The sequence below is a fragment of the Mirounga leonina genome, unplaced genomic scaffold (assembly GCF_011800145.1).
Source record: "Mirounga leonina isolate KUSES-001 unplaced genomic scaffold, KU_Mleo_1.0 Mir_94, whole genome shotgun sequence".
NCBI lineage: Eukaryota > Metazoa > Chordata > Mammalia > Carnivora > Phocidae > Mirounga > Mirounga leonina.
The window spans coordinates 2,669,875-2,883,929 of record NW_023270855.1 but is presented as its reverse complement, the minus strand read 5'-3'; the positions used below and the strand labels follow the sequence as shown (position 1 = coordinate 2,883,929).

The following is a 214,055-nucleotide window of genomic DNA, read 5'->3' as shown; positions in this document are numbered from 1 at the left end:
GGGGGTCTGCTTCTCCCTCTGATCCTCTTCCCTCTCGTGCTCTCTGTCTCTCATTCTCTCTCTCTCAAATAAATAAATAAAATCTTTAAAAAAAAAAAAATCTACAACTGATTTTTTTAGAAAAATGCAAATTTAAAAAAGTATTATGTACAGCATAACCTCAACAGAGGAGCCCCCCTCCACGTATGTATTTTTATACATATGAATTTTTTCTTCTTAAATTATCAGCTTTGATTCTTTGACCAATCTGTTGGGTTGTCATTTCCCTTTAAAAACTGGAAGGAAATATGCCCCAACATGTCAACAATTGTCATCTACAGGATGTGAAAATATAGACAATTTTTTTCTGATTTTCTGTATTTTACAACTTCTCTATAATAAAATGATATTACTTTCATAATGAACAGCATGATATTTAAACTATGAATTATTTTTTTTAAGATTTTATTTTTAGGTAATCTCTACACCCAACATGGGGCTCAAACTCACAACCCTGAGATCAAGAGTCACACACTCCACCAACTGAGCCACCCAAGCACCCCCTGAATTAATGTTATTATTTTAAGATCATTTTTTAGAGGGGGGGAGGGGCAGTGGAAGAGGGAGAGAGAGAATCCCAAGCAGACTCCCCGCTAAGCGCAGAGCCTAATGCAGGGCTCAATCTCATGACCTTGAGATCATGACCTGAGCCGAAATCAAGAGTCGGATGCTTAACAGACTGAGCCAGCCAGGAGCACTTCCCCCTGAATTTTTTTTAAGTGTTGTTAATAACACATGCCAAACAGTTTGGGCATAATTAATTTAAAAATAAGCAGGGCTTAATATAGTAGAAGTATATTTTTAAACCAACAGAAAAACTGACTGGAAGGAAACAGAGCAGAATGCCAACAGCGGTGAGAATACTAGTGTCATTCCTCTCTGCTATTCATCCTTTTTTCTATAACGTGTTTAGACTTTATAGAAAAATTAAAAATCCACAAAACTCCAGGCTAGTGGTTTCCAAGTGCATTTTGGAAGGCCAAGGTTTGGCTGAAGCTCCCCAGGGCCACGGAGGGAGAAGGCAGGTCAGGTGAGGGGACCAGCAGCATGGATCCACACATAGCCGTTCCGCTTTTCTCCATTTATACCTCCTGGGGTTTGGCCCAAGGTTGTACTTGTTCTTCAGGCAGGGATTTTTCAACTAATAAGTAACTGAAAGAGGAACCCGTTTCAATGAACATCAGAGCCTGCCCTGATAATCAGAGGCAACTTCAAACAGGGAAAACATTGGGGCTGAGAGACTGGCACGTGCCAAGGGTGAGCATCTGGTACCAGTTGATTCTGGAGCCACCTCCCAGTCCCAGCTTGTGCCCTGGGCCTATGACTTCAACTCCTAATACTTACAGTTTCTCATTTCAAATCTGGGAACAATAATTCTGACACCACTGCCGTGCAGCTGAGAAACAATACAGGAAAAGCACCCAGCCTACACAGACGTGTTATGATGATCACCAGCAATCAGAGGCTAAAACCGTCACACACATTAGCAGTTACTTACGTTCTTTTTCAAAAAGCTCTCTGACACCAGGCAAATCTTTCGCTGCTCCAAAGTACTTGTAACCTCGATTTCCTGGGACTTCTTTCCCTTCATGATCCAGCATTTTAGGGCCAACTTTCTTATTGGGAAGGAAAAAGAGAAAATGGATCTGATCCTTTAACCCACTATTTCCATGTTTGCAAATATACTTTAAGATAATAACATTGAATGTGGGAAAACATTGATGTACAGAGAAAAATACTTAGGTACATTTTTTTCATAAATTAAAATCAGTCTAAATACCTAACAGTATGAGGATGTTTTAAGTAAATTATAGCATAGTCAAAGATGGAATATATTCTATACCTGTAAAATGATGATTCTTATGAAACTTTTGTATTGCCTTAGGAAAACATTTATGATATGACCTAAGTGACAAAACTTAAAGAAACAATTGCAAACAACTTTAATGACAAGCAGTAAAAGACAAATGAAATACATCCTGAAGACAAAATTCTATCCATCAAAAATGATGATGTCAACAACCACATGTAGTATGTGACCCTGGACTAGGTCCTGTCTTAGAGGGGGAAATGCTAAAAAGGAGATTATTGGGAAAATCAGTGAAACAGCCAAGTAGGATGGATAAAATGATTGTATCAAAGTTAAATGTCTTACACTTGATAATTCTACCACGGTTATGTAAGAGAATATTCTTACTCTTAGAAAATACACAGAGAGGAAAAAAGAAAATACACAGAGATATTAAGTATTAAGGGGTAAGGAAGCATGATGTATTTAAGCTTCAAATGGTTCAGAAAAAATAAATCTCAAGGTACACAAAGAAAATGACAAAGTAAATACAGCAAAGTATCAAAAACTGGTGAATCTGTATGAATGGTATATAAGAGTTCTCTCTACTGATTATACAACTTTCTCAAAAATGCTTTTTAAAATAGTGATACAGGGGCGCCTGGGTGGCTCAGTCGTTAAGCGTCTGCCTTTGGCTCAGGTCATGATCCCGGGATCCTGGGATCGAGCCCCGCATTAGGCTCCCTGCTCTGCAAGAAGCCTCCTTCTCCCTCTCCCACTCCCCCTGCTTGTGTTCCTTCTCTCGCTGTGTCTCTCTCTGTCAAATAAATAAATAAAATCTTTAAAAAAAAAATAAAAATAAAAAATGAAATAGTGATACAAATGATTATTGACATGAAATTATGTTCCTGATACACTATTAAGTGAACCAAGCACATAGTTGAGTAAGAAACAATCCTGTAAAAATGAACATACATATACATAGAAAAAAAAGCTAGAAAGATACATAGAAAATGTCACTAGCAGTTATTTCTCTGGGCTAGAAAAATATATAACATATTCTATATCATGCATAGAATATAACAGTTTTTTAATATTTTATAATTTTTACATTTTTTTTATTTTATATTTTCTCTCTCTTTTTTGCACAGAACTATGTAGTATCTACATAACCAATGTTACCATTTTGGAATGAAGCACAAATGCTACAACCAAAATTATACATACAGTGAGTGTGATCTCAGTCATGGCATTAACAGTCAAACAATGGAAGGAACTATTCAAGCAGCTGCAGCCAGGTAATAGCACTCTGACTGAATGCTCTTCTGCTTCTTTACACTTTTCTGACCTTAAATGACAATGTACTACTTTTTCTTTTCTTTTTCATGGTGGTTAAATACATGTAACAAAATTTACCATTTTTAGTGGACAGTTCAGTGACATTAAATATGTTCATAATTATCATGTAACCCTCACCACCATTCATCTCCACAACTCTTCTCATCTTGTGAAACTAAGATTCTAAATATATTATTTTTACACATAGAAAATGGAAATAAAATTGTTAAGCATTAAAAAACTCTAGAAAGAGGGGCACCTGGCTGGCTCAGTCGGTACAGCATGCAACTCTTGACCTCAGGGTTGTAAGTTCAAGCCCCACGTTGGGTGTAGAGATTACTTAAAAATAAAATCTGAAAAAACTCTAGATAAAGAAATACATTAAAATATTAATGTTGAATTGCACCAAAAATTATAAAATACCTAGGAATCAACTTAACCAAGGAGGTGAAAGACCTATACTCTGAAACTATAAAACACTGATAAAAGAAATTGAAGATGACAAAGACATTCCCCACTCATGTACAAGAATTAATATTGTTAAAATGTCCGTATTACACAACACAATCTATAGATTTAATGCAATCCCTATCAAAATACCAGCAGCATATTTCAAACAAATAATACCAAAACTTTTATAGAACCACAAAAACCCTGAACAGCAAAAGCAATCTTGAGAAAAAAATGAAGCTGAATTCCAGATTTCAAGATATAGTACGAAACTATAATAATCAAAACAATATGATAGTGGCAAAAACAGACACATAGATCAGTGGAACACAACAGAGAGCCCAGAAATAAACCTAGGATTATACGGTCAACTAATGCACAATAAAGGAGACAAGAACATCCAATGAAAAAAAGATGGTCTTTTCAACAAATGGTGTTTGGAAAAGTGGACAGTCACATGCAGGAGAATGAAACTGGACCACTTTCTTACACCATGCACAAAAATAAACTCAAAATGGTTTAAGGACCTAAATGTGAGATCTGAAACCACAGAAGTCCTAGAAGAGAGCATAGGCAGTAATATCTCTGACATCAGCCATACCAACATTTTTCTAGATATGTCTCCTGAAGCAAAGGAAATAAAAGCAAAAATAAGCTATTGGGACTACATCAAAATAAAAGCTTCTGCACAGCAAAGGAAACAATCAATAAAACTAAAAGACAACCTACTGAATGGGAGAAGATATTTGCAAATGATATATCCAATAAGAGGTTAATATCCAAACTATACAGAAATTAAACCACACCCAAAAACAATCCAGTTAAACAATGGGCAGAAGACATGAACATTTTTCCAAAGAAGACATGAAGATGGCCAACAGACACACTGAAAAGATACTCAACATCACTCATCATCAGGGAAATGTAAATCAAAATCACAATGTGTGGTTATCACCTCACACCTGTCAGAATGGCTAATATCAAAAACCCAAGGGCGCCTGGGTGGCTCAGTTGGTTAAGCGACTGCCTTCGGCTCAGGTCATGATCCCGGAGTCCCGGGATTGAGTCCCGCATCGGGCTCCCTGCTCAGCGAGGAGCCTGCTTCTCCCTCTGACCCTCCCCCACTCATGTACTCTCTCTCTCTCTCTCATTCTCGCTCTCTCAAATAAATAAATAAATCTTTAAAAAAAAACACAAAAAAACCCAAGAAACAACAAGTGTTGGCAAAGATGTGGAGAAAAAGGAACCCTCCTGCACTGCTGGTGGGGATTCAAACTGGTACAGCCGCTCTGGAAAACAGTATGGAGGTTCCTAAAAAAATTAAAAATCGAATTACCATAAGATCCAGTCATTACACTATTGGAATTTACTCAAAGAAAATGAAAACACTGATTTGAAAAGATATATGCATTCCTATGTTTATTGTAGCATTATTCATAGTAGCTAAGGCTATGGAAGCAACCCAAGTGTCCATCGACTGATGAATTGATAAAGAAGACATGGGATACACACACACACACATATATATAATGAAATATATATATAAATATATAAATATAAATATACATACACAATGGAATATTCAGCCATAAAAATTAATGAAATGTTGCCGTTTGTAACAACATAGATGGATCTGTAGGGTATCATGCTAAGTAAAATAAGTCAGCCAGAGGAAAAAAAATACCACATGACTTTCCCCATATGTGGAATTTAAGAAACAAATGAACAAACTAAAAAAAGAGACAAAAAACCAGACTCTTAAATACTGAGAATACACTGATGGTTACCAGAGGGGAGGAGGGAGGAGGATGGGTGAAATTGGTGAAGGAGATTAAGAATACATGTATCATGATGAGCACTAGGTAATGTACAGGATTGTGGCGTCACTGTATTATACACCTGAAACTAATTATACTGGAACTTTTAAAAAAATTTTTTTAAAGAAATATAGTCAATAATGTTGTAATAACTGTGTAGTGACAGATGGTTAACAACACTCATGGCATAATGTACGGAATTGTTGAATCACTATGTGGTACACCTGAAATAAATGTAATATTGTGTGTCAACTATATTTCAATAAAAAATAACACTGAAAATTTTAAGAAAATTAATGTTGACTTTGGGTGGTGGCAGTTAAGAATACCTTACATATTCATTTTTTATTGCTTCTGAGGTCATTTTTCCGGGAGGGTTACCAAACTTCTGCATTACTTTAAAGCTGTTTGACAGGACACATAAAATCACCGTCACCAAACTGCTCAAGAGAGTAAGTGAGAAAGTTCCTCATGCAGTGCCAAGAACAAAACCAGGGCTCAAGAAACATGAATGCCTCTCCTTCGTTTTTATGCCAAGTACTAAAGTGAGAATTATGTGTGTTAAACTGTCATAAAAGTGAAAATACCAGCAGGTTAGAAAAACTTCACATACTTCCTACATAACACATTACAGCTCACTGATCAGGTCAAATGACCTGAGGTAGATCTCATCACAAACGAATAAATGGGGAGGACTCTGGGGTAGTATTTTTTAAAGTTAAGACCCATGAGTGAGTCATGAAGTCAATTAAGTGGGTCACAATCATCAATTTTTTAAAATCAAAATATAACAGAATAGAAAATATCAACATGCATCACCATGTATTTTTTCAGTACATTTTTGTGTGTACTGGGTTGTGATAGAGAGTTGGTATGCATGTGTTTCACAATGGGTAACGGTCCTAAAAACTTGACAGCCAGTACAGAGGACTGAATTTATGATAGTCCAAAGAGGGGCACCTTGGTGGCTGACTTGGTTAAGCGTCTGCCTTCGGTTCAGCTTATGATCCCGGGGTCCTGGGATCAAGTCCCGCATCGGGCTCCTTGCTCAGCAGGGAGCCTGCTTCTCCCTCTGCCTGCTGTTCCCCCTGCTTGTGCTCTCTCTCTGACAAATAAATAAACAAAACATTAAAAAAAAAAAATGATAGTCCAAAGAAAGGAGGGCCCCTGAGGCCCCCTCAGGTAAAGAACCCAACAATGGCTGCCCCGACTTCCAAGGAGCTCAGGGATGATGCAAAAGGACCATGGTCGTTTTTCTTTTGTTTTTTAAAGATTTTTATTCTTTTAATTATCTCTACACCCAACATGGGGCTCAAACTCACAACCCTAAGAACAAGAGTCGCATGCTCCACTGACTGAGCCAGCCAGGCACCCCAAGACCACCTGAGCAGTAAACACAGGTGCCCTGTCTGCTCTGAGGGCTGTGCTTTGGGGTGTTTAAGAATTATCCTACCCGGGGCGCCTGGGTGGCTCAATAGGTTAAGTGTCTGCCTTCAACTCAGGTCATGATTCCAGGGTTCTGGGATCGAGTCCCGCATCGGGCTCCCTGCTCAGTGGGGAGCCTGCTTCTCCCTCTCCCACTCCCCCTGATTGTGTTCCCTCTCTTGCTGTGTCTCTCTCTGTCAAATAAATAAATAAAATCTTAAAAAAAAAAAAAAAGAAGAATTATCCTACCCATCCCTTCCATGTTTCCTGTCCACATGCATCGGGCACTTCGCAAACCTTCTTTCATTCCTCAAGTGCCTACTCTGTGGCAGACATGGGCTGGGAGCTGCAGAGGATGCAAAGCTACCCAGGCTGGTAAAAAAGCTCGCTGGCTTACCCCCAAGATCCACTGAGACCGCTGCTTACTTACTCCATAATCAGGACCGCCCAGCTCCTTTATCCGGACTTCCCAGTGTCCTTTCTCTCTTAGCAGTTTGTTAATTTCATCATTCAGGTCACGAATTCGGAATTCACCTAAACCAGCTAGAAAACAAAAATGTTAATATCGTTTCTTGAAAATAGCACTCAATGTTATACCCTTAAAAATGAATGTCGGGGGGCACCTGGGTGGCTCAGTCGTTGAGCGTCTGCCTTCAGCTTGGGTCATGATCCCAGGGTCCTGGGATCGAGCCCCACCTCGGGCTCCCTGCTTGGCAGGAGGCCTGCTTCTCCCTCTCCCACTCCCCCTGCTTGTGTTCCCTCTCTCACTGTGTCTCTGTCAAATAAATAAATAAAATCTTAAAAAAAAAAAAAAAAGAATGTCGGGGTGCCTGGGTGGCTCAGTCGTTAGGCGTCTGCCTTCGGCTCAGGTCATGATCCCAGGGTCCTGGGATCAAGCCCCACATCGGGCTCCCTTCTCAGCGGGAAGCCTGTTTCTCCCTGTCCCACTCCCCTTGCTTGTGTTCCCTCTCTCGCTGTCTCTCTCTGTCAAATTAATAAATAAAGGGGCGCCTGGGTGGCTCAGTTGGTTAAGCAACTGCCTTCAGCTCAGGTCATGATCCCGGAGTTCCGGGATCGAGTCCCGCATCGGACTCCCTGCTGAGCAGGGAGTCTGCTTCTCCCTCTGATCCTCCCCCCTCTCATGCTCTCTCTGTCTCATTCTCTCTCTCAAATAAATAGAATCTTTAAAAAAAAAAATTAATAAATAAAATCTTTAAAAAGGGGGGGGGGGCGCGCCTGGGTGGCTCAGTCGTTAAGTCTGCCTTCGGCTCAGGTCATGATCCCAGGGTCCTGGGATCGAGCCCCACATTGGGCTCCCTGCTCCGCGGGAGGCCTGCTTCTCCCTCTCCCACTCCCCCTGCTTGTGTTCCCTCTCTCACTGTCTCTCTGTCAAATAAATAAATAAAATCTTTAAAAAAAAAAAAATGAATGCCAACACTTAACAAAAGTATCTGGTACAAAAATATTCATTTAAATTTCTAAGAAAGGAGGCACCTGGGTGGCTCAGTCGGTTAAGCGGCTGCCTTCGGCTCAGGTCATGATCCCAGGGTCCTGGGATCGAGCCCCGCGTTGGGCTCCCTGCTCAGGGGGGAGTCTGCATCTTCCTCTCCCTCTGCCTGCCTCTCTGCCTACTTGTACTATCTCTCTATCTCTCTGTCAAATGAATAAATAAAATCTTTAAAAAATAAAATAAAATAAATTTCTAAGAAAAACCATTAACACCTAAGGAAAAGCAAGGATTAGGAACAAAGTTCCCACCAGCGCAGGGGAAAAAAAAATCCTTGAAAAACAGCTTGCTCCCCATTAGCAACTGAAGAAATATAAACTGAAGCAATCCTGCAGTTCCATTTACCCAATTATTAAAATACCTTAGTGGGGGGGGCACCTGGCATCCAACGCCAGCAATGTGCAGTGAGACTGGTACAAGCACCAGGGCCTGGGAGCATTCTGCGCTGGTTTCACCCTTTCAGAAAAGCAATGTGTCGTTACATGGGGACATCTTTTGGCAAAGACTATACCCTGAGAATTAAGCCTAAGGGACTCGTTATAAAGGAATATGCACAAGGGACTTTGCGAAGGTGTTGTCTATGGCAGCCAAGGCTGCGAGCAGCTGGGGGACCCACCAGAGGAAGGAAAATGGCTAATGACCCCTGATACGTTAAATAAAATATCACGTGGCTATTGCAAGGGAGTATCCCTCCCTTTCTCCACTGAATGGCTTTTGTACCTTGTCAACTGGCCACATGTGTGGCCCTATTTCTGCCCTTCTTACTCTGTTCCTATCATCTTTCACCAATATATTATTTGAATATAGCAGCTTTATATTAAATCTTAAAAATCAGGTGGTATGAATACTCCAATCTTGTTCTTTTTCAAAATTGTTTTGGCTATTCTAGCTCCTTTGCCTTTCCATTTAAAATGTAGAAAAAAATCTGGTAACCTATTAAAAAAAAAACCCTGTTGGGGGCGCCTGGGTGGCTCAGTCGGTTAAGCGGCTGCCTTCGGCTCAGGTCATGATCCTGGAGTCCTGGGATCGAGTCCCGCATCAGGCTCCCTGCTCGGCGGGGAGTCTGCTTCTCCTTCTGACCCTCCCCCCTCTTATGTGCTCTCTCTCTCTCTCTCAAATAAATAAATAAAATCTTAAAAAACAAAACAAAACAAAACAAAAACCCTGTTGGGATTTTGATTGTGAGTATTTGAAAAGAGACAGAACTGACATCATTACTAGGCTGAGGCTTCCCATCCATGAATGCTGTGTATCTCTCCATGTACTGGGGTCGTCTCTGATTTCCTTTATCAGTGTTTGTAGTTTTAAGGATACAGATTGCAGGGGCACTTGGGTGGCTTAGTCAGTTAAGCGTCTGCCTTCGGCTCAGGTCATGACCCCAGGGTCCTGGGATCGAGCCCTGCACGGGTTCCCTGCTCAGCAGAAGACTCTGCTTCTCCCTCGCCCTCTGCCAGTACTCATGTGTTCTCTCTCGCTCTCTCAAATGAATAGATAAAATCCTAAAAAAAAAAAAAATGGGGCACCTGGGTGGCTCAGTTGGTTAAGCGTCTGCCTTTGGCTCAGGTCATGGTCCTGGTGTTCTGGTATCAAGCCCTGTGTCAGGCTCCCTGCTCAGTGGGGAGCCTGCTTCTCCCTCTCCTCCCAACTTGTGCTCTCTGTTGCCATCTCTCTCTCTCTCAAAAAAAAAATAAATAAATCTTAAAAAAAAAAAAAAAAGCATACAGATTGCACATATGTTCTGTTAGATTTATACCTAAGTATTTCTTGTGTTTTGGTGCTTTTGTAAATAGCACTTTCTAAAAATGTTCTAGTACCAATTTTTCAATGCTACTTTATAAAAATAGAACTGATTTTTGTGTATTGACCGTCTATTCTGTGACCTTGCTAAACTCATTCATTTTAGAAATCTTTCTATAGGGCGCCTCGGTGGCCCAGTCACTGAGCGTCTGCCTTCGGCTCGGGTCGTGGTCCCAGGGTCCTGGGATCGGGCCCCCATCGGGCTTCCTGCTCAGGGGGAGGCTGCTTCTCCCTCTCCCACTCCCCCCTGCTTGTATTCCCTCTCTCACTGTGTCTCTCTCTGTCAAATAAATAAATAAAATCTTAAAAAAAAAAAGAAAAAAAAGAAAGAAATCTTTCTATAGATTTCTTGGGATCTCCTACATGGAAAGTTACATGATCTGAGAACAGAGAATTATAGTTCTTCCCTTCCAATCTGTGTGCCTTTTATTTCCTTTTCTTGCTTTACTGCACTGACTAGGAATTCCAGTAAGACCCTGAATAGAAGTGGTGAGAATAGGTTATCTGCCTTGTTCCTGCCCTTAGGAGGAAAGCATGCAATCTTTCACCATTAATTATGATGCTGGCTATAGGTTTTTTGGTAGAAGTGCTTTATCAGAGTAAAAAAAGAAAATTCCCTTTTTTTTTTTTTTTAAGATTTTATTTATTTTTTAGAGAGCGAGCGAGAGAGAAACAGCATGAGAGGGGAGAGGGTCAGAGGGAGAAGCAGGCTCCCCGCTGAGCCGGGAGCCCGATGTGGGACTCGATCCCAGAACCCTGGGATCATGACCTGAGCTGAAGGCAGACGCTTAACCATCTGAGCCACCCAGGCGCCCGAAAATTCCCTCTTATTCCCAGTTAGTGGTGTTTTCATCATGAGTGAATGTTAAATTTTGCCAAATACTTTTTCTGTATCTACTGAGATGAGCATGTGGTTTCTCTACTTTAGAATGATGATAAGTGAATTATATTAATTTTTGAATGCTAAATCAGCCCATGCATTCCAGGGTAAATCCCACTTGGTTGTGATTTATTATCATTTTTATAAATTGCTGGATTTGGTTTGCTAATATTCTATTGAAGATTTTTATGTCTGTTGAAGATTTTTATGTCTATATGCATGAGGAATATTGGGTGGCAGTTTTTTTCTATCCGTATAATGTCTTTTTTTTTATTTTAGTATCATGGTAATGCTAATACTAAAATTTATAAAATGAATGATGAAGTGTTCCTTTCCCTTCAATTTTCTGGAAGAAACTAGGTTGAACTGGTATTATTTCTTCCTTAAATGTCTGGTACAACCGACCAGGGAAGCCATCAGGACCTGCAGTTCTCTTTGCTGGAAGGCTTTAATGATAAATTCAATTTCTTTAATAGATATAGGGGTGCCTGGCTGACTCAGTCGGTACAACATGCAACTCTTCATCTTAGGGTCATGAGCTCAAGCCTCACACTGGGCACAGAGTTTACTTAAAAAGAAAAAAAAAATTTTTTTTTTTTTTTTTAATAGATAGAAGGCTACTCAGGTTTCAATTTCCTTTTGAACTGTGTTTCTAAACAGTGGCACTACTGACATTTTGGGCCAAAAATTCTTTGTAGAATGCACTGGAGGATGCTTAGCGGCATCCCCGGCTTTATCCACTAGATGCCAGTAGCACCCCAAGTTGTAAAACTAAAAATTTCTCCAGATACAAATGTCCCCTGGAGTGTTCTATAAATGTCAAATTGATTAATACTATTGTTCAGTTCTTCTATGTCCTTACTGATTTTTTATCTACTTGTTCTATTGATTATTGAGAGACAAGTGTTGAAATCCCGAAGTCTAATTGTGGATTTGAGAATCAACACTTTAAAAGACAGGTTAGCTTACCATTCTGAATTTGAGCCACTTTTTTAGAGATCTCTCCAATGATCTGTGAAAAAAAATATAAGGTAATAAATTCTCATGACTTTTGAATATGTCTGAAAGCACAGAAAAAACAGAACTCAAAATTAGTAATTAAAAATACTTAGAATTCTGGTAACAGATCATTTAGATAATAAGAAACAATCAGAATGCAAATCAAAACCACAATGAGACACCACCTTACACCTCTCAGAATGGCTAGAATCAAGAAGACAAGAAATAACAAGCGCTGGCAAGGATGTGGAGAAAAGAGAACCCTTGTGCACTGTTAGTGGGAATGTAGACTGGTGCGGCCACCATGGAAAACAATATGGAGGTTCCTAAAAAAATGATAAATAGAAATACTGTATGAACTAATATTTCCACTACTGAGTATTTACCCAAAGGAAATGAAAACACTAATTGGAAAAAATATATGTTAATTGCAGTATTATTTACAATACTGAAGATATGGAAGCAGCCCAAGTATCCAGGGACAGATGAATGGATAAGGAAGATGAGGTGTACATACACAATGGAATATTACTCGGCCATAAAAAAGAATGAGATCTTGCCATTTGCAACATGGATGGACCTAGAGGGTATTATGCTAAGTAAAGTAAGTCTGACAGAGGAAGACAAATACCACATGATTTCACGTATATAAAAAAACAAAAGAATAAACAAATAAAAAAGTAGAAACAGACCCATAAATAGAGAGAACCAACTCATGACTGCCAGAGGGGAGAGAGTGGGGATGGGCAAAATGGGTGAAGGGGAGTGGGAGGGAGAGGCTTCCAGTTATAGAATGATAAGTCATGGGGGAAAAGGTACAGCATAGGGAACACAGTCAATGGTACTGTAATAGTGTTTACGGTAACAGATGGTAGCTATGCGTGTGGTGTCACCAGGCTGTACACCTGAACTAATGTAACATTCTGTGTCAACTATACTTCAACCCAAAAAGAAACAGAGACTTGTTACTTCTACTAAGACCAGATTCACCCAGAACATACTTGTCGTCTCCACTTCTCAGCTTTGGGCAGCTCAGTACATTCTGAGGCAAGGAAGGGTCTTCGTTCCTAAGAAGAAGCAAAATACACATGTTGCCACTGTCCTAGTTACAAGCTTTATGCAGCATCCCCAACTGATTCAGCCCTGAAGACTAAATGTCTAATGGTCTAAATACATTTGAAGCTTCAGTTCCAGATGATCTTCATCAAGCCTTACATTTCACGCTATGGTCTCTACTTAAGAAACAAGTATACATGCAAAAACATACATAGGCTGCACTGTATCTAGTAGAGTGAACCACTGGAAACAACTTAAAATTCCAGTAACAGAGAGATGGCTAAGTAAGCTAGGTTATATCCATTCCATGGCATATTCATATTATCTTAAGAAATAATGGCTATCAGTGTCTAGAACAAAACATACATGTGTGTATACACATGTATGTGTGTGAGCACATATGTATATAATTTTTTTAAAAAACAAAACAAAAACATTGAAAGAATGGTACATATTATTCCTGACCTGGCTGAGCCTCCATGAATTGCGATCATTTACTGGTTGCAGCTTAGAGCTGCTCTCCCCAGCCCTTCCTATTATTCAATATTCAACAGAGCTGGGATAATATGGGAAGCCAATTATCATAATACAGAGGAGGTAGAAGAACAAGCAGCTAGGTCATCACACTGCCCCAGCTATAGGGAGGCACACCTGGAATTCAAGTGTACAGACTATAAGAATGTCAGCAAGTACAGACAAGAAATAGGAAGTCTAGTCTGCTCAGGAGGGAGTTTTACCACATTTATGCTTGATGCTTTACAATTCATGAGGAATATTTACACCAACCTTCACTTTTCCCTCTTCCAGTTGAGCTTGGCGAAATCTTGCTAAGGCCGTCCTACCAGGAAGAGAGAAGACTCCATTAGATACTGCTCACAGATTTGTCACCCAAGTTCCTAGATGGGGCAGGTCTACTCATGACCATCATGTAAGGTATTCATTAATATGACTCATATATATATATATTATTATATACTTTTTCATAAAAATTATTCATTTAAAAAAAAAAAGAAAGCATACACGAGCATGTGCGAGAGATGAAGACACCACAGAGAAGTTAGGGGTTTTCATGTTCCAACAGTGGGACTTAAAAAAGCCGTTGGTGTTCCTGAACATCCAAGTATCCATTTTACTTACACTGCATTTAAAGACTATGGGAAACTCTACTCATCAGACCACTGTGGTGAGCAACACATCCAGATGTTAAAAGACTAATATCATGGGGTGCCCAGTTGTCACTCTCACAGCCCCTGCACCATCTCCAAGTGAACTAATGTTTATCCAGTATAAGTTCTGGGATCTGTCAGAAAACACTAATGGGGAAAACAAACAGCAAATATGGGAATACTATTTTAACACATGTAGAGAAAGAAACATACCAAAAGGACCAAACACAAAAAGAGCTCTATGGTGATAATTAAGTTACATAAAATTTACAAACAAAATTAAGTTGATACTTACATGGCCTTTTCTGCATTTCGGGCCTAAGAGAGAAGGGAAGAAAAATGCCCATGTTTAAAATACTCTTTTTTTCGGGCTCCTGGGTGGCTCGTTGGCGTCTGCCTTTGGTTCAGGTCATGATCCCCGGGTCCTGGGATCGAGCCCCGCATCGGGCTCCCTGGTCAGAGGGAAGCCTGCTTCTCCCTCTCCCACTCCCCCTGCTTGTGTTCCTGCTCTCGCTATCTCTCTCTCTCTGTCAAATAAATAAATAAAATCTTTAAAAAAAAGTAACCTTTTTTTCATGTAGTTTTTAGAGAAAAGTATCACAAAGACAGTCACAAGCATAACGTTTGAACTAGTATATATACACTGTAACAAAAAAAAAAAAAAAAAGATGTCCAAATCCTGTGACTTTACTTTCACTGCTCCCTCCACTTAAAATCTTTACTTCTCCACTGTCCCCACCCCCTTGGATCTGGCTAACTCCTATCCATCCTTCACAATGTATTACCTGTGTCATCACCATCCCAGGAAGTTCTGTGGCCCCTTCGTCCCAACTGGGTTGCTAACTTTTGTCTGGGTTTATAACTACCATGGTCCTTCCCACCCAGCATCCCAATTGTCTGTTTCCTGCCAGCAGAATTTGAGAAGAAAAGACTGGCTTTTCTTTCTTTTTTTTTTTATTTTTTAAAGATTTTATTTATTTATTTGACAGAGAAAGAGACAGCGAGAGAGGGAACACAAGCAGGGGGAGTAGGAGAGGGAGAAGCAGGCCTCCTGCTGAGCAGGGAGCCCAATGCGGGGCTCAATCCCAGGACCCTGGGATCATGACCTGAGCCGAAGGCAGACGCTTAACGACTGAGCCACCAGGCGCCCAAGACTGGCTTTTCCAAACTGAGTTTTACCTAAGTATTGTCACACTAGTGTCAAGACAATTGTCCCCAAAACACGGTGTCAAGCACAGAACATGTTTTCTGGGTTGTAGTATAAGTAGAAAGAGGACTTGCTGAGTCAGGGACTTGATTTTACTCTCAGCTCTTCCACTTACCATCCCTGAGAAGTAGTTTCTCAGTTTCCCCATCTTTACAATAGGGATTACAATAGGGATTATCTCACAGAGATGTCATGATGACTTAACAAGAAAAATATATGAAAACATCAGGTATGCAGTTTATAGATACTCAGCAAAAGTGAGCTCAATTTAAGTCTCCTTTCTGGCCCTCCCTTTCAATGAACACAGGAAAAAAACTGGCGAAAGCTTGGTGGACACATGAACACATTATCTACTAAGGAATAAAACAGAGCAGCTTTCCCAGGGGAAGCCATCATCTTGAAGGCTGAGACAGTGTCCTACCTATTTCATTAAATCCTAGAGATTCTGAATATTTAATTTAATGATTCTCAATGCTTACTCCATGCTTAAGATAGGATGGTAGGTACTAGCAATTTAGCCATGGGTCTTCTTTTTAAGGGGACTTACTGGAACTCCCCCCCCACCATGAATCAATGTGATAAGGGAACCCAGGGTAATGGGAGCCCACAAATACAAATGTGTGATGGTGAAAGTGTTGTAAAATAACCAACAACTCCTGTACCCAGAAATATCCAGGCCTAGGGATCCCTCTCCCCTGCTAGTGAATGGAGAGATGGATTCCCTATGCTTGTTAGAGTTCGGAAACAAAGAGCCTCAAGGCTGAGCAGGGCGGTATGAAGCAGTAATTTGGGGCATATTCTCCCACAGAAAGGGCTGTTTCTAGCCCACTAGTTTCTCTCCTTCTTCAGATCTTGGGTTCATTAATCTACAAGAGCTTGCGATACATCTACAACCTATTACTGCTTCGTGTGTTTCTTATGGGGACTTCACTTAATGAAAATACTATGGTTATCAAAATGTGTGAGCAACTTCTTTGTACCAGCGCTATGTGCATTCTCACATTTACATGTCGTGAGCGCTACTTGAACGAATGGAGAAGCCAACAAACCACTCCAGACCACAGAGATCACACCCTCACGCAATAGCACTATGCCATCCATTCAATCGTTACTGAACACCTACAACGTGCCAGACACCGTATTAGACATTAAGAAAGCAATGGTGGAAAGACCCTGTCCTCATGAAGCTTTTATCTCGTGGGGGAGACCGAGGACACATAAATCAAATAACCCAGAAACACACTGTCACAACCGCTGTTCACCTCCCGTATGGGACTTGGAGACAAACAAGTGGGCCCACGCCAGGCACCGTGACTTGCAACCGGCTCTTGCGCCTCTCCTTGCCTTACTTTTCCCGAGCGATAACTTAAAGCGCTTGATCGACATGAAAACACTGCCGGAGAAGGTAACTCCGCTCTCGAGATTCCCGTTTCCTCCCCCAATTTCTGAAGCCTGCAGTGATGCCCAGCTGTGCTCCTGCACCACGAGCGCCCCGAATGCGGCCGGGAGCCCTCACAGCCCGCCCGCTCGCCCCCTCCATCACGCACCCACCCAACTCACCATGGTTGAGTGAGGGCGCTTCCCTGGGGCCGCGCGGCCCCAGCCCCCGGAGCTTCACTGCCTCGGGCAAGGCCGACCCTGGCGGGGAACAAACACTCTATGTGACCGCACCACCGATTTTTCTGTCGGAAGGACGAAGGGGAAGGACCGGAAGTGGGAGCCGGAAGTGAAATGAGAATTGACAAGGGGAGGAGGAAACGCAAGCGCGCTCGCGTAAGGCTGGCCTTTCGTAGGCGCCGGGACGTTGCACCAATACACGCGCACGAAGAATGGGGGCGTTGGCAAAATTGCGCTTGCGCAATGAGACACCTTTTTTTGGCCTCAGCCCCTGGTTTTGCTCTCGCGATAATGAGTGCAAATTTTTCTCGTGTTAATTATTGGTACTGCGGAAGCGGGCGAGGCTAGATGTGGTTGAGTCTAAACTGTTTGGGGTCATGGTTGGTACTGTAGGTGGCATCCCTCCGTCCCCCTTTTTGCTTCTCCTGGTGAGGGCAAACATGCCCTTGTGGAAGTCGCTCGTCCTCATGCCTCTGAACGAACTAAATCCTCCCAATGGCCTGGGGCAGCTGAACCTAGCCTGCGCAAAAGAGGCTAGGCAGCTCCAGAAGCGGAAGGCGCAGACTCCAGCTAGCGGCGCTGAAACGCCTCTTCGGGCGGAGCGGAGCAAGTGCTCTCCAGGAGTTCGAGCTGGCCGGGCTTCGTAAATTCCTTCACGTTTCCCTGTCATTTGCGTGGGGCCTCAGTTTTTTCGAGCTCTTCTGGAATCGCCGGGCTCATCAGAGCTGGACCAGTAATTGAAGTCACCCTCTTTTAAAATAAGAAATGTAAGGCCCAGGGAAGAAAAAGCTACTTACTCGGAGGAGGAGGTTGGTTAGAGAGGTTACGTATGTGTGTCACTACTCAGAGAGATGCGGTCAATCAGTGTGTGATGAGCATACTGCTGGGATCATAAGATCCTTAGACAAGGACCCAGGAGCACGGGAGAGGCCACTTGATAGGTGGGTATGGTTCTGGTGGCTACTCCCTCATGGTGTCCAGAGCTGTGGTGGGCAGGTCGGGTGAAGGACGGTAGCAAATTAAGCCAGTAAAGCAGCTGTCCTTTTTCAAGCATGGTGCTCTGCCAGAAGACCTAACCAATGGTGGGCACTTCAGCTCCAGCCCGGAGGCACAAGCCAGCAGGGAAAGCAGCTGACGCGGTTCAGGATCTGACAGGACAGACAAGTACTTAAAAGAATAGACACCAGGATCTCATGCCTGAACCATGATAAGGACAAGTTGTCTCGGGGCGCCTGAGTGGCTCAGTCATTACGCGTCTGCCTTCAGCTCAGGTCATGATCCCAGGGTCCTGGGGTGGAGACCCGCATCGGGCTCCCTGCTCGGCGGGAAGCCTGCTTCTCCCTCTCCCACTCCTACTCCCCCTGCTTGTGTTCCCTCTCTCGCTGTGTCTCTCTGTCAAATAAATAAAATCTTTTTTTTTTTTTTTTTAAAAAGGACAAGTTGTCTCCTTAAAAGTTTTAGGTGGGCATATGGCCTCCCAACTAGACTCCATCTTCCCACGTTCTGGCAGATAGTTGTGGGTTTGTGATTATATAACAGCCAATGGGAATTGAATGGAAGGAATGTGTGCCACTTAGGCATTGCCATGAAAAGTATGGACGGGCCTTTCCCCTTGCCCTTTTCCTTCCCCACTGAGAGGTGACTTATGGCAACAGCCACCTTGAACTCAGAAATGGAAAAATTGTGAGGATGCCAGAGTCATCTCCCAGCTCTGGAACATCTAGCTCTGTAAAATGAGAGGGAAATAAACATAGTCTTGTTTAAGCTGCTGCATTTGGGGGTCTTTTATTAACTTTATTAACCTTTACCATAAATAACACATAACCAAGCTTGTTGGTACCAAACAAGCAAGGTCATTCCTCACTCAAATGAGTTTTTCTGAGACAGAAGTTTCTCAAACTTCTGTTTCTTTATCCATTAAATTCCTGACTCTAGGATGCAGAGGTCATATAAAACAGGATTCACGAGGCATTACCTATATTGATTGTCCTTCCAGCATTTGTTCTCCCTACCCACTTAGCTGAAGTCCACGGTTCGGGGGGGAAGAGAACTACATGCCCAGCTTTAAGAACAGAGTAAGAAAGCTAGGTTAAGCTAAACAATCCATGCCATATCCCTACAAATATTGATTGATGGGCTTAAGACCCAGGCTGACCAAGAGTGAGTCTCGGACTTGACTTAAAATGCTGGGAGGATGTCAGAACCAATGTAATACCAGAAGCCACTGTCAGCCACTTTAGGACTCCAAGACAAGACTCAGTATTTGGTGACATCAATGAGTTGCTGAATGAGGCCTTGCCTCAAGCCCTCGGCTAGGTCTTCAGTTACATAGACCAATAAACTCTTTTCAGTGTTGAAACCAGTAAGAGTCAGACTTACCAGTACTTAAAACTAGGAGCATCCTGATTATACCATTCATCTTGCCACAGTCTGCTAAGGTCCTTCCTTTCTCTGTGCACACTGATCCTGTCTTTGCCCATACTGTTTCTTGGGCCGGCAGCACCCTTCCTCCATTCTGCTACCCAACTAGTCCCCCTGTTTATGCCTCCTTCTCATTTGAGACAATTTAGACAGCCTTAGGTGACTTAACCTGTGTTTAATTTCTAGTCTGTGAAATTGTCATAACAGTATTTACCTATTTTCATTTTTCCTCATTCATGAAATTGGGACATTTGCTTTACAGAGCTGTTGTTAAAAGAGGCAACTATATATAAGGTGCTCAGGACAGATCTATGTAAAGTTCTCAATTATTTCAAAACCAAAAACCCCATGATCTGCAGTCACATCTATTATGTGGCCTTACCCAAGCCTATGTAGTCAGCTGGGCCGGGTTCAGGGGCTTTGTAAAAGCTCTGTTGGCCTTAATTTTTTCCCCCTCCTAGTATTTTATTTACTTATTTGTGTGAGAGAGAGAACAAGCAGGGGGAGGGGCAGTGGTTAAGGGAGAAGCAGGCTCCCCGCTGAGCAGGGAGCCTGATGCAGGACTCAGTCCTAGGACCCTGAGATCATGACCTGAGCCGAAGGCAGACACTTAACCAACTGAGGCACCCAGGCGTTCCTCTGTTGGCTTTTAAATCACCAAATTTAAGATTTCCAGGCCTTGCCCCCCTGGAATCCTATCTTTTTTTCTTTTTTAAGATTTTATTTATTTTTTGACAGAGAGAGACACAGCGAGAGAGGGAACGCAAGCAGGGGGAGTGGGAGAGGGAGAAGCAGACTTCCCACCGAGCAGGGAGCCCGATGCGGGGCTCGATCCCAGGACCCCGGGATCACACAACTGAGCCACCCAGGCGCCCCCCTACCTTGTTTTTTTTTATCTCCACCCCATGGGTCTGGCTCCTGAGATTTGATAGCCAAATGAGTAAAGCAACAGAGACAATACTGCTGCACTGCCTTTTCTTGTATGCCAACAGCCCCAACTTAAGCTGTTTCTTAGCCACCATGTAAATTTGAACAGCCTTTTGTAGTGCTAAGATTTTCTGTACTTACATTCCAGTATCAATCATATATATCTTATTTATCTACGAATCCACAATTGTGACCTATCATTAGATCACATTACTAATCTACATAACAACTGTAATCTGACCAGCAGGCTGAATTTGGCCTACATGGTTGCTTTGACTTCTATCCTGTTTTAAGAACTGGAAAATCTGGGGGCACCTGGGTGGCTCAGATGGTTGGGCATGTGCCTCCGGCTCAGGTCATGATCCCAGGGTCCTAGGATGGAGCCCTGCGTTGGGCTCCCTGCTCAGTGCAGAGCCTGCTTATCCCTCTCCCTCTGCCATTCCCCCCGCTTGTGCTCTCTGGCTCTCTCTCTCTCTCTGTCAAATAAAATAAATAAAATCTTAAAAAAATAAGAACTGGAAAATGTCACACAGAAATCCTGATATGAGGCAACACTGAACCCACATTCCTGTACAGTAACTGTCAATACGGTTGAAAAACCCTGGGGCGCCTGGGTGGCTGAGTCAGTTAAGCATCCAGCACTTGATCTCAGGGTCATGAGTTCAAGCCCCGCATTGGGCTCCATGCTGCGTGTGGCGCCTACTTAAAAAAAAAAAATGCAAGTGAAACATCCTAATGTTAGATCAGTACATGTTAAAATGTAGAAGTGGTTCTGGAACAGGGCAATGGACAGAGGCTGGAAGAATTATGAGGATGATAGAAAAAACCTAGAATGCCTTCTACAAATCGTTAGTACAAACGTGGATATTAACAACTCTGCTAGTGAGGACTCAGAAAGAAGTGAAGATCTCAACAGAGAAAATCTGTATCTTAGAGAATACATAAACAGAAACAAGGACATTGAAGGCACTGCTGGTGAGGGCTCAGAAGGAATTGGGGAATGTTACCAGAAACTGGAAGAAAGGGGAGTCCTTATATGGTAGAAATGTAGCTGAGTTGTATCCTACACTTACGTGGAAGATGGAATTTGTATACAATAAACTTAGATATTTAGCTCAGGGGGTTTTTTGGTTTCTTTTTGATGCTTATAGTAAAATGCAAGAGCAAAGTGATAACCTAGGGAAGTACTGTTAAAACAGAACCTGAACTTGATGATTTGAGAAAATCTTAGCCTATGCACACTGCAAAAGATGCTAAAATTAGGAGATTCACTGGGATGTGCTCTGGAGAAAAAGCTAAGGGTGTGGTTGAACCACCTTTTTCTAATGCCTCAGAACGATCAAAAGATCAGAATATTCATCCACGGAGCTAGGGTAAGAGATTAGGTGTGTGACTCATGAATCCTTTCAACCACTGCAGCAGAACCCAGGACAGAGAAAGAATTATCCAGGAAAGTTCTGTGGAGGAGCCTCTTGTCTAATGAAGTGAATTCCCATGACAAATACAGAAGACCCACAAGGTAGAGAATTTTACACCAGCAGGAAGACTGCCAGCTTGGACTCTGAAGGACAGAAAAAGAACGAAATGAAAGAAGGCTGTCACATTCCCAAAATTTATAAGCAGGAAACAAGCTGATAAAACTACTCAGCTATATTGGGACACCTGGGTGGCTGAGTCGATTAAGCGTCTGCCTTCCGCTCAGGTCACGATCTCAAGGGTCCTGGGATGGAGTCCAGAAGCCTGCTTCTTCCTCTGCCTGCAGCTCCCCCTGCTTGTGCACACGTGCTCTCTCTCTCTGACAGTCTTTGGGAAAAAAAACACAAAAAACTACTCGTCTATAAACAAGTGCTACCCTTCATGAAAAAGGGAGGGCTGGGGTGCCTGGGTGGCTCAGTCGGTTAAGCATCTGCCTTTGGCTTGGGTACTGACCCCAGGGTCCCGGGATCGAGCCCCATATTGGGCTCCCTGCTCAGCAGGGAGTCTGCTTCTCCCTCTCCCTCTGCTGCTCCCCCTGCTTGTGCTCATTCTGTCAAATAAATAAAAATCTTAAAAAAAAATAATGAAAGAAAGAAAAAAGGATGGCTCCTGGGAAGTCAGCTTGAGCCCGGAGAATATCCTCAGGTATTAAAACCTGATACTGTTTGCCCAACCAGATTTTTATTTTTTTAAAAGATTTATTTATTTGAGAGAGAGAGCACAAGTGAGGGAGCGAGCACAAGCAGATTGAGCCCCACCTCGGGTTCCCTGCTCAGCACAGGGTCTGCTTGAGATTCTCTCCCTCTCCCTCTGGCCCTGCCCCCATCCTCTAATAAGTAAGTAAAATCTTTAAAAAAAAAAAAAGGAATTTGTAAAAGCCCAAGAGTTCATAATTTACTAAGAAAAGTTAAAAGTGTACAAAAACTAGTTGCAAAGATATGAACATGAAGGAGTTCTGCTAAGGGAACTTGTTACACAGAAAGTACTTACTATATAGATGTATTCTTATATGTGTACTTTTCACCTGTGAAGAATTGAATAAAAATGTCCAAAACCAGCTAAACAATCCAGAAAATTTATAAACTATGCAAAGAACAGAAAGGTCTGATCAACTACTGTGGCCTAATAAAAAAAAATATTGCAAGAACACTTTCTGGAAAAAAGGGTCCAAACGTTTTTAAGTATGCTTGAAAGATAGGGATTGGGAGACCTGTTCCCTAAAGACCATACTAGGAGTAACTGCTAGAAGAGAAGATTCAACCTTACTTGCAGCATCTCAGATTTTAATCACCTTTGGGCTTCTGTGTCCTAATCTAAGGTTAACCAGCCCAAAATACCAGAAACTCCCATGCTGATAACCTGAGATGAGATGGCATCCTTTTTCTTTTGGGTCTGAGAGTGTTTACACTCAAGAACAAGTATAAAAATGAAATATGGTAGAATTATAAAATCCTGAGGCACCTGGCTGGCTCAATCGAAGGAGCATGCAACTCTTGATTGCAGGGTCATGAGTTCGAGCCCCATGTTGGGTGTACAGGTTACTTAAACTTTAAAAAAAATTAAAATCATTAGGAAGATGTATGATTAGAACATCCCAAAGGCAGAGAAATTTTAAAGTTATTAGCAAAACTTTAAACCATTATATCCGTAGTGTTTCTGTTTCAAATTTTCAAAGCCAGATTACATTCCTAATCAAAGTTGAAATTTAGAACAAATTTAGAATCAAGATCAAAATGCCTAAGAAAAACTGATTTCAAAATGTTCCTCAGGTTTAACAGAGTATGCATTACACAAAGTTTAAAATAGTAGACTGCTCCTCCATGCACCAAAGCATTAGAGAATCTCTCAGTTAAGAGAAGCCAAGTAGCTATTGTCCCCAGAGGGACATGGGCTCTTCTCCAGTTCTCTATAGCACCACCTCTCCTCCATCTCCCAGCTGACCATCTTCCTTCATATTACCATCTGCTGCCTTCCAAAGGCTCTGGAGTTAGTGGCATGCATTAAAGGTGTTCGTGAACTGGTTCAACCAGGCCTTATTTCAGACTTGCCAAATATACTGAGAGGTATTCCTCTCAGGTGGCATACAAACAATCTGGTGGCACTGTAAGAAGTTTGCATAAAAACAGTAAGTACCATTTATTATTCCAGTAAGTGGTAGGCCCTTTACGAATAACGTCTCATGTAATCCATCACGGTGATCCAGCAAAATACAAGGTTTTTTTTTTTCACTTTACAGATGAGGAAACTGGAGCTTAGAGCTACTTGCTGTTTCAAATATAAGCTAAAAACTGGCTTGGAGCAGAGATTCCAGTGAAGTCTGACACCACAGCCTATATTGGTTGCATGATGCAACATTCCCAAAATTGGGCAAGGCCCTGCAGCTAAAATCAGATTTTCGAGGCCCAGGCACTGCAGCACCAATAGACCTTGTGGGAGAAAGTGCAAGATCACTTGGCCAGCATTTAGAAGTCACACACATTCATTCCTGGGATCGTCTATCCTGGGCTTGCATTTTTAAGGATTTAAGGTCCACTAATTGTTCATGACTGAAGTATTAGTAGAGATCTGTTTATCATCCATGGCTGCTAAAACCATGTAGTGCAAGGCTGATGGAAGACTTTATAATAGAAAACACTGAAATCACCTGAGCCTACTAATCAAGCCTAGTATCACCAGAAGTAAGGCAATCTGACATTATGTACCTCCTGGTGTGATGTAACAGGAAGTAGACAGCACCCCCTATGATGTATCTAGCCTAAAAAAAAAAAAAAATCAAAATACAATCAAGCTTCTAGACCTGACTACCACTAAACTCTGGGAAATAAAACCATATGAAACAATACTACAGGGATACAATCAGCCAAATGTAGGTCATTAGGAATTCTTCAATTTGTTTTTTCCAAAAAGGACAGGCAACTTACAGATTTAAGAGACATTACCAAATGCTATGTATATGGAGCATTTGGATCCTGACCCAACAAGAAAAAAATTAAAATGAAATCAAATGGAAATTTGGGTTTCCTCCATACATTACCATTTATCATTTTGTAAATATTCCAATTCCAAGGCATTTTTTGGTTGATCTGATTCAGAAACCTGTTAATGAAGCAATTTTGTAAAAAGTCAATATAAACATGGCAGCTATGATAATTGTGATAGAATTCTGAAATTTGGCACAAAAACCACTAGACTGAATTGACTTTCTCTTCCATTCACAATAGCGAATCAGCAAAGGTTTGAAAAGTCAATGACAAGTAAGTTTTTGCTTCTATTTCAGCCCTCAGCTATACAGTTAAAAATTAAAAAACAAAAATCTTGCCTCTAAAATTTTTGTCCTACTCAGGAAAAAAAATCTGTGACTATAAGCTCTGACTTCTTGCCCTCTATCAGTTCAGGTTCGCTGTGTGGAAACAGACAAGCAAATGGCCATAGCCTGAAGAGAGAGTGTCACCTCATCTGTGTAACACCATATAATTTGCACAAATATAGTATCTAACTTTTCCAAATTAAAAATACCACCTGAAAGCACTAAATGAACTCCCACTCCTCTAAGGAGCTTTATACCTAAATCAGCTCCTAAGAGCTCCAATATATAAGATTGCCTCATAAATGATAGGTGCGTCAACTAAGCATCAAACATCAAGTACATGTGCCTATTGCATGCATCTTTGTGGCCTGATCCAGGAAGTATAAATGTAGTAGGCAGAAGAACTGGAGTTCCCCATTCTCCTTCCAGGGAACTGTTGCCCCTATTCCATCCCACTTGCATCCACTTTAAGTTGAGGTCCCATTGTGATAACTCCTCTCCAATGACTTTCATTATTGGGGGCACAAGAGGGCATGCTAACTGCAACTAAGAATATTTAAAATGAACCTAAGGGCAAAGGATGGTTACTTGGTGAAGGCAAAGCAACGCAGTAGCCACACTTAGGAAAGAAGTCCATCTCAGTCAAGTGGAAAAACTCACTGAATAATGACCTGTCTGCCATCAAATTATTTTGCCTAAGTTTGGTCACTTAGCAATGTTCTCTGGGGAGACAAGAGTAGTCAGGTTCTAGGCCCTGGTTGGTGGGCCATGCTGCAAAGTAAACTAAATTAAAACTTCAATGCTGAAAACCAAGAACCACAATAGCAGGGAGAAAAAAGACCAGGAAGGATCAAGACGAAAATGCACCCACACTACTCAACTCAACAGAATTGCGTTGATCTCCTCAGGCCCATTTAGGAAAGGATGTTTTTACAAGTGAAAGCAAAGAAGTCAGTCAAAAAACGCTTGTTATTTTTAAGAAAACACTACCACCGTCCTTGCATTTGGGTATGTACCAGCTACCTTAGGAGGTAAAATACTGTAGCTTGCTATCAAAACATTTACTAAAAGATTACAGGTAGCAGCTAAGTTCCTTGTAAAGGTTTGTTGTGGGGTTGAAAATGGACAGACGTGAAGCAGTTATGTGTCATGAATGTTCTTTCCATTCTAAAGCAAGCAAGCAAGGTTAATTACACACAAACCACTGTAATTAAGAGCATAAGCACAGGACTATGTTCTCAAATTCCAACTGCACCACCAGGGCTATGACCTTGGTTACTTACACCAATGGTTTTCAATCCAGTGGTACCTGAGAATCATCTGGAAGCTTATAAAATACCGATAGCTCAGAAACTGCCTAGACAAATTAGAGCCAAATGCCGGCATGTCTAATTCTAGAGGTTACTAGCTCCCAGACATGAGGCTGTTGCTAAGATTCACACTTCTCCACTGCTTCAACAGTTACTCCCTCTTCACATCAAGCACACAAGACTCACAACAGTAGCCCCCAATACTTCAGGTTACATACAGGAAATGCAATGTTTAATGCTTACTATGACATACCAGTCTACCACAAAAAACATACCCCAAATCTTTTAAAAAATTTTCAGTATCATGGAGGTTTAACTTAGACTATCACAACAAATACTAATACATATTAAGGCAAACACATCCAAAATAGAAAGTAAGAGACAGATGGTAAAAAACAAATATGCACTAAAAACTTAACTCCCCCAAAATCTCAAGGTTTTACCTCTGGCACTTTAAGTAGACAAGGTTACAAGTGCACCTGTACCAGACAGCATAATCTAAATGTTTTCTGGACGCCAGCTACCCCAAAGCCCTATGCTACATCATCAAAAGCATGTGCAATTTTTCGTACATTGCAGTACAGTGCGGCAGTGGACTCCTAAAAGTAAAACCAGTGTCACTCCATTAATGCCATCACTGTAACTTTTCATTGCAGTACAGCACATTGGTTGTGTAGGGAATAGAATTCTTTTTTTTTTTTTAAAGATTTTATTTATTTGACAGAGAAAGACACAGCGAGAGAGGGGAACACAAGCAGGGGGAGTGGGAGAGGGAGATGCAGGCTCCCAAGGAGCAGGGAGCCCAATGCGGGGCTCAATCCTAGGACCCTGGGATCATGACCTGAGCCGAAGGCAGACGCTTCACGACTGAGCCACCCAGGCGCCCCAGGAATAGAATTCTTATCTGCTGTAGGGAAAGGAAGGAATCTTTTCAGTTGACTTTAAAGTGTCAAAGCAGGCGCACCTGGGTGGCTCCGTCAGTTAATTAAGCATCCAACTCTTGATTTCAGCTCAGGTCATGATCTGGGGCTTTGTGCTCATCTGGGAGTCTGCTTGAGATTCTCTCTCTCTGCCCCCCCCTAAAATAAATCTTCAAAATAAAGTTTCAAAGATACTGAAATTAACATTAAAAAAATTTTTTTTTTAATTTTTTGACAGACAGCGAGAGAGGGAACACAAGTGGGGGAGTGGGAGAGGGAGAAGCAGGCTTCCCGTGGAACAGGGAGCCCAATGTGGGGCTCGATCCCAGGACCCTGGGATCATGACCTGAGCCCAAGGCAGACGCTTAAAGACTGAGCCACCCAGGCACCTGAAATTAACATTTTAAAATACTACTTAATAGGGGTACTGTTGATCTTGGGGTCCTGCATTGGGCTCCCTGCTCAGCAGGGAGTCTGCCTCTTCCCGTAGCTCATGTTCTCTCATGCACTCTCAAATAACATCTTTATTTAAAAAAAAAAAAACTAACATAGCTTTGCTATGCATACCTAAGTTAGATGGAACATCTTTTTTGAGAGCGCATGCATGAGCAGTGGGGTGGGGGAGGGGGGCGGGGCAGAGGGATAGGGAAAGAATCTTAAGCAGGCTCCACGCCCAGTGTGGAGCAGGACCCAGGGTAGAGCAGGACACAGGGCTTGATCTCCCGACCCTGAGAACATGACCTATTTTTTTAAATCTAAGCTCCAAAGCCCAATGTGGGGCTTTAACTCAGGACCCCAAGATCAACAGTTGCATGTTCTACTGAGCTAGCCAGGCACCCCTCAATGTATAGATTCTTCTTTTGACTACTCTTTATTAAAAAAATAAGTTTGGAGGCAAGAGCTCCATCTGATCCACTCCGTTTAGGTCATGTTGAAGCAGCTTCAAGAGGCTGAGGCGAAACAGCTATTCTAGAAGTATGCAAAAAGGCAGCAAAACTGAACAGGGATGCAAAGATGAAAATGTTAGACGATGCAAAATTCATTGTAGCACCTCCACTTATCTTTCCATCATCTCCTCGATCCTGCAGGGATAGAAATCTCAGCAAACCTTACAGAAAGGGGGGATAAAGTTGCTCAAGGGGGCGCCTGGGTGGCTCAGTTGGTTAAGCGACTGCCTTCGGCTCAGGTCATGATCCTGGAGTCCCTGGATTGAGTCCCACATCGGGCTCCTGGCTCAGCGGGGAGTCTGCTTCTCCCTCTGACCCTCTCCCCTCTCATGCTGTTTCTCTCGCTTGCTCTCTAATAAATAAGTTGCTTAAGGGGCGCCTGGGTGGCTCAGTCGTTGGGCGTCTGCCTTCAGCTCAGGTCATGATCTTGGGGTCCTGGGATTGAGCCCCCCATCAGGCTGCCTACTCAACGGGAAGCCTGCTTCTCCCTCTCCCACTCCGCCTGCTTGCATTCCCTCTCGCGGAGTCTTTCTCTGTCAAATAAATAAATAAAATCTTAAAAAAAAAAAAAGTTGCTTAAAACCAAGTCTTACAGGGCTCCTGGGTTGCTCAGTTGGTTGGGTGTCCAACTCTTGGTTTCAGCTCGGGCCATGATCTCATCTCAGGGTCCTGGGATTGAGCCCAGTGTCAGGCTCCACGTTCAGTGGGGAGTCTGCTTGAGGATTCTCTCCCTCTGTCCCCCTCCAATAAATAAAATAATCTTAAAAAAAAAAGTCTTACAACAAATCCTTAATTGCTACAGGAACTGCTCATTGGCTCTCAGCAATTAGCTTGGATTCCCTAGAATACACTATTTTCACATTGTACTTGCTCAGTCATCAAGGTCAATGCAACTAAATGTAACCTTATGAAAGAACACTTATGTAGCCTGTGAATAGGCCCTCAGTTATGTGTATCAAAGGGCTTGAAACAAAAGGCTGCTAGGTACTACAAATGCAGCACAAAGGACAGTTGTGCGAAGCAAAGCAGTTCTAAATATCTCACTTGCTAGGTTTTCCAACTTGAGGCTGGAAACCTTGGGGGAAAAGAACCCCATGTGTACCACCCCCAAACCGGAATCTACATTTAACAGTGATGCCTTTGAAAACAGGTCTTCCCTTACGCTTTTACTTGCAATAGAAACAAAAATTATCAAGACATTTAACATGCAGGGTGCCTGGGTGGCTCAGTCGTTAAGCATTTGCCTTAGGCTCAGGTCATGATCCCAGGGTCCTGGGATCGAGCCCCATCGGGCTCCCTGCTCCGCGGGAAGCCTGCTTCTCCCTCTCCCACTCCCTGTTTGTGTTCCCTCTCTCACTGTCTCTGTCAAATAAATAAGATCTTTAAAAAAAAAAAAAAGATATTTAACATGCTTAGTTAACATCTATCATTTGCTCAATACAAGTATCAAAGGAAAAAGAAACTTGTTTGCTTGTGTTCATGAGTTAAAGGACCTACATGTCAGGGAGCCACACTTTTTTTCTGCCTGCTTTTGACTATTTATTAGGCAAAGTAGGAATTGGCCAGACACCAACATCTTAATCCTGCCAATTGTATAGATCACAAATTGACCAGACTACCTGAGGATGAAAAACTCACAATATAGATCCAATGTGAAAAATCACATGGCATTGTGAAGGGAAAAAAATAAACTAAGCTGGGAAAGCATAAGCCACTAAGTATAATTAGTTTAGCTGGGGGGGGGGGAACGGGTGACGGACGGGGACAAAAAGAGGACATAGGGTGGGACAGATACTTGAGTAGGTTTCTAGACTCCAGGTAGCTGTCATTTTTCAAGCAAGTTAAGCTTCCACTAACTCATGTTTAAAGTAAATTCGTTCATTAAACCAAATGATTTCTAAGGTCCATCTCAACTCTAGAACAAATCCTAGAAAAACAAGAATCAGCCATTTCAGAGCCTTGTGAAGCCCAGGAAAAGTATTAAATGCTAAAATATAACAATGGCATTAAAACTATCAAGAATGAACATAAAGCTAAAGGGCAGCATTATAATGGGTTACAAAAAGAATTTTTTATATCCCTGCAAAACAGGACACCAAAGGATCTAAAGCTTATGCTTCCTTGTAATAGCTAATTTTCATCACTGAAGACATGACTGAGTTAGTACACAAAGAAAAGTCCAAACTGTCAGCTTTTAGTCCTCCACATTCCCCTTTAATATGGCATTTTGCACTATATACATTAATGAAAATTTGAAACAAACAGAAAGAACTTTAGTCAAACTCCCCTTCCTCCTCCAGCTTTATTGGATAGTTTAAAATTACATTTCTATTTTCTAGGACTTCAGTTGCTTTTTCCATCTGACTTTTAAAAACTGATTACAGCAAATGAAACACAGTTGTCTAAGTGATATAGTATACAAAAATAACATCTTGATTTCTGTGAAAATGCATTTCTCTGCAATTCCTGAATAACTCCAAATTATGCTAACTCTGAGCATAGATGTTTACTCTGGGTTTTAGATTTAGTCTTTGAAAAAAATGTGTTCTAAACCTTTGCCATCACCTTATGTATATTCAGCATCAACGCTGTGATGTAGTTGTTCCTGTTTAGGCCTTTATCCCGTTTTTTTCTCACACAGCCATTAACACACGTTTGTCTTTTTGTTTACTCCCACTCAACTGTATGTTCTATGTAGGGCCTGATACAGATGTTACTTGATGTTATTTAATAGCTACTGAGGTCAGACAATCCAAGGCCATCGTTATGCTAAAATTAAAGTTATTTATGGAAGCTCATAAATACTTCCAGAATTGGTTTTATCTCCTACATGGGAACATATCCAAGAAACCCAGAACGGGCTTACTGGTCTGACTCAACTCTTCCCATTCCTCAATCCCTATTCACCAGTGGCGCGGAAAGGGGGTTCTTTAACAAAGCATTATACATAACACCTCTACCAAACTAAACATAAACTTTTTTTTTTGTAGTTAAATGCAGAAAGTCGATTTTTTTCCACCCCTTTCCTCCTTTTACACGGCAAGTAAAGCTCACTGGCCTGGGAGTAGCCTCTATCTGCCAACCTTTGGCCAGTGAAGAGGATTCAGAGAAAATAATACAACCATCAATCAGAAAAAGGAGGGGCGACAAAGGAAAATAATTAAGCTGTGGCTTCAATCGTGCATTCCCGTGCAAGGTGCCCTGACTCGCCACAGCGGTAACAGTTGACTTCACTTGTCTTGCTGCAGTTGATGGCTACGTGACCAGTTTCACCACACCTTAAAAAAAAAAAAAAGTTTTCACAATGTGCTCAGAAAACGCGAAACTGTACTGAAGCAATAGTAACTGGAACAAAAAGCAATTGGCAAATGAAGCAATGCATTTTCTCCCTCAAGAGTCTCATTAACCCCTAAACTAAAAGCAGGAAGGAGAAATTAGATAACAAAGTACTCAATTATGAAGCCTAAACCATAAAATTAAGATTTTCACCCTAAGAGATCCACCAAAAATTCCGAAACACCAAAAACAGGGGCACCTGGGTGGCTCAATTGGTTAAGTGGCTCTTATATTTCCGCCCAGGTCATGATCTCACAGTAATGAGATGGAGCCCATGGCCCATTCTGTGCTGGGCATGGAGACTGCTTGGGATTCTCTCCCCACCCCCAATGCTAAAAAGGACATTGACCAAGATGTACCTTTTTCTTAAGTTTTATTTATCTATCTCTACACCCAGCGTGGGGATATGATTTTGAGTCCCACACTGGGTGGGTGCCCCAAGATGTACCTTTATACAAATTAATCCCTAAGACTTCACTGGTATGTACTTACCAAAACTTTAAAGTTTTGTACCTTAAATATGTACATTTTATTGTATGTCTCATCCACAGACAAAGATTTCCGGTTGCAGGACAGAAGATTTGTGTATTGGAATTATCGTTTTCTACAATGCCTCTGAAAACTCCAAATTACAGCATAACATTCTTATTTTTAAAACATTAAAAATTCCAAGTTGTGTAAGTTGTCCAACTGCCATAGCTACAAGCCATGATGGCAGAATAGTGACTAATATAGACAGGCCACTGGTTACATATGCTGAAAATCAGTATCAACTGGTCACAGCCAACCTTCATTAATGTGCTGGTCCACAAGGCCCTTGCCCTTCCACTTATACCTAACTCACCTCTAAAATAATCTCTGCCATAAGCCTTCCTCCAGCAACACCATAACAACTTACCTATAGCACTTCACTTTGGTGCAGTCTTTTTGAATGTGTCCAAATTCTCCACAAGAATAGCACTTCTGCTCATCCGCATGGTCACAGTCACGAGCCAGATGGCCTGGTTTGCCACAGTTGTAGCAGCATTGCTCTCGCTCTCTCTTGGGCTCCTTGCAGTCCTTGGCAATGTGGCCACCTCTACCGCAGTTATAGCAGGCTTCAACAATAAGGAAAAGAAGCAGACCAAGACTATAAAACCTTTACAAAACACTATTATGTTTTAAGCCATACAATACAAAACCTCAAAGGTAAAAATGTCTTTTCTAATGCTATGTGCAGCAGTAGTACATGCTCACCTCTCCAAATTCTAGAAGGGTATTAAAAGGAAGTGTTAAATACTTACCATCCTCTTGAAGATCACAATCCTTGGCAAGATGACCAGACTCACCACAGCGATAACAGATGTCTGGAAGAGATGAGGAAACAAACTGGAAACCTATTTTGGGTAAAAACAAAAAGAATTCGGCTAATTAGACCAGTCTTGATACTAATAAATACTGAAGTGCTTCAAATTTTTTTATTCGACAAAAATACCTCTATCCGAGGTAAAACCACCTCTGCCACGGCTTCTCATTCCACGACCACGGCCTCCACCAGTAGGGCATTCCCGGGCCCAATGGCCAGATCGTCCACACTTGAAACACTCATTGCTGCTCATGGCTGCAGTCAGATCTTCGAAATATTAAAAATGACATTGTTAAACTACTTGAAATTACTTTTAGCTTATATTGTCCTTTGAGTGTGTTTTTGGATAATTATTCTGGGGGAAGAAGCCAGCATATATACTGGTTAGGCATTAAATACCTATTGAGAAATATATTAAAAGTGAAAAACTGTAACACACGTATTTTGATATAATTTCTGATTGTTAAAACCATTATGATTATGAATATATGGATTAATACAAATGTTAATTTAGTTATTAAAGGGGTGATGGAATTTAGAGAGTATCAATGCACATCCATTATTAGAAATGTTAACACCTCATTCAAGGTCTAATTTAATGGACACATTTTCATGGTTACAAGCCAGTAAACTTTATTTTGGGCAAATGGAAGTTATTTAATGGTCATAAAATTGGAATAGTTCAAAACAACAGAGCTGTGGTATGTACTTTGAGAGTAAGGGGTAGGTAAAGAAAAACTGTTTCTCTCTGTAACTTTAGCATCTAACAGTGCCTAGTTCTACTGCAGCACTTGTCTGAGGACTCTTTAGAGCAAACATGTAAGAAGAAATGCAGTATATAAATTTTCTCTAGAGGATACAGTATGCTAAAAATATTAGAAAAACAACAAAAGGATATACCAAAAAGCATCTAAAGCACCGGGACCATTTTTTCTCTCTTTTATTCTCTTCTAAGTTTTCCTGTAGTTTTACATTTAAAACAAGGGTACTTGGAATTTCACAACAGATTCCTTTTTGGGTATTATTTATAAAGGGGAGGGGGCAAAACTCCCACTAAAGCAAATGAATTTTATACTTATGTAACAATCTAAAAATAAACAGGGACTATTCCTGGAATAGAATGTAATGTTGCAGGAGAAACTCCTAAGAAAGTGGTTTTTAAAAAACAAACTATCTCAGAACAATGTAGTAACTTTTACATTTCCACACTTCCACATCTGAATATTTTTACCCTTATTTCCAGTGCCAAGCCATGGTACACCAAATTTTTTAACTACCCTCTCAAAGCCACAAGCACCACGATCTAGCAAAACATATTGTTTCAACTAAGACTGACTAGTTAAGTGGAATCATCTAAACCAACCACAGCACCAAAACTCAAGTGACAGTGAAATGGCAAAGTCCCCCCTCCCCGCCATCCTTTCAGTAACTGGTTCATTGCTAAGTCATAGAGAATCCAGTAACTAAAAATTAAGCTAAAGTTCAGTTTCAAAAGTTTCCATTGTCAAATATTCAAAAGAACTCAATACTTATCCCAAATCTCTGCTATCAGATGCACTGTAAGTTTTCAAAGGGATCTTTTTTTTTTTTTTAATTTTATTTATTTGACAGAGAGAGACACAGCGAGAGAGGGAATACAAGCAGGGGGAGTGGGAGAGGGAGAAGCAGGCTTCCCGCCGAGCAGGGAGCCCGATGCAGGGCTTGATCCCAGGACCTGGAATCATGACCTGAGCCGAAGGCAGACGCTTAACGACTGAGCCACCCAGGCGCCCCCAAAATAAATAAATCTTTTTTTTTTAAATAGATTTTATTCATTTATTTGAGAGAGAGAGAGAATGAGAGAGAGCACATGAGAGGGGGGAGGGCCAGAGGGAGAAGCAGACTCCCCGCCGAGCAGGGAGCCAGACGCGGGACTCGATCCAGGGACTCCAGGATCATGACCTGAGCCAAAGGCAGTCGCCCAACCAACTGAGCCACCCAGGCGTCCCAATAAATAAATCTTTAAAAAAAAAGTTAGTGGTTTCAGATGCATAATGCACATTTCTAGTCAGAAGAAAACAGCCAGTAAAGATTAAAAATGTATTTTTGCAAAATATTAGATTACATTTGCTTTCTTTTAATGGTATTAGCCTTTTTAAGTCATGTAAAGTACTGGTTTCCACCAGAGAAGTTAGGATAAAAAATAAAAAGATCACAGAAGAGGGCTGCTTATGGTACCTTGTCCTCCCCTCTAACCTCATTTTCATTTTGCATCTTCTCCAGTTTATAGCCAGACCAATTTATGCACATTTAACTATTGCTGTCAATGAGTTCTTTGCACTGAAATGATCACTTCCTTTACAAGGTAATACGGGCAATTTGACAAGTCCTGAGTAGTTTATCATTTAATATTTAAACAAGAGGGGCTGCTCCTGGATGGCTCAGTCGGTTGATTGTCTGACTCTTGATTTTGGCTCAGGTCATGATCTCAGGGTTATGAGGGCGAGCCCTGTGTCTGGTTTCACGTTCAGCAGGGAATCTACTGGAGGTTCTCTCTCTCCCCCTCTGCCCCTCCCCCCTGCTCGTGCCCACGCTCTCAAAATCTTTTATAAAAATTATATATATTGGGCGCCTGGGTGGCTCAGTCGTTAAGCGTCTGTCTTCGGCTCGGGTCATTGATCCCAGGGTCCTGGGATCGAGCCCCATATCGGGCTCCCTGCTCGACAGGAAGCCTGCTTCTCCCTCTCCCACTCCCCCTGCTTGTGTTCCTGCTCTCGCTGTCAAATAAATAAATAAAATCTTAAAAGAAAAGCATATAAAAGTTATATATGTCTGTAAGTACAAATAAGGTAACATCTTTTAGAAAACATCACAATCCTATATATTCAATATGCATTTCTAAAGCTAGTTTCAGACAATCACCCCTTTAGACTGATGCTTTAAAAGAACATGGTTTACTTCATAATAAATTTCAAAGGGAATGTGTTATAATGAATCATCATGTTTATCAGTGGAATAAAGTCAGCAGGTAAAATTTTAGGTTTACTTTCACCATAGAAATAGGAGTTTAAAAAACTACTCAAGTACTGATTAATCTATGTGTACATTTTCATTAACTGTTTTCTTCGTTTTGTCTTATCTCTATTCATGGGACCCAGATCCAAAATGAAAAGAAAAAGAAATGATAGGAAAAGTACTTCTGGAAAGATGACAATTAGTTAAAATAACATTAAAGTATTAAACACTACACTCTACTTCTTCTCACCCTAATTCCTAACTGAAATTTGGTTAAAATGTGATCATTTCTATATGAACCACAAATTTAGGGAAAGCAGTATTTCTCCATTTAGACAGTAATTAATTCTACAAAACAAATATGCAACTTTATACATGGTAACTAGTTTTAGATATCTGCTTTGCCATCGACAAATTTCAGTGTCACATAATTTTATTTACCGAGTAAATTAATGTTAAAAAAAATACTAAATCTTAAAGGGAAAAGAAACATTTCATTTACATCCCAAAGACCCATCATCAGTAGGCCACATGCTTTTTAAAAGATCTTCCCAGTGGGTTTAGGTAATGTGTATGCAATCTGCCTTCTCCCGCCCTTTGGCCTGGACAATCAGTCAATTAAGCTGTTCTACATTTTCAGAGCCCCTGTGATAGATTTGTCTCGTAACATTAAACCAACCGATTCCCACTATGTTTTAGAGACCTGCCACTTATCCTAGAAGCAGGTCCCCATCCTAATATTCATCTTATATGCAAATGTATTTAGTTATAATGTCTATAGAGAATTATATGCTATTCCCTATGAAAAGGAGAGGCAGTAAGGTAAGATAGCTGAGATTTATGGTTCTGTGGTTCTCACTGCCTATGACCTCCTGGCTGAAATTTTACTGCACCATCCTGCCTCCGCCCCCCTCCACCTGTCACAACCTTTTCCAACCTTCAGCCGCCAACTCAAATGCCAACTCTTATAAAAGAATCTGACCGTATCTCCAGCCTGGAACTCTCCTTCCTAGTAAAACCCACAGTACTTTATTAGTATCTGTCTCATAACACTACCATACTGACTTTTATCATATTCCTTGAGGACATAGACCAAGTAATTCACCTTTCAATCATCACAACACCCGCCCCCCCCATGTAATTATCCTTTTAGTAGCAGTTATACTCAGTATTTTAACTGCTTGGGGTTAAGGGACAATTATAATCAGTTGCTGAATGAAACAAACTGTGTTTCTTGTACTGACCCAACCCAATCTAACAAAGTACTAACACCTAAATGCTTGCTATCACAAGAGTTACTGCACCATTAATTTAAAGTAACAATGTAGGGGCGCCTGGGTGGTCAGTGGATTGGGCATCTGCCTTCAGCTCAGGTCATGATCCCAGGGTCCTGGGCTTGAACCATGAGTTGGGCTCCCTGCTCAGTGGGTAGTCTGCTTCTCCCTCTCCCTCTGCCCTTCCTGCCCCAGTTTGTGTGCTCTGTCATAAAATCTTAAAAAAAAAAAAAAAGTAACAATGTATTTCTAAATTATGTACTCATTAAGGATGTACTATCACTCTAAATTTAAGAATGATAATTTCAGATTATCTAATAAAATCCTATTACTCTTAGAATTCACAATCAACTAGACCTCTAATATTTTATGGAATGCTACAAAACATTATCTACTAATGAAAATAAAAGACAAAATGCTGTATTTTCACTGTTGCCAGGCAGAAGGAGAGCATATATTCTCTTCCTTTTGTTGCTAAAAGTCATTGCTTGTATCTACACTGATATCGTCACACAATAAAGATTTGGGGACTCTAACAGGTAAGCCTGGGTTAACCACTTAACCACCTGCTGTGTTACCTCAGACACTTGAGGTCTGTCCTTATCAAGAAAAGATAAAACTCATCTGTGATGAGAAATGTTACCAGGTGTCTTGCCCTTAACAGGTGCTCAACTCAAAAAACTTTGGTTTATATCCCCTGCTTAGTCTTTCTATTCTCCCCTCAATTAAGTTAGACTGCTTACAGGTGGATTAGAACCCTGTGCAATGCCTACAGAGCAGGCTTAGAATAGGGCAAATTCTGCTTACTCAAGTCTCCCGTCTCAAAGTCTACTTCCTGAATGGAATGAAGAAGTGAGAAAAATGGGTAAATGCCAAACAACTTCACATTTCCAACAACCGAAATCAGTTATGTTTCCATTTCAATTTTTGTGTTATCAAATTTCATGACACAAACCACACTTAAAGAAATGTAGGAGCACAGGGCATGCCAGGCAGCAGTAAGGCAGTCAAGATATCGCTTGAGAAGACTGAAAATTCACTGAGAGGCCATTTATAATTAAGAGGTCCAACTATTTTATACTCATCTAGGCTTAAATTCTGGAATTGAAACCAAAACATTATTGGTTATACTAACTTGTCTTCATCAATGTAATTGGTCCACATTTTTGATACTAAGAACAAGGCCAGTGAACTACTAAAATCTTAACAGGACACCATCAAGACTAACAATGTGAGTTCCAATGAATAAGACCCTAACTCTGGCTATAAATCTATTTAAAGTAAGTAGTGACAGGCAAGTGGGGGGGGGCAACAAAGTATGATGTGGATCTGGCTATCTTTATTGTTTTATATGGTTTTCCTAACATAGCTGTGTGTGTGTGTATCACATTTACTGTATCTCTAGTTATTTCCCTCAAGTTTAGGGTTACCATATTGCTGACCTAACTATATCCAGACCACAGGGGCGCTTTGGCCCCCCCATGAATGTACTCACTCATCATTATATATATATTTTTAAAGATTTTATTTATTTGACAGAGAGAGAGAGACAGAGAGAGAGGGAACACAAGCAGGGGGAGTGGGAGAGGGAGAAGCAGGCTTCTAGCCGAGCAGAGAGCCCAACGTGGGGCTCGATCCCAGAACCCTGGGATCATGACCTGAGCTGAAGGCAGACGCTTAATGACTGAACCACCCAGGCGCCCCCATCATTATACTTTTTTTTAAAAAGATTTTATTTATTTGACAAAGAAAGACACAACGAGACAGAAACACAAGCAGGGGGAGTGGGAGAAGCAGGCTTCCTGCCAAGCAGGGAGCCGGATGCGGGGCTCGATCCCAGGACTCTGGGATCATGACCTGAGCTGAAGGCAGACGCTTAACGACTGAGCCACCCAGGCGCGGGCCCCCCCCCCATCATTATACTCTTAAATCAGTTTAGTGTTCCAACATGGTACTGAAACACTTCACACTATTGTTAAATAAATAAACTACAGACAGCAGGGAAGGAAGCAAGTTACACTGTACATTACCTACATTCTGACCAGAATAAAGGAGACCAGAGTGTAATACTTGGAGCGATTCTGGGTTCTTATCCTGGTTCCTGCCCTGATCACCCCCAAAGGGTTTTAAGGTTTTAATAACTAAATATCTACTATGACTCAAAGGTTAATAAACATGTTACCTGTAATCCTTACAACCCTGCAAGTTATGTATTCTTGTTCCCATTTTACTGAGGAGACTGAAGATCTGAGACCATATAAAACAAGTTACTTTGTAATGACAAAAGTATTTGTCTTTAGATAAACAGAAACTAGAACTGATCAACCTTTTAAAAATCCACAGCCATATATAAATTTATTCACAGTATACCATCACACAGCTTTCCTGAATTTCAAGCCAAGACAGATTTTCTTAACCTTCTTTGCGGTAGAACTTAGAGTGTCACCACAGATTCAAAGACTGGCAACTGATTTCACTAGTTAACAGCCTCATTTGTAATTATGGAGCCACTCCAGGTGATCAGTATACTACACTCATACTACTGATTAATAATACATTCTATCTACTTACAACTTGCATTTTGGTGGCCACAAGCTCTCACTTTATTATTCCAGCAGTTTTTTACAACATGAAAATGGTTGTAAATAGCATAGCCTTACTGCAGCAGCAACTGACACTGCCAGAATCAGAGTTCTATTACGTGAGACAGTAGGGAAAGAGCATTCTCCACATAGCAGGCCAGGATGCCTTGGCATCAGTCTTCTGGCTCTCCACTTACTGTCAAAAGGGCTAGGAAGAGCAAAGAAGCCAACAATTTTTTAAAACTCACTCCTGCAAGGAAAAAAAAAGGCAAAATCTCTCTTGTGGTCAAGTGCTTAGCCAACAGACCATTGCAATTAGTCAAATTGTGGTTCTATTGCTTTTAAGCACCAATTTGGTAACTTCCCATGTATGCAGATGTTACTAGATTTTTTTATAAAAGGCAAAAATAATCCAGAAAGTCATAAAACCACCTACAAAACCCATTTATAATACCTTAAAGAAGAGATCACTCTGCCTGTTCCAGTTCAAATGCTAGTGTAATTAATGCCCTTTGGTCTTCCATTTATTTGGCTGAAAATATTTTACAGAGACTCCACATTTGTTTCAAACACATCATCTCTCATCAGTATGAAAATGTGGACCTTTAGGTTGCTAAGACTTACCCAAGTTTTCTAATGTGACATAGGTGGTTAAGTACACAAACATATACTGTTAGGTTAAAAAAAAAAAAAAAAAACTGTTGCCAAGAGCTGCGATTTGGAAAAAATTTTAAGTCCTTATTTCAGCCCTTGGGAATCTAATATTCTTTTTATATTCCAGTAGAGAGCTCTTGTAGACGAGAATCAGGCTGAACAAGCTAAACACAGCATGTACCTATGTACGTGGCATTTGTAGAGGTTTGATTAAACCATGATCAAGAGTAATTTTTAAGCATTTGAAAATGATGCTTCGCAGAAGGGGGGGGAAAGCCTAAGAGGTAGGAATTTCATCTCCTACATCTTTTAAAACCCCTCAAAACCGTATATGCAATTTATAGTGCTTGAGCAAGAGTAACAAAGTTGCTATTTTAAGGTAACTTGTCCATGCAGAAATTAACTGGTTATGTTTCTCTCAAAAATTGTGTCAAACAATAGGAAAAGAAGAAAACCTTAAAAAAAAACAAAACTTGTTTAACTTGGGGTATGAGGATGTAAATTAATCCAGACTCTGCTTCTTACCCTCTCTGTGGGTCTTTCTGGATAATGACTGAAACACACTATCCCAAGTGACAAATGACTACTGAGCAGTATTTTCTTTTTCTAAGACCTCCAAGACCAGATGTAGTCACTTCCTTTGGAAGTGCCCTGTGGCTGAGGCCATGTGGTTAACATGTGGCAACAAGCATACGCCTTACCCATAATAAAATCAACACCCAAACCCAAATGTGGGCAACTACGTCGTCCTAAAATAGGTTTTCACATTTGGAATATCTACAAGGGGGCTGGCTCATTAACTTTCACGTCTCATTTTAAAATTAAATTGTATTTAATTAATCCATGAAACGACTGGATTTCGTTGATTCACGGAAAGCCAGACCTATCTGCCTCTTTTCGTACTGCAACGTTAAGAGAAGTAACTTAGCATTTGAACCACGATAAAAATTCAAGAATCGGGAAGCTATCAAGTATGTCAGAGTACGAATTCCGGGATTCTCAGGCCTTCTGGCGGAGTATCCCACCACTCTAAACCCAAGCCCATCAGAACCCTTGGCACATGGCCCGCCAGGCCCACTACCCCAGCACATGGCCTGCATAAATACCCAAACCCATCCCCCCCAAACGCACTAGGGTCCTTTCCCCACCACAGCCTCCTTCCAATGAGTTCCCGCCAAATGGACCCTCCGTCTCGCATTCCGCGACCCTCGAAGTCTCAGGGCCTCAGTCCCAAGGGCCCGGGCCTCCTTTGCTGTAAGGCTACGGCCTGGGGTGCGGCCTTGGCTGTGGAAAAGGCCCCGAGGCGCGGCGACCCGGCTTCCCAAGACGGAAAGAAGGGCGGCAGGGTCGCCTGACTGCGGCAGGCCGGAAACCTGGACTTGAGGCGACGGTGGCAGCCGAGTTTCCCGCCTGACGCAGCAGCAGCGCAGGCCAGAGCGCGGCCGCCATCGCCGCCTCACCGCTCCCAACCTCTCCGTCCGCCTCGGCCAGGGCCCGCACCGCGGCTTCCCCCCAACCCCAGGGCCCGCTCTAGGACCTCACCTTCGGCGTCTGAGCGGGCCCGCAGCGGCGGAGACTCAGACGCAGACCCGGGAAAGGCGGCTCACAAGATAGCGGCTGTTTATTTTCAGGGTCCTTGCCTGCGCCACACGCGGGTCTGCACACGGCCCCACACACGCCGCTGCGCACGGCTCTCCTCCGCCTCGCCCACGCGGCCAATCAGCACGCGGAGCTCCGCCGTCCAATCAGAGCCGCCCCCGAAGAAGGCCGCCCAGCTTGAGCGCGGCGCGGGGCGGGGTGGGCCTCTACCTCCGCGCGCCGCGGCCTTTCCCAGCGTGCCCCGCGCGCGGCCTTTCCCGCCCGGAACCCCAGGCCCCAATTCTTCTCCGGCCCTTAACGCTTATTCCCGGCCCCTCCCCACCCGGGGGAAATTTGGGTGTCCCGCCCTTGGGGATATCTCGCGGCAGCCGGCGACGAGGGATGCCAGAGGGCGGGTCTCAGTGAAGTGGCTGTGATTAGCGTGGGATCGGGGAAAATTCCTGTCACTTTTGGGGCTCAGAAAAAAGCGTCTGCTCCGAGACCTCTGGTTCGAACTGACTTTCCGAGCTAGGACACGTTTCCTAAAACACACATCTCAGTTTAGGGAAAAGTCGCGGCTGCCAAGTGACAGAAGTTGCTGTGGCTGTGGGTCGGAGGCCCTAAGTTTTGTTTTGGTTTTTTTGTGAGCGTAGGCAGAGCCTGGAACTCCCTGGTGCTTAAACCTCTTAACAGATGAACCACCACCAACAACCCCCTATCACTCCCCCTCACGAAATGTACCCGATAAGGGAAAAGGGACCTGCCCTGCGGAGGGTGTGAAGATGGCGAAGGAATGGCCCTGAGACTTCTCTGCCTCACAACACACCTTGTGACCGTTTAGCACATCGATGAGTCACATTCACTGTGACTTAAGGGGGTAACACGGCATGCCAGGAGAGCCATCTGGCCTGGGCTATCATGTTCAGGAATGGCCCTTAGGTGAGATTTGGTATCTTCTCCAAAGATATGGATGGATATGTAGCATAGATACTCTTTCAGGATGAAAACAATTATGGAATATGAACTAAAACTTTTTTTTTTAATTTTTATTTATTTGACAGAGCGAGACAGAGAGAGAGAGGGAACACAAGCAGGGGCAGAGGGAGAGGGGGAAGCAGGCTTCCCGCCGAGCAGGGAGCCCGATGTGGGGCTCGATCCCAGGATCCTGGGATCATGACCTGAGCCGAAGGCAGACGCTTAACGACTGAGCCACCCAGGCGCCCCCTGAACTAAAATTTTTAAGAATTGTGTGTACCGGGGCGCCTGGGTGGCTCAGTCGTTGGGCGTCTGCCTTCAGCTCGGATCATGATCCCAGGGTCCTGGGATCGAGCCCCACATCGGGCTCCCGGCTCGGCGGGAAGCCTGCTTCCCCCTCTCCCTCTGCCCCTGCTTGTGTTCCCTCTCTCTCTGTCAAATAAAATAATAAATTTTTTAAAATCTTAAAAAAAAAAAGAATTGTGTGTACCATCTTGAAACCGCTTTTGTTAGAAACGGGAAAAAATAGAAGCACCCCTCAGTCTCTTGAGCTCTAAAAGCCCTGAAATTACTATAGTCTCCTACTAAGCTTAATATGCTCCTCAAGGTTAGTATGCAGCCCAAGTTGTTGGCTGGTATATCCCAGAAATTTACTTTTCATTCCTTTAATGATCATCTTACTTGAAATTAATTGTACAGATCTATTAAGATGTTAAAACTGTGATAAACAGTCCGTATTTGTAGCATTCATTAGGTGGGTAGCTGTGAAGATTTTAGGTGTCCTTTGTCCTTGGTCTCATCTCATTGAATCCTCCCAGTCCCCAGGCTGTATGACTTCTAAAATCATGTTCATGGGAATGCACAGTGGTTAAGAGCACAGGTGTTGAGAATCAGGCATTAAACCTGGATTCAAATCACTAGCTCTTACTTAATCATTGTAGTGCATTTAGCAGGTTGTGCTCAACATAGTGCTCAATGAAGGGTAGCAATTATCAATTATCAAAGAGTGAATGAACTATCTCAAGGGCCAATGATTTTTTAAAGTTTTGGTTTTTAACCAAGAAAATTAAAGTAAAAATATTTTAAAATTCAGCATGAAAGGGTCCCACTTCCAATAAGATTGAATTGCCTAGCAGTTTCTGTGTTGAGTTATATAAGACCAGAGTTACCAATAACAAAACTGTTTTGTGCTTATATAGTTTTATTACCAAGAAGCTTACACAGCTTTATAGATTTCCCCTTCCTAACTGATTAATCTTTATATCTCCAGCTAAGTAGTTGTGTGGCAACTGCAAACACTTAAGTAGTGATTTCCTAAGCCCCAACAGTGAGACAGTATAATGCACGAGGCTAAATGGAGGAAGTCCACCTTGGGTGCATCCAAGCCATGCCAGGAAGACTAGTGAAATTGTCCTAGTAACCATCAATTCCTATTTTTTACTTGATTTTTGTTTATCATTCCAACCACAATTTTTGATATCTATTATAGACCCAGGGACAGAATGTTCCTAATGTTAAAAAATTGTTTAAAAAGAGGGTGGGTGTGAAACAGGTAGTGGACATAATGTTATCTAGGTTTCAAAAGACTTAAGTGGAAGGAATGGAAACATAATGTGGTTTTTGCTGCTTGGCTCTAGGAGTAGTAATAGGTAATGGCTCTTCTCTACCTGGCACCCAGCTTTCTGTAATGACTATTATTATTAACAGAGCCAGACTGATCATGAGGCATTCTGTCTCCAGAGGTTTATGATAGAATTTAACTACACTCGTTTGTGTTGTCTGGATATGCCCTTGGTGTACACCTATTTCACTAGAGATGTTTGAAAATAAGAAAGGAAAAAGCCAGCCCACTCAAAAGATAAACTGCCAATCGTATATGAAGAAAGAGTCCCTCCCCTATAAATGTGTTTTCTCCCCCTCCTCCCTTCCAGTGTTCAGTCTTACCCACACTTTTTTGCTCAGCAATGTTGACTGTTATGAAAGTGACTAGTTCAGATGTAGACCTTGCCCCTAAAGATCTTGCAAGATGAAATGGGCCATAAGAAAGTATTAAGTGGGGGTGCCTGGGTGACTCAGTTGGTTAAGTTACTGCCTTCTGCTCAGGTCATGATCCCAGGGTCCTGGGATAGAGCCCTGAATCAGGCTCCCAGCTCAGTAGGGGGTCTGCCTCTACCTGCATGTGTTCACTCTCTCTTGCTCTCTCAAATAAATAAATCTTAAAAAAAAAAAAAAGAAAATATTAAATGTCCTGAGGGAGGATCAGCTAAAATGCTATGATTCAGCATGATTCAGGATTCCTTAAAATGAGTACCAGTTGAGCAGCAATACCTGCCAACTCTTAATTTCCGCTAAAATGCCCAACTGCATTGTACATGCCTTAAATTCTGCTGTCCAATGGAGATGATATCGTATATATCTTTCTAAACCCTTCCATGTCTTGTTTTCTCTGCCTACAGGAAAGAGTCTCTGTGACTTGACTTGGAAAATATGCAAATAAGTTTAAGGAGCATAAATCGTTTTCATCTCTCCTGTCTGCTTGTGAAGCTAAAACATAGTTTACTAAACTAAATCCTGAAATAGGAATCAGTTATACTAATAATAGCTAATAGTATATGTAAAGTTCTTTAACAAGGCCTGGCATAATTACTATTAAAGTGTTATCTATTATTTTTGTTATTATTATGGAGGGCTTATTATATGCCAGTCATTGTTTATAGCCTCTTTATAAGGTTACACAAAACCTCTATGAGATATGTACTTTTATTATCCCCATGAGGAAATAAAATTCCAGAGAATTCAAGTATTCTGCCAAAGGTCAGAGAGTGAATAAATGACAGGGCAGGCTTCAAACAGAAGCAGCCTAAATGCTTAAACACAATGCTTCCGGCCTCCCAGTAGTTATTGAAACCTAATCCTACAATTTCCTATTGACTCCTTAAAGTAACAGTATAGGGAATACTAACAGATGATAAGGAAAATATGAAACACTGACCAATGATTTCGTGAGCATTCCATCAGTTGGCTTTCTCCTCTATGACCTCAAATTGAAACTACCTCTACTTCTGCAAAATAACTGGTAAGAGAAGAACATCATTTGCAAATAGTTTTTAAAGGTTCAAAGTAAAACCACCCATTTTTGTTCTTAAAAGAAAAGCAGATGCATTCATTTAAAAAAGTAACTTCATATGGATCATCTTCATTATTTAAACTTTAAAATAGGTAGTGAATGGCAAATTACAAAATGTCTTAAATTGTCTTTTGAGAGAGCATTAAAAATATGATCATCTGGCTCTCAAATCTACAAAAATAGTGTAATTGACTCTTCAAGATTAGATTGAAAAATAAGTACTGTATAAATGGGTGTATTAGAATCTAACATCTAAAGGAGTATTTAGCCTAATCTACTTGTGCTCTCTCTCTATCTGTCAAATAAATAAATAAAATCTTTAAAAATATATATATATATAGTATAATGTTACAACCAGGATAGTGAAATCGATATAGTCCACTGGTTTTGTTCAAATTTCCCCATTTTACTTGTACTCTGTGTGTGTGTGTGTGTGCAGTTTTATACAATTGAATCTAATATGTAGGTCTGTGTAATCACCTACGTACTCAAGATACAGAATACCTTCAACATCAGAAGATTCACTCCTGTTGCCCCTTTATACCAACACCTACTTCCTTCCCACTCTTCCCCTCCACCCTAATTCCTGTTCTTCATTTCTAAAATGTCCTGTCAAGAATGTTATATATAGGAGCGCCTGGCTGGGTCAGTTGGAGGAGCATGTGATTCTTGAGTCCCAGGTTGGGTGTAGAGATTATTAAAAAAATAAATAAGTAAACTTTAAAAAATATTATATACAAAAATTTTTTGGATTAATAATTTTTTTAAATTTTATTATGTTATGTTAATCACCATTCGTTACATCATTAGTTTTTGATATAGTGTCCCATGATTCATTGTTTGAGTATAACACCCAGTGCTCCATTTAGTACTATATATAAAATTTTTAAAGATTTATTTATTTGAGAGAGAGAGAGTGCGAGCAGGGGGGGGGGGCCCACAGGGAGAGGAAGAGAGAGAAGCAGGCTCCCTGCTGAGCGTGGAGCCCGACAAGGCTCAATCCCAGGACCCTGAGGTCATGACCTGAGCCGAAATCAGGAGTTGGCTGCTTTAACTGACTGAGCCACCCAGGCACCCCAAAAATGTTATACATAAAATTTTAAAAAGTTATATAAATGGAATTGTGCAGTATGTAACCTTTTGGGATTGGCTTTTGTTTCATTGAGCATAACGGCCTGGAGATTCATGGGAGTTGTGTGCATCAAACAGTTTTTTCCTTTATTACTGAGTAGCATTCCACGGTATGGATAAACCACAGTTTAACCAACATCCATGGAAGGACTACTGTTTCTAATTTGGGGCTATTACAAATAAAGTTGCTATGAACATGTGTGTGCAGGTCTGTGTAAACACACTTTCATTTGGCATTTCATTTTTCAGTTAACATTTCCCACATTACCAGTGAGGTTGATCATCTTTTCATATATTTGTAGGCTCTTCAGGTTTCCTCTTTTGAGAAGGGCTGATTTTGCTCACTTTGTGTATTTTGTTGTTTGCCTTTTTCTTCCGGATATGAAAGCATTCTTTATATGTTCGGGATAACAATCCTTTGTAAGTTATATAAAATTGTATGGGTTGACATTTTGGTGATCATTGTTTCTCAGTGTGATGTAAAGTTTAGAAATGGATAAAGAATTCCTGAAAATTGGATTTGGATCATTGATGAAGAGACAGAGTGATTTCATTCAGGAAATGTCACTCAGGGCTACCCACCAAGAGTTTAGGGAGACTACTGCAACCCCCACACTTTGTAGCACCTCCTTTGCGTCTGTTAAATGCCAACAATATGCTTTAATGGTGTCATGTTGAACGCTAGGCAGAGCATATAAAAATTTCTGCCTGCTTGAGAGCAAATGCCACGTAGTTCTTAGATTTGCTTTTATCAAACCCTTTGCCTCATTTTGGGGGAGGGCAATCAGATGCATTTATTGCATCACAAAACCATGATTTCCAGCATTTTAATCAGCCCTCGGAAACTGCTGACATCATGATGTCCTCCTCCACTGGTGTTTCCATTTTCTCTAGCACTGCAGCCAGAATTTAGAATCCTGACTCACCCTTCAGCCAGCCATAGAGAATGCTGATCATTCTGGTATGGTCAATGCTCACAAAGTGACTTTGAAAGGGGAAATAGCTTTTGGACAAACCAAAACCAGTGCAATTTCAGGTAATAGTGAGGCTTTTCTAACTTTCTCTTCTGCTCAGCTGCTATCCTTTCTCCTTTGACTGAAGGGGAAACCACGCTTCTGGAATCCTAGCCATAAAGCTGTGGCTTGTACGGGCTGGCACGGCCAGTACCGTCCTTCTGAGCTCAGTGAGTTGTCTTTCCCTTCTGCAGAGTCCCGGCTGGGGCGTGGCGCTTACAGTGAACAGTCTGCATAGCTAAATTAACAATTCCAAATTTAGCTCTCATTTCAATAAATTACCTTATAAAACATTCACTGGCCAAAATTATCTTGACTAGTTTATTTATAAGAACATTGCAATTGTTCCTGTGGATTGCCTGTGAAGAAACTGAGATGCAAAGTTTCCCCTCAAACCACAGGGAAAAAAAACCCATAAAGGAGAGTACCAGGATTTCTAGGAGCATGAAATTTATACCTATGCTATACAAATAAATGTTAGGGGCGTCTGGGTGGCTTAGTCGGTTAAGCATCCGACTCTTGATTTCAGTTCAGGTTGTGATCTCAGGGTGATGAGATCGAGCCCCACTCTGATGTGGAGCCTGCTTGAGATTCTTTCTATCCCTCTCACTAGCTCCCCCAACCCCATCTCTAAAACAAACAAATAAATGTTAAAGAAAAGAGGCTTTGGATATTTTCAAAGGGCAGTGGTGGGGATTGAACCCCTCATCGGGCTCCTTGCTCAGCAGGGAGCCTGCATCTCCCTCTCCTGCTCCCCCTGCTTGTGCTCTCTCTCTTTCTGTCAAATAAATAAATAAAACCATAAATAAAACAATAAATAAATAAATAAATAAATAAATAAATAAAGTATTTAAATGGAAAATGCTTCACAAATTCCCAAATGTTTTACCAAGGTAAAATATTAAGATCAGTTTCTGACACATTGAAGGCATGAAATTCCTTTTCCACACTGATTTAAAACATATAAAGACAATATCTTGGACACGTGAATAGGCAATGATAATATTTCTATTGCATTTGAAGAATGACTGGAAGTAATTTTTTTCCTTTATTTAGATGTTGGCTTCCCTACTCAATGCAATAAAAGTTCTCAGGGGACTAACACTGACTCTAAAACTTCTGATGCTGAAGATTTATCCAAAATGAAGTTTGCTTTGGGTGGCACAGAATTCAAACACAGCTCTGGACTAAACTAAAGGGGGTAGTTAATGGGATCTTTCCTGTGCTTCCTATTTTCTTCCTTTCTGACACACATCTAGTTTCCTAGTGATTTCCTGAGTCAGCCAGAGCCAGCTTCCTTCTCTCGTCAACATTGACATGCCCTGCTCTATCAGAGACTATCACTTTATCAACCAACGCATGCTAGGTTAATAATAGCTTCATTTACATAGCACCTTATAGTTGGCAGATAAACATTCAACCAGCAGTTTTTTTTTTAAAGACTTTATTTATTTATTTGACAGAGAGAGACACAGCGAGAGAGGGAACACAAGCAGGGGGAGTGGGAGAGGGAGAAGCAGGCTCCCCGCAGAGCAGGGAGCCCGATGCGGGACTCGATCCCAGGACCTTGGGATCATGACCTGAGCCGAAGGCAGTCGCTTAACCAACTGAGCCACCCAGGCGCCCTCAACCAGCATTTATAGAGAGATTATTATGTGCCACACCATCCAGGGTATTTTCACCTCCTCAAGTTCTTACAGAAACCTAATGGGACACCTGGGTGGCTCAGTCAGTGAAGCGTCTGCCTTCAGCTCAGGTCATGATCCCAGGGTCCTGGGATCGAGCCCCACGTCAGGCTCCCTGCTCAGTGGGGAGTTTGCTTCTCCCTCTCCCTCTGCCCCTCCCCCTGCTCATGCTCGATCTCTCTCAAATAAATAAATAAAATCTTTAAAAAAAAAGAAACCTCATAGATTCAAGCATAACTTCTCTAGGTAAGATCTATATATTTAAGTAGGAGGCATTAGCCTCCTAACCTAGTGTTTTTCACAGGGTGGGAGGCATGCAATGCTTTCAGGTGGTATATGGCAGGGCATCAACTAAAGTTACATCATATGGTAATAAAGTCTCATTTCAAGTTCTTTCAAGCCTTCTATCTGTCTCAAAGGAAAAGTCCCCGTTTGGTGCTTGCCAGTTTTTAACTCTACAACACTGTATTTAATATTTCTTAATGAGGAGAGCATAGGCCCAAGTGATCATCCAGAACATTATCATTTTATTATGAAAACATAATAGACAAGTTATACTGTTTTCTCATTTGTGTAATCAAATTTCCTCTTTTGTTCACATATACACATACATATTTTATTTTATTGCTGAGGCAGCTGAAAGTAAGTTGCAGATTTTGGGCATTTTTAATCAAGATAAAATTGATACAGGGGCGCCTAGGTGGCTTAGTAAGTTAAGTGCCTGCCTTCAGCTCAGGTCATGATCTCAGGGTCCTGGGATGGAACCCCGTGTCAGGTTCCCTGCTCAGTGGGGAGTCTGCTTCTCCTTCTCCCTCTGCTCTCCATATCCCCCCTCGTGCTCTCTCTCTCTCAAATAAATAAATAAAATATTTTTAAAAAAAGATAAAATTGATTTAAAAAAACATTAGTTTCAGGTGTAACAATATAATGATTTCATATTTGTATATATTGAAAAATGATCCCCACAATAAATCTATTTAACATTATATCACTATACATAGTTACAAATTTTTTTCTCATTATGAAAACTTTTAAGATTTGCTCTCTTAGCAACTTTCAGATATACAATACAGTATTATTCACTACAGTCACCATGCTGTACATTATTCCCTTGGGACTTATTTAATTACTGGAAGTTTGTACCTTTTGATCCCCTTCACCTACTTCACCTACTCCCCTCCCTCTGCCTCTGGCAACCACCAACCTGTTCTCTGTATCTATGAGCTTCTATTTTTTTTGTTTGTGTTTATATATGGTTTTTTTGTTTGTTTTTTTAGATTCCATATATAAGTGAGATCAGATAGTATTTGTATTCTTTGTCTGACTTATCTCACTTAGCATAATGCCTTCAAGGTCCATCCATGTTGTCACGAATTGCAGGATTTCCTTCCTTTATATGGCTGAATAATATTCTGTTGTACATATACACCACATTTTCTTTATCTATTCATCCCTTACTGTACATTTAGGTTACTTCCAAAGGTTTCCTCTTATAAATTAAGAAAATGAGGGGCACCTGAGTGGCTCAGTCAGTTAGGTGGCTGACTCTTGATTTCTGCTCAGGTCATGATCTCAGGGTCCTGGGATCAAGCCCCACCTCAGGCTCTGTGCTCAGCAGGAAGTCTGCTTGAGATTTCTCTCCCTCTCCCTCTGCCCTTTTCCCCTGCTCACTCGCTCTCTCTTTCTCTCTCTCAAATAAATAAAATAAGTATTTTTTAAAATATTTTATTTATTTATTTGACAGAGAGAGAGACAGCGAGAGAGTGAGCACAAGCAGGGGAAGTGGGGGAGGGAGAAGCAGGCTTCCCGCACAGCAGGGAGCCCGATGCTGGGCTGGATCCCAGACCCTGGGATCATGACCTGAGCCAAAGGCAGACGCCTAACGACTGAGCCACCCAGGCGCCCCTAAATAAAATAAGTATTAAAGAAAAAAGAAATTGGGGCACTTGTGTTCTCTTGTGTTCTCTCTCTTGTGTTCTCTCTCTGTCAAATAAATAAATAAAATCTTTAAAAAAAATCTTTTAAAAAAAGAAATTAAGAAAACAATACCATTTACAAGTGCACCATAAAGAATAAAATATCTAGGAATAAACTTAACCAAAGGTGAAAGACTTGTACACTAAAAACTATAAAACATCAATGAAAGAAATTGAAGATGACACAAACAAATGGAAAGACATTCCATGTTCATGGATTGGAAGAATTAATACTGTTAAAATGCCCATATTACCCAAAACAATCTACAGATTCAATGCAATTCCTACCAAAATACCAATAGCATTTTTCACAGAACTAGAACAAATAATACTAAAATTTGTATGGAAGCACAAAAGACCCCAAATAGCCAAAGCAATCTTGAGAAAGAAGAACAAAGCTAGAGGTATCACAATTCCAGATTTCAAGATACACTACAAAGCTGTAATCAAAACACTACAGTACTGGCACAAAAATAGACACAAAGATCAATCCAATAGAATAGAGAGCCCAGAAATAAGCCTATGATTATATGGTCAATTAATCTAGGACAAAGGAGGCAAGAATGTACAATGAAGAAAAAACAGTCTCTTCAATAAATGGTGCTGGAAAAACTGGACAGCGACAGGTAAAAGAATGAAGCTGAACCATTTTATAACACCATACACAAAAATAAACTCAAAATGGATTAAAAAACTTACATGTGAGTCCTGAAAAAATATCCTAGAAGAGAGCATAGCCAGTAATTTCTCTGATATCAGCCATAGCAACATTTTTCTAGATAGGTCTTCTGAGGCAAGGAAAACAAAAAGCAAAATAAACTATTAGGAATACATCAAAATGAAAAGGTTTTGCACAGTAAAGGACAATCAACAAAACAAAAAGACAACCTACTGAATGGGAGAAGATATTTGCAAATAACATATCTGATAAAGGGTTAATATTCAAAATATATAAAGAACTTATACAACTCAACACACACACACAACATGATCCAATTAAAAAACAGGCAGGGGGGATACCTGGGTGGCTCAGTCAGTTAAGCATCTGACTTCATCTCAGGTCATGATCGCTGGGGTCCTGGGATGGAGCCCTGCATCGGGCTTCCTGCTCAGCAGGGAGTCTGCTTCTCTCTCTCTCCCTCTGCCCCTCCCCACCACTCGTTCTCTCTCTCTCAAATAAAGTCTTAAAAAAAATAAAAAAAAGACAGAGGACCTGAATAGACATTTTTCCAAAAAAAAACCTACAGATGACTAACAGACACATGAAAAGATGCTCAACATCACTCATCATCAGGGAAATACAAATAAAAACCACAATGAGATATCACCTTACACCTGTCAGAATGGCTAAAAACAAAAAGGTAAGAAATAACAAGTCTTGGTGAGGATGTGAAGAAAAGGGAACCCTCTCTTACACTGTTGATAGGAACGTAAATCGGTGCAGCCACTGTGGAAAACAGTATGGAGTTTCTTCAAAAAATTAAAAATAGAAATACCGTATGATCCAATAATTCCACTACTGGGTATATATCAAAGAAAAAGAAAACACTTACTTGAAAGATCTGTGCACCCCTATGTTTATTGCAGCATAGTTTACAATACCCAAGATATGGAAATAACCTAAGTGTCCACTGATAGAAGAATGGATAAAGACAATGAGAGATATTTATATATATAATATTTATGTATATAAAAAATATTATGCATATATAAGCAATATATATAATATTACGCAGCCATAAAAAAGGATAAGATTGTGCCATTTGTGACAACAGGGACAGACCTAGAGGGTTTTTTTTTTTAAAGATTTTATTTATTTATTTGACAGAGAGAGACACAGCGAGAGAGGGAACACAAGCAGGCGGAGTGGGAGAGGGAGAAGCAGGCTTCCTGCTGAGCAGGGAGCCCTATGTGGAGCTCGATCCCAGGACCCTGGGATCATGACCTGAGCCAAAGGCAGATGCTTAACCACTGAGCCACTCAGGCGCCCCTGACCTAGAGGGTTTTACACTAAGTGAAATAAGTCAGACTGAGAAAGACAAATACCACATGATTTCAATCATATATTGAATCTAAAAACAAAAACAAATAAAATGCAGAAACAGACCCATAAATACAGAGAACACACTGATGATTGCCAGAGGGGAGGGGGTGAGGGGATGGACAAAATAGGTGAAGGTGAGCAGGAGATATAGGCTTCCAGTTATGGAATGAATAAATCAGGGGAATGAAAGACACAGCACAGGGAATATAGTCAATGGTATTGTAGAAATGTTGTATGGTAACAGATGGTAGCTACCCTTGTGGTGAGCAGAGAGTAATGTAGAAATTTGTCCAAATCACTATGTTGTACACCTGAAGCTAGTGGAACATTGTGTCAACTACATTTATATAAAATTTTTTTTTCAAGTTTCCTCTTAAAGTAAGAGTAAAACGTGAGTTAATGTAAAGAGTAAATATGGGGTGCCTGGGTGGCTCAGTCAGTTAGGTGTGCTACTCTTGATTTAGTCTCAGGTCAAGATCTCAAGTTTGTGAGGAGGGAGTTTGCTTGAGACTCTTTCCCTCTGCCCCTCCACCCTCCAAAATAAATAAATAAAACTTTTTTTTTTCCACTTGAGAGAGACAGCATGCAGGAGTGGGGTGGGGGGGCAGAGGGAGAAGCAGACTCCCCACTGAGCAGGGAGCCCGATGCTGGACTTGATCCCAGACCCTGAGATCATGACCTGAGCGAAAGGCAGATGCTTAACCGACTGAGCCACCCAGGAGCCCCATAAATAAATAAATCTTTTTTAAAAAAGGAATAAATATGAAGTAAATAAGAACAGAGGAAGTACAACAAAATGTAAACACTCCCAAAGATAGCATGAAGGATGGGTAGATTTGGCAAAGACGGAGTGGAGGGTATGCAAGGGGAGCAAGTGTGGGAAAGCAAATGAAATGCAAAGGAATCCTTAACAGTGGAAGAGGAGAAGAGAAGTACACGGGGGTGGCACTTCCAGAGCCTCTCACCTAATCCAATCTTAGTATCTGTCTTTGAACTCTGACAGGCCTTGAGGGTCAGCTACTGGAATAATTTGTGTGGTAATTACGGTGGAAAAAAAGATCCTCGGGGCGCCTGGGTGGCTCAGTCGGTTAAACATCTGCCTTCAGCTCAGGTCATGATCCCAGGGTCCTAGGATTGAGCCTCACATCGGGCTCCCTGCTCCGTGGGAAGCCTGCTTCTCCCTCTCCCACTCCCCCTGCTTGTGTTCCCTCTCTCGCTGTGGCTCTGTCAAATAAATAAATTAAAAAAAAAAAAAATCTTTAAAAAAAAAAAAGATCCTCAAGAAATACACTATTGCTGTTAAAAATAAAACACAAGATCATTTTCTCCCTTGAATATGGCAAGGACGCTGTTGAGTAATCATAACACGTTGGCCAGCTATCCTTGAGCATTAACAATGTTTTTAAATTGAGGGAGGAAAAAAAGAGGGCAGAAATAATTTCCTGTTTCCTATTCCCTCTGTGTGCAGAGTTTTCAGAGCAGAAGAACCTGGAGCCCAGGGCTGGTACTGGGACATTTGAATGTCTGACTGCTGTTCAACCAGCTTTTCCTGTTGGCTTGCTATTCCCAGGAAACTGTCTACTGGGCTGTTTGGTGGGGTGAGGAGGGGAGTGAAGGGCTAATAGAAGGGATGTTTGAGAGCTTCAGCACCTGAATGGTGTGTATGTCTGAAAATTTCAGTGTAGGTGTAGGTCTCCAGCTGCAGGCAGCATTCCAAGTTTAGAGCAGCAATCTGATTCTCTGTGTGTGTGTGTGTGTGTGTGCGCACACCTGCCCATAGCACCTTGCATGCCCTTGATTACTGGAAGATTGGAAGAATAACACAGGAGGGTAAAACCTCCTCTGCAGATCAACACCAAGGATACTCACCGGGCCTAAGACCCAAATGGAGGATGACAACTGTCTTTGATTACTATCCCTCTTCCTTTTCACAACTCCCTTTTCCACTCCTTACCATTGTCTTACCGATACTATTAGGTAGTGATCTCCGATGAGTAAAAGAGCCAACAAAGAGCTTCCTATTGAGAAGTTAGGAGACAATAGCCAAGGGTCTTATCTTTTCCTGGGTTTCTTCCATGGGTCCTTCTTGAAGAGCCCATTAAATCCTTTGTGGTAGATTTCATAAAGAGGCTAATAAAGGACAGGCTCAGGGCACGTGGGTGGCTCAGTTGGTTAAGCATCTGAATAAGGGCTGTCCCCTTTGGGCAGGTGGGTTGTCATGATCCTGGGATCCTAGATCGAGTCCCTCATCAGGCTCCTTGCTCAGCAGGGAGTCTGCTTCTCCCTCTCTCTCTGCGCCTCCCCCTGTTTGTGCATGCTCTCTCACTCTCACCCTCTCTCAAATAAATAAATTAAAAAAACTTAAAAAAAAAAAAGACAGGCTCCACAAATTTCCTTAAAAAAAAAAAAAGGACAGACTCCGCAAGTTTCCTCACATCATAGGCACAGACCCTTACCTACTTCTTTATTCTACCCACTTTTAAGACCTTTATATGGGAACATATAAAGGACAGTACACTGGGTTATCATGTGGGGACATAAAAGGTAAAACTACAGTTTAAGATACACAATAGAGGAAAAAAGAACTCTGAAAAGTAAAATCAGAGGAAGTGTTTGAAAACAAATTTCTTGGGAGCCTGGGTGGCTCAGTCAGTTAGGTGTCTGCCTTCGGCTCAAGTCACGATCCCAGGGTCCTGGGATCCAGTCCCACCTCAGGCTCCTTGCTCAGCGGGGAGTCTGCTTCTCCCTCTCCTTCTTCCCCTCCCCCCTGCACATGCGCACGTGTGCTCTCTCTCTTTCTCTCTCTCAAATAAATAAAATCTTTAAAAAAGAAAATAAAATAAAACAAATCTCTTAATGTCATTATATGATTCTAAACTCTAGACTGTCCAAGGTCAAAGGTAGGCAAGGTCTGACTAATTTTTATAGTACCAGTACCTAACAGAGTATCTTGAACACAGGTGTTCAGTGAATTATTATTGAGTGAATGAAGATTTCATTTTCCCTCTCGGCATCACGCCTGAGATTGCCTAGATTGTTCATTATCCTCAGAGCCAGCATTTATTATATCTCACTCGAAAGTCGCTAAGACAAGGCATTTTCCACAGGCTTTTCCTGTTTTTCAGTACTGGCCAACCTCGATTTGTGATGACAACATCAGTTGGCCTGTGTTTTATGCTGGCCTTTGCAATGATACAGTAACAGAACCTGGAATCTCCAGAATTGGTGTTAACACAAATAGTTTTAAAATGGAACTACCATAGAAAGGGAAGGTTAGATGCTTACCTAACAAGAGGGTTGAGGGGTGGGCGCCTGGGTGGCTCAGTTGGTTAAGCGACTGCCTTCGGCTCAGGTCATGATCCTGGAGTCCCTGGATCGAGTCCCACATTGGGCTCCCTGCTCGGCAGGGAGTCTGCTTCTCCCTCTGACCCTAACCCCTCTCATGTGCTCTCTCTCATTCTCTCTCTCAAATAAATAAATAAAATCTTTAAAAAAAAAAAAAAGAGGGTTGAGGGGTTAGAATGATGTATGTATGAAGCACTTTTTATACTATAAAGTGCTATCCATATTTAGCTACTATTGTTATTAGACTATCAGAAAACTACCCATAGGATCTAACAGAGTATTCCAGGACATTTTTACTCAACATGACAAAGTAGTGGTTCTCCAATATTTTTGGTCAGTTAATCATTCTGGAAAATACCTCAAGACTTGCTATCTCATTCAGTCTTACCTAATGCAAGTGTTTTACTCCAATGAATGGAAAAAGACTACCTTTAATTTCCAGTTTCCAATAACCTCTGTTTAGGAAAGAGAAAAGGAATAAAAGAATTGTGGAAAGGAGTTCCAAGAACAGGATCAACTACAATTAGATTCTTCAACAATTCCTCCAAAATCAACTATGATTAGATTATTTTTTTAAGTAGGCTCCACGCCCAGCATGGAACCCAACACAGGGCTTGGACGCAGCACCCTGTGATCAAGACCTGAGCTGAGATCAAGAGTTGGACGCGTAGCAGACTGAGCCACCCACATGCCCCAGTGATTAGATTTTTTTAAAGATTATTTATTTATTTATTTGTCAGGGAGGGAGAGAACACAAGCAGAGGGAGCAGCAGGCAGAGGGAGAAGCAGACTCCCCTGCTCAGCGGGGAGCCAGATGCAGGACTTGATCCCAAGACTCTGGGAGTATGACCTGAGCTGAAGGCAGATGCCCAACCAACTAAGCCACCCAGGCATCCCCCCAGTGATTAGATTCTTGATGAAGCAACAAGAAGCCAAGGTAAGGATTAGGGAAACCCAGAAAAAAGGCTCAGAAGAGGAAAGACTATTGAACATAAGACCTACCAATCTTTAATCACTGGTGTTCCCAAAGGGTCTGTCCTTGGCTGCTTTCTGTCCTTACTCCCTAATTTCCCTGTTTCAACTACCATTTACCTAAGAAGAAAGGCGGTAAGGGGAAAGTTACCTAAGATAACTTAGGGATGGAGTATAATGAAAATGATCAAAACAAACTTGAGCATATGAGCCCACCTGCCCGAAGGGGACAGCCCTTATTCAGATCTAGTCGGTTGTCTTTGGAGAATATGGGATTAGGGTTACCAGGTGTCTCATTTTTTTTTGTTTTGTTTTTTGATTCTTGTTTTTTTCCCTCATATTTTGACAGAAGTTGAAATTCTTCATTTTTATGACAAATCTCCTAGTTTCAACTGTTGGCAATTTATTTTTAAAATTGCAGAGGATTTTTATGGGAGTGAAATTACTCTATATGATACTATAATGGTGGATACATATCACCATTATAAATTATAAATTTCTCCAAACCCAAAGAATATACAATGCCAAGAGTGAATCCTAATGGAAACTATGGGCTTTGGGTGATTATGATGTGTAGGTGTAGGTTCATTGACTGTTTCAGATACACCATTCTGGTGGGGGATATTGACAGTGGGGGCAGTATGTGTGTGTCCAGACAGAGGGTATAGGGGATCTCTGTACATTCCGCTCAATTTTTCCAGGAACCTAAAACTACTCTAAAAAATAGTGTCTATTAAAAAAAATTACTGTGGCCAAATGAAACCCAAACGGATTTGGCCCATAGACTGTAGTTAGCAACCTGTGACTGACCATACATTTTCTGGCTTTATACTTCTTACTTGAATTTGAAACCTGTATCTTTTTTTTTTTTTTAAGATTTTATTTATTTATTTGAGAGAGAAAGCATGAGCAAGGGGAAGAGACAGAGGGAGAAGCAGACTCCCTGGTGAGCAGGGAGCCCAATGCAGGACTCGATCCCAAGACCCTGAGATCATGACCTGAGCCGAAGGCAGACGCTCAACCGACTGAGCCACCCAGGCGTCCCTGAGACCTGTATCTTTAATGAAAATTTGGATAAATTAACTGGGGCATTCCACAGACTACTCAAGTGCAATTTGTTTAAACTAGAATACATCTTACTCAATGTACAAACAAACAGAATGAAACTTGCCTCCCATCTTGAGGTCCCTGTTGGTCACAGTCCATCTGTTTGTCCAGATTAGAAGCCCTGGCGTCATCTGTGGCCTTATCTCTACTTTCTTTTTCTTTTTTTTTTTTAAAGATTTTATTTATTTGAGAGAGAGCACATGAGAGGGGGGAGGGTCAGAGGGAGAAGCAGACTCCCTGCCGAGCAGGGAGCCCGATGCAGGACTCAATCCAGGGACTCCAGGATCATGACCTGAGCCGAAGGCAGTTGCTTAACCAACTGAGCCACCCAGGCGCCCTCTACTTTGTTTTTCATCTCCAATTCCTTCATTAAACCTTTACTGAGCATTCCCTAAGTGCTAGGTACTGTGCTAAGCACTAAGGATACAAATATAAAAGACGCAGTTCAGACTCTGGAGAGAAAGGTAGAAACGGACAAGTATTTACAAAACAGTATTTACTAAGTGTTATAATACACATGTATAAAATGACTCCTGACCTTTTTTTTTTTTTAAGATTTTATTTATTTATTTGAGAGCGAGAATGAGAGAGAGAGAGAGAGCATGAGGTGGAGGGTCAGAGGGAGAAGCAGACTCCCTGCCGAGCAGGGAGCCTGACGCGGGACTCGATCCCAGGACTCCAGGATCATGACCTGAGCCGAAGGCAGTCGCCCAACCAACTGAGCCACCCAGGCACCCCTGACCTTTTTTTTTTTAACTGGAAGGTCTAATTGGCTTTTTTTTTTTTTTTTAAGATTTTATTTATTTGACAGAGAGAGAGACAGCGAGAGAGGGAACACAAGCTGGGGGAGTGGGAGAGGGAGGAGCAGGCTCCCCACTCAGCGGGAAGGGAGCCCGATGCGGGGCTCCATCGCAGGACGTTGGGATCATGACCTGAGCTGAAGGCAGACGCTTAATGACTGGGCCACCCAGGCACCCCTCTAATTGGCTTTCTTAAGTGATTCATGAATTAGGGAGCATCCTATCCAGCAAGTAGAGGGGAGCTCCCCCTCATGACCTTCTTTAATCTGCACAATCTTATGAAGTAGGTATCTTTTTTTATAACAGCTTTATTGGGATATAATGGATATGCCATAAAAGTCACCCTTTTATAGTGTATAATTCAGTGGGTTTTAGTACATTCACAGAGCCATGCGATCATCACCACTATCTAATTCCAGACTTTTTTTTTTTTTTTCTTAAGAGCAGTTTTAGATTCACAGCAAAATTGAACGGAGAGTACAGAAAGTTCCCACATCCCTCCCCCGGAAACCCTGGCAAGACTGCTCATTTTACTGTCTCCAGTTTTGCCTTTTCCAGAATGTTGTATAGTTGGAATCATACAGTATATAGCCTTTTCAGATTGGATTCTTTCACTTAGTAATATACATTTAAGTTTCCTCCATGTCTTTTTGTGGCTTGATAGTTCACTTCTTTTTAGTGCTAAGTAACATCCCATTACCTGGATGTACCAGTTTACCTATCCATTCACCTACTGAAGGACATCTTGGTTGCTTCCAAGTGTTGGCAATTTGAAGGAAGCTGCCCATAAACATCTGTGTGAAGGTTTTTTGTGCACAAAAGTTTTCAACTCCTTCAGTACACATCAAGGAGTATGACTGCTGGGGTGCTTGGGTGGCTCAGTCATTAAGCGTTTGCCTTCGGCTCAGGTCATGATCCCAGGGTCCTGGGATCGAGCCCCGCACCGGGCTCTCTGCTCCGCGGGAAGCCTGTTTCCCTCTTTCCTACTCCCCCTGTTTGTGTTCCCTCTCTTGCTGTGTCTCTCTCTGTCAAATAAATAAATAAAATCTTAAAAAAAAAAAGGGAGTATGACTGCTGGATCTGATGGTAAGAGTATATTTAGGGATACCTGGGTGTGCAGTTGGTTAAGTGTTCAACTCTTGGTTTTGGCTCGGGTCATGATCTCAGGCTCATGAGATCAGCCCCACATTGGGCTCTGGAGTCTGCTTAGATTCTTGCTCTCTCTCTGACATCAATAAATAAATCTTTAAAAAAAAAAAAAAACCTCTTCTTTTTTATTTAGTGATGTTAGAGAGAGAGCACGTGAGTGAGAGTAGGGGCAGAGGGAGAGGGAGAGAGAAACTTTAGCAGATTCCTTGCTGATCTCATGACCCTGAGATAATGACCTGAGCCAAAACCAAGAGTCAGACACTTAACCAAGTATGCCATCCAGGGGCCCTGAGTATATTTAGTTTTGTAAGAAACTGCCAAACTGTCCTTCAAGGTGGCTGTACCATTTTTGCCTTCACATCAGCAATGAATGAGAGTTCCTGTTCCTCCACATCTTTGTCAGCATTTGGTGTTGTCAGTGTTTCTCACTCTGGCCATTCTGATAGGTGTGTAGTGGTGTCTTGTTGTTGTTTTAATTTGCATTTCCCTAATGACATATGATGTGGAGCATCTTTTCAGATGCTTATTTGCCACCTCTGTATCTTTTTTGGTGAGATGTTTGTTCAGGTGTTTTGCTCATTTTTAATTGGTTGTTCCTTTTCTTTTTTTTTTTTTTAACACTTTAAAAAAAAATTTTTTTTTTAAGATTTTATTTATTTGCGAGAGAGACAATGAGAGACAGAGAGCATGAGAGGGAGGAGGGTCAGAGGGAGAAGCAGACTCCCTGCTGAGCAGGGAGCCCGATGTGGGACTCGATCCCGGGACTCCAGGATCATGACCTGAGCCAAAGGCAGTCGCTTAACCAACTGAACCACCCAGGCGCCCTGGTTGTTCCTTTTCTTAATTTCGAATTTGAAGAGTTCTTTGTATATTCAAAATATATTTTTAAAGATTTTATTTATTTATTAATTAATTATCTATTTGAGAGAGAGAGGCAGAGGAAGAGGGAGAGAATCTCAAGCAGACTCCTCACTGAGCACAGAGCCCAACACAGGGCTTGATCTCACGACCCGAAGATCATGACCTGAGCTGAAAGCAAGAGTCAGATGCTTAACTGACTGAGTCACCCAGGCGCCCCTGTATATTCAAAATATTTAAAAATTTCTCGAGACTTCTTCTTTGATCCATGTGTTATTTAGAAGTGTGTTATTCAATCTCCACGTATTTGGGGGCTTTCCAGCTCTCTGTTGTTGATTTCTAGTTCAATTCCATGTAGTCTATGAGCAGGCTGGGACCACCCACCTACCTCTCAGTACATGGCAGAGTTAAGGCCCTGAGTCCCAGCAGTACTGAATCTGTTGAATCTGAGCCAAGTCTGACTGTAATTTTAACCTGGAAGGATTGATTGTCTTTTTAAAAAGCTCCCAAATCTCCACCTCTCTATGTTTTAAACTGATTTATGAAAGTTAAAAAAAAAAAAAGCTCAGTGTTAGTAAAGGAAGACTAAGCAGATTTCTGTTTTAAAAGCCAAAGCTTCAATGTACAGAACTATGTAGATTTGGGGTAGATGCTCTAACTGAATTTTTTATTTTAGTAAAATATACCTAACGTATAATTTACCATCTCAACCATTTTTTATTTTACAGTTCAGTGGCATTAGGTACATTCATGTTATACAACCATCACCAACATCCATCCCCAAAATTTTTGCATCTTCCTTTTTTTTTCTTTTTTTTTCCTTAAGATTTTATTTATTTATTTGACAGACAGAGAGAGAGAGCACAAGCAGGGGGAGTGGCAGGTAGAGGAAGGCAGAGGGAGAGGGAAAGCAGACTCCCCGCTGAGCAGGGATCCCGATGTAAGGCTCAATCCCAGGACTCTGGGATCATGACCTGAGCTGAAGGCAGACGCTTAACCAACTGAGCCACCAAGGCGCCCCAACTTTTGCATCTTCCTAAAATGAAACTCTGTACCCATGAAACAGCAACTCCCTACTTCCCCTTCCCGGCCCCTGGAAACCACCATTCTACTTTCTATCTCTATCAGTTTGAAGATTCTAGTAGTAAAATCTCATATAAGTGGAATCAGACCATATTTGCCTTTTCGTGACTGGCTTATTTTACTTAGTACAATGTCCTCAAGGTTCATCCATGGTGTAGCATGTGCCAGAATTTGTTCCCTTTTTAAATCTCTATCTGAATTTTTATTTCTTCATTTTGTTTCACATTAAAACTACAATGATCAAAATCAGTCTTGGTTTTGCAAACAAATGTACTGAGCTGAAGCAACCTGTCCAACAGGGAGCATCTGGTGTGATGTGTCCACGCTGGCTTCCCCGCCCTCTCCAGAGGCTGCCTTTGCAAGGAGGATCATTAAGACAGGGAGCTCAAAGCTCTCTCTATTGACCTAGGCTGAGAAGTAACAGAGCATTATTTAGTTTTCTTTGCCAAAGAGAATCTAAATTGTGCTGAATCAGAGCAACTATAAACATTGTTTGCTTTTAGATGGTTCACTTTATCCCCCAGGCTCTGAGATAATCAGCCGGTGTTCTGGAGCTGTGTTTCTGAGAAATAGATAAAAATGAGTCCACAGAGTCCATAAACAAAATATATTAGGACTTTCCAATCTAGGACAAACCAATTAATATAAATCATGGATTGTATTGCATTATACAAATATTTACAAAAAGTGTGCATTAATTAGTGCAAGGAAATTTTTAGTCTATAGGAAAATGGCAATGTATAAAATATTTAATAATGTCTTAGTCTCATACTTTAATATTCTTTTTTTTCTAAGATTTTATTTATTTATTTGACAGAGAGAGACACAGCGAGAGAGGGAACACAAGCAGGGGGAGTGGAAGAGGGAGAAGCAGGCTCCCCACTGAGCAGGGGGCCCGATGCGGGGCTCAATCCCAGGACCCCTGGGATCATGACCTGAGCCAAAGGCAGACGTTTAACGACTGAGCCACCCAGGCGCCCCTTCCTATCATAAACTTAACAAACTGAAGTCAAAGCAATAATTGCTCGTGCATCTAGAAAAGAATCCAACCAGGAAATACTGCTTTCTTACACTGTATTACCATAAAAAATGTAGTTACAGTCCATATTTATAAGTATATGCATAAATGTAACATATTTATATTACTATAAAGAATGTAAATATATATTTATATATATATGCAAAATTAATGATATTCACTGGTTTAAAAGATTACCCCTAAAATATAAAATGTGACAAATAAAAGCTGTCTTGAGGAATTCCTGGCTGGTTCAGTCGGTTAAGCATCTGCCTTCGGCTCAGGTCATGATCCCAGGGTCCTGGGATTGAGTCCCACCTTGGGCTCCTTGATCAGCGGGGAGTCTGCTTCTCCCTCTGCCTGCCACTCCCCCTGCTTGTGCTCTCTCTCTCTCTCTCTGACAAATAAATAAATAAAATCTTAAAAAAAGAAAGAAAGAAAAAATTGCCTTGATGGTTTTTTTTTTTTTAAAGACTTTATTTATTTGACAGAAAGAGACAGCGAGAGAGGGAACACAAGCAGGGGGACTAGGAGAGGGAGAAGCAGGCCTCCCGCTGCGCAGGGAGCCTGATGCGGGACTCGATTCCAGGACCCTGGGATCATGACCCAAGCTGAAGGCAGACACTTAACGACTGAGCCACCCAGGTGCCCCACGCCTTGATGGTTTTATCAGTATCCACCATAGGAGGAAAATTCAAGACAAGATAAATGTTTTTATTTAAAAATACATAAAACATAATAATAACAATATTTCAAATGCATGTGGAATGTAAACTTGAGTTATTCTGTATGAATTTCAGTGAAAACAATTTTTAAGACATAAACCAGTCCTGTGATTTGGATAAAAGTTTAAACATAATTAGGATCTTACTTCTCAACATCAAGCTTGGGCATATTAGAAGTATTATGGAGATATACTATATGACTAGGTTCTTTTTTTCCAAGTAGCAAGACAGACAATCTTCTGAAAAACTAACTCAGACAGCACATCTCCCAACATCCTCCATGAGGCAAAAAGCCCAGAAAATTTCAGTGACTTGCTGCTGGTCACAGAGCCAGGACACCAACACTTTCCCAAATCCACCAGGCTCTAATAAGAAAGGTGTTTTTTTTAAGATTTTATTTATTTCTTTATTTATTTGACAGAGAAAGAGAGAGCACAAGCAGGGGGGAGCAGCAGAGGGAGAGGGAGAAGCAGGCTCCCTGCTGAGCAAGGAGCCCGATGTGGGGCTCGATCCCAGGACCCTGGGATCATGACCTGAGCCAAAGCAGATGCTTAACCAGCTAAGCCACCCAGGTGCCCCAAGAAAGTTTTCAAGGAGGTGAAAAATGTATAACAAAGCAGAAATATGCTGGAATAAAGGAGATCTAATAGCTTTGCTCAGAATCTTCATAGAGTGGGTTCCATTAGGATTAAAGAAAAAGGTAATCACTACAGAATTAAATATGTCACCAAAAAGAAAAGAAAGCCTTAGGACTGCAGTAGCCCAGAAGCAGGCAGTTTACACAGAAGTGATTTTCTAATCCCCCAACAATACTGCAGCAGGCCAGGAGGGAGGTGGCTTGGGAAAGATTCTCTTATTTCATCCTTGCTGGAAACCCTCCTGTGGCCCTTGTGCATTACTGGTGGGAATGTAAAATGGTGAGGCCACAGTGGTTCCTCAAAACCACTCAAAGTTTGGTGGTTCCTCAAAAAGTTAAACATAGAACTACCATATAACCCAGCAATTCCACTTCTAGGTACAGATCCAAAGGAACTGAAAATAGGGACTCAAACAGATACTTGTAAGCCAATGTCCATCGAAGCATTATTCACAATAGCCACAAGGTGGAAACAAGCCAAATGTCCATTAACAGATGAACGGATAAACCAAATGTGATATATACATTCAATGTAATATTATTCTGCCATAAAAAGGAACGAACACAGAAAATAACAAGTGTTGGTGAGGATGTGGAGGAATTGGAATTCCTCATGCTTTGCTGGAGGAAATGTAAAATGGTTCAGTTGCTATGGAAAACAGTTTGGGTTCCTTGGGCATCTGGGTGGTTCAGTCAGTTAGGCGTCTGCCTTTGGCTCAGGTCATGATCTCAGGCTCCTGGGATCGAGCCCCACATTGGGCTCCTTGCAGGGTGGGGAGCCTGCTTCTCCCTCTCTCTCTGCCTGCTATTCCACCTGCTTGTGCTCTCTCTCTCCGTGTCAAATAAATAAAAATCTTAAAAAAAAGGTTGTAAAAAAAATAGTTTGGGTTCCTCAAAAAATTAAACATAAAATTACTATATGATCCAACAGTTCCTCTCCTAGCTATATACCCCAAAGAATCGAAAGCAAGGAGTTGAACAGATACTTGTACACCAATGTTCATAACAGCATTATTCACAATAGCTAAAAGGTAGAAATGACCCAAAATGTACAAAAATGGATGAATGGATAAACAAAATGAATGGATAAACAATGCATGAATGGATAAACAAATATTCAGGCTTAAAAAATAATGAAATTCTGGGGCACCTGGCTGGCTCAGTCAGTAGAGCATGCAACTCTCAATCTCGGGGTTGTGAGTTCGAGCCCCATGTTGGGTGGAGAGATGACTTAAAATTTTTTTTAAATCTTTTTAAAAATCCTAAAAAAGTAATAAAATTCTGACATATGCTATAACATGGGTGAGCCATGAAAACATAATGCTAAGTGAAATAAGCCAGTCACATAAGGACAAATAGTACATGATTCCATTTATTTGAGGTCTCTAGAATAGTCAAATTCCTAGAGACAGAAAATAGGACAGTGGCTGCCAGGGGCTAGGGGAGTGGAATGGCACTTAGTGTTTAATGGAGACAAGAGTTTCAGTTTAGGAAGATGAAAACATTCTGGAGACAGATGGCGGGATGGTTGTGAATATACTAATGCCACTGAACTGTTCACTTAAAAATGGTTAAACTGGCAGGCGCCTGGGTGGCTTAGTCGGTTAAGCGTCTGCCTTCGGCTCAGGTCATGATCCCAGGGTCCTGGGATCGAGTCCCGCATTGGGCTCCCTGCTCCGTGGGAAGCCTGCTTCTCCCTCTCCCACTCCCACTCCCCCTGCTTGTATTCCCTCTCTCACTGTGTCTCTCTCTGTCAAATAAATAAATAAAATCTTAAAAAAAAAATGGTTAAACTGGCAAATTTTATGTTATGTGTATTTTACCAGAATAAAGTAAAAGCAAATGAAAACAGGACATATTTAGAACCCCCCCCCAAAAAAGGGGGAGTGAACTTCTGATACATTCTACAACATGGATGAATCTTAAAAACGTTTCTAAATGAATAAGCTGGATGCAAAAGGACAAGTACTGCATGATTCCACTTAAATGAAATAGCTATAATAAGCAAATTCATAGAAGTAGAAAGTAGATTAGAGGTTACCAAGGGCTGGGAGCAGTGGGGAATGGGGAGTCATTGCTTAATGAGTACAGAGTTTCTCTTTGGGGTGATGGGAAAGTTCTGGAACTAGGTAGTGGTGATGGTTGCACAATAGTGTAATTAATGCCACTGAATTGTACACTTAAGAGTAGTGGAAATGGTCAATTTTATATCTATTTCCCCACCCAAACAGATGAAGAAACAAAAAACAAACCAAAAAATCTTTCAGTGGCTCCACAGCTTTACAGAACTAAAAATCTACCTCTATGGCTGGCAGGCAGGACCCTCCATTCTGCCTTTCCAGACTTCTTTTCCACCAGTCCTCCTACCTCTTCTAGGCTGCTCTTGGACTATGCCCAAATCCTACCGGCCCAGCTCCATGAGGTCCTCTCCAATTCCCAGTCTGAGAGTCTGGCTCCCTCCTGTGAGTAACCAGCCACTCCTGTACCACCTACTACCCCACCCTGACCCCTCCCAGGCCTCAACTCTGAGTCATCCGGGCTCACATAGGGATGTCTGCTCAGCAACTGTATGGACCAAGAGAGAAAGCGGTTCAAGCAGAGGCAGGGGCTGGCCAAGGTCACGCTTCAGGGAACAATGCACTCAAGCAGAAAGGTCACCAGACCCACTGTCAGAAGACAGATGATCCAGGGGCGCCTGGGTGGCTCAGTTGTTAAGCGTCTGCCTTCAGCTCAGGTTATGATCCCAGGGTGCCGGGATCGAGCCCCGCATTGGGCTCCCTGCTCCGCAGGAAGCCTGCTTCTCCCTCTTCCATTCCCCCTGTTTGTGTTCCCTCTCTCGCTGTGTCTCTCTCTGTCAAATAAAGAAATAAAATCTTTAAAAAAAAAAAAAAAGAAGAAGACAGATGATCCAGGTCCACCTCAGCCACCACCTAAAAAAGTAACCATGGACAAGCCCCTCTCTGGATCGGCTTTCTCTTCTGTAAAATGGGAGGGCTGAACTGGTATCTCCAAGAATGCTTCCAATTCCAAGGCCTGGGAACCAAATGTAGGTACACAGTACAGCAAGATAGAAATAACCTTCTTTCCTACAGTTTTCAATTGATGATTTTATTCTCATCAGGGCACCTCGGCAGTCTCTAAAGGTTTCTTAAGAAACAAATGGAAAAAAAAAACCACACTGGAGAGTTTTGGGGCTGACTTATCTGGTAATTTTAGTGTTCATTATGGTATTAGGATTTTCACAAAAGAAATTATCCAAAGAACATATTTAGTTATTCTCTCTGTGCTGAGCCCACAAACATCAGCTTAAGCTGTTGAGCAGAACCTGGAAGTTAGTAATGAATAGCTTAATGTAGAAGTCACAGAAGACAGTGAAACGGGTGTGGCAGTGGAATACTCTACAGCGGTGACAAGGAACTGAGCAGGACTCCCTGCCACCACATGGATGAGTCTCAGAATCATATACTGTAGGACTCCCCTTTATCAAATGCTTGGAAGTGGCTGAAACTAATGGGTGGTGATTCTCCTGATTCCACCACATGCCAGCTTGAGTTAACGCTTAGATATTTAAAACAAAATATGGAACAATTAAGGAAAAATATTTAAGACATTTTAACTCATCATTTTCACTTCTGGAAATTTGTCTTAATGAAATATTCGACGATGTGCACAAATACTTAGTTGTAAGGATGTTCGCTGAAGGATTGTTGCTATGGACTGAATGTCTGTGCCCCCCCCCATTCATATGTTGAAACCCTAATCCCCAATGTGATGGTGTTTGGAGGTGAGGCCTTTAGGAGGTATTAGCTCATAAGGACGGAGCTCTCATGAATGGGATCAGTGCCCTTATAAGAAGGGGCTAGAGAGGGGCGCCAGGGTGGCTCAGTCGGTTAATCGGCTCCCTTCGGCTCGGGTCATGATCCCGGGGTCCTGGGATCGAGTCCCACATCGGGCTCCCTGCTCGGTGGAGAGTCTGCCTGCCTCTCTGATTACTTGTGCTCTCTATCTCTCTGTCAAAAAAAAAAAAAAAATAAAATCTAAAAAATAAAATAGGGGGAAAAGTTTAAAAAAAAAAAAAAAGGGGGCTAGAGAGTAAGCTTGCTCCTTTTCCACCATGTGAGGACGCAATGAGCAGATACCCATCTGCAAACCAGGAAGCGGGCTCTCACCAGACACCAGGTCTGCCGGCACCTTGATCTTGGACTTCCCAGCCTCCAGAACTAACTGTGAGAAATAAATGCTTGTTGTGTAAGCCCCCCGGTCTATAATTTGTTATAGCAGCCAAATGGACTAAGATTTTATAATACTGAAAAAGAAGAAACAACCTAAATGTCTACAGATTACGAATTGGTTTTGTATATATTATATAGATAGATAGGATAGCATATGTATAAATAAACATGCACAGTATACATATGCCACCGTAACAGTCTATCAATATATATGCTAGATATATGTCATATGTATATATAATTAAATAACATACAAATATATTTATATTCTACAAATTCTATAAATCCATATTTATGTAACATGTCAGTGTATCAATACAATGGAATGCTATATAGCCATTTAAAATTTTGGAGAAGCGTATTTAATCACTTAATAATAGTAACTAACATACACTAGACCTTAATTAAGTACTTCACATGTATTATCTCATTTAATCTTTATACTATAACTCCCTATGATAAAATACTTGCATTTTTTATTTTTATAGCTGAGAGCACTGAAGCACGGGGGTTAAGTAACTTGTTCAAGCCACCTAGTTCCTAAGTGGCAAGCCCAAACACATTCATTAATTTGTTTAAATTAAAAATAAGGTATGCAACTGTATGTATAGTATTATCTCATTTTTAAAATTTTTTTATAAGTTTTTTTTTTTAAGATTTTATTTATTTATCTGACAGACAGTGAGAGAGGGAACACAAGCAGGGGGAGTGGGAGAGGGAGAAGCAGGCTTCCCGCTGAGCAGGGAGCCCGATGAGGGGCTCGATCCCAGAAGCCTGGGATCATGACCTGAGCCGAAGGCAGATGCCTAACAACTGAGCCACCCGGGCGCCCCAGTATTATCTCATTTTTATTGCTGTAGTTTTTGTTTTAATTTTTTTCAAAATATGTGTCTGTACAGATAGGTAAAACACAGCAACATAACATACATATACAACACACACATAACCTCAACAAAATGTTATCAATGATGGGATTATGAGAAATTATGACCTTCTTCCTTTTTGTTTATATGTATTGAGTGGGTGTGCATAGGAGCTATAACTCAAAGTCTTAGTTCTGGGCACAGTATCTTATCAATTACCAACATATGGGGACTGCCCAATCCTAGGGAGGGTCAACACATCATACCAGTATCAACATATTGGGGTTGCCTATTTGCATACTCATGAGACCTACAGCAGAGACAGATGTGCACCAGTCATACCTAGGAACAACATGCTAGGGTTTGCTCATTTGCACGTAGCCCATCAGATTAGACTATGGGAGGCAATGGGCAATGACTTCCCTGAGGAAATCCATCTCAGAAAGCCACTCCCCACTCCAGAGTTCGAGAGCCCGAGCTTACAGAGCTTGTTGGCATGAGTATCACTGCAGCAGGGGTGGCGTGCTGTTCTCGCACTCTCCAACTCTTGAAGGTGGATGGAGTCTCCAGTGGAAGGCTCTGGCTTTCTCTCCACTGGGGAACCCTTTGTCCTGGATCCAATCCACAGTGAGCAAGAGCCTAGCAGGTGTGAGGAGGGGGCGTCCCTAACACAATATCCACCTAGAAGTTAAGGTGCTTCTGCTCCTACCCCACAGAAATTTGCCTCTGTGTGCTGCTTAATAGGAAGCCGGGATAGAGTAGATACTTTTATATTGGACAATCTTTTGTTATGTTTAAGAATTTTATAATAAACTGGTGCCTGGCTGGCTGGCTCAGTCCATGGAGCATGTGACTCTCGATCTTGGGGTTGTGAGTTCAAGCCCCATGTTGAATGTAAAGCTTACTTTAAAAAAAAAAAAAGAGAAAGAAATATTTGGTTTGATCTCATGGCCGTGAGATTAAGCCCCGAGTCAGGCTCCACACTCAATTCTCTCCCTCTCCCTCTGCCCCTCCCCATGCTCATGCTCTCTCTCTTTCTAAAACAAATAAATAAATAAAATCCCTTATTTATTTTTTATTTATTTTATTTTATTTTATTTTATTTTTAATTTTTTTATTCTTATGTTAATCCCCTTACATTACAACATTAGTTTTAGATGAAGTGTTCCATGATTCATTGTTTGTGCACAACACCCAGTGCTCCATGCAGAATGTGCCCTATTTATTTTATTTTTTAAAAAGATTTTATTTATTTATTTGACACAGAGAGAGACACAGCAAGAGAGGGAACACAAGCAGGGGGAGTGGGAGAGGGAGAAGCAGGCTCCCCGCCGAGCAGGGAGCCCGATGCGGGGCTCGATCCCAGGACGCTGGGATCATGACCTGAGCTGAAGGCGGACGCTTAACGACTGAGCCACCCAGGCGCCCCAATCCCTTTTTTAAAAAATGAATTTTATAATAAATATAAGTAATTTGAAAAGGTTGCCTAGGCTTCCACTTCATTCTATGAAAGCCAGTGGACTCAATTAATTAGGTACCTTTTACAAGGTCTGTTTTCTAAAGTTTCTTTAATGAATGGGTAAAACTTTTTGCTATGAGTGTTTCTTGAAATATTTCTTCTTTTTTTTTTAGATTTTATTTATTTATTTGACAGAGAGAGACACAGTGAGAGAGGGAACACAAGCAGGGGGAGTGGGAGAGGGAGAAGCAGGCTTCCCATGGAGCAGGGAGCCCGATGCAGGGCTCAATCCCAGGACCCTGAGATCATGACCTGAGCCAAAGGCAGACGCTTAACAACTGAGCCACCCAGGTGCCCCTCTTGAAATAGTTCTTAAAAAATATTTAAAACAGGGGCGCCTGGGTGGCTCAGTTGGTTAAGCGACTGCCTTCGGCTCAGGTCATGATCCTGGAGTACCAGGATTGAGTCCCGCATCAGGCTCCCTGCTCGGCAGGGAGTCTGCTTCTCCCTCTGACCCTCCCCACTCTCATGTGCTCTCTCTCATTCTCTCTCTCAAATAAATAAATAAAAATCTTTAAAAAAAAAAATATTTAAAACAAAATTTTGAAAAATTAGGGGTGCCTGGGTGGCTCAGTTGGTTAAGCGTCTGCCTTCGACTCAGGTCATGATCCCGGGGTCCTGGGAATCAAGCCCCGCATCTGGCTCCCTGCTCAGTGGGGAGCCTGCTTCTCCCTCTCCCTCTGCCCCTCCCCTGCTTGTGCACTCTCTCCCTCAAATAAATAAATATTTTTAAAAATTTTTTTAAATAAAAAAAATATTTTGGAAGCATTTCATTCATTTAACAAATATTTGGGAGCTGACCATGTGCCAGACCACCAAGAGGAAGAATGAGACAAGATTTATAAGTCATGAGTTTACAGTGTGCACATGGAAAAGCCCATTTTCCTCCACTCCTCTCCTCCCCCACCACCAACAAGGAAGACCCAAGATTCTCTGCGTCTGTGCCTTTGGGGTATGAGCCCCCTGCCCTCCTGGCAGGCTTATCCCCTAAGCCACTCTTACAAAGTCCTATGGCTGCTCCAGGCCTATGTGAGCACTCCTTTCTCTGGGCTAACCTGTAATGTTCTTATAACCATAAGAGTTTATATTTATTGAGTGCTCATTGTGTGCCAAGCATGTTATACCCCTTAACTCTTACTCCTCCCTACAACACAATGAGATATGTACTCTCACGTTAAAGCTGAAAATAATGGACGCATAGAGAGGTCAGGTAACTTACAGGCAGTCACTCATCAGGGTTTGAATCCAGGCACCCCAGCCTCAGAGCCTGCATACACTCTTAACCACTTCTTTGCTTTGCCATATCCACCCCCAATGCCCACAGCCCACCTGTCTGGCTTGTCAAATTCTGAAGGCTGAAATCAACCTAAGTGTTCCTGAATAGCAGCAGACACTACAGTGGTCAAGACGTATTGTTTCAAAATCCAATTTTTCCCTGGAATCCAGACCCTTCCTTTTCTTTCATCCCAGCTGCCTCTGCTGGGCCCTCACTGTCAGCAGCCTGCACATGATTTAAGCCCCTCCATCAGCTCCACATTAACCATGGGATGGAGTCCAGTTTCTTGTGTGGCAAGCAAGGTTCTTGGCGACCCAGCCTCAGCCAACCTTACCAGCTCCATCTGCCCTCACATGGATCCCATCACACTAGACCCCTCACCATGCTCAGCCTACAAAGGCACTTGCTGCCCTTCTGATAGACCCAAAGTGGGCAGAGGAGCTAGGTTTAGTTAGGAAGACTGACATAAATGACAGACTAAAATACAGTGGAGTAAATGGTAAGACCATCCCGAGAAAGAGAAGGCATTCACTGGGCTGAGAAAAGCAGAAAGGGAGTCCCAGTGTAAAACGATGTAAAAGGGCTTTTGTAAACTGTGATGTGCTCTGTGCTGTACAAATGTTACTTTATTCCACAGTTACAGTGTGAAGACCAGGCTTTGGAGTCAGAGTCAGGGTTGTGATCCAATCCTGGCTTTACCCATTCCGCTCTGAGCTTGTTTACCAAGCAGTAAAAAGGAGATGGGGGTGGGGAGAGATAGGACATTTAAATAAGATATGGGAAAGCCTAGAGCATCAAATGTCCATTTCTTTACCACTGCAAACCAGACAGCAGTGAGCGCTAGGCACACTTGGGGTTGATGTGTCATCCCTTAAACCTGTAAGTCTACTATCAGCCCTGTTTTACACTCAACTATGAAATCTTAATGATCTTGTGCTGGTATTTCTTTAGATTATTGAGATGTTTTTTAAATTACACAATATATTCAAACCTATGGTGTTACTCCTGGGATATTACTGAAACTAATTAACTGAATAAGTAGAAAAGGTCATATGCACAAAGATGTTTCAATAAAAAATGAAAAATCAAAACAACTTAAGTATTCAAAAGAAGAATAATTTAATTTATGGATCATTTTGGGGCACCTAGGTGACACGGTTAGGCATCGGACTCTTGGTTTTGGCTTGGGCTGTGGTCCCAGGATTGTGGGATTGAGCCCCTCATCAGGCTCCCTGCTTAGCGCAGAGTCCACTTGAGATTCTCCCCGCCGCATGCCCCCCCACTCATGCTCTATCTCTAAAATAGATAAATAAATCTTTTAAAAAAATTTATGGATCATCTCCAGATGGGGTATTATGCAGCCATCAACAATTGTGATGGCTGTAACAAATGAGAAATACTTGTATCTTAAGGGAAAAAAGAGAACACAAAAGTATATATATGCATTATGCTTATTGGGGAATGCAGAAGCTATAAAAGCAAAGATACTCATATTTCACTAATTAAAATATTTTAAGTTTTATGACAAAAATACTATTGAAAAGTCAGAAGACAAAGAATAGAGCAGGAAAAAACTAATGTGTACAACAAAGGTTAACATCCTCAGTAAACAGTTTCTACAAATTAAAATCCAGTAGAAAAATGGGTAAATGATACATACAAACAACTTATAAGAGGAAATCCAAGAAACAACCTGCAAATTCAGCCAACAATGAGATACTAATATTCATTTGTGAGATCGGCAAAAACCAAAAAGAATGAGAACATCCAGTCCTTATAAATTATAAAGGTTCAGGGAAAAAGACATTCCTGCTAATTGCTGGTAGGAGTGTGAACTATCATAACCTTTTTGTAAAATAATGTGATATTCAAAAATTACACTCAGCAGCAAAAAAGGGAGAAACTACTGATATGAACAACAAGATGGACGGATCTCAAAGGCATTGCACCAAGTAAAAAAGCCAGACATAAATGTCTACACAATGATGCTTCAATTTATGTGGAATCCTAGGAAACTGAAACCTATATGGACAGTGGGAGTAAGGCTCTTCAGTGAAGGAGCAGGAGGGACCTTTCAGGGGTGATAAAAAATTTCAGATCTGGATTGTGTTGGTTGGTTACGTTGGTTAATACATTTGTCAAAATTTATTGAATGGGACACTTAAAATGGGAGCATTTTACTATATGCATATTATATCTCAATAAAATTGGTTTCAAAACTAAATATACAGGGGCACCTGGGTGGCTCAGTCGGTTAAATGTCTGCCTTTGGCTCTGTCATGATCCCGGAGTCCTGGGATCCAGCCCCACCTCAGGATCTCTGCTCTGCAGGGAGCCTGCTTCTCCATCTCCCTCTGCCGCTCTCCCTGCTTGTGCTCTCTCTCTCTCTCTCACAAAAATAAATAAATAAGGGGCGCCTGAGTGACTCAGTCATTAAGTGTCTGCCTTCAACTCAGGTCATGATCCCAGCATCCTGGGATGGAGCCCCACATCGGGCTCCCTGCTCAGCGGGAAGGCTGCTTCTCCTTCTCCCACTCCCCCTGCTTGTGTTCCTTCTCTCACTTCCTCTCTCTCTGTCAAATAAATAAATAAAATATTTAAAAATAAATAAATAAAATCTTAAAAAACTAAAAATACAAATATGTGTGTGTACATATATATACATACATATATATGTATGTATGTATATATATATAGATAGATAGATAGATAGATAGATAGATATAGATATATATAGATAGATAGATAGATATATTTGCTCTTGTAAATCCCATTTTGGAGAATCAGGCCCGCAGAAATAAAAGTACCAGTATGGAAGAATATATGTAAGTGGATGTTTTATTGCAGCACTGTTTTTAGAGGCAAAAACTGGAAACGATAGGCATGTTTATCATTAGGAAAACAGCTGAATAAATTAAGGTAGATCCTTCCTGTAGAATTGTGAACCTATTTATTTATTTACTTATTTATTTGGGGGGGGCAGAAGGAGAGGGAGAAATTTTTTTTTAAGATTTATTTATTTATTTGTCAGAGAGAGAGAGAGAGCATGAATGGGGGAGCAGCAGGCAAAGGGAGAAGCAGGCTCCCCAATGAGCAGGGAGCCCGATGCAGGACTCGATCCCAGGACCCTGAGATCATGACCTGAGCCAAAGGCAGTTGCTTAACCGACTGAGCCACCCAGGCATCCCGAGAGAGAGAGAGAGAGAGAGAGAGAGAGAGAATCTTAAGCAGGCTCCATGCCTAGGGCAAAGCCGGACTTGGGGCTCAATCTCACAACCCTGAGATCACGACCTGAGCCAAAATCTAGAGTTGGAGTCAACCAGCTGAACCACCAAGGTACCCCTATTATGAACCCATTAACTTAAGAATAAGTTAAGAATAACTTAAGAATAACTTAAGAATAAGTTAAGGGGCGCCTGGGTGGCTCAGTCATTAAGCGTCTGCCTTCGGCTCAGGTCATGATCCCAGGGTCCTGGGATCGAGCCCCACATCGGGCTCCCTGCTCGGCGGGAAGCCTTCTTCTCCCTCTCCCACTCCCCCTGCTTATGTTCCCTCTCTCGCTGTGTCTCTCTCTGTCAAATAAATAAATAAAATCTTTTTAAAAAATAAATAAATAAATAAATAAATGAGGGACGCCTGGGTGGCTCGGTCGTTAAGCATCTGCCTTCGGCTCAGGTCATGATCCCAGGGTCCTGGGTTCGAGCCCCGCATTGGGCTTCTTGCTCAGCAGGGAGTCTGCTTCTCCCTCTGCCTGCTGTTCCCGCTGTTCATGCTCTCTTTCTCCCTCCCTCTCTCTCTGACAAATAAATAAATAATTTTAAAAAATAATAATAATAAAATAAAATAAATGAAAGAATAAGTTAAATTGGTATCTATTGACTTGGAGAAATATGCATGTCAAGTTTTTTTTTTTAAGTGATTTGTCGAGAAATGTGAATAATATATTCCATTAAAAACAAAAAGTATATATTTTATATATTGTTTATATCTGAAAGATAGAGAGAAAAATATGCATTGAGCACTCCAGGCTGTTAATATTTTTTACTTTGGGGGATGGAATTAGAGTAGGGCAGATACAATTTTTCTTTCACAAAATTCTTTATTATTTCACTTATAACAAATAAGCATGCATTGCCTTTGTAGTTCTTTCAAGTCTTAAAGAAAACTTAAGAATGACAAAGACTATAATAGTAAATATTTTGTAATATAACAGAATTAAAATATTAAATTGAATTCATGCTTGGATTACAACTGTATAGATGAAATATGCATGTGGATAAGGGCTGGTAAGGAGAACTCAAACAGGTTTTTAGAGTTTTTTAGAGTGTGGGAGTATGCATTCTTTTTTTTTAAACCTGTGAATGCTTGTGGGCAATAACTGGAATAGTTCTATTACGTAAAATATGCAAAATATGGATGCAGTGAACAAAGTATAAATAGAAATGCAAAAATTAAAATTGTTTAGTAAGGATGGTAGGCCTATGAATACATTTTTTTCAATTTCCCCAAACTTTATGTAATATTACACCATCTTAGGATAAAAAGTAACTCCTCCCCTCTAAAAAGCTAGGTTCTCCCTTTTTGGGGATTAATGACATAAGAACACAAATTTGTATCGTGCTACAACTACAGCTTTGTCACAGTATACCCCTATATGGGTAAGGGCTAGACAGGAAGAATGCTGAGATTGTTGAGGACTTTCTAATTTGTATTCCCTTTATTGTAATATTGCAAAAATACAAAGCGAGAGTAGAGGGAAAAGAGTTTTAACTTGTGCTTTTCCAGTTCCCAGAAGCTCAATCTTCTTTTTCAAGTTTTATATACAAAGTCTCTCCTAAATACAAGCTGATTGGGTCATCCCTGAAACACATTAACTCGAGCTGCTGACCTTTGGAAAGCAAATCAGAGACTATATCCAGAAAGAACTGTAATCAGGCTTGGCCACAGTGAGAGGTATTTAGGACGGAGGCTCACGCTCAGTTACAACCCAACCCTGGGGGGCCAGCGGGGTCACTGGAACATATGACAGCCACTGTGTAAAGGACATAAGCAGCAAGGATCTGAAACAGGCTGGTTTTTGGGAGAGAAGCACAGGACTTCTGGCAGTCTCTGCCAAGTGAGGGAACTGTGATTGGCCAGCAAGTGTTTTTGCTATATCTGAACATGGGGTGCAACTGAACATAATCCAAGCAGGTCACTTTTCCCTGCAACTTAAAAAAACAAAGTCAATCCTACATTTGATATGTTTCAAATCAGCTGGAGCAGAGGGCCTCTTAGGTGTTGAGAGAGGCTCAGGCCACTTCTTATTTGTTTTTCCAATATGAGGAAATATCAAATCAGATTTAAAAATTGTGGTATACTTTAAATGCTTAAATGATTAACACTTTGAACACACAAGCATTCCATTTATAATAGTGCTATTACAGAGATGACTACAGAATTTTATATGCATGTATGGAGATACATACATTTCCTTTTTGGAACACATAGGTATTTTTGAAAGTCAGGAGACGGGATAAGTTTGTTTTTAAATAGTGTATTAGCTACCTTTTCAAATAATATGTTCAGTATATGTTTATTTAACTCCTAGCAACTTTTTCAGGTAAAAAACATCTAAATTCAGCAAGAGATCTGATTGTTCATTTGAAAAGTACATATATTATGAAATTTTTATGTATATATGAATAATATATCAATCTATCTAACTACTCATAGTGTACTGCAGGTGTTCTGGTTTGATAAAGGAAGACAAATTCAAGGTAATATGATAAGTCTTCTTTTAATCCTGCCAGGGTGTCTCTGACTCATGCACACCCGTATATGGAGATGAGGCTCTTGGAGAATGCGCAACCTGGCCACCAGCCCATGTCAGGCCCTGCTATGAGACAGCAAGAGCGGCAGGGAGTGGATGAACCTATGGCACAAAATCAAAGGACTCATGTGGGTATTGCAGTTCTGTCATTTCTTGTGTTGACTCTGAGCCTATGTCCTCCACGCAAGATGGAGATAGTAATCAAACCTTGTTCACAGGGCTGTGGGGAAGAATAACTGAGGTAATACATAGGATGGTGCCTAGCACGGGGCTTAGCACCAGGGTTGCTCAAATGTTTGCTTCCTTGGACTGTCTCTCCCTGCTGGACATGAGAATTACCTTGGATGATGTATGTGAAAACAAATGTTGGTTATAATTAGAAACGGGTAACAGGGGCCCTGAATCTATGTCAAGACAGCGTGTCTGTTTGCATTGTAGATGGTAGTGATGGAGGTCTTTGACTGTGCTGCCTCCCAACTCCCAGAACAGGGACGTTAAGCTTCAAATGCTACGATTTTAACGTCCTTCTGAGCCCCTCCCTTTTGGGCAGTTGCCAGATCTAGCTAGCTTCTCAGAAGGGTTCCAGAAAGGCACAAGGCCAAACTTACAGGCAAGGAAGTATGGGTCACAGCTCTTGACACTCAATAAATACTTCAAGGCTGCATCCAAAGGTCCAGCAAGGCACCTGCCTGCTTCTTCTGACCTTACCTCCTACTCTCTCCTAGCTCTTCTTACACTTTAGTCACTCTGGCCCTCTTTCTGTCCCTAAAACATGTCAGGTTGAGTTTTAGTCAAGGTGTATTCCTGCCTCCTTCCTTTGTCCTTGTTCCCTCTTCCTAGAACATTCTTCCCCAGATCATCACATGGCCAGCTCCCTCTCATCATTTAAGTCTCCAAGAAGCTACCCCTCCAAGGAAGGCCTCTCCTGACTTCCTTAGCTAAAGTAGCCATCCCTCAACCCCTAGTCATGTTTTACCCTATTATATTATTTGACATTGCCTTATTTGCATATGTATTTATTATTTGATATCCCACAGGAGCAGGAGCACATCTGTCTTGTCCATACTGAATCCCCAGCACTTCTACACTAAAGAAACATTTGTTAAGTGAATGAATGAGTGAAAGCCTCTATAATAGCTTCACTGCAGAATGAATAGCTTCCTCCTGGGTGACCCATGGCAGTATATTTAATCAGTATGCAGTGCATATTTCGGTTGTGCTAGACTGGTACGTTGGTGGTCTCCAATGAAACACAGCATCCGGTATTCAAGCTCTTTTTAGTCCCTCACATATGAACTCCAGGCTTGACCATGTGACTTGCTTTTGCCAATAGGACATTAGCAAGGGTGATGCAAGCAGAAGCTTGATTAAATACTTGAATGCTGGTTTGTCCTCTTGGGATGCTATCTCTTGAGGTCCTGAGTTACCTTGTAAAGAGTTACCCTGATGAGGAGACTACATAGAGAGACAGGTGAGCCCAGCCAGCCCCCACTGTTCCAGCCATTCCAGCTGAAGTACTGGAAATGTGAGTGAAGAAGTCCCCTTGGACATTCCAGCCCCGGCAGATACCAGGTAGAACCACCTAGCTGAGCCCAGCCCAGACTGTAGAACCATGAGAAATAATAAATCATTATTTTTTATAAGTTTGGCATAGCTTTTTACACAGCAACAGGTAGCTGAAACACTAGTCTACCTTCCATTATAAATGGCTGTATATGAGTCTATTCCTAGACTGTGAGCCCAAGGCAAAGGGATGCAACATAATTATCTTTGCTTTTCCTGCTTTGCCTGGCATCCTGCACAAGCTAAGTCAATCTAAGACTCTTCATTCAAAGATTTGTTGAGCTTCTCTACATGCTAGTCTCTGCACCACCTGTGTGCAGATAGTTCTGTGTTTGTGTGTATGTATGTGTGTCAGAGATGGAGAAGGAGCCAAAAGAAGTAGTGAAGATTCACTCCCCAAACACTTCACAAGGGCAAAGATCATACCCAACTCCCAGCACGGCGGCCCAAGTGCAGGAGGCTGAACATCCGTGTCCAGAAAGGTCAAAAGAAAGGTCTATGGGGGCTCAGAGAGGGCATGACTAACTGCCACCCGAGACTTAGGGGGAAGACTTTACCCACCTCAGGAGCAGCTTTTGAGCTGAGCATCAGTGTTCCAGCCACTGTCCGAAAGCAGGGAAGTTGGCAAGGTGACTGCAGTCATTTGCTCATGTGATCTTAAGGCCACCAGGTGAAGGACCGCCATAGCTAGGCTACAATGAGTGCGCTCCCTGTGGACCTTCAAGCCACTCTGCCCTCTCCGTGACTCTGGAGGTTTGGGGGCCACATCCCCCCGACCCTGTGCCCTGGGCAGGCACACACCCATCCTACCTCCTGGGCCCCTTTTCCACAGCCCCAGCTGCTCTTTGGGGAAGGGATGGGGTGGGTCTGCCTCACCTTGAAGCTCATTCATGTTTTTAAAAACCAGATCAAACCCAACCCTACTCTATTTTCCTCCAAACCTATTTTGGTTTGGTATTCCTTTTTCCTCTTTTTTAAAAAAGATTTATTTATTTATTTTAGAGAGAGCATGCACACAGCGGGGAGGGGCAGAGGGAGAGGGAAAGATAGTCTTAAGCAGAGTCTGCGCTGAGCTCAGATTCAAACTTGGGGCTCGATCTCACAACCCTGAGATCAGGACCTGAGCCAAAACCAAGAGTCGGATGCTTAACCGAATGCACCACCCAGGAGCTCCTCTTTCTCTTTTTTTTCCCCCTTAGATGGAATTAAGTAAATTCAAAGTGATGACACAATTTATCTCAAAGAGATTAGAAGTGGTGATTGGTTATTTGAGAGTAAAAAAATAACTTTACAGTTACAAATAAATACATTAAAAAAATTTTAAATGGGAGGGAAAAGGGATTCTTTTACTCCTAAAATTTTTATTACAAAGAAATCTAGGGGCACCTGGGTGACTCAGTTGGTTAAGCGTCTGCCTTCAGCTCAGGTCATGATCTCTGGATCCTGGGATTGAGCCCCGAGTTGGACCCCCTGCTCAGTGGGGAGTCTGCTTCTCTCTCTGCTCCTCCTCCTGCTTGTGTTCTCTCTCTCTCAAATAAATAAATAAAATCATAAAAATAAATAAATAAATTAAATAAAAGATCCAACAATTAATAAGTGGCCATATTCACTGTGTGTGTGTGTGTGTGTGTATTTTCCTCAAAGTTTTGGAGGTAAGTCCAATTCTTCTACATAACCACTATAGCATTGTCGTACCTATGAAAATTAACTATAATTAGACAGAATCTTTGAACACAGGGCTTGGAGGAAGGAGATAAGACCTTTATCTCCATCTCTTATCTGGGAGCACAGAAAAGTCAGCCAGGGTGCTGGGCCAAATGTAGGGGGTGTGAACAAAAGGGCTTTCTGATCCTCAGGGACCTGGACAAATGTGTGAAGGTGGCATCATTCAAAGGTGTATTTAAAACCATATGGGGTGGGAGTGGCTCAGTTGGTTGATTTTGGGTGGCTCAGTCGGTTGATTTTGGCTCAGATCTTGATCTCATGGGTCATGAGATCAGAGCCCCTCATTGGGCTCCACGCTCAGCAGGGAGTCTGCTTGAGATTCTCTCCCTCTCCCTCATCCCTACCCCCACTTGCGCTCTCTCTCAAAAATAAATAAATAAATACATCTTTTTCTTAAAGATTTTTTTTAAACCATTTTGTGGGAGCTCCTCAGTCTCTGGATTCTGAGCATGTATAATTAACTGTGCATTAGTAAGCCCCAGGCCGACTTCATTGATGGGCCGCATGAAAATGACATGAAACACAGAAGTGAATAAGTCCTTGAGAGAAGAAACAAACTGTAGACACAAGTCATCTTTGCACACATGAGAGAGAAAAAGAAAGAAAGGATTCAGTGCAATTTCTGCTGTGAATAAACCCAGGTCTTCCTGGGGGAGATCTAGGTGGGGCAATTTGACTGAGGAAGGAAATGAGGCTCCAGGCAGGAGGAAATTCCTTACTGTGTTAAATTAATAAAGAATGCTGAACTAATACCTCACTCTTCCCACCTCTGCCCGCTCTGGCTATAGGGGATACTTCCTGCCCTGGAAGGCTTTTGAGAAACTTTGTGTGCATCTATGTCAGGATGAAGCCTACAGTCCTTACTCCTTTCCCCCACCCCCAAACACTCCCTCTCCACTCCCTACAGACTATTTTTCTTCATCTGAGTCCCTAAATGTCCTCATCCATATAATGGAGTGGGGACATCTGCTGGTAGGGCAGTTTTCAGGTAGGCTGTGTGGGGTGGCACAGGCAAACATGTCTGGCAGTGTCAGGCACAACAGAACAGGCCCTAAGTAAGTGCTGTCTGAATCATTTCCTGGAGAGCTCCCACCCTTGTGGAAACTACATTTCCCAAGCTCCCATATCAGTTGGCTCAAGACTGGGTTCAGCCAATGGGAGATGCTAGTGGGAGACTGACAGGTAGGAGGGAGGGAGAAGCCAGAGTCTATCTCCCTGCCTCCCTCAGCTTGGGGGTGGGATGGGAGCTGACTCTTCCTCTGTACAGGCCGTCCCTCTGTGGCCCCAGTGGCCCCCAGGTGTCCCCACCCATCAGTTCCCACAGATGACGCAGCCCCTGGGCTCTGGGAATACCACCTCTAGTCCTAGGGGCAGGAGAGGCTTCCTGCTGCTGCTGCTAATTTCTGCATTCCCTCAGTGCCTCCCCTCCTGCTTAGCTTCTCAGCTCTTCCATCACCTGTGTAACCAACTCCTTCTAGTAAATCCTGTCTGTTTTAAATAACTGCAGTGGTTTCGATTTTCCTGACCGGAGTCTGCCTGATACACATGGTAATTTTTTTTTTTTTTAAAGATTTTATCCATTTATTTGCCAGAGAGAGAAAGAGGCGGGGGATGGGGGGGAGGGGAGGAGGGGAGTGGCAGGCTGAGGGAGAAGCAGGCTCCCCGCTGAGCAAGGAGCCCAATGCAGAGCTCAATCCCAGGACCCAGAGATCCATGACCTGAGCTGAAGACAGCCGCTTAATCGACTGAGCCACCCAGGCATCCCCACATGGTAATTTTTTTAAACTAACTATGCATTAAAGGATTAACTCAGTAGGCTTGGGGTGCTCAAACCCTGCACAAGCCACAGAAAGGACTGGCCCTTGGTTGGCTCTGGGAGATAACCTTTAAACCTTTGGAATATCCTGCCTGGTAAGAGTATCTTTCTATACTCAGGGCCTTGGGTCACACCAGATAGATTATGCTAACAACATGACTTAGGGTGAATGCCTGTTTTCAATTGCCTGGGGCCTTGGCCACGTTTCAGTCTGACTTGATTGGGGCTGGGGAGTGGTTGTGGACACTGAATACCGGTGGTCAGTCATGCCAGAGCTCCAGGCCTACACAACTGACCCTCAGTGAAAACCCTGGACATCGAGGCTCAGATGGTTGGCAACATTTGTGTGTATTGTCACACGTCATCGCTGGGAGAAGTCAGCTCTGTCTGTAAGGCTCCCCTGGGTGAGGACAACTGGAAACACACACCTAGTCTCTCCTAGACTCTGCCTCATGCACTTTTTCCTTTGCTGATTTTAAACTTTTATTCTTTTGCTGTAATGAACTGTAACCACAAGTAGAACAGCTTTTCTGAGTTGCATGTCTTTCTAGCAAATCAAAAACTTGAGGGTGGTCCAGGGGACCCCCAACACACCAATTATAAAGGAATCATTTTTCACAAACAAAATGTCAGGGTCCCCAGAATTTTTTTTTTTTTTAAGATTTTATTTATTCATTTGAGACACAGAGATAGAGAGAGAGAGCATGAGCAGTGGGACAGGCAGAGGGAGAGGAAGAAGCAGACTCCCCACTGAGTCAGGAGCCCAACGCGGGGCTCGATCCCAGGACCCTGGGATCATGACCTGAGCCGAAGGCAGACACTCAACCCTCTGAGCCACCCAGGCGCCCCTAGGGTCCCCAGAATTTAAGTAACTAACCCAAAGTGAATGCAGGTTCTACCTGACTCTAAAGGCCTACCTCCTGTTACCGTGCCACACTGTCTCTCGTAAGTGAGAAATGTGGATGCAGAAAGACCACTTGATTGAAAATTTGAAGTAAAGATGCTATTAAGGCCTCTTCTGGCTCCAACAGTTTATAAATCTGTAAATTAATAAACACCCCATTGAACTCTTAGACGAAGCAATTATTTGCTTGCCAGGGAGCGACTAGAGAAGGTTTGTATGGGCAAGGCAGGATGGAGCTGCAGAGTGAAGGAGGGCTGGACAGGAATGAAACAGGGTGGAAGCTACTGAAGAAGTCCAGGACTAAGGTGTGGCAGTGGACAGGGAGGGACACGGTGGATTCAAGTGACCATGCAGGAAATGGTCTATTGGACCTCTTGGCTGGGAGCCTTATTTTCCACCCCTCCCCCACATTGGTGGTGTCCTAGGTGACCCCCCTTTCAAAAAACGAGATTGGCTAATTAAAGCCAGACGCAGGCATCCTCTTTGATTGCTCCCTTTCCCTTGCCTCACTCACCCACAGCAGATCATGTTGATTCTGCTTCCAAAACCTTTCCTACGTGGGTCCCTTTCTCTCTCTCCACATTGTCTACCTCAGCCCAGCCGAACACTACCTCTTGCCTTTGCACTGGCTGTCCCCTCCCCCCATCCTTTCTCATCCCTCTGGTTTCATCCAAAATATGGGCTTCTCAAAGAAGTCTCCCCTGCCCACCCCAGGGAGAGGAGGCCCATGCTCCTGTTCTCTCCTACAGAATCCTCTTTTTGAGGGGTGCCTGGGTGGCCCGGTTGTTGGGCGTCTGCCTTCGACTCGGGTCATGGGTCCTGGGATGGAGCCCCACATCGGGCTCCCTGCTCCCTGGGAGGCCTGCTTCTCCCTCTCCCACTCCCCCTGCTTGTGTTCCCTCTCTCGCTGTCTCTCTCTGTCAAAAAATACATAAAATATTTTTTTAAAAATCCTCTTTTTGTCTTCATTCACGGGGTTTCTTACTCTAACAAGTAGCATTTGTTGAGCCTACTTACTATGTGCCAGATAAATCCTATTTTACATTAATTTTCAAGCTAAGGAAACAAGTTTTAAACTACTGTGTCAGCTAGAGCGTGGGCATCAAGAGGGCAGAGATCTTGCCTGTCCTGTTTGTTGTGGATCCCCAAAGCCAAGCATACAGCCTGGTTCATAAGGATGAACTCTGCATATATTTGCTGAAGAGACAGTGAAGAATGTAGATGGATTGGATGTGGAGAATGAGGGGAAAGAAGATGTCAGGATGGTTCCAGGTTTCTGGATTATGCAACTGGGAGGTGCCATTAACCAGGTGAGGAGCCATGCAGAGACAGCCAACAGGTATACTGGAGACAGGGGAATCGGTTGGGTTAGGGAATGTGGCATTGAGAAGTCAGCTATTATGTTGCCCTGGGTCTGGAGCTGTTTTGGGTGGTGGATGTGGATTTATGAGTGGTCAGCACGTAGGTAGTAAATGGAGTCTGGAGGTAATTGAGATCACCCAAGGAAGTATGTTGAGTGAGATGAGAAGGCCTAAGGCAGAGCCTTAAGCAATGTCAACATCTAATGTGAGAAGAAAGCATCTAGCAAAACAGCAGCTAAAAAATTAAGTGGGAAACCAAGGTAGTGTGACCCCTCTCCCCCACAGAAGCCACGTAAAAAGACAAGGGGGTGCAATGTAGTATCTACAGGTATTACTGGGCTGGAGTATACTTTCTTTTGGTCTGTCTTCTCGGCCTGCACAATATTTTAAAACACTTTGAGTTTGTTGCTACTTTTAAAAATAAGAGTATTTCTTTTGAAATCTCTCTTCCAGGGGTGCCTGGGTGGCACAGTTGATTGGGCATCCCCTCTTGGTTTCAGCTCCAGGTCGTGATCTCCGGGTCGTGAGATCAAGCCCCGCACTGCACTCAGTGCAGAGTCTACTTGAGATTCTCTCTCCCTCTCCCTCTGCCCCTCCCACTCATGCTCTCTCTATTTACTTGAGAGAGAGAGAGTGTGTGCATGGAGAGGGGGCAGGCAGAGGGAGAGGGAGAAGCAGGCTCCCCACTGAGCAGGGAGCCTGGCACGGGGCTCAATCCCAGGACCCTGAGATCATGACCTGAGCTGAAGGCAGATGGTTAACTGACTGAGCCACCCAGGTGCCCCAAATAAATCAATCTTTAAAAAAAAGAAAAGAAATCTCTATTCTAGTTTCCCTGGAAAAGTCACAATATGGGGCCATTCTGGGCCTGAACTCCTGCATGCCAAAAGCCAGATGCATTGAGTCATGACTGCCCCATTAGCTGAGGTGTGTGCTCTCCTCTCTGTCTCAGTCTCCACCTATCCCTGTTGCGTCCCTAACACTGGAGGCCTAGCAGATGTCATTCACCATCTGTCTTAGTCAGCATGGGCTGCTATAACAAAATACCACAGACTGCGTGGCTTACATCATAGACATTTATTTCTCAGAATTCTGGAGGCTGAAAGTCTAAGATGAAGATGCTGGCAGACTCAGTTCCTAGTGGAAGCCTGCTTCCTGGCTTGCATACAGCCACCTTTTTGCTGGGTGCTCACATGGCCTTTCCTTGGTTCTTATGCATAGAGAGATATCTCTCTTTCTCTTTTTATAGGGCACTAATCCCATCATGAGGGTCCCAGCCTCCTGACCTAAACTAAATCTTTTTTTTTTACTTTATTTATTTATTCGACAGAGAGAGACACAGCGAGAGAGGGAACACAAGCAGGGGGAGTGGGAGAGGGAGAAGCAGGCTTCCCGCTGAGCAGGGAGCCCGAGGCAGGGCTTGATCTGGGATCATGACCTAAGCCGAAGGCAGACGCTTAACGACTGAGCCACCCAGGTGCCCCCTAAACTAAATCTAGTATAATCACATTTAGGGTTAAGGCTCCAACATATTAATCTTGGTTGGGGAGGGGCACAAACATTCAGCAATGACACCATCTCTCTCTCTCTTTTTTTTAAGAATTTATTTATTTACTTGACAGAGAGAGAGAGAGAAAGCACAAGCAGGGGGAGCAGAAGAGGGAGAAGCAGGCTCCCTGCTCAGCAGGGAGCCCGATGCGGGGCTCGATCCCAGAACCCTGGGATCATACCCAAGCTGAAGGCAGATGCTTAACCGATGGAGCCACCCAGGCACCCCCTATGACACCATCTCAATTGCATTATTGCTTTTCTTCTAATAGAGTCAAAAGAAAGGAGAGGATTTCTTTTTTTTTTTTAAGATTTTTATTTATTTATTTGACAGAGACAGAGACAGCGAGAGCAGGAACAAGCAGGGGGAGTGGGAGAGGGAGAAGCAGGCTTCCCGCTGAGCAGAGAGCCTGATGTGGGACTCGATCCCAGGACTCTGGGATCATGACCTGAGCCAAAGGCAACCGCTCAACGACTGAGCCACCCAGGCGCCCAAAGGAGAGGATTTCTTAAATGTATGTTTCTGAGAGTAGGAAAACAAAATATAGACTGAGACAGTCAGGCATTTCTTGAAAAATGGGAGGGAGCATATTTCTTAATGAAATGCCTTCTCTGCCTATGAGATTTCTTTTTTTTTTTTTTAAAGATTTTATTTATTTATTTATTCGAGAGAGAGAGAATGAGAGAGAGCACATGAGAGGGGGAGGGCCAGAGGGAGAAGCAGACTCCCCGCCGAGCAGGGAGCCCGATGCGGGACTCGATCCAGGGACTCCAGGATCATGACCTGAGCCGAAGGCAGTCGCTCAACCAACTGAGCCACCCAGGCGCCCTGCCTATGAGATTTCTAAGATGGTCCCAAGGATTCTTGCCTGCTGGGCTCATGCCCTTGTGTCATCCCCTCCCTTTGAATGTGGGCTGGACCATTACTTGATTCTACTCAGTAGAGTATAACAAAGGATGTTTTATAATTACAGTCTTTCATATCTGGCTTAGATTTTTTTTTAAGATTTTATTTATTTATTTGACAGAGAGAGAAAGCAAGTGGGCACCAGCAGAGGGAGCGGCAGGGGGAGAAAGAAGCAGGCTCCCCACTGAGCAGGGAGCCCAAAGCGAGGCACCATCCCAGGATCCTGGGATCATGACCTGAACCCAAGGCAGACACTTAACTGACTGAGCCACCCAGGTGCCCCACTGGCTTAGATTTTTAAACCATGTTTGTTTTTTGTTTTTAAAAGATTTTTATTTATTTATTTGAGAAAGAGAGACGGAAAGAGAGCACAAGCAGGGGGAGTGGCAGAGGGAGAGGGAGAAGCAGGCTCCCCACTGAGCAGGGAGCCCGACGTGGGGCTTGATCCCAGGACCCTGGGACCATGACCTGAGCCAAAGGCAGACGGTTAACCGACTGAGCCACCCAGGAACCCTCACTTCTGTAATTAGATTATAAAAATTATGACTTTTACCTTGCTAGCAGACTCTCTATATTGCCTTCTTGGTTTGCACACTTTGAAGAAGTAAGCTGACATTTTGGAGAGGCCCACATGTCAAGGGACTGGCGATGGTCTCAAGCCAAGAGTACACAGGGAACTGAATCCTGCCTACAATCATGCTGGAAGAGGATCTTTCCCCAGTCGAGCCTTCAGATGAGACCCCAGCTTTTGTGCAACCTTATGACAGACCTGAAGTAGAGGACCCAGGTAGCTATGCCCAAATTCCTACCCACAGGAACTGTGAGATAATAAAGGTATTTTTTTATTTTAATTGTGATAAAAGTACATAACATAAAACTTTACTATCTTAACCATTTTTAAGCATACAGTTCAGTTGTTTTAGCTATATTCACATTGTTGTGCAACAGATCTCTAGAACTTCTTTGTTTTGTAAACTGAAACTCTATATCCACGAAACAACAACTTCCCATTTCTCCTTCATCCCAGCCCCTGGTAACCACCACTCTACCTTCTGTCTTTATGAATTTGACTGTTTTAGATGACTTACACAAGGGGAATCAAACAGCATTTGTCTTTTTGTGACTGGCTTACTTCATGTAGCATAATGTCCTCAAGGTTCACCTGTGTTGCATCGTACATCAGTATTTCCTTCCTCTTTAAGCCTGAATCATATTCCATCCTATTAATAGACTATCTATCCATTTTTGTCTATCCATTCATCCATCAATGCATACTTGGGTTGCTTCCACCTTTTGGCTACTATGAATAATGCTGCTATAAACATTGTGTATAAATTTCTCTTCAAGATCCTATTTTCTGTTCTTTCGGATATACACCCAGAAGTGGGATTACTGGATCATAGGTAATTCTGTTTAATTTTTTCAGGAACCGCCATACTGTTTTCTACAGCAGCTGTGTCATTTTACATTCCCACTGGCAGTGCATAAGGGTTTCAATTCCTCCACATTCTTGCCAACACTTGTTTTTCTGTTTTGGGGTTTTTGGATTTTTTGATAGTGGTTGCCCCAAAGTGCATGAAGTGGTATCTCACTTCATGTGTATTGTTTTAAGCAGCTAAGTTTGGGGTGATTCTTATGTAGCAGGAGATAAGTAATATACCACTTCATTTTGTGAGTTCCAAGAAGGGAGTAGTTATTGGTTTCAAACGTAGCTTAAAGGTTGAGCAAGAGGAGAACTGAAACAAAAGCTCCTGCAGTCATCACAGAACAAAGGTAGAGACCTTGGACACAGCAGACTCCGTGGGTGGAGATGGGGAGAGGTGGGTGGGCAGTGGCAAGCAAAGAAGAGTAAGGGCAACTTTTTAAGGAGTCATCTATGTAATTTTTTTAAAAGATTTTATTTATTTATTTATTTATTTATTTGAGAGAGAGAGAGCACGGGGTGAGGAGCAGAGGGAGAGGGACAAACAAACTCCGTGCTGAACATGGAGCCAGACAGCCAGATGGCCAAATGCAGGGCTCGATCCTACAACCCTGAGATCATGACCTGAGCTGAAATCAAGAGTTGGCCACTTGGGCACCTGGGTGGCTCAGTTGGCTAAGCCACTGCCTTCGGCTCAGGTCATGATCCTGGAGTCCCAGGATCGAGTCCCGCATCGGGCTCCCTGCTCAGCAGGGAGTCTGCTTCTCCCTCTGACCCTCTCCCTTCTCATGCTCTCTCTCTCTCATTCTCTCTCTCAAATAAATAAAATCTTTAAAAAAAAAAAAAAAGAGCTGGCCACTTAACCAACCGAGCCAACCAGGGGCTCCAGGAGTCATCTATATAATTTTTATGGATTGTCAATGATTTTCCTGAGAGGGTGAGATAAATGGAAGGGGGTGGTAGTCAGAAGGAGGGTTTTATTCTCTTTTCCTTTTTAAAATAGGAAAGAATTGATTATGTTTAAATACCTATGGCACCTATGACAGGTAGGACTGGAACCCAACCCGAATGGCTCCTGAGCTTGCACATTTACCAAAATCTTTTGCTCAATTGCCCAAGTCTGAAGCAAAATAAAAAAAAAAAAAAAAACAAGACAGTATAAACCAGCAATGTTCTAATTTTTTTTTCTTTCTCTCTGATGGCTATTCTGAGTGCTTTTTGGGTGATATATATCAAATATTTAATTATTTCAAGGATTCTTTCTCTCTCTCTCTCTTTCTCTCTCTCTCTTTCCCCCTCTCTCCCTCCTCTTGGTGCTTCTGTTTGGCTGGGGTGCAAATACATGCTTAATCTGTCTCTTGGGCAATCCAGCTCCATGCCCTTCCTTCCCAACACACCAACTCTTGTTCAAGTCTCTTCCAAGCAAAGCATAATGTATAGTAGATCCCCAATGACATTTTTTGAAAGAGAAAATGAAATCACCCCTGTGGCTGAACTTCCTGGGGGTTCCTGGGTCAAAGGTCCTTCACAAACTGCACCATAAACACCCCCAGGGCAATGCCAGAACCAAGTCCTTGCACATGAAATGTGTTCCTGCTTTATTCACACAAGTGTGATTTGTGTACACTCCACCACATCATGCATCAGTATTTTAGCTGTTTATGCAAAGGCAGACTTGTTCTGGGGGCCTTCTGACTATAGAATCATCAGACCCCAGCACAAGCCAATGTTTACTGGGCCCAGGCGTTATGGGTTGTGTAAAGCAGTCACTGAGGGGTGGGTGCAGGTCTCAGAGCTTATCATAGATACTCCCTTTGGATATACTGGAAGGTCATTATTCTTCAGTCTGATGGGTGGAGATGTTCTAACCCTTTCTATTCATGGTCATCAGCTTCTGATGAATCACTAATAAGTATTCAGCTACTCCACTTTTCCTGCAGATGCTGCTTCTCCTCCTACTTTGCAGTGACAGGAAATCATCTCTCAATAACCTTGAAGTTTTGCTGCAGGCCTACTTGACTTTCAGCTGGCTCACAGTCACATGCTCAGAGAAGAGCAACATGGGTGTTAACTTGTTGCTTGGGAACCAAGGGTCCCCAAGAAGCTGAGTAGAGCCCTCAGACTCCCAATCCAGGGCTCTGTCATCGCACACACAAAAATCACGCATTTGCACATGGACACCGATTTGACCTTAGATGTTACATCATTTTTTTTTTCAGTAAACCATCAGTGATCAATGTGAAGTAATTTATTACAGAAAAAGAATAAATGTGAAAAAAAAGAACAAATGGGGAATTGCTTAGATGAAGGCTGGAATCTAGGCTCTGTCATTCATTCATTCAGCTGCTATTACTGCACACCTACTATGTACCAGTTGCCAGGGACAGGGCACTCAAGGAGCTGCCTTAGCAGCTAAAGGTGGAGAGGTGACAATAAACAAGTGTGATGGCTAATTTTATGTGTCAATTTGACTGGGTCATGGGGTGCCCAGGTGTCTGGTCAAGCATTTTCTGGGTCTTTCTGTGAGTGTTTGGATGAGATTAACATTTAAATCAGTAGACCAAGTAAAGCAGATTGTCCTCCTCAATGTGGGTGGGCCTCATACAATCAGTTGAAGGCCTGAATAAAACAAAATTGCTGACTAAGAGAGAACTACACTTGCCTGATTGCCTTCAAACTGAGGTATCAGGTTTTCTTCTGCCTTTGGACTTGAATCGAAACATTGGCACTTCCTAAATCTTGAACCTGTCAGTCTTCAGACAGGAACTACACGACCAGCTCTCCTGATTCTCAGACCTTTGGACCTGGACTATAACCAAATCATCAGCTCTCTTGAGTCTTCAGATTGCCGACTCACCCTACAGATTGTGAGACTTGCCCACTTCCATAACTGCATGAGTGAATTCCTTTTAGTAAATCAATTTCTCTCTCTCTCTCTCTACACACACACACACACACACACACACACACACACACACACACACCCTGTTGTTTCTGTTTCTCTGGAAGATCCTGACAAATACAGCAAGCAAATCAATGACAATCTGACAGTAATAAACTGCCATGATGAACATAAAACAAGATCATGGAAAAGAGAGGGGTGGTACTTTAGCTGTGGAGGTCAGGACCCCTTCTCTGAGGAGGTGGCCTTTCAGCTGAACCAGAGTGGGAGAGCAACAGCCATGTAAAAGATGTGGGGAGATGATTGGGCAAAGGCCCTGTGGTAGGCGGGATGGTGGAGAGCTGGAGGGACAGAAAGAAAACCAGTATGCCTGGAGGGGAGCATGGTGGGAGAGGGAGGCAGGATATAAGGCATTAGAGATTCATAGGCCATAGAGAGCAGTTTGGATTTTATTCCAAGTGCAAGGGGAATCCTTTGGAAGGTTTTAAGGAGGAGTGTAACACTCTGGCTGCTTGCATTCCTAGCTTGCTGTATCATCTTGGGCAAATGAATATACCTCTCTGAACTTTAGTTTCCTGACACTGTTGTGAGGATCAAATGAGATCACACAAGAGAGTGAGTTAGAACTGTGCCTGGCCCAAAGAAGTAGCTATAGAAACGTCAGTTTCTTTTGCTGGTTGTTCACTAGGGGCAATGACTGGTAAACTGGTAAAAAAAACAAACTGGAGAAGTGGAACTGACATGAACTTTCTGGAAGGCAGTATCAGCACATCCTTTGACAAGGGGCTACCTCCCTTGTGGCCTAGGGAAACAAAGAGAAACAGAGACAAAATGTATACCGAAGATGTTTGTCACAATGTCATTTACACATGGAAAAACTGGAAACAACTAAATGTCTGGGGTTAGGGGTGGTTTAAAGGCACTTTGGTGGGCGCCTGGGTGGCTCAGTCAGTTAAGTGTCTGCCTTCAGCTCAGGTCATGATTCCAAGGTCCTGGGATCGAGTCCTGCATTGGGCTCCCTGCTCAGTGGGGGCCTGCTTCTCCCTCTGCCTGCTGCTCCCCCTGCTTGTGCACACTCTATCTCTCTCTCTGACAAATAAGTAAAATCTTTAAAAAAAAAAAGAAAGAAAAAGAAAAAAGGAATAGTTAATTTTCTACTTCTCATTTTACTTTGCTGTATTGTCCCAAGGTTTCCTCCCCGCCAAATATATATGCTTTTTTTTTTCTCTAATTGGAAAAAAAAAGAAATATATTACATTACCTGGGAAATGCCTCTTGCTAAATTCAGGAATAATTTATAAATAGAACTGTGTTAGGATGCTTGGAAGAAATGGTGTAAGGAACGCATATCTAGGAGGCTGACTGATTCCCCAGGTCATCTAATAACTATGTGTTCAGCACAAACTTTCCTAGAGGTGGCTTCTTCCAGAGACTTCCTTTCAGTTGATGGCTTGGGGTTCAGGAGAAGAAGCAGCAGTCTTTGGCAACCTGGGAACCTAGTTTTGAATGCCAGCTCTGTCATTCAGTAGATGTGTATCCTTTGGCAATGTATGTAACTTCTCTGAGATTCTGTTTTTGTGACTGTAGGAGCAGTCATGTTTACTTTGACCTTTCTTTGGATGGGTTAAGGATAAAATACATGAAGTGTCTGTCTTCCGGTGAGTCCTTGATAAATGCTAGCTCTTATACTGTGATCCTCCTGCCCCAATATTGATCATACCTTATTATAGTGTAGCCCTTTACAGTTTGCAAAGGTGTGTGGGGAGTTATGTTCATTATCTGATCCTGAAAAAAGTCTAATTTTTATTAAGATAATACCTTACCTGTATAGAGTACTTGCTATGTTTATAAGAATTATATAATAGTGGGTGCTCAGTAAGTGCTGAATGAATGAATGAATGAATGAATGAATGCTTTCAAAGGTGGGTATAAGCAGAGAAAAAATAGTGGACTGCTTCATTGACTGGGGAATTCATTCTATGAGGCTAGATGCTGCCCCTAAAGCAAAGGTATCTCTGAATCTCCCTGTTATATTGAGGGGACCTTCAGGGCAGGCCAGGGTTCTGAAACTGCCCTGAGTCATTTTGGTGGACGCCAGAGACTGGTGTCCTGCTCTTGTCAAAAGACCGGGGAAGGGCCTTTTTCCTGCTCTGACTTGTGAAAAACTAGGGGTAAAAAGAGAGAGAGTTGGTGCCACCTGGAGGGTGAGAGTAGGCACCCCAGAGGAAGGCTAGAAAAATTCTTATAACAAAACACTTCTTTTAGTTCAGGGGCACAGGTGGGGTGGTGGTGGTAAGAACGTACCCTAAAAATAAGCTCTGCTTTTTAAAAATTAAACTATTATTGAGATAATTATAGATTCATGAGCAGTTGTAAGAAATAATACAGAGAAATGCCATGTATCCTTTTTTTTTTTTTTTTAAGATTTTTATTTATTTATTTGAGAGAGAATGAGAGACAGAGAGCACGAGAGGGAAGAGGGTCAGAGGGAGAAGCAGACCCCCTGCTGAGCAGGGAGCCCGATGCGGGACTCAATCCCAGGACTCCAGGATCATGACCTGAGCCGAAGGCAGTCGCTTAACCAACTGAGCCACCCAGGCGCCCTGCCATGTACCCTTTAACTAGTTTCCCCCAGTGGTAACATCTTGTAAAACTATACTACATAGGGCACCTGGGTGGTGCAGTTGGTTAAACATCTGACTCTTGGTTTCAGCTCAGGTTGTGGTCTTGGGGTCGTGGGATCAAGCCTCAGCGCAGAGTATGCTTGAGATTCTCTCTTCCTCTGCCCCTCCCACTCATTCTCGCTCTTTCTCTCTCTCTCTAATAAATTAATAAAGCTTTAAAAAAAATTATAGTATATAGATCAGTTGAACAGAATCTAGAGTCCAGAAATAAACCCATACATTACTATCAATTGATTTTTGACAAAGGCAACAACACAATTCAATGGGTGAAAGAATAGTCTTTTTGACAAACGGTGCTGGGACAACTGGATAACCACATGCAAAAAAATGAAGTTGGACCCCCCCCCCACCTCACACCATATACAAAAACTAAAATGGGCCATAGACCTAAAATTTAAGAGATAAAACTATAAAACTCTTAGGAAAAAACATAAGGATATATCTTCATGACCTTGGCTTAAGCAGTAATTTCTTATATATGGACAGCAAAAGAACAAGTAGCAAAAGAAAAAATAGATAAACTGGACCTCATCAAAATAAAAAAAAAACAAAAAAAACTTTTCTTCTTCAAAGGACACTGTAAAAAAAGTGAAAAGACAACTCATAGAATGGAAGAAAATATTTGCAGATTGTAAGTCTGATAAGGATCTAGTATCCAGAATATATAAAGAAATCTTACAATTCTACAATTTAAAAAAACCCAATTTTAAAATGAGCAAAGGATTTGATTAGACAACTCTTCAAAGAAAATATACAAATGGCTGTAAGCACCTGAAACGTCATTAACCATCAAGGAAGTACAAAACCACAAAGAGATACACCTTCACACCCACTAGGATGGCTATAATCAAAAAGATAATAATAAGTGGGGTGCCTGGGTGGCTCAGTTGGTTAAGCGACTGCCTTCGGCTCAGGTCATGATCCTGGAGTCCCTGGATTGAGTCCCGCATCGGGTTCCCTGCTCCGCGGGGAGCCTGCTTCTCCCTCTGTCTCTCTCTGTCTCTCATGAATAAATAAATAAAATCTTAAAAAAAAAAAGATAATAATAAGCATTAACAAGATGTGGAGAAATTGGTGGTGAATTGAAATTGCTAGTGGAAATATGAAGTGGTGCCAATGCTTTGGAAAATAGGCAGTTTCTCAAAAAAGTTAAATAGTTATCATATAACCCAGCATTTGTACTCCTAGGTATACACCCAAGAAAAATAAAAACATATGTCACATGAAAACTTGTATACAAATGTTCAAAGCAGCATTATTCATGAAAGCCAAAAAGTAGAAACAACCCAAATGTCCATAAACTAATGCAAGATAAACAAAATGTGGCATATCCATAAAATGGAATATTACTCAGCAATAAAAAGGAATCAAGTGCTGATTCATGCTACGACATAGGTTGAACTCTGAAAACATTATGCTAAGTGAAAGAAGCCAGACACACAAAAGGCCACATATTGTATGATTCCATTTATATGAAATATCCAGAAGAGGCAGATCCACTGAAACAGGAAGTAGATTAATGGTTGGGGAAGGGAGGGGAGTGAGGAAAGCTAATGGATACCACGTTCTTCTGGGGGTGATGAAATGTTCTAGAATTAGTGGTGATGGGTACACAACTCTTTGAATATACTAAAAACCACTGATTTGTATATTTAAAAGGGTGAATTTTATGTGGTAATATACCTCAATTTTTTAAACTAATAAAATTAATAAAAAGTAATATCACAACCAGTATACTGATATTGATACAATCTACCAATGTCATTCAGATTTTCCTAGTTTCTCTTGTACTTTCAGTACTCTGTTTCTACAAAGGACTTAGCAGTTATCCTGAAGAATATATATTAACATTTAAAAATAATAAAAAGCCTACAACTTTATATATATATATATATACATAAAAGCCCATAGTTAGAGATGGAGTCACCACCCACAATTCTTATTCTCAGAAAGGTATTGTACTTTTTGGCCTTGGTATATAGTTTTATAGAATTAATATAAAGACATAAAAGGATATTTTAGCCCAATACAATTCATCTGTATTTAGCCCAATTCATCTGTATTTCACCCTCTTAACATTAACAATCCAAATTTCTGAGGTTCTTTTCTGCTTTTTAACCACAAGGCATATTCATTTCACCTTAATTGTGAACACTTTTACACTCTGCTTTTCTCGTTTAATGTCTCATTTATTTTAAGAAGTTTGCATATTGCCTCCCAAGTCATCAGAAATATTCCTTTATAAAGGGCAAGGAATATTTCATCTGATAGATCTACCATAATTCCCTTAACCATCCCATTATTGCTGGACATTTAGGGTGTTTCCAATTATCTTACTGCAAACTGCTGCAGTGGGCAAGTTTATTTTCTTTTGGATGATTTCCACCGGATAAGGGGTGGTGTTACTGGTTAAGGATTTTGAGCATCTTTCTGGCTCTTGACAATTTCACGTTGGCGCAAGATCTTCCTTCGCTCTCCCTCTAGCCCCTAGCCTCAGCCTCAGCAAAGCCTAACCCTAGAGTCTGGCCCCTCCCCCTAATTCCACTCCTCCGCTATGCTGTTACTCCCTCTTTCAGTTATGGGCCTCTGCCCCACCCCCTGCCGCTCCTCTCCACCACTGGCTCACCAGGGCTCCTTCTCCTCGCCTGACTTCGGGCAGCCCCCTCCCCAGGCAAGCTGGTGCCTGACACGCATTGCAGCGCTCGGCTATCCTGACTCGGGTTTGCCGTAGCCAAATGCAGTTTGGCACGCTGGCACGCACCATCCTTACCTTAGCCTCAGGGTGTCCCGCGCAGGTGCCCAGGAAGACAAACTGTGGTGACGTTTCTTTTCCCCCTTTCAGTCCATTCCCGCCTCCAGCACTAGGGCGGTGCATCTAGTAGGCGATCGATAAATATCTAAAGTATTTTAAAAGCACATTGAAGTTTCTATGCTGGTTTTTTACTTTAGATCCCTGAAAGTTAATAAAGTACAAAACAATCTGCACCAGGATTAGATGTGATTGGGGGTGGGTGGGCAGATATGAATTATTAAGATAAAGTTAATGCATTTCATGCATGAAAGTTCATTTATTCAACAAGAATTGACTGAGCACCTACTATATACCAACATTAACTACGGCAGTGAATAAAAGACAATAAAATCAATAAAGTAAAAATACTTTAGATGGTGATTCGAGCTTGGGAGAAAAATCAGGCAAGGTAAGGAGACTGAAAGTGAGGGCGCCCCAGAAGCTGACAATAGTAACAGGTAACAATTGGGTGTCTACTGCGGGCCAGCGTGCTAGGGACCTCACCTTCGAAAGCCCGTTTAAACTAACGCCACAATGCAGTGAGGGAGGAACCACCGCTCCCATTGCACGGATAAGGAGGACGTAAGGCGCAGAGCTGGGGTGCACGTCAGCCCCGAGTCTAAGGCCTCCATCCTTCCCCGCGAACCTCCAGACCCGAGACCAGTCCCTTCCCCTGCAGGGAGAGGGTTAAAGCGGGGAGCAGCCGTGGGTTGTGCGCTTGCGCAGAGCGCAGGTTGCGCTTGCGCAGAGCGCAGGGCGACGTGGCCGGCCGGAAATTGCCTGTGCGGAACCGCAGCCTGATCGCCGCTGCTCTGCACTGGTTTACAAGGGGGCTGCTGCGTTGCGCCCCGCCGGCACCACCATGCTAAAGAAATTCGACAAGAAAGACGAGGAATCGGGTGAGGGAGCGTAGGCTTGGGGGAGGCTGGACGCTAGCGCAGGCTCTCTGCACCCTCTTTGGGAGCCCTCCTTCCGGGCCTCTGCCTAGACCTGAAGCCGAGACTCAGTGAGGGACAGGGTTTGTGCCAAGGTCCGCAGCTGGTCAGTGGCAGACCTCGGAGAGCCCGAGCATGCTCCACTGCCCCCTCTCGTGAGGTCGGACCACTATTCGGGGGGTGACCTTGGGCGGGTCATGCGTATGTGTGGGCCTCAGTTTCACCAGCTGTGGCGGGGGGGGGGGGGGGGCGCCGGCCAGATGCACCCTTGTGACTTTCTCCGTGAGACCTCTTGGGATTCGCCGAGGCTGCGCTGCTGCTGGCCAGACTGGGGTTTAATCTGTGGAGCCAGTGTTCTGTGGCTGAGAACCCTCTTCCGTTCATTTATTCAGCAAACATCTATTGAGCGTGTACAGTATGTCAGGCACTGTACTGCGTTCTGAGACTGCAGTAGAACGAATGAGACACTCAGTGCCTTACCTGGGAGTATTACGTCACAGGCATAATGGAGAAGGTAGACACCAGCCAGATAATCACACATGTAATTAATTACAAATGTGACATTTGCTGTGAAGAAATCCTAGTCACTAGGAGATGGTGGTCCCCACACATTGTAGGGACTCAGTTAAGTACAAGTTACATAAATGAATGCAAGACAAGATGCTGTGAGAGGCACAGAAGAACTGTACCAGGGCTGCTGGGTGACTAAGTGGTTTGGGGTAGAGGGAGCTCCCTGCAGGAGAGTGGTAGGATCTATGTGCAGGTTGTAGAGCTTTGATTGCCATTCTGGAGTAATTTGAACTTGGGCTAGGTAAACAATAGTGACATCTTTTCCTTCTCAATGTCTGGAAGGTTTGCAGTTTAGGCTTACAACCTATACTCAGTCTTCTCTGTTCTGTAGGTGGAGGCTCCAACCCATTCCAGCATCTTGAGAAGAGTGCAGTACTCCAGGAGGCAAGTGTCATTTGCCCTCTTTCGTCCTAAGTGTTCACAGCATGCTCAAAATACTAACACATTCAAAGTGGTGGGTTAAAGAACAGTAAGGGAGAAAACCTGTTCCTGGAAAGACAGGAAAACTTCATTCCTGGAAAGACTTCATTATGCTTGCATTTATTGTTGTTTTTGTTCTCTCTTTCTGTTTCTAGTTAACAGGTGTTTACTACTAAGTATCTGTTAGTAAGTCCGCACACCCCTAACTAATATTTAGGGAAGATTTGAGGAGTTGTTAATAGGTGAATTAAGGAAAAAGCAAAACAAAACTGTTCCCTTATGAAAATAAGCTCATTCAGGCAAATATATTTATTTACCCTGGAACTTCTCAGACCTTGAATGTGCTTGAGGGCAGTCAGTGGGAGGGAAATAAACTAGGCTAGAAGGTAATGTTCTTTATTGCTTCTTCTTAGGCCCGTGTATTTAATGAAACTCCCATCAACCCTCGAAAATGTGCCCACATCCTCACCAAGATCCTTTACCTCATAAACCAAGTAAGAGGATGGAGCTTGGGGGTGGGGAAAATGGTGCTGGGGGTTATTGGGAGGGTTGCTAAGTCGGATAACCCTTAGGGTTTTTGTTAGCTCCTGTGTGGTTGTCATCCAGCTCTCGGTCCCCTCAGTGTCTAACTCTGATGTGTTGCCCTTGGTGGAACCTCTCCAGGGTCTGGGGATCTGGCTTGGGCTAATCCGGCAGGAAGAGCCTTCTGGCCTCTCTGTCCCAGGCTGAGACTTCTATTTTGATTAAAACAGGGGGAGCACCTAGGGACCACCGAAGCAACCGAGGCCTTCTTTGCCATGACCAAGCTCTTTCAGTCCAATGATGTAAGTGCCCTCAGTCAGTGTGGTCTACTTTTGTGTGGATTGGAATTTTCCTAACCTTGGCCCTCATGCTGAGCCAGGGGTCATAGGGCTTTTTCTGTTTCTTAACCAGCCCACACTCCGTCGGATGTGCTACTTGACCATCAAGGAGATGTCTTGCATCGCTGAGGATGTTATCATCGTCACCAGCAGGTAAGTCTTGGGTCTGTGGATGCTCCTTTGATGGATGCCTTTGCCACAGAGGCCGATTTTTCTCATGTGTATCAGGCAGTGAGACTTGTTTGACATAATGCCAGGCACCGTTTCCTCTTTTGTCTCCCTCATCTTTCAGTTACTGCTGCCCAACCCAGAGCAGCCTCTAGAGTGTACAGTTTCCCTTTTAATTATCTGGCCTTACCTTAGGCATAAATCCTTCCTTGCTTCCTTGATTCCTCTCAGTCAACTGAGCCAGCCTGGAACTTTCACAAAGACTTTAGTGAGTACCAAGAGAGAACACAAGAAAAATAGACATGGAGAGTGCAGGGGGTATAGAGACAGGCTCACTTACCACGTGCTGGTTTCTGCTTTAGAATGAGTTATTCAGGGGACAGATGTGACTAAAATATAATCCCTGTCCTTTTTTTTAAAATAGATTTTATTTATTTATTTGACAGAGAGAGACACAGCGAGAGAGGGAACACAAAGCAGGGGGAGTGGGAGAGGGAGAGGCTGGCTTCCCGCTGAGCAGGGAGCCCTATGCGGGGCTTGATCCCAGGACCCTGGGATCATGACCTGAGCCAAAGGCAGACGCTTAATGACTGAGCCACCCAGGCGCCCCTCTAATCCCTGTCCTTAAGAACTAGGGCTCAGTTCTCTTATTCTTGCCACACTTTGGAGGTGGGGGGGATGTTGTACATTCCATTGCAGGTTCGTTTAGAAAATATTTATTGAATATCCACCAGTCCCTGTGTATAGCTCTGGGAATATAGCAGCAAATAAGACCGACATGAGCTCTACAGCCCGGAATTAATAGAGAAATAGCCAGGCAGACAGGCGTTAAGATATAATAGAGTTTATCATGGGATGTATGATAGACTGTGAGAACAGACCAGAAAGATATCCAACTTGAATTTGGATCAAGAAGGGCCTCCTAGACCTGTCTGAGTAAAGTCCTGAAGGATGACTAAGAAATAGCAGGAAAGTACTTGCTTTGGCAGCACATATACTAAAATTGGAATACAAAGAAGATTAGCATGGCCCCTGCTCAAGAATGGCAGGCAAATTTGTGAAGCATTCCATATTTTTTTAAAAGAAAAAAAGAAGCCACTGAAAACAAATCTCTTCCGGGCGCCTGGGTGGCTCAGTTGTTAAGTGTCTGCCTTCGGCTCAGGTCATGATCCCAGGGTCCTGGGATCGAGTCCTGCGTCGGGCTCCCCGCTCAGCGGGGAGTCTGCTCCCTCTGCCTTTGCCTGCCGCTCTGCCTACTTGTGCGCTCTCTATCTCTGTCAAATAAATAAACTCTTAAAAAAAAAAAAAAACTCTTCCAAAAACTCTTATTAAAAAAGAAAGAGAAAGGGAGGGAGGAAGAAAGAAAGAGAGAGAGAGAGAGAAGGGCGCCTGGGTGGCTCAGTCATTAAGCGTCTGCCTTTGGCTCAGGTCATAGTCCCAGGGTCCTGGGATCGAGCCCCTCATCGGGCTCCCTGCTCGGTGGGAAGCCTGCTTCTCCCTCTCCCACTCCCCCTGCTGTGTTCCCTCTCTTGCTGTGTCTCTCTTTGTCAAATAAATAAATAAAATCTTTAAAAAAAATAAATGTTAAAAGAAAAGAAGAAGAAGAAAGAGATAGACATCTAGATAGATAGAGAGCAGGACAGAGGTGGAGGGAGCCAGGAGTGCTCCAGCCTGAGGGAATAGCATATACAAAGGCTTGGAGAGGAGAGAGCATGACCTGTTTGGGGACTTCTCTGTTAAGGAGCTTATACTTGAGATAATGGGGAGTAGGAAGCCTTGGGAATGTTTTAATCCAAGCCAGAGAGTGACCTGGTCATTTTCGAGTTTTATATAATCTCTCTTGTTGCCGTGTGACTTTTGACCAGGAAGGAGTAAGAATACAGTGAGAGCACTAGTTAGGAGACTCGTATGGTAGTTCAGGCAAGCGTGGTGACCAGAGCTGGGGAGGAATGGATGGGGACATGTGCTTGGGAAGGGCCAGCCAATCTCCTATGTGTGGACGATGCCTTCCGCTCCCACAGCCTAACAAAGGACATGACTGGGAAAGAAGACAACTACCGGGGCCCAGCTGTGCGTGCCCTCTGCCAGATTACTGACGTGAGTCTCCTGCCCCCACCAAGCAGCCATTCTCCTTCCCTGCTTCTTGGCAAGGCTCAGTCTCCTGGGCAAAGCACTGGGCCAGGCATTGTGGGGGTGTGGGTGGGGTGCAGGAACACCAGATAAAGTTTGCCTCCTTCTTGCCCTCACTCTTCCACCCATCACTTGCACTCTTGATGGTCACCAAGGATTGATTGGGTCCCCTCCTGCCCCCACTTGTTGTCCCCACAGAGCACCATGCTGCAGGCTATCGAGCGCTACATGAAACAGGCCATTGTGGACAAGGTGCCCAGTGTCTCCAGCTCTGCCCTGGTGTCTTCCCTGGTGTGTAGCACCCTGGGGGGCGGGGCAGCAGATTGGGAAACTGAGGAAATATCAGTGTTGGTTTTCAGTAGGACAAAAAGGGTTTCTGTATCCCCAGATCTGAGAGTCCCACCTACTTTCTTAGTGAAGCATGCTGGGGAACTCTTGACCCATCCCTTGGGGTGACTGATTGTTGGAATTTGGATCTGGTGGGAGATCTGCCACCAGGGCAGAGAGTGAGGGTAGGAGCTATCCTTGTGCACTGTCTCACAGAACCAGCACAACGGAGAGGCTCTGGGTTGTTTCTGAGGAAGGATCCAGAGCTGGACTGAACTGTGAGCTGGGGCTAGGAGGTATGATGGTTGAGTGTCCTGCCTGCCTGCTTCTTAATGTTCTCTGTTCTCCTAGCACCTGCTGAAGTGCAGCTTTGACGTGGTCAAGCGCTGGGTGAATGAGGCCCAGGAGGCGGCATCCAGTGATAACATCATGGTTCAGGTGAGGTGTGAGCAGAGCAATGATATTTACAATCCTTAGGTAGATGGCATGGCACTAGCCTGTCAGAATGGACACTCACCATGGAGATTCTGGTGGTCCCTAGGAGGAGCAGACTTTAATCTTCTGTCATTGGATTGTGGGGAGACTTGGGAGTGTGGGGAAAGAATCCTGGGTACCACTTGGGAAGGTTTAAGTTAGAGGCTGCTTACCAGCTGGGACAGAAATATTCAAGTATTTGATAACCAGCTGAGTAGTGTTTTGGGGTATGGTAGGTAGCAAACTTGGCCCAGGCAGGCAGAGGGCCTTTGCCAAGCTGGTTTGGTTAATGATGCATATAAATACCTTGGTGGGGCTTTCAGCTACTTAACTCATTTTCAGTGACCTAGGCCAGGAATTCCTTTTACCTCTGTGAGTCTCAGCTTCCTTGTCTGTAAAATGGGAATGAAAGTTTCTGCCTCACAAAGCTGTGAGGATAATATGAGACAGCATCTAAAACATCTGACCTGTCGGGTTAGGCATCTGCCTTCTGCTCGGGTCATGATCCCAGGGGCCTGGATCGAGCCTCACATTGGGCTCCCCACTCTGCGGGGAGTCTACTTCTCCCTCTGCCCTTCCCCCTGGTCGTGCTCCCTCTCCCTCTCTCTCTCAAATAAATAAAATCTTAAAATAAAAAACAAAAAAACCCATCTGATCTGTTGGGTGCCTACCTGTAGGTGCTCCCTGTGTGTTTTCTCTTCACCCTTTGTGCTGACTCCCCTCTCCAGGGCCAGCTCTGGCCCCTCAAGATACTTCCCAGGGTCAAAGAAGGTTGTCACATACAAGACACCCACAGTTGCATGACTTAGCCCTTGAATGCTACTCTGGTAAAGAAACAAAGAGCAGGGGCATAGGAAGTAACTCTGTGTACCTTACATCTCCAGAAGGGGACTCCCTTGACTTTGGGCACTCCAGACCTAGCTTTGCCAGTACTGGCCATGAGTCCTTGGGCAAGTCAGTGGGACTACAGATATCTACCTTCAGGGGCATCGTAAGGTTTAATGCTATAAGGTCTCATGGGAGGTATGCCGCACGCCACCTTGACCACACATGTCCATGCTCGGGGCCTGGCTCCCACTTTCTCTATCTTGTTGAAAGACACCGTGTCCCATTCTTTCTGTGTCATCTCTGTGGCATCTGTTGTCCCCGCCACATCTGTACTCATGCTTTCCGTTGGGACCCTTGCCAAAATTGGGGGCAAGAGCTAGACTACAGATACACTTTCACACAGCCGGTAGACCTGAACTTCACACACCTGTGCTCTGCCGTGATCCTCTGTCCTCTAGTACCATGCTCTGGGGCTCCTGTACCATGTGCGTAAGAACGACCGCCTGGCTGTTAATAAAATGATCAGCAAGTTCACCCGGCACGGCCTCAAGTCTCCCTTTGCCTACTGCATGATGATCCGGGTGGCCAGCAAGCAGCTGGAGGAGGAGGACGGCAGGTAATGGCTCTTGTCTCCCCTGGCCAGGTGATTCCTCGTTCAGTGCTGGGCCATCCCCAACTTCTTGCCACCCGTATTCTTTTGTAGCCGTGACAGCCCGCTGTTTGACTTCATTGAGAGCTGTTTGCGCAACAAGCACGAGATGGTGGTGTATGAAGCCGCCTCGGCCATCGTCAATCTTGCAGGCTGTAGCGCCAAAGAGCTGGCCCCGGCTGTGTCAGGTTACAGACATCACTTTGCCCTAGCCCCGTGCTTTCGCTCCTACTGGAAACTAGGCCCCAGGCTGAGGGTGGGGCGAAAGAAAGAAAAAGCCTTCCAACAGGCCGGAGCGTAGTGTCAAGAAAAGGATTCGGGATCTAGGAAGTACGTTTTTGGTGCCAGGCACGGTACTAGGCTCTCTCACGTGCATTATGTCTGGGGATAGGGTACTTTTAGTCCTAACTTACTATTCATTAAAGAGCCTGGGGCTCTCATAAGAGGCAGAGGTGGGGTTCAGATCCACTCTGTAGCCTGTCGGGCTGGCTAGCCATGGCAAGAGGGCCTGTTGGAAGAACCCAAGTTGTATAAAACCAGTTCATGCTCACCAGGGGCCAAGCTGTCTCAAAGGAGAAAGCAATTCAGAGGGGTCCCTCAGCCTGGACACTGGAGCCCGATAGCCTGGGTTGGAGTCCTGGCTTCCTGACTGCCAAGGCACAGGGAGGGATATGCTGCCTGATGTGCACCCACATAGGATATGAACCAGGGCAGTTGGTGAAACCAGGACTGAGGTAATTCTGCTGGTTTCTGCACGTGCCCAGGAGAGAGGAGTGCAGTTCTACTTTCACAGGCGTAAAGGGCTCAGGCTTCAGGTGTGGGGAGTCCTGGATTTCAATCCTCGTTCTGCCGTTTACTGGCAGCTAGTCTAGAGTTACTTTCGTAGCTTTACCCCTGCATGCCTAAGTCTCTGTATCTGTTAAATGGGGATAATAATAAAAGCTGCTTCATGGGATGGTGAGAAATCAATGAGACAAGGCACAGCGGCTCCTTGGCACAATGCCTGGCACATGGCAGGTGCTCAGTAAGTAGCAGCCGTCATCATTCACGACACCCACTGGGCTCTCACGAGCATATTAAAGCCTCTCTGCTCATGAGCTCTCTTCCTTGGTTGTGATGAGGGTGCCAGCAGGGAAGTGAGTACAGCGTTTGGGTCTGAACAGCCCCCTAGCCTTTGCATGCCCTCTGTGCCCTGTCCTGCCCTTCCCCTGGAGGCCTGGGCTTTCCCAGCTGCTCAGCGGTGAGGGCAGCTTGGCACATGGCGTCTGTCTCCCCACAGTGCTTCAGCTTTTCTGCAGCTCACCCAAGGCCGCTCTCCGCTACGCTGCTGTCCGCACCCTCAATAAGGTAAGGGTTTAGGGGTGGGCAGAATGGGGGTCTGGCCTTTTGAGAGGGTCAGGGAGGTGGCCTGATCCAGCTGGAGGCGTGTCGTGGCCCCTGACCTGAGTTGCAAAAGGTGTGGTGCTGGTCACAGTTCGTTTCTACCAGATGGTGAGATGGGCTCATCCAAAGGACCTCTGACCAGGCCAGAGCCATCCAGTGGAATAACAGAAGTCCCTTTTTATCTCTCTTCTCTCCGTCCTCCCAAACAGGTGGCCATGAAGCACCCGTCCGCAGTGACGGCCTGCAATCTGGACCTGGAGAACCTGGTGACGGACTCAAACCGCAGCATCGCCACACTGGCCATCACCACGCTCCTCAAGACCGGCAGCGAGAGCAGCATCGACCGCCTCATGAAGCAGATCTCGTCCTTCATGTCGGAGATCTCGGATGAGTTCAAGGTACCTGGGCATGCCTGGAATACCTGCTGTCCCCAGAGTGAGGCAGATAACTCTGTGCCTGCTCCCCCATGTTCCCCAGCCCCCAGGCCAGGATTGACCTGGGGGCTGCTCAGGCTTGAGGACGTGGTGGAGGGGGTGGCATGTCGCCCTTCACAGGGCCCAGCCTTGGGAGACACACACATCCTGCCCCAGGGTCTTTGTCCATATTGTTCCTTTGTGAGGCCGGTTGGCAGGGCACGGAGTGAGGGCTGAGGGAGCAAGTGTCAGATTTCTCGTTTTCTGGTATGGGCTCATGGTGGTAGTGTTGATCAGTTTGGGGAAGGAGGGAGAGTCGGGTCCTGGGTGAGGAGAATGAGAAGGTAATGATGGTGATTGCAGACATGCTGAGTTTGAGGTGCCAGTGGGCACCAGGTGGAGTTGCCTGTAGACATTTGGAAACACTGGTCTTGAGCTCAGACAATAGACAAAGGTTTGGGAGTGTGTGGCATAGAAGAGGTGGGTAAAACCACGGGAGGAGGTAGGACTGCTAAAGAGATAGTGTGCAAGGGTCAAGGCCAGAGTACCCAGGGAGGAGCCAGAACAGCTGATTGGTGAGATCGTGGAAGTGGAGGTAGGAAGAGAAGCAGTACAGGTGGGATGGAGAGGGGCCTGTGGACTTAGCTTGAGATCTGAGGAAAGCTGAGTTTGGGGGACCTAGACTCTGGATTTGGGGCTGTTGAGACTGGTGTGCATGCCACCCTAGTTGGATGGGCTCGGGGATCATGTGCTCCCTGAGGGTAGAGATGGAGTTCTTCTCTCCTTGCCCTCTAGGTCCACGGCCTGGCTGGGCCTAAGGAAGGACTCCATTGGCACTTAGTGAACTAAGTAACTTGACCCTAGTGGCAGGGGCTGCTGCTCACACATGTCTGTTTCACTCAGGTAGTGGTGGTCCAGGCCATCAGTGCCCTGTGTCAGAAGTATCCTCGCAAACACGCTGTGCTCATGAACTTCCTGTTCACCATGCTGCGGGAAGAGGTAAGAGCAGGCATTTGGGGCGTGCCAGGTCTCCTCATGTAGGAAGTGACCTGGCTGTTAGCTCTATGCACAGTTTGGAGCCAAGATCCTCTTCTTGGGGGGTACCCAGATCAACCTGTTAACCAGGTACATTTCCTGGTGCCTGCAGCCCTTTATACTCCTCATGGACCACAGTATAAACATTCACCAATTCCTAGTAATTAAAGTAATAACCAATGACTCACCAACCTGGCTTTAAAGACACAGCAGATGTCCTGTGGCAATGCTTGTGCCAGAGTCAGGAAAACCTGTGTTCTTCACTGCTGTCTAGTATAGAAGTTTTCTGGGCCATTCCATGAGCTCCAGGGTTGGTTTCTTCTGAAATTGGTGCTCATAATGTGACGTTGGGTTCTGTTTTTGTTTCTGATGTGAATTAGTGATTCACTTACACTGCCTTCCTTGGGTGTCTCAACAAAATAAGTTAATTCAGAGGAGCAGAAGCAAAGGGTTTTAGAGTAGATTTGGTCCCCAGCTGCCCCTTTGCCCCAGCCCAGAGTAGCCCTTGGACCAAGGCAGGTGAGGAGCCTTTGCCTGGGGTGTCTTTGGGGCTCCTAAGATATTAGAGGGGAGGAGGGCGCTAATACTTAGAGAGCCCTCAGCTAATGGGGCCAGCATTTTGGAGACACTACACAGTGCACACAATCTTGTGATCCTCATAACAGGCCTTGTCAACAGACATCATTTTCTCCCTTTAAAATCAGGGATCTGAGACTCAGAGAGGTGAAGTGACCTGCCTCTGGTCAGCTGCCCAGTAAGTATCTGAGCCAATCTGAACAGAGATATATCTGGCTCCAGACTCCATGATTTTCCCCCAGACCTCCTTTCCTCCCGGAAAAATACATGGTTCCAAGTATCAGTTAAGTGTAAGACCTTCACTCATTAGAGTGCAGCAGGCAGACACTTGAGACCTTGTCTTTTAGGAATGGGTCTGTTGCTCGTGCACAGGGCTGCGTCGTTCTCTAGTCAGAGCAGCTGCCAGCAAAGCCTCGTTGCAGTTACTCTGAACTTCTTGCCCCCCCCCCCCCATGCTGCTTGGCTGGCTGTAAAACTGACACTGAAAATAGCCTTTGAAGGTTTACAGTGCGCCTACTCGCGTTAACAGTCTCACTGAAGTACAGCAGCGTACAAATAGCATCTTTCTTATTCTTCACAATAACCTGTCAAGTAAGTACACTGATGGTCCTTATTATGAAGGTGCCTAAGGTTCAGACAAGGAAAGTGACTCACAGCCGTAAAACAAACTAGTCTGAGAACAGGGGCCAGATTTCACCCACAGCCAAGTTGTACTTGGATTGTACAAAGTTTTAAACATTTCAGGTTAGTGCCCATTATTTACAAATCAGGAGAACAGCCACCAGCACCAGCACAACGGATTTCTAGTTTCTCCTACAAAACTCGGAAGATCTGGCAACACTGGGTTGAGTGGTGATTTCCCTCTTTAGGTGCTACGGGCACTGTCCAGTCCCTCACCCCTCCCATCCACTCCACTTCCATTGCCAGATTACATGCCTCCTGGCACCTCTGTCGTTAGTGTCTGTAAGTCGCAGAGCACAGATTGGGTCTGGGGTCTTCTGGCTCTCTGCTGCCCCGTTCTGTTTGTTTTGGGTTTTGTTTTGTTTTCAATTGTGGTAAAATACACATGACATAAAATTTACTATCTTAACCTTTTACGTGTCTAGTTCAATACAGTTAAATATATTCACATTGTTGTAGAGCTAATCTCCATAACTTTTTCATCTTGTAAAACTGAAACTCTGTGCCTGTTAAACAATAACTTTCTGTTTCCCTCTGCAGTCCCCAGAAACCACCGTTCTTTCCGTCTGTATAAATTTGACTACTCTAGATATTTCATATAAGTAGAATCATGCACTATTTGTTTTTTTGTGACTGGCTTATTTCACTTGGCATAAATGTTACTGAGTTTCATCCATATTGTAGGACATGTGAGAATTTCATTTATGGCTGAATGACCACATTTTGTTCATCCATTCATCCATTGATGGACACTGGTTGCTTCCACTTTTGGGCGATTATGAATAATGCTGCTTTGAACATGGGTGTACAGCTATCTTTTTGAGACCCGGCTCTCTATTCTTTCGAGTATATACCCAGAAGCAGAAGTGACAGATCATATGGTAATTCTGTTTTCTAAAATTTTCTGAGGAACCCCTGTACTGTTTTCCATAACATCTGTACCACCCAGTCTGACTTTTACTTCAAAGTTGGAAAGGAAAGTGAGACCCAAAATGTTTCTATTAAACTATCTACTATTAGATCTGGAAGGGCCCCAGTGAGCATTCAGTCCACGCCTTATGTTTTACACAAAAAATAAGGTAGAATCCCCGAGAGCCAGGTCCCTTGCCTCCAGGTTCTGTGTTTGGACTGCTGTCCCTGGTCCTGGTTAGGTGCTGGGCCTCACAGCTCATTTCTGGAAAGAGCAGCCTCCTTGCTCAGTTCAACCCCTCCTGCTGCAGGGCGGCTTTGAGTACAAGCGGGCCATCGTGGACTGCATCATCAGCATAATTGAGGAGAACACAGAGAGCAAGGAGACCGGGCTGTCGCACCTGTGCGAGTTCATCGAGGACTGCGAATTCACGGTGCTAGCCACCCGCATCCTGCATCTTCTAGGCCAGGAGGGTCCCAAGACCAACAACCCATCCAAGTACATCCGCTTCATCTATAACCGCGTGGTCTTGGAACATGAGGAGGTCCGGGCAGGTGGGTCTGAGCCAGGGCTGAATGGGGGCTCTTAGCTGCTGCTTGAGCAGATGGCCTGCCAAAGGGACCTGAGCCCCCGCCCATGGGCACTCTGTGTTCTTGCCTCACAAGCTCGGTGATTTACAACATTGTGGGAAGGACCTTAGATGGTTGGGTGTCACCCAGTTGAATGGTTCTTTAGCTCTCTGATTTGTTTTACTGGTTTTTGGTTTTTAATTTGCACTACATGTTACGTTTAACTTTCTTTTCTTGCTTGTCTTTTTTTGTTGTTGTTGTTTTGTTTTGGTTAGCTTTTTTTTTAAATGGTAGTTTTATTGAGATACAATTCACATACTGGAAAATTCATTCTTTTTATTTATTTATTTATTTTTTAAGAGAGGGAGCATGGGATGCCTGGGTGGCTCAGTTGGTTAAGCATCTGCCTTCGTCTCAGGTCATGATCCAGGGTCACAGGATTGAGTCCTGCATCGGGCTCCTTGCTCAGTGGGGAGTCTGCTTCTCTCTCTGCCTGCCCCTCCTCCTGCTTGTGCTCTCTCTCTCTGACAAATAAATAAAATCTTAAAAAAAAAATTTTAAAAAGGTTGGGGGGAGCAGAGGGAGAGAGAGAAACTTAAGCAGGCTTCATACCCAGTGCAGAGCCTGATGCGGGGCTGGATCTCACAACCCTGAGATTATGATCTGAGCCAAAATCAAGAGTTGGATGCTTAACCAACTGAAACACCTACGTGCCCCAAAATTCACACTCTAAGAGTGTACAATTCAGTGCATTAACTGTCATGTTCTTAATTTTATTTTAAATTTTCTGTCCTTCTCATGCCCCAGTGGACAGATTTTTCTTGTTTCAGCAATTGATATTCATTAGTAATAGTTCATTTTCTCATTTATATTAATCCAAAGGCTAATAACTGCAAGTTGAGGCCATTTGGATACAGAAGCTGAGCAGTCTATGTGTGGCTGTCTTCTGTGGCCTCATCTCAGTCAATGCTGAAATGGCTCCTGGAACCTTTAAAAATGGGGCTGCCTTCTCCCTGAAATGGATGAGGGAGTTGAGACCCAATGGAGGTCCACCCCAGGCCATTGATTGCATTGGTGGCAGATTTGGGCCTCCACACTCGGGATGCTTGGCTCTGGGACTCTTTTGCTCAAAGACCCATTCTAAGCATTGTAAGTGTCCAAGCTATGAGCTGTCAGATACATTGGATAAATCATATTTGCTTTATAAATACAGGTGCTGTGAGTGCTCTGGCCAAGTTTGGAGCCCAGAATGAAGAGATGTTACCCAGTATCTTGGTGTTGCTAAAGAGGTGAGGCTAAGCCAGAGGTCCCTGAGGGATGACAGTGTTCCCCGGGGGAGAGAAGTTATATAACTGTGGATTGTAGAAAAAAAAATAGAAAGCATGGAAAAGCATGAAAAACAGTATCATGCAAAAATTTTGTGACCATTGTTGAGTTCTTTTTGTTGTTGTTGTTATTTTCTTTTTTTAAAAAAGCTTTACTGACATATATTTTGCGAGCCATAAAGTTCACCAATTTTAAATGTATAATATGAGGCACCTCGGTGGCTCAGTCGTTAAGCGTCTGCCTTTGACTGGCTCAGGTCATGATCCCAGGGTCCTGGGATCGAGCCCCGTGTCGAGCTCCCTGCTTGGCGGGAAACCTGCTTCTCCCTTTCCCACTCCCCCTGCTTGTGCTCCCTCTCTCGCTGTGTCTCTTTCTGTCAAATAAATAAAATCTTTGAAAAAAATATAAATAAATAAAACATATAATGTGATGGTTTTTAGTATATTCACAGAGCTGTGTGTAACTGTCACCATAATCTAAGTTTAAAACATTTTTTTTTAAGATTTTATTTATTTATTAGAGAGAGACAGCGAGAGAGAGCACAAGCAGGGAGGAGAGGGAGAAACAGGCCCCCTGCCCAGCAGGGAGCCTCATGCGGGGCTCAATCCCAGGACCCTGGGATCATGACCTGAGCCAAAGGCAGCCGCTTAACCAACTGAGCCACTCAGGCGCCCCAGTTTAAAACATTTTAATCTTCCGTAATAGAAACGCTATATCCATGGGGCTTACAGGGCAGAGTAAATGTCTGTTGGGCTAGGGCAGTCTTCTCAGTGTGGGTGTGTCTTCCCAGCATGAAGACGCCTTGGTTCCTGTGAGGTTTTTTGCAATGTATGAAGTTTGATGAGGCTGTTTTCAGCTATGCCTCCTTGACTCTTTTGCTGGTTAGCTGATGAGGGTGGAAATAGAAAGAAAAGAAACCCTATGGGGCACCTGGGTGGCTCAGTCAGTTGGGTGTCTGCCTTCGACTCAAGTCATGATCCTGGGGTCTTGGGATCAAGCTCCGCATCAAGCTCCCTGCTCATCGGGGAGTCTGCTTCTCCCTCTGCCTCCCCTCACTTGTCTTCATGCTCTCTCTCTCAAGTAAATAAATAAATAAAATCTTAAAAAAAAAAAAAAAGAAAAAGAAACCGTATATCCATTACTAGTCACTTTGCCCTCCCCCTAGCACTCTCCTACCTAGCCCTAGACAACCACTAATCTACTTTCTGTCTCTCTGGATTTGCCCTATCTGATCATTTCATAGAAATGCAATCATATAATCTGTGGCCTTTCATGTGTTTAGCTTCTTTGTGATGTTTTTTTCAAGGTTCATCCATGCTGTAACATGTCCCAGTACTTCATTCCTTTTTATGGCCAAAGAATTCATTGTATGGGTAGACCACATTTTAGCTATTCACCCATTGACAGACATTTGGGTTGTTTCCACTTTTTGGCTCTTCCAAATAATGCTATTGTGAATATTCACGTACAAGTTTTTGTGTGACCTGTCGTCAGTTCTCATGAGGATACGCCCAGGAGGGGAATTGTTGAGTCATATTAAATTCTTTTTTGACATATGACCCTGGATATAAGAGATTGCCTCCTTCACTAGGTGGACTTTAGGGAGAGGGCCCAGGGAATATGAATATGACCACGCCTTAGGTAATTAGTTAGAATATTATAGGCTCCTCTGTGCATTTGATGCCTGGATTGCACATGTGGGGACTGAGCTTTATGAGACTTGCTTCCTCTGACTGCCCTCTGATGAAGCCCTGCAGCGTCCCTCCTGCCACCCCTGGGGGCCCCAGTCAGGAGTACTGTGTGTTCTGGCTACAGGTGTGTGATGGACGATGACAATGAAGTAAGGGACCGAGCCACCTTCTATCTCAATGTCCTGGAGCAGAAGCAGAAGGCCCTCAATGCAGGCTATATCCTAAATGGTGAGTCTCACTGGCTATCTTTGACTTGGTCCCGTCCTCGGGCTGTGGCCCTTCTCACCACTCCAGAGCAGGCGCACCCTCCCTGGGTAGGGGAAGTCTGAGGCAAGACACTTTCGGCTAGACTTTCATGGCAACTTCATGGCATGACTATAACCTTAGCAGACCTAGAATCTTGCGGTTCACACCAATGTGGGTGGAAACAGCTTGGTGAATTGAAACACTAGTCATTAATAAAAATCTCTCTTTGCATAGTACTCTACTCTCTATAAGTCACTCTTTTATATACATTTATCCCCATACCAGCCCTGTGAAGGAGGATGTAGATGAGAAAGTGGAAGCCCAGAGGGTTTAAGTGGTTTTCTCAGTGGTCTAGGATCATACAACCTAGACCCCAGGGCCTCAGTCTTTCATGGGGGATTCCAGGTGCTCGTTCTGTCATGTGTTCAGGCAGTGTGTCTCTCCCACTGACTTCTAGGTCTGACCGTTTCCATCCCTGGTCTGGAGAGAGCTCTGCAGCAGTACACTCTAGAACCATCAGAAAAACCTTTTGACCTCAAGTCTGTGCCCCTGGCCACCACACCAATGGCAGAACAGAGAACAGGTAAGTAACACCTGTGCTTTCGGAAGCCTTCAGATCCAGGCCTCTGCTGGAGCCGTGAAGCCACTAAACCTAGCCAGGATGGGAGGGCTTTGTCCCAAGAGGATGGAATAATCCTTTCTACATCTGGCTCCAGGAAATGGAGACACATGCACATAAACACTCCCTCTCTTTCTCACATGTTCTGTACTCTCAACTGTTTAGGCTCTCAGGGGGTTTGGAAGTTATAATCCGTAAGTAACAGCTCTGTGGTCAACACCACATTGCCCCATTACTGGAGTTGTTGGTCACCATGTGTGTTTGCTCCTGCAGAAAGCACCCCCATCACAGCCGCCAAGCAGCCAGAGAAAGTGGCAGCCACCCGGCAAGAGATCTTCCAGGGTGAGTAGCAGTGCTTGGTGGGGCTCTCAGGACCTGGGCTTGGTCTCCTCAGCTTTAGGGTAGTTGCTCTTCTACCCTTAGGAGAGACTCAATCAACAACAGTCCGTATCCTTTTTTTTTTTTTTAAGATTTTATTTATTCACTTGAGAGAGAGCAAGCATGAGCAGCAGGGAGGGGCAGAGGGAGAGGGAGAAGCAGACTCCCCGCTGAGGAGGGAGCCCAATGTGGGGCTTGATCCCAGGACCCTGGGATCATGACCTGAGCCGAAGGCAGACGCTTAACTGAGCCTCCCAGGTGCCCCCTCAACAACAGTTCTTACTCTTCAGTGCTGGGCCCTAAGAGTACTTTAAGATTTTTTTTTTTTTTTTTTAATTTGAGAGAGAGAGTGAGAGAGAGAGAGAGAGAGAGCGAGCACAAGAGGGGGGAGCGGGAGAGGGAGAAGCAGACTCCCCGCTAAGCAGGGAGCCCGATGCAGGACTCGATCCCGGGACTCCAGGATCATGACCTGAGCCGAAGGCAGTCGCTTAACCAACTGAGCCACCCAGGCGCCCCCTAAGAGTACTTCAGACAGCACATTTGACCCTCAGGTGGAAGTCATCAGGTCCATTTGGTATTGGAGGAACAGAAGTTCAGAGAGAGAAAGTGATATACCTAAGGTGGCACAGCAAGAAAGTAGAGGGATTGGAATTAAGATTCACATCAAACTGGCTCAGAGCTGCCACTCATCCTTGGTTCTGAGGGCTTGGGTCCCTGGAGCCCAGGTTCGTGCCAAATGTCAGATTCAGTACATTTGGGGTCCAAAGACCCTAATACTTTTTTGGGGGGTTCCAGAGGCATTCAGTCCACATTGTCTGGGAAGGTTTTATTTAGGTATTTATCTATCCCTCTGGTCTTGTATCTTTTTACGTAGAGGTATATGTCTAACTGCCAGACCATATTATCTACTAAATTCCCACCTTCAAGGACTAACACATGCCCCTCTTCCTTCTTGAAGGATCCCCTGTGCTCATCACTTCTACTCCAGCTCTTCTGTCTTCTCTTAACTAGTTCTGTGTGGTTCTTCACAGGTTCTGTCCTTTATATGCTCTATCATAGCTTTTAGCACAGTGCCTTTCTTCCTCCTAATTGGGCGAGTTCCCAATTATTGTTGAATTAAAATAAATCCTCCCCTCCATTCCATTCCATTCCATTCCAGAATCCTGTCTTTTGTCATCTTTCAGATTCAGCAAAACTAGGATCTGGAGCTAACTGGGATCACTCTAACACAGAACTTTTCCTTCTGTATTACTTTCTTCTTGCTGTTACCACAAATCACCACAAATTTAGTAGCTTAGCACAACACAAATTTATTATCTTAAAATTCTGAGGGCAGAAGTCTAAAATGGATTTCACTGTGTTGGCTCCCTCTGGAGGCTCTAGGAGAGAATCGTGTCTTTGCTTTTTCTAGTTTCTAGAGGCCTCCTCCATTCCTCTCCTGGTGACCCCTTCCTCCACCTTCACAGCCAGCAGTGTGGCCTGTTCAAATCTGACTCTGAGCCTTCTACCTCCTTCTCTTAAGGATCCTTGTAATTACATTGGGCCCACCAGATAATCCAGGATAATCTTCCCGTCTCAAGATCCAACTTGCTTTTACCATGTGATACAACGTATTTGTAGGTTCTGGGAGTTAACTTGTACACATCTTGGGGCCACCATTCTGCCACACCTTCGAAGGAAGACTCCTTCTAAGTCTGTTAGAGGGTATCAATTTCATCTTTAAACAATCTTCCAAAGTCTAACATTTATTGATCACCTGTTCAGTTTCAGGAACTTTGCTAGATCCTGACATTTATTGCCTCGTTTATCTTCACAATAATCCTGTGAATGAGATTATTATATCTATTTTATTGGTGAAGAGTCGGAAACTCAGAGACATTAACTGATAGCTTCTAGCAGAATGCCCCAGGGTAGTTAAGTGTCAGGTCTAGAAACTTGGGGCCCGATGAAATAAATTCCCATAGAAAAGCACTCAAGTGCCCACTGATGGGGCGCCTGGGTGGCTCAGTCATTAAGTGTCTGCCTTCAGCTCAGGTCATGATCCCAGGGTCCTGGGATCGAGCCCTGCATCGGGCTCCCTGGTCAGCGGGAAGCCCGCTTCTCCCTCTCCCACTCCCCCTGCTTGTGTTCCCTCTCTCGCTCTGTCTCTCTCTGTCAAATAAATAAATAAAATTAAAAAAAAAAAAAAGTGCCCACTGATCTAAGCTGCTCTTTCTGGGCTTTTTACTGCCTGCACATTCATCAGCTGCCTTCGGGTGGCAGAGGGCCGAAGCAGTCACAAAGAGAAGGCAAGAATAATAATAATTATGCCTACTTTCTGTCTCTATCCGTGAAACATGAATTGAGTACCTACTAAGTTCAGGGCAAAATATCAGATCCCTGGCTCAGGGCACAATTCCTGTCCTTACAGAGTTCAGTTTAACTGGGAAGACAAGTTAAAAATCTTAGAGCAGTGGTCTTCAAATAATCAGTGCATATCAGAATCATCTGAGAAAATTTCGTAGAAATGCAGATTCCTGAGTCCCAAATCCAGAGATTCTGATAGAGCTTATTTAGGACAGGCCAGGAATGTGAGTTTTTAACCCAGGTAATTCTGACACCGGTGATCCCTCACCATAGTCTGAGAAACGCTGCCCCTGCCATAGACTGGGGAAGAGTAGGTGCAGCCATCGTAGGCGGACGTCGTGTGCAGACTGCTGCCAGAGGTCTCCTTCGCCTGGATGGGCCAGGGTGGGGGCCTGTGGGCCAGAGGACCCAGCCCAGTGTTGGAACCTGGCTTCGCAGTATAGGGATAGGCCTTACCAGGTGCCCACAGACCACTTAAAGTAGGGTTTTCTGCAAGTCTGAATCTGAAACTTCTCCTTACTGGCCATTTATCTTAACTGATAAATGTATAGGACCAGTTTGTTCTTTTGCCTGATTCTGTGGCTATACCATCACTCATCTCATCTTTAGAGTTTTCCTTTTTAAGAATCCTTGCTAAGCTTCTAAAGTTGTAGGAGTCTCCAAGTGGATTAGGCCTAGGCCATTGGGGTCTCCCAGTCAGTTTTCTGTGGCTGAGGTCTTTTGTGAGACAGAGGGGAAGAGAGTATTCATGGTGGGTGTACAGCTTGAGGAAAGTTAGCAAGAGGAGAAAACGCATTGGTATATTTGGGAAATAGCGAGTACCCTGTCATTGTGTATACGTATTCATCCATCCATCTCAGTAGGGTGAAAGACCTGGAAAATTGGCCATGAGCATTGATTAGAAACCATCACAGGTTGGTCTGGGGATTGAAAGGCTGAGTGAATTTGTGGACTGTGGCTTTCAGAGCAGTTGGCGGCGGTGCCAGAGTTCCATGGGCTGGGGCCCCTCTTCAAGTCCTCACCTGAGCCTGTGGCCCTCACTGAATCAGAGACTGAGTATGTCATCCGTTGCACCAAACACACCTTCACTGACCACATGGTGTTCCAGGTGAGCAGGGAGGGCTGAGGCCCTGCTGGGGTGTGGGGCTAGGGAGTGGTCCCAAGTCTGACGGGTCCTATAGGGTCCCACACCGAGTTGGTCAGGAGCCCAATGTGATGATAGGTTCTGTCACCAGCTGGTATGTGTCTTGCAGCCTTGACCCATTACCTTTCTGGCTCCTGTGTGTCAGCATGGGGACAGGGAGCCTGTGCAAGGGTACTGGGATAGGAGTCATAGGGTGAGTTAGGACCTCCGGGCTCTTCCTCTGCAGCAGGGCTTGGACCTAGAGCAGTGTCTAAGCAACCCCTCTTCTCCCTGCTCCAGTTTGACTGCACAAACACACTCAACGACCAGACCTTGGAGAACGTCACGGTGCAGATGGAGCCCACTGAAGCCTACGAGGTGCTCTGTTACGTGCCTGCCCGGAGCCTACCCTACAACCAGCCTGGGACCTGCTACACGTTGGTGGCACTGCCCAAGGAAGACCCTACAGCTGGTGAGCCCCTCTCCAGAAACCACCCTGGCCTTGGGAATCCAGATGGGGTGGGCCGGTTGTGCACCAGCCATTTGTCTCCTATGAGAGATTCAACTCCTTGATTTCAGTCTTAGAAGAAGAAGAAAGGCTGAGTCCTGGGAACTTGTTAGACATCGTCCCATTTCACCCTCACAGACGACCTAGGGGGATGAGTACTGCTCTCCCTATTCCTAGATGAGAAAACTGAGACTCAGGGTAAATGAGTCACCTAAGTTCATGTGGCTGGTAAGAGGCAGAACCCAGGTCTCTCTGGTCCTCAGCCAGAGGCTCTTTCATTTCACCATGAGAGTACAAAGACTGAAACATCCCAATTCCGCTCCTTCCAAGGGACCCACCAGCGTCTTTTTTTTTAAGATTTTATTTATTTATTTGACAGAGAGAGACAGAGCGAGAGAGGGAACACAAGCAGGGGGAGTGGGAGAGGGAGAAGCAGGCTTCCCACCGAGCAGGGAGCCCGATGGGGGCTCAATCCCAGGACCCTGGGATCATGACCCAAGCTGAAGGCAGACGCTCAACGACTGAGCCACCCAGGTGCCCCCCACCAGCGTCTTTTTCCAGGCCTTTGACAGTGGACATTTGACTGTGGCCCAGGCTTAGCCATCCTGTAGCACCTCTGCTTTCCCTCTTTCTTCCCTCTGAGGGGCCTCCTCAGACCCATGACTTGACTCTTTTGCCCTTCCACAAGGTGGTATCTTCTGTCCAGATTTGTGGGGTTGGATGGCTACCTGTCGGGTTGCTGCTACTGATAATATAACAGAGGCCTGGGGAGCGGGCCATGGCCACCCGCCCTATGGAGGAGCTCGTCCTCTGCAGTGGCTAGGGGCATCCTGACCACCCAGCCTCTCTTCCCTGCAGTGGCCTGCACATTCAGCTGCATGATGAAGTTCACTGTCAAGGACTGTGACCCCACCACTGGGGAGACCGATGATGAAGGCTATGAAGATGAATATGTGGTAAGAAGCCAGTGTCAGGAGGCTCAATTTTGTGCCTGAGGCTGCAGAGCAACCCTCTCCAAGGAGCTAACAACTAGACTTGAAGCTTTTTCTTGCTATTTTTGGCTCTTTGAAAGAAAGTTTTTTTTTTAACTTAAAAAGAATACATGCTTTAAAAAAAGAAAACTTGGGAACTACAAAAACCAAGTGTGAACAAATAGGAAAACATTACTCGTAGCCCTAGGGAGTTACGTGGAGGGGTGGGGAGGAGTTATATAATTGAGGTCATTCTGGACATTATATATCTTGCTGTTTCCACTTAAAACCATAGTGTATTTTCCTGTATGATTACAAATACTTCATAAATGAAGTTTTTAATGACTTTAAAATACTCTTGTATGTAGAGATAACTCACTTGATCTTTATTCCCTCAATGTTGAACATTTGGGCTTCCAAATTTCACTGTAAAACGCATTAAGTATCCCTTTGGGTACAAATTTTTATCTGCATTTCAGATTATTTCCTTAGGATCGATTCCTAGAAGTAGAAAAATTGGGTCAAAGGATGAGCATGACTTTAAGACTGATTCCTGTTGTCAAATTGCTTTCTAGAGAAGTTGGATCAGTTTGCATCTGTTGAGTGGTCCTTTCATGCACTCAAAGAACTTCTGATTACACTTTTCTGAGCTTGGATGGAGCTGAGTGCAGGATCGCTCTGGGGTTTGACCATGGGGCACTGGCTCAGTGCCATCTGAGGGCCAACTATTATACTCAGCCTGGGGATGCAGATTCTTCAAGCTCCTCATAACTAAAGGGATAGTTACTGTGGAATACAACTGATATTCACCATTGTCACACTGGAGCCATTGTTGAGGGGACCTCCCTAAGCCAGCAGTGACCCTAAGATCAGGAATTGCCCTAGGACCAAGTGAGCTCGTTGGGAGAACTGGCCCTGAGGCATTGCTTCTGCTGTGGGAGCTGAGTCCTACTTAGGCACACCTTAAACATCCCCAAGAGTAGGGGCTCAGTGAAGATCTGGTGGGTGAGTGAATGGGGAACTTTTATGTGCTCTTTGTCCAAGGTGGGGGGTAATATTATGTCACGTTCAGGGAGGACACAGCTGAGATGGAGGTAGGGTCCAGAATATGTCAGGCTCAGAGAACATAGCTGAGGCAGAGGGTGGGATCTGCTGAATCAGGAGTGATAGAGCCATAGGAGGCAGACCTTCTGGATCCTTGAGGCGCTTACTCTAGGCAGGCTTCAGAAGGGATGTGATCTTGCAGCTGACATCTTCAGGTGAGTACTTGGGTCAGGGCATTTCTATTGAAAGGACAACACTTAGCTGTGAGCACTTGAAGGACAGATATCCAGTTTACTGTATGTCCCTAGAGCCGAGCACAGTGCTCAGCGCCTAGCCAGCACGTGCTGAATGCGTTGCAGAAAGGGATGAGCAGTGAGTTCAGAGCAGAGGTGTGCGGAGCAGGAAGTCATTCCCCTGGAGGTGTGTGCCTAACTTCCACCTCCATCTCCCCAGCTGGAAGATCTGGAAGTCACTGTCGCTGATCACATCCAAAAGGTCATGAAGCTGAACTTCGAAGCAGCCTGGGATGAGGTAGGGGATGAGTTTGAGAAGGAGGAAACATTCACCTTGTCTACCATCAAGACACTTGAAGGTAAAAATCCTTGGCTACTGTTGAAATGTGTCCTCCCCTTTCACCCCTGCCGGCCTTTGCCTCCCAGAGATCCAGGGTCCTGTCAAGAGCACATACTTCAGATGCCACTTCATGAAAAGCCCCTTAGAGGAGCGCCTGGCTAGTTCAGTGGAAGAGCATGCAACTCTTGATCTCGGGGTCAAGAGTTTGAGCCCCATGTTGGGTGTAGAGATTACAAAATAAATAAGCCAAAAAATCCCCTTAGAGCAGGCTTAGGGGATGGGGGCATGGTGGTGACACAAAGGGGAAACAAGATGTGGCTTAATGATGCTGGGATTTTTCCTTACAGAGGCTGTGGGCAATATCGTGAAATTCCTGGGAATGCACCCTTGTGAGAGGTCAGACAAAGTGCCAGATAACAAGAACACCCACACATTGCTCCTGGCTGGTAAGCAGCATTTCTAGGTGGGAAGGGCCTGTGTAACTCACAGCCTGGATGCCACTGCATCCTGGGTTGAGGGCTCCCACTGGGAACACAGGGATTCAAAGTCACAGCATTGAAAATTCACAAAGTGAAAAAAAGACCAGCAGTGAAATATCCTCCGACCCTTGCTGCCTGTCATCTAGTTGCGTTCTGATTACAGGCGACTGGCACTGCTATTACAAACAATGCCAGTATATGTACACATTTCCCTATTTTAACTCAAATGTTTATGTGTAAATGGTATATATATTGCTCTGCACTTCGCTCTTCACTTGACAGATCTTTCCCATGCCTGGCTGGCTCAGTTGGTAGAGCATGCGACTCCTGATCTCAGGGTCGTGAGTTTAAGCCCCACATTGGGTGTGGAGATAACATTAAAAATAAATTGAAGAATACATAATTTCCTCTTTTTCTTTTTTTAATTGTGGTAAAATGTACATAATGTAAAACTGACCATTTTGAGTTCAGGTATACAGCTCAGTGGCATTAAGTACATCTGCATTAATGTGCAGTTATCAACACTGTCCTTCTCCAGGACTTTTTTATCATCCCAAAGTGAATCCTCATACTTTTTTTAGCTTCCTTGTATTCCATTGTATGAGTGTACCATATTTTATAGGATCAGCCTGTATTGATGAACATTTAGATTGTTCCAGGCTTTTGCTCTCAGGAGCAATGCTACAGTGAATAATCACATACATACATATATATATATATACTTTATTTTGCATGTATGCCCTGAGGATAGCTATAGAATAAATTAACCAAGGCATTACCAAGTCAAAGTGCATTTCTCATTTTGATAAAAATATCCAGTTGCCTTCCATAGGAACTGTATGCCTTTCCTTCCACACTGTGGACAACATAGTATATTATCAGTATAATACAGTAATCAGTAATATATACAGTATATTATCGAATCATTATCAAATGATCTTTGCCAGTTTGGGTGGAAAATGGTATCTTAGTGTAGTTTTTATTTTACATTTCTTGTATATTGAATGAAGTTAAGCATCTTTCCAAATATGTGTGCTTGTTTGTATTTCTTTTTCTGTGAATTATTTCCATATCCTTTCTCTAATTTTCTACTGGGTTGGTTGGTCTTTTCTAATAGGAATGGCATTTTAAGAAGTCAACATGTAAATTTTCAAACTTACACAAAAATTGAATAGTACAGTGAACCCTCATGTGCTCATCCTCCAGCTTCAACAACTAACAGCATCTATACCGCCACTTACTCTACTCCCCACCCCAGGTTATTTTAAAGAAAATTCCAGAGATAGCATTTTGTATGTAAATACCTCTGTATGTTTCTCTAAGAGATAATAGTGCTTTGTTTAAAGGGGTGGGGGCAGGGGTGCCTGGGTGGCTCAGTCGTTAAGCATCGCCTTCAGCTCAGGCCATGATCCCAGGGTGCTGGGATTGAGCCCCCCATCGGGCTCCCTGCTCAGTGGGAAGCCTGCTTCTCCCTCTCCCACTCCCCCTGCTTGTGTTCCCTCTCTCCTGTCTCTCTCTCTGTGTCAAAGTCTTTAAAAAAAAGGGGGGAGGGGTGGGAGCAATACAGTTGTCACACCTAAAATTAAACAAAATGAAATGGGAGATTTTTTTTTTGCTGAGTGTTTATAAACAGGGTTGGGAGGCAGCTCTGCTTCAGTGCTCACAGCTGATAGACCCCAAGCGGATGTTTCTGGCCAAACTGAAGCAGTCCCCTGGGTCTTGCAGGCACCTGCAGTGCGGTTTTGTCATGGAGGGGCTGTCCCTACATCTGTGCTCTTAGATTTAGCCAACATGCATGAGAGCCTCTGTGATGCCAGGTAGAAACTTTGTATGTTCATTAATTCATTTCCACCTGGCAAAGCTTAAAAAAAAAACAAAAAACGGTTAGTATAATCATCTCCTCTATGTTGTAGTTGAGGCTACTGTGGCTCAGAGAGGTAAAGTGACTTGCACAAGATCTCACTTAGGGATTTCAGCCCAGCTCCCCTGTTTCCAGACCCATTCCCATTTCACTACACCACAGCTGCCTTGATCAGTTGCTGCAAATGCCACCCTCAACCTACCTTCTGCAGCTTCCTTCTTCCTTACACACCTGTACTTCTGTCTTCCCTCTAGGTGTGTTCCGGGGAGGTCATGACATCTTGGTGCGCTCCCGACTGCTGCTTTTGGACACAGTAACAATGCAGGTGACAGCCAGAAGTTCGGAGGAGCTGCCAGTAGACATCATCTTGGCATCTGTGGGCTAAGAGGCCAGGCTGCATGAGCCCTACTCCTATCCTTTTCCCCCCAACACTGCACAGAAGTCATGCCTTCATCCTGAATCCAGTGGAAACTCCTTCCCAAGCCTCTGTATCAAAAACAATTAGAAATCACTGGGGGAAAAAAAATTTTTTTTTTTTTTAAATTTAATACCTGCCCCAGGCCTGCCAGGGGGTAACCTTTTTTTCTTTTTTTAAATAGGGGATGATTTTAGCTTGTCCTAGAACCTGCTGCCCTGCCTGTCAGGGTAGGGACATTGCAAATGAATAAAATGCTCACACCTCCTCTTGAATTTATCCCCAAGAAAACCATCTTATCCATATAAATAAATCAGCATGTATTTATTGAATGGCTGCTACTTCTGCAGACTCATGCTTAAGGGCTCCACTTTCCACTTCCCCTTCTGAGCCCCCACCAAGAACACCTGCTCTATCCGGTTCACACCCACAGCCTTTTGGCTTCTGTACTTGAGGTCAGACCACTCCCACTCCTCTCCAAGCCCCAGAACAGGGGCAGTGCAGGTCATGACAGCAGTCACTGAGGTCATGTGCCTGTTCTTGCATCCTCACCATCGCCCTCCTTCTCTAGGTGATGAATGGAGCCCTCAGAGGGTTTGGGTGGATTATTTGGGCATTTCCTAGCATGTGCACTGAGGTTTGCCTGCACCCAATTCAGTGAATGCCCAGAGGGGAAGAACAGCCCTTAGAGAGCACTCTGTTGGCTGAAGATGCAGAAATCCTTGGTTTATGTCGCAAGGGAGCAGGCTCAGAGGCCCCCTCAGCTGCTGTTAAACTAAAGCCAGGTGGCTTTGCTAATTTCATGGCCGAAGTAGGCCTGCAAAGCCTGTTCTTTAAAAAATTTAGGCCTCACCCTTAGAAATTCAGATTTGGGGGTGGGGAAGTAGGTGAAGGCCCTGGAAAGTCACATTCTGGTGCCCACTGAAGTATGAGAGTGACGTGTGATTCATGGACGTTTTCCTGATTGTTTCTCAATTTTTGGCCCAAAACTCTGAGGCGGTTAGCCTCACTGCGAAGTAAAGAGAATGTTTCCTGTTATCCCTACAACGACCCGGTGCCCTAGTCCTGGCTCTCGCTATACAAACAAGGGCCCCTCACGCTCCCTGGGACACATCGAGGGTCTCTGCCAGCGCCGCGAGGGTGAGCCGGCCCCAGCCCGTTCTTGCGGCTAGCTCTCGGAGCGGACCCCGCAGGGGGAAGGGCGAAGATGGAGGAGAGCGGGGCTCCGGGTCATAGCCTTCCCTTGGGGTCTTTTCAGAAGATTCAGATTCCAGGGCGCGCGGGACGCCGCGGGAACCTCCCGCCACTTGGGGGCGGGGCCGCCCGCGCTGGGGGCGGGGCCTGACGCCAGAGCGCGGGCCCGCAGCGTGTAAGAGCCTGCGGTAGGAGGGCGTTGTGGGCTGCAGGGCGGAGGTGGACGTGAAGTGAGGCGGCGTTGGCGGCGGGGTGGAGGGGGACTGGGGCGAGCTGAGTTACGTGAGGCGAGGCGGGCGGGCGGCCGGGCCGAGGTGGACGTGAGGGGCGGCGGGGCCGGGCGGGCGGCCGGGCCGAGGTGGACGTGAGGTGAGGCGGGGGCGGGCGGGCGGCCGGGCCGAGGTGGACGTGAGGTGAGGCGGGGCCGGGCGGGCGGGCGGCCGGGCCGAGGTGGACGTGAGGGGCGGCGGGGGCGGCGGGGCGGCGGGGCGGCGGGGGCCCTGGCCCTAGGGAGCAGGTCGAGTTCCCGCCCGGAGAGCCGGCCTCCTGGCGGCGCAGGCTGCAGTGCTGGAGGGTAGCGGGCGGGAGCCTCTCCCCCCGCCCGCAGTCGGTGCCCCGAGGGTGGGGGAGGAGAGTAGGCGGACCGGAAAGGGTCCGGCGGAGGCAGGGCGTGCTGCTCCAGCACTGACCGCCCCTCGCCCCCGTGCCTCTCTCGGCCGCCGGCTGAGCTGAAGAATGGCGCCTCGGGGCGGGCCGCCTTCCCGCAGTGTATCCGGTCTCGGCGAGGCTGGCACGAGCCGGCGGCGGGGAGACCGTGAGCTAGCGCGACCGCCCCGCCGTGTTCTCGTCTCCAGGCTGTGCCGGGCCGCGCGGGAGCATGTGCGGGCGCACCTCCTGTCACCTGCCTAAAGATGTGCTGGCCCGAGCTTGCGCCTATCGGGACCGGCAGGGCCGGCAGCGGCTCCCCGAGTGGAAGGACTCCGACAAGTACTGCCCCTCGTACAACAAGAGCCCTCAGTCCAACAGCCCAGTGCTTCTGTCGCGACTGCACTTTGAGAAGGTAACCGCTGGTGTCTGTGCCGGGCCGGCTTCTGGGCCCGCAGGGAATGCTCATCCGCTTGGGTTGGGTTTGGCGCGCGCTCAGCCTCTGCTCACGGGTTCTGACCCCCCGTTGAGAACCACTCCGGACCTCACTGCAAAGAGAAGTTTGATCGGTATCTTCTCATCTTAGAAGATGATGCCGTGGGGTGCCTGGGTGGCTCAGTCGTTGGGCGTCTGCCTTCGGCTCAGGTCATGATCCCAGCGTTCTGGGATCGAGCCCCGCATCGGGCTCCCTGCTCCGCGGGGATCCTGCCTCTCCCTCTGCCCCTTCCCTTGCTTGTGTTCCCTCTCTCGCTATCTCTGTCAAATAAATAAATAAAATCTTTGGGGGGGGGGGACACGATGATGCAGTGTTCTTCGGGCTCATTTCAGGGTTCATCGGAATGCATGCCAAATTTATTTGAGCCCCCCCTATTTGAATACGCTTAAGACCGCATCTTTCAAACCTCACCGATCATCAGGGTCATTTGAGTAGCTTAAAAAAAAAAAGATTTCCTGCCCCTTACCAGGCCAGATGAACCAGAATCTCTAGGCCTAGAGCAGGATTACGACGAGCTAATCTGAAACACCTCTGGGTTTCTTAACATGAAGTTTCTATTTTTTTCTGCTTCTCTTCATGTTTGTCTTTTACTGAAGCTAGGAACAGATGCGGTTGGTTTGGTTGTCTGAAGTTCAATTGCACTCATTGTTTCTATAGTATTTACCTCTGTAGTGTTGGAGTGACCAGTAGTTCATAATCATGTTCTGGTTCTTTATCTCCTGAATGTGTGTGTGGGCGTGTGTGCATGCACCTGAGCACCAGTGCTAGTATGCAGTAAATAAAATGCTTAATTCCAGAAATGAATGGTTTCTCCATGTCTTAAGCATTTTATTTATCTTAAGAGTGTATTTATTTTATTTAAGATTTTATTTATTTATTTGACAGAGAGACACAGCGAGAGAGGGAACACAAGCAGGGCGAGTGGGAGAGGGAGAAGCAGGCTCCCCGCAGAGCAGGGAGCCTGATGCGGGGCTCGATCCGAAGACCCTGGGATCATGACCTGAGCCGAAGGCAGATGCTTAACGACTGAGCCACCCAGATGCCCCAAGACTGTATTTATTTTAGAGAGCACAAGCGGGAGAGGCAGAGGCAGAGGGAGAGAGAGAGAATCCCAAGCGGACTCCACACTGAGCGAGGCGCCTGATGGGGCTTGATCCCAGGACCCTGAGATCAGGACCCCAGCTGAAACCAAGAGTCAGATGCTCAACTGACACCAAGGCGCCCCTCCGTGTCTTAAGCATTTTAAATGCCCTTGGTAGGTTATTAAAAATCATGATTGTTTCCATCCTGGATTTTTATTCTGTTTGATCTGTAATACTTAAATCACTTTATAAAGTCAGTTGTACCCCTGCTACTTATCAGAATTCTTGTGATAATATTGTAGTCAAGGTTCATTTCTATATTATTTGAAATAAGCATACCGAATAACACGATCTTTTTGGTTGAATGAAGCCATATACATGAAATAGTTTATTCTTGAGCTGTTTTTACTGAGTGCATCCTTCCCTGTTGAAACTAAAAACCTTTTTAATGAGAGGGAAATCAAAATAAACAAGTATCATGGGGAACCTTAACTGGAAAAGAATAATAAAACATGTTTCAAAAGAAGGCCTAATTGAAGTGAAAAGAGAGACGGATTAAATGTATGTGCCTTTTTTAGCCTTGGTTCTCTCTATATCACGTCTTTAGAATTACAGAATGAATGTTAGCTGGAAGAAAAATTTGTTTAACAGATGTAAAGACAGAAGTGTAGAGATATTGTGACTTGTCTTAGGTTACCCAGTAAGTGAGGGGACAGAGCTGGGACTGAGGTCCAGACCACTTTCCGTAACCACTCCAGTGGATGCTTCCTGGAACTAGGAATGGAGAAGATGGAGCTCCTAGCAAACATAGCTTCCCTCCCTTTCCATCAGTGGTATGAATTTACTAATGTAGTATTTTGACTCCACATCGCTAATAAATTTTGTTAAGATTGCTGGGGTTTCCTAATTTTGATAAATAAGGTTACATTTGTCTCAAACCTACAAGTTGTAAAACAAAATTAGAATCATTTCAGCTGATCATTAATATGTATCAGTGGCCAGCACATGTGTATAGATTGCAGCATTTGCATTTGAAACCACTATTTGCAATTACTTCCTCTTTCATTTATCCACCCCAGCTCTACCAGCTGTTCTGGTCACAAGTCCAAAAGGGTAGAAGGAAAAGATGACTAATATTGAGCAATATTTTCAGTATTTTGGCTTCTCAGCCATTTTCTACTTATTGTTCCCATTAGGGGGCAGCCTCATGTTTGGGTTTGGCTTAGAATTGTCCAGTGAACACACTAACATTAAAGGTGATGATCAGTGGGATTTGGAAGGTAGGATTTCTCAACCTTGGCACTCTTGACATTTTGGATGGGATGCTGTCCTGTGCATTGCAGAATGTTTAGCAGCATTACTGGCCTCTACCCACCAGATGCCAGCAGCATACCCCCCTTTCTCCCTGTTAGATCTTGGTGGTGGGGAAGGGTTGTCAAATTGCATGTTGAGAATGTCAAATTTAGAGTATTGTTGTTTTGCAAATTCCTGATCAGAGATCATTTAAATGACCATTCTGTACTGTTACCTCATTTATGCTTTGGATAGGGGGCTCTTCTGCTTGGAAGGCACATTTGATTCTTGAAGAGAGGATTCACAAAAGCTGTTTTTCTTCGTTTTGTTTTGTTTAAGATTTATTTCAAAAGACAGAGCAAACACACGTGTGCATTAGTGTGGGGAGGGGCAGAGGGAGAGAATCTCAAGCAAACTCCCTGCTGATCACAGAGCCCAAAGCATTTGATCTCACAACTCAAGAGTTTTCAACCTGAGCCAAAATCAAGACCAGTTGAGCCACCCAGGCGCCCCAAAAGCCCTGTGCATTCTTTCTCTTCCTCCTATCTCACATGAGATTAACACTTGGATTTACATTCTCTACCCAACTTTAAACAGAAATAGGGGGGTCCCCAGAAAAAGAAAGATGAGACATAGCTTTCATGACGCAAGAGAAGTCATTTTAGGCCCCCAGCTATTTTCTGTGATCTGTGTCCTACTGGCTTTGCTTGCCTAAGCACACTTTTTTTTTTTTTTTTAAGATTTTATTTATTGGGGCACCTGGGTGGCTTAGTTGGTTGGGCATCTGCCTTCAGCTGGAGTCATGACCTCTGGGTCCTGGGATCCAGCCCCAAGTCAGGCTCCCTGCTCAGTGGGGAGTCTGCTTCTCCCTCTCCCTCTGCCCCTCCCCCCCACTCCTGCTCCTCGCACGCACACGCTCTCTCTCTTAGATAAATGGAAATCTTTAAAAATAAAAACTTTATCTATTTGAGGGAGAGTGTGCAGGGGGTGGGGGAGAAGAGGGGCAGAGGGAGAGAGAGGCTCTCAAGCCGACTCCCAGCTGAGCACAGAGTCTGACCTCACAACCCTGAGACCATGAATCCGGTCCACATCAAGAGGACTCTCAACAGAGTGAACTACCCAGGCACCCTAAGCTCACTTCTTGCAAAACTTCCCAGGAGGTGTCAGAATTAACCCATCAAAAAAAAAAAACCAACCTCAATAGTTAAGGATTTTAAGGGAACAAAGGGAATGCAAAACTAACAGTGTCTACCAGGCCAGGAAATAGCCTAACCTTATCAGAGGCAAATCAGTGGTAAAACTCCCAGTGCTGTTTCAGAAGTAAACAAGGTCCTGCATTCCTTGCTTGAGATAATGATCCCAAGCCCCACCCAGTTTATTCCCGCTTCAGAGCCTGTGCATAGCCCCTTTACCCTTATCCTACAGTTACCTCTGCTTCTTTATAATGTTAAAGCCTCTGCCCTAGTTGGAGCCCAGGCTTCATTAACATAACATAAGAGGCATTATAGGCAAGTTTTCAAAGTACGTCTGCGCAACTTTATGCCCACTTTTACAGGCAATGATAAAGCTCCCCTTTCTGAATATTCATTCTAACCCTAAATAAAAGGAACGGACTCACCACACCCCCATCTCCACTTACCCCCATCTTATTTGCTGCAAATAAAGTTTACTTTGTGTGACAACTCCACCTGGTATAGTCTCTGTCTGTAACTCACCAAGGAGCAAATTCATGTTAAATTCAGCTATGCTACCATTTCTTCCAGGGTAGTCTTTTCCTTACTTACAGTGCATGCTCATTAATTGCCTTTGTTTTTCCTGCCTCTTGGCATACAATATAACCAGGCTTCCTCTGTCTTTAAGGGGAAGAATACACACACATGTATATATATATATATACATACACATATATACACACACATAGTTGATCCTCATTATTTTGTGGATTTCAAGTTGCAGATTTGCCTACTTTCTAAAATGATTTGTATTCCCCAAAATAATACTCATGTTGCTTTTGAAGTCATTCATGGACGTATAGAATAGAGGAAATTGAGTCACCCAATGTACACATTCCCAGCAAAGCTCTACCTTCTTGTTTTAGCTCTTACCTTGTAAACAAGTACCCTTCTTGGAGTTGATTTAGTGCTATGTTTTTTGCATTCCTGTGCTTTTTGTTGGTGATTTCACTGTTTAAAATTGTCCCCAAGCATAACGCTAAAGTGCTGGTTTGTATTCTTAAGTGCAAGAAGGTTGTAATATGCCTTATAGGGAAAAACATATTAGATAAACATCATTCAGGCATGAATTACAGTGCTGTTGGTCATGAATTCAACATTAATGAATCAACTATATGTATTAAAGTGTCTTTAAACAGAAATACAGAACAAGGTTATATACTGCTCAGTTGATAAAAATGTCTCCGTAGGTAGGTGGGAACCTAACCCTCTATTTCCCCTAAGAGCAGCAGTTCAGTATTCCACTATTCACTAATTCAGTGTTCACAGTGACTTTGTAGAACCTAACTGCCATGAATAATGAAAATGGAGTGTGTGTATGTGTGTGTGAGAGAGAGAAAGAGAAGGAGATTATCTGATAAGGCAAGATTTTGGAAGTAAGAGGACAGGATTTTATAAGGAGCACAATGGAGAGATTAGCTTTAAACAAAAGGGAAGCCTTTTGGAGACGGTACCACCGCTGATGATTCTTATCTTAGAATTGTATCCTCTTGACTTTTCTCTTTCTACTCATTCTTTCTCATTCTACTTTCATTTCTCTAGGTACTTTTTCTTAGATTCTGTTTTCCTTCATTTCTCTGTTTTCTTTTTGTACCCCCAGGTTAAATCCTGTGCTTGATTTACTTTTTTTTAAGATTTATTTATTTGAGAGAGAGAATCTCAAGCAGACTCCTTTCTGAGCACAGAGCCCTATGCAGGGCTCAATCTCAAGACCCTGAGATCATGACCTGAGCCAAAATCAAGAGTTGGACACTTAACTGACTGAGCTACCCAGGAGCCCTGATTTACTTTCTAAGAAACTTTGTCCTCACGACCTTAACAGTCACCTTCACATAGAAAATTTTACTATTTGTTTTTAATTCTAAACTTAGAAAAATACTAAACTATAATCTGTGTGCTTATTTCATGTCATGCATTTAAATGATCCTGCAAAGTAGGTATTGTTCACTCTGTTTTGACAGATAAGGAACGTTGAGGGTCCAGGAAGTTGAGATTAGTCCAACCTCGTAAGTAGCAGAGATGGGATTTTTGAACCAGGGTCTTCTTGTAAAGGCTTTATTTTTTCCTCTATACCAGGGGTTGGCAAACTGGTCCTCAGATCAAATCTAGCCCACTGCCTGTTCTTGTAAAGTTTTATTAGAACACAGCCACGCTCCTTCATTCTTTGTCTGCTTTCATAATACCAGTGGCAGTAGAGTTGAGTTGCTTGAGTCACTGCAACAGAGATTATATGGATTCACAAAGCCAAAAATATTTATTATCTGCCTTTCACAGAGAAAGTTTGCTGACCCATTATTTGTACTATGCTGCCTCTCTCCTAAGCTTTAATTCCATATCTCTGAGTGCTTGTTGGACATAATAAATAGCTGCATTGGCTTTTATTCTAGTGACTTTTTTTTTTTTAAAGATTTTATTGATTTATTTGACAGAGAGAGACACAGCGAGAGAGGGAACACGAGCAGGGGGAGTGGGAGAGGGAGAAGGAGAAGCAGGCTTCCCGCCGAACAGGGAGCCTGATGCGGGGCTCGATCCCAGGACCCTGGGATCATGCCTTAGCCGAAGGCAGACGCTTAACCGACTGAGCCACCCAGGCGCCCCTTATTCTAGTGACTTTAAACAAACTTTTTGTTCTGTTCACCAGTGAGGGATGAGGACAGAGCATTACAGGTGTGGTTTGTCTCTTCCTTGAAGTCTGAGCTTCACCTGAGAAGACCTGGCATTTGGGGCTAGAATCATCTAGAGCAGGAATGTTACAGAACACAAAAACATCCATTCATTTATCTGTTATCTATGGCTGCTTTGTCCCTGTAACAGTAGTTATATTATAGTTGCAATAGAGACTGTATGACCTGCAAAATCTATAATACTTAGTATCTGGCCATTTCAGAAAAATTTGCCAGCCTCTGATCTAGAGGTATCTTCACTCACTTACCTGGCAATTGGCATTGATTCTCAATTGAGGCTGTTGACCAGAACACTTATGTGTGTCCTCTCCATGTAGCCTGGGCTTCCTCTCAGCATGACAGTGTTAGGGTGGCTGGATTTCTTACTTGGCAGCTCAGAGCTTCAGAAGGAGTGTCTCCGCAAGCGAGGAAGAAGCTGACACGTTTTCTGACCTAGTCTTAGAAATCATACAGTGTCACTTGTGCCACATTATGTTGGTTACAAGTGAATCACGGGCCCATCCAGATTTAAGGGGAGGGAACATACACCTCCAGCTCTCAGTGAGAGGAGTGTCAAAGATTTTGCAACCGTTTCTTTAAACTGCTATAGCTACAGACTTGAAAATAAAACAAAGATGGGTGCCTGGGTGGCTCAGTTGGTTAAGCGACTGCCTTCAGCTCAGGTCATGATCCTGGAGTCCCTGGATCGAGTCCTGCATCGGGCTCCCTGCTCGGCAGGGAGTCTGCTTCTCCCTCTGACCCTCCCCCCTCTCATGTGCTTGCTCTCTCTCATTCTCTCTCTCTCAAATAAATAAATAAAATCTTTAAAAAAAAAAAAAAAGAAAGAAAATAAAACAAAGAACTGCTATAGATGTCCCACTATTATCTTAAATCAACACATCTTTCCCCAAATCAAGCCCCTCTTCAGATTTTTTTCTTTTGCTCATTCTTCTAGGCTTGAAAATTTAATCAGACCTGTTTTCTTTTCCATTTACCATCACAATTTTGTTTTTAGTCTGTCTTTTGGTGTCTTTTATTCTTTTTTTTTTTTTTTTAAGATTTTATTTATTTATTCATTAGAGACAGAGAGAGAGAGAGGCAGAGGGAGAAGCAGGCTTCCCGCGGAGCAGGGAGCCCGATGTGGGACTCGATCCCAGGACCCTGAGATCATGACCTGAGCCGAAGGCAGACACTTAACCATCTGAGCCACCCAGGCGCCCCTGGTGTCTTTTATTCTTACTACCATCATGAGACTCACCATATCCTTACCCCCAGACCATCATGGTAGCACCCAGAATGCACTCTTCTGCACACCATATAGAATAGTGTGTCTGTGTGTGTGTGTATGCACGTGCATGCACGCATAAGTAGGCGTTTTAATCTGTAGATTTAATCAAGTTCTCAAGGGGCCAGTTACTCCCCAAATTTTAACAACCATGTGTTGGGGTACCCCCACATTTGGAGGTTCATTAGGAAGGACTCAACAAATAAGGCATATTAAGGCTAAGGTTTGTTACAGTGGAAGGATACATAATAGAATCAGCAAGGGAAAAAGACACCACTAGGAATCTGGGAAAAAATCCATGCACAGTCTTCCTTGTCTTCCCTCCTTCCTGTGAGGAGGGCTACACCAGGCATGTTTCTTTTCCAGCAATGAAAAATGTAATGTGCAGTGTTTCTGCCCGGGGCAACCCATTAGGAACTGAAAGTCCAAGGTGGCTTTTTGTTTTGTTTTGTTTTGCTTTGTTTTGTTCCATTTTGTTCTTAAGGATTTTATTTTAGGGTACCTGGGTGGCTCAGTCGGTTAAGGGGCCAACTCTTGATTTGGGCTCAGGTCATGATCTCAGTCCTAGAATTCAACCCCGCATCGGGCTCCATGCTCAGTGGGGAATCTGCTTGAGGATTCTCTCTTTCCCTCTGTCTCTCCCCCTACTCTGGCACGCACTCTCCTCTCTCTCAAATAAATAAATCCTTAAAAAAATATTTTATCTTTTTAAAGATTTTATTTATTTGGGGGAGAGAGAGAGGAGCACAAGCAGGGGGAGTGGGAAAGGGAGAAGCAGGGTACCCACTGAGCAGGGAGCCCAATATGGGGCTTGATCCCAAGACCCTGGGATCATGACTTGAGCCGAAAGCAGACGCTTAACCCACTGAGCCACTGAGGCGCCCCTATTTTATTTATTTTTTTCTTTCTTTTTTTTTTTCAAGATTTTATTTATTTATTTGAGACAGAGAGCATGAGAGGGAGGAGGGTCAGAGGGAGAAGCAGACTCCCTGCCGAGCAGGGAGCCCAATGCGGGACTCAATCCCGGGACTCCAGGATCATGACCTGAGCCGAAGGCAGTGGCTTAACCAACTGAGCCACCCAGGCGCCCTCTATTTTATTTTATTTTATTTTATTTTTTAAAAAAATTTTATTTATTTATTTGCGAGAGAGAGAATGAGAGACAGAGAGCACGAGAGGGAGGAGGGTCAGAGGGAGAAGCAGACTCCCCGCTGAGCAGGGAGCCCGATGCGGGACTCGATCCCGGGACTCCAGGATCAAGACCTGAGCCGCAGGCAGTCGCTTAACCGACTGAGCCACCCAGGCGCCCCTATTTTATTTTTTTAAATAGGTTCCACACCCAGCATGGGGATTGAACTCATGACCCTGAGATCAAGAGTCACATGGACTGAGCCAGCCCCCCGAAAGCCCAAGGTTTTTATTGGGTACTCTGCCTAGCAAGCACCAAAATTCCAGACTCTCAGAAGGAAAGCAGATGCTAGGCATAAACCTCATTTTTGCACAGACTAGACACAGTAAACCAAACCATCCTTATCAGTTAGGAAAGGGGGAAAACTCAAAATCCAAGTTCCCAGATGCTGAGGGCCAACCTTGTAAGCAGGCCCTCCAAAAAATAGCATCCTCAGGCTTGCTATTATATTACTTTGCTGCACAAAACCACTTCCTACCCATTCTTGACATTGCCTCTTTGTTCATTTAATTTTTTTAAAGTTTGTTTGCTTTTAATAATCTCTGCACCCATTGAGGGGCTCAAACTTACAACCCCAAGATCAAGAGTCACGTGCTTCTCCAACTGAGCCAACCAGGCACCCCTGTTCATTTAATTTTACATCTGGTCTTCCCTCCCATCTCTTTGTCTGAATTCTGTACCTCTTGTGGGATCTAATTAAAGAATCACCCCAACCCACCCCTGTCTTTTTGCTCCTTCTGAGGAGTTGATAACTTATCCATTCCATCTCTCACAGATCACTCTCCACTGAACTCCTTTGCTACTCTTCATCTGTACCACTTATATGGCCATTAGCCTGTTGTATCTCAAATTATTAATATTTTTATGTCTTTGTGGCCTTGCATGTTATTGTGCAAGCCCTTTGAGGTTAAACACTTTTGCATGTGCCCCACGGCACCCTGTGCATGCCTTGATCATAGCATGTACCTCACTGTATTATCATTGTCTGTGACCTGTGCTTCTTGAGAGCTAGGACCACATGAACTGCTAGGCCTAGCACTATGTCTCTCTCATAGGAGGCACTAAGTAACCGTTTACAGACTAAACTTCTTTGTATCCCCCACCCTACCCAAGCAATATGTCTTATATTCTAATAAATGCTGAAGACCTCAAGTTACTCACATCGTGATAAATCATTAAAATTGTTTTCAAGGGATGCCTGGGTGGCTCAGTTGGTTGAGTGTTTGCCTTCGGCTCAGGTCATGATCCCAGGGTCCTGGGATCGAGCCCCACATTGGGCTCCTTGCTCAGTGGGGAGCCTGCTTCTCCCTCTGCCTGCTATTCCCCCCCTGCCTGTGCTCTCTCTCTCTTTCTGACAAATAAAATCTTAAAAAAAAAAAAAAAGAACTCTTGGGTCGCTTGGGTGGCTCAGATGGTTGAGCGTCTGCCTTCGGCTCAGGTCATGATCCCAGCATTCCGGGATCAAGCCCCACATAGGGCTCCTGGCTCAGCGGGGAACCTGCTTCTCTCTCTCCCTCTGCCTCTCCCCCTGCTCATGCTTTCTCTCTCTCTCTCTCTATCTCTGTGTCTCAAATGAATAAATAAAATCTTAAAAAATAAATAAATAAAATCGTTTTCAAGTAGAATCTTTCCCTTTTAATAATCTGTATTTTTTGTATTTCAGTGTAATGTAATGCGTGTGCTACATTTGGTTTTCTAAATTTCATTATCTCCTCACTGGATCTTAACCTTTTCCATTACAGGGTGCAGACTCATCTGAACGTATCATTGCTCCCATGCGATGGGGATTGGTCCCATCTTGGTTCAAAGAGAGTGATCCTTCTAAGCTGAAGTTCAACACTTCCAACTGTCGTAGTGATACCATAATGGAGAAATGTTCCTTCAAGGTAGGTAGCAGGTCTAGGGAAAAGGCACATACTCTGTTCTTTTTTCCAGCAGAGCTGTTAGTGCCTTATATACCTGAGAAATATAATAAGGTTCTCCTGGAAAGTGTGTTCCCAGTTGCTAATAATGTTGAGTACTATTAATATATATTACTGTATAATGAGTCATCCCAAAACTTAGTGGTTTAAAACAAAACTATTGTTATTTCTCATGTTCTGTAGGTTGACTGGGTTCAACTAGACTGTTTTCACTTGGAGGTTCTCATGTACTTAAATTAAATGCAGCTGGAGCTGGAGTACATTATTTAATCTTTTCAACAGCTGTGTGAGTGATGACTTTATGCATAAGAAAAGAGAGTTACAGAGAAATTAAATAACTGCTCTAAGGTCATACATTGGTGGACCTGGGATTTTAACTCAAGTCCATGACACATTCTGTCACTAAGACCCTATCTTACTCACATTTTCCCTCAGGTACCTCTCGGAAAGGGAAGACGCTGTGTCGTTTTAGCAGATGGATTCTATGAGTGGCAGCGATGTGAGGTTACTAGCGAAAAGCAGCCATACTTCATCTACTTCCCCCAAGCCAAAACAGAAAAGGTATTGTCAACAGCATTCACAGTAGATATTTGGAAAGGGCTAGAGAGGCTAATCCAAAGAAGGACATTTTGTTTCTTTCTTCACAGAATTTTTTAAAAAATAAATGCTTTATTAAGGTATAATTCACCGTAAAATTCACCTTTTTTTTTTTTTTTAAAGATTTTATGTATTTATTTGACAGAGAGAGAGACAGCGAGAGAGGGAACACAAGCCGGGGGAGTGGGAGAGGGAGAAGCAGGCTTCCCGCGGAGCAGGGAGCCCAATGCAGGGCTTGATTCCAGGGCGCTGGGATCATGACCTGAGCTGAAGGCAGATGCTTAACGACTGAGCCACCCAGGCACCCATAAAATTCACCTTTTGTTGTTGTTGTTGTTGTTAAAGATTTTACTTATTTATTTGAGAGAGAGAGAGAGCACAAGTAGGGGGAGTGGCAGGCAGAGGCAGAGGGAGAAGCAGGTTCGCCGCAGAGCAGGGGGAACCCGATGTGGGACTCAATCCCAGGACACCGGGATCATGACTTGGGCTGAAGGCAGTCGCTTAACCAACTGGGCCACCCAGGTGCCCTAAAATTCACCTTTTTAAAATATGCAAGTCAGGGCGCCTGGGTGGCTCAGATGGTTAAGCGTCTGCCTTCGGCTCAGGTCATGATTCCAGGGTCCTGGGATCGAGTCCTGCATCGGGCTCCCTGCTCCTTGGGAGCCTTCTTCTCCCTCTGCCTCTCTCTCTGTCTCTCATGAATGAATAAATAAAATCTTTAAAAAAAAAAAAAAAATGCAAGTCAGTGATTTTTTTAGTATATTCAAAGTTGTACAACCATCACTACTGTCTAATTTTACATTTTCATCACCCTGAAAAGAAGCCCCATATCCATTATCCATCACTCTCTGTTTCCTATTTCCCCCTGCCCAGGCAAACACTAATCTTTTGGTCTCTGTAGTTTTGCCTATATTGGACATTTAATATATTTAGAATCATACAATATGTGGTCTTTTGTGTCTGACTTCTTTTACTCAGTATTAGGTTTTCAGGGTTGATCCATGTGGTATCGTGTGTCACTACTTCAGTGCTTGTTTATGGCTTATCCATTGTATGGATAGGCCATGTTTTGTTTATTCATTCACCAGTTGATGGACACTTGGGTTGTTTCTGCTTTTGACTGCTACAAATAATGCTCTGTGGACATTGATTTACAAGTTTTTGTATGAATATATGTTTTAATTTCTCTTAGGTTTATGCCTAGGGGTAGATTTGCTAGGTCACATGGTGACTCTATATTTAACAATCCCCTCATAGAACTCTCATTTTAAGGGACGCCTGGGTGGCTCAGTCAGTTAAGCGTCTGCCTTTGGCTCAGGTCATGATCCCGGGGTCCTGGGATTGAGTCCCACATCGGGCTCCTTGCTCAGCAGAGAGCCTGCTTCTCCCTTAACAGCTGCCCCTCCCCCTGCTTGTTCTGTCTCTCTCTCTCATACAAATAAATAAATAAAATCTAAAAAAAAAAAGAACTCTCACTTTAAGACAAAAAATTTAGCCTGTTCACATAACATTATAAGGAAATTGAAAAAAAATAAGGCATGCCAACATGTTTTCATTTTAATCACATTTATTGCTTTGATACTGCTAAAGCCTTTGCATTCTCATCAGTTTGCTTCATTAAAATTGGGAATTATTGTGGGTAGGGAGATGGGGTAACTGGGTGATGGGCATTAAGGAGGGCATGTGATGTGATGAGCCCTGGGTATTATATGCAGCTGATGAATTACTGAACTCTACATCTGAAACTAATGATGTTACTATATGTTGGCTAATTGAATTTAAATTTTAAAAAATTGAGAATTATTGGGGGCTCCTGGCTGGCTCAGTCGATGGAGCATGTGACTCTTGATCTCAGGGTTGTAAGTTCGAGCCCCACTAGGTGTAGAGATTACTTAAAAATAAAATCTTTAGGGCGCCTGGGTGGCTCGGTTAAGCGACTGCCTTCGGCTCAGGTCATGATCCTGGAGTCCCAGGATCGAGTCCCGCATCGGGCTCCCTGCTCTGCGGGGAGTCTGCTTCTCCCTCTGACCCTCCCCCCTCTCCTGCTCTCTCTCTCTCATTCTCTCTCTCAAATAAATAAATTTTTAAAAATCTTTAAAAAAAAATCTTTAGTAGCACCTGGGTGGGCTTAGTTGGTTAAGCATCCAACTCTTGGTCTCAGCTCAGTTCAAGCCCTACATTGGGCTTCCCGCTGAGTGTGGAGCCTACTTTAAAAAAATAGTAATAAATAAAATCTTTTAAAATAAGTAAATAAATTAACAGTCAGAATTCTGGGGCTTCTTTCTTGAGGGAACCAATCCATAAGATTTCTAGTGCTTAGCTTTTCCGACTAGAAATTATATATCCGAAAAGAGCATTTTCCTCTGGCACTCTTCTTGAGAGACTTTTAAGCACTTATGTGGATTAAGTAGGATGGCACATTCTCAATTCTATCTAATTTTTCTTCCCTATCAAAATGTATCTGGGGGCGCCTGGGTGGCTCAGTCAGTTAAGCATCCAACTCTCAATCTTGGCTCAGGTCTTGATCTCAGGGTCTTGAGATCAAGCCCCACGCTGGGCTCTAGGCTGGCCATGGAGCCTACTTAAAAATGTATCTGTTTGTTCAGTGGACATTTATTAACCATATACCATTGTATATGGTCCTGCTGCTAGTCTCCTGGAAGTTCAGAAGACATGATTTCTATCCTTGAAGCTCGACTGCCAAGACACCCAAGTCAACAGTCACAGGCTGATGCTCAAGGAAGGCATGCTTGTAAGGTTATGGGGGCATAGAGGAGAGCATATAACTCAGACTGGGGCATCACAGAAGGCTTCCTAGAGGAAGGAATTTTGGGGTGTTTAGAAGATTTACATTTGATATAATTATCAATCTGATGGGGTTAAAAATTCACTATTTTGCTAGTTTTCTGTTTCATTAGCTTTTTTTTCCTTTTCTCATTTTTTTCCTGGCTGCTTTTAAATTGAGTACTTTTTATGATTCTGTTTTGTCTCCACTGTTGGCTTATTATTTTTACTTCTTTAAGAAATTTTTTTTAAGATTTTATTTATTTAGGGGCGCCTGGGTGGCTCAGTCGTTGGGCGTCTGCCTTCGGCTCAGGTCATGATCCCAGGGTCCTGGGATCGAGCCCTGCATCGGGCTCCCTGCTCAGCAGGAAGCCTGCTTCTCCCTCTCCCACTCCCCCTGCTTGTGTTCCCTCTCTCGCTGTCAAATAAACAAAGTCTTAAAAAAAAAAAGATTTTATTTATTTATTTGAGAGAGAGTGAGTGAGAGAGCGAGCACGCACAAGCAGGGGGAGCAGCAAGCAGAGGGAGAGGGAGAAGCAGGCTCCCCACCAAACAGAGCCCAGTGTGGGGCTTGATCCCAGGACCCTGGGATTGTTACCTAAGCCAAAGGCAGACACTCAACTGACTGATCCACCCAGGCGCCTCTAAAAAATGTTTTTGATAGCTGCTCTCTAGGATACATTTTATTTTTATTTTTAAGATTTTACTTATTTATTTGTCAGAGCGAGCACAAGCAGGGGGAGCGGAAGGCAGAGGAGAAGCAGGCTCCCGCTGAGTAAGGAGCCCGATGTGGGACTCGATCCCAGGACGCTGGGATCATGACCTGAGCTGAAGGCAGACGCTTAACCGACTGAGCCACCCAGGTGTCCCAATAGGATACATTTTAAATTAATAATCTGCATTTAAAGAATAAACTGCTTCTTGTGTAGTATAAGAACTTTATAACAGTATATTCCTGATTCCTCCCATCTTTTGGTATATTGTCATAGGTTTTACTTTTTCATATGCTATAAACTCAACAATACATGCTACTATTTTGCTTTAGTCAATTATATTTTAGAGTGATAAAAAATACATTTTACATTTACCCTAATTTTTAGCCATTTCCATGGATCTTTACTTTTGGGGTAGATCCAAGTTTCTATCTGGTATCATATCCCTTAAGCTTAAAGAACTTCTTTTAATACCTCTTGTAGTAGGGTGCCTGGGTGGCTCAGTCGTTAAGCGTCTGCCTTCGGCTCAGGTCATGATGCCAGGGTCTTGGGATGGAGCCCCGCATCGGGCTACCTGCTCGGCGGGAAGCCTGCTTCTCCCTCTCCCACTCCCCGTGCTTGTGTTCCTGCTCTCTCTCTCTCTCTCTCTCTGTCAAATAAATAAATAAAATCTTTTAAAAAAAAATACCTCTTGTAGTGTAGGCCTGCAGGTAATGAATTCTATTTTTGTTTGTCCAAAAAACCATCTAGTTCATTTTTTTAATCATCATGATTCTCTTTATGAGCTATAACTTACATTTAATAAAATTCACCCTTTTAAAGTGTATAGTGGTTTTAGTATTCAAAATGTTGCATAACCATCATCACTGTCTAATTTCAGAACATTATTATCACCCCAAAAAGAAACCTCATGCCCATTTTTTAATTCAACTAGCCAACATACAGTACATCATCAGTTTCAGATGTAATGTTCAGTAATTCATCAGTTGTGTCTAACACCCAGTGCTCATCACATCACATGCCCTCCTTAATGTCCATCACCCAATTACCCCATTACCCCATCCCCCCACCCACCTCCCCTCCAGCAACCCTCAGTTTGTTTCCTAGAGTTAAGAGCTTCTTGTGGTTTTTCTCCCCCGTGCTCATTTTTAGTCTTTTTCTGCCCCCAGCACCTGGCATCACTGTCTGCATTTTTGAATGGTGTTTTCACTTTGTATAGAATTCTGGGTTGGCAGTTTTTTGGGTTTTTTTCCAGCACTTAAAAAAAAATATTCCATTGCCTCTGGCTCTTCTAGTTTCTTTTGAGAAGTCTACTGTAATTTTTATCTTTTTTCTTCTGTTTGTAATGTGTGCTTCCAACATCCTCTTTGCCTAATGCCTTCAAGATTTTCTCTTTGGTTTTCAGCAGTTTGAATATGATATGTGTAGTTTTTATACATTGTGTGTTTGGCATGTTCTCTGAGCCCCCCTCAGATCTGTGATTTGATGCTTTCATAATTTTTGGTAAATTTTCATCCATCATATATTCAGGTATTTCTTCTTACCCATTGCTCTTCACTTTCTGGGATTCTAATTACACATATTAGACAATTTGATATTGTCCCATAGTTCTTGAATGTTCTCTTCTGTGTATTTTATTTTTCTCTGTGCATTAGTTTGGGTAGCTTTTATTGTCAAGTCTTCTTTCTTACTTTGCCAAGATTTTTTTTTTTTTTTTAAAGATTTTATTTATTTATTTGACAGACAGAGACATAGTGAGAGCAGGAACACAAGCAGGGGGAGTGGGAGAGGGAGAAGCAGGCTTCCCGCGGAGCAGGGAGCCCGATGTGGGACTCGATCCCAGGACCCTGGGATCATGACCTGAGCCGAAGGCAGACGCTTAATGACTGAGCCACCCAGGTGCCCAAGATTTTTTCTCTGTTAATGTATGTTGTCTACATTTTCTACAAGAGCCTTTAACATATTAATTAAACTTATTTTAAATTCCCTTTCTGATAGTTTTAGTATTTGGGAAAAGAAATATCTTTTTGTTTTTTTAAGATTTTATTTATTTATTACAGAGAGAGATAGAGAGAGAGAGCACAAGCAAGGGGAGCGGCAGGCAGAGGGAGAAGCAGGCTCCCCGCCAAGCTGGGAGCCCGATGCAGGGCTCGATCCCAGGACCCTGGGATCATGACCTGAGCCGAAGGCAGACACTTAACCGCCTGAGCCACCCAGGCGCCCCGGGAAAAGAAATATCTTGAGTCTGGTTCTGTTGATTTCTATATCTCTTGGCAGTTCATTGGGTTTTCTGGCTTTTTTGTTTGTCTTGTAATTTTTGATTGATTGCCATACATAGAGACTGAGATAAATAATTATGTCTGGGAATGGATACACTTATCCTTCTAATAGGCCATTAGTGTGTGAGGTTGAGCCGATCTTATTAGGAGTTGAACTGGGTTTGTTGTTACAATTACCTTTACTCACTATAGGCTTTAAATTTCTCTGTGCCATCTTGTGTTCAGGGTAAGGGTGATTCTCCAGACAGTTTATCTCAGTAGCCCTGCTTCTTTCAGCTGTAGTACCTCCCTTTTAGGCCTGTGCTTTGGAAAGGATCTCTCTATGCTCTTGCCCCTTCCCTAGAATTAGGCTGCTGTTCCTGTCCATGTGATGCTTGCTGATATAAAGGGTGGGAGAGTGTTCATTGTCTTCATACAGCCTCATTCTCAGGCAGATCTGTGGCCCTGGCTGTCAGGCTCAGGCTTTCTCAGGGATCCTACTCCTTCCCCAGGGGAGTAGAGGGATTTTTCATTTACCTTTCCCCAGACTCATTGGGTCTTTACCTGTATCTTAGGGGCAGTAGGCTTTATTACCCATACCCTGGCCCCTTAAGGCTTTTGCTCCTTAGAGGAGAAATGACTGGGTGAGGCTTTCCTGCCTTTCCTGATGTAAGAGAGCTCCCCTCCTCTAGGCATGTACCAGCAAGGCAGGCTTTCTCTAGTCTCCTGCTCTGCCCCCATCTTTCTTGTGAGCAGCTGGGGAAGTTGATGGAGAAGAACCAGCAAGCTGGGCGCCTGGGTGGCTCAGCTGTTAAGCGTCTGCCTTCAGCTCAGGTCATGATCCCAGGGTCCTGGGATCGAGCCCCGCATCGGGCTCCCTGCTCAGCGGGAAGTCTGCTTCTCCCTCTCCCACTCCCCCTGCTTGTGTTCCCTCTCTCGCTGTCTCTCTCTCTGTCAAATAAATAAATAAAATCTTTAAATTAAAAAAAAAAAAAAAAAACCAGCAAGCTGATGCGAACTCCCCAGACATCCACAGCTCCCAGGGGTTCTGGGCTCTCAGGCCAGCCCATACACTGCTCTTAGCAATTTGGTAATAATTTTATCTGAATGAAGGCCTTGTCTTTCTCCTCTTGCCACCAGTCAGCCAGTACTTATGTCTCTATCTTCCTTTGGAGGCCCCTGTCTTCTCCTAAAGTTCATGCCAGTTGGTTGCCCAGTGACCTCAGTTTTCTGATGAGTTTAAGAAAAGTTATGATTTTGGGGGCGCCTGGGTGGTTCAGTCGGTTAAGCGTCCAACCCTTGATATGATAGGTCTGGATCTCAGGTTCATGAGTTCATGCCCCACACTGGGCTCCATGTGGGGCTTGAAAATAAAAAAAATTAAAAAAGATAAAATAATAAAAATGAAAAGTTATGATTTTTGTAGATTATCTAGCTCTTTTCTTATTGTAAGGGTGGAGGGGGTACTCTTCCCAGCTTTCTGTATTCTGGGTCTTGAACTGAATCTTAAATGGCAAGTAGGAGCTGGCATGATGAGAAATGGCAGGACATTTTGGGCAGAGGAAGTTGCTCTGGCAAGATAAAAAGGCATGAAATTGCACACAGGCTTAATTTATAGACCGCTGGATTTGGTTCAAATTAAATTATTTTATCTTTTTTTTAAGATTTTATTTATTTATTTGACAGACAGAGAGAGATCACAAGTAGGCAGAACAGGCAGGCAGAGGGAGAGGGAGAAGCAGGCTCTCTGCTGAGCACGGAGCCTGATGCAGGACTCGATCCCAGGACCCTGGGATCATGACCTGAGCTGAAGGCAGACGCTCAACTGACTAAGCCACCCAGGCACCCCTCAAATTAAAATTATTAGTAAAAGCTAGAATGATGGGCTGGATTGTGAAAGGCCTGAATGCCCATTGGTGATGTTGGATTGTATTCTGAAAGCATTAAGGATCCATAAATCCATAGCTTCGGTGGGTACTTGCCATTAAACTTCTTACTTTTGGGACAGTGGGTCAAGAGGAGTTAATAACACATGGGCTGAAGTACTTGTAAGATGATTGCCATGTTAAGTCTGTAGTAGTACCCAACCTATGTGTAGGAGGGGGCTGCTGAGTATTAATCTGCCCATGTATTTTGCTTTCAGTCAGGTAATGTTGGTGCCGTGGACAGTCCCGAGCACTGGGAGAAAGTCTGGGACAACTGGAGGCTGCTGACAATGGCGGGGATCTTTGACTGCTGGGAGTCCCCAGAAGGAGACCTCCTGTATTCCTACACCATCATCACAGTCGATTCCTGCAAAAGTTTGAATGACATTCACCCTAGGCAAGTCACAGTTCTTATCCCTGGGTCCGAAAGGATTCAGAGGAGGGTTTGTACTCTGCTTTTAGATAAGTAGCTTTTGGATTCAGTGCACAAGTTTAGAGGGTAGCAGTTGCTTTGCAAAATACAGTTATGGTCAGTTTGGCTATAATATGACATGCATTCCTAAAAGGCACTACATTGTGCCAGACTGTACAGTGAAAACCCAAGAACTTATGGAAAAAGCAGGGTTAGGGGGACAACACCTAAAAATTTATCAGGAACACGTTAAAAAATAATAGGGATCTATTAAAAACAGTACCACAGTTGTCTACATAGATACTACGTTAAATATGGCACTTTACCTTAGAAAGTTCCAGAATTTGCTTGTGAAAAATGAGTGTCAGAGAAATTGTAGCTTATAAGCTATCGTGAAATGGAGGGAAGATTACGCAAAATTTGTGCTCTTTTGTGGCCTTAAATCCTGGGGCATGTTTTTCTGCCTTTGAAATTTTCCTTCAAGGGGTGCCTGGGTGGCTCAGTTGGTTAAATGTTTGTCTTTGGCTCAGGTCATGATCTGATCTCTGGGGTAAAAAAAGAAATGTTGGGGGTGCCTGGGTGGCTCAGTTGGTTAGGTGTCTGCCTTTGGCTCAGGTCATGGTCTCAGGGTTATGGGATTGAGCCCCATGAAGGGCTCTCTGTTCAGCAGGGTCTGCTTCTCCCTCTCACTCTCCTCTGTGCTCTTGCTCTCTCGTGCTCTCTCTCAAATAAATAAAATTTTTTTTTTTTTAAGATTTTATTTGAAAGAGCGAGAGAGCACAAGTGGGGGAATGGGAGAGGGAGAACGGGCTCCCTGATGAGCGGGAGCCTGCTTCTCCCTCTCCCACTCCCCCTGCTTGTGTTCCCTCTCTCGCTGTCTCTTTTTCTGTCAAATAAATAGAATCTTAAAAAAGAAAAAGAAATGTTCCTTCAAGGCATGCATTTATAGTAGATATGTATTTAATCAAAATTGAACATTTTGATCCAGTGTATAGCCCCCTTCTGCAATTAACGACTTTATTAACTGCCGAAAATTCTTCCGACACTTTCATTCATGTTCATGTCTTCTCCTGACACTGAAAGCTTTGGAAATTCCATCACTGTTTGAAACCACCAAGCCATTCATTGCTAGCACTCGGAGGAGCCACTTCTCTGGTCTTTCAGATCGTGCATTCTCTTTTTGAGAAAGCAGTTTTTTCACTATTTGGCATTCAGTCCATAGGATAAGGAATCTCTTCATTGTTTCTGTTTCTGTTCCTTTAGGCCTGACTGATACTGACTTCATGATACTTCTTGAAGTTGTTGCAGTCATAGACATTCCTTTTATTTTCACAATGTTGTCACTGGTGGATTCCTTTATGTCTGTTGCTAAGGAGATACCACATGTTCTCTTTTTACTTTGAAGATGCTCTAATAGTTCAAGCTTCTTGTCAGTACTTAAAAATTTTCCACCTACATGCACTGCTTCGCATGTTTTGAGCTACAAAGCTTTGACATGTGTGAGATGTTGAATGAAGAGGGTTTTTTATATAGGGAGAAGTTCACAAATGCAAAATAAGAGCAAAACACAACTTTGGAAGATAACGTGTAGTGAATCACAACACAGTAGCTGTCAATGTTTGAGGTGTGTGTACGTGTGCATTCTTTGTGTTCCTAGAAGGCTCCGTTCAACTTGGTGCAGTTGCCTGTGCGTTCACCTTGTGTTTCTCACAGACAAAACTATAAACACAAAATTTTTATTATGCTGAAATTGCTCTCTAACATAGCAATCACATTGGAACAGGCGACATTTTAAAAACAAGCATTAGCAGGGGCACCTGGGTGGTTCAGTTGGTTAAGTGTCTGCCTTCGGCTCAGGTCATGATCTCAGGGTCCTGGGATCGAGCCCCAGGTTGAGCTCCCTGTTCTGCAGGGAGTCTGCTTCTCCCTCTGTCTGCCGCTCCCCTTGCTCTTGCTCTCGCTCGCTCTCTCCTCTGTCGAATAAATAATCTTAAAAGAAAAAGAAAAAAAGTAAAGCGCTCCCAACTACTTCAAACTGAACTATATAATACAATGCAGAGATGCCATTCATCAGAAACTAAATTTTTTTTTAAGATTTATTTATTTATTTGAGACAGAGCTAGCAAGCAGGGGGAAGAGGCAGAGGAAAAGAATCTCAAGCAGACTCCCACTGAGCGTGGAGCCCGGTGTGGGGCTCCATCTCATGACCCTGAGATCATGATCTGAGCCAAAATCAAGAGTCAGACACTTAACCCACTGAGCCACCCAGGCGCCCCAATTGTAAAGTATTTTTTAAAGTACACGTTTGATTTGTTGAAGTTACGACTTTTAATTATTAAAATAGATGTTCATGCATTTATCTCCTAAAATCAACTGTGCCACCCACCAGTGAATGTGTGGCATGCTTCACATTGGCCTAGGACATAAAACTGGAAGCTAAACATAGAATCTTTTCCTACTATCTCCAGGAGTCATCTTAGGCAGCAGCATCCTTGCTTCCTGAGGCATAGTTTCCTAGAGTTCACAATTATGTGAATAACTCTTTCTTACTGTAAATCTAGAGATTATTACTGATAGACAAATTGTCCCTTTAATTCTAGGCTTAGTCCTAGAAAGTTCACCGATCAGGATGTACACTGGAGTGCACTGGATCCAGTCATAGCACTATTCATTGTCTTTGCCATGAAACTTTGTAAGCTAGCTCTTCTAGGGTTGAATTTCGTGCCCTGTCAAGTTGTGGTCAGGGGACACTTGGCAGCAAATCGGCACATGAGGTGTAGAGAGAGGACAAGCTTATCCTTAGGATGATTCGTGCTGACTCAGGTCTCCCTTCTGTCCCTACCCTCCCTCTACCTCCCAGCTAATATCTCTACCTCACTGACTAGGATGCCTGCCATATTAGATGGAGAGGAGGAAGTCTCTAAATGGCTTGACTTTGGTGAGGTCTCCACTCGGGAAGCTCTGAAGTTAATCCACCCCACAGAGAACATCGCCTTCCATCCAGTCTCTTGCGTGGTGAACAACACCCGAAACAACACTCCTGAATGTCTGGCTCCTCTCAACTTACTGGTCAAAAAGGTAGGGGCCTGTGACTGATGGTCCTTTCTGAACTTTCTGTCTTCTGTCAGAATATCTTTTTCTTTTAGGATATGGCCTTTCACTATTAGCTTTAATTTAAACCTTCCAAGACTCACATTTCCTTATGTATGGCAAGGTTAAGCAGAGCGCTATTCTCAAAGCTGGCTGTGACGCAGACTCCTCAGGAGAGCTCTTTCAAAATATAAAATGTTGGACCCTGTCTAGACCTCTTGAGTCAGTATTCAGGGCTGGCTGGGCCTCGCGCCCCTTGGAGCACACTCAGCCGCTCCTGCCTTCTCCCCGCTCCTGACCAGGGGCCCCGTCTGGCTCTCAGTAGTACTTCCCAAGCCTGGGTCAGTACCTAATGCCTCTGCGCCTGCTTCTTCCCTTGAAGCTGGCCTGTTCCCAAAAGGTTGAGCTGGGTGGTGTAAACATTCTCTTCTTCCTCCTAGGAGCTCAAGGCAAGTGGTAGTAGCCAGAAGATGATGCAATGGCTGGCCACAAAGTCACCCAAAAAGGAGGAGCCCAAAACAACCCCAAAGGCAGAGTCAGATGTGCCCCAGTGGTCCAGCCAGGTCCTGCAAAAGAGCCCACTCCCCACCAAGAGAGGGGGTGCAGGACTCCTGGAACGATGGCTGAAGCAGGAGAAGGAGGAGGAGCCCGTAGCCAAGCGGCCTCACAACCAGTAACACCGGATTTTCAGACTAAGACTGCGACTTGCTGTACTAAATATTGTCGCTGATAATAGGTGCTTGTGTTGTATGTGTGTGGATTTGCGTTGGGATGAGGTCGCACAGTGTTACTTGACAGTTATGGATTCATGAGTGAGTGGCTATCCTGGCTGCAACCAGGAACCCACAGTGGAGCAAATGGGCAGCCTGGGAAGAGTAGGGGGCCACCACCATCAATCATTCATAGGGTCCTTTATACCTGGTATGACCGGTGGAGCCTTCTCTCAAAGCTAGACCTGCTGGCGGTTCTCAGCCCTGACCTGGTACTGCTCACAGAAGGCTGTTTTCTGCTCAGCTGTTGGGTTCTGTCAGCCTATTGGAATTAAGTTCTTAAAACATTGTATTTTTTTCTGAATAAATTATATTTGATAAACTGTTTACATTTCAGAAAATGCTGCTGCAGGGGAAATTCTGGATCTTACTGTTTTCTCCTGGCATCAGTCCTAAGGGATGGATTTTGTCACAAACATGGAGCACTAGGGCTTTCTGTGAAGGAAACTGCTTTTTTCGGAAACTGCAAAAAGGCTTGGGGTGGGGGTGGGGAGGGGAGTGCTTGTTGCTTTGTTGAGTCTCTCTGTTCACTCAATACTTCGAAGTTTTGTAAATCCTTTAGCTTAAAACCAAGCTGATTGCCAAACACGACGGGAGGGCGGAGGGGGGGGTGAAGAATGGGGCACAGAGGCCAAGACCCTGTCCTGACCACAGGGACCATAGGATCTGGTTGAGGAGAAGCCCCAGTCACAGCCCGCCAAGCCCATCCAGATTCCCAGCCTCTGGGCAGAGCAGGGCACAGAGGGTGACATGCGCTTGGGGCTCCGAGCAGGGCTGCCTAGAGGGCTGATCATCTGCCCCAGCCTGGTCAGAGCCCCTGTGATTTGCTCTGCAGGCTCCTCCTTGGCACTGAACCACTTCATAATTATTTGGAATGGTTGTCTATTGTCTCCCCACGCGGCTCATTAGCTCTCTGAAAGCAGGGGCCACTTTTTCACCGTTATTTTCTCCCAATGTTAACGACGTGTAACTACTTGTTAGGTGAATGCGAGCACTTACTACATGCCCCGCCCTGTGCTGGGCAAGGAGCGACAGGCATTAACACAAGCGACTACACCTGGGAATTGTGCGCGTGTGTGCGCGCGCGCGCGCGCCCTGAGGGCATACAAAGAGCCAGGGCCGCCGTCGGTGGGGGCTCCAGCAAGGTTCCCGCAAGCCTCGGGGAAGAGGGTGCACAGGCCGCGGGGAGAGCACGCGGGGCGCTCAGACAGGAAGGGGCCTTCCCATGGATCCCGGGGAGGGGCACAGAAGGCTCTCCAGGAGCGCCAGGAGCCGCTCCGCAACTTCCTCTTTGGGGCGTCCGGGAGACCAGGACCGCAAAACGCTGCGCGGGATTCTGGACGGAAGTGGGCCAACGCGCGCGGGGGAGACGGGGCGGAACGCGCTCCGAGCGCTCCTCGGGTGGCAGGCCGCCCACGGCGATTGGACCCCGCGCAGACGCAGCCACGGTAGGCAGGGGCGCTGGCCGCAAGCCCTATGCAAATCAAGGATCGCAATTTCCACCAATCAGAGGGGAGCTCCGGCGCTGTTCCTGCTAATGGGAGTGCACGGCACGCCTCCCAGCCGGTGCCTCGGGAGGCGGGGAGCTGCGTGGGGGCGGGGCGCGGGGCCAGCCCAGGATCTCCCGGACGTGGACCACGGCAGTGGCCCCCCCCGCTCTCCAAATTCCTCTCGGGAGTGCCTGCCTTCCGGCTGAGGGGCGGGGTTGGGCTGCGGTGCTTAGCGCTCCGGCTCCCCGCGCCCTGGAGGAGGGGGCGTTTTCACTGCGGCCTCCAGTTTTGTTTGGGCTGATTTGCGTAGGGTTTTGGTTGTTAGTATTACCAAGAGATTTAAAAATACAGATAACTTACCAGAAGGTTGACTGTTATGACTATTTCGTCATATTTGCTTCAAATTTAATAAGCAACAAAAATGAAATTCCCTTTGTTTTCATTACTCTCCGCCATTTGTCAGGGTTGTGAATCACTGTGGTGGGGGCTTTCATTTTAACATGAAAGGACAGGATGTCCTCAGGGGCATGTTTCCTTTTCATCCAGGTTTTACTTGCACATAAATGTGATGTTAAGAGCACATTCTTGTACCTGAGAACATGTTTCTGATTTTCAGGTTTACATAAATGGTATCTTTGGCGTCTCATTCTGCAATATTTTTTTTTCTTAACTGTGTCATCAGCTGTAATAGGTATTGCCAAATGCTCGCCAAATTTTCACTTATTTCAGGGGCACATGAATCCCACCTTTTGCCAATACTTAGATTGCTTACTAGAGTAGTGGAGCATCTCCTGTCCTTTGTTTTTAATTACTTTTTAAATTTAATTTTTGGGGCGCCTGGGTGGCTCAGTGCTTAAGCAACTGCCTTCGGCTCAGGTCATGATCCTGGAGTCCAGGGATCAAGTCCCGCATCGGGCTCCCTGCTCAGATGGGGGTCTGCTTCTCCCTCTGACCCTCTTCCCTCTCGTGCTCGCTGTCTCTCATTCTCTCTCTCTCAAATAAATAAAATCTTTAAAAATAAATAAATAAATTTAATTTTTGTTTTTGTCCTTTGCTTTTAAAGAACAAATCTCAGGGACAAACAGGGCAGCTTTCACCTGCCATTCGATGTGGCCAAGTCAGGCCAGGGCCCCAACTGTTTCCCCCGGGGGCCGGTGGGATAGCCCTAAATGTGGCTGGCCCCTTTCGCTGGGCTCCCAAATGGCAGGCCTCCTCCCTCCCCCGCCCCCCCGCCCTGCCTCCCCTCTACCTGTGCAGTGACCAGGCTTGGGTCCAGGCCTTAGGGGATTCTTTCCTCTGTAGCCTTAGAGGTGGCAGAGGGTCCTCAGTACTCCAGGTCCTACTAGACCGGTATCTGTACCTCCACCACACACACACACACCACTCCTGTCTGCATTTGTCTAGGTCCATCTCCTAGTGCAAAGCCCATGTTCTTAAAGCCCAACCTGCTTTGTAGAGAGGCCAAACAGACTCAGGCAAGGGAGGGGCTTGGCCAAGGACACACACCTGGGCATTAATTGAGGGCAAATCTAAAGGGCTCCTAGCCTGGGAGGAGTTTAAAGTCTGGAGAAGCTCCTGTTTGCTGCTGGGAACACCCAGGGAGAGGGTAGATTGGTGGTGGGAATGAGAGAGTAATGTGTGGCCTCGGACTCCTAGATACAGATCCCCACCTGGGTCTGAACACCCACCCTCCCCCCTTCTCAGCCAGAGCAAGAAACAAGTGGTGAGAAGGGCTGAAGATCATTCCTTGGGGAAAGGAGCTTTGGCTCAGGCCATATGAGAGGGTCCCCAGTACAAGAGGAATTGACCAAGTCCTTTGGCACCTCGGAGACTTGGTTTGCCCATCTGTGAATCAGGAGAGTGGGTACTCACAGTTGAACTCCTAAGAGCCCAGAGAAACAGATGCTCGTTGTTGGGAGACCAGAACCTACCTACCTCTGGGCTAGTGCCCCTCATGTGGAGATAGATGAGGATCTCCGCCTTGCATCTAGGACTCCAGGAAGGAGAGGCATGCTGCAGACTCCCCAGGCAACACTCCCTGCTAGGCGGGAAGCCTGCTTCTCCCTCTGCCTCCGCCCCTGCTTGTATTCCCTCTCTCGCTGTGTCTCTCTGTCAAATAAATAAATAAAATCTTAAAAAAAAAAAAAAAAGATCAAGTTGAGTGATCTCATAAGGTGGGGAGCTGCAGGCCACACTGAGCTCACACATGATTTTGTTTGGCCCAAATAGTATTTGTTTTCAATTGTGATAAAATACACATAACATAAAATTTGCCATCTTAACCATTTTTAAGTTCACAGTTCAGTAGCGTTACATATATTCACATCGTTGTACAACCGATCTCCAGAACATCTTCATCTGGCAAAACTAAAATTCTGTCCCCATTAACAAGTCCCATTTCCGTATACCCCCCAACCCCTGGCAACCATTCTGTTTTCTGTCTCTATGATTTTTACTGTTCTAGATATTTCATGTGAGTGGGATCATACAGTATTTGTCTTTTTGTGACTGGTTTATTGCATTTAGCAACATGTCCTCACGCTTCATCCATGTTATAACGTGTGTCAGACTTTCTTCCCTTTTTAAGGCTGGGTAATCCTCCAGCATACGGATATGCCCCATTTTGTTTATCCATTCACCCGTCGATGGGTGTACAAATCTCTTTTGAGTTGATACTTTCAATTCTTTCGGGCATGTGCCCAGAAGTAAAATTGCTGGGTGATATGATAATTCTCTGTTTAATTTTTTGAGGCACCTCCATACAGTTTCCCCAGCGGCTGCACCCTAACACATTCCCACTGACAGGGTACAAGGGTTCCAATTTCTCTGCATTCTTGCCACCACGTGTTATTTTTTTTTTTAATAGTTGTCCTGATGGTTGTGAGGTGGAGTATTTCTTTTTTTAAGCCCACATTTTACAAGTGGGAGGTTTCACCAAAAAAAAGCGTATGGTTTCTACATAAAAAATTCTTGAGCGGTGCTTCTGATGACTGAGCTGGGACCACGGGCAGAGGCACCTGGATGGCCCCTGGATGGCCCAAGCCACTCTCTGCCTCTGGAGGGGAGCTTAGATGCATTTTCAGGAGGTGCTCTGATATGGTCTGAGAAATGGGAAGCAGTCAGCAGAACTGGTAGTCACTGCCCCTCTTCAGGAAGGGTCTGTGTCCTCCCGTTGGCCAGACCGCCCGCCTGGCCTGCCTGTGCACATCTGTGTTTGAGACAGTCTTGTTCCTCCTCACCCTTCCACACGTGCCCGTTTTTTTTGTTTTTGTTGTTTATTTTATTTTTAAAGATTTTATTTATTTATTTATTTGAGAGAGAGAGAGCATGAGAGGGGAGAGGGTCAGAGGGAGAAGCAGACTCCCTGCTGAGCAGGGAGCCCGATGCGAGACTCGATCCTGGGACTCCAGGATCATGACCTGAGCCGAAGGCAGTCACTCAACTGACTGAGCCACCCAGGCACCCACACATGCCCGTTTTATAACGAGGAACTGCGACAGCTTTGTAGTGTGTCAACTTGGCCAGGCTGAACTACATTTCCCACAACTCCCTTACTCATAGGTTTCCCGTAGGGTGGGCCACAAGGTTCTTGCCAGATTTGGAAGGAAGCCACCATTTTGGTTGCTGATCAGGTGATTTACCTCCTTGGTGTGAAGCAGCACCAATTACTGACTTTCCCTGGATTCTCCTTCAGTTTTGCTGACTCAGGTGGGTGCATGGTTAACCCTATGACAAAGGGTCTCAGCTTCTGCAGGATACCCTCATCACCAAGGTCAGAGGCAACAACAACCAACACAAGTTTCAGTCTGTCCTGGGGCTCCAGCTCGTGCGGTTTCCGCCTGCTCGTGATCTTCCCCTCCTGTCTGGGCAGCGCAGGCTCCAGCCTCGGTCACAGAAATCCTGCCTAATGGAAACTGGCTCCTCAGCCCCGCAATCCATCCGGTGTGTAGGTGCGTCTGTGCCCGATACCCCTCTGGTTCTGCTTCTCCACTGAGCTCGGACTGACGCCTCCTGCCTCGTGCCCGCTCAGTCTACTTGCCGCTTTCCCCTTTCCGCAGACTCGGGAGTTTTTGCCACACTGGGGGCTGGTGCTAGTGCTCCAGCCTGGACCGTCCCTGCCCCAGAGCCGCGGGCTTCTCTGGCCTCGTGCACATCCTCCTCAAGAACAGGAAGCAGGTCTGATTGGTCCCCATCCCTGCCTCTGTTCAGCCAGGGTGCGCTGAATGAGTGACCGTGCACTAGGCCATACGGGACCTCATTCCGTTCTCCCAGTATCTCTGCAAGGATCGATGCCCCCGTTTGCAAGTGCGAGTGGCCCCAGTAGCACTTGCTGTGGAAAGACCCAGGGCCTCTTTGCTGCCTCTTTTGACTAATGGAGCTGCCAGAATGACTAAAGGGCCCTCTGGCTATATCAACCAAGGTTCCATTCCCGGGACAGAGGGATGGCAGCACCCCTTGTGCTGAGTGCTCGAGCCCCCAACGCCCATCAGGTTCTGTGCTCGGCGCAGGAGTCCACTCGGTGGAGACTCCATCATATGGGTCACTAAGGCCTGCACAGCCTGGAAAGGGGCCTTTCCAGTGTCTTCAGAGTTGTCCCGGGGCCAGGGAGAAGTTGGATCTAGGGACCCAGGAGGTAGACCTGAGAACCCGAGGAGGTTCGCAGGGAGATAGATCCCAGTCCCATGAGAGGAAGGAGGCAGGGGCACAGGAGGAGAGTGCGGTACACTCTTGGGGGTGGGAGGCGGGGAAACCTGGAGACCCTGACTGGAGGCAGTGTGTTCCCACCCCCTGGTTAGCTGATGGGTGAGTAAAAGAAATCTTTCTTGGCTCCATTTATAGATAAGGAAGCGGAGGCATGGGGAAAATAATCTTGCCCAGACCAAAAGACATGGTGGACCAGACCCGGAATGCTGACCTCAGCCTCCAGAGACCTGGTCCCACCCAACCCCTCCTCCCCTCCTGATCAGGGGGTGCAGAGAGGAGCCCAGGCTGGGGCCAATGCTAAGCCCCATTTTACAGACAAGCAAATAAACGTGGTTCTTTGCTTCCTCCCGGCACCGGGGTCCCCTGCCCCAGGAAGCCCTCCTCCAGAGCCTCACAGTGTCCTGTGCCTCCAGCGTTCACCTGGAATTGGGGCTCCTCAGTGAGGTCTAAGAGACACAGGAGGTCAACAGCAGGTCCTGGGCCTCCCAAGCCCCGTGCAAGAGCGGAGTGTGGGGTCAGGGCAGAAAATACAGCCTTCCCAGTCCCAGCACCAAACCAGCAAGACCAGCTTTTGAACACCTTCCTCGCTGGGGCTGTCACAAGGCTGAGATGTGACCCGTGCAGCCTTCCTCAGATGTGCCAGTGCCTGGCACACGCCGAGGGGTCACATGGGGCAGGTCACGGCCATCCATTCTTCAACTTGGGGTGCAGGTCAGCGACGTGGGACCCATGCACAGGTGCAGCTCCGCTGAAGGGTCCAGTGAGCACCCTGAGAAGAGAGGAGGGGAGGGGCCTGTGGGTAAACAGTGGGACACTGGGAAAGTCCTTTCAGAAGAAGAACAATTTAAAGGAATGACAAGGTCCAGGATGTGAGCATGGGAGGGTAAAGTGAGTCAGAGGAGTGAGAGATCAGATTGCAAGTGACAAAAACCAATTCCAATGAGCCAGCGTAAAAAGCAATGTATCAGCTCATGTGGCAGTCAGGTCTAAACTATCTTCAGGCATTGCTGGATCCAGAGGCTCTGTTAATGTCCTCAGGTATCTGTGTCTCCATTTCATGGTTCCAGCTTTCTGTCTTGGCTCCTTTTTCAGATGCGCTCTCCCTGTGATTGACGAAGATGGCTACTGGCAACTCTGGCCCCCTTCTCCCTACCTGAGGGAGAGAGCACCTCTTTCTCAGTAGCTCCAGGAAGAGTCCCAGGATTGACTCTCATTGAACTCACTGGGGTCAAGAACCTATTCCTGACCCAATGGTTGTGGCAAAGTGAACAACTGAACACTCATTGGCCAGGTCTTCAGTCACGTAAACATTACTGGGACTTGAGAGTCAGATCCCCAGAGCCAGGTGGCCTGAGAGTAGGGTGGCTTGGGTCCCCAGAAAAATATGACAGTGTTCTTTATTATCAGAAGAGTGAGAGGCCTGCCCTCCAGAGGGCTGGTCCACAGGTGCTCCAGTGCTCCTGGATAAGGTGGGTCTCAGGATGGAGAAGACAGCCAGCTAGGGGCCCAAGTGTGCAAGGAATGGAGCTGGGAGACGGAGAGAAGTGGGGGCAGCAGCATCAAAGTGGGAGGCCACTGGGAGAGCCAGATGGTCTGAGCAACAAAGCGTGGATTTGGGCGGGAAATAGGGAAAGGCAGTGTGGAATACGAAGGACCTGAAGGGCACTTTGGGGCCGTGGAGCTCAGGAGATGTCTGCAAAGGACGGATGGTCGGGGGTGGGGGGCCTCTGGTTAGGAGGGGCTCAGGGGAAGGGGTGCCACTCCGTGTGACTTGTTGCACACAGCAGGCGCACTGTCCATGTGCCCGGGCCCCTCTAGCAGGCCCTTCTCAACCCCTCTCAGAACCTGAGTTACCTGGGAGCTGAGCAAAAAGCCAAGTCTCAGGCCCTGGCCTCAGATTGTTGACTTGGGACAACCGGGGTGAGCAGTGAGCCTAGGTGGCATCTGGGCTTGGGTTTCCAATTTAGGGAACAATGAGGGGGGTTGGAATCTGAGGGGTCACATTTAGCTGGTCAGGAGCACCATCCCCCAGAATCCTGGGCAGGCCGAGGCCTCGCCTGGCTTCTAGCTGCTGATGGCCTATTAGCTGGCCCTGCAGGCAGTGTGGGACAGGGGCTGGGCTGGCCCCGTGGCCCTGCGGCAGGGCACTGGGCACCCCCCCCCAAAACTGCACATGGATGAAACTATTACTGATCAGCAAGTGGCTAGGACATGGGCTGGCAGGGTGGGTGGAGCAGTCAGCCCCGGCCCACCATGGTCCTGCTGTCTCCAACCCAGGCCTCCTGCCTGCCTCCTGGATGCCCACAGTTGCCCAGAACCAGAACAGTTGCAGCCAAGGCTAGCATCCCATTTCCTCCTTTGCCCTAATGACAGGGCCCCCTACTGCCATGTCAGCAGGTCTCCATACTCAGGGGGAGGTGTCATCTTGTTCTCAAACTTTCTTCCTAGAGAGCAACAATGGGCAGAGGGACTTGGCTGTGACTTGTCTTCTCCAGTGGCAGGGAAGCTTGTGCAGGGCAGGCGCCTGTGCTGGTTTTGCCCACCGTGTCCTTCGCCACAGCCCAGCCCAGGACAAGGCCGGGGAGACTCATGCTGGCACCGGGCCCTGCAGTTCCCAGAGGCAGGAGGCAGCGGGCAGCAGAAAGAGCACGTGGAGTGGCCACTTGCTCTCTGTGGAAGGGTCTGCAGGGTGGTAGGTGGCTGAAGGGTTTGCCCTGTGACCCCACTGTGTGTGCCAGGGGACGGTAGTGGCTGCCAGACCTGGGTCAGGTATACCAGCAGGCCAGAGGGGCTTCTCCAGTGATGCTCCCTCCCCTCCCCTATTGCCCTTCCCCCACCCCACCTGTAGTCTCTAACACAGAGATCATCTCCGTCTGTCCCCTACCCCCAGCCCAGGCTTACCCAGCTTGGTACATGTACATACTCACTGTTCTAGAACACTCCCTAGCTTCCCACTGCCCCAGAGCCTTCCTTTTGCAGGGTTGTCTTCATAGGAACATTCCTCAAGGGCTCAGTTGGGTCTTAAAATACAACTATCACATATACTGGACACCAGAGTGTCTCGGGGCTGTGGATCATTCTTCCCAACTTGTCCAATAACCCTCCGGTCCGTGTGCACTCCAGATCGGCCAACAGGCGGAGGACCAACGCCTTGCTCAGGCCACACCTCGGGCTGTGCTCAGTGAGCCAGAGCCCAAGGCCTCCACATTCCCAATATCCTCATCGCATCAACACAAAGTCTCAGTGAATTCAGAATTAACTAATCTCTGCAAAGGCCCAGCCTGGTGTGACCCTGTACGTGCTGAGGGGCCCTGACCAGCAAACCCCGAAAAGCCAGGGCTGCCCCCCCTTCCCCCCTTAGCGGGGGCCCGACCAGCGATCTTCAGCATCTTTCCACCTCCGCTCACAAGAGCTCTGTCCCTTGAGTCTCCCTCCGGGATCAGCCGGCCGCCCCCTCCCCGCAGTTACCACCCCGTGCGGAGAACTCCAGGCTCCAGGCCTACCTCGCTAACATCTGGGGTGCCCAGGACCCTTGGGACCCCATCCAGCCCAAGCCGCGCGCGGACCGCGCCCATCCCTACTCCACTCGGAAGAAAACGAGAGCGGTTCAAAGGTTTAAACAATTTATTGTGCCCCAAAAAGGCCGGCGGGATGAAGGGAAGGCCGCGCGGCCCGCGCCCCGAGCGATTGTTTGTCGCGCACCCGAAGGCGGAGGGTGGGAAGTGGGGATGGGCGGCGCGGGGGCCGGTCCTAGCGCGCCAGGGCCCCGCCACCCCGCGGCCCCCGCCGGGGCAGGCAGGCGCGGCCGCGGCCATTGGCGCCTAGGGGCCGGTAACCATGGCGACGGCCGTTGCCAAGGGCGAGAGCCAATAGGGGCGTCGCCAGGCCGTTTCAAAAATCTAAAGCAAAAACAACAACAAAAAACGCTACGGCGGCGGGGGAGGGGGGACGAAGGGGGGAATGGAGCGGGCCCCAGGCCCTCCGTGCGGCTCAGAGCAGGGGCGGCGGCGGCCCGGCCGGACAACCGTACAAAACACTTGGGGTAGAAAAACCGAACGCCGGGAAGACCCGGCAGGCCGGCGCGCTCACTTGCGGCCCTTGGGCACCTTGGGGACGCTGGGCTTGGCCGCCTTCTTCACCTTCTTGCCCCCGGCGGCCGCCGCCTTCTTAGCCTTGCTGCCTTTGTCCTTCTTGGAGGCGGCGCCCTTCTTGTGCGAGCGCTTCTCGGGCTTCTGGCCCTTGGCCGGCTTCTTGTCCGCGCGCCGGGGGCCGGCCGCGCCCGGGGCCGCCTTCTTGGCCTTGTGCGCGGCGGGCGCCGGGGCGGTGGCGGCCGCCGTGGCTCCGCGCCGCTCGCCGCCGCCCTCCAGCTTCTTGCGGTTGAGCTTGAACGAGCCGTTGGCGCCGGTGCCCTTCACCTGCAGGAGCGTGTCGTTCTGCACCAGCGCCTTGATGGAGTACTTGAGGTAGGTGCGTCCGTTCTGCTGGTCGAACCACGCCACCTTCTTGGCCTCCGTGTAGATCTTGGCCAACGACGAGCCGTTGCGCTCGCCCAGCCTGCGGATGGTCTCCACCACCAGCTGGCTGTACTTGCCCGGCTGGTTCTTCTTCTTGTTGTTCTTTTTCTTCTTGGATGGGGACAGCGTCGCCGAGCCGCCAGCCTTGGCCGCCTTCTTGGCCGCCCCCTCGGCGGTCGTCAGCGGCAGGGCCTCCTCGAGCTCCACAGACATGGTGGCGAGCGGGTTGGTGGCGGGCGGGGCGCGAAAGCCCGGGGGCCGCGCCGGGAAGAGGAAGGCGAGGGGCCGAGGGGGCGCCGGGGGACTGGGGGCGCGCGGCGGCTCCAGGCGGGAGCGGCCGCGGCCGGGCCTGGGGCCGGGCGGCAGGGCTGGGGCGGGGGCCGGGCCGGCCGGAGCTGGGGATCTCGGGCCGGGGCCGGAGCTGGAGCCGAAGCCGGAGCCGGAGCCGGAGCGGAGCGGAGCGGGGTGTCGGGGCAGATGGGGCTGGAGCCGGGACCCGGCCGGAGCGGGGAAATCGGCCAAGGGAGCGCCGCGGCTGCTGCTGCCACTGCTGTCGCCGGAGCTCGCTGGGCGTGCGCGCTGCGCTCTGGTGAAGAGGGCGCTCTGCTCCGCTTTTATAGCTCCATGGCGGACCACGTTGAGAACAACAACAGCCTGGTCTGGAGCCAGCGCCAACTTGTGCTTCTTGCAGCCCCTTCCTCGGCCGCTGGCTTCCCGGACCGCGCCTCCCGGGCGCCACCGGGCCCACAGCCGAGCGCCCCGGACAGGGCCCGAGCCTGCGGCGCAGCGGAGAGGCGGCCTGCGCCCGGGAAGGGCTCGGCAAAGGGGAACGGAGGGGTGCACCCTATGCTGCGGGAGCGCGAGAGGAGGGGGGCACCCGGTTTGGGGGCGAATAGCGCGGGTCCCGGGGGAGGCCGCGCGGCCCGGAGCTTTGGGGCCGGCAGCCAAGAGTGCGCCACGGCCACCCAAGCCCTGAGCGCGGTCAGGGGGCCCCTGGCCTGCCCGCAGGACCAGCTTTAATTTGTCCGAACTAACACAGGGCACGCCCTCACGTGGTCGGCTGGGGCAATGTGAAGTGTGCTAGGACATCTCCGAGGGGGGTCTCCACCCGCGTCCGAGGGGACGGCGGCTGGAGGCGCCCTCCAGCTGCGCGCCCGGGGTCTTGTTATGCCTCAGGGGCCTGAGCACCGCCCGGGAGGAAGTGGGGGACGACCGCAGGTGTCTCTCTGCGGACATTTCCCAACCCCCCCCCCCCCCACTGGCGCTGATGCTCCAAGTGCCCCATTTTGTGCTGTGGAAGTAGCCGCCACCGTTCGCCCCAAAGCCAAATGGCGGTTCCATGGTGGAGCTGGTGGAGCGTCAGGCTGCGACCCCCAAAGGAGTTCTTGGACAGGGTGGGGGAGGGGAGGTGCTGCGGCCACACCCCTCCCCCTGTCCTATGGGAAGGGCGATGGAGAGCGGGTCCCGGAGACTGCTCTCCTAGCTCTCTCTCTCCCGGTACCAGGCGAAATCCTCCGCGGGGGCTTGTGCAAGTCTGGCGGCTCTGAGCTGGGCGGGGTGCCGCAGAACTGGTGCCGAGGAGGCGCCGAACAGTCTTTCTCGAAGCCAAAGAAGCCTCTACTTGGGGAAGCTGACACCATGGGGAGACACCCCGGGAGGAGAGCTGATCCCTTTGGAGTAAGTGATTTTAGGCCCGAGCATGGAGGGGTGGATAGGACGGGATGGTAGAAATTGGGGTTCCAGGGTGGAGAGAGCTGGAGGCCATGAAGTCCGGGAAGGGGAAGCGCGGGGGTGGGGGGTGGTGTTCTGGGCCTTCTACCCCAAGAGGCCCCTGTCTGCACGCACCCTTTTCCCAGAGCAAGCACAGACCCCATTTGCCCCTCAGACAAACTAGTGAATAAAGCCCAGGAGAGGAGGAAATTGAAGCTGGGAAATGTGAGCCCCGGGTGGGTTTTTTTGGAGTGGGAGGGCGGTCAGTGGCATTGAGCCAGAGGAGGACTTTGTCCCCCAGGGCAGTGAGTACAGCCCATAGGAGAAGGAAGATAAACCCAGGTCCCTGCAAAAAAGGCCAAGCCCCTCGCCCAAGAAGGAGGACCCCCCCCGCCCCCCCAGTGAACTGTATGTCAAGCCAGGAAAACCTTGTCCGCCAAGGTGAGGAAAGACCATCAGGAATCTCCTAGCAGAGACTGGGGTGGGTTTCTGAAAGCACCTGTTGGCTGAGCCCTGGAGGTGGCTGGGGAGCAGAAAGGTCTTGCAGAGACGGCATGGCTTGAGCAAAAACCACAGGTTCCGGAAATGCGAAGTGTGTGCAGGCTAGGCGACATGGAGGATGTAGTGCAGTGATAGAGAAGCAGTAAGGTGGAGCTGCCGCAGCCGCCGAGGAGTGTCTGTCCAGGAGCAGAAGCCGTCCTAGACGGAGCAGAGGGCACAGAGGTGGGTATGGCACCCCCTAGCACTGTGGACCAGGGTGCTCAGAGCTGGGGCTGGAACAGGGACACCAGGAGGAGAGCTGGCCCCAAGAGACCAGCTGGAGCGGGAGGCAGCCAGGTGACTGGCCTGGAGGGGCTTGAGCTTGGTCTCTGAAAGGTCAGAGGAAGAGTAGAGGGTGATGCCCCTGGTGGCCCCCCAGCATGGGCAGCAAGGGCACCCTCAGACTGATATTTGCCCAGCCATCCTGGAGAGAAGGTCGCTGGAAATGTGAATCTGGAGCTGGCTGCAGCAGCAGCCTGGGTCAGGGCTGTCTTCCCGGGGTCACTGTGGAGGGAAGAGGAGGATGTGGAAATGGTAGGAAAGGAAGAGCTGCTCCATGGGAGACAGAAGAAGAATGGTCAGAGAGGAAGGAGGGACGCAGGTGTGGCTGCTGTCACGGAAGCTAAGGAGGAGAGAGTTTCAAGAAAGAAGTGCCTGTCTGTCACAATGCAGCGCATTCAGAAAGTGGATTGATCAGTCGGCAGAGTGGGCAGTTTCAGCGGAGCTGGAGAGACTGGGAAGCTTCCAGCCTCCGAAACCCTCTGGCTGGGATCTGCCGGTTTTGCCCAGTGTTTTAAAAACAAAAATGAAACGACTAAATTAGGTCCGGGATTGAAAGATCAGGTGATTTCAGATAAAAATGTCTCCAGATTTCAGCTTTCCTTTAAAAAAAAGTCTGAAGATTCACCCCGGGTGGGGGCGGAAGGAACAGGGCCTGAGTAACTGTTACCCCTCTAGATGGGCCAGACTCCCAGCACCTGGTCAGTTTGGGGGGTGTGGCCAGTGTGGGGCAGATGGAAGGTTCTTCAGCCCCGGGGGGAGACCTTGCTGTAATTGGAGGGGAGAAGGAATCAGTGGAGGGCATGGATATTTGCAGGCAGGGCAGTGTGACCCAGGCCATTGGGAGGACGTAGAAGACAGGGCTCAGAGTCCACACCAGCCCTGGTGGGCTCCTTGGCCTGCTCCTGGTGGAGCAGGTGCTTTTGCTGTGGGGAGGGGGGTACTGCCTGTGGACGTGTGGAGCAGGGCTCCGGGAGGCTAATTCTAGGGCCTTGGGAATTGGCAGAGACCAAGTGGTTTCATCCCACTGGCCTCGTCATAACAGATGGGGACACAGGCTTGACAGGCTTGGGGGATGGAGGATAGTGGCTTTGTCCAGTTAGCCAGGATTCTAGGCCTGGGGTTCTGCCAGCCTTCAGGGATGCTTCTCAACCCCCACACTCCCAGGCAGCCCCCCCACCATCACCCTTCTAAGGAAACGCAGGTGGGGAAGGCCTCAAGTAACCAATGAAAAATGATGGAATCTGGAGAAAGAAACATCTGGAAGTGGCCAGGGCCTAGCAGAGATGACCCCCTCCTGCATCCACCCCAGGGCAGACCAGTCTTGGAGTTAAGCTAGGGGCAGAATCAGGGTGGGTAGGTGGGTCCTCTCTCCTCCAGTCCTGGGGCTCCAAACACTGTCCTTACACCGGTGACACCCCATTTATGTCAGCCCTCATTCCCGACTCTCTCCTGACCACAGACTGGCCGCCAGCTGCCTGCCGCCAGCTCCACTGGGATGTCCAGGCACATCTCTTCCCGGGTGGTGGCTAAAACAGAACTCTGTTTTCTCTTGCAAACCTGCTCCTCCCCAAGGTTTCACAGACAGTTCTAGCCCCAAAGCACAGACTCGGCCCCGATTTCTTTTCTCCTCTACCCTCTCATTCAATCTATAGATTCCTGTCACATCTGTTCCCAAACAGGTTCCTCTCCAAGCCCCCGAGGTCTCCACCCTTCCCCTCTGGGCTCTTCAGCCCTCTCCACGCAGCAGCAGATGGAGTGGCTAACACAGAAGTCTGATCTCCTGCATCCCCCCTCTGCCAAAGGGCTTCGGGCAGCTTCTCATCAGATTTAGGATGAGTCTGCACTCAGCTGCACTGGCCTTTTTGTTCCTCACACAGACCGGGGGCGGGGTCCCACCTCAGGGCCTTTGCACTTGCTGTGTGGCGGACTGCAGTTACTCCCATCTCAATCCTTGAGAGCCTCTTCAGGGTAGCCGCCTAGTCAGCCTGGCTGAATACCGCTCGAGAATTCCTGTATCACATCACCCTGCTTGATTTTCTTCATAGCACTTATCATTATCTGACCCTGTTTCATCTATTTACATGTGTACTGGGCGCTCTGCAAGAACAGAGTTGGGTCTGCCTTGTTGCCCGCCCAAGCCCAGCCCTGGGCACACCCCCTGCCTGGTTGCTGCCCCTGCTCACTGCCGCCTGAAGATTTGCCTGCAGCTGCCACACCGCGCCGAACAGTCTTTCTCGAAGCCAAAGGAGCCTCTACTTGGGGAAGCTGACACCATGGGGAGACACCCCGGGAGGAGAGCTGATCCCTTTGGAGTAAGTGATTTTAGGCCCGAGCATGGAGGGGTGGATAGGACGGGATGGTAGAAATTGGGGTTCCAGGGTGGAGAGCTGGAGGCCATGAAGTCCAGGAAGGGGAAGCGCGGGGGTGGGGGGTGGTGTAGCTTGTTGGGTGGTTGGGTGTAGCTTGTTCTTTGGAATAGCTGCAGAGTGGCCCACAGTGCAGCGCTGTTTCAATGTGGGCTGGGGAGTCAGGAGTTCCTGGCTGGGCTTGGACCCTGGCACTCCCACAAACTTCACGTGTGACCCATAGCTCCCCCCACACTACTCTGCCCTCAGCTCCCCAGTTTGTGAAAAGGGGTTGGATGTGTGCAGCGCCCTCCAGCTTTGGCAGCCTGAGTTTGGACTTCTGCACAGAGATGCCCTCAAGAGAAGGGAGGACCTGCAAGAATACAGCCTTCCTGGAGGATGAGACACAAAACAGAGACCCTGTGTCAGGCAGAGTGTGGCAAGTCTGGGTCTAGGATGCAGAACCCTGGGCTCTGGGAGGGCTCCTGTGCTTCTGTCAGCCTCAGTGTTATCATCTGTAAAAGGGGTATCCGTCCTGGAGCTCAAGCGGAGGCACCTCCACCTGGGAGGGATTCAGATGGCCTGAGTGGGAGTCACCAACTCAGGGACTGGATTCAGAGGCCCTGCCGCCTGAGGGCCCCTCCTCAGGGAAGGCCCCGTTGGCTGTTACCTGCTGAGGTTATAGTTGAGGGCCAAAGAGTGTCTCCCCAAAATGTGTTTTAAACCGAGAGGTTGGCTTCATCCTAGGCCTGGACCGGGAGCGAGGGTGGCAGGGCCCAGTTTGGGATTTAAAATGTAAATAGGCATTAAGTACTTTTCAGCATTTAAGGGGAGACAAAGGGAAATTCACCAGGCGAGACTGTGGAGAAGGTTGCCTTTAAGATGCAAATGTGTATTGTGAAGGCCTGAATGGGGACGTTGTTAGGGGCCCTGGCCCCTTGCCCCCTGTGGCTGGGCAGAGGGCTCTGAGGGGCCGGTGGGTCTGACTGAACCCGGGAGAAGCGGCCAGAGATCAAAGGAGTGGACAAGTCGTGCTGAGGCTGAAAGGGTGCAAAACGTGGGGGCTGAGAGAGCTTAGAGTTCCCAGACACCTCACTTGGAGGGAGCTTGCTGACCCCTTCAGTAGGAACTGGGCCCCAGCTCTGCCGGGAGACTGGGACAGGCCAGGGGCCTGGTTCCTAAGCGCAGCCGGCCCATGCTTAGGGCACCAGCAAAACAGGAGCCCCACAGAGGGTTCCAATAGGATACACATTGTTTAAGGATGGAGGTAGGTAGTGCGCATCAGGGAAGAAGCCAGACCTTTGTGGGACCTCACACAGCATTAAGTTTGGTTTTCATTCTGAATTGCATTAAGCAAGAGGGATGGCAGGCCCACGTGCACACGTCTGCATGGGGCCTCGAGGCACCCGGGGACCATGGTTGAGTAAGAATCCCCAACCTAGAGATAAGGCCCACAGAGGCGACAGAGTTGAGGATGATTGGAGATTTGCACCTATCTCCAGAATTGAGCCACCTCCCTCTGTCCGTTCTCCAAGAGCTGTGAAGGCTGCTGGACCGAGCAGTGAGTGGGTGCAGGAGAAGAGGGAGGTGGGGGCCCGGCCAGGCCCTGCTGTAAGTCATGCTGCCTTTCCCCAGGTCTTCTTTTCCCCCATTTCTTTAAAAGCCCATTAGTTTTTTCTCAGTAAAGTTACTCGTGGTCTAAAACTCAACGGTGCAGAAGGATGCGAAGTGAAAACAAAGCCCCTGCCCCTCAGTCCCACGGCCTGGACACAGCCCCGCTCCCGGCAGGGGCACGCGGCCAAACGGGCACAGTGGTGCTTCTTGCTTTGTTAACCTGGACGGCTCAGTGGGCACATTGGGTGTAGCTTGTTCTTTGGAATAGCTGCGGAGTGGCCCACAGCCTGTGCCCGGCGCTTTATTTAACCAGCCCTGTTGATGGGTGTGTAGCGCTGTTTCAATGCTTCCATGACTCTCTTCACTAGCCTGGAAATATCTACGGGATTCATCCTATAATTGGGGTTTCTCTGTCAAAGAGAATTGTCAACTTTTGGCGACCTGTGGCCAGGTTGTCCTCAGAGACTGCCCCTCCCCTGCACCCCCCATTTCCCCTTCCCCTGCCCTGTGTCCCCACCTGGGGCCTGTTTCTGCTAACCAGTGCCACCCCGGGGGGGGAGCACTCAGACCTCAGGATTTGGTTTTCTTCCTTTTCACGTTTTGTAACCCCCAGCCTGCGTTATGTGTGCTCTTCCCTGGACCCCCATCTCAGGGGCTGCCATCACTCCTCAGGGCCTTCCCCACCCCCAGCCCGCCACCCCCACTGCCCCCTCCTGTGGGCTGTGGCCCAGTCTAGCAGTCTGCCTTCTGCCAGCTTTTCTAACTTCATATCCCATTCTTCATCCCTGTCAGAGGCCTCAGCCGCCGCGTGTCTGCCTGGCCGCGCTGGGCTCTGCGGCTCACCAGAGCCCTGACTCCCCCGTCCTGGGGTTCCTGGGGCTTGGAAGTGGGGTCTCTGCCCAGCCGTCCAGCCGTGTGTGGCACAGGGCCTGGCACAGGCGCTCAGAGCTTGGACGAAGGCTGAGGGTTCGAAGGAGGGAATGAGCAGTGGAAGCCGGAAAATGGCTTCTCCAGGCCCCGCCCCTGAGGAGCTGTCCCCGCCGCCCAGGCTCACCCTTGGGCGGGGATCGAGGAGAGAAGCTCAGAGGAGCTGGGTCCCTAGAGCTAGGGGGGCAAGGCCGGGGTGAGAGGAGGGTAGCTCCCCGCCCGAAGCCTTCAGGGGGATTCCTTTCCTTGGGGGGCAGTCCTGCGCCCCCCCCAACCCCAGCGCCAGCTTACAGGCTCTGAGCGGGGAGCGCCAGCCGGGCTGGGGTCCAGGACCCCGCAGCCTCGCCTCTGCCCCTGTGGGAAGTGCCGGCTCGGAAGGGAGCCTGCCCCGCAGGGCTTGGCTTCCCGAGGTGGGCGATGCCAGAATGGTCTCCCAGCCTCAGACGTGTGGTAGAGCTTGACATCTCTTCTCCACAAGCCTCTGAGGCCCGAGGAGCTGGGACAGGATCAAAAAACCATTCTGGGAGGGGGCTCCGGACAACCAGGACAAAGCCTGACAGAGAAACCACCTTCCTAGGTCTTCTTGCGCCGTCAGCCCGGGCGGCCTGCTCTGGCCGCCGCTGCGGCGCCGTCCCTGTTGGCTGAGGTGCAGGCGAGGGAGCCTTGGCTTTACCTCCCTCTCTCACAAGCAGTCTCAGTTTGTGGACCAACTTCCTTCTTGGGGAAGAACTGAAAGCCCTAACGGGTGGGAGAGCAGCCTGCGGCCCCCTGCTCAGCAGATGGAGTCGGGGGCACCACACTTGCCAGACACCCAACGTTCCCAGGCGGCTGGGGGGTGGGGGGGGCAGTGTTTCTACCTCCACTGTCCAGATGAGGAAACTGAGGCTTCAGAGAGGTGAGGTAATGTCCCTGATGATATCCGGCCAGGAAAAGAGGGCAAAGCACTTGCTGTTTACCCCATCGCAAGTAGCCCCCCTCTGCCACCTCCACTTTCTCATACTTTGCTTTATACCACTTATCACTTTCTGAGATTATCCTGTCTCGTGCCTGTCGTCCCCACTAGAGCAGGGACCCTGTCTAAGTCACTGCTGCATAGGGCCTGGCACATAGTAGGCCCTCAATAAATATTTGTTGAATGAATGAGATGGGATTCAAACCCAGGTCCGGCTGGGAGGCCTGTGCTTCCTGTCACAGCACTGACCCTACACGGGTCACAACTCAAAAGTGTTTGTGCACTGAGCCTGGCAGAGCAGACAGGGACCCCACAGGGTTGTGACACCTTTGAAAACCCTAGTGGAAAGCCTACTGCGATCTTTACGAGGCTCACAGAATTTTATTTCATAGTTATTTGCTTGTCCAAATTGGGGATCCTGAACTGGTCAAGAACGAGTTAACAAATGCCCTGGAAGTTTCCTCCTGCAATGAGGCGCACCCTCAACCTAGACTCTGCTCCCTAACTGCCATTATCTGAGGGGGGGCCCTGAAGAGTGGGGACGTTATGGCTGCTCTGAGTAGCAGGTAGCAAAGACGGGCCACTTCGGACGGCCACCTGCCACCTGGCTCTGCCACGGCCTCCTCCTCCTCCCCCAAGTTCAATCCAGTCCTTCTTCCACTTAAAGGCAGCCGGAGGAGCTTTTAAAAAGGCAAACCAGAGCTTGTCGCTGTCCTGCTTGGACCCGCCAGCGGCTCCCCCCCCACCCCTCGTCAGGCCCTGCAGCCTTCAGGCCCTGCTGACCTCTTCGACTTTATCTCCCGGCGCTCCCGCCCTCCACGCCAGGCACACCCCGCACGGTGCTGTACTGGGCTGCCGTACCAGGCATCCTGCTGCCTGGTCCCCCCTTCCCGACCACCCTCCTCGTCCGCACTAGCTCCCTCAATCCTGTCATCCTGATTCCTTTTCTCATAAGGTTCCTCTAGCTACGTGAGCTTTATCTGCTTGCTTTCTGTCCCCCTGCCTCCAAGACCTTCTGTCTTGTGTAGCATCGAATGATGAGAATCTAGAAATGAATCTAACTCCTGGCCCTAGTCAGATTCCAAAACATATTTGGGGAAGGGGAAAAAAGCCCAAATCAATGCCTAATCTGGAGCCTGACATAAGTAGCTCTCAGAAAATGTGTTCCTTTACTCCCCTCTTATCAGGTCATCTTTCTTGAAAGAGGGGGCCTTTGAGGAATGCTTTGGGACCATCAGGGGATTGAATGGAAGGATCCTTAGCCCATGTCTTATAGTCTCATCTGCCCTGCACCTCCCCCCCCCCCCGCCCCCACCATTTTACACGAAGAAGCTGAGGTCCAGAGAAGAGGCAGGGCCCACTCGGGCCATTTGGATTATACTCCAAGTCTAATTCCCGGTCCAGTGCTCTTGCCCCATCTGACCCCCTCGTCTGTCCAGTTGAGAAAGCCTCAAAGTGAGTCTCTCTGTTGCCAGATCTTCACAGAAGCCAGGTTTTCCCCAAGCCCCCATCGGATCCTGCCCACCCCTGCTGAAACACTTGGGCAGCTTCCCATCACACTTAGAGTAAAATCCAAACGTCTCCCCACAGCCCAGAAGGCCAGGTGTGGTCTGCACCCTGCTGGTCTCACTCCTGTTCCGACCCCGGCTCCCCATCACTGCTGGCCTCTCTGTCCATCCCTGGGACAGCCAAGCCACACGCCAAGGCAGTGCCATCGTGCTGCTGTTCCCTCTCTTCTCAGACTTTGACGGCCTTTGTCCCTTTGTGCCAATCAAGTTAATGTCCTCAGGGAAGCCCTCCCTAAACACCCCGTCTGACGTAGGGTTACCCCCCCACACCCCACACCCCACCCCCGCATCTTTCACAAATCACTTTTCCATGTTTTCCTTCACAGCACTTATCACCACCTGAGAGTTTCTGGATGCATAGCCCTAGTTTCCCTGCCCCACCCTAAGATCAGCTGGTCTGGCTTATCACCAAATCCTCTGTACCTGGCACACGATAGATGCTCAATAAACATTTGTTTGAATAAATGAAATAAAAAGGGCCCTCGTGGGGTACAGAGATTTGGCCTGGTCTTTTCTGTCCCACGCAGTAAACTAGGTGTCTGGAGAGCCTGGGGGTGGCGTTGAAGGCTAAGGCGGCATCTCCGCGCCCGCCCGCCGCCCCCCGCCCCGCCCCGCACACACAGGACTGTCAGGATGGCCGAGAGGCGGCGGTTCACCGAGCGAGCATTTGCAAGGACCGCGACGGCTGGCGTTGGTGTGTGCGGTGCATGCAGGCTCCCTGCGCACCGACGGGTGCCCGAGGAAGGGTGGCTTGCGGGGCATGTGGGCAGGACGGGCACGCCAGCTGCGGCCTGAGGGGCGGCTTGGGGTCTGGGGAGCGGGAAGGACCTCCTCAACGCTAGGGTTAATGTGGCGTAGTTCAGGTACGCGACGACCGAGGCCGGGTCCGGGGTGGAGACCTCTGGGGGCAGAACCGAGAGGGTTCCCGGGACACACCGGACAGATGTTCAGTGCGGGCTGCCGCGCTCCTGGCCCTTCTCTACAGGGGAAGCAGCGGTGAGTGCCTAGCCTTTGCCGTGTGCAGCTGCCTCAGTCAGGGCCGCTCCAGACCGGGAGTGGAGTAGCCCCCCGCCCCCAGCCCCCCCGTGTCACAGGCGCCCCGGGCACTCGGGGGATCGCCTCCCTTCCCGGCCTCTGCCCACGAGGGGGCGCGGGACCCTGCGTTTCTGTCCCGCTGCCGCCGCCGCCGGCGGGCGCCCTGCCTTCCCTCTCCCGTCCGCCCCGCCGCCGCCAGAGGTCAGACCCGCCGGGCCAGGCCGGGGTGGCGGCGGCGAGGATGCAGCCCCCGCACAGGCTCCGCGCGGCCGTTAGGCGTTGGGCGCGCGCCCCGCCCCCCGACGTCACCGCCGCCGCGGCCCGGCCCCGCCCCCGTCTCCACGGAGACCAGCACGCTTCCCGGCGCCCGCCTCCCAACTGCAGTCCCGCTACTGCTCCCGCCTGCGCCTCGCGCTGTGCGCGCCGTGAGTCAGGGTCTCCCAGACGCTTATTAACGTGCAGACCTCCAGACTGCCTTCTCTGAAGAGTCGGGCAATAGGTTCAGGGAGGGTCATGGGAATCTCTCCTTTTTTTTTTTTTTTTAAAGATTTTATTTATTTGAGAGAGAGCATGAGAGGGAAGAGGGTCAGAGGGAGAAGCAGACTCCCTGCCGAGCAGGGAGCCCGATGCGGGACTCGATCCCGGGACTCCAGGATCATGACCTGAGCCGAAGGCAGTCGCTTAACCGACTGAGCCACCCAGGCTCCCGGGAATCTCTCCTTTACCAGGGCGATTCTTATGATCGATGAGGATCGGCAGGTTTGGGAAAGGAATTAACCAAAGCCTAGAGAGTTTAGACCCTTGGGTATTGTTACTAGTAATCCAGGACCTGCATTAGAACTTTGCTGCAGCACGGTTCTCCTGAAACGTTGCTAATGTTTCCCTGGGGTGGAGCCGAAGCCAGACTCCAGGGGTTTGTGCCCTGGGCACAGATCACCCCGGATAATTTGCCCCCCACGGGGCTGCAGTGAAGGAGGTTCTGAGAGGGTGTTGTGTAAAGGGCCTATCTCCCCTCCGCTCTCCCCAAGAAAGCCCCGGGAAAGACATTGCTTTGGGGACTGCCAATCCGCAACCAATCTTAAACTATCACAGAAGCTCTTAAACTATCACAGAAGCTCTGCAAAGCTGACACTGTCTTGGATCTTGAACTGGGAGGCTGAAAGAATATTCCAGCACCCACCTGTGGTCTCTCCCACTCAGGCTAGGCCACATCTAAGCCTGCCCAAGAGACCAACTGCTGGTCTTGGAACACCCCCAGAACAGATTTTTAGCTACCTAGAGTCCCCGCAGAGGAACCCATGGGTTAAAAATATACATACTGGGGCAGGCTGACCTGAAAGGTGACTTCTAGGGTGACATGGTGAACTGAAAGCTGGTGCACACCTGACTTAATGTAGCGCCAGCTAGCAGAGCTAGCCTCCAGAATGACCTTTTAACTGATCCCCACTGACCACAGGATGAAGCACTATTCCTGATGCTGCCTCAAGGCCTGTGCAACAAGAACCTGCGGGCCTCTCCATGTTTGGAACCCACGCTGCCAGCCCCAGTGGTTACAATGAACACCAGGGACCAGTGCTTCCCAGACTTGCCTGATCATAAAACCACTGGAGACATAATCACATGTAGAACACCACACTCTGCACGTCTCAGTACCTGGCTCACACCCAGCCTTGAGGTGCCCAAACGAAGCTCAAAACTGCAACCAATTCTTGGGCCCCTTTCTGGCTGGCTTATGTGTTAATCAACAACCTGCCTTTGTCGGTAACCCAGTACCCTACTCAGGCACACCAGTGATCAGGGACCACATTGTTCTGGTGAGTCTGTGCCTCTTTCCTATCCAGGTGAGGCATCCCGAAGGGCTGGGATATTCACCGTTTCCTCTGTGACCATATACATGTGCATATAATAAAGGCATGTGAAGAGCAGTTCTGCGGGCTTCAGGCCTTGATTAAGAAAGGAAAAGGGGTTTTCCTTTTCCTACACAGAAACGCACAAAGCAGGAATAGAAATAAACCTCCGTGCCCACTAATACTAGTCTCTTGCCAACCTGTCATCTTACAGGGCCAGGGATGCTAGAATATAGTGACTCCCAGCTCCTTTCCTAGTTCTGTATGGGGCCTTAAGCCAAAAGCCTCTGCTGATTAATCACCATCTGGACGTGTGGTTCTCCTGTACGCTTTTTTAAAAATACCAGTGCCTTCTCTCAGACCAATTGAATCCAAAGCGCTGAAGGTAGGGCCCTGGCATGAGGATGTTTTAAAGTTCTAGCTCTCCAGACAAGTCTAAGCATCACCGAGGGGGAGAATGACTGTTTCAGGTCATGTGTAAATACTGTCTTAGCAGCTCAAGCTCTGCAGCCCAACCTAAGGAGATGAGCTCCAGGGGCTCCCAGTGGTCAAAGGGGCAAGCTTCTGGGCATCCCGGCTTCCAGAATGCAGAGCAATCTGAAGCTGGGATAAAAGGGAAGCCTGGGAGGGGGCATATCACACTTCCCTGGACCATTTCACAGGGGAGGGAGGGGTGCCCAAAAGGCATTCTCTTTTCCCTTCAGCTCATACCTCCTTCCAGCAAAGCTGGCAGGGGTGGCCCACAGGCTCTCTTACAGCATTTTAGCCAAAGAAATCATTCCTCACTCCTCCCCAACACTGCAAAAAGCTCACCCTCCATTCATATAAGGGAGCTGCAGGCAGAAGGCTACAGAACTCAGAACTCAGTAGCTCTCAACCTGGCCTGAGAGCTGAGTTTATATCCCTTGGTCTTGCGTGCTGTGTGATTTTGAGTACTCACAGCCAGCCTCCGCTGCAGCTGGGAGGGAGGGCTGATACCAAAGAGGTGGGGCAGTTGCGGGGAGACCTGGGGTTTCTGTGAGGCTAAGCCCTATTTTCAGGTTCGTGGACTAAATTTAGGTACTAACTGCCTTTGACCATTTTACATTAAGGGTGTCCTTTTTTAAATAAAATGTACGTAACATAAAATTTACCATTTTAATCATTTTTAGTGTACAGTTCAGTGCATTAAGTATATTCACAATGTTGTACAACCGTCATCACTATTTCCAGAGTATTTCCATCATCCCAAATAGAAACTGTACCAACTAAATATTAACTCTCCATTCCCTCTGCTCCCAACTTCTTTCTTTCTTTTTTTTTAAAGATTTTATTTATTTATATGAGAGAGTGTGAGAGAGACATCATGAGCAGGGGGGAGGGGTAGAGGGAGAAGCAGGCTCCCCACTGAGCAGGGAGCCCAATGTGGTACTCGATCCCAGGATCCTGGGATCATGACCTGAGCTGAAGGCAGATGTTTAACCGACTGAGCCACCCAGGTGCTCCTTCTTTCTTTGTTTCTTCCTCCCTCCCTCTCTCATTCTCTCTTTCTTTCTTTCGACAGCTTGAGCATGCAAGTGGGGATGGGGGTTGGGGGCACAGTGTGGAGCCTGATGTGGGGCTCCATCTCATGACCCCATGATCATGACTCCAGCCGAAATCAAGGGTCAGATGCTTAACCAACTGAGCCACCCAGGCGCCCCAGGAGCCCTTGCTTTTAAATAATCTTGACTAATAGGAATGTTTCTCATAGACACCATTGTAATTCTAGGTTGCTTTTAGTAAGATTTCATCATGTTTGGAAATATCTATAGATTCTGGTAGTGGAAGATGACACATTTACCTGTTTAAATTTAAAAGATTCTTTCTTTTAGCTAAGCCTTTTTGGGTCCTTAGAGCCTGAGGGATGTGCCATGGGTTTGGAGATTGTGTGGTGTTTTACAGTGTACCTGTTGCACAGAAATTTTCTTGAGGTTGGCAGGAGACCCAGTGTCCATCTATTCCATTCCATGACCAATTTGTCCTAACATGGGAATCCTTGGGTTAGGTGGTGAGCATTCCAACAACTTTTATTTTTTTAATTTTTTCTAAAGATTTTATCCATTTATTTGACAGACAGCGAGAGAGGGAACACAAGCAGGGGGAGCAGGAGAGGGAGAAAGAAGCAGGCTACCCTCTGAGCAAGGAGCCCAACGTGAGGCTCAATCCCAGGACGCTGGGATCATGACCTGAGCCGAAAGCAGATGCCCAACGACTGAGCCACCCAGGCGCCCCATTCCAACAACTTTTGCTCAACCTGTGCCCACCAATTTTGTGGCTGCTTCTGAGATTCCCCTTAGCAACAGTCTTTATCTACATGAAACAACACAAACATGCACATTAATATGTCAACAGTAACCAAGAGATATTATGGCTTGCAGGCCAAGAGAAGCCCCCTGTGTGTACCGCCACCTGTTCCCACCATGGAAACTTGCACTGGAGAAAGGACTGAACCAGCAGACCTCAACAAATGGGGACTTCAGACTGCGGGCTCCACATAAATTAAGAACTATAAACTGTCCCGAACAGTTCCCATATGGACCTTGGGACATAAGCAAGGGCTGGGGGTTTCCACTAATTAAACAAGAATTGTGGTCTGAAACAAACACGAGGGGCTTGGGTTCTGGGCAGAACTCTTTCACAGCCGAAGCTCACCTGCCCTGAAATCCCCCTGTCCCCAGCTTCTATTCTCAGTTTCTTAGATTTTTCCTATTCTAGGCACTTGATATAAGTGGAATCCCACATTACATACCCTCTATGTCAGGCTTATTTTATTTAGTATGTCTTCAAGGTGCATCCATGTCATAGCATGATTCAGAATTTTATTCCTTTTAATGGCTGAGTAGTATTCCATTATATATTGCATGGAATACTATTCAGCCATTAAAGGAGTAAATTATCACATTTTGTTTATCCATTCATCTGCTGGTGGGCACTTGAATTGTTACCAGCCTTTGGCTCTTGTGGATAATGCTGCTAGGAATATGATGTATGTGTATCTCTCAGAGTCCTAGCTTTCAATTATTTGGGGTCTGTACCAGGAGTGGAATTGCTGGGTCACATGGTAATTCTACATTTAACTTGTAGCTATGTGTTTGTTTGTTTGTTTTTTGTAGCTATGTTAACTCTTTGTTTTTTTTAAATTTATTTTTATATATTTTTTTAAAGTTTTATTTATTTGACAGAGAGAGACACAGCGAGGGGAACACAAGCAGGGGGAGTGGGAGAGGGAGAAGCAGGCTCCCCACTGAGCAGGGAGCCCGATGCAGGACTCGATCCCAGGACCCCTGGATCATGGCCTGAGCCGAAAGCAGATGCTTAATGACTGAGCCACCCAGGCGCCCCTATGTCAACTCTTTGAAGAATGGCTAAATATTTTCCACAGCAGCTGCACCATTTTACATTCCCTCCAGCATGCACAAGGGTTCCAGCTTCTCCACATCATTGCAAACACTTATTTTTTATTTTGTGTAACAGCCACACTAATGGATGTTGGGTGCTTTGGATTTGCATTTCCCCAGTGACTAATGACATTGAACATCTCTTTCATGTGCTTATTGGCCACCTGTTTATCTTTGGAGAAATGTCTATTCAAGTCCTTTGAACATTTTTTAATTGCATTGTTTTGATATTAAGTTGTAGGATTTCTTTATATACTCTATTAATCCCTTATCAGATATATGATTTACTGAAGTTTTTAATGAAGTCCAACTTATCTATTTTGTTGTTGTCTGTGCCTTAGTGGTCCTATCCAAGAAATCATTGCCAAAGTCACTGCCATGAAGTGTCCCCCCGTTTTCTTCTTTTTTTAAATTTTATGTATTTATTTGACAGAGGGAGAGAGAGTGCACAAGCAGGGGAAGGGCAGAGGGAGAAGCAGACTCCCCCCTCCGAGGAGGGAGCCTGACTCGGGGCTCAATCTCAGGACCACAAGATCATGACCTGAGCTGAAGGCAGACGCCCAACTGACTGAGCCACCCAGGTGCCCCTCTACGTTTTCCTCTAAGAGATTTACGGTTTTAGCTATCATTCTTTGCTCCATTTTGAGTTGTGTCTATAGTGTTAGGTAAGGGCCCAACTTCTTTCTTTTGCATGTGGCTATCCAGTTTTCCCAGCATGATTTATTGAAAAGACTGTCCTTTCCCCACTCAATGGTCTTGGCACCATTGTTGAAAATTAACTGTATATGTTAAGAGTTCTCTTTTTTTTCAAAGCCCAACATGGGGCTTGAACTCACAACCCTGAAATGAAGAGTTGCATGCTTTACTGACTGAGCCAGCCAGGCGCCCGAATAAAGGTTCATTTCTGGGCTCTCTATTCTCTTCCATTGGTCTATATGTCTGTTCCTGTGCTAGTACTACATGTTTTGATTACAGTTTTTTTTTTTTTTTTTAAGGAGACAAATTTATTGAACATCCTGCAAAGGAGCAGCAGGTAGGACAGCAAAGGAGAGACTGCCTACACTAGTGTTTTTGCCTTTTTTTTAGAGAGGTGGGGGGAGGGGCAGAGGGAGAAGGAGAGAGAGAATTTTAAGCAGGCTCCGGCGCCCAGAGTGGAGCCTGACATGGGCTGGATCTCACCATCCTGAGATCATGACCTGAGCCAAAATCAAGAGTCAGATGCTAAACCGACTGAGCCACCCAGGCGCCCTAATGGGTTTTTCTATTCCTGCAGAAAACACCGTGAGATTTTTTTTAAAAAGATTTTATTTCTTTCACAGAGAGAGCGACTATCCCAAGATTTTGATAAAGACTGCATTGAGGGGCGCCTAGGTGGCTCAGTCAGTTAAGCGTCTGCCTTCAGCTCAGGTCATGATCCCAGGGTCCTGGGGTTGAGCCCTGCATCAGGCTCCCTGCTCCACAGGAAGCCTGCTTCTCTCCCTCTCCTGCTGTCTCTCCCCCGGCTTGTGCTCTTTTACTCTCTGTCAAATAAATAGTCTTAAAAAAAAAAAAGACTGCATTGAATCTGTATAGTTTTGGGTAGCACTGTTACCTTAAATTTTTTTTTTTTTAAGATTTTATTTATTTGAGAGAGAGAATGAGGGAGAGAGCATGAGAGGGGGGAGGGTCAGAGGGAGAAGCAGACTCCCTGCCGAGCAGGGAGCCCAATGTGGGACTCGATCCTGTGACTCCAGGATCATGACCTGAGCCGAAGGCAGTCGCTTAGCCAACTGAGCCACCCAGGCGCCCGCACTATTACCTTAATATTAAGCCTTCCAATCCATGAAGATGGGATGTCTTTCCATTTATTTAGGTCTTTAATTTCTATCAGCAACGTTCTGTACTTTTCAGTGTGTAAGTCTTACATCTACCAGGTTGTTTATTTTTAATATTTTTATTCTTACTGATATTGTAAATGGAATTATTTTTTTTAAAGATTTTATTTATTTGACAGAGAGACACAGCAAGAGAGGGAATACAAACGGGGAGTGGGAGAGGGAGAAGCAGACTCCCCGCTGAGCAGGGAGCCTGATGTGGGGCTCGATCCCAGGACCCTGGGATCATGACCTGAGTTGAAGGCAGATGCTTAGCCAACTGAGCCACCCAGGTGCCCCAGAATTATTTTCTTAAATTTACTTTTTGAATTGTTGTTAGTGTATAGAAATGCAACTGGGGACCCCTGTGGGGTCAGTCATCTAAGCATCTGCCAGGGTCCTAGGTGTTATATATAAATTTTATATATATATAATACTATACTATAGTATTATTAACTATAGTCATCATGCTGCACATCAATTATTACATCATGGGCTTCTTTATAACTGGAAATATGTACCTTCTGACCACCTTCACTCATTGCACCCAATTCCCACCCCCTGCCTCTGGCAACCACCAATCTGTTCTCTGTATATGAGTTTGGTTTTTTGTTTTTTAGATTCCAGATATAGGTGAGATCATATGGTATTATGTCTTTGTCTGACTTACACTTAGCACAATGCCTTCAAGGTCTAGCTATGTTGTCACAAAATGGCAAAATTTCCCTTTTATGGCTGTGTACACACACACACACACACACACACACACCCATCCTATCCATCCATCGATGGGACACGTAGGTTGCTTCCAAGTCCTGACTATCCTATCATAAATAATGCTGCAGTGAACGTTGGGGTGAATATGTCTTTTGACCTTGTATTTTCATTTCCTTTGGATAAATACCCAGAAGTGGGATTGCTGGATCATATGGTAGTTCTGTTTTTAATTTTTTGAGGAACGTCCACACTGTTTTCCCTAGGGCTGCACAAGGGTTCCTTTTTCTCCACATCCTCACCAACACTTGTTATTTCTCAGCTCTTTGATTTTAGCCATTCTGACGGGTGATATCTCATTGTGGTTTTGATTTGCATTTCCTTGATGATAAGTGATGTTGAGCACCCTTTCACATATCCATTAGCCATCTATCTTTGGAAAAATGTCTATTCAGCTCCTCTGACCATTTTTTTTTTTTCTTTTTGCTATTGAGTTAAAGTTCTTTATTTTTTTTAAAGATTTTATTTATTTGACAGAGAGAGAGACAGCGAGAGAGAGAGCACAAGCAGGGGGAGTGGGAGAGGGAGAAGCAGGCTTCCCGCCGAGCAGGGAGCCCGATGTGGGGCTCGATCTCAAGACCCTGGGATCATGACCTGAGCCGAAGGCAGACCCTCAACCAACTGAGCCACCCAGGCGCCCCGAGTTAAAGTTCTTTATATATATATATAGATAGATAGATAGATGATAGATGATGTATAAATATTTTCTCCATATTTAAATTGTTGAATATTTTTCAAATGCTTCTACATTAATTGATGGGATCATGTTTTTGTCCCTTGATTGTAAGATTTTATTTATTTGTCAGAGTGAGTGAGTGAGCACAAGCAGGGGGAGCAGCAGGCAGAGGGAGAAGCAGGCTCCCCACTGAGCAAGAAGCCCAATGTGGGACTCGATCCCAGGACCCTGGGATCATGACCTGAGCTGAAGGCAGACACTTAACCAATTAAGCCACCCAGGCGCCTCCATTTTCCCTCCATTCTATAAATATGGATTATATTGATAGATTTTCATGTTGAAGCATCCTTGCATTCTAGGAATAAACCCCACTTGGCCATGATGTATAATCCTTTTAATAGGCTTCAGCATTTTTCTAGCAGTCACAGAATCAATGACCTAATTGCATTTTGGTGCTCTTCAGGATAACCTGAATTAAAGTCAGAGTTGGAGGATCCTATCCGATGGCAAGGAATTGAAAAGACAAGTTTCCTGGCCCTTCCACAACTCCTAGACAAAACAATCCCCAAACAGTCCTTTTTGGCGGGGGTGGGTGGGGGGGAAAAAGACCAGAGAGAGCCAGGGTACTTTTTCTGAACTGACAGCCACGCTAGAAAGCAACAGATACAGATGCAAACCCAACTATCGAATTCACCACTTAAGTTCAATAGGCCCTCCCAGGTGGCTTTTTCCTTCCTTAAAGCTCGAAATGTATTATGCCTTTACCCTTTCCCCTCCCTGGCCTAAAGAAGGGAGTAATAATTCACTCATGAACTAGACTAAAGCTCAAGTGGCTAACAAAATTCCAGCACTGGCTCCCTTCGTGTAATTCCAGCAAAATTCCATGTACCCCCACAAAAGAGGGCATCTTCAGCCTCGCAGGCTGAATGGAGGCGGGACTTCTGCCAGCTGAAGAGCCAGGAAAGGGAATGTGAAAGCATAGTGCTCCTCTCCTCGAAGGAAAGAGGGAGGCACAGGGTGCGCCATGCCAGCACTCAGGTTATCTTCCAGACATCTGGCATCTCCCAACTGGCCAGGAAACGAAGGGTATGGAGGGCTGGCTGGCAGAGAGGGATGGGCAGAGCAGTCCGGCCAGTGCCTCACCAAGCCATAAGCCAGATCTCCCGAAGCAGGTGTAGTCCACTCAGAATTCTTGGCCAGCACTTGCACAAGGCACTTTATGACCTATGAGCAAGGTAGGCAAGTTTTAAGTGAGGTGGGTCCTCAATTAATGATCATTATGAGGTACTCAGGAATGAGATTACAGCGTTGCATTTTCTTCCAATAGTTTTTAAATTTTATTTTTAGTGTGTTAATTTTAGTGTGCTGGCTTTGCAGATGCCCTCAACAAATTCTTCTTCTTTTTTTAAAGTAATCTATACACACCCAACATGGGGTCTGAACTCACAACATGACCCCAAGATCAAGAGTTGGATGCTCTACCAACTGAGCTAGCCAGGTGCCCCTTTCCAAGTTTTTTTTTTTGACAGAGAGATACACAGCGAGAGAGGGAACACAAGCAGGGGGAGTGGGAGAGGGAGAAGCAGGCTTCCCGCTGAGCAGGGAGCCCGATGAGGGGCTCGATCCCAGGACCCTGGGATCATGACCGGAGCCGAAGGCAGACGCTTAACGACTGAGCCACCCAGGCGCCCCCCTTTCCAAGTTTTTAAGAGCAGCTAGAAAACTGGATATTGTGTGGTATCTTCCAGTTTAAAAATATTGGTTGGATGTGTGTAGGGAAAGTGGGGTCAAAAATTAATGGGCAGGACTGCAACTTAGTGTGTGTGGGGGCGTACAGCTAGAACACACATCTGAGATCTTTTTTTTAAGCCTAAATCCTCTTCTGTCTCTTAGGAACCAGCAATGGGCCGTACATGTAATTTTAACTCAAAAAATACTTACGGTAGTATTTTTCACCACTTCAACTCTGGCTGCACATTAGAATCACCTGGAAAGGGCACCTGGGTGGCTCAGTTGGCTAAGCGTCTGCCTTTGGCTCAGGTCATGAACCCAGGGTCCTGGGATAGAGCCCCACACATCGGGCTCCCTGCTCAGCCGTGAGTCTGCTTCTCCCTCACCCGCTGCCCCTCCCCCCAGCTTGTGCTGTCTTTCTCAAATAAATAAGATCTTTGAAAAAAGAAAAAAAAGTCACCTGGAGAGGTTTTAAAAAACTACCTTGGGGTACCTGGGTGGCTCAGTTGGTTAAGTGTCTGCCTTTGGCTCAGGTCATGATCCCAGGGTCCTGGGATTGAGTCCCCACATTGGGCTCTCTGCTCAGCAGGGAGTCTGCTTCTCCCTCTCCCTCTGTGCTTGCTCTCTCTCATAAATAAATAAATCTTTATTAAAAAAAAAAAAAAAAAGGCTATCTTGGGGGCACCTGCCTGGCTCAGTAGGTGGAGCACATGACTCGATCTCCAGGTTGTGAGTTTGAGCCCCACGATGGGTGTAGAGATTACATGAAATCTGGAAAAAAAAGAAAAAAAAAAAAAAAGGTTACCTGGGATACCCCAGCACTGTCAAGTTTAATAAATCGGGTGGGATCCAGGCCTCCAGCTGACTTTTTTTTTTAAGATTTTATTTGACACAGAGAGACATAGTGAGAGAGGGAACACAAGCAGAGGGAGAGGGAGAAGCAGGCTTCCCGACAAGCAGGGAGCCCGATGTGGGGCTCGATCCCAGGACCCTGGGATCATGACCTGAGCTGAAGGCAGACGCTTAACGACTGAGCCAAAGCAAAAGAGAGAGCACACACAAGTGAGGGGAATGACAGAGGGAGAGAATCTTGAAGCAGACTTCTTGCTGAGCGCAGAGCCCGATGCAGGGCTCAGTCTCAGGACCCTGAGATCATGACCTGAGCCGAAGGCAGACGCTTAACCGACTGAGCCACCTAGGTGCCCCTCAATAAAATCTTTAAAAAAAAAAAGATCCAGGGGCACCTGGGTGGCTCAGTCGGTTAAGCGACTGCCTTCGGCTCAGGTCATGATCCTGGAGTCCCTGGATCGAGTCCCGCATCGGGCTCCCTGCTCGGCAGGGAGTCTGCTTCTCCCTCTCCCACTCCCCGTTTGTGTTCCCTCTCTCGCTGTGTCTTTCTCTGTCAAATAAATAAATAAAATATTAAAAAAAAAAAAAAAGATCCAGTTTGAGGAAAGTACACGGTCAACTTACAATTAGGATGAGACAGGGTGCCGGGGTGGCTCAGTCGGTTAAGCGACTGCCTTCGGCTCAGGTCATGATCCCAGAATCCTGGGATCGAGTCCCACATCAGGCTCCCTGTTCTGCGGGGAGCCTGCTTCTCCCTCTCCCACTCCCCCTGCTTGTGTTCCCTCTCTCGCTGTGTCTCTGTCAAATAAATAAAATCTTAAAAAAAAAAAAAAAACAATTAGGATGAGACATGGTCAGAATGAGTTTCAAGGTCCTTTCAAAGCAAGGAAGGGTCAAAGTCAATGTGAGATACAGGAAGGTTGTCAAGGTCACAATGAAGGTTAAGAGGTTCAATATCAAGGTCATGTTTATGTGCAAGGTCAGGCTGGGGGCAAAAATCACAGGTCTTTGGAGTGTGTCTGGCTTAGCATCAGGGCTTGGGGTCAGGATTAGTGAAACAAGATGAATAAAACTCATCAATATACATTCACCTCAACAGCCAGCTCTGAGAGTTTGAGCCAATTAAGAGGAGTCTAATTAATGTAAGCATGCTCAGTCTCAATTATTTGATTTACAAAACTCCTAACTGCATGTTAGCATAAACCAAGATGGACAAGAAGTGTGCTCCATATGTTCATCTCTCTGGCACATTATTTCTCTGAGATAGAGTGAATTAGCATGAATCTAATTAGTGCTATGGAAAAGCATCATTATTTAGTTCAAACAAGCTCAGTCTCAGACATTCTTCCTAAAGGCAAAACCTTATTGCTGGCTAGTATTAACTAACATGAACATAAGCAATTCAACATATACATTCATCTCAAAGGCATATTCTTAAGAAGTGGGAGGAATTAAGATCGATCTGATTAGGAGTTTGGATAAGAATTCCTGTTAGTGTAAGGCACTGGGGTGACTCAGGTCATGATCTCCAGGTCTTGGGATCGAGCCCTTCATCAGGCTTCCTGCTCTGTGGGGAGCCTGCTTCTCCCTCTCCCTCTGCCTGCCGCTCCCCCCTGCTTGTGCGCTCACATGCTCTGTCAAATAAATAAAAAATAAAATCAGGGGCACCTGCCTGGGTGGCTCAGTCGGTTAAGCGTTTGCCTTCAGCTCAGGTCATGATCCCAGGGTCCTGGGATAAAGCTCCACGTCCGGCTCTCAGCTCAGCAGGGAGTCTGCTTCTTCCTCTCCCTCTGCTTGTGTTCTGTCTCTCTCTCAAATGAATAAATAAAATCTTTTAAAAAAAAGAAAAAATAGAAGAACTCCTATTAATGCAACAAACAGCCCCAGACTCCTTATAGATTGTTGGAGTAAACTGCAAGTAAGCACTGCAATACACATTCATACTGTGAGACAGTGAATTTGGATCAAACTAAGGCATACTATTTATTTATTTATTTAAAAGATTTTATTTATTTGTCAGAGAGAGAGCACAAGCAGGGGGAGCGGCAGGCAGAGGGAGAAACAGACTCCCCAGTGAGCAGGGAGCCCGATGTGAGGCTCAATCCCAGGACCCCGGGATCATGACCTGAGCCGAAGGCAGCTGCTTAACTGACTGAGCCACCCAGGTGTCCCTAAGGCATACTATTAAAACAAATTTATATTAGTGCAACAAATTCATTTCCATTCTTCTCAAAATTCTTGTTTGAGCAAACTGAGATGAATGGAAACACAGCAACACATGTTCATCTCAATTCACCTTTTTAAGATTTATTTATTTGGAAGAGAGCAAGAGTAAGAGCGTACAAGCAGTTGGGAGGGGGGGAGCAGCAGAGGGAGAGGGAGAAGCAGGCCTCTTGCTGAGCAGGGAGCAGGAAGTGGGGCTCAATCCCAGGAACCAGAGATCATGACCCGAGCCAAAACCAAGAGTTGGACACTCAACTGACTGAACCAGCCAGGTGCCTTTCAGCCATTACCTCTTACTGTAAGTGGTCATCTCAAAATGAAAGAAGTCAACGTCAGGATGGTTATCAGTTTTAGACTGATGGTTGTGATCAGAGGTCAAGGTCCATTTCCATGTCACATTTAAGGTTAGGACCAGCGAGTATGATCGAGGAATAGGAGCCTGGTTTGTAGAAGTGAGCATCACACAGATCCATAAACCAGAGAAGATCTAGGCCATGAGGCACTAGCCATGGTGGAGTTGTAATTGTGAGCTTCTATTTTTTTTTTTTTCTTAAAAGGTTTATTTATTTGAGAAAGAGAGCGGAGGAAGGGGCAGAGGGAGAGAATATCCAAGCTGACTCCTGCCGAGCGTACAGCCTGATGCGGGGCTCGATCTCACGACCCATGAGATCGTGACCTGAACCAAAACCAAGAGTTGGACATTTAACCGACTGAGCCATCCAGGTGCCCCAGTTGTGAGCTTCTGAAAATACTATTTGTAACAAACAAACTGAGCCAAGAGTAGGCACGGGGAAAGGAACCAACTGAGGAACCTGAGAAGTGGAAATGTAGAAAAGTGTGGTGAAAGAGAATCCAAGAGCTTAGTCAATGGGGGCATTTCTAGAAGCAAAACCTACACCAACCCTGATTGAAACACTACTTATAAATTTGGTTCTAGGTGGCATATATTCAATTCCAGCTGGTGACCTATAATATTGGAATACAGGGCCCCCTGCTGCCACATCTTCCTCTCCTGTGAAAAATCAGAAATCCAGAAATATGATACCTAAGTATTAGCAACTACGCCAACTACAAAACAGAAAAGAGCACAAAGGCTAATTACGCTCATACCCGACAGGCTGTGCACGGTCCACAGGCACAGTCTGTAGTTGCTCCTCCACAGGGACAATGTTTTCTCTATTCAGAGTCCCCACACCCCATCACTGTGATTAAAAACACCAAAACCAAAAACTAGGGACAGGCACTATAGGGCCGGACGTGACAAGGCCTTTCTGCCTCAAAGGCACCACATGTGCCCAGTTATGAAGGGCTCTTTGGCTTGATAAAGCATCGGCTATGATTAGCTAACATGGTCTCTACTGAGCCAAGGGTCTAGAAGAAGGAAAAAAGACAGGGCAAAGGCAGATGATCTTTGTTCTTGTTACATTTTATTGGCATCACGTTCATCTCTTTACAGAAGAACTTGGCCCACACCCTAGAATGTAGACCTTTGGAAAAAGAGGAAGTGCTCCGTTAAGCAAGCTACAATGCAGGGGCAGATCCTAGGGAGGGGGCAGAACTGCCAGGGTTCCATACCAAAGAAACAGGTTAATGAATAGTGGGCAATACTGGGAGTTGGTGGGGAAAAGGAGAAAAAGGTTTGCTAACCTAAGGATACCACAACCCTGAAAGGAGTGCCTTCTAGAACAAAGGTAAAATCACTAGGACAGATCTGTTAGGATTTTCCTTTTCCTCTTAATCAGTAGGATGCTGACCTAATAGGGGAGTTTTGAAGTGTGGAGCAGAAGGGGGGGGTAAGGGGGGGGGGAGGAAAAATGAGAATTTTAATTTCTGAAACAACAGCCATTTATCCATTGCACACACCACTGTATTATGCAAATCAACCTTTTGGAAAATGTAGACACAGAAGGGAACTAGACAGTGTTCCCCCTGGAGAGATGAAAAGCTTTTTGGCTCGTAAGTCTTTGATAAAAGGCGTACATAATTCTTGTGTCTCCTGTACAGAATACTGCCTCTAGCTGGACTTCTGCATTCTGAGTTGCTAACACTCTGCAATCCAGACAGGGTTCAACCCTCCATCTTACACGCCTGCATTACAGGACTTAAACACATAATCCAAGAATTTCTTACACTAATTTATACATTTTTAATTGGTTGCATATATTAACATGTACTATAAGATTCTTTTCTAAGAAGCATTACATAATAAATGGATACTGTAAAAAGATCTGATTAGTTAAAAGTAACAAGCATTAACAGATACATACAAAACTCAGCCTGATCAGACTGGGTGTGAGCCTGTAATGAAGCATGGGGCACCAGCCTTCCCAAGTGGTAGCCTTCACAGGAGGGAGGGGCGGGGGTAGGGGGTAAAAAGACCACAAGACCGTTAAAAAAATCAGATAACTAATTAGACACAGATTAACTGTAAACAGTTCTCTCTCCCCAGTGACAAAAAGAATAAGCTTCCGATGCTGACTCCACACCAGAACGATTTCTACAGCTTGCCTGTTGTGCTGCCGTACAAGGGCTGATGTGGTGGGTGGGCAGACCCCGAGGGAGTCATCACAGGCCTGGGCTGGAGTCTGTCTGCTTGTATCAGGGCTGTGTGTGTGTGTGTGTGTGTGTGTGTGTAAGGGTGAGTGTGTTTGATGGGGTTTCTTTTGGCAGCTGGATTCGATAGATGACTTTATGTTTTGTTTGGAAGAGGAGAGGGGGCTTGTGTCGGAAGGCCTAAGTGTGTTCTTTGTTTGTGAAGGACTCTGTGCTCTGCTCTCACTGCCCCTTCAGCAACTGCAGCTTTCCCCTGAGGGCTTGGCCCGGTCGTTCTTGTCCAGTTTGATGGGTTCGGGGAATTCATTGTACAGCTCCACCTCTGTTTCCTGGGCAGGGAGAGAGAGAAAGGTCTGTTACTCAGGGTATGGGGAACTTCCGAGCTCAGCGGTGCTCTTCCACAGCTCTCGGTGGGCAGGGGGCTGGGGGACAGACGCGGCAGTGAAGGGAGGGCTCTGGCAGAAGGTGCTCAACTCTCAAGGGCTGAGCAAGGGGACGACAGGTTTTGTGACAACCCTGGGAAAATGTGAAGAGAGAAACCGAGCAGGAAGAGCTGCAATCGATACTGAGCAGTCAGGACACAGCTGACTCATGCTCTCCATCATCATGATGGAGATCTGGTGGCTTGGGGACCACAGCCAGCTCACAAATGCTTTCTGCGTGCTCCTTATCGTCTCATCACCAACACTTTGAAAATCAGACTTCAACATGGGCTGGATTTTGGCAGCTCTTAGCACTTCCACAAGGCAAGTATGGGCTGGAGCATGAGTGCTCCCTGCCCTCTCAGTCCCAAAACATTCCTCTAGTTCCCTATTTGCCATTTATTTTTCTGGACTGATGGCCCGTTTTCTTTTTTTCCCAAAGGTTTAGGAGGGTTTTGCCTCTAAATGCTGCATACTTAGAAACCAGCTATGGATGAATTTTATCACCAACTGTGGTGAGAGGTCATAGGAGATGGACCGTGGTCAGTTTAGTGTGACTTTTTGCTGAAATAACATGTGTCTAGTGAGGAGCAGCTTTCCACTTCCTGGTGCAGGAAAACAGTTTGTTACTTCAACACTGAGCACCTATGTGACAGGCAGTGTTCTATAAAAATAAAAACCTCTAAGAATACACATTAAAAAAACAAAAAGGTTTACTGAGATAAATTCAGTGGTTTTTAGTGTATTCACAAATTGGGCAACCATCACCACTAATTCCACAAATTTTCTTCACCCCATAGAAACCCTGCACCCATTAGCAGTCATTCCCCAGCCCCACCAGACACCCCCAAGCCTTGGCAATCACTGACATCTACTTTCTGTCTTTACAGATTTGCCTATTTTGGATATTTCATTTGATGGGACATTTGTTTTTATTTCTGCTTTTTGGCTATTATGAGTAATGCTATTATGAATATTCATGTACAAGATTTTGTGTGGACAGGTTTTTGTTTCTCCTGGGTAACACCTAGGAGTGGAATTGCTGGGTCATATAGTGACGCTTCATGTTTAACTTTTTGAGGAACTGCCAGACCGCTTTCCAAAGTGGGTGCACCATTTTACATTCCCACCAGCACCTAGGAGTATATTTAAAACGAAAGGCAAAGGATGTGAAAAGTGATACAGTGTCACTGAAGGAGAGCACACAAAACCTAAAATAATAGCTGTTACGGACTGAATGTCTGTGTCTCTCCAAAATTTCTATGTTGAAATCCTAATCCCCAGTGTGCTAGTATTAGGATTAAGAAAGTAATGAAGGTGAAATGAGGTCATAAAGGATGGGGCCCTGATCTGACAGGATCAGTGTGTCCTTGTAAGAAAAGACATCAGAGAGTGGGGGTTCCCACTTGCTCGCGCTTGCTGTTGAGTACAGAGGAAAAGCAACGCACCCGAGGACAGGAGAAAGACGGCGGTCTGCAAATGGGGAAGGGAGCCCTTAGCAGAAAGTGAATTTGCTGGCACCTTGATTATAAACCTCTGGCCTCCACAACTGAGAGACGATAAAAGCCTGCTATTTTGCCACCCAGTCTGCAATATTTTGTAATGGTACCCAAAGCACACTACTAAGAGCTCTGATGCGCAATCCCAATTAGAATCTCAATAAGGTTTTGTATTTCGGAAGGGTGAGGAAGGAAAAAGGTGGAACTGGAATAAAATTCTCAGTCTAAATGGAAAATGCACCAAAATAGCAAAAAACAAAACAAAACAAAAAAACCCAAAACCAAAACCAAACAAACCCCCAAACCAACAAAAAAAACCCCACAAAAAAGTCTTTTTGTCAGTCACTAGTCACTTGTCAGCAGAGGTCAGACTACAATATAAAGGCAGTCAAATCAAGATGGTCCAGGCAAGGAACATGCACGCTGCCAAACAGACTGGGAAGACCCAATTTTGGAAGACCAAAAATAGATCCCAATATACATGAGCATTAAATACACAAAGGTAATGCTTCAGTCCACTGGGGAAAGTGGTTTATTTAACAATTTGCTGCTAATAATTGAAACAACTGGCTATCCCGCTAAAAGAAAAAAGGTGAGTCCCTATTTCCTGCCATAAGCCAAAATAAATTTCAATTGAATTAGACAACAAATCATCCAGACACAGGAAACCCAGACACTTAAAATGACACACCTAACAAAAATTACTTTTTTCGATGCCCCAGAAAGACAGCAGAGTTGGAAAAGTCACTTGCCATACCGGTCAAGTTAATTCCGGTTCACAGAAGGCTCACGGGAAGCGGCGGGCGCCCAGGCCAGTGCCACGGGCTGGCGGTGTGCAGCAGGGGGGCCCGGCGACTGGCTGCACGGCAGCAGGGCCCCACACGGTGCCGGCCATTTGCTGCTGAGCAGGAAGAGAAGGACTGAAGTATGAGTGCCTTTGAGGAAAGTGATCTGGCACCATCTTTTGAAAGCGCACATACCTTTCAATCTAACAATCTTACTCCTGAGAGGCTAGGTGTGTAGGAACAAAAAAACATTCTAATAAGGCTACAGGGACAGCAATATTCACAGAGAAAAACTGTTGGTGATGCCAGTCAGCAGGGAGCTGGTGGAAACAATTCCCCAGACCTGTTTAGATTTGCATGCAAGTGTAGGAACACGAGGAAAAGCATATTCAGTTACTGACATAGGTGTGAAGGTGGGTTAAAGGAAGGGGGAGCGGGGGAGGCAAAGGCCTTGGGCCTGCATCCTGTTTGTATCAGTGTTGCTCAGTGGGGGCTCTCCTAGTGTTTTGGGTGGATCGATTTCTTTCATCACGGAACACTCAGTGCAGCCTCCAGCCCTTGGAACAACCCATTCCAGGTACTTCCCTGCCCACAGGTCCAGATGCCCTGTCCTGCTGAGAACTGGTACCTTCTATAAACCCAGTTTCCTGGAGCTGGCAGAACCTGCCTTGCCCTTTACAGCCATCACGTGCTTCCTTAAAATGTTCTCCGCATTTTCTGGTGTGTACCTCACCTGACACTCACCCGCTCCCCAAGTCTGACCATCACAGATGACTGATGGTGCCTCACAATCTGTCCTAACTCACTGGCCCCCAAAGAGCTGCTGAATCAAAAGAGCCTTCAACTCCCTCATGTCAACAAGAAGTAACGGTCTCTTTTTCTGGGAACAGTTGAGTAAACAACATAAATCAGAAAGAACACCTCACTCAAGGAATACAATTCCCAGAACTTCTGGTTAAGCTTCCCTTCTGGTGATCTGGTGATCCAATATAACCAGTTACGAGAACGCCAAGAGCGAACCCATCTCATTCCATCTTCACAACCACCCTCCAAATCAAGTATTATTTGACAGAGGAGGGTATGGAAGCTCAGAAATGATTTAAAAACAAACAAACAAATGATGGGTAGCAGACCTGGGATTTGAATTCAAGTTTATCCCCTCCTTCAGTAGGAGCCATCTGACTAAGGGCCTCCTAGTGGTCTCATCTCCTAACAGCATGCAGAGAGAGTAAGAACATACCCAAATAAGGGTGGCCTCAGCCTGTCTTCATTGCCCTTGCATTGTATAGGTTATTCACAAACAAGTGAAATTTCTGGAAGCTTTAGCAGAATGCCTCATTGCCTTCCCAGACAAACACACGGGTTCTTCTGGCTACATAGAAAAAAGAGCTAAGAAAGATTAAGGACAAGAAAGCCAGGCAGGGGCTGGGTCGATGGTCAGTCACCAGAGGGAGCCAGACAGCTGCAAGAGACCCACCTGTTTAAGTGCATTCCGCGCAATTGTCTGGAACGCCTGCTCCACATTGATGGCCTCCTTGGCACTGGTCTCGAAGTAGGGAATGTTGTTTTTGCTGTAGCACCAGGCCTGTGCCCGCTTTGTGGCCACCTGGAAGAGGAAGAAGGGTGTACGTGGGCTCCCGATAGAGGCAGCCAGCACGGGTGAGGGAGCAGACCGGGGATGAGGGTGTGCAGGGGTTCGAGGAAGGGAGCTGCAGGCCTGGCCAAGGTCATGCTGCTGGCTCTGTATAATGCTGCTAGGCCTCAAACCCAAGCCCATTCTACAGTCCATAGGTTCCAACTCTTAGCTACACTTACAGGCAGACGATGAAAGAGTAAGCAGCTAGTCCGGGAAGTACTGAATTGTTTCTCTTGGGACCTCAGAGGTCCCAGCCCAGGAAATGCCTGGCCGCTTGGTCTCAAGCTTTGCAGTCCCATCCCCATTACTGCTAGTGTTACATCACCTGTACCACCGAATTCTGCAGCTCTCACTGACACCCCTGCCTCTCCTACCCTAATTCCTTTCCCACCCCTAGCCCACTTCCAGGCATGAGAGGACTGTCACCTAAGGGAGAAAAAGAGATCAATGGCCAGAAATAAACCAAGCTATAATTAAGAGTCTATGCTCCCAAGAGAAATGCTATTTCAAAGTAAACCAGAGCAATTTTACTCAAAAGCCCAAAGCACACATGGAGATCCAGGCAGGCCCCTGAGGTGCAGGAGCACTCGAGAATGACAAAATCTAATTATCTCCTTTCGAGTACAGAAGGAGAACTGAGGCTCAGAGGGCAAAGACAATGGCCCAAAGTGAGAGCCGGCTGGAGACAGCATGGGGATTTAAACCAGGTCTCGTGGGCCCTGGTCCTCAAAGGGTGCTGACCGGAAGGTAGTTCACATTCCCACAGGTACCTTTCTGGAGCCATTCTGGGCTTTGCATAGAACCCACCAAACCACAAGTCACCTTAGAAGCCAGTGTCTCTCATAGGGGAGGAAAACAGTAACGGGCCAACTAGAAAGCCACCATTTCCCAAGCTCCTCCTGGGTGCCAGGGCTTCTGGGTACACTGTCATCTGATCCCAGAGTATTCTTGTTATGTAAGTCAAGATTCAGACTCCCAAGAAATATTCCCAAATTAAAAGTGCATGAGCCAGGCTTTAAATGCAAGTCTGCCTTTAAATCCAAAAGACCAAAATGCAGACTGCAACTGGCCTCAAGTCAAATTATTTCATAGGGACCAAAATGATGGCCAGTACAGGCAACTCCACAAAGTGGACTTGCTCTTCTCTTGGCATAATTTCAAAGGGAATAGCACTGCAGACTTTCACTGCCCCTGTTCTGCCACAGGGGAAGCAAAAACGGTATGCCTTTACTAGACTAGGAAGCAAGGCCCGATTCCAAGGACTGGGCAGGTAACTAGTTAGTTATGCCTCCCCTCTACCCCACTATGGGGGCACACATACACAGAGATATGCTGGGGACTGGTCCTTAAGGCACATGACTTTTTACCAATCAAAACCAAAAACAGGGGCGCCTGGGTGGCTTAGTCGTTAAGCGCCTGCCTTCAGCTCAGGTCATGATCCCAGGGTCCTGGGATCGAGCCCCACATCGGGCTCCCTGCTTGGCGGAGAGCCTGCTTCTCCCTCTCCCACTACCCCTGCTTGTGTTCCCTCTCTCACTGTCTCTCTCTGTCAAATAAATAAAATCTTAAAACAAAACAAAACAAACCACCCACTAAAACCAGTACCTGTCATCTGAAACTTAGCTGCCACTTTCAGAAGGCCCAGGAGCCACGACCTAAATGAGGGTAGATTCATAAGCCTCCACATTTAGGATTCCCACTATCTTTAGCACTTACTTGTCTGTTTTCGAGGTCAATCTTGTTTCCCAACACAACGAAGGGGAAGTTTTCAGGATCCCGGGGACTGGCCTGGATGAGAAACTCATCTCTCCAGCTATCGAGGGTTTTGAATGTGTTGGGGGCAGTAACGTCAAATACCAGAACGCAGCAGTCTGCGCCTCTGTAGAAGGCCACACCAAGTGACTGGAACCGTTCCTGGCCTGCTGTGTCCCAGATCTGCGAGAGAGAAAACATTATTCCTTGGGGGGCACAGCACTAGGAGTGGGGGATGCCAGAGGAAACGAGCTGCATTATGGAGCCACCGAGAGACAAGCGACTTCAGATTTCAGAATTCAGGAAGCGAGTGCAGCACCAGAGTATCCCACACAGCCCTGACAGAGAGTATATGTGATTGCATGTTCTGCAGAGGGCAGACAACGAGTCTGAACTCTGCTAGAAAATGTTTTCATCTTGATCTGGGCGGTGGTTCCATGAATAGATATTTATGTAAAATTCATGATATAAACTTAACATTTATGTACCCTGGGAACTTTCTGGGGGTGATGGAAATACAGGGACGTAATTACACACTGAATTGTACATTTAAATCTACATATTGTACTGTATATAAAGTTTACCTAAAAAAATCAGAATGTTTTATTTATATTATGACTCAATTAAAAAAAAAAAAAGGCAAACAAAAACCCCTGAGAGAGAGAGATGAAGGGAAAGACAACAAGGACATACTTTAGAATAGAGGGGAAAGCCAGCTTTTAATCAAAAGAACACCAGGTACTACTGACTAGCTCAAAGAACTTCATATCGTTCATTGCCATGCTAGGTTCGAGAGCAAGGATGGATTTCCTTACTGCCCTAGATCCCTAACAAGGCCACCCTGGTCGGCCTGAGAGATGGTGAGTGTTCTGAGGAATGGTTCCACAACCCCCAGCAAGTCATCTGGTTTAAGAAAGTGGGGGTCAGAAGCAGCATACCATTACTTCTAGCTGACATGGGTCTTTAACTGTTGGATTCACTGGTTTGCAGGGAACCCACTTAACTTCAGAACAACATAAGAACTTGGACCATCCTTTATAACCCAAATAAATGGCAATTTTATGTCCAAATCACCAGCCAACTACCCCAAAGGCCCAGGGTTTGAACCAAAATGGGAGTGTGGCTTGGGCCACTAGTTTTATCTCCAGAACCAAATTCTGCAGAAGGATGGTTGAGCTCCTTTGTGAAGGCTTTCTCAGGCGGTCAGTCCTGCCTCCCTCCAAGTGATGCAGAACACTTGGGGAACCCGTCAAGTATCCCTAGGCCATACAAAGATTGAGCTCCCAGTTCAGGTAGGAAGAGCACCCTATAAGATGAGGTTATGATGCTTGATTAGAATAAGTAAACAGGCACAAGAGAAATAACAGGACAGGGCAGTAATCTGGGATTCACATTTCTTTAATACTACCAACGTAATCAAAGCTCATGATGTGGGGGTGGGGTGGGAGGGATGGGGGGACTGGGTGATAGACACTGGGGAGTGTATGTGCTCTGGTAAGCGCTGTGAATTGTGCAAGACTGTTGAATCTCAGATCTGTACCTCTGAAACAAATAATGCAATATATGTTAAGAAAAAAAAAGAAGAAGAAGAAGAAGAAGAAGAAGAAGAAGGTAGCGGGAGGGGAAGAATGAAGCGGGGGAAATCGGAGGGGTAGACGAACCATGAGAGACGATGGACTCTGAAAAACAAACAGGGTTCTAGAGGGGAGGGGGGTGGGAGGATGGGTTAGCCTGGTGGTGGGTATTTAGGAGGGCACATTCTGCATGGAGCACTGGGTGTTGTGCACAAACAATGAATCATGGAACACTTCATCTAAAACTAATGTTGTAATGTAAGGGGATTAACATAAGAATTAAAAAAAAAAAAAAAAAAAAAGCTCATGATGTTCTACTAAATCCCCTAACACCTCCCAAAATATTCTCTGAAAGGAGTCCTAAAACCTGTGCAAATCCAGACAGTTGATTTACTCTTGGGGACCGGCTCAAATGACAGTGCAGCAAACAGGAGTGGAGCCAGAACTTAGATACTGACTGGAGGGCTGGATACAGCAGCATTAGAACCCCCTAGAGAAGGTCCAGTAAAGCAATATGACTACACAACTCTAAACTCTGGCCCACAGACTGGCCAAGAATAGCTCAGGCCAACAGCATGCTGGAAGGGGGCTACTGTGGTTACCAATGTCAGGGCTGAGCAAAAGTGCACATTTCAGCTTTCTGTCAATGAACAGTCCCCAAGAGCCCAAGTGTTACTCCTATGAGGAGGACAGGTCTGAGAAACCCGCCTCAGCCTTTTCTTCCAATGCGCATGACCCTCCATAACCAGTACATGAAAACATGGCTGACAGGACTCTTGGCCACAACTGTGAGAGCAAGGAGCCTGACCGTGGCAGCCCACTCCATCCCCAGGAAACCCCAACCACTACATAAACTATCCATATGCACTTCACTCTGGGAAGAATCTTTCTAAAATAGGACATGCCCTAGCAGCCATGGGCTGAGCTCAGCCTGACTGTAGAGTAGAGGTAGGAGGCTGTCATGAATGTATGTGTGTGGCATAGGCGTGCTCAGGCCACTGGTAAAAGCAGCAGCCACTCAAATAGAACCAGAAGGAAGTGACGATGACTTTGATATAAGGGTGAAGACAAACTCAAAGGCAATTATTTTCCCCGCCTCTCATCAGGATGGGGAACTAAATGCAACCCCCACTACAACAAACAAAGCACACATATGCAGACAAAATTCGATCTCCGGTGCCAGTGGATACCCAGTAGAGGGACTGCGGGTGATGTCTGCTTTTGTGCTTTTCTGGTTTCCCAATGTCCTACAGTGAGTATGTGTCTCTGAGTGAAAAAATGAACCCTTTCTCGTAACAGGGAGACTGACCGATGGAGGGGGACCCAAGAGCCTGGTCATACAATAAGGAAAGTAGAAACAGACAACTATTTCTATAAAGAGAAAGTAGGAAAAAAACAGAACTTAAATCTAGGCTTGGACAAATTAAAAAAAAAAATTTTTTTTTTTCCATTAGAGAAGTAACACTGTTACTACGTAAACATTTGGGTAAGTAAAGCCAAAGCTAAAAAACCCCCTGAAACACTTGGCACCCTCCCACACAGAGAGCATCTTCATTAGCTCATTTGTTATTCTAGGTATCCAGGCTGTGGGGTTTTACGTAGCTGAAATCTCACACCACGCATCACGCCGTGCCCTCCCCATCACTCCTCTCTGCCCAAGTGACACATCACAGTACTCTCTGACAGGAGCTCCCACCTTTACTGCTGCCCAACAAACTCAGCGAACAATTTCACTCTTGTTTTTTAAAAACATATTACTGTCAAATTTCCACAATTTTAAGGACCTCAGGAATGAATGTTAACTTACAGAGCCTCTTCCATATTTCCGATTGCTTGTTTAGGACAGAATCCCAAGAGGAGAACTCCATGACTCTTTTTTTTTTTTTTTTAAAGATTTTATTTATTTGACAGACAGAGACACAGCGTGAGAGGGAACACAAGCAGTGGGAGTGGGAGAGGGAAAAGGAGGCTTCCTGCTGAGCAGGGAGCCCGATGTGGGGCCCGATCCCAGGACCCTGGGATCATGACCTGAGCCGAAGGCATACGCTTAACGGCTGAGCCACCCAGGCGCCCCTAAACTCTATGACTCTTGTTGGAACCAAACGGGTACTTGGAACTCAGATAACAGAGAAGGCAAAGTAAGGCATTAAGAAGTGAAGTTGAAAAACTGCGCAGTTATTCTTTGCAACTTTAAAAAATTAATTTATCTTCACACCTAGAAACGTAAAGTTCTATGAGTGTGATCTCTTAAAATTTTTAATATTTTATAGCACACCCATATATCTATTTACCCATACTCTAATGTGACAAATATTAACACTGCCACAGTAATGTCAGTTTTTGTTTTGTTTTTTTAAAGAAACAGAGTTAACCCTTCCTCACAGCATTCCCTTTTCTTCCTCCCCAGACGTAAATGGGTCCTGAAGAGTTAACAGTCTACAATGTAATAGTATGATCCTGTACATCTTTTTGCAACTTGCTTTTTTTCCTTTTCCAAAGGTTAACGGCTATATAGCATTCCACTACCTTAATATACACACTCTATTCCCTGGTCATCTCAGCAGCAAGGAGCATTCTTCCTACACTTCTCTTCCTATGCCCAGAGCTAAGTTTCTCTAGGCTCTCGTCCTAGGCAGAGAATTGTGCATGCTCAACAATGAAGAGCAAAATGGTAGTCTCTACTGAAAAGGGCTGCATTGATACACTCCCACCATCAACTTGACAATATTCTACTCCCTGTATTCCAGCCAAAGCTTGATTTTGTGAGCCTTTTTTCCCCCATGTCTGTACATTTATAGCAACATGCTTTATTAACTTTAAAGTAAAATGTAGGGCGCCTGGTGGCTCAGTTGGTTAAATGTCTGCCTTCAGCTCAGGTCATGACTCCGGGATCCTGGGATTGAGCCCAGAGCCAGGCTCCCTGCTCAGTGGGAAGTCTGCTTCTCCCTCTCCTCCTCTCTGCCACCCCACCTCAGCTTGTGTTCTCTCTCAAATAAAATCTTAAAAAAAAGAACATCTGTGTTATACATTTAAATCACTTTGAAGAACTCTATCTACATCAAGACATATCTATATAAAATGAGGAATATATTAGAATTAAAAGGTTATCTGGGTTTGCATTTTTCTTAAAATGTACATAAATTCTCACTTCCAACTCTAATTTCAGAATGTCATGTCTGAATATTTACTTTCTACATGAGGGACTCTACTTTTAAAATGTTGCGGTATGACCACCTTTTAGTTCTATTGATGATAAATATATCTAAATAATTTCAAACGAGGGGCGGCTGGGTGGCTCAGTCGTTAAGCATCTGCCTTCGGCTCAGGTCATGGTCGCAGGGTCCTGGGATCGAGCCCCACATCGGGCTCCCTGCTCCATGGGAAGTCTGCTCCTCCCTCTCCCACTCCCCTTGCTTGTGTTCCTGCTCTATCTCTCTCTGTCAAATAAATAAATAAAATCTTAAAAAAAAAAAAATTTCAAATGATACTTTATATTGAAATAGGACACTTTTCCCCCCATATCCACGATTTACTTACTTTATAACCAGAAGTTTGTTCCTCCTAATCCCCTTCACCTATTTCTCCCATTTCCCACCCCCACCCCTCTGGCCACCACCAGTTTGTTCTCTGTACTGAGTTTTTGTGTTGTTGTTTATTGTTTTTTTAGATTCCACATATAAGAGAAACCATATGGTATTTGTCTCTGTCTGAATGATTTCACTGGGCATAATACTCTCTAGGCCCATCCATGTTGTTGCAAACAGCAAGATCTCACTCTTTTTATGGTGAGTATCACATCTTCTTTATCCATTCACCTATAGATGCTTCCATTTGAAATAAGACACTTACTGAATATTATTATTTTACTTCAAGTCTAATTTTAGTTCTAGAGAAGGTGGTCCTATCTCAAAGGCTTGGACAAGGTTTTCTTTTTCTCTTAGTCCAGGAAGATCACTTTATAGCAAACACTTGAGGTTTCTTAAGTGATGCAGAGCAACGATGCCTCTGTCTGTGATATATCCACATGAAATTATTTCCAACATGCTTTTATGTAAATTTTTAACTTTACAAAGTCTCTCCGAACAGTCAGGCTCAATATATGACACTTGCATGACCTTGTTTTTCCAGCATGCTGTTAGCCCTCCATGTGATCAAATCCAATGCTCATGATTTAAGAGCAGTGGCATCAACTGCCTGAATTCTGTTTGTCTAGAGGGCCTGATGAGAGGTTATGTCCTTCTGCCAACTCTCCTGGCCCTGGTAGCACACCACAGCCCCACAGCAAAGCCACTTGGATGCCACCAGTCAGGGTTGACATCCACTTTATTCAACCAGCCCCAGAAGTATCTGGAGTCACATGACCATGGGGGTTTCTTTAAGCCACCCAACTGCTGGGAAATTTTTCCAAAAGAGCATCTTTTGATAGCATTGTGGGGGGGAGGGAGTGATCCCTGTGACTATAGCAGTGTCACCCTGCCCCGTCACCTTTTTAAATTTGTAATTCCCTGAAATCAAGCCACTGGACATTAAAGGTTTCTTCTGATAGTTGCCTGTTGATGTCTGCTGTCCAGTTATCCACGGGGTTGTTGACTGGATACTATTATGCATTATCAACATTTTTTCTGGTCTGTGGTTTTTATTATTTGGGAATCTTGTTATTCAAATGTTTAATTTAATGTAGTCTACTATTGATCTTTAATCTTCTTTGATTTGTGCTTTCTCTATTTTAAACACCTAAGGTAAAACAATTATTTTAATTTGTAAAGTTTTCATTTTGTACTTTTTTCACTCAGGTCTTGAACCCTCTGGTTACTCCCCACCCAAAATAGAAAACCACGGGCCCACTCCACTGACTGTGTAACTCCCCCTTTCCCTACTCTTTTGGAAGCCGTCTCTCTACTCAGTGTCCAGCTAGGTGTGCCCTGCTTGAGTGCTCCCTGTTCCCTTGATCCGCATGTCTCTGACAATATCACACTGTTTAAATTACCATGGCTTCATAGTAAGTTAACTTTAAATTTTTCTCACATACTTGATTCCATCTAATGTTTAATATTGATGAATTTCTACCTTCTTCCTGAGCAATATAAGGTATCCACAACAACCACTAATCTTCCCTAACACATTAAATTATATAGGTCTAATCCTGGTTTTCTGTGATAGTTTGGAAGTTACATGCTCTTACTATTAGGGTCATAATTCTAACAATAAATATATGCATACAATTAAAGTTTATCTCAGTTTATCTTATCTCAGACCTTTCTAAATGGAATCACTTTCTTTCTGCCTGAAGTACATCTTTTAGAATTTTTGCCATAGAACCTAAGGATGTACGCTTTCATTCTTCCAGGATATTTTTAGCAGGGACAGAACACAGTGCTGAAGGTTTCTTTCAGAATATATTCCGCCTGTTGATTTCCACTGTTACTGTTGAGAGTCAACTGTCAGTCTCATTCCTGTTCCTTTTTAAGGTCATCTTTTTCCTCCAGATGCTTTCGAGTTTGTCTTTTGTTTTTGCAATTTCATTATAGTATGTCCAGATTTCTTTTTTATTTATCCATCTTGGAATTTGGGCTTCCTGAATCTGTAGACTAGTGCCACATCAATCCTGGAAAATTCTCGACAAATATCATCTTTGATCTATTCTCTTTCTTTTGAGATTAAAAGGAAGTCTGACCTATCTACTGAATCCTGTTTGTACTTCTCTTTCCTATCATTCTTCCTTTCAGCCCTCTTCTGGCATGTCCTATCTGCTGCTAAAAACATTCTTGGATTCCCACCTTTTGGTTATTATATTTCATTTTTAGAAATTCTATTAACCTACACCACCTGTTTAGTTTCTTCTCTCCAGATACATAAGATTGCCTTATTTCTTTAAATATAAAAACCACTCTGAATGATCAGGGAGCTTTCCATTGGTTCCTGCCTTGTTTTCTTGTTTAGATTATCTTATTGCACGCTGCTAAAAGCCCGTGAAAAATATGAGGATTCCTCAAGATCTTGGATGATGATGCCTCTGTCCAGAGATCATGGTTTTCATTTACTTCTAGTCTTTCAAGCTGGCTGCAATCGCAGGAGGGCCAGCCTTTTGTTTCAACCTTTCAGAACACCTTCTTTGCCCTGCTGTTTCCAGACTCCAGAGACCTGAGATTCTCCAGCTGGAGTTCACTCCAGCAGTGCAGCCCTGCAGGGTCCCAGCTTAGTAGGGTACATGGAGCTCTACGATAACAGCCCCACACCCAGAAGGAGCTGGGTTCTGACTTTGGAATCAGCCCGCACTGCTATCGAAGCCATAGCCTGGCTCTATAGCTGTTTTCTCCTGGTACAGGAAGCAGCTTTTAGTCTGGCTGGTGCACATGTAAAATCTGCAGGTAGTACTTTACACCAGCAGCCTGAAGGCATTCCATTCCCTTCTGCCTCCTGTCGTCCCCGAGAACTCCTCTGTTAACCTTTGTAAGTAATCCTTCTTTTCTCTCTAGTTGCTCTTATAATTTTGCTTTTGGTGTTCTGCAATTTTGAGTCTTCTGGGTAATTTGCTCAGTTCTCAAAGCTTACTGTTTTCTTCAGCTGTGTTTAATCTGTAGGTTAACTGTTCATTTGGTTTATCACAATGACCATGTTTTCACTTCTTCAAGTTCTAAGTTCTCCAGATCCTCATTTTTTTATAGTATCCTTTTTTATTATGGTTTCGATTCCTTTTTTAAAAATCTCCAGTCATTGTGAACATTTTTTGTGGTACATTATTTCCTCATGTGGCTATGAGCTCACCTTCTGTCCTGAGGTTGCAAGTCTTCCTATAGAATGGTCTTATCTCTGCTTTTGTCAGGAATGACAGGGATTTATGGGTTTATGTCAACATTCCTGTCCCATGTAGAGTATAAGCTCAGAACCCAGACATGAGCATAGTGGGATTGAGAGTCTCCAACAAGAAAGCAAAGAGGCAAAGCCTCAAGCCTACTTCATTCATGAGCTTTGCCACTTCCTTGGGTTGAGGGTATTTGGTCCTGTTTTCTCATATTTCCAAGGTCCCGGGTGAGTGTGAGACTGAGTGAGAGAGAGAGAGAGAGAGAGAGAGAGAGAGAGAGAGTGTGTGTGTGTGTGTGTGTGTGTGTCTTCCCAAGGGGATTCTCAATTCTAGTTCCCCTACCTTTTGTAGTCACATCTCCTGCCCCTGGCGAGTGATGAAACTCTAGTCCTGGTTATAAACTTGCAAAGCACCATGGCAGAAGCCCCCAAGCTTATCACTAGCTTTCGGTTCCCTCTTCTTTCCTGAAACCTGGAAATTTCTTTTTCTCTCAAGTTTGGCTTATTAAAACTGTAGTCATATTTTGGACATCTGTATGTGTATGCTTGGGGGAGGTGGGAGGCGAAATCCGTATTAACTCCATCCTGGATGTGTGAGTCAAGGAAGTGTCAAGAGTCCTTATCCTCTGGGAGCATGTCACAGCTTGAGGTCCATGTGTGTAAAAACTTCTACCTGTAACACCTGGATCATTCAAACATTTTGGTGAGCCTGGTGTTTGCTAGGACTACAGTGGGATAAGAATTATAGTTGTCTCTTGAGGCCTAGTCTGCCAGGGACCTCATTTAATACAGGAAGGAACAACTGCTGTGGAGGTAGGAGTTTCAGAAGACAACACCTGGGCTAAAAGTTGGAGACTTCGGGATGAAGACAAGGTTGGGACAAAGGGGCTGGGATAGAAGCAGACAGATGCAAGGACAGGTTTGTAAGAGCAGCACGTGGTTTAGAAGGACTGGCAAAAGACAAAAAAGTGAAGAATAGTTTGTAGCCAGAATGCAAAGGCTTTCAAAAGTTCCTATGAAGGAATGTGTATTTTAGCCTAATTGTTGCAAGGGAAAATCTTAAAAGATTAAGGTGATACACAAAAAAGCTAGGCTGGCTTAAGAGAAACACAACTTTGGTGGCTATAGATAGGACAGATTAAAAGAAGCCAGAAAAATAGGGAAACTACATGAACAGCTACTCTAAGAATCTAGGAGAAACCCAAAGACATTTTGGCCTAAAATATTATGTAGGGATATTAAGAAAGGAATGAGTTAGACATTTTGGAGACACAGCAAGACAGAGGCCTGTATGTTGTCAAATTCAGCAAAAACAAAAACAAAAAAACCCAAACCAAACCAACAGCAAAAAAAAGGAACTCCAATTAAATTTGAGCTTTGGAAAAACAATGAAAAATTTCTAGTATGTCTCATGCAATATCTGGGTCATACTAGATGTCCTGTATTTTATCTGGCAATCCTACCTGTGGCCAATTATCCATGAATATTGTAGTGGGAAATGAAGAACAGGGAGGGAAAATGCCTAGGCATGAACAAAAGGGTTCAGCCCGAATGAACAAGGCTTGGTTGGCAAAGTGGAGACGCGTGCTTACCTGCATTGTAACTAGTCTGTCATCCACCATCACCTCCTTTGTCAGAAAGTCTGCTCCTATTGTAGCTTTGTACTGATTACTGAATTTCTTGTTCACATACTGGTTCATGAGTGATGTCTTACCAACTCTGAAATTGGAGAAAAACCACAAGTATAGGTCAACTAGCAAGGGATGGAAAACAGATTCTGATCCTTGCAGCTCTGAAGATACCTGCCTATCTTAAAGGAGAACAAGGAACTGTAATCACAACAGAGAGCCGTGCCAGCCAACTGCCCAGTGTTACTCATTCGAGGTTGTATTTTCTCCTGGGATAAAAATACGGGGTACAGATATGGGCCAGATGTTGAAAAGCTGCTTTTAAGTTTGTACAAGCAAGTCAGATGGTAGAACCTAGTATTATCTTTTTCCTTCCAGAAAGATGTCAGCAAATACTCTCCTTCTAAAAGGAGCTACAGCAATAAGATCACTCCACCACTCCAAAAATATCTCTGCTGTCTTGGGTGTCTCTCCACTTAGGGGTTGCTATTCAGTCTAAGAAAGTAATAGCACAGGAGGAAGTCAATGGCTGCGAGCAGACATACACACCAGTCAGCCACCTGCTGCTTCAAAGTTTAAAATCTGAAGTGGAGAAAGCATCAATATTCCACCAAATCAGACTCTATCTCAGAGTAAGCTCCTCCAGAGATGTCTTCCAATAAGAAAACTCAGCAAGAGACAATGTGTGGATTTTTTTTGGTGATGAGATTAGCTGGGGCAGGTTGAGGATAATACAAAAGGCTTCTTCAAAGTCAACGGGAATGCCTTCCTTTCCCACTGAGAAACACACTCATTTTCATATGCAGAGAACCTGGTAGTACAGTTATGGCTTAAGGCAGTGTTCTCCAACCCAGGCCACCTGGATCTGAATTTTCAGAGGAGGCCAGGAGATCTGTAATCAAATAAAGGCTTGGTGATTCTTTCCAGGCAAGTTTGGGCCTAAAACAATACCCTTCAATCCTGACACCACACTAGAGTCACCAGGAGTAAGGGAGGCAAGGGAGGGACAGAGACAGAGAGACAGAGAGATGTGTGTATTTAAGTACTGCTAACTAGGCCCAACCCACTGGTATGGAAGACTTTTAAAAGGCTCCTCAGGGGGCGCCTGGGTGGCTCAGTCACTTGGCGTCTGCCTTCGGCTCAGATCATGATCCCAGCGTCCTGGGATCAAGCCTCACGTTGGGCTCCCTGCTCCGCGGGAAGCCTGCTTCTCCCTCTCCCACTCCCCCTGCTTGTGTTCCCTCTCTTGCTATGTCTCTCTCTGGCAAATAAATAAATAAAATCTTTTAAAAAAGAAATAAATAAAAGGTTCCTCAGGCAATTAAAAAAGCCAGCCAGGGTAGAAAAATCACTGCCTTTTTAAAGGGCAGGGAGCTCTGGGATAAGGAGGCATACCTGCATTTATTATTATTATTTTTAAAAAAAATACAGGGGCACCTGGGTGGCTCAGTCATTAAGTGTCTGCCTTCGGCTCAGGTCATGATCCTGGGGTCCTGGTATCGAGCCCCGCATCGAGCTCCCTGCTCAGCGGGAAGCCTGCTTCTCCCCCCTCTCCCATTCCCCCTGCTTGTTGTTCCTGCTCTCACTCTCTCTCTCTGTCAAATTAATAAAAATCTTAAAAAAAAAAAAATACATAGCTTCCAGTTGGCCTAAGGTTTCACAGGTCACTTCAGATGCTGAGTCTGAAAAGTCTCCCACAGAATCCTAACAGCTACTAAAGAGCTGGTCACTTACTTAGTGGCAGATCTAGGATCAGAATCCAGTTATCCAGTCCCAGGTTCTTTTGAATATAGACCTGAATCTGGCACAGCGGTGGGAGGATACCGCACAGCACACCCCAAACCCACAACTGGTAGGCATGAGGTCAGTGGCAACAAATCTACATAAACAGAACTCCCTTGTCTAACCAGCTCAGAAAAAAGGGATTCCATGAAACTATTCTTGAGTTTAAATAGCTACCCCTTCCCCCAAATCATGCCAAAGATCAGGGAACGAAGGGTTACAGAACAAGAGATCATTCACATTTCTGCTGTGCCCGAAAGAGCAGGAGACCTAGGGCCCTACTGCCACCACTATTAGAGAAGGAACTGCCAAATGTCAGCATGGAGGGCACAGGCTTCAAGGAGGTCACATTTATTAACCCAAGCCAACATGTTAGTTCAAACGGTGAGAACCACTTACCCAGAATCTCCCAGGATGATAACCTTCAGCAACACTTTCTTCCTAGAGGTCATCCTTCAAACTAAAAGGAAAAAGGAGAAAGCACTGTGAGTGTGACAGAAGTACCAAGGCTAACCACATCCCCCAGTGTAAACATCGAAACAGCCCCGGGAGCACTGAGTCTTGGGCCTTTCTGTTGGCTATTTCCCTGCCATCCAGGGGGACTGGGCAGAGAGCAGTATCAGTCATTAGAACTCTGGACCCAAGCTGGGCAAAATAGTGAGTCAGGCTCATCCTGCCCCTCGGGGTAGTCCAAAAGAACGGATTCTCCCTCTTGGATGTTGGATCAGTGTGGATTAATGCTCCAACTTCCTCAACAGCTCAGTCCTGCTTCATTCAAGTCTCTGCTCACACTGCACTTCCTCAGAGAGGTGATGTTATCTAAAGTAGCACACCCTCTCCCCATCTGCTCTATCCCTTTACATTGCCTTAGTTTTCTTCAGAGCACTTAACCACTACTTGGCATCTGAATCTATTACATTTGTCTGTCTTCTCCCTTTTCTTTTTTTTAAAAAGATTTTATTTATTTATTTGACAGAGAGAGAGACAGTGAGAGCAGGAACACAAGCAGGGGGAGTGGGAGAGGGAGAAGCAGGCTTCCCGCGGAGCAGGGAGCCCGATGCGGGGCTCGATCCCAGGACCCTGGGATCATGACCTGAGCCGAAGGCAGACGCTTAACGACTGAGCCACCCAGGCGCCCGTCTTCTCCCTTTTCGAATAACCTCCACCAAGACAGTTTTATTCCCCACTACATCTCTAGTGCCAAGTAGAGAATTATTATCAAATATTGGGGTAGTGTGAGAATAATACTTGACCTGTAGCTCTTGGAATCACCCTTTTCTAGAAAACCTTTCAGGCAGCCTTCCCTACCCTTGACTAGACAATGTAAGATGCCTAATCTTTGCTCATCTCTATTCCAGAACTTGCTCCTATTTACTTTTCAAGACAGGGTTCCGGTCTTAATTATCCCTTAGTCTCCTGAACCTGACTCAGTGACTTTCAGAAAAGCAGAAGTCTTAAATTCTGGACCCCAAAGTTAGCAACTTATCTAAAACTGCTAGACGATCACTCCTCCGACAGCTGGAATCCCCAGCGTGAGGCCTGTGTTCTCTGGAACCAGGAATTCAAGACTGAATGTTAGAACCCTCGAGAATGACACCTATACCTGAGAGCCCTTAGCTCTGGTCCATTATCCTCAGGAGACCGTGAAACAGCAAGGGCAGGAGACTACAAGTAACAAGGCAAGGGTCAACATCTACCTCCTGCCTTCAGTGGAGGTGCGGGAAAGAAGTGTTTACATATAAAAAAAGGTAGGTAAGGAACTGGGTTCAGTAAAGCCTGTTGTTATTCTTCTACAGTTTGGGAGAACAAGGCAGTCAAAACTAGGTCTCAGAAAAGCTATTTTTTAGTTTCATTTTTATTTTTTTTAAAGATTTTTATTTATTTATGTGTCGGGGGAGGGGCGGTAAGTGCACAAGTAGAGGGAGTAGCAGGCAGAGGGAGCAGGCTTCCCGTTGAGCAGGGAGCCCGATGTAGGGCTTGATCCCAGGACCCTGGGCCATGACCTGAGCCGAAGGCAGACGCTTAACCAACTGAACCACCCAGGCGTCCCTTAAGTTTCATTTTTAACCACCTAGCTTCTAGAAGGCTGAGGCTGGCTATAGTGACTGTGACTTTATCCTTTAGTGCTTGCTTCTGTTACATTCTTATACATCTAATATTCCTTTGAGTGAATTAAGTGTTTAAATAGCTATTCCTGCCTTTTACTTAATATACCAAAAATCTGGGGAAAGTAATGCTGTAAAGAACATTTTTGAACTTCAGTTTGTGGGATCATTTCCTTGGGACCCAGCAACAGCCATGGGGCGGTGCAGGTGGGGTGGGCATGATCTTCTTAGATTCAGACTCACAGGATTATCACAGGCCATACCTGGCACTTGCCTACTGAGGAGGACTGGGGGGACAAAAACACACCTTGCTGGCTGTTCTTTCAACAATCCACACAGCAGATGGCTCTGGTATAGGGAGACAGTGTGGGTTCAACCCCTGACTTAAAACCCTCATTGTTGAGGGGATCCAATCATCTGTTTTAATAGCTCTGTTGGAGGGCGCCTGGGTGGCTCAGTTGGTTAAGCGACTGCCTTCGGCTCAGGTCATGGTCCTGGAGTCCCGGGATCGAGTCCCGCATCGGGCTCCCTGCTCGGCGGGGAGCCTGCTTCTCCCTCTGACCCTACCCCCTCTCATGTGCTCTCTCTCTCTCATTCTGTCTCAAATAAATAAAATCTTAAAAAAAAAAAAAAAAAAAAAAAGCTCTGTTGGCTTCTTGTGAGGAACACAACCAGCACAAGAGCCACTGTACTCTGTGAAGCCCAAGCATGGGGCTCCATGGGGGTACTTCACAGCCTCTCCCTATCCAGATGCAATTACCAACCAGGAGACATTTTACCATAAGCTACAGTGCCCAGCAACAGAAGGTGACAGTCTGCCTTTATCAGGTTCCCCAGAAAAAAAGTTAACCAAAGGTCAAATTCTCACACAGGCAAAAGGGTTCTGTTAAACTTAACTTACAGATATTGTTTAGGAATGGGGTTACTGAATCAAAAGTATAAACATTTTCATGACTTTCACTAATTCACTTTTCTGAAGGATTTTCCAAATTTATACTGCAACCACTGTTGCAGTGGTTAACAGCAGTATAGGACTTAAGTAAGAAAATGCCAATCTTACTGAAACAAAGGAAATCGGAATTAATGAAGAGATATCTCCAATAGGAAGACTTAATGCAGGGATGTAAATTCTCCTCTACTGAAACAATCCCAAGGATTTTTTTGGAACTTGAAATAATTCTATTCATCAAAATAAATTCACAAGAGTCCCTCCCATTCTTCCCCAAAAGAATAATGACAAGAGGACAGAGGACTTGCCTTAACAGTCTTGGAAAGTATGTTATAAAAATACAGTATTAAAAGTATGGGCCTGGAATAGGACTAAACAGAAAAATAACCCAGAAATGAAAAATTTGGACAAATATGGCATTATAAAATTCAGTAGCAAAAGGATGAAAAAAAAATTCACTAAGTGAAGGCAGCCAGAAAAATTCTGAGAATTAAGATCCTTACACTTCAAAAAAAAAAAAAAAACCTTACACTTCATGCTCCAAAACAGATTACCAAAGGAGTAAAGATGTAAATGTAAAAATGAAGTTGAAAGGAATACAATATTGGGTTTTTCCTGGATTGTAGAACTACAAATAGCTTTGTTTTCTTTATACTATCTTATTGTGACCTTTGGAGGAACATATTACCCTTAAACTGAAAAAGCTATTTCCATTTTGGAGAAAAACGTTAATCTGCTGATTTTTCAAGTAAGTTTTCTCATTACAAAAATAGTCCTTATTCATCATGAAAGATGAACTACACACGAATGAGGATTTTCATCCTCACTTAGGGCCTGTCGAACATTCAAGGGTTGTTGCAAATGATACTCAACAGTGGATCTGAAGAAACCCAACAAGTGGTTTCACCGGGATGTTGACGGCTTTAAACTGGCAAAGTTCAGAGCCATGTTTTTGTACTTACTGTTCTCCAGGATCAAGAATGGGGGACACTTGTTTCTAGAAAAGAGCTAAGAAAAAAAAACAAAACAAAACTCAAGCACAACTTTTGCTACAAGAAGCTGCCCAAGCTGCAATGTCTTTAAAATCTCCACTCGCAGTTTCTTCTGTTACTGATTTCCATCAACACCTTCATGGATTTCTGAAGACTGAAATTACTTTTTGAAATTCTACAAACTAAGGGGATGCCTGGCTGGCTCAGGTGGTAGTGCATGCAACTCGATCTCAGGGTTTTGAGTTCTAGCCCCAGGTTGGGCATAGAGTTTACTTAAAAATAAATAAATAAATAAATAAATAAATAAAAAATCCTACAAACTAGAAACTTCTAACTGGGAAACAGTTTCTAACACAGAGACCATTCCTTTTACAGGAGAAACTGAAGCAGGCAAAGAGTTGTAACAAGGTCCCTAGCCACTGTGTTCCTTGGAAATGAATATTTTGGATAACATCTATTAATCCATTTACATATGATATCTTCTAAAACCTTTTTAGAATAAGGTGTATTCAGAACACATTTCCTTCCTTCTGCTTTCAAACCAAGCCTCATTAGTGTGCTCTGGAACGACTTCCTAGGAAGAACAAGCAATACTAACTATTCCATATGATGCATCAATTCTCTCCCTCAAGTATAATTTTTTCTCACGTAATAAATCAAAAGCTAGAATGTTCCTCTGTTAGCCTGGAGTTACCACCTTCTTCATCTCTGAAGCAGAGAAACAAACTGGTCATAAAGGCAGACACAACAAAGAAACCCCATGTAGGTAAAAAGGTCAGGAAAATAATATCCAAGGGTCTGGGCTGGGCACGGCCAGCGAGGTCAGAAAGGGCCCAACAGAGAATGGTCAGGGCGAGGGCAGTGAGAACAGAGAACTGCTATGGGAAAAACTGGAGGAGCAGGGAAGGGGTAGAAGTTGGCGGTCGGCGGGCCATTGCAAAGTCTGGCCAATGCAACTTTGTGTGGTGCTCACAAACTTAAGATGACTGCTCAAGTAGAGGTGAGACTAGGGAGTTGCAGTATCAAGGAGTTGAAAGCAAAGCGTTTGCAAAGCCATCAAGACAACTATAAAACACAGGGAATGAAGGTGAACCAGGTGTTGTTATCATGTCCAAGATCACAGCAATTGAGTGGCAGAGCTGGAATTGTCACAAGTGTCAGCCCAGGCCTCAATACTTGACCATCATGCCACTCTGTAATATCAGCTCTCACTGCAAAGAGGATTCTGGTTCACCAGGGCTGGGGATCAGTCCTCAATTAGGCATTCTTAAAAGTTCCTTCTGGCAACTGAGGCACACACACCAGGTTTGGAAAATACTGACTTGAGGTCCATAACTGCTGTTCTGATTTACATGTGTGTCTGATACAGTGATAGCACATATGTTAGAGGTGCAAGGAAAGGGCAGTTAAACCAACTGGTTTTCTAGAGCCCATTAACATTTTTATTTGCTTGGTGTTGCCAAGTTGCCTACTCTCTAACAGCTAGATCCTAATCAAACAAGTGACTTTTCTGCTATCCTGTCTCTCCCCCCACCCCCCAATTAAAGTACTGAATTATAGAAAATTTAGAAAGGTACATACAAGAATGAAGCAAAGACAAAAAGGCACCCACAATTCCAACTCTTAGAAACAATCACTATTAGCACCAGGGGCGCCTGGGTGGCTCAGTTGGTTAAGCGACTGCCTTCAGCTCAGGTCATGATCCTGGAGTCCCGGGATCAAGTCCCGCATCGGGCTCCCTGCTCAGCGGGGGGTCTGCTTCGCCGTCTGACCCTCTTCCCTCTCGTGCTCTGTCTCTCATTCTCTCTCTCAAATAAATAAATAAAATCTTTAAAAAAAAAAAAAAGAAAGAAACAATCACTATTAGCACCAGAGTTTAGGTCTTTCTAGTTTTCCTTCAAATGGCTGAGATTATACTGTTGCATCCTGTTTTGTTATTGACATTAAGGTTGCATAATACTGCAGCATATGGATAATGCCACTATTATTAAGCATGCAATTATTTTTATTTATTTATTTATTTGACAGAGAGAGAGAGACAGCGAGAGAGGAAACACAGGCAGGGGGAGTGGGAGAGGCAGAAGCAGGCTTCCCGCTGAGCAGGGAGCCCGATGTGGGGCTCGATCCCAGGACTCTGGGATCACAACCTGAGCAGAAGGTAGACGCTTAATGACTGAGCCACCCAGGTGCCCCACAATTATTATTATTATTTTTTAAAGATTTTATTTATTTATTTGACAGAGAGAGACACAGCGAGAGAGGGAATACAAGCAGGGGGAGTGGGAGAGGGAGAAGCAGGCTTCCCACAGAGCAGGGAGCCCGATGCAGAGCTTGATCCCAGGACCTTGGGATCACGACCTGAGCCGAAGGCAGACGCTTAACAACTGAGCCACCCAGGCGCCCCTATTTTAAATTATGTATATAATCTGATCAGACACACAAATGGGTTATCACTCAGCAAAATAGTATGAATATTTTAAAGGCCCTTGAAATACACTGACAAAATTATTTTCCAGAACAGTTTTACTAACACCCACACCATCAGTGAACTAGTTATTTCCATTTCACCATACCCCAGCCATCATTAGCACAAATCATTGTTAATCATATAGCTAGAAAAGAGGGCCAACTGGTTCCATCTGCATCTCTTAGCTCAGCAGAGGTCAAACATTTCAACCAGGTATCTCTCAGTTGTCTGATGGTCTCTGCCTATTTTATCTACTATAAGGTGATTTACTGCATACATAGTCTATAGTATTGAGAAGGAAGCATCATGGGGACAGAAGTTTAGGCTTCTGAGCAGATTTGAAAGTACCATTCTGAACTATAACCAGCTTGAAACCTCTCCATCCCATTTTCTTCCAAGACTCTGTGCTCTGTACCTGACCATTAAAGAAGACCCAGCAGGGGCACCTGGGTGGCTCAGTCGGTTAAGCATCTGCCTTCTACTCAGGTCATGATCCCAGGGTCCCGGGATCGAGGCCCCCGCGCCCCCCATGTCTGGGTCCCTGTTGAGCGGGGAAGCCTGCTTCTCCCTCTCCCTCTGCCCCTCCCCTAGCTTGCACGCACGAGCGCTCTCTCTCAAATAAATTAAATCTTAGAAGAAGAAGATGGGGGCGCCTGGGTGACTCAGTTGGTTAAGCAACTGCCTTCGGCTCAGGTCATGATCCTGGAGTCCTGCATCGGGCTCCCTGCTCGGCAGGGGGTCTGCTTCTCCCTCTGCCCTCTTCCCTCGCGTGCTCTCTGTCTCTCATTCTCTCTCTCTCAAATAAATAAATAAAAAATCTTGAAGAAGAAGAAGAAGAAGAAGAAGAAGAAGAAGAAGAAGAAGAAGAAG

At 45.3% G+C, this 214,055-nt stretch overlaps 6 protein-coding genes, 1 non-coding gene and 1 pseudogene across 14 annotated transcripts in view; 3 read left to right on the top strand and 5 right to left on the bottom strand.

Annotated features, from left to right (window-relative positions):
• Positions 1-17,207, bottom strand: part of ISY1 (ISY1 splicing factor homolog) — a 25,140-nt gene extending 7,933 nt beyond the window's left edge. The window contains exons 1-7 of the mRNA XM_034997661.1: positions 17,031-17,207; positions 14,559-14,581; positions 13,884-13,935; positions 13,043-13,108; positions 12,012-12,054; positions 7,289-7,401; positions 1,538-1,655 (exon numbers count right to left, since the gene is read on the bottom strand). Of these exons, the coding sequence (XP_034853552.1) occupies positions 1,538-1,655; positions 7,289-7,401; positions 12,012-12,054; positions 13,043-13,108; positions 13,884-13,935; positions 14,559-14,581; positions 17,031-17,033 (418 nt within the window). The 5' untranslated portion in view covers positions 17,034-17,207. The remainder of the gene's footprint in view (positions 1-1,537; positions 1,656-7,288; positions 7,402-12,011; positions 12,055-13,042; positions 13,109-13,883; positions 13,936-14,558; positions 14,582-17,030) is intronic.
• Positions 17,208-30,587: 13,380 nt separating this feature from the next.
• CNBP (CCHC-type zinc finger nucleic acid binding protein) lies at positions 30,588-99,133 on the bottom strand. Of its 5 annotated transcripts, none has more exons than XM_034997890.1 (5): positions 99,109-99,133; positions 33,206-33,343; positions 33,015-33,107; positions 32,630-32,831; positions 30,588-31,673 (listed from the first exon to the last, which is right to left on the bottom strand). In XM_034997890.1, exons 2-5 carry the CDS (start codon positions 33,327-33,329, stop codon positions 31,556-31,558), a joined length of 537 nt encoding a protein of 178 aa, XP_034853781.1. In that variant the 5' UTR covers positions 33,330-33,343; positions 99,109-99,133; the 3' UTR covers positions 30,588-31,555. The 5 variants fall into 5 exon arrangements, with proteins under 5 accessions (XP_034853781.1, XP_034853780.1, XP_034853782.1 ...); XM_034997889.1 differs by lacking the exon at positions 99,109-99,133 and adding an exon at positions 42,123-42,292; XM_034997891.1 differs by lacking the exon at positions 99,109-99,133 and adding an exon at positions 42,123-42,292 and having other exon boundaries at positions 32,630-32,828.
• Positions 99,134-99,870: 737 nt separating this feature from the next.
• On the top strand, positions 99,871-125,730 carry COPG1 (COPI coat complex subunit gamma 1). Its single transcript, XM_034997888.1, has 24 exons — positions 99,871-100,028; positions 100,966-101,018; positions 101,468-101,548; positions 101,807-101,878; positions 101,988-102,067; positions 104,104-104,179; positions 104,411-104,503; positions 104,891-104,977; positions 106,300-106,457; positions 106,545-106,678; positions 107,770-107,837; positions 108,083-108,271; positions 109,190-109,285; positions 111,799-112,042; positions 113,271-113,346; positions 115,199-115,302; positions 115,778-115,903; positions 116,213-116,281; positions 119,629-119,771; positions 120,087-120,258; positions 121,153-121,250; positions 122,763-122,901; positions 123,230-123,328; positions 125,477-125,730. The coding sequence occupies exons 1-24, from the start codon at positions 99,992-99,994 to the stop codon at positions 125,605-125,607; spliced, it is 2,625 nt and encodes an 874-aa protein (XP_034853779.1). The 5' UTR covers positions 99,871-99,991; the 3' UTR covers positions 125,608-125,730.
• LOC118006115 lies at positions 103,056-103,159 on the top strand. The gene has a single exon (XR_004677950.1). It is a non-coding gene; the product is annotated as a U6 spliceosomal RNA (small nuclear RNA).
• Positions 125,731-126,983: 1,253 nt separating the features above from the next.
• Positions 126,984-151,514, top strand: HMCES (5-hydroxymethylcytosine binding, ES cell specific). Of its 3 annotated transcripts, none has more exons than XM_034996936.1 (7): positions 126,984-127,061; positions 127,686-127,891; positions 138,459-138,602; positions 139,074-139,199; positions 147,134-147,312; positions 150,213-150,405; positions 150,858-151,514. In XM_034996936.1, exons 2-7 carry the CDS (start codon positions 127,709-127,711, stop codon positions 151,092-151,094), a joined length of 1,062 nt encoding a protein of 353 aa, XP_034852827.1. In that variant the 5' UTR covers positions 126,984-127,061; positions 127,686-127,708; the 3' UTR covers positions 151,095-151,514. The 3 variants fall into 3 exon arrangements, with proteins under 3 accessions (XP_034852827.1, XP_034852828.1, XP_034852826.1); XM_034996937.1 differs by lacking the exon at positions 126,984-127,061 and adding an exon at positions 127,186-127,200; XM_034996935.1 differs by lacking the exon at positions 126,984-127,061 and having other exon boundaries at positions 127,334-127,891.
• A 9,473-nt stretch (positions 151,515-160,987) lies between these two features.
• On the bottom strand, positions 160,988-162,223 carry LOC118004966 (histone H1.10). The gene has a single exon (XM_034996562.1). It carries the CDS (start codon positions 162,106-162,108, stop codon positions 161,467-161,469), a length of 642 nt encoding a protein of 213 aa, XP_034852453.1. The 5' UTR covers positions 162,109-162,223; the 3' UTR covers positions 160,988-161,466.
• A 25,422-nt stretch (positions 162,224-187,645) lies between these two features.
• Positions 187,646-214,055, bottom strand: part of RAB7A (RAB7A, member RAS oncogene family) — a 75,883-nt gene continuing 49,473 nt past the window's right edge. The window contains exons 1-6 of one of the 2 annotated variants that reach the window (XM_034997974.1): positions 208,276-208,494; positions 207,072-207,132; positions 204,855-204,981; positions 194,852-195,070; positions 192,977-193,105; positions 187,646-189,122 (exon numbers count right to left, since the gene is read on the bottom strand). In XM_034997974.1, the coding sequence (XP_034853865.1) occupies positions 189,027-189,122; positions 192,977-193,105; positions 194,852-195,070; positions 204,855-204,981; positions 207,072-207,124 (624 nt within the window). In that variant the 5' untranslated portion in view covers positions 207,125-207,132; positions 208,276-208,494 and the 3' untranslated portion in view covers positions 187,646-189,026. Of the gene's footprint in view, positions 189,123-192,976; positions 193,106-194,851; positions 195,071-204,854; positions 204,982-207,071; positions 207,133-208,275; positions 208,495-214,055 lie in introns of those variants that run through there. The other variant, XM_034997973.1, reaches the window with a different exon arrangement.
• LOC118006083 lies at positions 200,217-202,752 on the bottom strand (annotated as a pseudogene).

What these genes read in the sequence shown, in the direction of transcription:
- HMCES (XM_034996936.1), top strand. Translation starts at nt 127,709, where the DNA reads ATGTGCGGGCGCACCTCCTGTCACCTGCCTAAAGATGTGCTGGCCCGA. An exon ending in CGCGACTGCACTTTGAGAAG is followed by an intron (nt 127,892 to 138,458) that starts GTAACCGCTGGT and finishes TTTCCATTACAG; the next exon opens with GGTGCAGACTCATCTGAACG. An exon ending in CCCAAGCCAAAACAGAAAAG is followed by an intron (nt 139,200 to 147,133) that starts GTATTGTCAACA and finishes TTTTGCTTTCAG; the next exon opens with TCAGGTAATGTTGGTGCCGT.
- LOC118004966 (XM_034996562.1), bottom strand. Translation starts at nt 162,108, where the DNA reads ATGTCTGTGGAGCTCGAGGAGGCCCTGCCGCTGACGACCGCCGAGGGG.
- CNBP (XM_034997890.1), bottom strand. Translation starts at nt 33,329, where the DNA reads ATGAGCAGCAATGAGTGTTTCAAGTGTGGACGATCTGGCCATTGGGCC. An exon ending in TTGTGATCTTCAAGAGGATG is followed by an intron (nt 32,832 to 33,014) that starts GTAAGTATTTAA and finishes TCCTTATTGTTG; the next exon opens with AAGCCTGCTATAACTGCGGT. An exon ending in ACCAAAGTGAAGTGCTATAG is followed by an intron (nt 31,674 to 32,629) that starts GTAAGTTGTTAT and finishes TTTTTTTTTAAG; the next exon opens with GTGTGGTGAAACTGGTCACG.
- COPG1 (XM_034997888.1), top strand. Translation starts at nt 99,992, where the DNA reads ATGCTAAAGAAATTCGACAAGAAAGACGAGGAATCGG. An exon ending in GTTATCATCGTCACCAGCAG is followed by an intron (nt 102,068 to 104,103) that starts GTAAGTCTTGGG and finishes CCGCTCCCACAG; the next exon opens with CCTAACAAAGGACATGACTG. An exon ending in TACCATCAAGACACTTGAAG is followed by an intron (nt 122,902 to 123,229) that starts GTAAAAATCCTT and finishes TTTTCCTTACAG; the next exon opens with AGGCTGTGGGCAATATCGTG.